The sequence below is a fragment of the Culex quinquefasciatus genome, chromosome 3 (assembly GCF_015732765.1).
Source record: "Culex quinquefasciatus strain JHB chromosome 3, VPISU_Cqui_1.0_pri_paternal, whole genome shotgun sequence".
Lineage (NCBI taxonomy): Eukaryota > Metazoa > Arthropoda > Insecta > Diptera > Culicidae > Culex > Culex quinquefasciatus.
The window spans coordinates 123,029,173-123,268,087 of NC_051863.1; the positions used below are offsets into that span (position 1 = coordinate 123,029,173).

Here is a 238,915-nt window from a genome sequence, read left to right on the forward strand (position 1 = left end):
AATCGGGATTACAGTCTAAATAGGGACAGCAGATTTTAGAGCGCTTAAAAACTTGAAATTTGGAAATCGATGCACCATTTTTTGTTGATCTGTGTCTGTTGTATCCGAAAAGAATAACAAACTTCCAAATATGTGCAGTAACAAGGGTAAAACAGCTGTCCCAATTCGCCCCATGTGTCCCGTTTCACCCCAGATGACGATAGTAAAATTGTTGTTACAGGCAAAAAGAATATAGATTTAAGTTTTTGAAGAAATTCTGATTGAAAAAATGTGATGCTTCCAAATAGCGATCTCTGATTTGTCAATATTTTTGTTTATTCCTTAACAAAATTCTATTTGCGTTTGTGATGACTTGACTTATTCTTATTTATTTCATTTAGGTATAAATGTTATAATAATGTTGTTTCCAAATTGTTGCAAAGTTTGCCGTTCAATGTCCACTTTTCAATTGAGAACTTAAATAATTTATATTATATGGCTTGCATGAAGCCTTTGTTGAAGCATTGATTAAAAAAAAGTTATATTTCGAGGGATTTCACGGAAATTTCCTTATTCACTTTTTTTTAAACGGTCTGCGAAATCGTGAAAATTCACTAACCTAGACATCATTAATTTACCTTTTCAAAAATAAAAAAAAAACCATTGCAGAAGAGGGTTAAGAACTGTGATAATCGAATGCGAACAAAAAAATCGGGTTTTAAATTTATGCATTCGGAACATTTTATTAGCCACCAGAGCGCTGCTGGAGGGTGGATATCACCTTCGTTCGAAAAAAATATAATAAGTCATAAAAACACTCCATGTACACTATTTTAGGTCATTCAATAGGGGAGACTAGCTGCCAATGCAAATGTTAACAACAACAAAGAAGACACATTAAGTATTCTTCAGCATTTTTATGTTTTGTGAATCAAATGGCATTTTAAAGCTTGTTCAACTGGCTCAACAAAAATAAACCATACTGAAAAAAAAACAGATAGGATAGAACCCAGCAACAGTTGATACCCAGCGTCGTCGTCGTTGGTGACAGTGCAAATCAAGGCACAGGAAACTTGGTTTGTGTCGGCAATAAAATTAATAACAAGCCCACTTGCCGATACTGGCAAGTTGTCAAGTTTAACCGGGCGCGTATTGTATGAATGTTGGCTTTCTGCTGCCGTTGGCTGAGTAAAGGTATTAAATAATATCTACTTGTTGTGGCTTTTTGCACGCCACCACCTGTCCACCGCCCTTCTGATGGTAAAGTGCTAACGAGTTCTTGCAATAAAATATCGCTGGCCCAAATGTGTCGCGCGCGGTTGGGCTCAATTGTTGATGGATTGTCTCAAGAACTTGGGGAACAACTTGGGTGTTCTTGATGGAAAAAATGGTTGCAAAATAAAATAAATTTCAAATGCAATGTTTATTTATCAAAAAAAAAAAAACTTCAAGTTGAACGGTCCTCAATAATCTCTTTAAAAAAAGCATTCAACAAGTTGGTCGCGGAAAGTGCATCGCAGATTCCGGTTGCATAATCCAGAAATCCATCGAAGTGCTGCTAGCCATTCGGTGCGTTCCTCGATACATAATGCGCCTGCCAAGACATCTTTAGCATTGATTGGCTGTGGTCGAATCTGAACGCCAGCATCATAAGGAAAACTGTGCACCATGGCCCGTAATAATGCACTTTCAACGGGCAGGTTGCATAACGTTCAAGAGTGCATATTAACCATTCACATTTTCCGTTACGCTGACGTTACCATCTTCTTCTGCCAGCTAGCTTGCTGTTGCTTGAGCTCAGTGTAAGCTTTTTAGGGTAAAACTAGTCCCGGATGAATGGAAATCCTCTCCGGTTGTTGCTGGTGATACAGGCTGAACTGAGAAATATGACGGATTAGTAAGTTAAAAAAACTTGTTTTCGATTATCTTGCAGCATTAGCAGTGTTGTAAAATTGAGGTACTCTTTAGGAATTCATTACAAAATAACTGGTAGTAGGAAAACTACACATAAGATGTAAAAGGCTAACCAAATAATTGTTTATGCAACAAGTTACAGAACGAAGATTTTTTTTAGCACGTGTCGTAAATTAATCCGCCGAGGTTTATCGAGTTGGATATATACGATGAGTGCTAACAAAATCAAGTTTTGCAACGAGTTGCTTACTACATTTTTTGAAATTATGAAAACGCCTTTTTAATCTAATTTTATGTCAAACACCCACGTGTTAAGTAAATTGTCCATTCACAAAAATAATGAAAAATAAAATGCCAACTTTTCAGAAATTTTCAGAATGGGCAAAAAATCTTTGATCTAGTTATGATTTTTTGAATCAATACAGATTTTTTTTCAAAAAATCGAATATTGGTCGCAAAAATTTTTCAACATCATTTTTCGATGAAAAATCAAATTTGCAATCAAAAAGTACTTCAGTGAAATTTTGATAAAGTGCACCGTTTTCAACTTAAGGCCAGTTTTTGGTAGCTTTTTTGGAGATAGTCGCACTTTTTCTTTTTTTAAATTAGTGCACATATTTTTCCACATTTGAAAAAAATAATTTTGAAAAGCTGAGAAAATTCTCTATATTTTGCTTTATTGAACTTTGTTGATACGACCCAAAGTTGCTGAGATATTGCCATGCAAAGGTTAAACAACAGTAAAATTGATGTTTTCTAAGTCTTACCCAAACAACCCACCATTTTCGAATGTCGATATATCAGCAGCTATAAAAAAAATCCAAAAGAGGGCAAAAATGTGCACTAATTAAAAAAAAAGAAAAACTGTGACTATTTTCACAAAAATGACCTAAAAATGGCTTTTACTTGAAACCGGTGCTCTTTATCAAAATTTGACTAGAGTACTTTTTGGTAACAAATTTTATTTTACATCGAAAAATGAAGTTTAAAATTTTTTGGCCACCAATATTTCGATTTAAAAAAAAAAAATCAGTTTTGATTCAATAATTTATAACTTGTTCAAAGATTTTTTGCACAACCTGGAAATTTCTGAAAAGTTGGCATTTTTTGTCCCCTAAAACATATAAAAAAAAATTACTGTTTTTTGCAAATCAATTTTTAGTGACAAAAAGTTAAATAAAAAATCACCAAAAAATTTTTACCTTGTAGCATTTTTTTCCAGTGTAGTCCGTATCCATACCTACTACTTTGCCCAAGACACCAAATCGATTAAAAAATTCCTTCAAAAGATACAGATTTTTGAATTTTCATGTATTATTTTTGTATGGACAGCTGCCAAATTTGTATGGAAAATTATATGGACAAACTAATGATGCAAAATGGCTTCTTTGGGCATACCGAAGGTACCAAAAAAGTTACAGACGGATTAAAAATACAAAAAAGAAAGAAACGAATGACCGAACTCTCAGAGAATTGCTCTCGTAGAATTTTGTAAGGATAATTTGTTTTTTTTATTTATCTTTAAGTGACAAGGTAGACAAGTCATTTTTATATAAATTGTAAACCTTCATGCATGCTTACAGGCTAGCTCTAGTTCATTGATTCAATTATTTGCTGCACTATAAATGGCTTTCAAGACCGAATGTCAACACATGTTAATCAGTGCAAATCAAACCAAATGCAATCCATCCTCCAGATTCTCTACAAGCTCTCGGCATCTCGGCCCGCGCCAAACTGGCCGCCGTAAATTAAGTCATTAAAAGATTTTAAAAATTTAATTGAATGACCGCAGCTTCACCGGAATTGGGCTGGCCCGTGTTTCTTCACCAACATTTGCAGCCATTCTTGGCGGATGCTGGCCTCAGGCGTTCTTAATTTATGCATGATTACTGTCAGGTTAGGCACTTTTGGATTCGATGTCAGCACCCCGTCAGTCATGTTGCTGCCATAGTTGCGACGATATGGGCAGCTAAGAAGAAAAAAATGGCCACCGACCACGTGCCACCAGCATCAGGCATGAAGCCGAGGCCTTCTATCTCTCGGGGGGACAGGTCCGCAAATCTAATCAATGTACTAACTAGCATAAGGCACGCCGTTTGAGTCAATCTGGCCAAATTTGCAAATTTTGCAATTTGGCTGCAAAAAAGGCCGATCATTACCGACAAAATCGCATTCAATTTTTCATGCACACAAACATACAAACCCTCAAAAAAAGCAACCTTCGTCGAAGAGCTCAATGAAAAATAGTCAAAATTTCTTTGATTCATTGCTGCTTGGTAGTCACCAAAAAAAATCGACAGGTCGATTAGCATTGCTAATTTCGCTGCAGGCAAGCCGGGGCCATCAACGAACCCCCCGGCTGGGGTGCATATTTTCGTGGTGGTCATCTTAAACTTCTTTTTTTTTTGTTTGTTGTCTTGGTTTGCGCAGGGGCCAATATTTGCACGCATCCAAACGGACTGTGATGGCCATTTCTGATCCGTTTTTGGCAAACCTTGCGTGTCGTTTTGTTTACACTAAATGCTCACTGAAGAAAAGCTTTAAATAACAAAATAAAAAAAACTTCAGCAATGGCCTCAGGAAACATACTGACTACGAAATAATTTTCAGCTAAATCTCGGAAGATCTTTTTATTTTGGACTGTTTAGCAATACAAAATTTTATAGATCCTTTCAAATGAAGCAAAGTAGTAGCAGTTATCTGGAATTGCACTTAAAATCCAGACGACTTGATTTTTTTTAGTGATTTCCAAAGTTAAGGAGTTAGATATCAAAATATAAACAGATGGTAGCAATTTTTAGCAACTTTGAAAAAAGTTCAGTACAAATAAGATTGGAAAATTCTAATTGACTGCTTTTCAACACATAGTTATGGACTCAACGTAGTAGCACGTGCATATTGCGACTGCAGTAATTAGTGCACTGCACACATGACCGTAACCTTGGTCAGGCAGGGCATGTTTTATGTGCCATTTGCGTGGGCGAGCTTTGTCGTATGACGTCAGAGAGTGTACTATAATGCTATCTGACTGATGACATGTGCCCACTGCTTAGTCACGAGAATGCCAGGTGACACCGGCTGAATTGATCTACCCCTTGCAGCAAATGAAGCGTTAACAGAAATATCCTTAATCAATTTTTTGAAATTGAATCAACCATTCAGCCAAACCGTTTTCCTCGAAATTGATGACACTTTTATCTGCTGCTGGCAGAACACCAATCCGAAGCTTTCTTTCTTTCAAAAGCCATCCTCCTACGCAAGTTCATGACGTCATCCGCGGGAAGCTGCAACCAGCAGCAGTTGGATGTTCCGGACCAAAATTACTGTTTCTGTCGTGATTACAGTTTTGTGTGGGTACTCTCGATACTCCGTGTACCAAGGATTGGAAGCCGGCCCGGGATGTGGCATCCATTGCGCAGTTTCCTTTTCTTTTGGCGGTGTGGCGGAAACCAGAAACCATGAATGAATGGAAAATTGTGTGCGATCACAACTGTTGCCCCGTTCGGCTTCAGCTGCCTTGTTGTTGCGGTCTATTTTTAGCCCACGTCACAACGTGAGGATTTTGCGTGGGAGAGGATGGCACCCCTTTAGGGGAGCTTTGGTTGGTTGTGGCTGGGGGACAGCTTTCATCTTAAGATGCCGAAATGTGAAAAGCCTTAATTTAATTAAATTTAATGTACTTTTCGAATCTACATTGACCCAGAAGGGTCATTTTTTCATTTAGAGAGCAGTTCTCTAGGATTTCGGTCATTCGATTTTTTTTTATATTTTTTAATCCGGCTGAAACTTTTTTGGTGCCTTCGGTATGCCCAAAGAAGCCATTTTGCATCATTAGTTTGTCCATATAATTTTCCATACAAATTTGGCAGCTATCCATACAAAAATGATGTATGAAAATTCAAAAATCTGTATCTTTTGAAGGAATTTTTTGATCGATTTGGTGGCTTCGGCAAAGTTGTAGGTATGGATACGGACTACACTGGAAAAAAATAATACACGGGTAATTCTCCGCCAACTCACACAGCAGTTGCCCCGACCCCTCTTCGATTTGCGTGAAACTTTGTCCTAATGGGTAACTTTTGTCCCTGATAACGAATCCGAGGTCCGTTTTTTGATATCTCGTGACGGAGGGGCGGTACGACCTTCCATTTTTGAACATGCGAAAAAGAGGTGTTTTTCAATAATTTGCAGCCTGAAACGGTGATGAGATAGAAATTTGGTGTCAAAGGACTTTTATGTAAAATTAGACGCCCGATTTGATGGCGTACTCAAATTCGAAAAAACGTATTTTTCATCGGAAAAAACACATTCTCCCATTTTTCGTTACTCGACTGTAAAATTTTTGGAACATGTCATTTTATAGGAAATTTAATGTACTTTTCGAATCTACATTGTCCCAGAAGGGTCATTTTTTCATTTAGAACAAAAATTTTCATTTTAAAATTCGTGTTTTTTCTAACTTTGCAGGGTTATTTTTTAGAATGTAACAATGTTCTACAAAGTTGTAGAGCAGACAATTACAAAAATTTTGATATATAGACATAAGGGGTTTGCTTATAAACATCACGAGTTATCGCGATTTTACGAAAAAAAGTTTTGAAAAAGTTGGTCGTCATCGATCATGGCCATTCATGGTCACCCGCGACAGACACGGACGACGAAACAAAGAGAAACGCAAAAAGTAACTTTTTCAAAACTTTTTTTCGTAAAATCGCGATAACTCGTGATGTTTATAAGCAAACCCCTTATGTCTATATATCAAAATTTTTGTAATTGTCTGCTCTACAACTTTATAGAACATTGTTACACTCTAAAAAATAACCCTGCAAAGTTAGAAAACACGAAATTTTAAAATGAAAAATTTTTGTTCTAAATGAAAAAATGACCCTTCTGGGACAATATAGATTCGAAAAGTACATTAAATTTCCCATAAAATGACATGTTCCAAAATTTTAACAGTCGAGTAACGAAAAATGAGAATTTTAAAACTTTTAGTGTTTTTCGATGAAAAATACGTTTATTCGAATTCTGAGTACGCCATCAAATCGGGCGTCTAATTTTACATAAAAGTCCCTTTGACACCAAATTTCTATCATCACCGTTTCAGGCTGCAAATTATTGAAAAACACCTCTTTTTTCGCATGTTCAAAAATGGAAGGGGTCGTACCGCCCCTCCGTCACGAGATATCAAAAAACGGACCTCGGATTCGTGATCAGGGACAAAAGTTACCCCTTAGGACAAAGTTTCACGCAAATCGAAGAGGGGTCGGGGCAACTTTTCCCGATTTCGTGTGAGTTGGTAGAGAATTACCCACACGGTAAAAAAAATTTGGTGATTTTTTTATTTAACTTTTTATCACTAAAACTTGATTTGCAAAAAACACTGTTTTTGATTTTTTTTAATTTTTTGATATGTTTTAGAGGACATAAAAAGCCAACTTTTCAGAAATTTCCAGGTAGTGCAAAAAATCATTGACCGAGTTATGAATTTTTTAATCAATACTAATTTTTTCAAAAAATCGAAATTTTGGTCGCAAAATTTTTTTAACTTCATTTTTCGAAATCAAATTTGCAATCAAAAAGTACTTCAGTGAAATTTTGATAAAGTGCACCGTTTTCAAGTTATATCCATTTTTATGTAACTTTTTTCAAAATAGTTGCAGTTTTTCATTTTTTTTAAATTAGTATACCTGTTTGCCCACTTTTGAAAAAAAAATTTGAAAAGCTGAGAAAATTCTCTATATTTTGCTTCTTCGGACTTTGTTGATACGACCTTTAGTTGCTGAGATATTGCAATGCAAAGGTTTAAAAACTGGAAAATTCATGTTTTCTAAGTCTCACACAAACAGCCCACCATTTTTTCAATGTCGATATCGCAGCAACTAATGGTCCGATTTTCAAAGTTAAAATAGGAAACATTTGTGAAATTTTCCGATCTTTTCGAAAACAATATTTTCAAAATTTTCAAATCAAGACTTACACTTCAAAAAGGCCAAACATTCAATATTTCGCCCTTTTAAAATGTTAGTCTTGGTTTAAAATTTTTGAAAATATTGTTTTCGAAAAGATCGAAAAATTTCACAAATGTTTCATATTTTAACTTTGAAAATCAGACTATTAGTTTCTGAGATATCGACATTGAAAAATGGTGGGGAGTTTGTGTGAGACTTAGAAAACATAAATTTTCCTGTTTTTAAACCTTTGCATTGCAATATCTTAGCAACTAAAGGTCGTATCAACAAAGTCCCGAGAAGCAAAATATAGAGAATTTGCTCAGCTTTTCAAAAATATTTTTTTTAAAAAGTGGGCAAACATGTGCACTAATTTAAAAAAAATGAAAAACTGCGACTTTTTTTAAAAAAGTAACCTAAATATGGATTTAACTTGAAAACGGTGTTTTTTATCAAAATTTCACTAAAGTACTTTTTGATTGCAAATTCAATTTTACTTCGAAAAATGAAGTTGAAAAATTTTTGCGACCAGAATTTCGATTTTTTGAAAAAATCAGTATTAATTAAAAAAATCATAACTCGGTCAATGATTTTTTGCACAACCTGGAAATTTCTGAAAAGTTGGCATTTTATGTCCTCTAAAACATATCAAAAAATAAAAAAAATTAAAAATAGTGTTTTTTTGCAAATCAAGTTTTAGTGAAAAAGTTAAATAAAATCACCAATTTTTTTACCGTGTATTTTTTCCTAGTGTAGTCCGTATCCATACCTACAACTTTGCCGAAGACACAAATCGATCAAAAAATTCCTTCAAAAGATACAGATTTTGAATTTTCATACATCATTTTTGTATGGACAGCTGCCAAATTTGCATGGAAAATATATGGACAAACTAATGATGCAAAATGGCTTCTTTGGGCATACCGAAGGCACCAAAAAAGTTTCAGCCGGATTAAAAAATACAAAAATTAAAATTGAAGAAAAAAGACCGATTTCGTAGAGAATTGCTCTAGAACAAAATTTTTCATTTTAAAATTTCGTCGAGCATGGCCGTTCATCGTCATCCGCGACAGTCGCGGACGACGAAACAAAGGTAAACGCATAACGTAACTTTTTCAAAACTTTTTTTTTCGTAAAATCGCGATAAATCGGGATGTTTATAAGCAAACCTCTAATGTTTATATATCAAAATTTTTGTAATTGTCTGCTCTACAACATTTGTAGAACATTATTACACTCTAAAACGTAACCATTTAAAATTAGAAAATAACACGAAATTTGAAAATGAAAACAAATGTTTTAAATGAAACAATGACCCTTCTGGGTTAATGTAGATTCGGGAAGTTCATTAAATATCCCTTAAAATGACATGTTCCAAAAAAAAATTACAGTCGAGTAACGGAAAATGGTAGAGTTTTTAAAACTTTTTAGTGTTTTTTTTCGATGAAAAATACGTTTTTTCGGAATTCAGAGTAGGCCATTAAATCGGGCGTCTAATTTTACATAAAAGTCCCTTTGACACCAAATTTCTATCTCATCACCGTTTCAGGCTGCAAGTTATTGAAAAACACCTCTTTTTTCGCATGTTCAAAAATGAAAGGGGTCGTACCACCCCCAGGGCGGCTAAACATTTCGGCAGCTTGAACTATGTTGCTAATTCTCAATCTTCGGCAAACTTTTTCACGAAACTCGATGATTTACTGAAATTTAAGTAATATGATTGTCATAAGAACAGGAGTTTCAACAAAAGGAATGTCAATTTATTTTGCTGAAAATTTCCGTAAAAGGGGTGAATTTCTTAAAATGTTCTCAACCATAAGAAAAAAAATATTCAAAGTTATCAGAACTCATTTTTATTTTGATGATGAAGACAATTTGGAACACAGGAATGATTTAAATTTGGCGAACTGTAACCTATTTACGTAAACAAAATTTCAAAATTTCTTGCCTGTTTTTTTTTAGATTTTTTAATGACACTTTGCCTATTTTTTTTTAAATTTTGGCCTGGCAACCCTGTGTGAAAAGGAAAAAAAATAAAGTCGTTGTTCTAAATATTAGCCAGTTGGTAGGATAAATAAAAGGGCTCGTAAACGTACTTTTTACTTTCTTCCGTAAAATGCCTTAGGGACCATCCATAAACCACGTGAACACTTAGGGGGGAGAGGGGGGGGTGTACGGCGATTGTCCACGTTCCACGATTTTATTATATGGTCATGGTCAATTGTCCACGAGGGGGAAATGGGGGGGGGGGGGTGTGGTTTGAGATTTCCAAAAAAGTGTCCACGTGGTTTATGGATGGTCCCTTATTATCGTTTATAATTGATTTATAGGGGAAGGTTGGGCATGACGGCCATATGGGGCAAGTTATTTTTTTATTTTTACAATTTTGATCAAGCTTCCCTGCACCGTGCGGTACATGCGGTTCGCTTGCACCTCGGGTTTGCTTTGCGCCTGCTTTGTTCGGTTTACACCCGTACCCGACTCACACGAACCGAGGGTATTTTGGTTCATCGTACCAGCGCACCACGACACTCTCGGTTCGCCGCGTCGGTTTTGTGTCTGGCACTCACCCATGGCATGAACCCGGTATATGAGCCAAGGTGCTTCACTCGTTGCGAGCCGAGGTACGTGTCGTGGTACGCGCTGGCGGTACAAAACTGGTTCAATACCACGACACGTACCACGGCACGCTGGGTTCATGCCATGGGTGAGTGCCAGATACAAAACCGATGGGGCGAGCCGAGAGTGTCGTGGTGCGCTGGTACGATGTACCAAGATACCAATACACAAATGGGTTCAGGCACGTGCCGAAGCTAGAAAACCAAACCCGCGGTGTGCGTTGGCACTGGCGCATGGGAAGCTTGATTTTGATTATTTCCAGTATGAGGAATTGTTGCTAGCATTGCAATTAGCTGATTCTACTAACACATAACTGCCAAAACGACGTAAACGCCACGGGGCGTTTATAAGGCTTAGGGTTCGTTTTAAGGTTCATTTTATCAAACTGCTATTTTTCCTTGATCAGTAGTGTCGCTACTAATGACTTGCACCTATTATAAAGTATGATTTAACTTTTGGTTATTTTTGTTGAGAGCTTTTAAAAAAAATTGTTTGGGTGGGGCAAGTGTACCATATGGATTTTTAGTATGGAATAAAATACGAATTGCTGCAACAATATATTTTATTGAGAAATAAATACATAAAAGCACTTAAAAACTGATAAACAATTGTTAAAATAATTGTCCATGCAAAATACAGTGATAATATAAAAATTTCCTTTTTTTCATCAAAGCAATATTTTTTTCGTAAAAACGATCTAATTTTTAGCAAAATATTATTGTTATTAACATGTTGTTTCATGCATTGTTCTTCATGCCCCAACGGGTTGTTCGTCTTGCCCCACTAGTTGAATAGAACGAACGGAAAATCAAAATTTTTAAAATCAATTTTTACATTAAAAAACAGGATTTTTTAAAAACTCGTTCTATCAATGTCTTCCTTGAAGACCTTGAATAAGATGATTATAAAAAAAATCCGACAGATTTTTAACGTTTTTGATGGGTTATAACGAGCATTTCCTTAGCTTGTTAAACTTGCCCCACTTTCCCCTACAAATGTCAAATCAATCATATTTTTTTAATTTTCTCATGAGTAGTCGCTTTTCATAATGCTTCATTGTATTGTTGATGCATATTTTAAAAGCAAAATGATTTTTTATTTTATTCGATATTATATAGTACAATTCATGAAAAAAAATGCTAGTTGATATTTTGGTTTTATGTGAAGAAAAAAAAAAACAATTTTAAATTCCTATTTCAAATCATGAACCCTAATATGCTTTATTTTCTTTGAGATTTACAAACAACCGGGATGCAGCGATTTTCTCCTTCAGAATGTGTGTGTTAGCCTGGGAAAGGGAAAAGGCACGAATCGATTTTCACTTTTAATCCTCAAACGAAACAGAAAACACACTAGGAGAGCATTCTTGAATCAACATGCATTGGTTTAGTTCCATTTCCACAACAATTGTATTGAATAGATTCATTGAGGAAATTTTGAACAAACCTTACTATTTTTTGAAACACAATATAAGTTTGAGCGCTTATAAATGTGAAGGCTGTTCCAAATATAAAACCGGCATTTTCCGTCTGATTGAATAATTTTCCAGCATTTCCATCAATACTGTCTCCTACACGCACCAAGCACTAAAAGTAAGGGGTTTGGGGGATGAAAGCTGCGTAAACTCATAGACAAGCAGACGTTAATTTCTTCCAAAACTCATTACTCTACATTTTCTATGATGGTGGTGAGCGTGTATCCAGTGCTGCTGTCAAAGGTGTGTACACCAACTGTGGTGAATTTGAAAATGCCGTGGTGAGTTTCCAATTAACTGTTAAATTTTGTATTTATGATTTTATTGGAGGTGCAGGATCTGTTTATCTTTGCTAAATTGTTCGATCCTCATCTATTTCTGGCGCTGTTGCCATCTGCCGGCGTCTTGTAGGGTAGAGAAGTCATCAATGAGACACGGGGAACAATGATAAAATGGCTCTCACAAGTCGTAGTTTTAACCAATCAGGCTCATATTTGGGGGAAAGGTGTGTCTACTGGATACACGTCTGCCATATAAGTGGCTTTGGTTATGGACGCTCCCTTGAAAAGTAATTCATAAATGTTTGATTATGGGGTGTAAAAGTAAATTATGGACAAAAAATACTTTTTCGCTCGTAGGCTGCCATTTACACCAAAACTAATATTTATTCAAATTTCTTTCGACGTTCCATAGGGATTAAGTTGGGCTACAATGTCCTTTCATTAGATTTGGCCAAAATTTAGAATATACCCAGAATCCAGGGCTGTCTCATTGTTCCCCACTCATTTCAGCCCATGGGGAACAATGAGACACTTTGATTTTTCTTCAATAAACTTTTCAAAATCGATGGAAATCTTTCAAAACATGAATTAAAAGTGATTTTTGGCATATTTATAGAGTTTAAACTTCATTTATCCAAAAATACTAAGTTATTTGGTATTAATATATGGATTATACAAAATTTCAATACTTATTAGTGTAACTTTTGTTATTAAAAGTTTCATGTTGGCAAAATTGCTCTAAAATGTTCAAGGCAAGTCACCTGCAATGGAACAATACAAAAACATGATGTTTTGCTAGAAAAATGTTGATTTTCGTAAAGTGTCTCATTGTTCCCCAGCTGTCTCATTGTTCCTGCCAAGTGCGTCTACAATGAGACAGTTGAATAACTCTGACTGTAGATGTCGGATCGATCTCATATTTTGGTCAATATTAGAACACATTAAAAGAAAGATAATGCAACTAAAAGCTCATTAAAACATGCTAATGACAAAATTAGAAAAATCGTTGAAAGTTGAAAACCAAAAGTGTCTCATTGATGACTACCCTACCCTACGCGTCGTGTCTGAAAAGCTTCCCGTGTTGTAAGCGTTGTTGTCGTCGTCGTCGTCGTCGATGCTCTCACCATGATGTATTTATATGTGGTCCCTTATCGACATGTCGCCAGTCGGCCTCGTCAATTTGATATATCGATCCAGGGGCGTCGAGGTTGTTGTTGTGTTTTGTTTTTGTAATGAAGTAAGGACAACGCGAGATAATTCAAAAGATTTTGTAAAAAATTCTTCTAAAGATATGTTAAAAATTCTACAGTTGAATGATTCGTTTTTAAATGTTAAAGGTTATATTATTGATATATTGTTATTTAATAACCTTTTGGTCAATAAATAATCAATCAAATAAGAACAAACAGTAAATACAATTACCTACACCCCTAACTCCATTACACACATCATTGAGCAGACACTTCCAATCGAAATAGTTACACAGCCGAGCCAGATTATGCATGAAACCATTTTCCGGAGCCACGCGCCCATCGTAGGCGTAATTTGATCAAAATATATTGACAATTACTTCAGCCAGACGACGCCGGTTTACTGATACCCCATTCAGAGCGCAATCATTACTGGGGTCAGAGGGAGGAGTGTCGAGTAAAGTTAAGGGCGAAAGTAAGTGAAAGCTTGGGAAATGAGTGGAGTTCGTTTTCTTGGTCTAGTGAAAATGTTCTATCACTTAAGGACTTGAATTTGTTTTTCTTCGCAATAAGGTTTTTAAATTCATCAAATGGAATAAAATCATTATTTTCAAAAGAAAGTTCAAATGTGATTTTCTCTTTTTTTTTTTTGCAATCACTTAAATGAGTTTTCTTTTTTGTTCGAGTCAATCATGACAAGCTTTTGCAAATAGTGAACAAATTCTACCAATAATTTCCCCATCCTCACTTCAGTCCCCTCCAGTCGGGGTAGTTCAAACGAAGGTCCAAATAAAGCTGTTGCCGTTTGCCGGTGTCAGTGAATCGAAAAAAGAATGTTGATTCGATTGCAAGCAGTACACAGCAAGCAGCGGCGGCTACAATGTTGCACTGCTTGGCAACATTTTCTGCCCGGCAGCGGTTCTCTCAAACATTTTATGAAATATCTCACTCTCTTATACTTCAATGATTGTGGGGCACCCGCAGCGTTAGGGTGACCGAAACCCGAGCATGGGTAAAAAACAAGGGAAATGCGTAATAATACCTTTCTCTGGTACCAATACCAAATTTTGGTATTCCTGGACCCTTTAAAATTTATCTTAAGGATTATGCAAGAGCAAAATGTGCTATCATACCAATTAAAGGTATTGTTTTGATATTGCAAAATTGCAGAATTTGTCAATGGTCGAACACCACATATTGGTATTCTTTTGGTATTACAGTGTTTTATCAAATTCCTCTGAAACTATGGGAAAATTTTGACCAATTTTGACAAAATAATTAATTTTGCGCTAAAATGATGTCTCAAAGCGAATGCTTTCATTGAAAACCGGAAATTTCAAACTTGATTTTGAACATTTTTGATATACCCCCTAAAGAAATTACTTGAAACGGTGGAAAATTTTCTAAGTCAGGATGGTACATTTTGGTATTATTTTGGTATTGAAAGGTTTCATCAAATTCCTCTGAAACTATTAAATTTTTGACGAGATAATTAATTTTGCGCTAAAAGGACTTGAAACCCAAAAATGTTAAAGCTGATTTAATTTTTTTTTATATACCCGGTAATATTTTTTTTCTAAACACGTTGAAAAATCTCTAAGTCGGGATAACCAAATACTTTGAAAAACGGGTCAATCAACAGATTAATGAATTTTGGTGAATTTCAATCCAGTTTCATTTTAATAATACTTATTTTTCAATCTTGTTATTTTTCAGAAGCTTCAAGAACTTCAAGTACAGCCGTTCATCAATAACAAATGCATTCGGTGTGGTGAAGAATATCACTAATAACAACATGGAATTATCAGGTGAGTAGATTTGGCTGTTGCATATGGATCATTTCCTTTTTTTCACTAACTGCAACTGCTGCACTAAAAATGGTATACAATACCAAATTTTGGTATTACTTGTGCAAATACCAGCGACCAAAATGTGCTCTTGGTTGCCCAGTAATAGATGGTAAAATACCATGAAATCATACCAAAATCATGTTTGTGGAAAACCACAGGAATACCAAAATATGACTTTCCAAGGGCTCGAGAATACCTAAAATTAAAATTATGGCAATACCAAGTTTTGGCATTCAAGCAATGTTAAAAAATCCAGAAGACCTCAAGTTGGTATTGAAATGATTTTATTTTGTGATATTATTTTACCTTTGGAATATCATGGTTTGGTATTTCTGTGCCCTCCATACAAGACTTTGGTATGGTTTCATCTATCTACCATCTAACTTTAAACAAAATGTGCAAAATGCAATATTCCGTGTTATTTACCCCTGCTCGGGAAGTGATGTTGTTTCAAACACAAAAATAATGTGTAACATAAACAGAAGTAAAGTTTTATGTTATCAGGATTATAGTTCTAAATAAGTGTAGGTCCCTGATGTTATTAAACACATCGAATATAATCCACCTGGACACTTTTTTGGGAATCTGGTACCCGCCCCCCCCCTCTCGGGCAATTACCAATACAAAAAAAACTATTTGTATGGATCGTGGACAATAGCCTAGAAAAACCTTCTTATCACCTCTCATTTGCGTCTAAGATAACTTAAATCAGTTGAAATGGCGTGGAGTTATGATTTTTTTTTGAAAAAATGTGGTTTTTGCTAAAAATGAAGAAAATTGCCATTTTTCACTATTAAAAAAAAAAAAACGAAAAACTGCAAATATTTCGCTTAAATCAAACTTTCGGTGGCTATATCTTGAAAACAGAGCCTTTATCAAAAAATCTGTGATGTACTTTTCGATTGGAAATTCAATTTTCATAAAGCATTACGTCAAATTTGTTTTTTGCATGAAATTTCGATCTTTTCGAAAAATCACTTTTTTCAAAAATTCATAACTCAGCAGAATTTTTGACCATGTTTCTCTATGGCTCAAAAGTTGCGGGTTTTTGTCTTCTAAAACATATCAAAAAATCTCGAAAATAAAAAAAAACGTATTTTTGGAAATTGAGTTTTTGTGAAAAAAAGTTGATTAAAATCTGCATTTTTTTTCCATGTACCTATTTTTTTCTCAGTAGTCCTTGACAATACCAGTCAAAAACATAAACAATGACTTTTATATCCCGCCGTTTGACATGGAGGATTTTTAAAACCCGCCAAACAAATCGCAGCAAACTGTGTGGCCAGAAAAACTGATTGTCAGCTCACTCAAAGTTTTTGATTCGATTGTTGTGTTTTCGATTTGGTGAAATCTGTGTGTGTGTGTGTGTGTGCAACCAACCAAACGGGACCACGCGGTCGCTTCTTACAAATTGAGTTGTTTCCATGTATTTTTAGCTCTCATTCTATACATGCAAATAACTCGCATAGGCATTTGGAAGGTGTTAGCTCTGCCGAGCTTCGGTGACCCATTTCTACGCTGGCTAGCCAGCGCGAGGTACTTCAGCTTTGTCGACAAGCCCGCCCTGAAGAACGTTTGGACCAATCGGATTCAAACGTTATTTAGAACTTCCGAACCCTTGTCAAATGGACAAGGACCCAGCGCGTATATAGTTGATGGTGGTAACAGTATTCCTAATTCCAGTCATAGCTCACCAAGTCGCGATGGCCTAGTGGTTACATTTTGCTTACCAATCCAAAGGACGGGGGATCGAACCCCGACTCGAGCGACTTTGATTTTTCGTACATGTTCAGAGTTTCAAGATTTATTTTTCCTATACTTTCTCGTTGGGAGCAGATGGGAATCGAACCCAGGACCATTCGCTTATAAAGCGAACACCGTAACCAGTCAGCCACGGCCGCTCCTTGTTTTCGATTTGGTGAAATCTCCGGTGAAATTATCTATATTCTTGCAGCATGGAAAAAACATCTACCGATAGGTTAGTGCATCATATTCCTTTCAAAACATGTTTGATTTATTTTACACTTCCATGTTTTAGGAGCCAAGCATCTAAACGACGTTGTTGCATCTTTAGCTGCAGAAAAACAACAGAAAATGGTGTCAGTCTACATTGCGTTCCCTTCCCGAAATTGAAAATGCCGGACCAGGTTGTCGTTCATAGAATTAGGTGGATAAATTCTCTTCAACCTTTTTCTTACGCTGATTTTACATCCGAATTTGTTTTTGACTGTGGCGATCATTTCATTAGGGGTAATTTTTTAATTTTCAAAAATGTCTAAAATATTAACGTTTGAATTTAAAAGGAAAACCAGCTTCAATAAAAGACGAGACGAACCCTGACTGGGTTCCCCATTTGAATTTGGTCAATACCAGTGGTAAGAAACATAATTTATTTTTTCATAATTATTTTTGGGGAATTACACTTATATGCGAGACGAATAAGTTTATTTTAAAAACTTTTTCGCTTATGATTTCAATTATTATTTGCTATTTTTTTTTTTAGATTAATGATAAGCAAGCTTATAATAGGGGAAATCTACCCTTACCAATCAAACACCTATCTTCGTCATATGGAGAGTTTGATGCTCGATTAAAGCTCCAAAAATACTATTTGGGCTATAAACTTACCAGCAACAGCACCGCCTCGAGTAAGCACTCAAATGTATGCCACTTACTGGCCAAAAGATCACATTTAATGCACTTTTGATCATAATTTGTATTTTGCGAGACCACTTCTCATCATTTTGTTGGCACACACAGTGACACACACGAGAATCCCTCAAACGCTTAATGAATATCGCCAAAATTAACTTTTCACTTTCGCTTACTTTTTCACGGCGCTTAAGATATGAAATTGCTTCCAACTACCGGCAACATGTTCTTTTGATCATTAGTAAGGCACTCACTTGAAGAATAATCCCGAAAAATGTAATAAATTATCAAGCGCCATCAAAAAAACAAACGCGCCAAGTCGTTTGACGTTTCAATTTTCATTTTGCATTCCAATCGAAGGCTGAAGAAAACCGAGCGAGAGACGAAGGCAAAAAAGAACCAAGGCTGGCCGTCAACACCACCAGCAGCACAGCCAGCGATGCCAGGAAACTTTCCCTATAAATGCCACTTTTCATTTACACACAAGATCCTCTGTAATTATTAAGTCAAATGTAATTACAAAAGCCGACTCGGTCCTAACCAGGTCCAAGTACCGAAAAGGACCTAATAAAAATAATTTTATGAAAAAAAATGCCACTTTTCGTGAGTGTTCGTTTGAACTGTCAGCGCAAATGGCAACACTCGACAGAGTGTTGGAAGAAAAAAGGACTAAGCCGATATTAGAAAAATGGGCGTGGCCCAATGCATTCGCCTCGATTAGAATACCCTTGGGATTTTTTTTTGTTAAATGCTTGGTAAAGAAATAGAATAACTTTTAGTGAAAGTGAAAATAAACAGAAATGTTCACAAAAACTTGCTCTACTCGTTGGTGTACTTGGTTTTAGTAAAATTCAAGGGAGACTCTAGATTATCCAGCATCATTCAAACACGACCGCTTATTAGGATTAAAATGGGTAGATTTCCCCTAGTTTTTTTTTAAATTTTAATAGGGGCAAGTAAGAAGATGAAACTTTTATCAAAAGAACAAGAAAGTTATGATATCAATCATCCTGATTTTACTTTGGAACGACAAGTTAAAGATCAAAATTATGAATCGTATAATGCTACAGGTAACATTTTTTTCAACTGTTATAACCTCCTTCAAATTGAGTATAACTGTGATATTTTATTTTAAACATAGAATCAAGTCTGTGGCAAGAAGACTATATCAACCAAGATGAAAATCTTGTTAGTTTGGATCTTGATCTTACGGGTATACATTATTCTAGAGATTGTACCATAATTTTAAAATTACGTTTTTTTAGAATCAAAAGCTTCTGTGCCCGTTAAGAGAGCAAAAATAAAAGCAGAAGTTAATCAGTTCGGACGTGGTCTAGACGATGTCACTGAAAATGATGTGAAGTGTAATTTCTACACGGGCATTAGTCTTTGACAATACCTACAACTTTGCCGAAGACACCAAATTGATCAGAAAATTCACTCAATAGTTACAGCTGTTTGAATATTTACGTACCATTTTTGTAAGGACAGCAGCCAAAATTGTATGGAGACTTGTATGGGTGAACCAATGACACAAAATAGCTTATTTGGTCACAGGGTGGGCCCCCGCAAAGTTTGAGTCAAATAAAAAAATACAAAAAATAAAAATGGTCGAAATCGGCCGATTTCGTAGAGAGTTGCTCTACTAGATTGTGTGTAAAAATGCGTTGAAAAACTAATTCATATCAAAATCAAAAGTAGTCCAAATTCAAGTCACCCTTTCCAGCGCACCACCTTGTGTAGATCATTCTGAAAGGTAAGCACCATCGTGTGTCGAAGTGTTATTTATGTTAAAAATGTGGACCACCGTAGAGGTTGAGCGGGAGGAAGGGTCGCGGTGATGGATCCTGAGGGTGGCCTATCCCCGTTTCGGCACACTAATAACACCCTGCGCTATAAGGTGCAGCAACTAAACCACCCTACGAGAGCAACTTTTGCTGGCTGCACTCTAAGGTTTTTAGCCTAACGACGGACGGATACAATCTAATTGGGATCTGGTTCGGCTAATAAATCAAACCGCGTGCAGCGTAGGTCAACCACTAGCAACTTTTTTCTTTAGTGCAAACCGGAGACTTTGAGTTTGATTCTTTTTTGAAAAGTTGTTGGAGAGCCGAGGGAAAAACCTGAATAAATTGTTGCAATAATTCAAAAGGGCATGAAATGATTTGGATTAGAAGTTGATAGTTTTAATAAAACCTTTTTAAAAATCAATTCAAGAATCTCTTCTATTTTATGTCTCGCAAGTACCAGATATCATTAGTCTGCCCGTTGAAGTTCTAGGTGAATGATGAAATCTATAATTAATAAGAATCTTAAGCGCGCGTTCTGGATTACCTTTTACGGGAAACCCGTTCGATGGTTGGGTGTCGGTATAACCATTTTAGACCGGAGGTGCGTTAATTACTGTAACGTTTTGCACGCTTTTGCCTGCCATGAACAAAATTATAAAAGATGGCTAATTATGTTTGAACTAGCTGTGAAGGTGATGATAGAAGCGTTTAGAGATTATTAAAAAAATGTAGAAAATTAGCACTCTTGATCAGTATTTCAGAAAGCTGATTGCGGAACCTTTGACCGTGCTTGTGCAGTTTTGGCCATCAGGATTCGATGAGTTAAAAGTGCTTCAACGCTAATTGATGCTCCTCGGTGGTATGCATAGATCCGCGTAGATTATCTCAACTCAAATCGAGATCATATAACTCTCGACTTTCTGTGGGTGCAGCTCCAATATCAATATTCAATGTCAAATCTCCGATCCGGTCAATCAACGATCTATGATCACTAAAATCCAACAAAAAAAAAAACCATATTGCATCGCAAAAGCGTCACACCGGGTAAGTTCCGACCTTCACCAAAAAGGGTCACCGCGGTCAGTTGCATCGGTGGGTGCCCACCAGGTATGCCAGTCTTCTTGATGGTTTCACCATCGACCGTGTTGGGTCACTTTGGCCGCACACACAGGATGTGATTTGTTCGCACGATCGCGCCCTCCCGGCCACGGGTTTCACACGTTTATTGACGTACAGCAGTAGATCGCAGGCATTATGGACATTCATTGGGTTTGATTTAATTAATGGTTGTGGCAAAAAAAAAATCAAAGAGAGAACAAGCAGCTCGATGAACGGTTTTATTGGGGCTGGTGTTCATCGAACCGAAGAGCATAACTTTGGATTTAATTTTAAAAGTAGCAAATATGTTTTAACATGTGTTAATATTGCGTGCCATTTGAGTTCCTTTTGATATTGTAGGTAACATACACTTGACGACGTGTTTGATTTAATTATAGACGTCAGCTTTAGACATCAGCATGTATCCCAAATAGCAAATTCGATTAATGAATAACAAAAATGATTGGAAACCTTGGCCGTGTTTGTATTTGAAAATCATATTTTCAGTGTTGTTTTATAAACTGGAGATTGTTTAGTCTAATATTTTTGAGGTAAAAAACGCTATAACTAGGAAAAAATAAAGCTAAAACCACTGCATTCACATTCATCGCATATTATTCAGCCCTACATATGTTACAGACAAAGTTCCAGTTTTTGTAGTAACTAAAAACTAAAAACTAAAAACTAAAAACTAAAAACTAAAAACTAAAAACTAAAAACTAAAAACTAAAAACTAAAAACTAAAAACTAAAAACTAAAAACTAAAAACTAAAAACTAAAAACTAAAAACTAAAAACTAAAAACTAAAAACTAAAAACTAAAAACTAAAAACTAAAAACTAAAAACTAAAAACTAAAAACTAAAAACTAAAACTAAAAACTAAAACTAAAAACTAAAACTAAAAACTAAAAACTAAAAACTAAAACTAAAAAACTAAAAACTAAAAACTAAAAACTAAAACTAAAACTAAAAACTAAAAACTAAAACTAAAACTAAAAACTAAAAACTAAAAACTAAAAACTAAAAACTAAAAACTAAAAACTAAAAACTAAAACTAAAAACTAAAAACTAAAAACTAAAAACTAAAAACTAAAAACTAAAAACTAAAAACTAAAAACTAAAAACTAAAACTAAAACTAAAAACTAAAAACTAAAAACTAAAAACTAAAAACTAAAACTAAAAACTAAAAACTAAAAACTAAAAACTAAAACTAAAAACTAAAAACTAAAAACTAAAAACTAAAACTAAAAACTAAAAACTAAAAACTAAAAAACTAAAAACTAAAAACTAAAACTAAAAACTAAAACTAAAAACTAAAAACTAAAACTAAAAACTAAAAACTAAAACTAAAACTAAAAACTAAAAACTAAAAACTAAAAACTAAAAACTAAAAACTAAAAACTAAAAACTAAAACTAAAAACTAAAAACTAAAACTAAAAACTAAAAACTAAAAACTAAAAACTAAAAACTAAAAACTAAAAACTAAAAACTAAAAACTAAAAACTAAAAACTAAAAACTAAAAACTAAAAACTAAAAACTAAAAACTAAAAACTAAAAACTAAAAACTAAAACTAAAAACTAAAAACTAAAACTAAAACTAAAAACTAAAAACTAAAAACTAAAAACTAAAAACTAAAAACTAAAAACTAAAAACTAAAAACTAAAAACTAAAAACTAAAACTAAAAACTAAAAACTAAAACTAAAAACTAAAAACTAAAAACTAAAAACTAAAAACTAAAAACTAAAAACTAAAAACTAAAAACTAAAACTAAAAACTAAAAACTAAAAACTAAAAACTAACTCATTATTGGTTCATAAAAGTCTTCAAACACACTTGGGGGCTGTACATAAAAAAGTACTTTGCAAACATTGCAAACCATTACCTTGAGAAGGGATGTTCTGGTCAATTTGTTTGTAGCTTATGACTAGGATTGATCAAAAAAATGGTACATGGAAATAAATGTATTCATTTTTAAAATTTGATCATTAAAAATTCTTGTTTACAAACATGACATACTTTATTTTTTGCTGTATATAAAATTTTTAAGAGAAAGTTTTTGAAAAAGTTATGATTTTTGAGAAAAAATGGATTTTTGGAAAATATTGAAAACGTTCAAGAAAAAAATAATCTAAAAATCAATTTAAGTTGTTGAATTGATTGTTTATGAACTTTTCTGAATTAGGTTAAAATTCACCGTTTTCGAGTCAAAGCCATTTTTAGGCTGAAATTTTCAGAAAAAAAAGATTCTGGTGTTTAAAAAATAGTCATCCATGTTTCATAAAGATATTTCATGATACAAGTGAGTAACATACGATTGAGGTTAAATAGGCTGAACATGAGGTGAAGAATTTTAAGACATATCCTGTGTGAATCTTTTAAAGCTGATTTTGAAATTTTGCATTAAAAAAATGATAACTGATATATGAGAAATATAAAAATATTTGTATAGTACATTTATAATTTATTTGGCATTCATCATGCACATGACATGATCTAATGTGTTTTCACCAACCGCAATGATGAGATATCGTGGCATGATCAAAAGTCTTAATTTTTTTTGGTATTTTAATTTTATGAAAACATATTTAAAAAAAAGTTTGTATCCCTTGACATTTTTGTTGATATACATGTTTGTACACAGAAAAAAAGTTGAATTTTGGAATGTTGAAAAATTGGTAGTTTGAATATTACCGTTTTATTTGTGTAATATTACGTAAAAAATGTGTAAAAATGTGAACCTAATGAATATTCATCAAAAACTGATGAAAATTCATCATTTTCTGGGGTAAAATTTATCATTTATTTTGCCACAAAATCTGTCACCATTTCCTGATGAATATTACCATCATTTTTTTTCTGTGTAGATAATAGTCAAATATTTTACTAAAGCAATTTGACTGTGACTTTTATGACATCATATGGGTAATTCTTCGCCAACTCACATAGCAGTTGCCTCGACCCCTCTTCGATTTACAAGAAACTTTGTTACCCCTTAAAACTGTTGTCCCTGATCACGAATCTGAGGTTCGGTTTTTGATACCTCGTGACGGAGGGGCGGTACGACCCCTTTCATTTTTGAACATGCGAAAAAAGAGGTGTTTTTCAATAATGTACAGCCTGAAACGGTGATGAGATAGAAATTTGGTGTCAATGGGATTTCATTGTAAAATTAACGCCCGATTTGATGGCATACTCAGAATTCTGCCATTTTCCGTTATTCGACTGTAATTTTTTTGGAACATGCCATTTTAAGGGAAATTTAATGTACTTTTCGAATCTACATTGACCCAGAAGGGTCATTTTTCCATTTAAAACAAAATAATTTTTAAATTTTGTGTTTTTTTTCGAAATTTGCAGGGTGCTTTTTTAGAGTGTAACAATGTTCTATAAAGTTGTAGATCAGACAGTTACAAAAATTTTGATTTATATTTACAAAAATTTTGATTTATATTTATATACATAAGGAGTTTATAAACATCACGAGTTATCGCGATTTTACGAATAAAAGTTTTAAAAAAGCTGGTCATCGTCGATCATGGCCGTTCATCGTCACCCGCGTCAGACAAATTTTTGTAATTTTCTGCTCTACAGTTTTGTAGAACATTGTAACACCCTAAAAAAACCTTCAAAGTTAGAAAACACGACATTTAAAAATTATTTTGTTTTAAATGGAAAAATGACCCAATAATGCCCAAATGCAATAATGTTCTAAATGAAAAAATGACCCTTCTGGGTCAATGTAGATTCCAAAAGTACATTAAAATTTACATAAAATGACATGTTCCAAAATTTTAGCAGTTGAGTAACGGAGTAACGATTTCAGGTTGCAAATTATTAAAAACACCTCTTTTTTGGCATGTTCAAAAATGAAAGGGGTCGTACCACCCCTCCGTCACGAGATATCGAAAAACGAACTTCGGATTCATGATCAGGGACAAAAGTTACCCGCTTAGGGCAAAGTTTAACGCAAATCGAAGAGGGGTCGGGGCAACTTTTCCCGATTTTGTGTGAGTTGGTAGAGAATTACCCTTTTATTTAAGCAATTTGACTGTGACTTTTATGACATCATTGTGAAAATCTCAGTCCCCAAACCTTCCACAACAAATCACTAATATCTCAAATTTGTTCGACAAGTCATTTCACTTTTCATTGAATGTATCGTTGCCGCAGCAATCAGATAGCAGCAGAAGCTTTCTGATCGATATCGCCCCTTCCAGCCATCGGTCAATATTGCCATATACGAAGGAGAAGGGGGGGAGTGTCAACCGGTGTCACGATGACATGACCGCGAGTCGATATCAATACGATGTACTGTACACACACGTGCAGTAATCTAACGTTAAATTGTCCACTTCCTCTTCGGACAAGATGACAATTATTGAAGTAAATACTGTCTTGCAAAAGCAGATACTTGAAGTCTTGCGTAATTGTTCTGTAGTGGTTTCTTCCTATTAATTTTATTTTGTTTGCATAAATCTTAATTTTTGTGCTAAAGTCTGTAATTTTTTCAATTATTCATATTTTAAATATATTTTTAAAGCGTTTTCCCCCGAAAATCTCTTCAATTTGGACAACAATATGTTACACAGATGATGCAAAAATCTGCTGTTTTTGCACACGTAAACCATTAATCACAACCACATGATAAGGGCGCCGTGACGTCATCACCTGTTTGCGTGGGATGTCGCGCTTTTGTTCCTGGCAGCGGCTGATGCCCGGTTTATTTGATAGCTTTTGCGCAATAACCAGCAGCATCGGCACCCGTTTCCGGTAGGTGAGTTCCCCTCGGGAGACGGGAGAGAGAGCAGTGAGTTCTTTTCTCGTGGAAAATCTCACTCATTTTCCTGCGGAGATGAATGGCCGCACAGCATCCTTGGCTGTGAGAGCTTGTGGAAAAGCTCAAGTTTGTGTGTGTGTGTGTGTGTGTGTGTGTGTCGAGAACATTCTTCACCCATACAAGTTTGGAATCAAAGCCGAGAAGGAAATTTCATTCATAAATGTTGTGGAAATGCGAACGAGCGCGAGTTTTGTGCTGTGATTGTGCTTGCACACAAATGGGCTCACAAGTTTATCGATTTCTGTTCGGGGAAAATGAACTCGACCGTTCCGTGTGCTGCCGGAAATCGATATGCGAGAACATTGAAACCGGAACATGATTTATGTATGGAATCTTGAGCAACTGTGAAATTGAGGGGGTAATTGGTGCAATTGGAGCGGACCAATCGCAATTTGAAAACATAGTTTTGTTCAGTATGCAAAACAATGACATTCTTATTAGTTTTATTCAAATTTCATATTTCTTGTTTTTATATTTAGAACCATTGGTTTGGTCTTTAACTAAATTGGTCTCAATATATGAATACGACAACACAGCACAGCCACAACAAAGTGTCAAACACATTTGTATATTTTCGTCAAATTGAATTCAACCCACGGATTGCCTAAAACTTTTCGTAGACCGCACGGAAAAGCTTTCAAAAATATCAACAAGTTTAGTGATAAAAAGGTCAACTGATTTATGCCTGACTGCTCGGGTACCGGAGAGAGAACGCTTCCCTCGATGAAAGGATTCCAGTACGCCTACGCAGCAACGCTTTTCAATCAAAAATCAAATCACTGTCGTTACCACCTCCAACAAGCCCCCCACTCTGCCCAGAATTTTCCGGTCTGGGATAAATCTGTTTGAACGTGACAGATTTCTGATATGCCTCTGGAACGCCTCTATCTATTTTCGTCCAATCTCTTGGAACGGTATTTCAATAATGCCCAGAAACTGCCAGTAGAATTTGATAAAAAATCAAAAGCTGTTGAATTTATTTAGCATAAATCACATACAGTTCTATGGTTTGAAAATAATTGTCAGTAGAGCAGTTCTCTATGAAATCGGTCCTTTTTTAATTTTATTTATTTTTTATTTTTTAATCTGTCTGAAACATTTTTGGTCATACCGAAGGCATGATTTTTTACGGTAAATTTTTTTTTATGATGATATTTGATTTCCCTTTTGTCACTTAAACATGATTTGCAATCTTTTAGGGGACATCAATCAAAAAGTACTTACGTGAAATTTTGATAAAGTGCACCGTTTTCAAACAATAGCTATTTTAAGGTAACTTTTTTGAAAATAGTCGTAGTTATTCATATGTTTATACAGCAATTCCCCACGAAAACAGCATGAAAAAAAAAAAAAACAAAAGTGCTCGGATCGGGCTCTCATTTTTTCTGGGGGTTCCCTGGCCGAAATAATTAGACCCGTATTTTTTTGTTTGGCTATTAGGGTGACCTACGTCGTGTTAGAGTGGTCTAAAAAATGGCCATTTTTGTCGATTTTCGCAAAAACCACTTTTTTCAAAAAATCATATCTCCGCGTCATTTCATCCGATTTTAGCTGTCTTAGACGCAAAAGAAAGGTGATAAGTTGGTCTTTCAAAGAAAAATAATAAAAAGTTTCAAAAATCTAGCCTAACATATGAAAAGGGCGTATGAAACATTAAAATGCCGTTTTGACGGTGTCTGGACCAAAGAGCCTATGTCTGGAAATATTTTTATCAGATTCCCCGGACATTTTTACATAACTTACTAAAAAATGGGAGAAGTTCATTAACAGAATTCAAAGATATGATTTTCTGAAAAAAAATCCGTGTTTTTCGACGCGCCGCGCGCAAGAACCGGAAAATGACGAAATTGGCAAAAAATCAACTTTTTTCACTAAAACTGCGATAACTTTAAAATTTTAGCGATGACCTATACATGTTTGGGTACCAAAAGTTGCGTCTTTTAATTACAAAAATGTTGGTACCCAAACATCTATAGGTCATCGCTGAAATTTTAAAGTTATCGCAGTTTTAGTGAAAAAAAAAATGATTTTTTGCCGATTTTATTTTCAGAAAATCATATCTTCGAATTCTGTTAATGAACTCCTCCCATTTTTAGTATGTTATGTAAAAATGTCCGGGGAATCCGATAAAAATATTTCCAGACATAGGCTCTTTGGTCCAGACACCGTCAAAACGGCATTTTAAAGTTTCATACGCCCTTTTTATATGTTAGGCTAGATTTTTGAAACATCTTATTATTTTTCTTTGAAAGGCCAACTCATCACCTTTCATTTGCGTATAAGACAACTGAAATCGGTTGAAATGGCGAGGAGTTATGATTTTTCAAAAAAAGTGTTTTTTGCGAAAATCGACGAAAATGGCCATTTTTTAGACCACCCTAACACGGCGTAGGTCACCCTAATGGCCAAACAAAAAAATACGGGTCTAATTATTTCGGCCAGGGAACCTTAAGAAAAATTTTGAGCTCGACCCGAGCACTTTTGTTTTTTTCCATGCTGTTTTCGTGGGGAATTGCTGTATATTAGTTCCCATGTTTGCCCATTTTTGCAAAAAAAATATTTGTGAAGTGCTGAGAAAATTCTCCATTTGTCGCTTTTGTGAACTTTTTTGAAACGACCCTTAGTTGCTGAGATATTGACATGCAAAGGTTTCAAAACAGGAAAATTGATGTTTTCTAAGCCTCACCCAAACAACCAACCATTTTCTAACGAGCAATTCCATGTCAAATAGGGAATCGGTTGTCCCGACCCTCTCCGATTTGAATGAAACTTTGTAGAAATGTTACCGTAGGAATATATAAGCCATTTTTGTGTATACACTCGATAATGACATTTGAGAAGGGCGTAAGTGTTTTAAATATTTTTGTATTTCGTAATTTAAGAGCGAGTTTTTCACCGATGTGAAACAGGTCGTATCGAGGTGCTCCGATTTGGATGAAACTTTCAGGGTTTGTTTATCTATACATGAGATGAACTCATGCCAAATATGAGCCCTTTACGACAAAGGGAAGTGGGGTAAAACGGGCATTGAAGTTTGAGGTCCAAAACACATGAAAAATCTTAAAATTGCTCGCATTTACGTAAAACTTCATCAATTCCAACTCTCTTAGATGCATTCGAAAGGTCTTTGAAGCCCTTCAAAATGTGCATAGACATCCAGGATTGGTTTGACTTTTCTCATAGCTTTTGCAAATTACTGTTAAAAATGGATTTTTAAACCCTTAATAACTTTTGGCAACAGCTTCCAACACCCATACTCCATAGGTCAAAAGTTAGAATTTCATGGACTATAAGCCAACGGTATTAACTTTTGGCCAATCACAGTTTTTCTCATAGTTTTACGATTTTACTAGAACAAACATTTTACAACGTTAGTTTTTGCCCTGTAGGCCAAGAAGACGGCACTTGTTGGTCTCAATTTTGTCATATTTGGAATCCTCAGAAAATTTTACATTAGATTGAGGTTTTGGAATTTTGAATTTGATTGGAAAAAATGCCATTTAGAATTAATTAAAATATTATTTAGAATTTTGTCGGATTAGGGGTAAAACAAGTTTTCGCCTACTTGAACAGCATTTGACGTATTGATCATAGGGTAAATAAGATCTATTTCTTTTTTCAAAAGTGTTTTATTTAATTATTTTTTAAATCAAAATTACAACTCCAATACTTCTAACTTACGTGAAATTGACCGAGGATTCCGAATATGATAAAATTGAGACCGAAATGTGCCGTCTTCTTGGCCTACAGGGCAACAACTAACGTTGTAAAATGTTTGTTCTAGAAAAATCGTAAAACTCTGAGAAAAACTGCGATTGGCCAAAAAGTTAATACCGTAAGCTTATAGTCCATGAAATTACCTATCTTTTGACCTATGGGAGTATGGATGTTGGAGGCTGTTGCAAAAGATATTAAGGTTTAAAAATCCATTTTAACAGTAATTTGCAAAAGCTATGAGAACAAGTTAAACCAATCCTGGATGTCTATAGCACAATTTGAAGGGCTTCGAAAGACCTTTCGAATGCATCTAAGAGAGTTGATGAGTTGGAAATGCGAGCAATTTTAAGATTTTTCACCTCAAACTTTGCCCGTTTTACCCCACTTCCCTGTGTCGTAGAGGGCTCATATTTGACATGAGTTCATCTCATGCATAGACAAACAAACGCTGAAAGTTTCATCCAAATCGGAGCACCTCGATACCACCTCTAGAACAAACCGAGCAGAATCTACAAATACTGCCTCTTAAATATTGCTGTATCTCGAAGCTGTTGCATCGTATCAAAAATTGGTCAAAGAAAAAAACACTCCACTTTTATGATTTTTTTTTATTTTTAAGTTGAAAAGTCAAATTTGAAGGTGAGCCCATGATTTTTTTTTCGTTAAGTTTTTTTTGTGAAAATAGCCTTAGATGTTACAAAAAGACTCACGAAAAATGCAGGATGGAGCAACTCACCTAAAAAAATACAAAAATCATTTACTGATACTGTTTTTTTGAAAAGTGCTCTAAACGTCAAAATTTTCAAAAACCGAATACGGGAATCGATTCTCCAGACCATTATACATAAAAGTCTCAATATTGACCATTGTCCTAAGTCCAATCCTTGTGAAGTTACAGCGGTTTTAAAAATAAAAATGTTGAAAAAATTGGGTTTTTGATGGTTTTTGGCAATTTTTATATGACAGACTTGATTTTTCGGTCTCGAAAATATTTTTACCGGAAAGCTTGTCCAATTTCCCATCAGTTTGTCTTTGACCACATTTCAATTAAATATATGGGCTTATAGGATTTTTGTAGTAAAATTAGGTAATTTTCAAAAATATTATTACAAACTAACCGCTAAATCTGAGCACTAATTTAATCAATGAAATCATGGTAAAATTGACAAATGTCATTTTAAAGGCATAACATGTGAAAATTGCAGTGCAGGCCCTCATAAGCCATTATAATCAACGTTGTACAGTCGAAAAGAATGACAGATAAGACTCCAGAAGGCATACCAACAAGCTCAAAACATATTCCGTTTTTTGGTTCACACCCCCGCTTACGTCAGCGGTCCCACTCCATCTGCACGCTCTAATCCATCCCGAAGCTTCCGTGAAACTTCTCGAACGTGCGCGCTTTTCATTGACGATTACGTTGCCGGGGTTCCATGGTCCTCCAGGAAAAGCTCACACCCTCCCACGCAAACTATGACGTCAGAGCAGCCACCGTGAGCAAGGGTCAAGCTGCTGGTTCGCGGATGCTGCGCAGTGCCGACCAGGGAAATCTCTGAATGAGACTCAAACCAAAACCCGACGCGAGCGAGTGATTGAGTGAAAAGCTCTCACCGGTTTTTGCGCTGTGAAAAGCGTCGGAAAAGCGATTCTCGCGTGCTCACGCGATGGGTTCTTCATTATTTTTGTGTTCCTTCCAAGAAGAGTGGATGAAAGTTTTCCATGATGCCTTGTATCCGGGGAACAAAATAAATGATACGCGAAGGTCGTTTGCGATGAGGTTACTTATTGCGTTGTACGCGACCGACGGGTTGTGAATGTTGGCGCGAAACAAAAAAACAACGTAAATACCCAGAACGGTGTAGCAAATCTGTGTTCGGAAAAAGGGACGGTAAGATCTGCTCAGGATTCACTATTTCGTCATGAAGTCACCCACCTAATCTGAGTTAATTTTCTTTTGTGCCGTAACCTTTGGGGCGATATGAAATACTTTAAATTATTTCAAATTGTTACACCCAGAACTGGGCATCGGCATACGAGAGGATAAAGAGCACGATTCGGTAGTAAAATGGTACTGTGTGCGGACGGAGAGGATAAATCCCGAAATTACCGAGAATACTTTACTCATGGTTCATTTCCAAAAAAGTTCATCTATCAAAAAAAAAGTACCGGTACCGAGACTCGAACCTAAGACCTACGTCATATTGAACCGTGCCTTTGCCGTATTGATCACCATGGTTCGGTGACTAAGTGGCGGTTGTTTGTTCATATAAGCCACTCATAGGATGAACTGTTCCAATGAACGAATGAACACGCGAGAGGACTATACTCTCGCAATATAGCACTTTCCTCGCGTTTCTTTTCGTGAGGACTATCCCCTCGTTCTTTAACTTTGGGTGTAGGTATGATAAATCAATGCTTTTTGCCTTCATCACTGAGGTAAGGCTATAATCCTGCTCTAAAAATGTACTTTGTATAAAAACGTCGTAGACCCACCTTCATGTATACATATCGACTCAGAATCGAAAACTGAACAAATGTCTATGTCCGGGTGCATCATCCGACCCATCGTTGGTTAGATTATCAAAAGATCTTTCCAACGAGTTCAAAACATTGAAGATCTGGCAACCCTGTCTCGAGATATGGCCCCTTAAGTGATATTGGTGTACTTTTTGAAAGCCGGATCACACTTAAATGTATATAAACTAAGTCCGGGTCTATCATCCGACCCATCTTTGGTTAGGTTATCAAAAGACCTTTCCAACGAGCCTAAAACATTGAAGGTCTGGCAACCCTGTCTCGTGATATGGCCACTTAAGTGATAATTATGTACTTTTTGGATGCCGGATCTCACCTAAATGTATGTAAACTATGTCCGGATCCACCATTAGAGCGTCCAAAATCTCGGGAATTCCCGGAAAAAAATATTTCCCGTTTCCCGGGAAATTTGTAAATTTCCCGGGAATTCCCGAAATGCAAGCGGAGGTATACATTTTCCTACCTTTCTGCACCAATGTATTGAAATTATACAAAAAATAATAATTATTAAACTTGATTTATTTTATTCATTGCAATCTACTGTTCATATTAAACTGATTAGTTTGTCTGTAAATTTCATGTCAAGGTTTACTTCAGATAATATTTATTTTTGAATTGAATTTGAATTGACATAATTAAATTTTTCAAAAAGGGTTCTGCGAGACGAATTTGTTTAAAAGTATTCGAGAAATTACAGCTTGAAGTTATAAATTTATGAAGCACGTGAGCTACCAAGGGCGTAACAGGGTTAAATATAAAAATATCGATTAATTTCAACCACTTCTACACTTAACTTAACTTAACTTAACAAAAATCATACCATAAATGAAACCATGAAAAATAGTTAAAAAACAAATTCGTATAATATGGAATCAACCCAAAAAATGCAACCATATTTTCAAAACTCGCTTCATATATTTGAAAACTTTGAGTTGTGGTTTCATGAAATAGTGTTTCAAGTTAAAAAGCGCCAGAAAAATGATTTTTAAGGCAAATTCAATGATTATCTATTTATTCACATGTAGAAAATACTTATTCTGTTAGAAGTTATTTGCTATGATAAACAATATTTCTGCATGATTTTTTTTTTTTTCATTTCAATTTATGGCCACTGAGAAAATTTAAAAGCAATTGTATGTTGCCATAGATTTTTACTGTTCAAACAATTTGATTAAAAAAATACTACTTCTCAACAAAAAGTTCTTAATTTTTTCGATTTGGTGCGATTTAAAGACAGCCTAAAAAATTATAAAATTTATATATTTTCTCAAAGCTGGATGATTTTTTTAACAAGCAGTCAAGCAATTAATTGATCCTAACATTTATTTTGATCATTAAAGTTGCTGTTCTATACAAATGTGTTGCAAAATATTGATTAGAAACAGGATCAGAATGCTTTTCGTTGAATTTCAAATTTCCCGGGAATTCCCGGGATTTCCCGGGAAATTTGTTGAAAATTTCCCGTTTCCCGGGAATTTTGTAACCCCGGGAAATTGGACGCTCTATCCACCATCCAACCAATCGTTGGTCAGGTAATCAAAAGACCTTTCCAACGAGTCCAAAACATTGATGATCTGGCAACCCTGTCTCGAGGTATGGCCAGTGGCCACTTAAGTGATATTTATATACTTTTTTATTCCGGATCAAAAAAATAGATGAAATTTTTGTACAATTCCATCACATCAGCCATTGTTGGTAAAAGTGAGGAAGGCTCCAACCACATAGGTGGATTAAGTTAGTTTTTTGTTATAAATGAGCAAGCAAACAATAATGTATTTTTTTCAGAACAACTTTACAGTGATAAAGTTTTGTTCAAAAAACCAAATGATTTAAACTGAAAATTAAGATCACTGCAAATATTTTTGGAATAATAAAAATGTCTCAAAGAGTTAAGAAATCAGGGATCAAAAAACTTATTTTTTTATAAACTTCAAGATATTTTGTAAAATATTTGAACGAAGGTGCACAACAACGCAAAAAGGTTTTTTTAGTAAAGAGAATTTGGATCCAAATTTTGTTTTTTATAAATTTTGCCTCAATGGTTTTTTTTTTTATTTATAGGTGTGTTGAGGAAATTAAACTTAAAAAACCTGCAACGACCAATGAAATTTGAATGTTTTTTTTTAAGTTCATGTTATCAGGGTGTGAAGTGTGAAGCGACAGAAGCAATTACAATACAATTTTGAACAAAAGAAAATATTAAAAAATCTGATGAAAATTATTTTTAATGTTTTCTTTTTTTTCTCATAATGAGGATAGATTAACCCTAGAAACATTTTTAAACTTACAGGTTTTATCATGGTTCTGGAAACCCTCATACGGCCTAAATAGGCTTTTATGGCCTACTTAAAACCTAAAATGTTACTTGGGTAATCTTATTTGCAATTATAGTTTATATATTTGTTTACTTTAAAAGAATGTGATAAAAACAATTCAATGTTTAAAAATTGTAGATTTTTTCAATTTTTATTAAACTCTTTAGTTCCAGCCCGTCACTGTTTCAGAAAAATCAGATCAGGGGTTGGGCACCCCTGCATTAAACCCTTTAAAAATTAAAGTTAAACAAAAATCTTCGAATCACATTTATTTAATTCAAGTTCGTTTCCAAGGATACTAGATGTCACCAGATAAAGGCAGCTTGTTAAACTATACCAGAAGCCAAAGTATGGTTCATTCAACGTAAACAAAATTGCGTAGATAACATCAGATTTTAACAACAAGAGTTACGACTATCAATGTCACACAAGATTTCCAAATAAGAATTTCTAACGCAATTATTTTTCAAACACTATTGAAAAACCTTTTCCTAAAATTGTTCACGGACCTTTTGTTGCCTACTCCAGTACATATTAAAAAAAAATATAATCTTGAAACAAACCTTTCCAGTTGAAAAATAATTGAAGTATGAAATTAGATTGAAATCCTATCAATGTCACCCCGATTTGATTCCCAAAATCCCATATCAATTTCGAGAATTTTTGGAATCATATTGTCAACGATTTACTCAAAATTTGATTATCTGAAGTGTAATTTTCGAGACTTTGGATTATCACGTCGTGCATGATAAAAACAAATCTCAAGAAATCGTTTTATTTAGTTTACTTTGGAAGAAATTTCTTATTTTTTAAATCTTTTATTTTTGTTTTAATGATTTGGTAGTGAAGCCTTGTTGATAATGTAATCCTTGAGTATTAAAATGTATTGTACGATAACTGGTTTAACATTACATTGTTGTTTCTTTAAGCTTATTTGTGTTACTAAATTCATTCAAAACGCCCCCCTACTTAATCACTGCCAGTGTCACTCCACCCTCCTACACACAAAAGTTCAGAGGTGAACCATCCCCATTCATAACAATTTTCGCTCTTATCGTCAATCAACATCCTGCAGTCGAGCTGCCAGCAGCAAATAATTATAGACATTGTACACTCATTGCTTCCGAAGTGAGTGCAATAGCAAAAAATAAACGCAGAATCGATCAGGTCGAACTTCGCCTTTTGTCGCAATTTGTCAGCAAAAATAGAGGCGGCTCGAACCGTTGGCAATACGGTCATCTACCTGGCCCACCCGGGGGTGACTTCCGGTGTGAAGTTCGCGTTCGGTCGACTCTATTGTTTGTTTGTCGATCGATCGTACAAAATGACGCGCGCGCGCGTGTGTGTGTGCGTTAACCCCCAGCTGCGATTGTGTGATTGATGTGTTTGTGTGTTTGTGTGGTGTGGAGGTAATAATAAGTGTGGATGACATTTTGCTTACGACGACAACTGCAATCGTTCGCTATGTTTGCCATTACAATTTATTCAGGTTCTATTTGCGCCTGGAATCCGTTTCGTTTACTTATTGAAAGTAATCGATTTTTTACTAATACTGTTTCAACAATGATGGGGTGGTGTACTTTGAATTCAGATTTTGTTTTTTTTTTGGGTTGGATGGGGAGGTGCCACCCTAATGGCAGGAATATGGAAATGTGAATGGGGTGGCGTTAGGCTGTGGACAAACTATCCTTTATTATTGTTTGTTCAGGTGATTCCTAGAGTGCGTACGTGGCAGTTCATGTATTTTAGGGATCATCGATTATGAGATTTCAGGGATTTGATTGATTAAATGATTAATTCATTGTTAAGAGCGAGTCCACGACCAAAGCATACCCATATCGCATCGACCTCACCAATCTGTCTGAAATATTCAGGGGTTGTTTGTACATATAAAACAAGTATCTGGTCAAAACATGAGCATTTTAGGTCAACGGGAAGTGGGGCAAATCGGGACACAAAGTTTGAAGGTTCAAAAACGTCAAAAATATTTTAAAGTCTATAAATTAGGCAACATTTAATTTAATTTCATAATTCAAATTGCATCTGAAAGGGCTTAAAAATTGCAACGAAATGCAGGGAGATGCATCGCAATTGGTAACATCTAAAGGAAGTTATTGGCTTTTTAGTGAAAAAATAGCATAATTTTAAAACTCAGCATAATTTCAAACTAAATAAATGTGAATCGAAGTTTTTTTTTATTTTTTTAAAGGGTTTAAATGGATAAAAATAAATATTTTCTTTCATTTATTTTATTTATTTTGATTTACTATAATTTTCAATTCTGTGATACAGAGTTGCAATGTGTTTAAGATCTTATTTTTGAATAACGAAAAAAATATGTCTCTTATGTTTCCAGATGTATAGTCATGCCCCGGTTTTGCACGCCTCGGTTTTGCCCTGCCTCGGTTATGATTCGTGCAGCTGCCTCGGTTGAGTACGGTGGAGCACAGAGCTTATGGGATTTTGGCTTTATGGGAGACATTGGCTTAAATCGTATGAAAAATCATGCAAACATTAAAAAAATGTAGGGTTTTGGAATCTTGATGATGTCAGCTATCTATTAAAATAATTATTTTATGAAAATTTTCACAAACATACGTATTTTTTCTGTATTTTGAAAATGCAATGTTTTTCGAAAAAAAAAATTATTGTTATTGCAATATAGGTATCAAATGATTGTAATTTTTTCATACATTTCGAATGTAAAATCATTTTTTTGAAAACACTCAAAATTTTTACAAAACTATGCATTTTCGGAAAAAATACTCATCATTATTTTTTTACAATATGGGTATCAAATGAACGGGATTTTTCATACATTTCGAATGCAATAACAATTTTTTTTGAAAATACTCAAAATTTTCACAAAACTACGTATTTTCGAAAAAATACTCAAAATTTCAGTTTTTTCAATATGGATACCAAACGAACGGTATTTTTTCACACATTTAGAATGTTTTAACAACATTCTTCGGAAATACTCAAAATTTTCACAAAACTACGTATTTTCGAAAAATACTCCAAATATCAGTTTTTACAATATGGGATTTTTAATACATTTCGAATGTAATAATAACATTTATTGTAAATACTCAAAATTTTCAAAATTTTGGAAGAAATACTCAAATTTTCAATTTTTCAATATGAGATTTTTTCATACGTTTCGAAAGTTATTAAACAAATTAAAAACTCCTAATTTTCACACAACTACGTATTTTCGAAAAACTTATCCAAATTTCAGTTTCAAATTATCGGGATTTTCTCATACATTTTAAATGTAATATTTTTTTTGAAAATGCTTCAAATTTTCTCAAAACTTGTATTCGAAAATACGTATTTTTTGAAAATTTTGAGTATTTAAAAAAATGTCGTTTTTACATTCGAAATGTATGAAAAAATCCCGATCATTTGATACCCATATTGTAAAAACTTAAATTTTTAGTTTTTTTGTTTGAAGATACGTTGTTTTATGAAAATTTTGAGTATTTTTAAAAAAAATGTTGATGATACCTTCAGGAGCGTTTGGTACGATATGTCCACGCATCCTTCCTCCCCTGTAGATTCTGTGAAATGTGATCCGTTCACAGAATCCTCTCTGCGGTTTATGCAACGTAGTAGGCCTGGCCGCTTTTATGAGTGTAATACGTTTTGGGGATGCTCGAATGTACTACAATCATTAATATTGACAAGAAATTATAAGTTTAATGGATAGCTGACATCATCCCGATTCCAAAACACTATAATTTTTCGATGTTTGCATGATTTTTCATACGATTTTACCCAATGTCTCCCATATAGCCAAAATCCCATAAGCCTCGGTTAAGCACGCCTCAGTTTTGCATCCACTATACGCGGTGCTAAACCTAGTCATGTCTGTATTTTATTTCCTAGAATTTTCGAACTTTTAATTTGTGTATGCAAAAGGTTCAAAAAGAGTGACATTGTTCGCTAACTTGACCAAATAATTTGTTTTCCGTTTAGGCCGATGTAAATGTTTGTTAATTTCCTTTCCTCACAAAATTCGATGCAAAAAGTGCAACATCAGTTTAGTTGTTTTGCAATCTTTCTAAACTAAACTAAATTCAAACGATTTTTTTTGTCAAACAGCTTAAAAGTTTTAAAATTAGTTCAAATCAGAAAAAAATATCAAATCGATTGAGAAATCCATTTTGAGAAAAATCAAGAAATGGTCCTATAAACATAGGAAAAATCATAGTAAAAGGAACCCTTCGACGTCATTCGATGGGCTTGTATCTTGTGAAGAAATTAAAAGCTGACGATTGGGACACCATCTGGTTGTGTATTTAAAGATTTGCTGTTTCTTGGTGAGAGCTTTCCATCATTATTTGCTAGATGATTATATTCTCCAATATTATTCTACTATAAATTAAATAACCATCCTACCCCTTCCCTACTTTCCCATTCCCCAATTCCACTTTCCCCTCCCCCTCCCCTTTAAAAATATAATTCTCTGTCAATTGTACACTAACACACCCAACCTAACTGATTCGGAGCGTTTGGTACGGTATGGCCACGCATCCTTCCTCCCCTGTAGATTCTGTGAAATGTGATCCGTTCACGGAATCCTCTTTGCGGTAAACAAAACGCAGTAGGGCTGGCCGCTTTAATTTTTATTTTAAATTTTCGGGTGTTCTCGGCAGTACTGCAATTGTTAATATTGCCAAGAAAAGTGGACAACTTGTTGCATAATAGTAGTTTATGCAACAAGTTGCAAAAAGAGGATTTTTCAGCACGAGTCGTACATTTATCCAACGAGGTTCACCGAGTTGGATAAATACGACGAGTGCTGAAAAAATCAAGTTTTGCAACGAGTTCCATACAACATTTTTTGCAATTCCGAAAAACACCCATTGAGTGAAATTTTAAGTCAAATTTTCATGTATTTGTCAATAAATCGTTTAAATCAAAACAATGTTGAAAAGTGTTACTTTTCGAAACAAGTGCTGAAAAGTTCAACTTTTCAGCACCCATTTCAGTGCTGAAAAGTATAACTTTTCAGCATTTATTTTGAAAAGTGTTGCTATTCGATTCTGTTATTTTTGGTACAGAAAAGTAGGCTATTTCGTCGTTCAAGAATGACAGGAAAAGTGAGTAGTTTCACGACGGAATTGCAAAAACTACTATTTCATGTTCTATCAGTCCAGCTGACATTTCACGCTTCAGTCTAATCAAACTTTTTGCAACGAGTTCTTCGATCTCATTAATCCATCACTCGTATTCCAGGCCATTCTGATGTTATGGAAATGATGATGAAAAACGAAAAAAAAAAACTCTTTCGCTCAATCACAATTTCAGTCCATCGTCCTTGACACGTAGTCGGTACGTTTTCGAGACACACTTTTTTCACCTCGTCCTGACCCTTCGGAAGGTAGAGGAAGCTCGCCGAGTCAGCATTTCTAGCGAGAATTTTGCCAGGGATAGACCGCAAGGGTAGTGAATTCTGGAAATTGGTCATCTTTTTTTCTCGAGACTTGAGGTACGAGGGATTTTTCTTCCTTCTGGCAGAGCTTATCAAACAGATGAAAAACCACACACATGGGAAATGGCCAATTTAATATTTCACTCCAGATCTAGTTCCTGACATTCGTATTTGATTATGCGTAATAGGGTAGATGAAGTTGGAGATTTTCTTCCTGAACAACCAAATGACTGAAGAGTTTTTTTTCGTGGGGTTATTCTTTTAAGAGAGGCTTATGTCTGTAGAAGGAAAATACCCCTTTTTCTGTTATACAAGCAGATACAAGAGAGAAACCAAGTTGAACAAAATACAGTTTATTAATATTGTTTGTTGAGCAACAAGCTTGTCAAGTTCAGTAAGTTAAACATTGCTAATGTAAACACACTAAAAAGGGAGCAAGTGACCCCTATCAATAGCTGCCCATTAGGGTGACAAGAAAAAAGGAAAATTTTGGAAAATCTCAAGAGATATTCCCTGGCTTTATTCTTTAGGCAATAATAAGTAACTGTGTCAATTTTGAGCCAAATCGGTTAAGGCTTAAGGGTCGCTTTTTATCGCTGAAGTTTATATGGGGAAAATCGCGAAAATGTATGGGGAAAAACATCGCTTCAGAAATTTGGCAGGTCTTGCCCAAAATTGCCCAGGTGTGAGATTCTTCTAGGAAATCCAAGGGTACAACAAGATCCGAGTTGATCTTGATGAGTTATGAGCAATGCGATGAAAAGAATTCGGCTTATTTACTACACAGAAAAAAATCAATTCTCGTAATCGTGAATTAAGTTCACGAATGTGAGAACCACGAAGGAAATGAGTTTGGTTCATTTGCACCATAAACGTGAATATATTCTTTCGTGAATTTAATTCACGATTTCGAGAATTGGTTTTTTTCAGTGAAGAACGTATATAGCAGGGCTGTGGAGTCGGAGTCGGAGCCGGAGCCGGAGTCGGTGGAGTCGGGTTTTTTTGGGGACCTGGAGTCGGAGTCGGAGTTGTCAAAACTCGAATAGCTGGAGTCGGAGCCGGAGCCGGAGTCGGCTAAATTTTATGAGCTGGAGTCGGAGTCGGAGCCGGAGTCGAAAACTTCTGATTAACCCGGAGTCGGAGCTGGAGCCGGAGTTATCTTAAATTCAATATAATTTATAAAGTTTTTTATTGTTCAGTTTTTGTTATGATGCAAATTTTTTTACAAAACTTTTATGTACCTAATTTGATTAAACCGCGTAATGATTTTTTTTCAGTAAATTTATGAGTTGGTTCAAGAGATTAATCAGATGCCATTATGTTTTTGAAGCATTTTCTATTTGATTGGAAAGCTCTGACTGTGTTATTTCAATATGATCAGTAAATGATAAATTTCCACTCTTTCACCCATGTTTGTAGTTTCATAACTCATAAAATTATAAACAATTTTGGTTTTGCACATTTTTTTTGAATATTCAGTTGATGCTTGACTCCCTCCTCTTGTTTGTAATTATGTATTCTTTCAATTCAAATTTCACCGATTTCACAAAAACAAAGGATCACTATCAGTACTTAACTAAAATGATAAAGTTTTTAAAACATTGTTAAAACTGATCATCAAATTATCAACTATTAGTGGAACAGCATCTAATTCCTCTAATTTTGAAAATCCGTTTTCAACTGAAATCGAGTGATAGATAGCTCAATAGGATGTGAGCAAACAAGTTTCTATCAACAGTTTTGCAAAATTAGTTGTTTAAATAGTGAAAATCAGCAAATTGGATGGAATTAGGAGCGAATGCTTACCCTGCCAAACATACGAGAATTTCCCCTATATCAATCTATTACTTGGAACTCAACATGCTCATTTTGTAAATAAATAAAAAAACAAACTGAAACTGACAAAAAAAATTAAAAATAATTTGCAACTAATTTTGAAATCATCATTGAATATGTTAAATTTATCGATTTCCTTAATGTTAACTATTTCTCTACAAAAATCTAAAAGTGTGGATCCTTACAAATATCGTTGAACAAATCTAAAAATATGGCTGTTTTCGGCCATAAAATATGTCTTTTTAAATACCATAAGCCGGGGTAACAATGATAGAACTTGATTTTTTCAAATATTATTCAACCGGTAAGAATTTTACCATGACTTACATGTTTAAAATATGTACCGGGCTGAGTCACAAAATGTCCATATATGTTTTTTTTTTCAAATAAATTCAGTAGAGCTTTGCAATAAAGTTACGTAAACTGTTTATTTTGATAGCAGTGTGAATATTACGATTATTTTTAAAACCACAATCCAATTTTAATTCTTGAAATACTCTGATTTTGCAATTTGAACTATCTTTTAGCAAAAAAAAACACAACTTATCAATGTAACACCAAACATCAATGTCACCCCGGTTTACAGGCATACGAGCATGTGTGAGCTGAACATGTGAGTGATGTGATTAATACTTTTCATTTATTTCGTTGTTAAAGCATTACTTGTGTGAAGTAATTTTAAGCTGACTGTGGACTACACGGAACAAAATCCGGTTTGCGGAATCGCAAACTTTGCTTCCGATTTGCTCTACCAATCGCAAACCTCCGTTTACACCCGTCAGCAGGAAGCATTGCTTCCAATATCGCAAACGGTGATTTTCGATATCGCAAACGTAACGCCGTAACGCATGCCTGCCAAAAGTACGCAGCACGCAGCCACTACAATATTTTCTGTTTTGAATTGACCGTTGCTTTTCAAATTTTGGATGGAAATAAGAAGAAGAAGAAAAGGTTTCAATGTTTTTATTTATTTATTCATAATTCAAAACAAAATCAAAGCAATTGTTTGAGTGGTTTACTACGGAATTTCGGTTATTCTGATCTAGTCGTCCTGGATGTCCGCGGGGCAGCAGGTTACTGCTGGGCGTCGGTGCCACCGTTAGCATGTTACTCGGCGTCGGGGCCACCCGGATAGAGGTGCTGAGACCGGTGCAGCATGCTCGGGTCGTCAATCTGGCTGATTTCCAGCGTCGCGCAACGAGCTGGCACGTCCCTTGAGCGGATTCGCGTACCGCCAGAAGCCCTGGAGGTTGACCGCCGACCTTCACCTCGAGAATCGACTTGAGCGGAGTGGCCTCCACTAGAAGACCGTCCGCCTGGAACAAGTTCCCAGAATCTCCGCCAGCAGTTGGATCTGTGAAGGTGTTTGCTGAACTCACGGTGCAACTGCGAGCCGTAGGCTGCGAAAGAGAACACCAAATTAAATTTCAATATTATCGTTCTTCGACTTTTTTAGAATAAAAAAAAAACTCTGAAATTCTAAAAAATTATTGTAAAAACGGAATCGGGCCCTTTTTAACCTTACAGTTTCAATTCTCAAAAATTCTCCAAAACTATCTAAAAGTCTCAAAAAACTTCAAAAATTCTCAAAAATTCTTAAAAATTCACTAAAATTCTCTAAAATCCTCTAAATTTTTCTCAAATTCTCTCAAATTATCTAAAATTTTCTAAAATTCTCTTAAAATTCTCTAAAATTCTCTAAAATTCTCTAAAATTTTCCGAAATTCTCTAAAATATTCAAAAATTGTCTAAAATTCTCAAAAAACTTCAAAATTTTTAAAAAATTCTCAAAAATTCTTAAAAATTCTATAAAATTCTCCTAAATTCTCTTAAAATTCTCTAAAATTCTCTTAAAATTCTCTAAATTTCTCTAGAATTCTCTAAATTTCTTTAAAATTTTCTAAAATTTTCTAAAATTCTCTAAAATTCACTAAAATTCTCTAAAACTTTCTGAAATTCTCAAAAATTCTCAAAAATTATTAAAAATCTTGAAAATTCTCAAGAATTCTCTACAATTCTCTAAAATTCTCTAAAATTCTCCAAAATTCTCTAAAATTCTCTAAAATTCTCTAAAATTCTCTAAAATTCTCTAAAATTCTCTAAAATTCTCTTAAACTCTCTAAAACTTTCTAAAATTATCAAAAATTCTCTAAAATTCTGTAAAATTCTCTAAAAATCTCTTGAATTCTCCAAAATTCAATAAAGTTATCTAAAATTATCAAAATTTCTCTAAAATTCACTAAAATTATCTAAAATTCTCTGAAATTCTCTAAAACTCTCTAAAATTCTCTAAAATTTTCAAAAAATCTCAAAAAATCTCAAAAATCTACAAAAATTGTTAAAAATTAAAAATTCTGTTAAAATTCTCTTAAATTCTCTAAAATTTCTCTAAACTCCTCTAGAATTCTCTAAATTTCTTTAAAATTTTCTAAAATCCTCTAAAATTCTCTTAAATTCTAAAAAAAAAAACTTCAAAAAATATCAAAAATTATCAAAAATTATCAAAAATAATCAAAAATTATGAAAAATTATCAAAAATTATCAAAAATTATCAAAAATTATCAAAAATTATCAACAATTATCAAAAATAATCAAAAAATATCAAAAAATATCAAAAATTATCAAAACTTACCAAAAATTATCAAAAATTACCAAAAATTACCAAAAATTATCAAAAATTACCAAAAATTACCAAAAATTATCAAAAATTATCAAAAATCATCAAAAATCATCAAAAGATATTAAAAATTATCAAAAATTATCAAAAATCATCAAAAAGTATCAAAAATTTTCAAAAATTCTCCGAAATTCTCTAAAATATTTAAAAATTCTCTAAAATTCTCTAAAATTTTCTAAAATTCTCATAAAACTTCAAAAATTCTCAAAAAATTTCAAAAATTATTAAAAATTATTAAAAAATTTAAAAAATTCTGAAAAATTCTCTTAATTTCTCTAAAATTCTCTAAAATTTTAAACGAGCTTCCGTTGCCGTGAGGTTTCGGCGGGTTTTGCCTTGTAAGCGGAAGGTGATGGGTTCGATTCCTGTCTGGCTCGGCAAAGTCAGATCCCTTCAAAGAGTAAATCTACTCAATGGGAATACTGACCGGTAGGGGATAGGTTTCGACTAACGGCGTGCTGGATTTCCATTCCAAAGGTCGTGAGTTCGATTCTCGTACCGGGATGATGAAGATTTAAAAAAAATTCTTTAAAATCCTCTAATATTTTCTTAAACTCTCAAAAAACTTCAAAAATTCTCTAAAATTATCAAAAATTCTAAAAACTTCTCTAAAATTCTCTTAAATTCTCTAAAAATCTCTAAAATTCTCAACAATTATCAAAAATTCTTTAAAAAAATCAAAAATACTCTAAAATTCTCAAAATTTTCTAAAATTCTCTAAAATTCTATAAAATACTCTTAAAATCTCTAATATTCTCTAAAATTGTCTAAAATTCTCTAAAATTGTCTAAAATTCTCTAAAATTGTCTAAAATTCTCTAAAATTCTCTAAAATTCTCTAAAATTCTCTAAAATTCTCTAAAATTCTCTACCATTCTCTAAAACTCTCTGAAATTCTCTGAATTTCTCTAAAATTCTCTTAAATTCTCAAAAATTCTCTAAAATTCTCTAAAGTTTTCTAAAATTCTAAAATTTTAAAACTCTTATATTTTAAAATTCTGATATTTTAAAATTCTAAATTTTTAAAATTCTAAAATTCTAAAATTCTAAAATTCTAAAATTCTAAAATTCTAAAATTCTAAAATTCTAAAATTCTAAAATTCTAAAATTCTAAAATTCTAAAATTTAAAATTCTAAAATTCTAAAATTCTAAAATTCTAAAATTCTAAAATTCTAAAATTCTAAAATTCTAAAATTCTAAAATTCTAAAATTCTAAAATTCTAAAATTCTAAAATTCTAAAATTCTAAAATTCTAAAATTCTAAAATTCTAAAATTCTAAAATTCTAAAATTCTAAAATTCTAAAATTTTAAAATTTTAAAATTCTAAAATTCTAAAATTCTAAAATTATAAAATTCTAAAATTCTAAAATTCTAAAATTCTAAAATTCTAAAATTCTAAAATTCTAAAATTCTAAAATTCTAAAATTCTAAAATTCTAAAATTCTAAAATTCTAAAATTCTAAAATTCTAAAATTCTAAATTCTAAAATTCTAAAATTCTAAAATTCTAAAATTCTAAAATTCTAAAATTCTAAAATTCTAAAATTCTAAAATTCTAAAATTCTAAAATTCTAAAATTCTAAAATTCTAAAATTCTAAAATTCTAAAATTCTAAAATTCTAAAATTCTTTAAAATTCTAAAATTCTAAAATCTAAAATTCTAAAATTCTAAAATTCTAAAATTTAAAATTCTTAAATTCTAAAATTCTTTCAAATTCAAAATTCAAAATTCAAAATTCAAAATTCAAATTCAAATTCAAAAATTCAAAATTCAAAATTCAAAATTCAAAATTCAAAATTCAAAATTCTAAAATTCTAAAATTCTAAAATTCTAAAATTCTAAAATTCTAAAATTCTAAAATTCTAAATTCTAAAATTCTAAAATTCTAAAATTTAAAATTCTAAAATTCTAAAATTCTAAAATTCTAAAATTCTAAAATTCTAAAATTTAAAATTCTAAAATTCTAAAATTCTAAAATTCTAAAATTCTAAAATTCTAAAATTCTAAAATTCTAAAATTCTAAAATTCTAAAATTCTAAAATTCTAAAATTCTAAAATTCTAAAATTCTAAAATTCTAAAATTCTAAAATTCTAAAATTCTAAAATTCTAAAATTCTAAAATTCTAAAATTCTAAAATTCTAAAATTCTAAAATTCTAAAATTCTAAAATTCTAAAATTCTAAAATTCTAAAATTCTAAAATTCTAAAATTCTAAAATTCTAAAATTCTAAAATTCTAAAATTCTAAAATTCTAAAATTCTAAAATTTGTATTTTTGTATTGTTGTATTTTTGTATTTTTGTATTTTTGTATTTTTGTATTTTTGTATTTTTGTATTTTTGTATTTTTGTATTTTTGTATTTTTGTATTTTTGTATTTTTATTTTTGTATTTTGTATTTTGTATTTTTGTATTTTTGTATTTTGTATTTTTGTATTTTTGTATTTTTGTATTTTTGTATTTTTGTATTTTTGTATTTTTGTATTTTTGTATTTTTGTATTTTTGTATTTTTGTATTTTTGTATTTTTGTATTTTTGTATTTTTGTATTTTTGTATTTTTGTATTTTTGTATTTTTGTATTTTTGTATTTTTTGTATTTTTGTATTTTTTATTTTTGTATTTTTGTATTTTTGTATTTTTGTATTTTTTATTTTTGTATTTTTGTATTTATTTTGTATTTGTATTTTTGTATTTTTTATTTTTTATTTTTGTATTTTTGTATTTTTGTATTTTTGTATTTTTGTATTTTTGTATTTTTGTATTTTTGTATTTTTGTATTTTTGTATTTTTGTATTTTTGTATTTTTGTATTTTTGTATTTTTGTATTTTTGTATTTTTTATATTTTTGTATTTTTGTATTTTTGTATTTTTGTATTTTTGTATTTTTGTATTTTTGTATTTTTGTATTTTTGTATTTTGTATTTTTGTATTTTTGTATTTTTGTATTTTTGTATTTTTTGTATTTTTGTATTTTTGTATTTTTGTATTTTTGTATTTTTGTATTTTTGTATTTTTGTATTTTTGTATTTTTGTATTTTTGTATTTTTGTATTTTTGTATTTTTGTATTTTTGTATTTTGTATTTTTGTATTTTGTATTTTGTATTTTTGTATTTTTGTATTTTTGTATTTTGTATTTTTGTATTTTTGTATTTTTGTATTTTTGTATTTTTGTATTTTTGTATTTTTGTATTTTTGTATTTTTGTATTTTTGTATTTTTTTGTATTTTTGTATTTTTGTATTTTTGGATTTTGGAGGTTTGGAGGAGGAGGAGGAGGAGGAGGAGGAGGAGGAGGAGGAGGAGGAGGAGGAGGAGGAGGAGGAGGAGGAGGAGGAGGAGGAGGAGGTGGAGGAGGAGGAGGAGGAGGAGGAGGAGGATGCTTGGTCCTGCCGAGGGATGTTACTCCAGGTGCTCGTTCTTGGTGTCCGGGAGAAGGAAGCTGAAACCGAAACATTTTTACCCAATGTTTACAAATTTTCACGATTGATACTAACCTTGCAATCACGAAATCTGAACAAAACTTTGAACCAGCTTTTCGAAAACAACGGCAGCTGCCAGAGATTTTTCTTAGAGTGGCCAGGAAGCACATCTGCCGCGGCTGTTACCACCGGCGTAATCCGTGGCCGTTGTGTTTCCCTTGAAGGAACGACTTTCTAAGGGATGCGCAGTATCACGCGGAACTCTTCGCGGATGGGGACTCTACAGATAACCGGGTACTGACCAGATTCCAGTTATAGAGTAGAAAAAGGTCAGTGGAGTCCGGTGTATCCAACGGCGGCGGACTGGGTTGGACAGCAAAGCGGATTAAATGCACCGAAATCGCGGCGAAAAACCAACGAAATGCACGAGTCGAAAAAAAAACAAACAAGCGTGCAAGAGATTGTTGTTTTGCTTTTCTCTCTTGCGCAGCTGATTCTGACATTTCGTAACGCATTGGCTGCGGCATGGTACACGCTCAAATTAACCGGCAACAAGATGTTTTCGATTTTGAAAGCATTTTGTTTCGATATCGGAAGCAATTTTTCCAAATCTGCAAACATCGCTGATGAATACGCAAACTTTCCATGTTTCCGAATTCGTCGCAAATATTTTTCGGATTCGCTGACCAGATTTTGTTCCGTGTACCTTTAAACAGCTGATTAATTCTAAGTTGTGAACAGAGTTTGCATGTGCTTAAAGAATTGACTATGTCTATCGAAGAAAAGTTGCAAAATAACCTTCAAAATATCTAATCGGTGAAGAATAGTTAGAGAAATGGAGATTTTATTTAAACATTTTTTTAGATGTTCTTAATATTGAGTTTGTGTTGGAGTCGGAGTCGGAGTCAACCATTTTTTACAAGCTGGAGTCGGAGTCGGAGTCGGCTAGATTTGGTAGGCCGGAGTTGGAGTCGGAGTCGGAGTCGTATGAAGCTGAAAGCCGGAGCCGGAGTCGGAGTCGAAGTCCGCTTAACTCAGAAAGCCGGAGTCGGAGTCGGAGTCGTATAAAACATGACCCGACTGCGCAGCCCTGGTATATAGAAAGTGTATAAGACCATATTTTTTTTTTTAAAAATCACCAAAAATCAGGATATACTCGGATCGTTTTGCACCCTTGGGCAAAGTTGTATGGAATTGAATTTCCCAAAATAATGTCAAAGCCGCGCCATCTGGCAGAAGAATATTGAAACGATGTTCCCATATAAACTTCAATGATAAAACGTTACTTAATCCACCTTTAGGTGGTTGGTGCCTTCCTTGCATTCATAAAAGTTAATACACTAAACAACTTCATAAAAGTGAATAAATAACACTTTGTTTTATCAAAATATCTGAGATCCGGCCTCAAAAAAGTGTAATGAAAACACTAAAGTACTTATAACTTTTGATATGGTTGTCAGATCTTCAATCTTTTGGGCTCGTTGGAAAAGTCTTTTGATTACCTATCCAACGATAGATCCATGATAGATCCGGACAACGTTTTCATCAAAATATTTGAGATCCGGCCTCAAAAAAGTGTAAAAATATCACATAAGTGCTCATAACTTTTGATAGGGTTGTCAGATCATCAACATTTTGGATGCGTTGGAAAGGTCTTATACCTTTCTAACAATATATAGCATGACGGGGTTTCTTACAAAAAAAAAACACCATTTTTACAATCTTCAGAAGTTTAGCTAAAATCATTTTTTTAAGCATAACTTTTGAAGTACTTTTTTAAACTTCATAATATTAACTAGGGTCTTGTGGGACCCCAAGACGGATCGAATGAGACCAACACGGTCCAAATCGGTTCAGCCTGTCCGGAGATAATCGTGTGCATATTTTTCGGTGCACGGACTTACAGACATACACACGCACAGACATATGTTCAGAATTTGATTCTGAGTCGATAGGTATACGTGAAGGTGGGTCTACGAGGTCAAATAAAGAAGTTCATTTTTCGAGTGATTTTATAGCCTTTCCTCATTGAGGCGAAGAAGGCAAAAAGCGACTCTTAAACTTTGTCTGATTTGGCTCAAAATTGGTACAGATGCAAATTTTGGCTGAGAAATCGAGTTAGAGGGTGTCCCTGATGTAAATCTTTTTGTTGTCACCCTACTGCCCATCCAATGTCGAAAAATGACGAAAGTTCAATATCGAGTTGAGAAAGTAAATACTTCGTTGAACGTTGAACAGACTTTATCACTTTCAAGGGTAGCTAAAAAGATATAAGAGGAGTGTATCATTAATTAGTTTATTCTACTTTAAGTTATCAGAAGCAATGCCAAGTAAAATGATTTTCGGAATTTGTCTTAATTCAGATGAAGTTTATGATAAATCTGCACATTACGACAAAGAAATCGTTACACGTTACACGTTACAAATCTATTAATTGCTCCAGCTGAGTTCTCCAATAACCATCAACGAAACCCCAGCTGGGCTTAGAACCAGCCAATCTCCTGTTGGTCAACCCAAGCCTTCGGATAGCATCTCCCCTCAGAGTTGCTCTGTGTTCTTCCCGTGCCGTCGGTCGTCGTCGGCGACGGCAGCGTTGTTTTGGACCGGTTTTCCGTGCACTCCGTGCCTGCGAGTGTTGTGATCATAGACACTCTTGTTTCTACTCGCTGCTTCAGAACTCTTGCGCGTTCTTTGAGGGTTGATTGCGGCGGACCCTCGAACAACTCGTGGACCTCTAGCAGCAACTCGCTCGTGAGTTCGTTCGGGTGGCTGTGGTGTGAACTCCTTAGGTGGGGTAGAGAACTGTTCTCTGCGAAATTGTACATACCCTCCATTTCGCGAAGAAAAATGTCCATGAGAAAGAGAATATATTGACAACGGGAGAGTCTTTTTGGAGCTAATGAAATCCAAGAGACCACCGAGGAAGGGATTCATCGAGCTAGGAAGAATATCGAGGCAACAAGAACGACGAAAGTTAGAGTTAGAAAGTGAGAAACCAATGCCAATTTCCCGAAGAACTGCCCTGGTGGCTTCTGTTGTTCTGCCACGGGAACTCACCCGAGGAGAGCTGCGAGCGTTTGCAACTTTTTGACCACCACCATTGAACCACCGACTGCGGGAGAATCCCCAAGAAGTTGACCGCGGGGTTCGCGAGAGGCAGGTAGGCCGGTGTTGGTGGACCTGCCACCCCGCGACGGAGAACCTGAAACGTGTGCGAGTGAATGGCAAACCGTGTCGCATTGGAGCAAAACTTTGAAGGGTAGAGGAGGAACCTGCTGGGGCTGTTTGGGGGCTTCGCGTATGGCAACAGCGCGACGCGTGACTTCATACGTGCAAAGGATTTGAAAGTGAAAAATTTTAAAATTATATCAAGAACGTTTGCGCACGTCGCTGCCGGCCCCTCTCACGACCTACGTCCACTACCTGGGCACTGGAGTTGGTGGTCAGTTGGTCCCCCCCCTGAATGCCGACGCCGCGGTCGTACTCGTGCCCTACACTGTCGGTTGTTTATTCGTTTTAGTTTTGCCTGACTTCGATCGATTTGTTGGTTTTTAGGACAGTGAGTGGATGCAGTTTTAATGCTTAAACTTGAGAACTAAACTTTGTCATTGCAGGTAGCATGGCTAATATCATTTGATGTCCTCATTCTGATAGGAAAGTTAGCTTCTGGCTATCGATTTTTTTTCTTCTAAATGTCTAAACTAGACCATCGAAAAAAACGAACTTCGTATGATTGCAACAATTTGCTTTCAAACAACTTAAATCCCAATTTTGGCTGGCTCACTTCTGCAGGGATCAAAACGCCTAGTTCAAAGTCACCTATCGCTGCTGCTACAACTTTACTATCAATCACTTTGTTCAGTTGACACCCCAACGAACTAAGGCTGCTACTAACCATGCAAAAGAAGTGGCCGCCACCGCCTTTCAGAATGACCTAAAAAGGGACCGAAAGACAATAAATTAGCATCGGCCTCTCTACCGATTATTGGCACAATCATCAGCCATCAATCTAAATCGATTATCGAAAGTCCTAGTCAGCGTGTAGTGGTGGTGGTATTTGTGCATTTGTGTGGAGTTTCATAAATATAAATAAATATAAAATTTATTTAAAACAAATTTAGCTACTCTGGAAACATTCTCAAAATCTGCTTTCGTTCAACCTTATAAACTCTAGCGTTTTGAAGTCATGCGACTAGACTACCCATTCACTTGGCCACATTACCCCGGTTGACGACAACGACTTGGCAAAAAGGCGAGATTGCCCAAGAAGTCCTCGGTCTCGGCTGGTTGGTTGTGCACCAAATCTGTAGAGATCAAACAAATGCATTTCCCGGGCGCGTGAGACTAAATCAAGCAAAACAATGTAAATGGGCCAAAGCCGAAGTGTAAACAAACAAATATACAGTCCAGTCTTGATTATCCGAAGGCCTCGAAAATTCACTTCGGGTAATCGAATCACGAAAAAAAAAAACTTTTTGTCTAATTTTTACTTCTCGAGCCATAAACTACGCTAGAATGATTAAGAATTTTAAAATCCATGATGGTGGCCAAAATGACGGTGATGAAATATTTAAAAAATGCATTTTATTTTTTAATATGTAATCAACAACTTTGACTAAAATGGGGTCGAAGAACTCGAATTTTATGTTAAAAACAAGAAAATGAAAAAAAAAATACGAAATTTTTTTTTTGTTCGTGGTTCGATTATCTGAAGGCCCAAACAAACCTTCGGAAAATCGAACTTCGGATAATCGAAACTTCGGATAATAATCGTAAAATTTACTGGGGAATCTGATAAACATATTTTCAGACGTAAGTTTTCTGGTCTTTTTATGTTTTCATACAACTTTTTCGAATACTCGGCTGGTTTTTTTGGTCCTCAAATTCCAACTATAAGCCAACTATTCACCTTTCATTTGCATCAGTTGCAGATCAGATGAAATGGTACGGAGTTATGATTTTTTTAAATGTGGTTTTTGCGAAAATTGATAAAAACTGCATTTTTGGAACCACCCTAGAACGGGTCTAATTATGAAAAATATTGAGCCCGATCGGAGAACTTTTTTTCGGTTTATGCTCTTTTCGAATGTAATTGCTCATAGAAAAGTGCTGAATTGAATACATTCTGAGCTCTTACTTTCTTTGGACTTAAGTTACAGCCATTTTATGGTTAAAATGTTGCAAATTTTGAACATAAATGTTTCTTAAAAGGGCAAACTGCATTGATTGCTAAATTGTAAAATTGTCATATAAACCCAAAACATGACCAAAAATTAATAATTGAACACTTTAACTTAATTCTGGGCAGATTCTGATTCTGCAAGCAAAATTACATAGAAGAACGGTAAAAAACACGATTAAAAACCATTTCTGATCACTGCCGAGCAATTCTCTACGAAATCGATCGATTTCGACCATTTTTATTTATTTTTAATTTTTTATTTGGCTCAAACTTTTTGGGGGCCTTCCCTATGACCAAAGAAGCCATTTTGTGTCAATGGTTCACCCATACAAGTCTCCATACAATTTTGACAGCTGTCCACACAAAAATGGCACGTAAATGTTCGAAAATCTGTAAGGTTTCAAGGAATTTTCTGATCAACTTAGTGTCTTTGGCAAAGTTGTAGATATTGATGAAAACTGTTCAGAAAAAAGAAAAACGAAAAAAAATCGTGCCGATTTTAATTAATTTGTTTCATTGAAACTTAATTTCTCAAAATTGGTGTTTTTTGATTTTCGAGAGTTTTTGATATGTTTTAGGTGACCAAAACCCGCAACTATTGAGCCATAGAGAAGAATGGTCAAACATATTGCCGCCTATTTATTATTGTTTTTTTTTTTTGAAAAAAATAATGAATTCTGGAAATCAATCAAAATTTTTAACATACATCTTGCCTTCCTCACTGAGGTAAGGCTATCCTGCTCTAAAAATGAACTTCGTATAAAAACATCGTATACCCACCTTCATGTATACATATCGACTCAGAATCGAAAACTGAACAAATGTCTGTGTGTATGTGTGTGTGTATGTATGTATGTGACCAACAAACTAGCTCATGTTTCTCGGCACTGGCTGAACCGATTTGACCCGAACTTGTTGCATTCGACTTGGTTTAGGGTCCCATAGATTGAGTTTTATACAGATTGAAGTTTCGATAAGTAGTTCAAAAGTAATGTATAAAAATGTGTTTTCTCATATATTTGGATCTCACTTAACTGTATGTAAACAATGTCCGGGTCCATCATCCGACCCATCGTTAGTTAGGTTATCGAAAGACCTTTCCAACGAGTCTAAAACATTGAAGATCTGGCAACCCTGTCTCGAGATATGGCCCCTTAAGTGATATTGATGTACTTTTTTGAAGCCGAATCTCACTTAAATGTATGTTAACTATGTCCGGATCCACCATCCGACCTATTGTTGGTTAACTTATCAAAAGACCTTTCCAATGAGTCTAAAACATTGAAGATCTGGCAACCCTGTCTCGAGATATGGCCACTTAAGTGATATTGATGTACTTTTTTAAAGCCGGATCTCACTTAAATGTAGGTAAACTATGTCCGGATCCACCATCCGACCCATTGTTAGTTAGGTTATCAAAATATCTTTTTAACGAGTCTAAAACATTGAACATCTGGCAACCCTGTCTCGAGATATGGCCACTTAAGTGATATTGATGTACTTTTTTGAAGCCGGATCTCACTTAAATGTATGTAAACTATGTCCGGCTCCACTATCCGACCCGACGTTGGTTAGGTTATCAAAATACCTTTCCAACGGGTTTAAAACATTGAAGATCTGGCAACCCTGTGTCGAGATATGGCCTCTTAAGTGATATTGATGTACTTTTTGAAGCCGGATCTCACTTAAATGTATGTAAACTATATCCGGATCCACCATCCGACCTATTGTTGGTTAGGTCATCAAAAGACCTTTCGAACGAGTCCAAAACATTGAAGATCTGGCAACCCTGTCTCGAGATATTGCCCCTTAAGTGATATTGATGTACTTTTTTGAAGCCGGATCTCACTTAAATGTAGGTAAACTATGTCCGGATCCACTATCCGACCTATTGTTGGTTAGGTTATTGAAAGTCCTTTCCAATGAGTGCAAAACATTGAAGAACTGGCAACCCTGTCTCGAGATATGGCCACTTTAGTGATATTTATATACTTTTTTGAAGCCGGGTCTCACTTAAATGTATGTGAACTATGTCCAGGTCCATCATCCGACCCAACGTTGGTTAGGTTATCAAAAGACCTTTCCAACGAGTGCAAAACATTGAAGATCTGGCAACCCTGTCTCGAGATATGGGCACTTATATGACATTTATGGGTTTTTCTGAAGCCGGATCTCATTTAAATGTATGTAAACTATGTCCAGGTCCATCATCCGACCCATCGTTGGTTAGGTTACCAAAAAACCTTTCCAACGAGCTCAAAACATTGAAGATCTGGCAACCCTGTCTTGAAATATGGCCACTTAAGTGATATCGATGTACTTTTTGGAAGCCGGATCTAATATGAAACTTGTGTACAGCCATTGTTGTGAGGAAGGCTTCAACCACATAGGTGGATTTAGTTAGTTTTTTACCTCATTTTTTATGAAAATTTGAATTTGCAATCGAAAATACTTTACAGATTTTTCGATAAAGTGCCTCGTTTATAATAAATATTTGCGTGAAATATTTGCAGTTTTTCGATTTTGAAAATATTAACCATGAGTGACCATTTCTGATTATATTTATATATTATGAATGGGTTTAAAAAATTGCTATAAAATTGTCTTCGAGACATTGAAGATTGGACCTCTGGTAACCTCTGGTTGGATACAGAGGCTTAATGAAAAAAAAAAGAAAATTTATGTTTTAAGTCTAACCCAAATCTTTTTTTTAACCTTTTCGATTTTTTTTATCGAGACTTTCTTTTCAAAAGAGCGTCATATTGGATGTTTGGCTTTTTTGAAATGTTAGTCTTGATAAAAAAAGTTTGTTTATACTTTGGGAAATAGTTTCGATGAATCCTGTGTACCAATCGAAATGTATCTTAGGACCTTATCTTGATTTGAGAAAGTTTCATGATGAAATTTTGGAGGTTCAATTCAAAGGAGCATCCTTACTTATGATTACAATATCATTGATCATGGCAATGTTTATGGATTTTTGTTAGTTGACAGAGAGTCAGAGTTATCAGAATATATTTCTTTAAATTAGTGCTTCTATAAAACAAGTACCTTAATCAATTTATATTTGCCAATCAAACGAAAACATGCATTTCCAGTTTCAAAAATGAACTACAAATTTAAACAGAATCCAACAAAATATTCAAAAGATTTGAAAAATAATAATAAAATGGAATAAATGCATCATTCTCCAGAATATTCTGGATGTCGCTGGAACCATCGCGACCGTACGCCACTGGTGCGCCACTGAGCAACCGTAGAGAACCACAAACTCTGACAAACTCCTTCGTTTTCTGGCACTCACTGAAAACTCTCAACGAGAACTTCCAGCCAGTGAGCTCCGGAGAATGGTGCGGCACTCAGTTTGTCACCACGCGGCGTTGGTTGACCTTCCTCTGTCCCTCATCAGCCTTACCCGAGCAGTCAGATGTTCCATAGAACCCCCAACCCCAAACGGCGCTCAACCAATGGAGAGGGGGAAGCTGTCTGCAGAAAAAATGCTACGAGCTTTCCCCCTTCCTTTTTCCTCTTTGACCGCACGTGGTCCAAATCCGAGCCATCCGGTGACCTCGAGAATGGCCCAGACGAGGCCTACCGGACCTGCCGCAGGGGACGGACAGGTGACCGCGGGTCGGTTCCGGTCGCAAGACGGCCAAAAATCGTCACATATGGACGGAAAATCATGGCAGGGAGGGAGAACCTGTTTTTCCTTTGCCGGTAGATGGCACTCTCCGCGCGACATGTGGTATACTTTTAGGGGGTGGAGTTCGTATGGGTAGATGAAAGTGGTGGGTCTCACAACCAAGCAAAAGTTGTGCTGAGTTGAAAAGATATGATGGTAATGATGATGCTTGCCAAAGTTTAGTATCGAAACAAGGTTATGCACTGCGGAGTGGTGAGTGGCTTCGCAAAATCTGTTTGCAGAAGCTTAGCGTTTTCGGAAAACCTCCAACAAGGCAAGAGATTGATTGCTGGCTTTTCTGAGAACCAGTGACATGGTAGATGAATCGATGATTTGCCTGAAATCGGGGTAATGAAATTGGTTCACGATGGGACTCCAGAAATGAAATAGCAACTTTTTTTCTCTCTCGAAACCATGGTGGAGAAGCCCGTAATAAACCAAGATTTCCCAGAAGAGCATCTAATTACGCATGGAAATTTGATCACGACATGACTACGAGCAAGAATGGATTCCACCAAACCCAGTAATTCGGGGAAACTCTGATTAGGCGAGATTTTGTGGGACACGTACGGCTACGACTCACGCTACTCGGGTGATCATCTTTCGGGCAAATTAGCACGTGCCCAGCTGCTTTTTTTGCTCTTTCTATAAGAAATCTTAGGTATACTTGACGACCTTCAATTGAAGCAGCGAGCGGAAAGAGATTTGTGTAGGTTTACTGTCGTTGTTTTTGATATAATTAGAGTTTTGAAAGGTCTGAAAACGCCAGAAACACTAAACTTCTGAAATTAAGTAAAACATTAAAACATAAAAGCACATAGAAGAGCTAAAATGATTGAAAAAATTGGGTTTCTTTGTATTTTTGTACATTTGTACTGCAACTCTAATCGCGTTTCACCTTTTCAACTGTACTTTACTGCAGAATCCAGCTGTTCATTAATGACGGAGAGTACAACGACCGGTCAGTTGCTTCCCTAGCCCTCAGGTTATCTATCCCGAGCAGCTCGTTTCGATGTTATGGCATAAAAATAGCAAAAATTACACAAACAAAACATCCGCTACTCCCGTTGAAAGATGTGCAAAAATCGTCCCGGATCAAACAAAGAAAGCTCACGCCCTCTGTAATCGCGAACTGCAAAATGTGTAAAATGTAAACAAACCGGTCGTCACGAGCACTCTCTCTATCAATGGGTCGTACCTTTATGAGAGGTGCATTTTGTGTGTGTGTTCAATTCATGACAACAACGGTTCCGAAATACAACCTGAACGTGCCGAATCGGACAACGAGTGCGTTCTAGTTCCGCGTACCCAAATGCGTGTCTATCGTTTAGTTGCAACGGGTATCCTAATTGCACCTCTTCACCGGAATGCACATTTTAGACACGTTATTGCGATGCCAGTGCGGAAAATTGAAGAAACATACCAAGGTTGATTAAGATACTGGTGCTCGGTTTATTAGGTTCCTGGCAAGCTCGATTCCGAATGCATATTGGATTTCAGAAGACCATTTTAGCACAGAGTAACATACATGAAACTTGAATGTTGGAATGCTATTACCAACTCACACGAAATCGGAAAAGTTTCTCAAACCCTTCTTTGATATGCGTGAACTTTGTCCTAAGAGGTAATTTTGGTCCCTGATCACGAACCCGGGTCCATTTTTCGATATCTTGGGAAGGCGGCCGGTTTGATAGCCTACCAAAAATTCCAAAAGTACGTATTTTCAAAAAAAAATATTGTTTTAAACTCTCTGTAATTTTTTTAGCCTTCACAGATATTTTTTTAAAGTGTATGAATGGTGTTCATAATTGTAGAGTAGACAAGGTTCAATTTTGCATAAAATTCCCCTTGACACCAAATTTTCGAATCATCACTATTTCAGGCTCCAACAGATCGAAAGCGAAAGGAGTTGTACCGTCTCTTCGTCACAAGATATCGAAAAGCTGAACTCGGATTCGTGATCCAGGGGCCAAAATTACACCTTAAGAAAAAGTTTTATACAAATCGATGAGAGGGCTGGGCAACTTCTGTGTGAGTAGGCGGATTGTGAGTAGGAAAGTTATTTTTCATGTTCGCTGAACATATATTTAATATTTCAAATTTATGACTAGCTTATGTTATGCCCCTTTTTTAATTCTCTAAGTTTTCGTAAATCAACTTTTCCATGCATTGTTTTTATTTGGCTTAAAGTTTGTCCATGTACTCTCCTTACCACAAAATGTGCATGGATATGTTTGAAAAGCTGTAATTTGAGATTGAATTTTGTGGTCAGTCATAATTTAAAAAAAAAACGGATTTTTTATTTTAGTTTTTATTAAATTAATACATTTATAACTTCCCAAAATACGTTTTTTTAATTATTTTTTTTTATATGTTTTAGAAGACTAACAAAGATATCTTTTGAGCCAGAGTTTAGGCTATTGCAAAAATTATTTCACGTCCCCCCGCCCAAAATTTCTTTTTAAAATTGAGGGGAACTATAATCATTGATTTAAACTGAAATTTGGATTGCAAAAAAGTTTTAAAATCGATTGATCGATCGGGAAACTTTTTTAAAAGATTATGCTTTTAAAGGTAGATGAAATGCAAAACATTTTAAAATACGAAGTATAACAAGGCATATTTACAATTTTTTAAAATTTTGTTGACCTACCATGTGCCTCCTCCCATGGTACCTTATATGGGAAGACACTTTTTTCAGGAAAACGCAATTTTCACCGTTTGAATCGAACAAATTATTAATCAGGAAGGCGAAACACAAGTTTCTACATGCAAATCTTCCATGGGTTATCTAGATTTTAAAATTATTTTGCTTCCGCCTTACCGTCAGATATAAAGCATTTTTGAAATGCCATTTTGTGATATTTCTCGCCAGAAACATTTTAAAATCATGTTGACGAACATAATTCAAAAATCATTTTTTGACGCAACATCAAATTTGTTTTCAATCAACTCTGGAGTAACAATTGAAAAAGGGCGCATAAGCATTTATACACCCAAAGTTAAAGAACGAGGGTATAATCCTCACGAAAAGAAACGTGAGAAAAGTGCTATTTTGCGAGAGTATAGTCCTCTCGCGTGTTCATTCGTTCATTGGAACAATTCATCCTATTGAGTGGCTTATATGGACAAATGATCGCCACTTATGGCAAAGGCACGGTTCAATATGCCGAAGGTCTTGGGTTCGAGTCTCGGTACCGGTACTTTTTTTTTGATAGATGAACTTTTTTTGAAGATGAACCCACGAGTAAAGTACTTTCGGTAATTTCGGGATTTATCCTCTCCGTCCGCACATAGTACCATTTTACTACCGAATCGTGCTCTTTATCTTCTCGTATGCCGATGCCTAGTTCTAGGTGTACATCTTCAACAATTTTGCAATTTCTCAGGCAATAGACAACTATTTTACAAAACCAAATATGTTAAACGGTTGCTTGGGGGCTAGCTATTGATTCCCACTTCGACTTTTGAGAAAAAGTTACTTGAAGCTTGAAAATAGCAAAATAATTCAAACTGTCAAAATGCTTATTCGCCAATTTCTCGTGTTGCTTCAGAACTCCAGAACTGATTTTAAACGTAACGCACTTTTAATTTGTTTTCAGCTAATTACACTTAAAATTACATTAAGATTTTTAAGTTTTCGAAAAAATATTTTTGACGTTGGAAAATATTTGCAACGGCCTTATCCGAAGTTTGTATGCGACTTTGGATAGTTATATTATAATATGATCAAGAAAATAGAAATAGTTTTATTTCACTTTCTTGAATTAAAAATAAGATTCGAGTTCTGTGACCACATTTCAGTCAAATTTGAATAGTTGGTAACCTTTTAAATTACTAAATGCATTTTCTATATATTTCATCACTACACACAACAAATATTTCCGAATGTTACATCATTTATAATGTAATAATTTTGCACGTAATTAAACATTTAAATTTAAATGCAATTTCATGTAAATTTGCAACAAATTTACGTTTACGATAAATCTCAAGTTTACATCAACTGAGCTTACATGTGATAAATGTTTTCCGTGTCGAGTAAATTCACTTTTTTTCTGTATACGATTCTGGCCAACATCTTCAAATTCGCTGATTGGAAAGACTGACAGCTGTCAAAAGCTTGAAACCACGTGTTCGGATATCGTCGAACTACGGGATTGAAATGACAACTGATTTTGACATTTAAGTGCGTTTAAGTACGATCAATTTAGCGACCATTCGAATTAATTCACGATTCAACTCTGTATTCTAAATCACTGATACGTACACACAAAAAGTATTTCCGAATGTTACACCATTTATGATGTAACACTTTTGCACGTCATTAAACATTTAGATTCAAAATCAATTTGATGTAAATTTGCATTAAATTATAGGTAAAAACATGATTTTACGTGTGATTCAATCGTTTGCTTCGAATATCACGTTTACATCAACTGAGTTTACATGTGATTCATTTTTTCTGAGTGAATTTACTCACATATTTTTTTCTGTGTAGTTTAGGGGTCATACAATCAAAAGTAAGACATCGTTTTTTTTGGTGATTTGATGATCCGATGTGAATTTTTTCCAAGCCCTTTTATTAATCGAGTCGGTACCGTATTAGCTATGATATTTTTTATGCTTTTTGAACCAAATAATAGCGTAATTTTACATCATCCCAAGTGCATGTTGTGAATTATTTAGTGCAATCCCTTTAGAGGGCGACAGAGTGCATCCTTTGCGCCGTTTGCAATGTTTACGACTTCAACACCCGCGAGTTCGATGCGACACGCTTTTACGTCAGTCACATTTTATTACTATTTCGTAGCTTCTAATGCGATTTTTTTTTGTGTGTTGTTTCGCGTTTACTTCTTTTCCCTTCCGCTCCCCGCAGAGTTGGCACTTTGTAGAGCTTCGCAGTAGCAGCGCAACCCTTTGCAGCGTGACTTGCTTCACACACGTCGCGAATAAAAAACAACTTTCGCTCATCGCCTACTTGCTGCGGTTGTGTTGGTGAGTGACCCCGTCGGTGAGAGCAAGGTTGTTCGCCGCAAAACGGCGGCGAGAGCGGAGAGAAGGGCTTTCGGCAGCAGAGAGTGAGTGAAGGCGCCCGCGCGCGCCCAACACGAGAGAGTATCAGCGAGCTGCGGAACCGTTGAAGCGCGTAGTCGTTGGTTCGTAGTCGCGGAGTCGAGTTCAGGCGTCCAGTGCAGTCAGTCAGTCAGTATTGTCGAGCGTAATTGGTTGAGCGATTTTTGCTTGCTTTCCGGTGTGTTTCCTAACCCCCTCGTTTGTACGAAAAGTCTTGCCCCGTGTTAGCCCGATATCGAGCGGTGAAACAGGAGCGCGCACTTGTGTAGATAGATAGATAGAAGTGGCGACAGAGCTTGCGGTGCCAAGTCGTGCTACAATCTGTCCAAAGAGACCCCAAGGGAATCGAAATCCTAGCCTGGCTAGCCGTTTCGTGACACGCAACTTCGTTTTCGTGCAACACAGTGTGTAGTTCCGATTGGTGTAATCACTTACGGTTGTTCTACGGAAGCTACAGAAGCGGACGACGTAATCGGATCAGCTCGTCACAGCAGTGGGATAGTACACAGTACACAGAGCATTTTGGGATTAAATTTGGAACGTGAGAGAGCCCACATAGTGTGATCTGTTGTGCGGTGTCTTGAAGCGCCAGTGTGTCGTAGACGTCGAGATCTCGAGAAATCGATCATCTCGCTTTGGAAACTTACCGAGTCGGAACGAAACCTCCACGAGCGGATCAACCAGCTGTGTCTGCTGCTACCGCTCACACACATCGAAAATCATAACCCAAAAGGCGTTAATCTGTACCGTTTATCTCCAGTGACTAAGTCGCGATCGTGATCGAGATATCTGCTAACACCCCAAAAAAAGACACTCAAATTCGATATTTCGCGATCAGCTGCAGCTGCGACCTTCGTGTGAGTACCGTGATCGTGTTGCGCGACAATTCCCGATCGTGCGTCCGTATTCGGGTGCGTATTTGGGCCAATCGCGATCGTGTGTGATAACAATAGATTGCGCCGTTTCGCGGGCAGAGTTTCGCACGGAATTTAGTTCAGCCGGAAGAAGAAGCCGCGAAAAAGGAGTTTTTCTGCACATTACCACAAATAAAGTTGTGTGTGTGTGTGTTTGCTAGAGGAAAAATAAATTTGCAATTAGTAACCGACCGACCGCCGCTAGCACACACGTACGCGTGTGGTTTCTCGATCGCCGTCGTCGTCGTCGCCGAGTGTGAGTTAGGGAAAGAGAGGTGAAGAAGAAGATCGAAGAAGAAAGCAGCGGAAAGATAAATCGGGCACACACGGTGAGAGAAGGAGAAAAGTGAAGAAGGGTTTCGAGGTGGAGGAGTGAGAGCGTAGTCTTCGAAAGGCGAAAAGTGGAAGATACAAGTAATCACCACTACAGCAAACAAGCAACAACTACGACAACCGAAGAAGTTGAAAAAAATAACGTCAACGACGACGCAGCCGATCGTCGTTTTTGTTTTCTTTTTCCTGTGGACCGCTTCGACGGAAATTTGTTTTCATGATATCTGCTTGGATAAATCCCTATAATGAGAAGGTAGGGGAATTATGCCTATTTTAATCAATGACCTATCTTCAGCCTATCGCATTTTCTAACCTAAATAATTAACAAATAAACTCATTTTAAAGAGCCACAAACCAGCCAAACTATGAGCAAGAAGTGAGCATGCATCCTAGTGAAAGATTTAATCCGAAAAACACTATATTTTTACAAAAAACAGGAAAAATGTATTTGGCTCGTGTTTTTTTCCTTACCTGACACCGTCATTTAAGCCGGCCTGATAAATCTTCTGACCGCTTAAGCATAGTCCTTTGAATCAGACCACTTTTGTTTTACTTTTTACCTCACTATTTTACACTTTTTAATTATGTTAATTGCTGCAATTTAAACATACGTTTATTTCACATCGAGCTTCTCAATTTTTTTTACGCGAAATGTTGTTTTAATTGAAGAAATACACTTTTAAAAAAATGCCGAAGCACTAGCTCCCAACATATTTTCAACACTTTTGAGCAATCTTCTTAATTGACACCAATACAAGCGCAACTACAGTGTTGCCAAACTGAAACATATTATTTCTCATCTTGGTCCATGCTTGCATAATCTTTTCGTCCATTTTATTAACATTTGCCTCAAAACTGGCAACCGATGTTAAGAAATGCTTTGAAAAAATATTTAGGCCCTTTGCATTATTGATTGACAGTTGTGATGTGTCAAAATCAAAATTTTCTTCAAGTGTAAACAGCAAAATGATTTCGGGTAAGCTAAAAAAGGGATTTTTTGATGCAGACTGAATTGAACAAATGTATTTATTTCAGAAACAGACGAAGAACCGATGGATTTGTCGATTCCTGGCCGACCCAGCCAGAACCTGGACATTCCAGCTCGCCGGCGATGTTTATTTGTGTCAGCGTCACACCCAGTTGACCTCAGCTATCGCGAAACTATCGGCACTACAAGCTTCGATCGGAACAGCAGCTTCGGCGTTCCTCTCCCGGGCGTAAACGCTTTGGCAGCCTCGGTTCGTCCCTGGCGGCCAACCAGCAGCGTGCGGTCAGTCCCGGAACGTTCGGCAGCAACAGCTGCTTTGGTGCTCCTCCCCAGGGCGTCAGCGCGTTGATGGCCTCGTTTCGTCCCCTGGCGGCCAACCAGCAGCGTGCGGTCAGTCCCGGAACGTTCGGCAGCAACAGCTGCTTTGGTGCTCCTCCCCAGGGCGTCAGCGCGTTGATGGCCTCGTTTCGTCCCCTGGCGGCCAGTCCCGGATCGTACAGCAGCTTCGGTGCTCCCCCCCAAAGCGTCAGCGCTTTGACAGCATCGGTTCGTCCCTGGCGGCCAACCAGCGGCGTGCAGTCAGTCCCGGAACGGAAAGTGATCTATTTGAGAAAGATCCGAACGCCGGCAACGTGACCGGTCCCGGAGGGCTCACCAGCAGAAGCAGCTTCGATGCTCCTCTCCAGAACGATGAGACTGGGTCGGCGTCTCAAACCACGGAAAAAGGTAGGGTATTATTTTGGGATGTTCTATAGGAAAATTGCGAGTGGTGAGAGCTTACTATTGGTTTGGTAATTGCGTTCTAAAATTAATTGTCTGTCCTTGATGTAGGTAATTTTGCTTTTAAAACAGTTTTTCACTTTTTTAACATTACATGTAACATAACATAAGCAAATATTACACCAATAAGTATTGAGTGGCTCTGTACGATTTCGCAAATCGTCTTATCTTAGTATTTTTCAATTTGGATGAAACTTTGTCCATGCATTCCCTATGTCAAAAGACAATTTTAGGGCTGCTCATACAAAATGGGTATGTAAATGTATACAATTCTGTATCTTGAGAAGAAATGTTCTGACCGATTTGGTGTCTTCGGCAAAGTTGTAGGTTCTGATTAGAACTTTTCGGGTAATAGTAGGTACACGGAAAGAAAATCGTCTTTTATTTAACATTTTAACCATTCAATTAGTTTCTTAGATACAGCCTCACAAAGAATTCAAAAACAGTTAGTTAAATTTACAGGCTTATTAGGTGACAGACACTTAAAAGAATTTACTTCATTGATTCGAATTCATTCTGAGGCTAATCTAACTGTCCAATTTTCAAAGTTCCTTAGATAAATTGTTAAAAATCTTCTCAGATTTTCAAAAATATTTTTTTGAGTTCTTTTCTTTGAAGAAATATTTTTAAATGCAATTAAAAAACTAAATTTGACTTTGATATTTAAAGCATAACTTTTTGTCAAAATTTGAATATCTTTAAAAAAATCAAAAATCATATCTATTATAGACACATTCTCCAGCGACAAAAAGCGACACGTTTTGGCTGATAGGTCAAACTACTTTTTGAAACATATAAAAAAATCGAAATTATTAACTTACAATTTTGCCGAAGACACCAAATCGGTCAGAGAATCCCTTCTCAATATACAGAATTGCATTCATTTACTTACCCGTTTTGTATAAGCAAGTGTTATTTTATTACGTAACGCAAAAACGGATTTTTAGACATCCTCCCGCCCCCTCGTAACAAAATTTCCATACAAATTTAAAAATGGATGGGCGTAACACGGCCTCCGACACCCCTCCCAACTGCGTTACGTAATAAAAGAACGCTCCCTAAGCAGCCCCAAAATTGATTGGAAAGACTAATGCTGCAAAATTGCTTCATAGACAAAATTTTCAGATCTAAAAATTTAAATTAAATTTTTATTTACAGTAAAACTCGAAAGTTTGATTTATTTATCCATCAGTCGTTATACTGACACGAACATTCAATAATTTTTTTCAGTCGAGTATTGTTATTCCGAGGAAGATGTGCAGGCGGCCCTCGAGCATATTCGTACCGGAGTAATGTCGCTTTATAGGGCGAGTATCAGCTTCAATATTCCGCGTGGTACATTACAGTACCGCATGAGTGACAGGTTTCAAAATAAACTTACCACCGGCCCTCCAACTGTGCTCACAACCGCTGAGGAGGAAAAACTTGTACAATGGTTGTTTGACATGCAACGCAAGGGTTTCCCGTTACATCAACTGGCCTGCAAGCCAAAGTGGCGGACTTTATCAAAATCTCGCCACGGCCAAACACGTTCAAAAATGGAACCCCAGGTATTTTTTATTTACGTTAGTTTGCAATAGATTTTTAGAGCCAAAATTCAAAATTCAAATATTCAAAATTCAAAAATTCAAAAATTCAAAAATTCTAAAATTCTAAAATTCTAAAATTCTAAAATTCTAAAATTCTAAAATTCTAAAATTCTAAAATTCTAAAATTCTAAAATTCTAAAATTCTAAAATTCTAAAATTCTAAAATTCTAATTCTAAAATTCAAAATTAAAATTTAAATTCTAAAATTCAAAGGTTCAAAAATTCAAGGTTCAAAATTCAAAAATTCAAAATTCAAAAATTCAGTTCAAAATTCAAAATTCAAAATTCAAAATCAAAATTCAAAATTCAAATTCAAAATTCAAAATTCAAAATTCAAAATTCTATAATTCTAAATTCAAAATTCTAAATTCTAAATTCTTAAAATTCTAAAATTCTAAAATTCTAAAATTCTAAAATTCTAAAATTCTAAAATTCTAAAATTTAAAATTCTATTTAAAATTCTAAAATTCTGAATTCTAAGTTCTAGAATTCTAAAATTCAAAATTTAAAGATTTAAAATTCTAAAATTCTAAAATTTAAAATTTAAAATTTAAAATTCTAAATTTAAATTCTAAAATTCTAAAATTCTAAAATTCTAAAATTCAAAAATTCTAAAATTCTAAAATTCTAAAATTCTAAAATTCTAAAATTCTAAAATTCTAAAATTCTAAAATTCTAAAATTATAAAATTATAAAATTCTTAAATTCTAAAATTCAAAAAACAAAAAAAAAACTAAATTTCTTTCTAACTTTAGAATTTTAGAATTAAAGACTTTAAGGCTTTTAGAATTTTAGAATTTTAGAATATTTCTAGAATTTTAGAATTTAGAAGCACAGAATTTTAGAATTTTAGAATTTTAGAATTTTAGAATTTTAGAATTTTAGAACAGAGACACAGAATTTTAGAATTTTAGAGAATACAAATTTAGAATTTTAGAATTGACACAATTTTAGAATTTAGAATAGAATTTTAGAACCAAACACAGAAGAATTTTAGAATTTTAATACAGAATTTTAGAATTACAGAACCCAGAATTCAGAATTTAGACACTTACAGAACCTTGAATTTTAATTTACCCAGAATTTTAACTTAAAATTTTGGATTTTTGAATTACAATTTTTAATTTTAATTTTTGAATTTTAATTTTGAATTTTGAACCTTGAACCCTTTAACACAATTTTTACAATTTTGAATTTTGAACCTTAATTTTGAATTTTGAACCCTTTGAATTTTGAACCTTTTGAATTTTGAATTTTGAATTTGAATTTTGAATTTTAAATTTTAGAATTTTAGAACTTAGAATTTAGAATTTTAGAACCTTAGAATTTTAGAATTTTAAATTTTAGAATTTTAAATTTTAAATTTTAGAATTTTAAATTTTAGAATTTTAGAATTTTAGAATTTTAGAATTTTAGAATTTTAGAATTTTAGAATTTTAGAATTTTAGAATTTTAGAATTTTAGAATTTTAGAATTTTAGAATTTTAGAATTTTAGAATTTTAGAATTTTAGAATTTTAGAATTTTTGAATTTTAGAATTTTTGAATTTTTGAATTTTTGAATTTTTGAATTTTTGAATTTTTGAATTTTTGAATTTTAGAATTTTAGAATTTTAGAATTTTAGAATTTTAGAATTTTAGAATTTTAGAATTTTAGAATTTTAGAATTTTAGAATTTTAGAATTTTAGAATTTTTGAATTTTTGAATTTTTGAATTTTTGAATTTTTGAATTTTTGAATTTTTGAATTTTTGAATTTTAGAATTTTAGAATTTTAGAATTTTAGAATTTTAAAATTTTAGAATTTTTGGATTTTTAATTTTTGAATTTTAGAATTTTAGAATTTTAGAATTTTAGAATTTTAGAATTTTAGAATTTTAGAATTTTAGAATTTTTGAATTTTTGAATTTTAGAATTTTAGAATTTTAGAATTTTAGAATTTTAGAATTTTAAAATTTTAGAATTTTTGGATTTTAATTTTTGAATTTTGAATTTTTGAATTTTGAATTTTGAATTTTGAATTTTTGAATTTTGAATTTTTGAATTTTGAATTTTTGAATTTTGAATTTTTGAATTTTTGAATTTTGAATTTTAGAATTTTAGAATTTTAGAATTTTAGAATTTTAGAATTTTAGAATTTTAGAATTTTAAATTTTAGAATTTTAGAATTTTAGAATTTTAAATTTAGAATTTTAGAATTTTAGAATTTTAGAATTTTAGAATTTTAGAATTTTAGAATTTTAGAATTTTAGAATTTTAGAATTTTAGAATTTTTGAATTTTTGAATTTTTGAATTTTAGAATTTTTTAATTTTTGAATTTTAGAATTTTTTAATTTTAGAATTTTAGAATTTTAGAATTTTAGAATTTTAGAATTTTATAATTTTATAATTTTATAATTTTAGAATTTTAGAATTTTAGAATTTTAGAATTTTAGAATCTTAGAATTTTAGAATTTTAGAATTTTAGAATTTTAGAATTTTAGAATTTTAGAATTTTAGAATTTCAGAATTTTAGAATTTTAAATTTTAAATTTTAGAATTTTAGAATTTTAGAATTTTAGAATTTTAGAATTTTAGAATTTTAGAATTTTAGAATTTTAAATTTTAAATTTTAAATTTTAGAATTTTGGATTTTTAAATTTTGAATTTTTGAATTTTGAATTTTGAATTTTGAATTTTTGAATTTTTTGAATTTTGAATTTTGAATTTTTGAATTTTGAATTTTGAATTTTGAATTTTGAATTTTGAATTTTGAATTTTGAATTTTGAATTTTGAATTTTTGAATTTTTGAATTTTTGAATTTTAGAATTTTAGAATTTTAGAATTTTAGAATTTTAGAATTTTAGAATTTTAGAATTTTAGAATTTTAGAATTTTAGAATTTTAGAATTTTAGAATTTTAGAATTTTAGAATTTTAGAATTTTAGAATTTTAATTCTATAATTCAAAAAACAAAAAAATCTAAATTTCTTATATTTAACAGGTCAAAGCTGGTTGACAGGCTTTATGAGACGCCATCCGGACATTGCAGTCCGTAAACCAGAGGGCGTCACAGCGGCAAGTGCACGTGTGTCGGAAGACGATCTACGAGGATGGTATCGAACGATCTGGGACTATGCTGAATTGCATCCGGAAATCCTAGAGGCCTTGATGGATCCTAAGCGCAACGTTAACGGGGATGAGATAGGATTCTATTTGTTTAAAATGGCCAGGAAGGTTCTGGCAAAAAAAGGCGATCGGGATGTGGTCATGGTCGAATCTGGAGATCCAAAAGAACGTGACGGTGCTGTTCTGCTTCAGCGCTGATGGGTATTGCTTTCCTCCGGATATAGTGCTTCCGTATAAACGCCTTCCGAAAGAGATTATCCAAAGCGTGCCGGGAACGTGGGGGATCGGAAAATCCGAGAACGGTTGGATGGATACAGACAACTTCGTCCTCTACATCAAACAAATTCTGTACCCGTCTCTGGTTAAGCGTGGTGTCAAATTCCCAGTTCTGTTTTTTGTTGATGGCCACAAGTCGCACACAGCGTTTGCTGCTGCAGAGGCGTGCCAAGAGCTGGGGATTGTGCTCATTGCATTGTATCCGAACTCAACCCGAATTATTCAACCTGCGGACGTGGCGATTTTTGGCCCTCTAAAGCAGTCCTGGCGCAAAATTGTCGAACAACGGCCACCCAATGATCCACTGACCACCCGCAATTTCGCAGCAAACCTCGAAGCAGCCATGAACGAATCAATCAAAGAGCAAACCATCAAAAAGTCATTTGTCGTCACTGGAATCCATCCGTTTAATGAGAACGCCCCAAACTACACGAAGTGTTTGGCAAAATCTGCTAGCGCTGGTAAAAGATGATTTCAGTGTTATTACAACATGTATGTGATTATATTATGTATTATTTTGCAGCAAATAACCAGCGAATCTCCACATCCGATCGTGCGCTTGGTGCAACATCGTCGTATCGCTCGGAGGCTGGAGCAGGATCTGCTACGTTCTCGGGTGGCGTCGACTTGTCCGACACGATCTTCACCTCAACCACTCCGGGCATCGCCACACCAGCACCAGCGTATCGCTCGACGGCTGGAGCAGGATCTGCTACGTTCTCGGGTGGCGTCGACTTGTCCGACACGATCTTCACCTCAACCACTCCGGGCATCGCCACACCAGCACCAGCGTATCGCTCGACGGCTGGAGCAGGATCTGCTACGTTCTCGGGTGGCGTCGACTTGTCCGACACGATCTTCACCTCGACCACTCCGGGCATCGCCACACCAGCACCAGCGTATCGCTCGACGGCTGGAGCAGGATCTGCTACGTTCTCGGGTGGCGTCGACTTGTCCGACACGATCTTCACCTCAACCACTCCGGGCATCGCCACACCAGCACCAGCGTATCGCTCGACGGCTGGAGCAGGATCTGCCACGTTCTCGGGTGGCGTCGGCTATTCCGACACGATCTTCACCTCAACCACTCCGGGCATCGCCACAACAGCACCAGCGTATCGCTCGACGGCTGGAGCAAGATCTGCCACGTTCTCGGGTGGCGTCGACTTGTCCGACACGATCTTCACCTCGACCACTCCGGGCATCGCCACACCAGCTCGCCCTCTTGGCACAACGTGGTCGTATCACGCGGCGGACGGAGTAGAATCTCCCACGTTCTCGGGTGGCGTCGACTTGTCCGACACGATCTTCACCTCAACCACTCCGGGCATCGCCACAACAGCACCAGCGTATCGCTCGACGGCTGGAGCAGGATCTGCCACGTTCTCGGGTGGCGTCGGCTATTCCGACACGATCTTCACCACGCCCACTCCGGGCATCGCCACACCAGCTCGCCCTCTTGGCACAGCGTCGAATCGCTCGAAGGGTGGAGTAGGAGGATCGTTCTCGGATAACACCAACGCGGCCGCTACAAGTTTCGAGCAATCGACTAATCAACGTTGGGAGGAGGAAGAGATCAGAATGGACGATTTTTGTTTTGAGTCAATGCCCCTCTTCAGGACATCACTAACAAACGCCGTATGAGTATTAGTCACTTTTACACACTCCGCCAACTCCTAAACGAAAATCAAACCACATTAATTACAAGATAAAAACGCAACCGATCCTTACAGCCGATGAAAGGCTGGCCGAACTACGCCAGGCTGATGAACTGAAGGTGCAGAAGAAGCAAGAACAACAAGAAAAAGCCAAAAAAAGGGAGGAGGCAAGATTAGCAAAGCAGGCTGAGAAGGAAGCACGTGAAGCGGAGAGGAAAAGGAAACGTGAAGAGAATGCGAGCAAGAAGCAACTTCAGGAAGGTATGAAACAACGTAAAGCTGACGAAAAACGAGCAAAGGAAGCGGCTAAGAGGAAGGCCAGAGAAGTGCCAGCCGAGCTGTCTTATCGCTCGACGGCTGGAGCAGGATCTGCCACGTTCTCGGGTGGCGTCGACTTGTCCGACACCTTGATCACTCCGGGCATCGCCACACCAGCTCGCCCGCTTGGCACAACGTGGTCGTATCACGCGGCGGACGGAATAGAATCTCCCACGTTCTCGGGTGGTGTCAACTTGCCCGACACAAGCGTCAACAGTACTCACGTCGACAACTCCGGGCTTCGCCACACCAGCTCACCCGCTTGGTGCAACATCGTCGTATCGCTCGACGGCAGGAGCAGGATCTGCCACGTTCTCCGTTGGCGTCGGCTTGTCCGACACGATCTTCACCTCGATCACTCCGGGCATCGCCACACCAGCTCGCCCTCTTGACACATCGTCGTCTTATCACGTTGCGGGCGGAGTAGAATCTCCACGTTCTTGGAGGGCGTCAACATGGCCGACATCAGCGTCAACAGTACTCGCAACTCGGTCACTCCGGGCATCGCCAAACCAGCTTACCCGCTTGATACAACATCGTCGTATCGTTCGACGCTCATGATCGGTATGGATGACGCAACATTGGCCAAACAAGCAGAGAAGGAAGCGGGGAGAAAAGGAAACGCGATGAAAAAGCGAGTTGGGGAGAACTTCAGCAAAGGTTGAAGGAACGGAAAATAGAAGAGAAACGAGAAAAGGAAACGGCTAAGAGAAAGGCCGCAGAAGCTCCAACGGAAATATATGTTAAACTGAGATAACAACTGACATCATAATTCATACTCCATGATTTGGATAACAAACATCGAATTTGCAGCTATAATAAATCATAAATTTGTAATTTAATAACCCTCAATGGTATGTCTAATCAATATAAAAATAAACAATTTAAATGACTGTTTTGTTTTCTCCTTTATTACAATAGAAAAGTATAAGATTTGATTTTGAAAAACAGCATTTTTTTAAAGGCTCCGTTTATTCCTTCATGCTCTTTTTTTAATATGTATTTAATCGCAATAAATTGTTCAAAACTAGTGATTTCTGTCCCTATTTACCCCAGATTGCAATCCTGTTACAATTACGTTGCCTGATAAAAAAAATGCGTTTATTATTTCGAAGATAACGGTCATTTTGAAAGAAAATTTTAAAACTGTCTCAGCCTTCATAGGCCCTTTGCAAATTGAAATTATGGTTTTGATGCTGATTTTGTTTGTAGTGGTGCTTTCAAGGCGTTGATTAGAATAGGTATCTGGGAGTGATTATAATAGGTAATTTAGGCTGAATATACAAATTTGATGGAGTGATTTAAAAATGATTTAAAAAATAGAATAAATAACTGAACTTCATATTATTTTATATTAACATGTTCAGGAAGAGTTGCCCTTCCAAATGAACATAGAATTTTCATGATTTAATTGAAAACTGCAGAGTAATTCTAAAAGGAATCAAGAGTCATCGCTAAATAGGCTTAAAATAGGTATATTTCCCCTAGGTGAATTATCTCTCTGTATTAATCCCCCTAGTGAACTAGATATGCAAATCAGGCATGCCCCATTGAGCGTTATTTTTTTGTGGGTCGGTTTTCAACGGTGAAGATCACTCGGCTTATAAGCCAGTTATGCAACACTCACACTTTAAATAACCGTGATTAACTCTTGTAATGTGAATTCGCAGGTGATTTGAAGAAACACGCGTAGTTTTTTACGCGCCTCACAATTATGCAAATGAACGTATGGTTCGTACGGGCGATTAGTGTGAAAATGATTGTTTGATAGTAATACAAATTATACGAATTGTAATGATGCAAATTACTTACCCGCGTAGGGTTTTGTTTGATTCCACGATATCGCTGCGGGAAGTGCGGTCAATTTCCCATAATTTCATCGATGATTTCGAGCTTGATGATAAGTTTTTATTTGTGAATCAAGCTGGAATTGGTTAGAGTTTAATATGCCATATTTAATTTCCAGAAATCTAACTTAATCTTGCATTTGATTGTAAATTTTAAAAAGTAAGAGATGTGAAATTAATACAGAAAATCAAAACAAACTGAGATTTTTTAAATAATCGTGCAAGTTTTAAAATCAACTCAACTTTCTAGATGTTACCAGAAGGCCAAGTACTCGATGTCTTGATAAGTTGTAAATTTTAACGCACCAGCAAATCTATAAGTTTATTGCTCAATCAGCAAGGGATCACAATCGGTTGGGATTCTTGGAAAAAGTTATTTCTCTTATCGGTAGTATTCACGTAGGCTTGTGACATTGTATCGCGATAAGCTGTTTAGTGTTACTTTGTTGCTTTCATGGTGGATTGTTTGGAATCGAAAAAAAAAATTCCAGTTTAAAATGAGACTTTCGGTTGTTGACTTTTTTCAGTTCTATTGACTAAAGAAATTTGAAAAGTCGAGTTCGCTTTTTTTTTGGAAAAAAGTAGTCTCTCAATTAATTTCGTCAAAACTGCATATTTTTGGAAAATATAATTATTTTCTTAAAAGAATATAAAGTTCACAAAAAATGCAGTGTATAGTTTAAAAGTAAAAGTGTAAAATGACTGAATATGTATGTTTTTAATTTTCCAGTTCGTTTTGGCTTTAAATATGTTGATTTTTAAAAACTACAATATCAATTTTTTGTCTTTTTCAGAACAAATGTTTTTAGAAAAGTCTTTTGAATAAAAAATATGTAAGTTTGGTGTTATCTTGATTGATAGATCTTTTTAGCAGCGAGACAACAATTTCATTTTTGTGACATTATTTTACTGCAATGGATTGTAAACTTATCATAAAATAATTCAAAAGATGCAGCCCAAGAAAACCAAGAAAAATATGGCAAATCGATTCTGTGCTATTGAGACAAAGATGGTACAACATTTAAGGCTTTTTACAGGTGTTGATTTTGGAAATCACAGAACATAAATGTTCTTGAAATATAAGTTTAAAACAATTATACATTTATTTGAAGAATTTTAACCCTCTACCACCTAACCTCGCTTTTAGACGGGCTTCGATCTAAAAAATCGCAAAAAAAAAAGAAAAAAAAAGCATTGGAAAAAAGAATTCTTAAAATTGTAGAAAATTTTAGGGTTGAAAGTTCAACTTGTTTTATTTTTTAAAAATGTATTTTTTTCAGAGGTTTTCCTATATTTCCTATATTTTCAGTAAAAAGAAGCATGCAGTAATTTTTGTGATGACTCTACGCATATTTTTGCAAGTTAAATGATGATGGTGCCATTCTAGTGCAGAAAATGTGAAAAACATGCAAAAAATTGAAAAAGATACTGTAAAAACGTGAAAAAATTAGATAGGCAAATTGTAATTATATTGGGTGGTAGAAAAGGCCAAATCCTGGACACAGGAAAAATAAATATATTCGAAAAAAAAAATTGGGCAGTAGAAGGTTAACAGCAGCAAACCTCTTATTCTGTGTAAAGAATTTTGTCATTTCTCTGCTTAAAATTTTGATTTTTTTAGAATTAGAATAAAGTGTTTTTTTTTTCTTTCCCAGTTTCGACCTTGACCAGAGCCGAGGAAAAAAATCTTAAAAATTGTTCAGGGAGTCACAAAAAATGATTGCTGATTTTTTAAATTCATTTTTAAAAAAATGGGACAATCCATTGGAAAAATGCAGAAAGAGGATTTTATGAAACAGAACAAATTTGATTTTCTTTTAACAGCAGCATATTTTTAATTGTATTAAAAGTAATTTTATATTCTTTGTTTTCAAAAATTGGAAAAATTTACCAAGAGAAAATCACTTGCAATAAAATTTGCACAATCCTTATTAAATTTATTCAAAATGTTGAGCATTACTGCTTTTCCAAATATATTTTTATCGTTTTCATGTTTCATGTTTTTTTTTAATTTTCACTGTAGGCAATTTTGAACACTTTTTGTTATTGATTTGTTTGTAAAACAAAACATATATTTTTTCATTATTTTAAAACTCAGCGAGAATGATACTGTGTACATTTTTTAAAATAATTTTTGGTTTGATACAAAATTTAAGAAAACATCAGTCATTTTATTGATGGATTTGAGTTTCATCCTGGTGGAAAAATTCACACAACTTTGGAAATTCATTTGCTTAGCTTTAAATAGTGAATTCTCGCAACTTTCTCAAGGTGCATTTCTATTTCTGTTCCATCATATGACATTTGCCAGCTTAAAAAAAATCATGTTTACAAATATCCAATAAAGCAGTTTTATTCAAACAAATCGAAAAAAAAATCGGTTAAGACATAATGTTTGAAAAATATTTGCAACAACCTTAGAGACGAAAGTGAAAAAAAAAATTAAAAAATGTCAAATGATTTTAACGTGATTGTACTTAAATAAAAAAATTTAAGCAAATGAGCTACATTTATAGTTCATTTATATTAGGTGTAATTTTGATTTTTTTATGGGGCGACAAACATCTGAAAAAAAAACATTTTTTTTGGAACAGTATCATTATAATTTTTATATTTTTTGCTTTTTGAACCCGTTATCAGCTTCAAAACTAGGTGTAGAACGTGTGATTGTGTTCTAAGCGTAAATAAAATCAGTTTGCTCCGGGGTCAGAACTCGAACCAAATTACGATAAGAAAATTGTACCTATTAAGGCCGATGCAAATATTTAAAAAAGTTTTTGTCCCTCGGCCCTGGTCGAGGTCAAGGGGGGGGGGGGCAAAAATATAAAAAAATATAAAAATTTAAATAACAAGCCATAATCTTCACATTTAAATGAAAAAAGTGTTTTAAAGTGCATTTTACACTAGTTCAGTTGTTTTGCAATCATTAGTTTTCAAAAAATCTAAGATCTGACAAAACAAAAATTGTATCAAAAAAAGATTTTGCATCGAAAATTTTCAAAATCTTAAGATTTTTTAATAAACCCAAACATGCTAAAATGATTTTAAACGCAGGAGAATGTATTTTAATTTGATTTCAGCTGGTTGCCCTTGAATTTTCATTGAAATTTTGAAGTTTATTGCAAAATATTTTTTTGCCTGATTTTTCGGGCCAATTTTGAATTGTGACAAAAACTTTAAAATATTTGTACCAGCCTAAATTTGCGATTTAAATTTCTCAGAATTTCGTTACTTGCTTATCGTAATGATTGGAGTACCAGGTTTACAACGAGTTATTTATTCTATAGAACCAAATGGACTTAATCAGAATTTTTTTTTTATTTTATTTTTTTTTAAGGACTTGATGTAACTTAAGTGTTACCAGAATTTTCTGAGCTGTTTAAGGAATTCTTTACCCAACATTCAGTCCTGAATGAACAAACAAATTTAACAGAAATATAACTTTAACTTTTAATAATGATTTGAACAATTTATTTTTGACAAACGGCAACAGTCAATTCCCATTTGCCACAAACCAGTTGCCTAAAACAACACCGGGTGGCTTCAAAAGACGTTCGTATTACATGGCACCCATTTACCGGGGAGGGAGAGTTGCACAGCAAACGTCTGCCGGGCTTAGGCAAATTACCTTCGTTCATCGTTTATTCTTTTTTTTCCCACACCTGCACTTGACAGAGCGATTACCTTTTCGCAAAACTTCGTCGGGGTGATGATGGTAATGACAAGTCGATTTGTGTTTGTGTGCTGTGTGTAATGTGACTTTACAACATGCAGTTAAACGAAGTATGAATGAGCTTCTGGGTACATCTACTACACGGAGAGAAAATTCGGTTGAGTTTCAGAATATTAATTTTCGATATGAATTTTATCATAAATTAGTTTTTGAAACGTTTATTTGCGAAACTCATCTTATCAGACAAATCAGACACTAGCTAAAATAAATCGTATAAATCTTCAAAACAGAATCACCCTTTAAGAAACCGGATCCCCCCCAAACGAACAGTCGACCGTGAAAAGTGGAACCTCTTCATCATCAGATATCAAACGCGTGAACAAGGGAAGAGAAGAAGGAAAAAAAGTTTATTCCCAAGTTTGAAATCATATAACCTTTACCTTTTAGAGCTGTTGGCTGGAACCAGCTGAAATTGGAGAGGATAATCATTTTATTTTTTTTTTCGTGGGCACACTTTATTGGCGCAGAATTAAGGTGGAAACCTGTTCCCGGGAGAACCTGTTTATTGGGATAGGGGGAGAACAGTGATTCCTTTTTCTCGATCAATTCAAACGAAATCGAATTGCGGAAGAGTGGGGTAAACTGGGACTTGATGTGAGTTAAGTTTGGATTGATATTTTCTAGAATTATGCTTTTTTTAGTAAACATCAACAACTTATTTTTTTACCACATTTTTTTTAATTCAGTCTCTCAAACTAAAAAAAACACATAAATATTTCAGTTTTGTTTTTTTTTTTGAGAAATCAACCCCAGACCTTGTTTTACTCTCGGCCGACTCCCGAATCCAAGTTGGATTCACTCTCGTTAGGGTGCAGCAGCAGCGCAGTGATCTCGGATCGATATAAAATGTTAAATAAACCTGTTTTGCCAGCATCCAACCAAGCCAGTCTTTGCTGAGGTGTTCTGATCTCCCCTCCCCTTCACTCCTCAGTTCATGCCGGAGTCATCAAGTGTGGGATTATTACGTATTTATGCTAATTTGGCATTTACAGAATCGGGTCCGACTCCGGAGACTCTGGTTCTGGTCCCGAGGGGTACTTTATTAGAACTTTACGCCCCGCAGAACTTGGTCTGAGCGGGGAGGGAGTCAAACTTATCGCCCGGCCAGGAGGAACGATAAATTTAGACCTTGACCAAACACCTGGGCTTTGCCTTGAGACAAACCTGGAAAGATTAATGAAAGTTGCAGAGATTTCAGCGTATTCATCATGTAGATTCAAATTCTGTTAAATTTACATGTAGAGGGGAGGGACATATGACTTGGTTTGAATGTGACTTTGTTTCACAAAGTCATAATTTATCATGAAAAGTACAGGCAAGTAACTTTTGAAAAGGTCATCTAATCGTTGGTAGAGCCTTAATCATGAGGTGAATCGGTTAAGAATTGAAAGTTGCCTAAATTATGACTCCAAAATGCGCCAAGGTGATCTGATTGCGCGTTTTACACCCACATTAAAAAAAAAACTATGAGAAAAACTTACTTACGATAAGAAAACACAATCACGACAAAGCGTCATCCATCGAACGTCACATCTACGTCAAACCACACTGTTCACGATTACAATCAAATTCTTGTATAAACACATTACGCGTATCATCCATTTCAGAGTGCAACATCATCGCACAAGAACAAATTGTTCTCCATTTTCGATCGCACAATTTCAGTTGCTTGAAATTTGCGCATTCGTGCAGTTTTGACAGTTTGGTTTCAAGCAGTTGATGTGATATTGTGCTGCTCTTTCTTGTTGACCAATACGTTTTAAGAAATTTTTTTCAATAAAAATAATAATAATAAAAACGTTTCCAAACAAACATCCAACTCCAAGCGTAACATTTTTGTCAATACCGTGGAGAATTTCCCTTGTCCTCTTAAAAAAAGTGGAGCAATAACACACCCGTTTTCTAAATACATTACTTTTGTTGGCCCTTTGTTGTTATCTATACAGAAAAAAAATCATGGTAATATTGCATCTGGGAAGGGGTACATCTTTTATGTCAGAAAAAAGATGTAATTTTACCTCTGGAAATGTGTAATTTTACCACTTTTCTGGTGTAATGTCACTTTTTCAGTCTAAATTGATGTAAAATTACATTATAAAAGAGGTAATATTCAACCTTCCAAAATTACAGCTTCCATATTCACATTATTTTTTTCTGTGTATGAAATAAGAATATTTTATCAGTTTTGCGTGTAAACCGAAACATTTCAGCATTGTACCCCAATGAGATCTACCACTTCTGTTTAATTTCCACGGAAACTCTGTTTTTCTTTAAATTTTGCCAAGTATCTCAGAACTGTGTTTTCTTAGTCAGATTTTGATTTTTTAGAGTTTGTTCACTCACAAAACCATTGGATGCATTTTAGGCCCAACAGTTAGCAAGCGTGGATGTGTGCGTGAGTTCCATTAAATCGCATGGATTTTGTTGGCCGCATCTGTATTGGTAAAAGGAGACATTTATTTAGGAAAAACAAGTGAGGGAAAAAGCAAAGTCCAAATAAAAAAAACAAAACCTGTTTCACTTCGATAGCCTGCACGCACATTCCAAACAACTCAGTTTACGTCAGAACCGAACCTACACAGAAATGAGTAAATCGGCTAACTGTCACTTTGAGTGAATTTCACTCAGAACTCGAAAACTAAGTGAGTAAATTTACCTTAATTTGAGAGGTGCTCACTTCTTAGCAGGGTTCCCTTTTCTCGTGTAACAACTCTCTTTTTCTCACTCATTCCCGCATTCTCAATCATCCCTCCTCAACAGAGCGAAACCACAAAAGCCGCCACATAACCAAAATTGCCACCTTAGTTTAACGGGACGTAATTCGTGATCGGTTTCCAATATCTCTCGCGCGTTCTTTCATTGCCATTTTCTAAGAAAACAAAAGAATCTTCGGCGAGTGTGCGTGAGCGAGGAAAAGAGAAGGAGTGATAGAAAGAGAATACTCTTGCTAACAACCACGAGTCAAAAGAAGAGAACTCACCAGCTATAGTGACGGTCGCTATACTCTCTGATATGTTGGTGCAGGAATCATGAAATGATAGTTTTTTTTCTATCACTCATTTACAACACTGCTTCTGAGTAAGTAAAACTAAGTGAGTAAATTCTGCTTAATTTGAGAGGTGCTCACTTCCGAGATAGTAAAATTTTGACGATAACTAAGTGATTTGTAGTGAGAGTGTGCGATTACAAAGCAATAATTTTGCGGATTGTCAACAGTGACAGTCGCTTCAAGAATAGTCAAAACTGACAAGTTTTGGTCAAACAAGAAAAGGTCAAACTCGGTGGGAGTTTAGCATAGCAGGACCAAAATAGGAACATCTAAATCCACTTGCATCGACCTCAAAATAGCACAAGTCTGGCAATAGCCAATCTCTCATGACAAACAACAAAACCAACCAAGGTGTCGAAAATGTTACCGGCTCACGATGATGCGATGGTGGAGGATGCAGTGGTACTTATAATAGAGTGTAGTTGTGTGTAGTGTAGAGCGAATCACACGACTTGTTGTATTAGTCGTGCAGACGGCGGCATCAATGACAGCGATTTGCTATTTTAGAACCTGCACGAATTCGGTTCGGTTGGCAACAGCGCGTCACGATATTGAGTATTTTGCAAAATTGCGATCGTTTGAGGTGAGATTTTCGATGTTTAACTATTTTATGGATTGAGTGATCCTATTTTGGGTCTAAAACAACACCTTCCCACCACAAAAAAGAAAAAAGTGTCAACCGTGAATCAGTTCCCACAGTCCAGTGCTGCCAGCCCCGCGAGACACGTAAAAGCTTTTTGCGTCCAATTTTGCGAATCTCACTCACGTGCGCGTACTCTTCATGCAAATTGCGACGACTGCGCCGCCATATTTGGCCAACCGGATTATGTCAGCACCAAGGCAGGCAAAAGTCATGATCATCTTCATGGAGCGCAGAGAAACGCGCGCGACGCGTTGCTTCATCGCGGCGTCGCCGCGTTCACTTTCGATTTCCGCTGTAATTGAACCATTTCAGCGAAGAAGAAGGCGAAGAAGCAATAACGAATTCGTGAAGCACGCGCGGGCACCCCCATCAAAGTTGGCGAGTCCAGTGCTGTCAGTTTTCACTTTCATTCCACCACCGCACACACATTTTTGACATATGAAATGAAGAGAGGAGTACACGCGGTGGCGTTGCCAGCTGATCGAAAGAAAACGCAATTTTCTAATTTTTCGAGTGAAATTATCGTCCCCCGCCGCTTCACACGCACACGTGCACAAAAGCCGCTCAAAAACAACTACAGAAAAGGTCTACAACTAGCGTTACGCCAAGAAAATAATGTTCCGCCCGCGCCGCCAGTGCTCTGCCCGTGGACACACTCCAAACTCTTGAACGGCTGAATGGGCACACAAATTTCAGCAATGTGCCTACTGTGTGTGTGTGTTCGTTAGGCCCCCAAACTCCACTTGCGGACGCCATTTTTCTTCGCCTACTTGGCAACAACAAATGCGATTGCGAAAGTTCTCCTCGTGCCGCTGTGTGTATTGTGTGTCACACAGTTTTAGTAAGCACCAGATGGAGCCACCATTATTGTCGCGCCAACATATGTTTTGCTAATCAACGCGAGCTGTCAGTGGCAGGCCGGGCCTGCTGGCAACACGGCGCGCGAAAATTAGAAGAACCGTGACACAGCACGACACAATGTTTTTGCACGACATTAACGAACAGGGAACACACACACACACGCACACGCTGATACGGTGCAAATCGATTGGATTGCTGCAGTGACGTAGCGAAAAATTGCATGGAACTTTGAGCTGGCAGCACTGGAGATAGGGTTGATTTTGATTGTTGTTGTAAACCCAAAAAACAACTCTGAGAGCAAATCAAGCTAACTTGTTATAACTTTCTTTTTGACGTTTCGAGAAGTAACAACACAGGTTTGTTTTGGATGACATTTTTGTCCAATTTATAAACATGGTTGGATTTGCAATCCTTAGTCTCAAATGTCAACAAACAACAAAGCAAATGTCGCACATTGCATTTTGACGTTCCGAGAAAAAAACGCATTTTAATGTGCTGCTGCACAAAATGCGTTCTTAACTCAATTTGGCTCAAAATCGATGTACGAAAAAGGAGCACGATCACGTGCTATAAGGCAACTTTCTTGACAAAATTGTGTATGACGTGTGGCAACAATGCACGGAATGCAACGGTCAGGAATGTTGCACCTCTCTCTCAAAGCTTCACCAAATGACCATGTGCGTTGCATTCTTAATTCACACTTGACGTCCTTCCCCACAAAAAAAAAAAAAAAAAACGCTGCAGTAACCGAACAAATCCTTGACAGCGCCGATTGGTGGTGGTTTGCAAGTTGCAACCTGCTGCTGCTGAAAAAAATCCATCAAAACTAGAAAACTGAGTGAAACTGAAGCAAGCAACAAAAAAGCGCATACTGTGTAAGGTTGCAAGCCGATCAAGACCGGCCGCACCCTTCAGCGACAGCGCGACGGTGGCGGCCAGTTTCGGAATTCGCGCGCGTGAACCCTGAAATTAATTGGTTCGATTGAGGAATGGAGCGGCGACGCACGGTGCGGAGCTGGTGGTTAAAGGTGTCCAATTTGCAGTTGAGGGATCGCCCGACCGACCGACGATCGGACCGGACCTGAGAAACGTGTGACCTATATTTCGTCGACACCTTGGAGTATGGACTTGGACAGCGATTTTGAGCAGCTGGAGGGGGAAAAGGGTGTGTTGCGTCATGTTGAGAGAATTTAAAGCTAGGAAGGTGAGGCGAATTGTTAAATAACCCGGATCTAGCGATGAATAATAGCTTTACACTTACGCTTAAAACTGAAAATAGCTAAAATTGTGTTAAATATTGTAGCAATGTAATTTTCAACGTTTTACTTACTAGCCTGAACTTACAAGTTTTCGTAAATAATCACTATTGTATTGAAATAGTTTTACCAATTTTGTAAAAAAAAATCTTTTATTTTTTGATTTGTTTAAACTTGAAATTGACCTAAGAAGCCTTGATTTCTGATCGATTTAGTGTCTTGAACACAGTTGTAGGTATTGATGAGAAGAAAATATGACGGAAAAAGCCACACTTAAAAAAAGAGAGCAATTAAAATTTGTTTTTATTTGTTTGCACGTTTTTCCATAGAAATTAGCAAGCTTAAAAAAATATTGGTCTCCTGATTTTTCGAGACAATTTTCAAGAGATAGGGGATATAATAACTAGTTTTAAATCTAAAGTGTCTTTGCGTGGAAGTTCACTGATTTCAAGTTATATCAACCTAAAAGTGAGTTTTTGTATAAGAAAGCTTTTTGCCTTCCTCACCTTACTGAGGAAAGGCTATAAAATCACTCAAAAAATAAACTTATTAATTTGACCTCGTAGACCCACCTTTACGTATACATATCGACTCAGAATCATGATCCGAGCAAATGTCTATGTGGATGTGTGTAGGTGGGTGGACAAAAAAATTGGTTCTCGATTATCGGACTAGATGAACCGATTTTTACCGTATTAGTCTCTTTCGATCCTTCTTGGGGTCTCATAGGTCTCTATTTAAAATTAGCAAGTTAAGTACTTCAGAAGTTATGCTAAAAAAAACGATTTTAGTGTATGTCTGGAAGATTGTTAAAAGGGTGGCCCAAAACATTGAAGATCTGACAATCCAATCAAAAGCTATTAGCACTTATTTGTACACTTTTTGGAGGCCGGATATCAGATATTTCAATAAAAATGATGTCCGGGTTCATCATGTGACCTGTCGTTAGTAAGATAATCGAAAGACCTTTCAAATGATTCTAAAACATCGAGGATCTGACAGCCCTATCAAAAGTTATTAGCACTTAAGTGTTATTTATAGACTTTTTGGAGGCTGGATCTCAGATATCTCAATGAAAATGATGTCCGGGTCCCTTATGCAACCCGTCGTTAGTTAGATAGTTGAAATACCTTTCATATGAGTTTAAAACATCGAAGATCTGACAACCCTATCAAAAGTTATCAGCACTTAAGTGTTATTTATAAACTTTCTGGAGGCCGGATTTCAGATATTGTGATAGAAATATTGTCTGAATCTTCCATGCAAACTATCGTTGAATAAGTTTTTTATCAGAACTTGCCGATGAGCCAGAAATATTGAAGGTCTGCGAACCCTATCAAAAGAAATGAGTAATAAAGATGATTTGTTAAACATGTTAAGGGGGAAAGTTGTTAAAGGTGGATTAAGTAAAGTTTTTATCTTAAGAAGTCATTATCAAGCTTTACCAACATTTAGGAACATATACAGTATGTAAAAAAAGTATTTACACCCCTTGGGCACTATGCACATTTTGTGATAAAACATGTAACAATTTAAAGTTTGACAGGAACCTAGTACTACGTTTTTTTTAGAAACTCATGCCAAACATTTTGCTACAAAAAGCTCATGAAAAGATGATTTCTATAAAAAGTTATATAACAAATACTATTACGAAAATAAAAAGGTGCAAAAAAAGTTTGTACACCTTTCGAAAAATTAACATAAATAATGTTATTTGTTGACAAATCACCATAAATCCAGTCTCCCAACTCCAAATAGGCATCCTTGACTGATTAAAAAAATAATTTGGATTGAATATAAAGTTTACTAACTAGTTAGTATAAAAGTTTATATAACTCTGGAAATTCTATATAAAACTTATCTAAACTTAATTTTTCAAACTTTTAATTCAACTAAATGTCAATATATTACCATAGAATTGCTAAATAAACATTTTGGAGTGGGTATAACACCGTTTTGGGGGTATTTGTATCGATAGAATTGATTTTTCGTCGGAATTTCGTACCAACCCGGAATTACGTCGTAGGAAAATCCGCCGGCATCCGAACCGGTCCACGATTCACAAGTCAACCTATGTGTTTTTAGAAACATACTAAGTTTATTAATATTTTCATTCTTTGAATAACTATGTTACTGCTATTTTTTATAAAATAAATTAAAAGAATCGGCATTTGTTTTATTAATAATAAAATGAAAGCTTTGAAATCAACTTTTAAAAGCCTAACAGATTTTTTCTGAGTCCTGTTGAATTTTAGCGATATTTGATTATTTGGGTGGATAATTCCCATGAAAGTTTAAAGAAAATACTACTTTTTTTGTTTTCATTTTTGTATAAAAGTTTTGATTTCGTTAAAAATTATGTTATTTTTACTTTTGATTTAAAATTTAAATTCTGAAAAGGAGATAATGAAAATGTTAATTTGCTAAATGTCGCAAAAAAATTCAAATTGTTTCACTCATTTTTGTTGGACAAGATTGTTAAATCTTGCTTTGATATTCAATAAAATGAAGTAAATCAGTGAAAAATTTTTAACATGCCCTACATTTTATTTCAAAATATGTTTAGAGCCCACCCATAAACTAAGTGGAATTTTTTTTGAAAATTAGGAGATTTTTTTTTGTGTCACGTTCAAATTTATGAAAGATTTTTTTTGTTTATTGAAGAATAATATATAATGAAGCATGAAAAGTAGTTTCTGTGATTCAAACATAAGATTTTCAGAGTTATTTAAACATTTTTCATGATCCGCGAAATCTGCGTGAAATTTGAAGTCAAGTATATTTCAAGTTCAAGTTATTCCAATTTGAGTGGTTGAGTGCCTATTTTATTCCAAAATCACCGAATCACCGCCATATCAACTTCTATTTTGGATTACATATGCCCAGAACACTACGCAGCATTTTCTGAGTAATATCTTAGTTCAATGACCTCTTTCAGATAGTAAAAAACAATTTCTTCGTGAATCCGAAGTGAAACTTGTGCAAATACTTCAGATAATCGAATATGTTTTGATATTTTGTTCTATTTTTCTTTTATGATGACCAGATAACAATTCAACAAATTTACCGAGTGTGTTATGAAACAATCTTTTTAAGAACCGGTCAATTTTCTTGAGTTATTTTTTTATTCAGTCAAAATCAGTTTTCAAATTGTCGCTTTACCCTTAAGTGCACTTTAACTTTAACTATCGCAAAAATAGTCCACCGCAACCCGTTTCGTCGGCAAAGTTTGATAAATTCGTTACATGGCACAAATGTAAATTAGTTCGCTTACCTGCGCCATCAGGCACGGCAAGGTAAGCAGGTTCACGTCGTCGGAGAATTGAATTAAAATAAAAAAAAACGTCGTGGCCACAGACATGTGCACGACGATCGAGCGATATACCGAGAAAATAATGAGCCACAATTAACCTACTATAGAGTGTGTGTGTGTCTGTGTGTGTGCGAATGCCCCTGGGCTGCATTTGGTGGGTGGTGGGCGCTCGCAACCAAGCTGGTTTTGGATGGGCGGTTTCCTGTGAAAGGAAATGTTCTGAATTTGGTGCGCAAAACTTGGCTTGCAACCACCCTTAACCTGAATGGCATTGTTCAAATGTAATTTTTTAATTGAGGTTTCTGAGCTAGGAGGTGGGTGGAGTTGGTGGAGGGTGGGAAGGGAGCACAATTAGATTCGAGATTGCGCGTACGAAATAACTTTTCTTTAATTGAGGGGCACGTTACTAATCGATGCATTTTTTCCTTTGATTTCAGGTAAGCGCCATGTTGCGAACGATGAACTACTGGATTGGAAATGATTGTGTCAGCCAATTGGAGGCATGTGAGTGATGGATTGAAGCTGCTTTGATCATTTTCCCAAAAAAAGTGCTCGTTAAAGTAATATTTGTTATAACTTCATAAAAAATATTCCAAAATAGCTGTGACTTACTCGTTATCTAATACCGAGCAAAAGTGATTGACCTTTTCTACGTCCCACCGGATGGTTTTTGCGGCAAATTTGTCGGTCGTCGGTGCTTGAACTTTCCTCCTCAACACCACTTACGACTCACACTCACAGTCTGCTTTCAAGATTCCTCCATGTGAGCGCACTTAACCTCTATGGGAGGAGACACAACTCGGGGCTGACCAAGAAATTATCAGCATTCGGTTTGGGCGATAAGACATCGCTCAATCGCTAAGCCTAGGTTCAGTTCCATTTGAACTCGGTTTGTGGGTTTCTTTTTTTTTCTTTCTTATTCTAATCAACATTTGATGACTAAATGACATCGCTTGTTTTATGCAATCGTTAAGCATTTCTTTTGTGTGCATTTGCAAACTAATCATCAGCGGGTTGATAAGGATTACCGCAAGTTTTCCACTTGGCCATGAATGAATAAATGCATGAATGGACGACGAACGGGTGCGGACAATTGCTTGGACAAGTGTTGAGTAGATGAACCTGTAAGCTGCCGGTGCTTCACCTTTCTTGTTGTTTTAGGCCATCCAGATTTAGGCGGATGGCAGGGGTTTTAAAAATTCATTTTTTCACATTTTCATGAGAAGAAAGGGTATTTGATATGATCTCGAAGAAAATAAATTTTGGTATAATATTTCATCTTGGATTGATGCCATATTTTGTGCAAAAAGTGTAATTTCACATTCGAAACTAGTAAATTTTCAGCAGTTTCTGTTGATTTTTACATCTTTTTTTCAACCTTCGTAAATTCAACTTTTTGCGCAAATCGGTCAATTTTTTTTACCATATTTTAAAGCAGTGTGCACTGACACGTTTGTATAATTTTTTTTTCATGTATTCTCCATTTAGCATGACAAACCTTTGTAAACATCAATCGAATTTCATCATTTCAATTGTTTCTACAAAAAACAACTGCAAAAAATTACCTAATTTTGCAAACCTATTATTTGAACAGTTTTTTCCTAATTTTACATTTCAATCCATTTATGAATATTTTTCATACAACTAGATTCATTTCCTGTCGTTTATCGTTGGCATATAAAAGCAACAGAGTCAAAATTATTACATTATAAACTATGTTCATCGAATGTAATAATCGAAGTACAATAAATGATTATTTAAATGTTAAAAATGGGTTTTCCCATGTAATTATTATAACAAAATGAAGATTCCAATCCGTTTATCGATTTGGAATATCGTAATTTATTTTTGAATTTTTGAAATACTTTTAATTTTGGGTCTCATTATCGAAGTGTTGATGCAAAATACATCACAAAATTCTTAAGGCATGACAGCAGTTAAGCATCTTTCAAAAAATGGCTGAGTATATGGTATTTTACGTCTTTTGTTTGAACATTTACGTTTCTAGCGATATGAGGGCACCATTTTGACACATTTTTTTTTAAATGGCATTTTCAAAACAGTTGAAAATGTCATGAAATTTTACATTTGATACCCAAAAAATACAAAAATGTGTTTTTTCAGTTTATATCATAAAAAAATACGTACAAAAATTGAAAAAGATGTTACAAATAAATCCTCTATAAGTTTTACCCTTCAAATCCGATTGGTTTGCATGGTTTAGAGAAATGTTTCTTGCGTCATTTCCCATTACAATCGATATGATTTGGGCCTTAAATCCTTTTTCAACAGAAACACAAAATTTGAAAAAATCAAACAGTCGCCGCATAGGAAATATGTTGAAAAAACCCAAACAATGTTATTTTTAGGGTTTTCCCGATGGAGATTTTTGTACACAATTGCCTTGTTTTGCTCTTTGAAACTTCTCTGTAAAAAGCGTATAAAATTCTTTTATTTTGTGTAATTTTACCTAAAATAATGCGTGAAAAGTTCAACTTAACAGAAACTGATGCAAATATCACCAGTGTTTGATGTAAATTTACACATATTTTTTGACACAAAATCTTTCATGAATGGTTTGTGGTAAGAAAGGTGTAATTTTACATCAAGAACTGGTGAAAAACAAAAGAAAGTATATTCAACTATCAAATTTTCAACCTTCCAAAATTAAACACTTTCTTTTACTGAGTAATTTGTAATCGATTGTATAATTAATTTTCTCGATAAAACAACAGCTTTTTAATTGTTTTTGTGTCCTTAAAAGTTCCAAAAGATATCTCTGTTGTAAGATTTTCATCAACATAATGAAAATTTTCTATGAATTGAATTCCCATTTTTTAAACCTTTTTGTGTTCTACCCTTAAAAAAAGTTCGAAATTTAAATCAATAGCTTCCGCAAATTTCAATTGTCATCAGAAATTTGGTTATTTGGTTATGGCCGTAAGTTTTCAATTAATGTAAACCAAATGAATTAACATTCAAAAGGATTCAAATGCATGATAAAGGATTACTCTAATTGTTGATTTAAAAATTTTGGTAGGTCTTTTTGATTGTTTATTTGTCTTCGATCATTCATTTGTTTCAAAAGTTTAGCTGGATTTTTTTGAAATATTTTAAAAATCACTTGAATTTTAGAAAACAAAAGACAGCAAAGCACGTTCGCTATAAACTTAAGCTTAAATGTTTTCAAAAACGGAAAGAATTTCAAAAAATTTAATGACTTGAACAGAAACTTAATTTGCCATTTTTTTTCTAAATAATAATAATCAATCCCTACATTTTGCTAAAGAAATAAAGTCGATTGGAAATCTCTTCCCAAGTTACAGAGAAACCTTTTTTTACGCTGTGGCGTTACGCATTTTATTTTGTCGATTTCTCTTAAACCATACAATATTTTTGCAAGCTTCAAAAAGCGTTTTTTAGATCTTTACAAAACCCACAAATTGCTTTTAAAAGATTGCAAAAAATAAAGCGTCGATAAAAAGAATTCAACAAATTAGAAAAAATGTAACGCATCGCATAAAAAGAGGTTTTTTTTCTATACAGAGAAACGCTTTTCTAATTTGTCGATTTCTCTGGAACGACGCAACATTTTTGCAATCTTTTAAATGCAAATTATAGGTTTGGTTCAGATCTACAAAACGCTTGTTGAACCTTGCGAAAATATTGTATGGTTCAAAAAGAAATCTACGAAACAAAAAGCGTAACGCCACCGCGAAAAAAGAGGTTTCTCTGTGAATATTTTCAAGAATCCTTTAATGTATTGCTGCATGTATGGACACACTTATGCAATATTTTGTATTTTTGCCTTCCTCACATTACTGAGGAAAGGCTATAAAATCACTCGAAAAATGAACTTCTCAATTAGACCTCCTAGTCCCACCTTCTTGTATACCTATCGACTCAGAATCAAATTCTGAGCAAATGTCTGTGTGTGTGGTGGGATGTTGATCAAAAAAATTGTCACTCGATTATCTCGACATTGGCTGAACCGATTTCGTCCGTTTTGGCGTCATTCGATCCGTCTTGGGGTCCCATAAGTCGCTATTAAAAATTATGCAGTTTAGTTAAGTACTTCAAAAGTTATGCTAATAAAACGAATTTAACAAAAGTCCGGAAGATTGTAAAAAGGGTGGTTTTTGTAAGAAAACCCGTCATGCTATACATTTCAAGAAAGGTATTCAAAAGACCTTTCCAACGCGTTCAAGTCTATCAAAAGTTATAAGCACTTAAGTGTTATTTATACGCTTTTTGGAGGCCGGATTTCAGATATGTTGATGAAAACGTTGTCCGGATCTCTCGTGCAACCTATCGTTGGATAGGTGTTCAAAAGAGCTTTCCAATGCGTCAAAAACATTGAAGGCGAGTTTATATTTGGACATCGTCTGAGTCGGTCGTGTATCAAGACCGAGTGTTAAGTTACAACGATAGATTACAGCGTTCGCGCTGCTTGTTGTTCTGAGAACAATAGCTCGGTAGTGGAGTGACAATGGCCGAAAGTAGCTTGAAGGTCAACTCGCTCAGGCTTTGCTTTCCAAGCAATAGCCAGGAACCAATGGAGTCAGAAATCTTTGATTTCATGCGTGGAAAGATGAGATTGAAGGCGGATAACCTTTTGTCTATGTACAAGGACCGGATGGATGCCTCGGTCGTTATTAAGTTTAAAACGGAAGAGGAGTTCCAGGCCACTTTGAGCCGGTTGCCCACAACAATGGAATTCACGTACAATAAGTACCAATCAGCGCAGGTTCGTCTGTCCCCAGCAAGTGCAATCGTGATGTACGTGCGTCTCTTCAATTTGCCTCCGGAAGTGGACGACCGTGAAATAGGAGCAGTGCTGGCCAAATATGGTAGAGTGCAGAGGCTCGTTCGAGAAAAATACGGAGAGGAAACCGGATTTCCCATCTGGACATCCGTCAGAGGAGCTTACGTGGAATTGAAAGAAGGTACAGAGATTCCAGCAACGCTGTATGTTCGGAACCTCCGTACAAGGATTTATTACGAAGGTCTGGCCAAAAAGTGCTTTCTGTGTGGTGAAACGAATCACATTAAAGTGAACTGTCCCAAGCGGAAGTCGGATTCTACTCAAGGTACGTCGTACAGTAACGTGGTTGCAGGAGGTTCTTCAAAATGGACGTCGCAAGCCACCGTCATTACACCCGAGGAGTCACAGCTAAGTGCAATTGAGGCGGAGAAGAGACCGTCGTCTCCTTCCATTCCACAGAACGAAAAGGATGCAAAAAAAGCTAAACTGAAGGAAACGCAAGATACTTCGTCTGGAAGATAACGATGCCGTAGATTTGATTTGTGAACTGTATAATTGTTAATAAAAAACGTTACTTAAAAAAAAAAAAAAAAAAAAAGATCTGACAACCGTATCAAAATTTATTTACGCACTTTTTCGAGGCCGGATCTCAGATATTTAGATGAAAATGCTGTCTGGACATCTCATACGACCTATCGTTGGATAGGTATTCAAAAGACCTTTCTAACGCGTCCAAAATTTTGAAGATCTTAGTTAAGACTTATTAGTTATCACGATCACTTTCGTTTATTTTTAATTTCCTCTAAAATTAGCGTTTTTTTGTTTGAATCAATTTCAAAATTAAATAAATTTAGTAGCCTCTGGCGTCACCAAGTCTCGCATCTCTTATCTCGCCCTATCAGCCCTATCAGGTAACCACCGACCGGATCGTCCATTTCAACCACCCAAAAAGCGGTGGTTCCTTATCAGCTTTTTTTTTTGAGGGGGTGGTTCGCGGTGTGGTACCAGCCGAAAAAAAAACAACAACGCTGAAAGAAAAAAAAACCTACGTTGTACCACTATATTGCATTCGTGTTCCACAGCCAGCGGCCACAGCTGATAACAGGCCCGAACCCATCCTCTTGAACCATCCGACCGTGGTCAGCTCGAATAGCTGTAAGTGCAATTTACAATCGATTTCATCGGGCAGCGCGCAGCTATTTCTGTTGTTGGCTTTGTTTGTTTCATTTTTCGCACAAAATGTGCTTGCTATCTTCAGGCTCTCTTGTTAATTAAGGAAAGAAAGAAAAAAAAAACACACAAAATCACTCCGGCCACAAAAATATTGACAAGGAAAGTAGACGGAGCCTTTGAGTTATTGCACGATTCACTCTCGTTATGATTGTTGAAGACTGCCTGCGTTTTTTTTCTGTTGCAGTTGTTGCAATTGTTGAGCACGAAACAGCGCCGAAGAGCTTTTCTTGTAAAATGGTTGATGCACTTTTGCGAAGACCAATCGGCATTCGATAAACAAACCTGCTGGAAGAGTTCAAAGACACAGAGCTTGGAAATGTTTGGAATTGAAAGGTACACCCAAACGGGTGATCAGTGACGAGCAATGGCATGTACTTTTCACTGCATGCCACTGCGATGCAAACGTCACTCAAGTGTGAGCACTCGCTACTCTCCCCATCTCTTCAATCTCGCGGTGAGTGGTGAGGATCAATCGCTCACGATTCGATAGAGTAGAGGTTTCAGATGATTCAATCAGCAATGAGTGAGTGATGAGTACTCTTTGAACTTAGAATGAGAAGAGTTGAGTTGATGAGTGAAGAATCAAATTTACCAACAAATCTGTACAAGTTTCTTGTATTTTAAGAATTTTTTAACCTTCAAAAACAATTCTTCACAATTCAACGCAATTCCACGCCAAATGTTCACCATAAACCTCCTCCAGCATAGCTAAACCGTGCTGTGTGCCACCCACTCACCAAGTGCTACTTGACATTTTATGTTGCTCAAATGTCCACCAGAAACCGTCGATGGCGTCGCGTCAACTCGGCTCAGGCTATGGTGTGACAAAAACAAGAACTACCAGCCAGGCAGTTTCCAGCAGCAGCATTGCAAAAAACATTAGCCCCTAATAGCTCAAGTCTGGTCTGACCTGAAGTGCCGCAGTGTGATGCTTGTGAACCCTTCCGCAGCAGCGTTACACGGAAAAAGTTCGCTTGGAAATTTTTAAACCAGAATTTTTAAATTAGGCGTTACGCTTTGTATTCCGTCGTTTTCTCAAAAACAACAAAATATTTTTGCATTTTTTCTAAATAATTCATAGCCGTATTAGACAGCGTAACGCCTTTAATTATTCACGCTGCCATGAACATAAACATTCACGACAGTCAAACTTTCCGTGCCTTCCGACCCGGTTCAAGCTGAGACACGGCTCAAAAACGTGAGTGATGATGGTTGACCCACATGGTTGGGGTGGGCCTTCCACGGGGTGCCGACGATGTCTTTGGCCGGGGGCAGGTTTGCCGGTCACACTAGTGTGGCGCCAGCCAGCGAGGGTTCACGTCCCGGTAACACACACACACACACACCGTGACGTGTCGATGGTGGAGTTCATTCGGGTCAGCGAAAATTGAAATGTGGAATGTTTCGAGAAAGGGTGAAAAAGTTTGTGAATTATTATCACATGAATACTGGAAATTCCTTTTTAAACGGAGGCATTACGCTGTAGTTCTTCGTCGATTTCTCAATATTGACGCAATATTTTTGTAATATTTTTCAAGAAATTTGTAGATTAATACACGAAGAAAATACATACCATACCAATCAGCACACGAAAAAAATTAGTCTTAAACGATTGCAAGAATTTTGTACTGATTCAGAGTATTTGACACTACAGAAAGCGTAACACTTGCGTGAGCACTATACAGGTTATAATTATGTGACATTTCTGTTACAAACCAAAACGCCTCAAAAGGCGCTTTGTAGATCTGTACAGGACGTACAAATTGCTACAAATGGATTGCAAAAAGGTAGCTTTGTTCCAGAGACATCAACAAATTACAAAACGTAACGCCTCCGCGTTAAAGGAGTTCATTTATATTTTTAAAACAGTGTTTTGTTTTTGTAACCTCGCTAGAGATATTTGCTTAACGTATATTTATGTACAATTTGCTTTATTTCAAAAAATAATGCGGTTTTTTGAAAAATAGACGAAAAATAAAACGCAAAGCCTGCGTATACAGAGAAATCTCTTTTTACACAATGCGTTACGTTTTTTTAATTTTTCGATTTCCCTGAAACGACGCTACATTTTTGCAACCTTTAAAAAGCAATTTGTAGGTTTTGTTCAGATCTACAAAACGCTTTTTGAAGCTTGCAAAAATATTGTATGGTTTTAGAGAAATCGACGAAATAAAAAGCGTAACGCCACCGCGTAAAAAGAGGTTTCTTTGTATAATCAGATTTAAAAGATTTTCTGCATTTTTTAAGAAACTTTGGAATCACAGTGAACAATTTGCTTTAAAATGATTTGCAATCCTTTTACTGTTATTTTGTTAAAGAGAAAATAACGAGAAACAAAGCATAACGCCTGCACATAAAAACAGATTCAGTCGAAGCTTTGTTTAGCAGAATTCGATCGATTTCAAATGACAGCGGAGCCACGCTGGGTTGCGTATCCAAACGATGCGACACAGATACTGTGCTAGATGTTGGGTTGGTAATTAAATTGGCGCCCCTTTTGGAATTGGGACTAACTAAATTGGCTGCGACACAGAAAACCAATAATGCTTTCGCACACATACACTCAGTTATTGGCCTCATGTGTGGAAATCCAGTGCAAACTGGAAAACTGAACGAAAATTCAATCAATTGAGATGGATGGTGGCTGATTGAAAAGCACTGCTGGTAATGGAATGGCAATCTGCTGGGAATTTTATCTATCACCGTAACTCTTTTTTTATTCGCAGGCGTTACGTGTTATTTATTGCCAATTGTTCTTAAACTTTAATCTCAAATACTACTAAACATTATTTTTGTTGTAATTATGTTACTTTTAAAACAGAAATCAACAAATCCCAAAGCTTTACAGAGACGCCCAATTTTCACGTGGAGGCGTTACGTTTTGAAATTTATGTGTTTCTCTGGAACGAAGTAACATTATTTCAACCTTTTTGAAGCAATTTGCCTGCAAAAATGTTTTTTGGTTTCTTTTTAGTTTTTTTTGGTTCGCGAAGCGTTACGTTTTTCTAATTTGTCGGTTTTTCTGGAACTACGCAACATTTCAGCAATCTTTTTAAAGCATTTTGTAGGTTTTGTACAGAACTACAAAACTTTTTTTGAAGCTTGTAAAAATATTGTGTGGTTTAGGAGAAATCAACGAAACAAAAAGCGTAACGCCACCGCGTAAAAAGAGGTATCTCTGTACTTAAATTTTAATTAAAGTGTTTTCCAAGTCTTTTCCAGGTCTAACCTGTACATTAAACATTCACATCGATGACGGCTCCTCATCAATTATGAATGTCTGGAATCTTCATCGTAGTCATTGTAATCCACCAAATTCACATCAATTAGAAACAAACGGAAGCCATTCCCACCAGCAAGCATTCTTGGGACCACGTGGCCACCATGTTTATGCGATAAGCAGACACCCGGCTAATGACTAATTCAAAATTTAATTTGCATCCACCCCCGCACACTGAGAAGCGTTCTCCGGCAGCCCGAAATTCTAAGCTGCCGCGTCAAGTTTGAAATTTGCCACGCTCGACACGAGTCGTTTGTGCGCCGTGGCTACAAACTGTCCATCGGGTAAAATAATTATCACGGTCTCTAATCCCACATTGACTGGGCAGCTCGCCGGCGGTTCGCTGGCGGACCGCCAAACCGCTCTGGCGATCCGCCAGCGATTGATTTGGCGGACCACGGGCGACCCGCTGGCGGATAAAATTTGCAACAATTTGGCGCACGATCAGTTTTTTTTATCGTGACGTTGGTCCGCCAGCGACTCGCCCCGGGGTCGCCCAGGTTTGCCTTGAAATGTTTCACCCGCCGTTCATCCGCCCCACATACGCCGTTTTGTATGGTTCAACCGCCCCTATAGGATGGTCCGCCAGCGGGTCGCCCTCGATACGCCTCCCATAGAAAGTTCATCCGCCTAAAAAGCCCCAACCGCCGTGGCTCGCCCTCGACCCGCCTTTCATATACGGTTCGTCCGCCCCTGTAAGATGATCCGCCAGCGGGTCGCCCCGATCCGCCCCTATATAAAGTTCATCCGCCCAAAAGCCCCAACCGCCTTGGCTCGCCCTTGATGCGCCTTTCATATACGGTACAGCCGCCCCTGTAGGTTGGTTCGCCAGCGGGTCGCCCTTGATACGCCCCCATATAAAATTCATCCGCCCAAAAGCCCCAACCGCCTTGGCTCGCCCTTGATACGCCTCTCATATACGGTTCAGCCGCCCCTGTAGGTTGGTCCGCCAGCGGGTCGCCCTTGATACGCCCCCCATATAAAATTCATCCGCCCAAAAAGCCCCATCCGCCTTGGCTCGCCCTTGATGCGCCTCTCATATACGGTTCGGCCGCCCCTATAGGTTGGTTCGCCAGCGGGTCGCTCCCGATCCGCCCCTATATAAAGTTCATCCGCCCAAAATGCCCCAACCGCCTTGGCCCGCCCTCGATTCGCCATTCATACATGGGTAATTCTCTACCAACTCACACGAAATCGGGAAAAGTTGCCCCGACCCCTCTTCGAATTGCGTGAAACTTTGTCCTAAGGGGTAACTTTTGTCCCTGATCACGAATCCGAGGTCCGTTTTTTGATATCTCGTGACGGAGGGGCGGTACGACCCCTTCCATTTTTGAACATGCGAAAAAAGAGGTATTTTTCAATAATTTGCAGCCTGAAACGGTGATGAGATAGAAATTTGGTGTCAAAGGGACTTTTATGTAAAATTAGACGCCCGATTTGATGGCGTACTCAGAATTCCATAAAAACGTATTTTTCATCGAAAAAAACAGCAAAAAAGTTATAAAAATTCTCCCATTTTTCGTTACTCGACTGTAAAAAATTTTGGAACATGTCATTTTTTGGGAAATTTAATGTACTTTTCGAATCTACATTGACCCAGAAGGGTAATTTTTCCATTTAGAACAAAATTTTTCATTTTAAAATTTCGTGTTTTTTCTAACTTTGCAGGGTTATTTTTTAGAGTGTAACAATGTTCTACAAAGTTGTAGAGCAGACAATTACAAAAATGTTAATATATAGACATAAGGGGTTTCCTTATAAACATCACGAGTTATCGTGATTTTACGAAAAAAAGTTTTGAAAAAGTTACTTTTTGCGTTTCTCTTTGTTTCGTCGTCCGTGTCTGTCGCGGGTGACCATGAACGGCCATGATCGATGACGACCAACTTTTTCAAAACTTTTTTCGTAAAATCGCAATAACTCGTGATGTTTATAAGGAAACCCTTATGTCTATATATCAAAATTTTTGTAATTGTCTGCTCTACAACTTTGTAGAACATTGTTACACTCTAAAAAATAACCCTGCAAAGTTAGAAAAAACACGAAATTTTAAAATGAAAAATTTTGTTCTAAAAAAAATGACCCTTCTGGGTCAATGTAGATTCGAAAAGTACATTAAATTTCCCATAAAATGACATGTTCCAAAATTTTTACAGTCGAGTAACGGAAAATGGGAGAATTTTTAAAACTTTTTAGTGTTTTTTCGATGAAAATACGTTTTCGAATTCTGAGTACGCCATCAAATCGGGCGTCTAATTTTAATTTCCCTTTGACACCAAATTTCTATCTCATCACCGTTTCAGGCTGCAAATTATTGAAAAACACCTCTTTTTCGCATGTTCAAAATGGAAAGGTCGTACCGCGTCACGAGATATCAAAAACGGACCTCGGATTCGTGATCAGGGACAAAAGTTACCCCTTAGGACAAAGTTTCACGCAAATCGAAGAGGGTCGGGGTAACTGCTGTGTGAATTGGCGGAGAATTACCCACATATTTCATCCGCCCAAGCAGAATACCCGTTCAGGTTCCTTCAGGATTCTGATAGTGTTTTTCAAGTTCATCTAAAACTGAAAAAACACAAAGTGCCTTATATACAAGAAATGCAGATCTTTGTAGATTCTTGTGTGCTGAAATATAGAAATAAAACAAAAATATGAAAAAAACATAATTTTCAAAATAATTTTGTTCTCAATACATCTTACGTGCGTTGTTAGTTCACTGAGGTGAAATGATGAAAAAAAAAAATAAAGAAACAAAATAATATATTGATAAGCAAACTTGTTGCGAAGATTTTCCATTTCCTGCAAATAAAAATAATTCTTTAAATAATTCTTAAAAACTTAATTATTTAAAATGTTCATGTATTATTGGTATCCAAGTAACCATCCAGCACTAAATATAGTCACTGTACAGCACTAACAGCACATTTCCAGCTGCGGGTAAAAGCTAAAGTGTTTTCACATCTGCATCAAAAGCGCTTTTACAGCGGATTTGCAGCTGGATTTGGACTTTATATTTCTGTTTTAGTGCAGGGCCCCTACTGTTAGTGTCCCACCCCTACAAAATGTCAAAAAAGAGAAAGGCAAAAAAAGTTGCTCCCTCTCTCTCTCTTCCTTCCTTTCTCCTTCGTGTCATTCTATTTTCGGATTGTTTTCATTCTACGTTGCCGACACAGCTGATGGACCGTGATTTTTTTGTTCTGAGGAACATTGTTTGGGATATTGATCATGCAGTTTTCAGTAGATTTCGCTGGTTCCTGAGCCCGTGCCGTCTCGCCTGTTTGGGAAGTGCTTTACGTACGTGATTGCACAACAAGAGGTGATGTTTCACCCGATCACGAACACGCTCTAAATCCATGTTTCTTACATGTTGCTGAATATTGTTATGAAATTTTCCACCGTCAAAGAAAATACACTTTGTACAACTGGAAACAATTTATTATTTGATAATTAATGCACTTTATACATAACCTATTACGCCCAATACTTTTCCTGGACCTGCAACCTAGCGAACACTCCATTACTGCTGGTCTTGATGCCCAAAACTTTAAATCCTTCCATCCGTACACCGTCATTTTCGCCGCCAAAACATCGCCACTTCCCGTCAGCACATCCTCTGGGGGGCAGGAACACCAAGCCGGATGTTCCAGGATGATCAAGGAAAACTTCATTACACAAATTTTTGCCTCGGATTTGTCCCTTTCCGCTCGCCTCCGGAACGGTCTAGATAGGAGGAAATATGCCTTTTTTGTAATCCTATAAATATAAACCATTAAGTTTCTTTTAATATTTATTTTATTATTTCTTTTAATTAAACTTACCTATTTGGTAAAATAACAGTTGAAAAAATCCAAAAATGATTGTTTGTCAAGCACAACATAAATCCTCAAATTTTTGCCATTTTTCTCCGCTGGTTTGTTTATGTTGAATAGATGAGAGAGCAAGAATTATTTTTGGTTTTGTTTTATAGTGCTCTCTCTTTCGCTCTTACGCAACTCAATCTCGTGTTGCCAGTTTGTAGAAATAAAAATTTTAGCAGTGTTGCTAGTAGCAGCAATTAATCAGCACTATTTCAGCTACTTCCAGAGCACTTCTTTTAGAGCTGATTTGCTCTGAGTACAGCTATTTTATGACTGATGTGCTGTTGAATGCTGGTTACCAGCCAATTTATGATTTATTTTAATGCTGGACAGTTACTTGGGTACTTACATATAAACATGCAACGTATTGAATGTTAACAATTCATACTCTAATATAATCAAACACAAGCGCAGCTAATCCGAAGAAAGTATCCTAGTAGATTACACCCCATGTTCTTTCTTGTCATTCAATTTGATCATATATTGTATGGGGGAATGGTAGATATGAATATAAAAATAAATCTTACAGTGAAAAGATAAATACAAATAAGCAGTAATTTTAAAGATGATTCCGGGAAGCTGCAAACAAACAACTATAATTAAAAAGTCAAATGCTCCAGATGGTTCCATTGCTGAAAGAAAAGGAATAGGATAAGGAAGGATATAAACATTTAAATAAATCATCTAGTGAATAGATAAATGTAGGCATTAAAATTGAAGAAGATTCCCGGAAGCTGGAAGAAAGATAAATATATTTTAAAGAAAAATTCTTCAGACGGTTCCATTGCTATTTCAGTAACTGTCGTTAGTTCATGAAATTTAATCATATATGGCATGGAGGAATGGTAGAAAAAAGGACAAGGAATAGGAATGATATAAACATTAAAATAAATCAAATGAAGAATAGATAAATACATATAAGCAGTTCATTTATAAATGATCCAGGAAGCTGAAAAAAAATTAAACACAATTTTAAATGATATTGTTGCCGCTGAACTGATAATTGAAAATAATTGAAATTACTTCCTACCCACGTCCTGCATCATGCACACATAAAAAACGTCAAACAAAAGAAAGACAAAAATCGCTTCTGCACCACTAATTGCCTCCACTGCTGGCACTGAACCCGCAACCTTTGGAGTGTTAACATTCACACAAAAAAACATTAACATTAATTGAGTAAACATTGGCACAAAATCCGCTTTGTAAATGCCACCTCGATACTCTTCAAGAGGTTTCCTTGGGAAAGAAATACTTTTTACCAAAATGTACACCAAATTTCCATACAAACATACAAAAAAGAATAAATCAAATCATAACAACAATGAAACATATCAAATTCTAAGTATTCCAAATGATTGCACATCTGCCAACAATATTTATAAGGGGTGTCACATAAATTACACCAACAATAACGATTATTCTTGCAAAACAACCTTCAATCACTATTTCAAACGCACTTTCAACTGTTTGTTTACATAAGTTAACAATCTAAACAACACAACACTTCTCCCAACACAAACTTAACAACGAAAATCAGCAGCCGCCGATTAAATAACAACACCCACCGAAGCTCGTTGAAAACTGACTGAAATGTCAAATTCGAAATAAATTCCTTCAGATGCAAACCGCCACGGCAATCAGCCTTTGCTCGCCGCGGCGATTGAGGGGCGAACGATATTGAAACATTTCAGCGATAAGTTTGAACCGCCCAGGCGATGCGCCCATGGCACGCCAAGGCGGATGGAGGGCGGACGAAATTGAAAAATTTCAAATGTCAAATTTCAACCGCCCAGGCGGCCCGCTCTAGGTCCGCCAGGGCGGTTCTAGGGCGGACCACACGATCAGTAACGGCCGCCGATGCGTAACGTCCGCACTGAGTTAATGTGGGATCTAGCTACTAAATGAGCAGAAAGAGGCGATCGCAAGAACGGCTTATCCAATTTGGTAGGGTTTTTGGAGATACTTTGAAGTTAAAAATATTAATTTGAACAGTCAAATTTCGAATAGAATGCAGGCGTTACGCTTCTTCAAAATAACACACTTTTTTTTGCAAACTCTATAACGTAGTTTAAAAATTGACTAAAGACAAACAAATTGCTTTAAAAAGATTGCAAAAGTATTGTTTTTATTATGAGAAATCGATAAAATACAAAGCGTAACGCCTGTGGCTTAGTGGTGAGGAGACGGAATACGAACTGAAAGAGCTTGGTGTAGATTCTTCACAAACGAATCTTTTCATGCTTTTTGTCATTCATTTAGAGTTGCTCAAATGAACTGCTCGAGAACATCAGCCAAACTCGCATCACATTTGACTAGTTCGAAGTAAAATCGTGTCAAATTCAACCCAATTTTAATGTCTCCCCAGAGCAATTAAAATGATTCAAATGAGACCTTTCTGCCAGCAGCACCACCGACCGTGGAGTTCAATGCCGAGGATGACCCCTCGGTCCAACCCGGCGAGGCGAGGGTGCTGCTAATCCGACGGAATGCAGCGCAAATTGACGTGGTTCTCGTGTCGTGGTCGCACGTTAAGCGGAAGCATCGCTCGAACTAGATCATCGTGATCATGACCGTCGCCGAGAGTAGCACTACACGTACATTGGAACATCATCACTTTTTTGCCCACACTGACACACCCATGCGAGAGGCTCGACGTGGCTCAGTGCGCGCGCACACACACACACACTGTCGTGTGAGTGGGAAGAGATAAATTGAAAATTGCTGGCTAAATTTAAACAACTTAATAGCGAATAAACAAATTTATTACGGCATCTTTGACGGTATGGGATGCCGAGTGTGTGTTCGAACCACCGTGTTTAGCAAATAGAGCGAGGTTTTGCTTGAGTTTGATGTTTTTTTTCTATGAGACGGAATCAGAGTTGACAAATTGGAACGATGCAAAGTAATTGAATAGTCAATAATGTGTCTTTGGAAATTTGATTGAAAATTAACAAAAAAGTTCAAGAAACTTAGCAATAACATGAAAAAATCACGAGCGCTTGTACTCATCGTTTGCATTCTCTCAAATTTGAAGCTCAATGTGAAAAAATAGTGAGAGATGCTTGCTTTAAACACTCTCTCACGACTACTACCACGAAACAGGTCGTGAGCAGTCCGAGTCATGAGTATTTTCTTGGTCTTTGGCAAAGTTTAAATGTGTTCACCGGTTGAAATATAGTCAGTTATGCAAAACAATCATTTTTACACTCAAATTCGACTTAAAAATCAAGCTTGGAGAGTGATCCAAATTCTTCTCATCATTTTTTCTTACCAGCAATTTTCATCAAAAGAAAATCTGTTGACGCTCATCAATACAAAACATCGGTAGTGAACTTGACTTTCCTCTCTCGCGCACAAAAGATCGGTAAAAGGAAACTCAAAAAATCATCATCTGGTTTATTCGGTGAAACACCGATTTCATTACTGAACTTATAGGCACAGAGAACAGATGTATATCATTGAACAAACAGCATTGAAAAACGTGTGTAAAAATTCAAACCAAAATACGTTGAAAAGAGCTAGGGTGTGCACCATCCGCCTAGATAGCGCCACTTCCAAAATCATGATGGCCTACAGTAGCAGAACGTTGGACCATCTAATCACTGCATAAAACATCCGTACGAACGACATCAGACCAATGTCTGACTGCCTTTTATCAGAGGGTTGCAATTTTACGCGCCAAAGAAGGTAAACAAAACGAAATCAAACATAACATGTGTAAAGGGACTATTTTAAGTTGTCGCTTGAAAAATCATTTTTGAATGAATTTTCTGTTATGTTTTCGTTAATGTAAATGCATTTTTGCATTATTTTTAGTCAACTGGAATTATACAGAAGTGAATTTTATATTTAAACGAGGTTAACATTTATTTTCTTTCGAAATTATTGAGCCTTTTTCATTGTTAAGTCAAGTATTCTCAGCCGCGACGGTGGCGCCGCCAAGCGTATCCTGCACACTCTAATTTCTTTGATGCAAGATTGTATGCAACGCATTTTTTTAGTTTGCACGGTTTACACACAAGTTAGAGCCAAGATGTACATCTGTTCTCTGTGTTATAGGTATAAAGTCACACGTTGAAAAAAGTCCTGTCACTTTTCGTAGATGAACAATGTTTGTAAAAAAAAACGAAATAATTTGAGTGGTGCTAACATTGAGATTCATAGAAATCTTTTAGCAATAGATTTTCTTCGAGAAGTTCGGAAGCGATTTTCTTTTGCATGTTTCCTTTTCTCTCTTTCGCGGGTGAAGTAAGTTTGCCGGCGAAAAAGATTTTTTTGCAATTCCGTCGTGAAACTACTTACTTTTCCTGTCATTCTTGAACGACGAAATAGCCTACTTTTCTGTACCAAAAATAATAGAATCGAATAGCAACACTTTTCAAAATAAATGCTGAAAAGTTCTACTTTTCAGCACTCAAATGGGTGTTGAAAAGTTGAACTTTTCAGCACTTGTTTCGAAAAGTAACACTTCTCAACATTTTTTTGATTTAAACGATTTATTGACAAAATTCATGAAAATTTGACATAAAATTTCACTCAGTGTGTGTTTTTAGGAATTGCAAAAAATGTTGTATGGAACTCGTTGCAAAACTTGATTTTTTCAGCATTCTTCGTATTTATCCAACTCGGTGAACCTCGTTGGATAAATGTACGACTCGTGCTGAAAAAATCCTCTTTTTGCAACTTGTTGCATAAACTACTATTTTGCGATTATTTTATCCCTGCTCACTACAAGCAGGTTATATCAAAATCTAACTGGCTTTGGAATGAGTGTGTGTAAGTGAAAATTTCGGATTCGGTCAAACCTTACTCTTAAATAAGAAAGTTTATTTTGGTGAGTAACTCACTAATGAGTTCCACAATCAAACGAAGTGAGCCGCGGTCGAAACAAGTCGTTTGTGAGCAACGGGCATTGACTTGCTGGCTTTTGGTGAGTTCGTTTGGGCACACTGAGTGACCCTATCGTAACAAATCGTAACAAATGAGCGATCCCCCATACCCCCCTGTAAAAAAAACAAAATGTATGCAGGCTGACGTTTCTACAAATACAAGGCGGCAAACAAATTCGCACTTTTTGACAGTTTGCGTGCTGTGCTTGTTTGCCTGTATTTGTTTGCAGAAACGTCAGCCTGCATACATTTTTTTTTGTTTGCAAGTTTGCCGCAAACAAGTTTGGCAAACTGTCAAACACGGAAAAGTGCGAGTTTCTTTGTTTATCATAGTCTATGTTAGAACCCTAACGACCCTAACATCTTTAGTGTTCCATGGTGTAAATTAGCGTAAACAAAAGCCCCCCGACAGCGGTGTGGTGAATACAGGAAAACGTCACCTGACGTCAATTTAGAGCACAACGTCGGAATCTTTGTTATTGTTTACCTTTGATCTGTGATAATTTGAGTCTTGTTTGAATATTGTGAAATGTATTTAAGTTAAGTTTCGTGCAATAAATGACCTCTTTTACATCCAGTCTCCAACCAGACAAGTCGTCTGGCGGGGCCAACACAACCAGTTGTTTTACTTCCCCCGAACTCTGATCCGTTCGTCCGCATCGTTGCTGCTTGGAAGGTTGGTCGCCGGTTGATCCGGTCCTCTCGGAGTCGGCCCCTGGCCGAACAGTCTAATACCTCCTTAACGTCGCAACTGGGTGTTCGTTTGGTAACAAGTCGGCTCACTCAGTGAGCCGAAAGGAACGTACCAATTGATGAGACCGTTTATCGTTTTCGACTATTTGGTAGATTCGAATCACAATTGAGACGATGGTTGAGTGAGTTGTGAGCAGCGATTGAAAAAATCTTCATCGAATGAGTTCCACCGGGCACTCACCGAGAGAGAACTTCGGTAGATAAAGATTTTCTCTTCTTCTACTTCATCCAAATTTGACCTATAGATTTATACAAATTACCCACCATGAGCAAACCCTCTCAAAATGCACAACAAAAACCGAACAATTTGCACGTTTGAACCAGCACAACCCGACGGCGGTGACAGTACCATCACGATCCATTTCGGTCGTGCTTTCTTCGTGACACGTTCTCAAAAGTTGAGCGTTTTATAAATAGTCTTTTAAGGTGATCGCGCGCAGCGTTGAATCGAGGTGAAACCGGCCGGTTGAATTGCAGTTTTGAGGTTATGCATTTTGCGAAGGTTTTTTTGCTCATCGGGGCTAGGTTTCGTTTCACCAAGTCATCGTTGTGCTGGACGCGGACGGCGTCGTACATCCGATGAATGGGCAGAAAATTTTGCTCGATTCATACTAATTAACGCAGTTTTTCCTCGTTTGCGAGCGCGGGAGGAAAAATCGTAACAACAACGTTTTGTTTGCGAGTTGAAAATGTCGGATCTTGAATTGCACAGCTGTGTGTTTTTTTGTGGGTTGAAAATTCGGAGACAAATTGCTCGAAATAACGTAAACAAGTCGGATTAATCTGTCTTTCAGGGGAGGCAACAAACAGACAAAATAGTGATGTCTTTGAGAGTGAAAAAAAATGCATTGTCGTCAATATTTTGTCCAACAGAGAAAAGCATTTCTTTGTGAAAAAAATTGTATAATTTTAAACAGGTGTTAAATTGGACGCAACCACAAAAAGTTATCAATAATGAACTGGCAAACATCGTTAATGATTTCAAGCATAATCACCGCAGCTTTGAAAAGATCGTTTGATGACTAAATGAATACTTTTCGATTGTTTCAGTAGTTCTAAGTTCAATACTATGGCGTGACATTGGGCCTGGAGGTTGACTTTGGGTCAAAAGAGCGTATTTCGGTGATATTTTTTCTCTTAACAAAAGCTCGTAAGGATTTTGAAAATTTCAAAAATCGTAAGGCAACTCAAAAATGGTAAAACCAAAAAGCAACGATTTGCGGATATTTCTAGATATTGTATTTCTAATAAATGCACGGACTGAAATATTTTACATTTGACCGAGCAACAAGAGATACAAAAGAGTTCATACTATTTGCGGAAAGGCAACCAAATTTATTTTACCAGGTAAACGAGATTTCCAGATCCGACAATAACCTTCACCGGTTATTTTACCGTGAAACGACGTTACAAAATATTTCATTTTCCAAGTAAAAGTGAAGTGAGACCAACCCAGCGCGGCTCTTCGCAAAAGTACTCGATAACAAGCTAAATGTTACCTGGAAAAAGTGGGGATACTTCGTTTGCGACTTTGCGTTTCAACGCGTTCGCTCGAGGGTGAAACTCGAAACGTCTTCAAAAAGTTCAAAAGGTTACGCATAAATTGTCCCCAGGGCAAAGCAGAAGGTTTTTTTTGGAGGGGATTTTCCCTCCTTATTTGTCTGCCAAGTTGACAAATGGCTCACCGATCTGTTTCGAGGACACTCTCACACACAAAAACACGCCGAAAAACAGGTGTAAATAAATAGAAATAAAAAACATAACCTCACCTTGGATTGAACCCCCCCCTTAAATCTACCTTCGGTGACATAATTCGTCGTGTCGGTTTTTTTCCTACTATTTATTTGCGCCTCATTCGACTCATCAATCTTCGTCAATGTTTTGGATGAGTACACCACGAGATGGCCTGGAGAGTGATTAACAAGAGAAGAGAAGAAACAAAACTGGTGGCTTTGGGGGAAAACCAGTCTCTTGAAATCCGCGGTTTTTTCTACGCGCTTTTAACTCGGGTTTATTATTTTTGCGCAATCTAATCACCCGTGAGGTCAAGTTTGACGTTTGACACACTTGCAGTTTACATTTTTCTATGGGAAAAACAAAAAGAATTAACTTTACATGCAATTCCATGTAAATTTACGTTTTGTTTCGAAAAGCCCATAAAAGGACATTTTACCCTAACCATTGCTGACACCAGGTTGAGTCGAAATCCTATCAACGCACCCCATCTGCATCACGTTTGCTACCCCCCCCCCCCCCCTTTCCCCATGTGGACCCATGTATCCCAATACCCCCTTGTGTTTGCTTTGTTGCGTGCATTAATTGGTTGTAAATGGACGTTAATTCAATTATCGCGGCTCTCGTTCAATGGCTGGCGGCGGCGGCAAGTTGCCATCATTGAAATGAAGGGGGGAAGCTTGGATAGCTTGGAGGGAAAGGAGATGAAAAGCTCTTTTTTTCTGCGATTGAAAAGTTGTTTCGAAGAAATGATTTCATCGCGCGGAGTTGACCTTGATTCGGGAAGGTAATCTGCGTGAAATGTTTTTTGGGTAATTAACGCAAGCGACATTTCCATTGATTCTTTATTTTTAATTTGTCAGAAGTAAGTTAACTCATAAAACCCAATATTAACCTCGCCTCTAGACGGGCTTCGATCTGAAAAATCGTCAAAATCCGTTTACTCGTCATGTACCGTAAACTGGGGTGACTTTGATAGCCCGGGGTGACTGAGATAGGTTTTTCAAATGCTTGTCAAATTAATATCTAATAGTAGTTTATGCAACAAGTTGCAAAAAGAGGATTTTTTTCAGCACGAGTCGTACATTTATCCAACGAGGTTAACCGAGTTGGATAATTACGAAGAGTGCTGAAAAAATCAAAAAGCACACACTGAGTGAAATTTTATGTCAAATTTTCATGTATTTTGTCAATAAATCATTTAAATCACAAAAAAAAAATGAAAAGTGTTGCTATTCGATTCTGTTATTTTTGGTACAGAAAAGTAGGCTATTTCGTCGTTCAAGAATGACAGGAAAAGTAAGTAGTCTCACGACGGAATTGCAAAAACATTTTTTTATTAATTTTGAGTATGTAGGCATTAAGGGATAGCTTATTATCGAACATATATATGCAAAAATCTGACTTAGTGGCCAAATCAAATTTCTATCAATGTCACCCCGGGCTATCAAAGTTACCCCAGTTACGGTATTCCGATAATAACACTTACCTTTTACGCTTTTTACGCAAATTTGAATGGTTGATTGCCTAACAAATTATGATTAATATGATTATTTTGCTAGTTTTTTTTATTAAACAATAAAAAAAACTACACAAAAAGTACACCGACATAACATAACTGACATAAAAACCACATAAAAATATTTGTTTGTCAAAAAAGTCCTCTTTCTTTGACCATGCTTGATCAGCATTTATTTGTTATTCTAAGTTGTTTTCTCTTTTTATAGTTTTTTTTTTCAATAATAATAATAATAATAATATTGATTGTATGACCCTTTTGAAATGTTACAAAAAAAAAAAAAAAAAACAAAATATTGTTTTCGAAAAGATCGAAAAAAATTACGAATATTTTATATTTTAACATTAAAATCGGACCATTTTCTGCTGAGATGCCAATTTTTGTGTCTTATTTTCCTGGATAGTCCTCATTAATACCTAATGTTTCGCCCGAAGACACCTAATCAATTTTTTCCGTGTGTCTAATTTTTCTGGATAGTCCTCATTAATACCTAATACCGAAGACACCTAATCAATAAAAAAAAAAACTTTGAAATGTTACAGATTTTTGAATATTTACGCATCATTTTTTGTGTGAACGACTGTCAAAATTATATGAAAATTTGGATGGGTGAACCAATGACACAAAATGGATTTTTTGGTGATTTGAAAGGCCCCCACAAAGTTTGAGCCAAATAAAAAAATATAAAATATAAACTTGGTCGAAATCGGCCGATTTCGTAGACAAAATCTCGAATCAACGCAAAAAAAACTCAAGCCAAGTTGACCTGAAATTAAATACAATTCATTTTTGAAAACTTTAGCAAAACATTTTTACGTTTTAAATAATGTGAATATTCACAGAAATTGATTTAAGAAAACCAATTTTTCAAAAATTGCTCATGTTTGAGAGAATGCATAAAAGACTGAAAAAAAATTGAAAAGTAGTGGTTTATGTAATAGGTTGCAAAAAGAAGATTTTTTTAGCATGAGTCGTACATTCATTAAACGAGTTTCACCGAGTTATATTTTTTTTGTGCTTTTGAATACACCCTTTGAATGAAATTAAACGTAAAATGTTCCTTCTTCTTATTTTTGTAATTTTTTTTCTTATTTTTTGTAAATTAACCGTTTGATAACTTTTTTTCAAAGGTATTACAAAAGTGATGAAAAGTTCAACTTTTCAACATTCATTCCAGAGGTGAAAAGTAGAACATTTCAGCATTTATTTTGAAAAGTGTGAAAAAAAGGGGGGGGGGGGTGGGGCAAAACAATAAAAAGTTAAAAAATTGAAATTACAGGCCATGATATCAACATATGAATGAAAAAAGTGTTTGAATTGTAGTTGTTTCTTTTCGATAAAAGTTTTGAAGAGTTCAACTTTTCAGCACGCATTGAATTTCAGGTTGAGACACACTACTTTAGGTATTACCAATTGGGATGCTTCTTGTCTAGTTTTATTGAATTTTTAAGCCCTTTCAGATGCATGTTGAATTTCGAAATTGAATTGAATTTTGCCTAAGTTACAGCCTTTTTAATTTTTTTGCCGTGCTTAATCCCTCAAATGGTGTGCCCCGATTTGCCACCACTTCTCGTTGAACTAGATGGCTCGTATTTGGTCTAGATGTTAGTTTTATACGTACAAATAACATTGTTATCCGAGCATTCGTTGGTGAAGGTTGTCTGAATCAACATGACTCGTCGCGTCCCGGCGCAAAACGCCGGCAATATTGCCCTACCTGCGGCTCAAGCAGGCAAAAAAGTGGGAATTTCCAAAAGGAAGGTTGAGGCCTCAACTGATGGCCAAAAACTGGGGATTTCCAAAAGGAAGGTGCTTTTGGAAGTGACATCGAACAGCAAAAGACGAAAAAGAGCGACGGTACTGTACCGATGGATGAGGAGGAGGAGAACTCTTCGTCGCACGAGGAGCAGCTATTGAAGAACAACAAGTTTGCTGGACTGCCTGACGAGGACCAGGTAGCGGAAGCAAAGGAGAATGAAGTGAAACAGCGAAAGGAGAAACTGCCTCCTTTTTATGTGCGGCAATCAGCAGCAACGATCGACTTTCGAGCGGGGCTGGTTGAACTCATCAAGTCTGGGAAAGTCCAAGGCAACATTCGTCTGTGTCAGGACGGATTTAAGGTGCTGGTGCAATCCAGGCAGCACTATCAACTGGTCAAGGATTACTTGACCGAAAACGAGGCGGAGTACTTTACCCATGATGTCGTCATGGATAAGCCGTACAAAATCGTCGTCAGAGGTCTGTACGACATGCCAGTGGAGGAATTAGCTGCCGAGCTAAAAGTTTTGAAACTGGATGTGTTGGCCGTGCACAAAATGAGCCGACGCAACAAAGACATCAAGTACCGTGACCAGCTCTACCTGCTGCATTTGGCTAAGGGATCGACGACGCTTCCTGAGCTGAAGGCAATTCGAGCGGTTTTCAACATTATCGTGTCGTGGGAGCGATACCGACCAGTGCATCGTGACGTCACACAATGCTTCAACTGCCTGGGCTTCGGGCACGGAGGTAAGAACTGCCACCTGAAGCGTCGTTGCGCCAAATGTGGTACCGATGCGCACATCACATCCCAGTGCATCCAAGATTCGCTGGTGAAGTGCCTCAACTGCAACGGTGAGCACTCGTCAACCGACCGAAAGTGCCCCAAGAGAGCTGAGTTCGTGAAAATTCGGCAGCAAGCATCGACGAAGAATCAGCCTCAGCGTCGTAGAACTCCTCCAGCCCTGGTGGAGCAAAATTTTCCACCTCTTCAACCGCGACGCCAGGTCCCGAACTTGGCACCGTTGCCGTTGGATCCCAGGAAGAGAGCTGAGATGAATCATCCACGGCCGGGTTCCAGCCAGGAGCCGAGACCGCCACCACCGGGCTTCAGCCAGGAGCCAAGACCAACCCAAGAACCAGCAGTTGAGGAAAATGGTAATGATCTTTACACCTCAACCGAACTCCTCAATATTTTCAAACAGATGTCCGCTGCACTGCGTGGATGCAAAACCAAGACCCAGCAGATTGAAGTGCTGACCTCGTTCGTCATCCAGTATGGATCGTAGGTCCCTCAAGCTGCTGAATTGGAACGCTTGCTCCATTAGGAGGAAGAACTTAGAGCTGGTGGATTTTCTTCGCGAGAAGGAGATCGACGTAGCTGCCATCACGGAAACTCATCTGAAGCCCGGTGAAAAAGTTTATCTGCAAAACTACAAGATCGCGACGCAGCTCGATAGGACCACCTCTGGAGGAGGAGGTGTGCTTGTCGCTGTTCATCGTGATCTCAAGCCACGCCGGCTGCCACACTTCAAGCTGGACATCATCGAGGCCGTTGGGTGGAAATTCCCACTTCGGTTGGCCCAGTACTCTTCATTGCTGCATACTGCCCACGTCAGGTGAATTCCAGAGATGGTTCAGCAGCAAAACTGAAGAGCGATATCCAGAAGCTGACACGGCGGAGCGCAAAGTACATCATCGCTGGTGACCTCAACGCGAAGCATGAAGTTTGGGGCAACAGCAGGAGGAATCGGAACGGAGTGATTCTGCACAACGATCTGCAAAACGGATACTACAACGTTGTGAGTCCGGATCGTCCAACGAGGGTGGCTCGGTCTGGGAATCACTCAATCATCGACTTCTTCATTACCAATATGGCTGAGAACGTGGCTCATCCTGAGGTGTTTGAAGAGTTGAGTTCTGATCACTATCCGGTGGTTGTGGAGGTTGGAGCTTCCGTTACTCCGCAGCGGCAACCAACCCGGAAAGATTACCACAACGTTGACTGGCAGCAGTTTCAGCAAGTGGTCGACAGCAACATCGACTATGATCAACACCCGGAAACTTCTGCCGATATTGATCGTTCGCTGGAGGTGATCCAGCAGGCTATCAACCAAGCAGAGGCTGCCAACGTTCGGGAGGTTCCTGTTAATTTTAAGGTAACTGATATTGACGTAGATACTAAACACTTGATTAGACTTAGGAATGTTTATAGGAGACAATATCAACGGACTGGGGACTATGACAAAAGATTTCAGTGAACAATTTGAACAAAATCATACAAGACCGACTTGACAATATCAGAAATCAAGAATTTTCAAAACATGTAAGCCAGCTTGGGAATTATTCAAAACCATTTTGGAAACTTTCAAAAGTTCTTAAAAACAAACCAAAGCCTATTCCTCCTCTTATTGTTGAGGATTCTCCTTTGATTACATCCGAGGAAAAGGCAAATGCACTTGGGCTTCATTTTGTTAGTTCACATAATCTTGGCGCTTCCATGACCAGCCGTAAAGAAACATCAGTTGCCAATAGTATTTCAACAATCAATGACTCTACCTTTGAATTTCCTGCAGATTCCCATGTTTCTGGTGAGGAAGTCAAAGTTGCAGTTAAACAAATGAAAAATATGAAAGCTCCAGGCTTTGATAACATTTTAATCTAGTGTTGAAAAAACAGAGTGATCAGTTCTTTCAACATCTAGCCAATATTTTCAATAAATGTTTGCAACTTGGTTACTTCCCCACCAATTGGAAACTGGGCAAAGTCATACCAATTTTGAAGCCTCAAAAGATCCAACATCGCCAACAAGTTATCGTCCCATTAGTCTTTTGAGTAGTCTGTCCAAACTCTTTGAGAAGGTCATCTATTCAAGGCTTTTGGATTTTACCAACGATAATAATATAATTTTGAATGAGCAGTTTGGCTTCCGAAAGGGACATAATACTGCTCATCAGCTTACGAGAGTAACTAAAATCATCAAGCAGAACAAGCTTGAGTCTAAATCAACTGCTATGGCTTTGTTGGATGTTGAGAAGGCTTTTGACAATGTTTGGCATGATGGTTTGATACATAAACTGTATTTATACGGTTTTCCAATGTATCTTATCAAAATTATCCAGCACTATCTTTCGGAGAGATCGTTCAGGGTTTTTCTGAATGGGATTGCTTCTGGATTATTCAACATTGATGCTGGGGTTCCCAAGGAAGTATTCTTGGCCCACTTCTGTACAATATTTTTACATCTGATTTGCCTACTCTTCCTGGTAATGGTGTGTTGTCACTTTTTGCTGATGACACTGCCGTTATTTATAAGGGTAAAATAACCAGATATTTAGTTGGCCGTCTTCAGAAGGGTCTTGACGTTCTTTCCGAATACTTTGGCGACTGGAAAATTCGCATAAATGCAGCCAAAACTCAAACCATCATTTTTCCACTTTCCAAATCGGCCAGATTTGTCCCAAAGGATGATGTTTTGATTAAAATGAATGATGTTTCAATACCCTGGTCAAAGGAAGTTGTCTATTTAGGTCTCATACTTGACTCGAAACTATTGTTTCGGCAGCATGTAGATAAAATATTGAACAAGTGCAGCATTCTCATCAGGTGTTTGTATCCTTTAATTAACAGAAAATCAAAGCTATCTTTGAAAAATAAGTTAGCAGTTTACAAACAAATAATTTACCCCGTTATTGAGTATGCAGTACCTGTTTGGGAGTGTTGCGCTAGAACTCATAAATTGAAGCTCCAGCGTGTCCAAAACAAGGTACTCAAAATGGTTTTGAATGTTCCTGGCTGGACAAGATCAAGTGAGGTTCATGAATTAGCAGAAGTAAAAATGTTGGATCAGAAGATTCAAGAAAAATGTTTGAAATTCAGGGAAAAATGTGCTATATCTGAATACCCCTTGATTCAAGGATTGGTTTAGTTTATGGTAAGATTAAGTTAGTTTTAGGTTAGGTTATGTTTTCTTAACATTTTTTTCCTCATTGTACCTAGTGTTACAAAAATGATAAATCATATACTTTTAAAGTTATAAAAATGAACAGTGTTTAAATCACGAAAAGCAAACTAAAGCTGAAGAGCCACAGCTGACCACTTATTATGTAAACCAAATGTAATTATTATAAGAAAGATTCAATAAAGTATATTTAATTCAAAAAAATACGTACAAATAACTACTGAAAGTTTCTGGCAGATTGGTGAGGTCGATGTGAGACGGGTATGCTCTGGTGAGAGGGAATGCGTAACGTGATTTTCGAATGATCCCACTTTGTTTACATCTACAAAGTAGGAGGCTGTTCAAGCATAAGTGTTTTATTTTGTCTAGTTTTTGACATTTTTTTTGCTGGAAAATTGTGTGTGTTTTCAAGTTTCGATCGGTTTGAAGGGCATTTTCTTTTTTACGGGTGACCGTAAAAACTGCGGCAAGTGTGTCATTCTGAGATGTTGCAGATAAATTCCCTGGCTGATTTTGAAATCCTGCAGCTCTTCTAGCGCTTATCTAGCGAAACTGATCCAGGAAACAGAGAAGATTTTCACTAAACCATTAGGGTTTCAAACGGAATCGAACAATAAAGATAGCTTCTGGATGGATACAACCGCTTCGACTTCATAAACAACATCCATTCATAATTATAAAAAAATGACGATCTAGCTTTCAACTTTCTTAAGGTTTCTTGACTTAAACTCCAGTTTCCAAAAGCCACACATTTTCATTTTTTAATGATCGACAACAATACTTTCTACTTTTGGCGAACAATAAATTGGTTCCACTTTGACAGTTCAAAATTGAGGCCGTTTTGCGAACCACTATTCAGCACCCAGGGTAAATTGTGAAGATTTTGATTTTTTTTAGAAAAAAAGGCAATTGAAAAATTGGTAATTATTTCTCCGTGTACCATTTTTTTTTGAACAGTTATCGCTTACAACCGAAGGTAAAAATCGATGCACGTAACATTTTTGTATGGACAACAGCCTAACTTGTATGGGTGAGCTAATGGCAAAAATGGCTCCTTTAGTCATAGGGAAGGCCCACAAAAAGTTTGACCAAATTCTAAAATATGGATAAAATCCATTTCCGGTTTTGGTGGAGAATTGTTCATATGCTGAAAATATTGATGAAAATTACTAACACAACATTCTGTGAACCGAAAAACAGTTTGAGGATAAAATTGTCCGATAAGTTTAAAAAAATTATCAATTTAACGGTGCACATCAATCAGAGCTTTTGCACCAGGATTTGTGTTACAGACATTTTAGTATCTTCAAATCTATGGATACTATCGATATACTTGTTTATTCACCTGATTTTTGCAGAATTGGGTTCGTAAGTTTGACAATATCGGAATAAGAAAACAACAACTTGTTTGGTTGCTAGGCACCCTTAATTATCTTTGTATAAGAATTTTTAATATTATTTTTGCAATTCCACTGTGAAACTGTCAACTTTTCCTGCCCTTCTGGAAAAACGAAACGGCCTACTTTTCTCTACCAAAAATAATAGAATGGAAAATTAATACCTTTCAATAACAGTGCTGAAAAGTTCTTCTTTTCAGCACTGAAATGGGTGCTGAAAAGTTAAACTTTTCAGCACTAGTATCGAAAAGTAACAATGTTCAATATTTACTAAACACATGAATGTTTGACATAAAATTCCATTAAATAAGCGTTTTTCGGAATTGCAAAAAATGTTGTAAGCAATTCGTTGCAAAACTTGATTTTTTCAGCACTCGTCGTATTTATCCAACTCGGTAAACCTCGTTGGATAAATGTACAACTCGTGCTGAAATTTTTTTTTTGCAACTTGTTGCATAAACTACTACTTAAACAAATTGATTGATCTGGTCGCACTTTGCTGTGATTTTGTGATCCTGTGATCAAGCAACCGGAATATGCGGTAATTTTTGGATAAAAATAAATAAAAGGTGTGAGGAAGGCCTAAACCATTTAAATTTAGCTGAGTTTGCTACACCCTTACCAAAAATCATGATTTTTTGAGTTCCAAATCCCACTTTTCAAACGATTTTTTGAGTTCAGGTAATACAACCATAAAAATGGTTATATGGGTTGAACTGAAAAATTCGTATGAAAAGTGGGATTTGGAACTCAAAAAGCCATGATTTTGGGTAAGGGTGTACACACTTTTTGGAGCGATCTTTTTTCCAAATTGAATCTCTCACTGCAAACTACTCAAGTCGGAACACAATCAAAACAACAAAATCTGCCAAAAGCAGGGAGAGAGAGAGATAAACCCCCTCAGAAGCTGAAAAAAATATCATTCCACACTGACAAACAACACCAGTGCAAGCGATTTTGAGTGACATTCACAGGCTAATTGTTTTGCTTTTTTCTGCTGCTCTTATTTCAACATTGTTTCGCGAAAATTTACGAGCGCGCTTCCCAAGTGTGGTGACCATATTCTGTGTGACACGGACAAAGTTGGTCGGTGAGAATTGCACTGCTTTTGTCTCGAAAGTCGTTTTGATTTTGAGATGTTTTGTTTGTTGAAAATTTTAGTTGGCAACACTGCATCACACATGCCCAAATTTAGAACAAATTTTCGTGTTGTTTTGCTCCAAATCCTTTCTAAAAAGCCTTTTCCGACAACCGGGCAAAATTACGTCGTCATTTTTCCGGCCCCCCAAGTGGCCTCTAGGGGGAGGTTGGAAGTGGCCACCGAGGAACCGTGTTTGATGACGACAATCCTGTGTGTTGATGTGTGTGTGTGCCTACTTTGATGACTCAATACACCAACACTCGCGCAGAAGGCGCAACAATTTTCCCATTTTCCGTTTCGTTTGTTTTCGTGTGCGGAGCTCTCTCAAACTCTCTCTCTTTTACTCTCTTTCACGGTGGAACTCATTTTCCCGATGCAGTCTCGCGTTTCGGGGAGAAAATGAGTGACTTTCACCACGCGGTGAGAGAGAAAGCGCTCGTGAGATTTTCATTCGTCTTTTTTTGCGAGAGAGAGATTTCGTTTTCGATGCGGAAAAACGTGCACACCAGAACAGACGGCCTTAATGTACCATATGGTAGGCTTGGAAATAGTGTTTGTTTTCTAGAAAGTACCATTCTGACAATTGTTCTACCAGATTTCTGTGGGAACTTTTCTTGCAGTGTGGTTTAGTTGATAAAATCCAGCTTGAAGTGATTTCGGGTAATTTCGCAATGAGACTCAATGGCATTTAAATTGGAAAAAATGGAAAATTTGTCACATCGAAAAATCAATATTCATGATACTTTTCCAAAACCAAAATTTACCCAGAACTAATTTCAATCAGAGCCTACTAAATCTAAGAATCAGGCACGATTTTTCCTGGAATAACCAAGTCAAACCTGTGCGAATGACCGGAACTCAGCGGGAGGGCGCCGCCCCCGCACGAACGCTGCGACGCCGTGCCGTGAGTGGAAAACTACCGCCCACGCGTCAACTTTCGCAAATGGGCAGGAAAACGAATGATAACGTGGCGAGCGGCGCGCACACGTGTGTGGGTGTGCTGATAAAGCACTGCGAAGTTTGGCGAGCTTTGTCGGGGAGCAACCTGTTACGGGAGCAAAATTTGATTTTTCGGAAGCTTGATGAATGGGAAAGTTTTGCAGGAATTTGAATTTGGTTGCTTAATTTGGGGGATAAACTTTCTGATTGAATTTTTTTGTAGTTTTGTTTATTATGTTTTGTATCAGGTAACTTGTTTTGCAGAGCAAAAAGAATTGATGAATTTCAAATACTACAAATTCATACTGCAATGTGTTTCAATTCAATTAGATTTAGATAAGATAAGTTGTGCATATTTCGATGTTAATAATTCCAAAAACGTTAATAAAGGGGCATTGCATGTAACTTAATATCATTGGAAATATCGGATCAATTTGAGCACATTTGTTCGGGAAAAGAAATTCGGTTGCTTTCATTTTTAATTTTTAACAAAATTTTATGCTTTTATCTTGCAAATGTTTTTATAACAAAAATTAGGCTGATTCTGCTAGTTACAGTCGCTATATTCACTAAAAAGGCAAACTATAAATTCTTGTAAGAAAATTCAAATAAATTTACTTCTCGATAAAAATTGCTTTGATAGCGACAAATTCTATAAATATTTTAATCGAATGTATTAAGTTATATTTGAAAAATTCTTTTCGTTTGCAACGTGAACATGATTTTTGATAATCAGGGATAATTATTTTAGCAATGGGCTGTCAGACCAAATTCGAGCCAGATCGGAGCACTTTGATTAGAATCCTGATGATTTGCCGTAGAATCACTGCATTCAGTTTGCGATGAAATTTTAAAATATAACAAAGTGCATTGTTGGAGACAAATCATAAAAAATATAGATAATTTGTTTATGTAATATTTATTTTTAAATCGATTGCATACGAATTAATCAACTTTTTAAAACATTTTAATTTCTTTATTTTCAAGATTTTGTTCGTAACAGATATTGAACTTAACCAAAAATAATATCAATTTATAAAATGTCTTCTTAGATCAATTTTTTTAAAGCCGTTTTTGTTATGTTTTTTGCTACAAAACTCAGAAAAATTGCTCGAATTGTTGTATTTTTTTTAATTTATTGAAACATTTTTCATGAATTCCCGTGTCAAACAATCCATTTTGCATTATTAGTTTTTCCATGCAAAACTCGAAACAGTTTTGCGGGATGGTCGTAGAAAATGGGCAGGTGCATGTTCGAAAATCTTTATATTGGGAAGTGATTTTCTGATCGATTTGGCGACTTCGACAAAGTTGTAGGTTATGATTAGGACTTTTCATAAAAAGTGCACCTTTTGCGCAATCTGTTGCGCTAGAGTTAAGGATGGTTTAACGTCGGGTACCGTTGGTATTATTCTTTGAAAAACTGAGTTTTTTTGAAAAAAAATTGTCTGTCTGAAAAAAAAAAATAGCAATGGAAAAGCATTTTTTGTTCAACTTATAGGCATTCTTAAAAGTTTTTTTTTCGATTTTTTTTAAGCTTTTGCAATTAAAAATCAAGTAAAATTACCCTGCTAAAAATATTTTCGGAAATTTTTTCTCTTATGACATTGCAACCACCAGTCGTTGTTGAGGTACAATCTCTAAAAGTTTAAATTTTGTGTAAAGTAACTTTTTCTCAGTGTCATCTAGTTAATCTTCATTTTGATCTCGCGATATTTCGAAAACTATTGGTTCAATTTTCATTGTTAAAATTTAAACAGCAATTCCATTTGAAAAGAGCCTAAACCGAAAAAAAAGTTCTCCGATCGGGCTCAAAATTTTTCTGGGGTTTCCTTGGCCAAAATAATTAGACCCGTATTTTTTTGTTTGGCCCTTAGGGTGATAAAAATATTTTCAGACATAGGCTCTTTGGTCCAGACAAGGTCAAAACGCAATTTTAAGTTTTCATACGACTCAAATGTTAAGCCAGATTTTTGAAACTTTTGCCTTTTTGCTCAATTAGCCAAACTAACCACCTTTCTTTTGCGTCTAAGACAGCTCAAATCGGATGAAATGAGGCGGAGATATGATTTTTTAAAAGTTGGTTTTGTGTCATGTCCGTTCATCCATGGAAATTCTTCAGAACTACACTGTTATCAATTATTTTTTTTTTGGGGGGCTAGAAAGCGTTCTTTTAATAATAGAGCTATACAATATTTGTACAGTGAAACCTCTTTTTACGAGGTGGCGTTACGTTTTTTGTTTCGTCGATTCCTCTTAAACCACACAATATTTTCCCAAGCTTTTAAAAGCGTTTTGTAGATCTGAATATAACCTACAACTTGCTTTTAATGGATTGCAAAAATGTTACGTCGTTCCAGAGAAATCGTCAAATTAGAAAAACGTAACGCATCGCATAAAAAGAGGTTTCTCTGTATTGAAATATGCTTTTTGCAATTTCGTCGTGAAACTACTTACTTTTCCTGTCATTCTTGAACGACGAAATAGCCTACTTTTCTGTACCAAAAATAACAGAATCGAATAGCAACACTTTTCAAAATAAATGCTGAAAAGTTCTACTTTTCAGCACTCAAATGGGTGCTGAAAAGTTGAACTTTTCAGCACTTGTTTCGAAAAGTAACACTTTTCAACATTTTTTTGATTTAAACGATTTATTGACAAAATACATGAAAATTTGACATAAAATTTCACTCAGTGTGTGTTTTTTGGAATTGCAAAAAATGTTGTATGGAACTCGTTGCAAAACTTGATTTTTTCAGCACTCTTCGTATTTATCCAACTCGGTGAACCTCGTTGGATAAATGTACGACTCGTGCTGAAAAAATCCTCTTTTTGCAACTTGTTGCATAAACTACTATTATAATAAATGTTACGATTTTTCAAACAAAATACAAACAAATTTGAATCAGTTGCACCCAAATTTTGCAGGGTTGTTCTGGCCTACAAGATAATCAACGTAAAATTGTCACTGATTTGAACATACATATTATATTTGTTTCAATCCACAATATTTCACTCGCATATAATAACCTTAACTTTGAATTGCGTTGAATTGCAACCCTGTTGATAACATTTGAACTCCCAAAGAAGCGAAGGTCAATAATAAAAATCACACTTTTGTTCTTTTTATCCCAATCTAATAGAAGCATTTTTTTCTCTTTTCAGGTATGTACATCAGCTCCAAAAAAGGTTTGATATCTTGTAAAATGAGGAAATTCACGTTTATTCGTCCCAGCAGTGTTCATATTTCGTCATAATTGAAATTAGTGTTGTGAAAGTGCAGGTGGAAATTTCGAAAAGTAGATGAATGGTTTTTTTTTAAATTATTATTCACAATATTAGATATGGTTTAAGAGAATGATTAAAAAAATCAAATTGTCATCCAATTTTTTTTTATGTACTTGGAACAATGTTCATTAATTTTTTTTAACAATAATACTGGATGTTTAATTAAAATAAAAATGCCATCAAATCACACTTGTCCACCCAACAAAACCCAATCAAAAGCACCGTACGTGACCTCCAACACTCTGCAGCAAGGTCTTCTCCGCGAGTGTGTGTTCAGTTGGTTTGCCATTTCTCTGCTTTTATTGTTTTTTTTTAACCCGGTGAAAAATGTTGCTTAATTACATCATTGCAGTGTGTGTGTGTTTTTTTTTGCACCAGCACTGAAATCGCACGCCCCTGGCCCACACGTAACAGATGTGCCCAGAATCAAAACATTGCCAATTTTTTGCTCCAAGTGGCACGTGCGTTCAAGGGATATACAGAAATAAAAGCACTCCGAAATGAAGAAGGCCCCCGCTTGAACGTGGGTCAATGTTTGGTCACCGCTCCGGGTGAAATGTAAATTTGATGGATGTAAGTGCTTGGTAGCATTTAAAATTTAATTGATATTTCAACCTGGGATTAAATTGGGCGATTTTAATCGGATCCCAATAACAGACAAATTAAGTTCATAATTTAACAAACTTGAATCTAAAAATATCAACCCCGGTTAACAGTGGAGACACAATCCCCGCCGCACAATATACCCTTTATCTGATTCCAAATCGAGGAAAACATCGTGTTACAGCATACCATAACTGCTATATCAGTTTTTTTTTAGCTTCGTTTCGTTTCGTTTAGTTCAGTTCGTCTGCATTTTATCTGTACTGTTATGCAGCCGAGTTGGGGCTGCAGCCGGTGATGATAGTGATCATTGAGCTTGCACTTTTCCGTCTGAGCATTTGAGCTGCTGCTGCTTTCATAGACGAGGAGGCATTTGCTTCTACTCGTTTGGTTTGGTTGAAAAATAGAAAGAAAAAAAAATGCTACATAATAAAGCACGAAGAACATCACTCGCAAACGCCACCGTGCAAATGCCTGGCATTGCTCGGAGGAAAGCTGGAAAAATGTTTGTGTGGAGTTGAGCTACGGTGCTGTTGGGGGATTTAAATTTATATATTTTTTTTCGAAAAGGTATCTAAGAAAAGAGGTTGTAAATGTATTGAAAAGTATCCTTCTCCCTTTTTCCAAAACAAATAAAGGTTCTTTAATTGTAATGTATTAACATTAAGCCTGTCAAAAATACGACTCTAGCTGTTTGGTATTTCTTGCCATTTGTATTAGAAAATAAAAAAAAGTTTTGGGCTAAGTAATAAAAGGCAAGGTGTTTCTGTGTTGCCTTTTTTAAAAGAGTATGATTTTTGATTTCTCATAAAATGTTAAATTTTTTGCACTCAATCTTATTTGCACTCAAAAGGTTAGACATTTTGGAGTGAATAAATGTAAAGTTAAAAAAATAGGTTATTAGCAAAGAAAATACATTGTGCATTTAACAATTCAAAATTTATGTTCAAGCGTGCCACATACATACTGGCAGCTTTTATCAGATATTTGAAAATTTTCTATATTTTGCTTTTTTGAAATTTGTTGATACGACCCTTAGTTGCTGAGATATTGCCCTTCAAAGGTTTAAAAACAGGAAAATTTATGTTTTCTAAGTCTCACCCAAAAAAAAACAAACATTTTCTAACGTCGGTATCTCAGCAACTAATAATCCGATTTAAAATGTTATAATATGAAACATTTGTGAAATTTTCTGATCTTTTCGAAAGCAATATTTTCAAAAAACTTAAATCAAGACTAACTTTTCAAAAAGATTAAACATTCAATATTACGCCCTTTTGAAATGTAAGTATTGAATTTATTTTTTTCATTTTTCAACTAATGATGCCAACTGGCTTCTTTGGGCATATCAAAGGCACCAAAAAAGTTTCAGCCGGATTAAAAAATCCAAAAATAAAATTAAAGAAAATAGACCGATTCCGTAGAGATCTGCTCATTTTTTAAAAATGGCGAAGCTAAAACAACAAATTTTTAAGTTTTATTTTGAAATCTCTTGAAAGTTTGTCAACTGTGAAAAGTTAAAAAAAGCGTCAGGAAAATATAGAATACAGTCATGCCTCGGTTTTGCACACCTCGGATTTGCACTGCCCCGGTTTTGCACGGTTCAGCTGCCTCGGTTAAGCACGGCCCAGTGCTTAACTGAAGCACAGAGCTTATGGGATTTTGGCTATATGGGAGACATTGGCTTTAATCGTATGAAAAAATCATGCAAACATCAAAAAATTATAGTGTTTTGGAATCGGGATGATGTCAGTTATCCATTAACCTTCCAGAATACCACCTTCCAAATTAACACTTTTTTTAACTGTGTAGATTTGATTTACAATAAGACTGTAGATCTTCTAAATTCATGTGTATTTATTATTATTTTTAATAATAATTGCTAAACTCATTCACAATTTGAAAATGGTAAATTTTTTTTTCATCCATGGCTACACAGAAAAAAATATGGTAAAATTCAGATTTCAGGTGACAGATTTTGTGCAAAAAAAAATGATTAATTTTACCCCAGAAAATGATGAATTTTCATTTGTTTTTGATAAATATTCACCAGGTTTACATTTTTACACATTTTTTATGTAATATTACTAAAAAAAGAGGTAATATTCAACCTACCAAATTTTCAACATTCCAAAATTAATCTTTTTTTCTGTGTATTTCAAAATTTCACCGAAAAATTTTACAAACAAGGAATTTAGCTGAACTTAAAATTTGCCTATTGCTGATTTTAGCAAACATAAACTTTGTATTTTACTGATATTCTTGTAAATGTGTCTTGAAGGGGCATAACCGTTTGTGAAAATTCAGCCGATGAAATTTCGGTGAAATAAAAAAAAATATTATGATTAATTTTTTGAGGCTGTAGTTCTTCCGAAGCAAAAAATTATGAAAAAAAAACAACAAAAATGTGGTTTGTTTCTAAACGTTTTCAGAGTGAAATATCTGTATATTTTAAATTTTTTGTGCTTGGCATATCTCTAAATGTGAATGTTTTTTTCGTGAAAAGTCATAGATATACGTATTATCAAATAGTTTTCTGTTATTTTTGGACAAAAACATGCAAAATGGATGATGTTAGTTAGAAGAATAAAATAATCATATCCGAAGCTACTCGATTTTGGGAGGAATTACCTTTAATATTTATAAGAATTCATTTAGCAAAATATATAATTTCAATGTGGTAAAAATCTTAAAAAAAATATCATTTTTTTTTTAACAATAAGTTTTGCTAGCAGCCATGTATTTGACAATTTAGTTCTAGTGCATCCATCCCGGGATATCCCAGGATTTTTCCAAAACCATGAATTTTCGAATCCCGAGATTTTTTAATTTTTTGCTGGTTTTCCTGGAATTGAAAAAATACATATTTTGTACTGGAAATTCAGATTTGGTTGCGAAAATTATGAAATAGTTAAATACTTAGCAATCGATGAAATTTAAAAGCACATTTTTCAGCATAAATTTGACTGTTGTTAAGTCGCCATCCTTTAAAAACAGCCCAATAAATCAGGGGGGAAGCATATTTTTTGGCAATTTATGATTGCAAAACAACTGGACTGGTGTTGAATGCATTTTAGAACACTGTTTCCATTCATATGTTGAAAGTGTGGCTTGTAATTTCAAAATTTATATTTTTTTGTCATTTCAATGTTTTCCGTTACTTGAATTTCTTGTTTTTTTAGACCATTTCCGAAGACTTGATATTTGCATAGTATTTTTAATTTATTTGTAAGAAATTTATTTTTTCTGGATCACATAGTATAAAAAAATGCGATTGATTTGAAATTCAAAACACAACGAAGTAGAGAAAAATCAAATTCCTAAAATCAAAATCAAAATGCCTTTAAGCTATCTTAAAACTACTGTTCCTGTTCACATTTTAGTCTAGAGTATGACCAGTTAATGGAAATCAACCAATTCTATGATTTCAAGCTTAAAAATCTAAAAATATGTATTGAAAAATGGTGTTTATGTTTTTTTAAAACCCGGGATCCCAGGAATTTTGACAAAACTTTTCCTTTTTAAAATTAAGACTATCAAGAAACATCATATTTAATATTTTCATTGGGTATTTAAAAATAATCAGGCAGATCCACAGTTTCCCCACTGCATTCCATTTTGACAGATTAGGCCATCCTCACCGCCTATTTCACAACATCGCCTTAGCGCACCTCCACCGGGCGGGTGTCATTCGCTCATTGACATTGTGCCGCGACGTGACTGTCGAAAGTGGTGGCGGTTCACACACATTTCCAAATTAGCCCAAAAAAACCACACCGCGCCTCTACCGTACACCCAAAACCGTTGATCCGTTAAATTCCCGACACCGGTCGTGGCAAAATCTAATCAACAATTCCATTCACGACGAATGACAGCTCGCTGATCCGGCGCGAGGAGCTCGCTCGCCATAGAATCGTGCATTCTTTCACAACCACACACACACACACACACTCGGGTCGGACTCAGAGTCTGCCGCCCAAAGTGCACTTAAACAATTACACAATGTTTGCGTTTGGGTGTGTGTGCGAGAGTCGATACGTGACAAATTGCAACTTTTGCCCGGCGTGCGAGCGTTTGGTCAAATTTGAAGTTCGATCGGGTGCGCGGTGCAAATTAATTGTTTTATTCACGGCGAAAGGGGTAACGCCACCAATTGTTGAGCAACTGCAAAGTGTCATTTTTGGCTGACAGTGCGCCCAGTTGGCACTTTTTTTTCAAAGCCGGTCGTGTGCCGTGAAATTTAAGCCCCATTTGGGTTGGTGAGGTTTGCACATTTATTTAAAGCGCCCGGCTCAGCGCGAATTTAGCAACTCTGTGACTACCGCATTTTTTGTTGCTATCACCGTGGCCAAAGTTCAATGCTCGACTCTGAGTGGCCAAATTGCAACGGCACGGGTTTTGTTGGTTTCAGAGCTTGTCGGTGACCGTCAACGCAGCAACACGGTTGAAAAATCAATTTTCCGCTACTTTGACGTGCAGCAATCAACACAAACAGAGATGGCGTCGTGCTTTCCTGGCGTATATGTCACAATTTGACGGTTAAGCATTTTATGAAATAGTTTTACTCATTTCAGAAAAACGTCTCAGAGTTGAAACGGAGAAACTCAGCGTGTTTAAAAATCAATTACGTTTAAAAAAAATGCGACAAGGTAGCATGACTGCGACGACATGCAGAACATTTTTGACGGCTGTTTGTTGTTATTTTTGGAGGAAATTGCTCTCACTCAAAATTGGTTCTATTTTGTTCAAAATTGGTTAAATTATCCCGAACAGAAAAACAATTAAAATTGACGTTCCTTCACAAACATAACCTAAAACGTCCAAAATAGAGTCGCAACCCCGAGTTTAAAAAGAGCGTTTATCAATATGCATCACTCGTGGAGAGCAGACGTTGATGGCCCAGTTTTGATAGGTCTCCGGCCGCCCGGTAATGGCAATAATCGGAGTTGTGTCGTGCCAGCGACAAGTCACTGAGCGGCGCATCCACACAATTAATATGATTGCATCCAATTTGATATTCAAACGTTGGCCCGAGGAAGGGGTTGCGTGCGGGATTGTTTGAGGGGACACACGCATCGGGTTTGCTGGTGTGTGTGTCTACTTGGTAGTAGTGATTCACGTTCATAATGCAGTAATTTATCTAGGGATTTAAAAAAATGTGATTTTGAAACCAAAGCAATTTTTGTATTTAAAGACATATTGAGATTCTACTGATTGCAGGGCGAATCAACTTAATTTTATTGTCCATCCAAAACAAGAGCGCTGAAAAGTTTTCTAAACAATTCTGTAGTGGAACTAGTTACTTTTCCTCGCCAGCAATAAAAAAATAAGTACTGAGGGATACTTTATGCAATTCCATCATAAAACAATCAGATAATATAAATTAACTATTATTCTACGTCATCTATATGAATATATGTGAAAAAAGTCTTGATAACTTCGAAATTGTTCAAAAATAACAAACTTCTAAAAATATGTCAAATTTGATTAAAGCAACCATGCGGGATAATGCGCACTATCCCGAGCAGACGGAAATAACTTGGGAAAGGACAGTTTTTGATATTGTGAGAAGATCGGATTATGTTATTAGGATGATCGGATAAGTTGTTAAAATAACAAAAATCAATTCCGTGCAGACGGTAATAAAAAAATTCATGCCATTTAAATAACAAATACTGTTGAAATAACAGAAAATGTTATGTCTTGAAAAATCAATCTTTGCTTAAGAGTTTAATAACAGTTTATGTTATCATAACAAAATTTGTTATTGGTCTGATATTTGTTAAAAGACAAAACAACTTGGGAATAACATTTTTTGTTATGAAAGAATACCTCCAACTGTTATTAGAATGATCGGATTAGTTGTTAAAATAACAAAAAAGAATAACAAAGATTTGTTTGAAAAATAACGGAAAATGTTATTAGTCTGTTATTACAATAACAATCCAATAACAAAAAAATCATAACGACGAATAACAAATCATGTTATAAATAACGTAAAATGTTATTGGCCTAGTATTTTCAAATATCAAAAAATGTTATTTCCAAGTTATTCCCGTCTGCTCGGGATTGTAAATATTTGGCTCTGTGAAAATAATAACAGTGTTTGTTATTCACATTTCAGAAATTATCAATTAATAAATCAATTCCCTTAGGGAATATAACAAAATAAAAAAAAATACAGCTTTTGAAAGTTAATTTTATCGGATTAATTTTAGCTTGAGGACCCCATATCATGGACAAATAAATGACCTCGATGAAATTGGTCTAAATTATTCCATAGTTCTAGCCAATTTTAGCAAAGTCCCTAAGGGGGTATATCAAATAATTAAAAAAATCAGCTTTCAAAATATCAACTTTTTAGAACAATTTTAGCTTAATTGGAACAAAATTACCCCATAGATCTAAACATATTTAACAAAAAAAAATGCAGATTGTGTTTTGGACACTTAAATACTTTTCCATTGGGGCGATTTATGGTTATTTTATTTCTAAGTCAGAATACCTGCAAATCTTGTTTTTAGGAGAATTTTTGAAATGAATAATATTTCATTTTATTAGCGTGTTATTGAACATTTTCAATATAATATTACTTCAATACCGAATCTTGTTATTTTATCAGAAACTGTTATTATTTTTTCTTCTTGAAGTTGAAGTTCAGGATAAAATAATAACACTTTTTGTTATTTTAGAAGGATTTGTTATTGAAATATTATTTATTTTGCTATTACCGTCTACCGGGATAACAACGGGGCAAAATGCGCCAATTTAAAGCACTTTTCACTAATCACCCCTAAATTTATAATAATTTAAACTGAAAAATTTTTTTCGATTTTTTAAATGGTGTCCATGATAGTCAATTCCCGAAAAAAATTCCAAGAATTTAATACTAACATTTTAAATAAGCGTAATATCAAATATTTAACCCTTATGAAATGTTAGTCCACCATCTCAGCAACTAAAAGTCTAATTTTAAGTGTTGAAAAATGAAACATTTGTGAAATTAGATGATTTTTCAAAATAATATTTAAGAAATTTTAGAATCAAGACTAACATTTTATCAACTAATTTCACAAATTTTTCATTTTTTAACATTTAAAATTGGGCCAATAGTTTTTGAGATATTGGCATTGGAAAATGTGGGAATGTTTGGATGAGACTTTAAAAACTTTAATTTTATTGTGTATTTTTCTTTTATATGCTATGTATCAGCAACCAGAGGTCCAATTTTCAATGTCTTTTTGGCAATTTTATTTGAATGTTTTTGAACTTTTCGAAAAAAAAATAATATTTTCATGGATTGGATCTCATCAGTTAATATTAAATTTTAATTGGCTATATCTTGAAAACGGTTATTTTATGTTATTTATAACAGGATTTGTTGTCAATATGATTTTTTTTTGTTATTGGATTGTTATTGCAATAACAGACGAATAATTTTTAGTTATTTTTCCGGGGGGATGGCAACCCTATTCCGACCAAAGCAAACTGACAACAGTCGACATTGACACGGTTGTCAAATGAGAGCCCACAACAAAAGCACTAGCTGTCAAATGGTAGCCCATAACAAATCATTGTTTGGGTTTTTGATTTTCAAATTTTCCGCAATTTAAACGATAAATTCCTGAAAAAACACGTGAATTGTGTTGCTGATGGCAAATTCTATCATATTCTTGTAGATTCCATCCCAATTTTGGCTGAAAATTCATATCGAAAAAAGTGATTTTTCTGTATACCTTTTTTTGCTTTTTTTCTTTTGGTCGACAAAACAGTGCGCCCGTACACTCAGAATCGGCATTACACATATTCCAGTTTGCTTTTACACATTTGCATGGGACTTTTGAGTTCAACCAGGATAACACACTTCGTGTAACCATAGTAATATGTATAATACTGATTGTCAGTGTTTGTTTTCTGAACTTCCAAGATGGCGTCTTCTTCGCTACCCCCTGTATTTTTCAAACACATCTTTGTTATTATGTTTTGTTATTTTAACAACTAACCCTATCATAACGTCATGATTCGAAATCCGGACACTTAGTACCATGTTATTTTTGTTATAGCTGGCAAAAAAATCATGTAATAAGTTGGAAATGAAGAAATTTCATCAGGATTTAGTATAAACAGTCAGTTTTAAGAGAATGCATGCAAAATATGTCTTTTCTAACAATTTTTCATCAGAATTTGAAAATTAAAATGAATTATTGTGATTCGAATCCCGGACACTGTTAAAACTGATTCGAAATCCGGACACTTTTGCTTCGAATTCCGGACACTCGATTTTGCTTATGAATCGCACAAATTTGGACTTAAATGTTAGTGAATGGCATTCTTTAGGTCTCAAATAAGCTGTTAACATCAAAACAATCGATAGTTTATATAAAAAATGACTGGAATTTAAGAAAATCAAAAACATAAATTTCTGCTTTGCCTTCCCGGTGCTTCGGACGCCTATGAAATATTTCCGTTGAAATGTTTCGCATTTTTGGTAAACTTATACTTTTATTTTATTTTATTGTTTCGGCATTATTTACAGCGTTCAAACAAACTTTAAATGAAAGTTGATGTTAGAATTCATCAAATAACACAGTTTTGACATTCATAATGCGAACTTGTATCCAAATAATTGATAAAACAAGTTGAAGTGTCCGGGTTTCGAAGCGTCCGGGAATTCGAATCATGACGTTACTAATAACAGTTGGAGTTATTCTTCCATAACCAAAAATGTTGTTCACAAGTTGTTTTGGCTTTCAACCAATATCAGATCAATAACAAATTGGAATTTTTCAAGAAGATTCCACAAAATTTTCTGTTATTTTAACAGTATTTGTTATTTAAATGGCATGAATTTTGTTATTTTGTCTGCACGGGAAGGAGAATATTTCTGGTGCAACATTTGAAAAGGGCGCATTAGCCCTTTTCTCGTGTTGCTCCAGATTTCAACTACCAAAAATAGATACAACGAACTTTTGAAATTTATCTGTAAAATAAAAATAAAATTCCACGCATTCCATTTATATAAATTTCACAACTTTACTTCATAAACGCCATTTAATACTGTCTGCGTTCAAAGGAATCAATCAATGTAACGATGTGTTCGGGGAAAGGTCTACTGTTGGATCAAATGATAAAGTTTCCCGCGTTGGCGAGGCAGCGTGTATATTTGAATTTTGATTGATAGAGTAAACGACCTTGCGGAGGTCGAATCGGGGTTCACATTTCTCGGAACCTGGCGGGAAACGCCGTGTTTAATTCATTTGGAACTAATTAAATATTTTCAATCGGGTTGACGTTTACATCGAGGTTTTGCTGGAAATGTCGATTATTTGAAGTGAATCGATGAATATTGAATTCTGAAGTGCGGTATTTAACGCAGAGTTCGTAGAAGATTTGCTGTAGAGTTCATCGAATATAATTGAATAATTTGCATTCTGATGAGGCCTGGTTAACAGAGTTGTTCGAAGAAATTCGTAAATAATTATTAAGTGTTATCGAGATTAAAAGAGACATCAATGTACCAAAAGTGTCATGCCATGTAGTACAGAAAAAAACGGTTGATGATAGACGAACAGACGAATTCAAGACAACAACCGAAACTTGTCGATTGATAAACAACACGCATTCCTTTTGGCAAACATCACTTCTAGAGTAAGTTTTCAAAATGTCGCATAATTTTATCATTGAAAAATCTCAATAATATTAAATATTTGTTTATGAATTAGGCAAATTTCTTCATCATTGGCAATTAACCCATTTATCGATGTCGATTCCGCAGTCGATTGATGAAATTTTGCCGAAATCACTACCGACCATCAATTAGTTGCACATTTTGTGCGATGGCGGAATTGCGAGTGAGATATCGGTTAGAGGCATTTCGGTGTGTAGGACACTTAACTCTGTGATGGTCAAAAACAAGCACGCGATGCCTTTACATCATTGCGCGGGGTTCAGGGTGAGTCAAAATTTTGGGCTATTTTTGATGGTGGGGTGGTTGACATGTTTCAAAATCGATCGATTTGGTGGCGTGGATTGACAAAAGGTGTGCTGGAAATGGTGTTAAATGTTTGCACAATTAATGGTTCTGCATTGGTTCACGAAAAAAGTATGAAATCACTGTTATACGTTTTTTCGTATCACTCCTCCGCAAATTGTCGTGCAAGTTTTACGGTACAGAAACGTTTTACAAGAAGGCCACCGTGCTAACAATCACGAAGCACTCCCGGAAAATCCGAGCACGACCACTTTTGTCAAAATATTTCCATGAACCATGATGACTTTTCGATTCTCGGTTTCGCGTTGGTCGCTGCTGGCTCGCACACACTCCCAAGGTTGGCCTTCCCCGGCTTTCCGATGGTTAATGTACGCACGAAGGTCACTTTGGAACCGCTTGGCTTTTGCAAGATCTTGAAAGTTTCGTGGTCGTTGCAGTTTGCTCACTTGCTGGTGGCCTCTAGGCCTTTGATGCACTTTGCAGCCACTTGCCAGCAACTGCACCACCACGGTTGCTTTGCGTGATCGTGCTGCAGAACTCGCAACTCTCGATCACGATCACTCTGGGAGCTGTGCGCTTCGGCAGAACCTTCGACACTCACCGTCACGTACCAGAACGTCGTCGTCGCCGTCGGAAGGCTCCAAGGTTAACCGCTATTAATGCGCCTCTTTGAGCTCGGTAATGGGTTCTTAACTACCCTGCACAGCCGTTCACCAGCTGGAAAAGCCTGCACCACAGCCACCCCCAACCTCCTGCTTCTTAAGCCACCCGAGCAGCGGAAAGGAATTTTTGCGATCACTTTTTTTTGCCTGCTTGCCAGCTTGAAGTTCGCACATTAATTTGTCGAGAATCGTGTCCCAACGTGTTTCTTAAGGCAGCACATAAATGTATGCACATGTCAATTAGGACGGCCTCCAACCACGACAAAGAACAATGGAATTCTTGACAAGCGGGCGCGCGCGGAGCCCAAGAAGCCCATCGTCAGTCAACCGCCAAGTTGCGGCCTCGTCGTACTCTGTGCGTTAGAATTCTACGGCAGTCAATGTCGCGCGGCACGTGGGAGGCATGGCTGGCGCCGCCACGTGCCTCGCGGCGGAATTATCGCCATTCTGGCCCGAACGGACGCTGGTTGGCCAATCCCTTTAGGGGGGGTGGGTGCCATGTGTGTGAGTGTCTGTGTGTGTTTGGTGACATTCCAGAATTTTTGCGGTGCTGTTTTCCGCATTTCACTTTTTGTTGTTTGGATTTATTCTATTTATAACAGCATAGATTTTACCACCAATCTTCCACTGATTTTTTTTACTATGAACTTATGCAGATTTTTTTCTATGACATATGAAAAAAAAACAAGCATAATTAGCAGCCTACCAGTACCTACAATTAGACGTTACCGTCAGACTATGGGTCAAAATACGATACACCTCTCGTAATTTCTTAATAGCAAAAACAATTTAAATAACATCGAAAATCTTACAACGTAGATTTGTTCTTAGATAGTTTACTAACATTTTTCCAAAATATGGTGGATTTTGATTAACACTACCTTAAATGCCAATATTTTGACAATTGACCCAATGTCACCCCCTCTAAATGAAACTAAAATGATGCTCAACTACAATGATATGGTAAAAACAACTCATCTAACAGTTGATGCTCAACTACAATGATATGGTAAAAACAACTCATCCAACAGTTTTTCTTGTTCGGGGGAATCGTATTGAGATGCTACAATATTTAAGAAGAAATTTTCAAACATTTGAGTAGTTTTCGAGCAAATCCAACAAAGATATTAGAAAAATGATTTTTCGAGAGGTCATTTTTGGCCAAAAACGTACCTCAACTTTAGCCAGCTGCCAAAATAACAGGATTTGTTCTAGGAACGAGATTTTTTCCAGCGAAGTCATCTCAAGGTGTCCCCTACACAACTCTTTTAACAGAATTTAGTTTCATTGAGAAGAACCTAAGAAATGGTAAAATCCGTAGAACATCACTTTGAACCAAGTTCACCCCCCCAGACCCAATGTCACCTCCACTGACGGTATTTAAACATTTAAAAAAATTTAAGATGTATCAAAATACGTGCTTAGTAAACTGTCAAACCTGCAACGATTTTTTCATGAAAACAGTCTGTTCATTCGTTATGTTTCATCTAATTTTTCATAAAGAGATGGACCAAATTGTTTTTGCACATTTAAAAATAATTCTTGGTTTTGGGCATTGCAATTCGATATCGTAAGACTTTATTTAATTTATGTTTATTTTTAATTTGAGAGCAATTCCAGCCCAAAACAGAAATTTTTTAGGTACTTTTTTCTTGACCCTCTCCGATTTCAATGAAACTTTGTAGACATGTTATCCTAAGCATATATAAGTCATTTTTGTGTATATGGAGCCAGTTACACTCGATAATGATATTTGAGAAGGGCATAAGTGTTTTAAATATTTTTGTATTTCGTAATTTAAATATTGCTGTGTCTCGAAGCCGTTGCATCGTATCAAAAAGTGGTCAAAGACAAACTTGTAGGAAATTTGACGGGCTTTCCGAAAAAAATACACTGAAAGAAAAAAACACTCCACTTTTATGAGATTTTTTGATTTTTAAGTTTAAAAGTCAAATTTGAAGGTGAGCCCACGATTTTTTTTCGTTCAAAATTTTTGTGAAAATAGCCTAAGATGTTACAAAAAGACTCACGAAAAATGCAGGATGGAGCAACTCACCTAAAAAAATACAAAAATCATTTACTGAAACTGTTTTTTTGAAAAGTGCTCTAAACGTCAACATTTTCAAAAACCGAATACGGGAATCGATTCTCCAGACAATTTTACATAAAAGTCTCCATATTGACCATTGTCCTAAGTCCAATCCTTGTGAAGTTACAGCGGTTTTAAAAATAAAAATGTTGAAAAAAGAGGTTTTTTGATGGTTTTTGGCAACTTACAGATATAAGCTAATTTACTATCCAGGTTACTATACTACACTGAAAAAATATTATGTTTTCAGTTATGAGCAATGTAATTAGCTTATATCTGTAAGCCCATACATCTAATTGAAATATGGTCAAAGACAAACTTATGGGAAATTGGACGAGCTCTCCGGTAAAAATATTTTCGAGACTGAAAAATCAAGTCTGTCATATAGAAATTGCCAAAAACCATCAAAAAACCTCTTTTTTCAACATTTTTATTTTTAAAACCGCTGTAACTTCACAAGGATTGGACTTAGGACAATGGTCAATATGGAGACTTTTATGTAAAATTGTCTGTAGAATCGATTCCCGTTCGGATTTTAAAAATGTTGACGTTTAGAGCACTTTTCAAAAAAACAGTTTCAGTAAATGATTTTTGTATTTTTTTAGGTGAGTTGCTCCATCCTGCATTTTTCGTGAGTCTTTTTGTAACATCTTAGGCTATTTTCACAAAAATTTTGAACAAAAAAAATCGTGGGCTCACCTTCACATTTGACTTTCAAACTTAAAAATCAAAAAATCTCATAAAAGTGGAGTGTTTTTTTCTTTCAATGTATTTTTTTCGGAAAGCCCGTCAAATTTTCTACAAGTTTGTCTTTGACCACTTTTTGATACGATGCAACGGCTTCGAGACACAGCAATATTTAAATTACGAAATACAAAAATATTTAAAACACTTACGCCCTTCTCAAATATCATTATCGAGTGTAACTGGCTCCATATACACAAAAATGACTTATATATGCTTAGGATAACATGTCTACAAAGTTTCATTGAAATCGGAGAGGGTCGGGTACAACCGATTCCCTATTTGACATGGAATTGCTCAAGAGCGTTTTTTCTATCGATGACTTGTTAGTTAACAACCTTCTATCAGACCAAATGAAACATTTGTAAAATTTTCTGATCTTTTCGAAAAAAAATATTTTGAAAAAAATGAAATAAAGACTAACATTTTAAAAGGGGGTAATACTGAGTATTTAAGCTTTTTGAATCGTGAGCCATTTTTCCCATATTTTGAGTTTGGTAAATTTCGCCGAAAGGCGTTTCGCAGAAGGTATTTTTTCCTTCTGGGACGATTTGTCGAATAGAGTTATTTACATGCGTATGTATTGCGTGTACGTACACGAAAAAAGTGAGGTTAAATTTTGTCCGGCCAGCAAAATCAAATGGTGCGCTATTGTGTGTACGCGAAACGTCATAAAGCTCTATTGATTGATTGATTAAATTAATTTCATGCTGAATTTAACATCAAAATCTTTTTTTTGCAAAATATTTGAACCAGACCTATCCTTTTTGTATTCAAAACAAAACCTTTCAGAAATAAATGATTTTTATTACTAAATTTATGAACGATATAGATGTAGAAAGATAATAATCTTTCTAAATGTTTTATTTCCAAAACTAAGCTCATGTTTTATAGAACCGTCATCAGGGTCATATAAAATGCCGAAATTTGTAAATCCCAGAAAAATGTTTCGAACATTTTTTTAAGCTTCTGTTTTTCAAGGAACTGCTCGAGCCAAAAAGCAAAAATATTAACACTTGTAGCACCAACGGGGTCAAAACTTACGCGAAGCACCAAGGGGGTCAAGAAAGTTGGAAATGCAACTTCAACCGCCTGTATCTCGGCGAAAACTCAACCAATTTGGTTGATTCTTGTTGCATTCGATCCGGAAGAAGATGCGTCTACCTTAAGTTACAATAAAAAAGGCATTTCCAACTTTTTTTTTCCAAGGGTTAAATTAGCCGGTGAAAATGCATTTCCAACTTTTTTGACCCTCTTGGGGCTACAAGAGTTAATAAATAATTCAAAAACCCCCTTTCTGAATAATAAACAGAACTTTTAATGTTTTAAAGAATGCAAAAAATCATAGAAATTATTCTTTTATAAACCTATTTGATTCGAAGAACTGCTTTTGTTCGAAAAAAAAAAAATGCAGAAATCAGTTTTGAAAATGTTATAATTTTTTGTTAAACCAGGTTATTCAAAAAAAAGTTTTTCTTTTTATTTAAGAATTCTTAAACCATTTGTAAAGCGAATTATTTTCAAAAAACAAATGGTTATTTTGAAAAAAAAAAATGCAAAAACTCCCAGAAAATTTGAGAGTCATCCTTTTTTTCGCAAAGTAAGTGATCTTTTTAATTCTTCAAAGAACTGGGCACGTTTGGAACAATGCAAAAATCTCAGAAATTATCGTTTTGTTCACAAACCAATTCATTTTCATAGAATTGGTCATGTTGAAAAGAATGCAAAAGCTCCCAGAAATTTAATAAAATGATCTAGTTAAAAAAACTGGTCATGTTTGACTCACCTATTTTTTCTTCAAAATTTGATTTATCTCGGAATCGGTGCACTTTTTAATATTTTCTGAAGTGAAATTTTCGATTGCAAATTTTATTTTACATTAAAAACATTTATCTACGATATTTTGTAGGCAGATTTCTATTTTCCAAAACACTATTTTTGTCACTTTAAACATGGAGTTTTAGCGAGTTTTCTCAGTACCAAAAAAGCACAATAGTATATTTTTTGAAAAAAGGTTAAGTCAATAAAAAAAAAAAACAATAAAGATTGGTCTTCCATTCCTGAGAAAAAGAGAACATAAACAAACAAATTATAATTTCTATTAAAGCCATAATAACTATTGCAAAAAAATACATAATTTCTCAATACTGATGATCTGAGTTTTAATATAATAAAATAAATCATTGGTGAAATCAAAGAGCAGACAATTTCACCTATGATTTATTTATTATATTAAAAATCAGATCATCAGTAATGAGAAATTGAGTATTTTTTTATGCTATTAGTTATTATGGCTTTAATAGAAATTAAATGGGTCTCGTGGCGCAGGGGTAGCGGCTTCGGCTGCCGATCCCAATGATGCTATGAGACGCGGGTTCGATTCCCGCCTTATCCACTGAGCTTCTATCGGATGGTGAAGTAAAACGTCGGTCCCGGTTTCTCCTGTCTCGTCAGAGGCGCTGGAGCAGAAACCCACGTTAGAGGAAGGCCATGCCCCGAGGGGCGTAGTGCCAATAGTTATATATTTTTGCCCAGACTTTTCCATGGCTCAAAAGATGTCTTTTTTTCTTTTCCCTTCCGTTCCTTAAATATTTTAAAAATTTGTTAAATAGATAAATACCAAATTTAGGAACTTAACTTCTCGTTATAAATACATAATTTAAAAGTTGTTTTTTTTAGAGCTTGACTATTTTTTCTGTATAGTCCTAACCTATACCTACAACGCAGACAACAAATAAATCCGAAAACTTTACCCGTAAAAAACAGATTTTCTAATATTTAAAAATTGGCTACAAATGGCTCATTTGGTCATAGCGCAGCTCTCCTCACGCTTTTGCCAATTCAAAAACACTCACAAAAATCTCGTGAGATCGGCCGATTTCATGGGGAATCGTTCGGTAGCAAATTAGAAAAATCGCTTTTATCTATATTACCCATTGTAATCAAAAACAAGACTTATTCATCACAAAACCCCAATTCTTCGTGAAACCCCCAAAAACACAGCTTGTATCCCCTCAAAAGAAAACATTGATTGATTAACCGAAACGCCTAGAAGCGATTGCGCGGTGCCATAAAAGCTCACTGTTTCAGAGCGTCAAAAACAAAAATCAGCGCGCGCCTTCAAACTCGATAAGCTTTATTTACAACGCTCTCACTTCCCTAATCAATTCGCGTCGAGCGATAAACCCGCGCCAAGCGTTGTTTCTGGCGCCTCAAATTTAAAATTTCCCTGCTCGGAAAAGTCCCAAGAACTGCGCGGACAAACAATGCTCGCGGACTTTCCCATAAAAGGCGCGCAACCCCGAAAATCAATGATATTTTTCACTTCTGGGCAGTGCCCACCTGGCGTTGTTGTGACTTGTTGTCTCATCTGTTTTCAAATGTCATTTTGATGATAGTTTTGGTTAAGTTTTGTCTAAAAATCCTACTTTTCCAGAGGCTGTTATGAAAATTTAATTGGCATAACCAAATGTTAAAGGCTTAGGGCAGATTTATGAGATTTCAATGAAAAGTAGATTTTTTTCTAGAGCGATTCATTTTTCCATAAAATCAACCTGACAATCTGTAGCCAACATGCTTACGGATCTCTTGCCAAAATTTGAGCATGATTGGTTTGGTCTAGCTTTAGTTATTGTCTTTTTTATGAGAAGTTGTAGTACCCCTTGGTCATTTCTTTGTCATTGTTTGCAAAGTTAATCTGTCAAGATAGCACAACCACTACGCACTAACGACGCGCCTTAGTGACGCTCTTCTGCGCGAAGAAAAGCCCCCTGAAAAACTAGGTCAAACCCAGCCGGACATGTGTTGTACCACCGACCACCGACGACCAACTTCCCAACGCAACGTCTCCAAGGAGAAGCTATCGGTCAAAAGAGAAGAGTCACTCCGGTAGGTCATCAGCCCATGGCAACAACGAGTGCGCCTAGAGGCGCCATGCCGAACAAGACGACGACGAAGACGGTGAGAAACAATCGATACAACTTCCTCAGCAGCAGCTGTTGAGAAGGAGATTGCTGGAAATCAACTCCAACGAGATGAGAGGTTATCTCAATTTCACTTTCGTTAACAGCAGCAGCCTCAAGCACTCAAACCGGCTATCAAATCGTGTCGCGAGAGAGAGAGACGCACAAAAAAGACTCTCACGCGAACGCAACTGGTGTGTGACGCAGCTGTCAAAGTATTTTTTTATGGCAGCCGCCATTATGGCGAGCGCGCATAAGAAAAAAACCCCAGCCTAACCTTGACATTTGGGCTCCGCGAAATCCCGTCCAGTTCCGAGTTCAAATCAAAACAAACCGTAACTCTTGCTTTCCTGTTTCGCAACTCTGACAGTCTTGGGGGAAAAAACGCGACTGCATTAAATAATCGCAACCAAATTGGCATAAATTTGAATGACAACAGAAAAAGCGATGGCGACGACGAGTTTTTAATAGCGGCAATTCCGCGAATTGCGTGACATTTGGGTGTGACCCTGGGCGCCACCACTACCGGGTGTGTCACGAGCAAACTTTATGGCTGCAACACCTGAGAGTTTGTTGTGGCGAGAAGCGCAGCACGCTGACAGTTCACGCTAGCCATAATGGCGCTTGCTATAAAAAAAGTGCTGAATCTGACAGTGCGCGCACGTAAGAGTGACAGTCGTTGCATTTGCGGTAGCGTGCTAGTTGGTGATTATCAGCAAAAAACGATGCGAGGACGCGGGCCAAGAGTTGCCAGACTGTCTATTTTTAAAATGTTATCTGTTTTTGCTCTGTGCATTTTTTCGTGGTTACGTTTGCGGGCGATTGTTGTCGTGAAAGAAAGTAGCGACTCGACAATATTTAAGTGGGGAGGATATTTTTGGCTTTCGCTAGGTGCCATTTCGCTCTACTTGATGCGTTTGAGTTGGCAGTGCATTTAAAATTGTCTCTATATGTTTATCTGGCAGTTCATTGCTTGTTTTTGTTTACTCGGCAAACACTCAAGTTTGAGAATGTGTTTCGAGAATATTTAATTGGATTCGAAAACAACTGTCAAATACACACATTTGTTCAGTGCTGGCAAGTTGTTCAAATGTTTGCACGTTTGGATCAATTTCGAAACAACAAATGTTTTGCTCGTTTAGCAGCAAAAATACACATGTTTTCAGTTGAACATTTAAAACATTTAGAAAAAGATTCAATTTGGCAGTTCCTCTAACACTCCAGGGGCCGTCCATAAACCACGTGGCCACTTTTGTGGAAATAGAACTTTATGACGTTTCGCGTACGCACACTAGCGCACCATTTGATTTTGCTGGCCAGACAAAATTTAACCTCACTTTTTTTCGTGTACGTAAACGCAATACATGCGCACGTAAATAACTCTATTGTAGAACCCTATCCCTAAATACTACTACCACCAAACACTACCGAAAGTTTGTTTTGGTTTTGTTTAATAGTGTGCGTGATAACGAGCAAAATGTGACAGCTTGTCGCTGTTAATTAAAAATTGTCAAAAACTTAATTTGATCGTGTGTACAAAAATCTGTAAGAATGTGATTGTACTAGCACGATTTGTTCTGCGTTTACATGGAACTAATTCAGAGTAATGTAACGAGTCCGTGACAAAGCACAAAAGAGGGGAAATTTGTGATGAGCACTGTTATTGTTGTTGTTGCAAGACCTTGAAATGATTACTCTCGCGAGTCATAACAACAGGTGACAGTCACAATTGCGTACAACTTTTGTAACCTTTACTGCATCGCACATTACATTATATTGACATTGACACTTGTTTTGCTGTTCAAATGTGTGCGTTTATTCGAGTTTGATTATGTGATAAGCGTCTTCGAAGCATAGAAACTTTGAATCTTCGTATCTTCGAATTTTCGGATCTTTGAATCTCCGAATTTTCAAAGTTTCGTTTCTTCAAATTATCGAATCTTTGAATCTGCGAATCTTCAGAGCTTCAAACCATTGAATCTTCGATTTTTTTGGATTTCCAGATCTTCGTATCATCGAATCTTCGAATCTTCGAAATTTTGAAATTTGTTCTTTGAATTTTTGAACTTTCACATTATCAAAACTTTGAAACTCCAAAACTTTGATTCGGGACCATCCATAAATCACGTGAGCAATTCTCTATATACAAAACCTGGAAATGGATTTCACTTATATTTTTGATTTGGCTCAAACTTTGTGGGGGCCTTCCCTATCACCAAAGAAGCCATTTTGTGTCATTGGTTCACACATACAAATCTCCATACAATTTTGGCAGCTGTTCATTCAACAATGGTACGTAAATATTCGAAAATCTATAACTTTTCAAAGAATTTTTGGATTCCTTTGTTGTCTTCGGCAAAGTTGTAGGTATTAATGAGGATTATTCAGAAAAAAGGTAAACAGGAAAAAATTGCTAATGTTTTAATTCACCATTTTTCCACAAAAATTTTTTTTTTCGAAAATCCATATTTTTTAATTCCTGGGTTTTTTATATGTTTTTTTTCGGACAAAACCCAGCATCTTTTAAGCCATTCAAAGTAAAAACAAAAAAATTGCCGTCGTGAGATTTTTTCTAAATTGTGATTTTTGTAAAAAATGAAATCTTGTACTTAAAATTGTTTGACCTCATTTTTGGGTAAAATTGAATTTACAATCGAAAAGTACTTTACATTCTTTTGATTAAGTGCACCGTTTTTAAAATACAGCCAAAGTTAAATTTTGTCCGAAAAATTCCGGTTTTTTTTAACTTTTTTTTTAAATAGTATCCATGTTCATTCCTTAAAAATATATTATCGAACTGTTCAAATGCTCTTGCACCTGTTTCTTTTTCTTTTATCCGCTGTGTCTTAGCAACCAATCGTCGAATCTTTAATGTTTCTTAAACGAAATTGTAGAAAATTTTCTGATTTTTTTGAAAAAAATATGTTTAAAAATGGACAATTATGGGCACTATTTAAAAATGAAAAAAAAAAAAAACGGATTTTTTTGGACACAATTTAACTTTGAATGGTTTTATTTTGAAAACGGTGCACTTAATCAAAAAAAATGTATTATAAAAAAGTTGGGTCAAATATTTTTACACTTACACCAAACTTACACCACCAAGTTATTATTAAAACTGATATAATCATCATGGTAAAACCTTACATTTTCTAATAACTTTTTCTCTCTTTTTCTTACAGGTAAATACTCAACACTGACTCAAAGTTCCCAACTTTTCAATACAATTATCGTGAGTAAGAGACAGTTAAACAATACTTTTTTTGTCGTTATAAATTGATTCTCCAAAATAATTTTTAGCAGAACTTTCTAAAGATCTTTCCAAACTCCAAACCGGATTAAATGGAACAAATACGGTCAAATTTCGCCCTGTCAATTCCGGGATAATTGAGTGACCAAAAATTAATTTGTCCATCCACACACACATACATGAAGTCAGAGGCTTTATTCTAGAAGTTCATACTTCGAGATATTTTCTAGCTTTTTCTCAGTGAGGCCTCAGTGCCTGATTTTTCAGCCAAATTTAAAGGTAGTGAAAAAGATCCCTTTTCCACAGTTTAAGCACTGATGTCAACAAACTTATATAATTTCGACTGTAAATGTCCACGATAACCGTCACAGCACTTATTTTGATTGCAATTTTGTTACGCTCGCCAAACCTTTCGGGGTTTCCCTAACTATCTGTGCCAACCACAATTGCGGTCAAGTGCTGCTGCGTTTTTTCCCAGATCGTTCAAAAACATGCATAACGATCCATTACGGTACCACCAGCCTCAGTAGTGCCCACTTAACATTTAGCCATTCCGTCCGCTCCCGACCAACAACAATGTGTCCATCGTGTTCCTCGATCTGTCACATTGCTCGGTGACCTACCTCTTCTTCTTCCTCCTCTTTTAAACAGACAGCGGTGCATTAATTGTGATAATCAGCCTTAATTAGTGTGGTAATTTTGTGCCGTTCAACCTTTTTGCTCTGTTTTTTTTTTGCGCCATTTGGTTGGCATCACTGCCGCCACACTCTTTGACAGCTGGAGGTTATCGTGCGCGACTTGTAACGCTCCAGCAACGGAAGAATTAGACTAATCTTCCGTACCGCGGGTGGTAATGGCGTCGGCTTGCGATAAATGTAATTGATTATTCAAATACCCTTGTGACTAAACATTAATCACTAATTGGACAAGCCGCAATTCGCGCAAATTCGGTCATAATCGGCAGATTGGAAATTCGATTGATTCAACGCAAAAGTCTGATGAAAGAGCCCCCCTTCATCACAAGTTGGTCAATTCGTCAATTGCGCTAAAACACAAAGCGATTATCGCCGTTTGGCAACACTTGAGAGCCACGAATTAACAGGTGCAGTCATTCATTAAATGAGCCATATCGCGCAGCGATTCAAAAATTATCCGCATCAAAAGCGGCGGCGCAAAACAACAACACAAGCGCTCAACTCAAGTTTGCGCTAAAACATCGCCAATGAACAGCGAAAAATTTCGCCACCCACTGCACCATTACCGATCTGGATCTGGCAACACTGCACCGCTCCGGCTAGTTGCTGCGTTGCCTTAGTGCGTTGATTTTGTTTTGAGGAGGAAAATGAAAAGTGAGGTTATGTTGACTTATTGGTGGAACGGCGGAACGGAATGAGCATCTTAAAAAAATGAAAAGAAAAAAAAAGTGTGGTAATGCGGTATTGAAGAAATTAAGGGTACCCACGGTGAGGCGCTTTTAAAGTCGAATCGGTTGGAGTCTGTACTACCGAAAGTGTGTCAAAAGTGCGAGTTTCTCTTTCACACTGTGCGGGCGTGTGAATCGTTTTGGGTGAGCTTTTGACGTTTTTTGGCTTTGTGGGACTGATGGATATTAGATGCAATTCAGATGAGCTTCAAATCAACTAAGTTATAAGAGTTTTAAAAAATCTCCAATGTTTTGATACAAGTTTTGAAAGAACAAATAAAAATTTGAGGATCACAATTACCTTTATCGATTTTTTTATTTATCTAGAAAAACATAAAAATAATCATCAATGTGAAGAATTACTTTTGAATTTAAAAATATTGACAATGGAAATTCCAAATAAAAAAATAACTACAAATGCCAAAAAAGAGAAAAATACACAAAAAAGTGTATCAAGCTTAGCCACATTTTCCATTTTTAAGCAATTTGAAATGTGCAATTAAGAGTTATCGTTAATTATGCTTATAATAAATATCCAAGTTCTGTTTAGATAAATAATTTTATATGAAGGAAATGGCCTACTAAGCTATTCTTGAATCCATTTATGCATTTAATATTTAGTGAGAAGAAAAATTTAGCCATCTAAGAAAAGTCGGTTTTTGGCCTGTAGGTTGTTGATTTTGAGTCTACTAAAAATTGTAATGCAGCTTTGCATATTTGGTGCAATTTAAAATAAAATCCATGGGCTAAATTGCTTAAAAAATAAACTGATATTTCAGATTTGTTTAACAAGAATGTCCCAAAATTCAAATTTTCCGTATTCATATTTGCCATGGCTGGATTTCACCCCGAAGTGACTGTATCAGTTGTTCACATTTTAGCAGTGTTGGAATTCGAGCGAGAAGAAACTCGCGCTCGTGCTCGCATTTGCGTTCGTGTCCTCGTTCAAGCCGCGAGCGTTCGCGAGCGCCTCGTGCTAGCCGTTCGTCCCAAGCTAGCAATATGTCAATCAGGCTTATGAATGCGAACCAGCCGATGGTATAGAGTAGAGGTAGGCAAAACCGCTCTTTTTTAGGCGCTCATTTTCGTTCGCTCATTAAAAAGAGCCGCTCTTTTGAACGGCTCTTTCGCTCTTTTTCAAAATTTTGATGAAAAGGTTTTTTTTAAGAATCATGTTATTTTATAAGTTATTTCACATTGGACTTTTACAAATTATTCTATAAAAAAAAATTAAAACTGAAAACTGGAAGATACCCTTGAAAACCGGTGCGGTGTTTATGTCAAGATTTCTACTCGAACCTAAAAATTCGAGTAATTAAAGTAATTGAATGGCATTCAAACTCAAATCTTGGATGTTGGAAAAAATGCTATTAATTTTTAAATTGCGTTTATGTCTGTAAGAATTGAACTAATGCTGATATTCTATTTTGAGAAAACATTCTGTGAACTCTTTTCTTCATTCTGATTTAATCGATAAAGTATCTAAACGCTTAATCGGACAATATAATTTTTTTTCCAAAATCTCTAAATCATTCAGTAGATTTTTGATAATATTTTACAAATTATGCAATTTTAAATGCTCAAAGTCTCAAATATTGCGGTAATACAATCAGTTGTAAAGTGAAAAATCATTTACTTTTGGGATAAATTTTTAGAAGCATTGAAATATTTGAAATTGCAGTTTCAATTCTCAAAAACAAACTTAATAGGGGAACAGCATCTAATTCCAGCGTGCCTCTAATGTTGGCAGGTCAGAACTTTGAAATTTAATTAAAGCTAATTTAAAGCGTTTTCAACTGAAAGCGAGTGATAAATAGCTCAATGAGAAGTGAGCAAGCAAGTTTCTATCAAAAGTTTTGCAAAATTAGTTGTTTAAATAGTGAAAATCAGCAAATTGGATGGAGTTAGGAGCGAGTGCTTAACCTGCCAAACATACGAGAATTTCCCCTACTACATTTTTTTCGAAATTCCATAAATTATATTTATAACAAAAATCATGCCATCTTAAGCCGGTTCTTTCAAAGACCGAAGTTCAAAAAAAGATCCGCGGTTCGTTTTTTGTGAACCACGGTTCTTTCGCTCTTTTCAGTGAACCGGCTCTTTGAGCGGCTCGCTCTTTTTTTGCCCACCTCTAGTATAGAGGTATAACTTGTTGTTTTTTGTTTCGTTTCTAACACGTTCAACTTCTAGCGTACGGGCAATTCTGGCTCGCAATTCGCTAACGGAGGAGAGCACAGGTAATCGGTGAGTTTCTCTCGGCAGTTCGAGACTCGCAGCGAGAACTCGAGAGAGAGCATTTTTTCTCGCGAAAGCGCGAGAACACCAACACTGCATTTTAGAGTTTTTTTTTTGTAAAAAATGAGCTTTTGTGGTTCCCAGAAAAAAACGCACTATCCAGAAAAATCAACTTTTTTGAATACGGGTAATTCTCTACCAACTCACACAAAATCGGGAAAAGTTGCCCCAACCCCTCTTCGATTTGCGTAAAACTATGTCCCAAGGGGTAACTTTTGTCTCTGATCACGAATCCGAGGTCCGTTTTTTGATATCTCGTGACGGAGGTGCGGTACGACCCCTTCCATTTTTAAACATGCGAAAAAAAAGGTGTTTTTCAATCAATGAGATAGAAATTTGGTGTCAAAGGGACTTTTATGTAAAATTAGACGCCCGATTTGATGGCGTAATCAGAATGCCGAAAAACGTATTTTTTATCGAAAAAAACACCTAAAGAGTTTTAAAAACTCTCCCATTTTTCGTAACACGACTTTAAAAGTTTTTGGAACATGTCATTTTAAAGGAAATTTAATGTACTTTTCGAATCTACATTGGGCCATTCTTCATTTAGAACAAAATTTTTCATTTTAAAATTTCGTTTTTTTTTTCTAACTTTGCAGGGTAATTTTTTAGGGTCGCGATTTTACGAAAAAAAGTTCGCGCGTTTAATTTTACATAAAAGTCCCTTTGACGCCAAATTTCTTTCTCATCACCGTTTCAGGCTGCAAATTATTGAAAACACCTCTTTTTTCGCATGTTCAAAAATGAAAGGGGTCGTACCGCTCCTCCGTCACGAGATATCAAAAAACGGACCTTGGATTCGCGTTCAGGGACAAAAGTTACCCCTTAGGGCAAAGTTTTACGCAAATCGAAAAGTGGTCGGGGCAACTGCTGTGTGAGTTGGCGGGGAATGACCCATACCTGATTTTTAATTACAGTTAGTTAATTTTAAAAAAAATACTGAAATAAATACTTTTGGACATAAAGTAACAAATCTAGATTTAAAAAAAAAACACAAAGAAAAATTTCGAAAATTCGACAAAAGATTTTTCAAAATACTTGATATTTTTGGTTGAAAAACACTTGTTCTTTCAATTGATTTCAAATTTCTTTAAAAAATGAATATTTTTTGTTCATTATAAAAACTGTTGAAGGGAAATTTTGATCTCCTTGTTTATTTTTTTTGTATTCTCAGAATTTATCCTGATGAAAACAATATTGTAAAATTGTCTTTTTTCTTGTAAATCTTCTTGTAGACAATACTTTGAGGGCATAAAAATAATGATATCGATATATTTATTTCAACAGTTTCGACAACTCTGAAAAAAATCTTTATCTCAATTAAGAAATTTTGAAGTTAGGTATTTGTTTATAAAACTGGATGATTAAGGTCAAAATAATACTTTAAACTTAAAAATTTTAAACTTTTGTTTTCCCTTTTTAAAAATTCCCCTAAAATCAAGGTGCAAATTTTTTTGCTTTGCTAAAAATTTAACTGCTTATTGCTTTTGCAACCGATTGTTTACTGTTGAGAATACTAGAAACGAATATTACTTTTATTTCAGACTTTCAAATCGAATAAGGGCAATTTTAGGCTTTTTTTTAAACATTTTTAGAATTTTGGAATCGCTGATCGGAAAAAAGTCTGAAACCTAAGAAAATAATTATTTTGTTTTTTTTCAACTCTTCTTTATTGATATCTCTAAAATAGTGTTTTTATAGCGGAACCTGTCAAAGTGATGAGAACTGGTTGGAAAGCTTAGTTGATCAAAAAAAGTTTATTTCCCCTTATTGGAATATTGTTTACATTCCATTTAAAAAATTTGAAAAGTCTGCCTAGATTTTTTTTGCTATTAATGTATTTGGTACTAAGCCCCATAACAAATCTCATTTTCTTAGAAATGCCATCTTTTGAAAGAACTGTGTTTCTGCTAAGGTTTTTTATAAAGCTCTTTATTTACAAATTTATTGCAATAACCTTTTCAATTTGTTATTTCTTTGATCAAAATGAAACATGATTTTTTAAACAAGGACATACTTAATTAAAATTTTATTTAAAAAATATCAAGGAATTTTTTAATTTGTTTTGTTTGAAGATTGTTGACCATTTTTTTGCAATCACTCTGCAGGATAAAAAAAAAACATTTCATAATTAAGTGTTACCAAAACTTTTCATCGCAGCCGATGATCACGGCCAGTTAACACTAGCTACTAAATCCCAACACCCACCGAGGGGTGATTTCCATTAAGATTCCATTAGAGTTAGTGTGGTCACACCAACATCCTGCGAATCAAACCTCAAATTTAAGGCAAATTTCTTGAGGTCAAGCTCACGTTTTCGCCGGTGTGTGTGTGTGTGTGTTGTGTTTTGATCCGACCGATCGTTTCTCCATTCTTTTGCGCGGTCGTTGCCTCGTCGTTGCGTGATGGTCGTCGACTTCAAGTCGAATCAATTAAGTTTGGCCCCGCAAAGAATGCAGCCAACAAGGTGGCGTTGCACAAGAGGGTGCAACAGGTTTCATTAGCAGCTGATCGCCGGTTCTGACTCATTCTTCGTGTGGTTGATAGCGGGGTCTTATCTTTTGAACACCCGACAGGCCAGCGAGCTTACCTCTAAACCTCTAGACAGGAATACTTTTTTTTGGTGACGGTAACAACTCAATGCTGTTCAAAACAACTTTGCCAGCAAAAGGTAAACATTGAACAGCTGATCTCGAAGCTCTGCAAAGCAGGGCTTACGTAAGCCGTTGTTGACTAAGAGAAAGGAGCCGGTTTTCATTCAGTAGACGCTCTTGAGGGACGTGACCATACCGCAGTAAGTGTCATAGATGAGCTTTTGAGACGGAACTCTCGTTCAAGAAAAAGGGCTAAGAAATCTCTTTGACAATGATGTATTCAAATTACCTCAATCCAGCAATCTGGCTCAAGATAGTGACAACCGTCAAAATTATTAAGTCACAAGTCTTAAAAGGTAATTCTGCATGGCGTGGGTTCGAATCCCGGTCATGGCACTTTTGATTTGTTTTATTTTTTGCTAGTTGAAATGTTTCGGTAACGGTGACTCGTCTTCCATAGCTCAAATCCATCATCTCTAACAAAATCCAATAAAGGTGTCACACAACCGTTTTGCAGTCTTTGACCATAGTTTCGCCAAGACTTTGAACAAGAAGAAGAGGGTCACCGTTTAGTTAATAAAACCTGCCCCCCCGGTCTGAGGCACAAGCCAGCAGCCGCGTTCCACCCTTTTTCGGAATTAATGAAGCAAATGATGGAAAGATTTAATGGGTTTTCCAGCCAAGTCTCGGCAGCGAGGATGTACTCTGCGCAACAGTCTAGCAGACGGAATTTTGCGGCGGCGAGCGTGAGTCACGCAGACCCGAACGAACGAAGAAACGGGCTCGGTGGGGTACAGTTATGAGCGGATATTGCAGTTCTTGGTTGCAATTTAAAAGACTGAAAAAAATACTTTGAACAAACTTAAAAACAATTCAAAAGACAGAGTTTTTGAAAGATTGGATTTTCTTTTTCAAAAGTTTTTAGAATTTCTCAAGTAAATTTACAGAAATTGTAATGCATCAAATCTTCCCGACCAAAACATATTTAGAATTATTTGAAAACGTGAATTTGACTTCTTTGTTGAGTTTCCAAGATCTGCTTTGAAGTATTAATATTATCATCGAACAAAAACTTAAGTTTGAATACTCATAAGTCTCAATTCGAAAATGCTTGAGTTTTACAAGTTAGTACTGAATGGTTTATTGAAAAATCATTCCAAGTTATTTTTGTGTAACAGTTTTGGGTAATTCTCTACCAACTCACACGAAATCGGGAAAAGCCCCGACCTCTTCGATTTGCGTGAAACTTTGTCCTAAGGGGTAACTTTTGTCCCTAATCACGAATCCGAGGTCCTTTTTGATATCTCGTGACGGAGGGCGGTACGACCCTTCCATTTTGAACATGCGAAAGAGGTGTTTTTCAATAATTTGCAGCCTGAAACGGTGATGAGATAGAAATTTAGCATCAAAGGGACTTTTATGTAAAATTAGACGCCCGATTTGATGACGTACTCATTCCGAAAAACGTATTTTCATCGAAAAACAAAAAGTTTTAAAATTCTCCCATTTTCCGTTACTCGACTGTAAAAATTTTGGAACATGTCATTTTATGGGAAATTTAATGTACTTTTCGAATCTACATTGTCCCAGAAGGGTCATTTTTCATTTAGAACAAAATTTTTCATTTTAAAATTTCGTGTTTTTCTAACTTTGCAGGGTTATTTTTTAGAGTGTAACAATGTTCTACAAAGTTGTAGAGCAGACAATTACAAAATTTTGATATATAGACATTAGGGTTTGCTTATAAACATCACAAGTTATCGCGATTTTACGAAAAAAGTTTTGAAAAAGTTACTTTTGCGTTTCTCTTTGTTTCGTCGTCCGTGTCTGTCGCGGGTGACCATGAACGGCCATGATCGATGACGACCAACTTTTTAAAACTTTTTCGTAAAATCGTGATAACTTGTGATGTTTATAAGCAAAACCCTTATGTATATATATAAAATTTTTGTAATTGTCTGCTCTACAACTTTGTAGAACATTGTTACACTCTAAAAAATAACCCTGCAAAGTTAGAAAAACACGAAATTTTAAAATGAAAAATTTTGTTCTAAATGAAAAAATGACCCTTCTGGGACAATGTAGATTCGAAAAGTACATTAAATTTCCCATAATATGACATGTTCCAAAATTTTTTACAGTCGAGTAACGGAAAATGGGAGAATTTTTAAAACTTTTTTAGTGTTTTTTTCGATGAAAAATACGTTTTTTCGGAATTCTGATTACGCCATCAAATCGGGCGTCTAATTTTACATAAAAGTCCCTTTGACACCAAATTTCTATCTCATCACCGTTTCAGGCTGCAAATTATTGAAAAACACCTCTTTTTTCGCATGTGCAAAAATGGAAGGGGTCGTACCGCCCCTCCGTCACGAGATATCAAAAAACGGACCTCGGATTCGTGATCACGGACAAAAGTTACCCCTTAGGACAAAGTTTCACGCAAATCGAAGAGGGGTCGGGGCAACTGCTGTGTGAGTTGGCGGAGAATTACCCTTTTGCAAATGAAAGATAAACGTTACAAATCTGGCAACATAGTTGAAAATTATAAGCACCTAAATGAAAACTGAGGAAAAAGTATTTTAAATCCGAAACGTAAATCTAGTTTTATGAAAATGAGTTCCAAAACCATATCTCTGTCGATATTTGTAAAATCTTTGCGATAAATCATAGAGTTTGAAATCTGGCAACACTGCATAGTGGTCCAGATCGCCAAATTAAGTGAAAATGGATTTTAAGAAAAATGGTGAAGTTTTGGAGCTTTGGTGTCTTCCGAACAGTTGTTGCAAATGGAAAAGGGCAACTCTTGGTTTGGTTCAAAATTAGGGTGGTTCACGATTAGGGTGACTTTTGAAACTCTAGAAAATTAACTTGTCAGAAAATAAAAATGTTTGTTTTGCTGAGCTCTAAAAATACCTCGAACATTACTTTTCTCTAAAACTTAACACTGAATTGGTACGTTCAAAAACTGTTTTTTGAAGGTTTGCTCAGATGCTTTTTCTGAATTTGGTCGTAGAAGGCGTAGATTACGAGATAAAATTTTAAAGTCTTCAACAAAGTTGCTTGGATTGGCGAGCCCAATAACTTTTTAGAAGACGGAAAAAATCCCAAAAATATTCCTGAAAAGTTAGATTTTCAAAATCACCCTAATCGTAAACCACTCTAAAAAGTTGCCTTCTTTCATTTGCAACAACTCTTCTGAAGACACCAAAGCTCCAAACCTTCACCATTTTTTAATAAATCTCAAACGAAAATTTTAAAACAATTCTAAGCCGGATTTGGGGGACCCTTTAAGCACCATTGGAAAGGTTTCGAAAATCAATTTCTGTAAATCATGTTTTGATGATCTAGAAATACTGTCAGAACATATCGAGACTTCAGTGAAATTTTCATGAATAAAATTAATGCCGAAAATGTGTCTGATTTGTATTCATTTATGATATTTTTCACATCGTTCGATTCTGGTTTGAATAATCTTTCCGATAATTGACACAATTTGATGATCTGGCAACACTGGAAAATAACTGGGAACTCTTAAACCCAATCTGAATTCCAGAGGGTTGAATTTAGTAAATATTATTTAAATGACGTTCGGACTTGTTCAAATCATCAAATAGGGTTTTAAATATAATTTTCTTAAAATCGTTTTCATAAGATTCTGACAACACTGTCTGGAAAATTCAAAATTTTAGTAAAATTTTCATTTTATACTCCGCTTGATTTGGATTTAAATAATAATTTCGATTAGTCACTAAATTTGATGATATAGCAACACTGCAAGTTTCGAATTAGAAAAAAATTGTGAAATTGAATTATTTAAAATCTTATAATAAATCATAATTTCATATTTTTTTTGTTCTGGCAACACTGTCAGAATCTAACAAATAAAAGTTAAACCATGTAAACCACTTGCAAATATTGGTTGACAAAATCGAACCTTTCTTGTTAGCTGTGCATGGAACGCGGCTGTCAGCTGGTGTCAGTGACAAATATTCTGCAAGAGACTGCGTGGCGTCGTTGTCGCAGCCGTTGGCCGGCATGGCGCAAGAAATAGTTTTTTGTTGAATAGTTGATTAAGCTCCTGACATTTTTTTATGTGGTTTTCAACATGAATGTGATTTCATAGTCTGTTTTTTTTGTTATCGGAAAATTTAAAAATTAAATTCAGTTATTGAAATATTAATAAAATTCCGCAATCTTAATCATAAACTTATCTTTGGATTTGACATTGAAACAGCAAACAGGTGTTACTTTAATTCACTTGAGACAGGTGTTGTCTATACCTGGGACAAACCACAAGTGGAAAAGAGTTGGGGTTTTTGCGTGGGCGGCTGACGTAAATGACTTATCGCAGTGAAATCTGATCTGACGGTTTTTTTTATTATAGGAAATTTGGCTTGTTAGCCATTGTAGTACAAAGTGAAAGGTGGGTGTGTCGAAAGGGGGTTAAACCTGCTGGGGTTAACCTAACTTGAGACAATGTTATCTTTTAGGGAATCACGTGCTGTAATACTTTGGGATTTACCTTTGATTTGTTTCAGATTTATTAGACTGTTATTGAAACTGTTATTGATAATTTATAACCAATTTTAACAGTTTGTACCTATTTTCGCCCTATTTGCTTTCTTTGAAAGTTCGAGAAAATGAAATGGAAACCCCTCTAGAGAAGAAAAATCGTTAACCTACTCATTAGAGTCGTTTTTCAAAGTAAGCTTAATTTCAGGACGGCTCCCGATCAAAGAAGGGTGAAATTGAAACCATCTCACTCGAGTGAGGGTTTCCACCATCCATGTGCGCGAAAGGTTAAAACCACTACCCACTCCGCTTGAAGTGGAGGGTAATGACAGAGACCACTTGACCGGTGCAACGGTCAATATCAAGGTTAGCGCGCGACCATCGAAAAAAAAGCAATCCCGCAAAGTGCCCAAAATTGATGCACTTTTAATTCTATTTCATCAAATTCTCGATCGCCACCCGGCTGCACACTAATGGAACGAGGTGTTGTGTCAGCTCAGGGTGTACTGTGTGAAGGGGGTGATGTGCCTATTTTCGACCTAGCGTACGTATTTTCGCCCTATTCCGTTTTTGACGTTTGTCCTCGATTGCGATAATGGTGACTAGGTCCAAAATAGGTACTGCTGCGTTTGATTTCGTTTCCATTCGTTTGACGGCACCAAGCTATTATTTTCCGTAGGAAAAGTGACCTCCACCGGCCGCCACACAATGGATGGTCATACAAGAAGTGAAACCTGTGAGTGAAGGGAGGGGTTCAACGGTTTTCGTAGACGGATGGTGTGTACTTTTTTTGCGCACTGACTTCCCTTGGAAAAGAAAAAAAAACGGTACGGCCCCGCTGAACACGCGTACCAGGTATTCATTCATCGATTTTTTTTCCGCCTGCATTACTCCGACGGCCAGTTTGGCGCCCTCGCCGGGGTTGGGAGCGTGGAATTTGAGCAGCGTGTTTTCGCACCTGGAAGCGCGTTTTGAAACTGCGGAGACTAGCTCTTGCCTTCATTTTAATCAGTCGAAGGGAGTCATAGCAGGTTTAACAGATTGCCATATTTAACCTTACCGTTTCATCGTCTCACAATCTCTAAATCTTACCGTTTCATCGATTTACAGTTTCATTGTCTTACAATTGAACAGTTTGGAGCCTGGTTACTTTAAAATCGTAAAATCTAACCGTCTCACCGTCGTAGAGTATACCAATCTTACCGTCTCACTGTCTTTGAATCTAACCGTCTCTCAATTTCACCGGCACTCAACCTTACCTTCTCACCGTCCTACAATCTGACCGTCTCACAATCTTAAAACCTTACCGTCTTACAATCTTATCTTCTTTTGGCGTATAAATTAATCGTCTTTCTGTCTTTTAATTTTACCGTCTCACCGTCGTACAATCTTACCGTCTCGCTAAACTTTGAATCGATTTTACCGACATTTACCCTTAATTTCTCACCGTCTTACAATCTGATTGTTTCACAGTCTAAAAAACTTACTGTTTTACAATATTACCTTCTCACCATTTTAAAATCTGAGCGTCTCTCTGTCTTAAAATCTTACCTTCTCACCGTCGTACTATCTTACCATCTTACCGTCTCACCATAGTATTATCTTACCGTCTTACCGTCTCACCATAATAAAACTCAACTTTTACCTTCTCACTGTATTACAATCTCACCGTCTCACAATCTACCCTTCTCACCGTCTTACAATCTCACCGTCTCACAATCTTACCGTCTAACTGTCTTAAAACCTTACCGTCTTACAATATTTCCTTCTCACCGTCTTAAGTTCTGACCGTCACATTGCCTTGCAATATTACCGTCTCAACATCGATCAATTGTAAAATCTTACCATCTCACTGTCATTTGATCTAACTCATAAGCTCAATATCTTTGCTTTTTTACTGTGTATTGTAATATAATCTCACCTTCTTACTGTCGTATGGTTTTACAATATTACCGTCTCACTATCTTACTGTCTTTCAATCTTACTGTTTTACTCTCTCACTGTCTTAAATCTTTACCGTCTCATACCGTCGAGAAGGTCCTTCTCGCCGTCTTACCGTCTCACACTCTGACGGTCTCACAGGCTTGCAATCTTACCGTCTAAGCGTCGTACGTTGTTTTAGTCTTCCCATCTCACTGCAATCTCATCGTCTTACATCTTACAATCCGATTTACAATATAACCGTCTCTTAACCTTACCTTGACACCTTCAAACAATCTGACCGTCCCACTGTCTTACTGTATCACCGTTGTACAGTCTTACAGTCTTAGCGTCTCACTGTGCTATTCTTTTGCTGCCTTACAATCATACCATCTCACCGTCTTAGTCTTATAATATTTATTTCCAATCATTTACAATTTAACTGTCTCACCATCTTACCCTCATAATATCGGTTCGCAAAAACGTGAACAATTGTTCCAGAAATTAGGAATTGCATAGAAATAAGGCCGATGCAAATATTAAAAAAAGTTTTTGTCCCTCGGCCCTGGCCGAGGTCAAGGGGGCAAAAAAATAAAAAAATATAAAAATTTAAATAACAAGCCATAGTCTTCACATTTAAATGAAAAAAGTGTTTTAAAATGCATTTTACACTAGTTCAGTTGTTTTGCAATCATTAGTTTTCAAAAAATCTAAGATCTGACAAAAACAAAAATTGTATCGAAAAAAGGTTTTGCATCGAAAATTTTCAAAAATCTTAAGATTTTTAATAAACCCAAACATGCTAAAAATGATTTCAAACGCAGAAGAATGTATTTTAATTTGATTTCAGCTGGTTGCACTTGAATTTTCATTGAAATTTTGAAGTTTATTGTAAAAATATTTTTTTTGCCCCCTGATTTTTCGGGCCAATTTTGAAGGGGGGGGTGACAAAAACTTTTAAAAATATTTGTACCAGCCTAAGTTAAATTCCATACGTTTTTATGAAAATTTACCATGTCTCAGAGTCTTACAGTGTTGTAATCTTACTGTCTCAATGTCTTACAATCTTACCGTCTCACCGTATTTTACAATCTCACCGTCACACTAGTGTAATTCAATTTTACCGTCTTCAAATCATTCAATCGTACCAACCTACAGTCTTGAAAACTTTGATTTAACCGTTTTCCTGGTCATGTTCTCCCATTTTGCGATATTAAAAACTTGACAACCCAGAACGTTGTTCACAGCTTCATTGCACAACGTTACACCGCGCTTCAGAACACATTGCGCAACCCATCCATAACGCCGCACACAATCACGCCAAACCCACCCGGCGAAGGGCGTGTGTGTGCCGGCAAGTTCGCACAATTTCAAGTTCAATCAGCTGTTACCAAGCAGACCGACCGACGACGCGGCAAAACCAGCCCAGCGCGATAGCTCATTTTATCAGCTGTTCAGTACCGTATCACGACCCAGCTCCGGTTCTCTCGTTGTTTCCTTCTGCGATTCGATGTGTTTATTAGCTTTGCTCCCTGCTGGGCGGGTGCTGGGGTAGGATGGAGTTTGCGGCTAAAACATTGGAGGAATCATCAAAGCAGCCACGACAGTTCGCGTTGTGTTTGCCATTGCAGTTTGCGCACTTGAGTCACGACTTGGCTGGACGTACACTGTAAGGTTTCAACTGACTGTTTGACAGAAGGCTATGATAACACTTGCAGCTACAATTATTTGCAGGGTGGTTGCCATCGCATTTGGCGCATTCTGCACGCGATTGGTGCTGTTGAGTATCATTAGTATTAATTCTCTTTGCCCAACTGTTAAATTTGAAGACTGTACGGTAGACTGTAGTAATACGTTACAGCCGCGATAGTTTGCTGTGGGGTTGCCATCGCAGTTTGCGCACTTTACGCGCTAATGGTGATGCTAAACATTTTGACATCCACCCTACCACCACAACTAATCTGCCCGTTTTCATGCTTATCAGTTGGCTGCTTCCTCACTTGTGGCGGCTCACGTGCCTCCAAAGTGCTTGTTTGTCTGGAAGAACCGGCGAAAGATTTATGTGTTTGTTGATCTGAATTTCGTGTGTACACAGTGCGAGCTGCGCTCGCTCGCTTCCAAGAATGAGTTTCCTCAATTGGCCTGTGCAAACTCGGTTTGTTTTTATGGGTCGGTGTAATTACTTAACAGGGAGACTTGATATCTACAGCCCCTCCCTTCGGGCACTCACTGTGCCAGATGGTCACTTTCACTGCAGGGGAAAAATGAAATAATTGCTCCAACTGAATTACACCTCCAGCTCGACTAATTCGCACTTAATTGTGGCCTGAAAGTGACCCCCCCCCCCCTCAATCATTACTCTCCAATTATCGATGGCGGAGCACTTGCTCGGATCGCCACCGCAAATCACTCCTTTAATTGCGAGCTAATCTGCAACTCTTCGGGCGCCACTCAAGTTGATACCGACGAACTCTCTGTCGAGGCGTAATTCGACAATTAGTTCGTTGCAATTATCACGCTGCTGCGAATTTGGAGACTCCAACGGGGGGTGCCCGAAATTGAAGCTTCTCCCCCGCTGATTTGGGCACCCCAACCGGTCACTTTCACCCCCCAAAAGTTCCAATTTGCTTAGAAAACAAAAAATCCAACCTTTCCTTTCTTCGACAAATTCTTTATGGAAATATCAAGCAGCGAGCGCACTCTCTGACCAACAAGAAACGTAAAATTACGCCAATTTGAGAGGAGGAAGAAAATAAAAACGCTCCACGACTGCGACTGCTGGCAACGAAACAATCAACTCGATATGTAACAACAGAGAAAGAGGAGAGACTTGAGAGGAAATTTTTAGCTTGCATAATCGGGGTAATATCGAGTTGAGTGATGGAACGAGGCGGTTATGAGTTATGGATGAAGATGTTCCTGCTGTGGTTGGTCGAATGAGTTGAGGGTAATCGATCAGATCTCAAAACGTTCAGAAACAACATAATTTGACTCGCAATAATTTAGATAACTTGGAAAATAACTTACATAATCTTTAAAAAGAAAAAGTTAGTTAATTTAAATATCAGTGTCTATATTTGTTATTGTTGTTAGCAATATCAGAAACAAATTTTAAATTAAAACAAAGTTTAAAACAAGTCTTTAAAAAAAAATAATTTTTGGCTCTTAATGAGGTTGCCCAAAAACTTTTTCACCAGTCAGCCCATTGTTTTGTTGCTTCCAGAGATTTATTGCATATTAATTAAGTGTCAAAAAGAGCATGAAAGCTTTACGATTAAAAAAAATCTTTAATCATTTCTTGATTTTTAAAGAAGTTGTTCTTATAAATCTCATCTCTGGAATTACAATAGATTTTTTTGATTTTTTTTTTGGTGTTCAATCAAATTATTTCAGGCCTTTTCAAACAGTTACTCTTGATTTGAAAATTTTAAAATTTATATTTATTGAAAAAGGGCCGACAATTGTTTGACAAATGATTTATTTTTCAACAATAAAATGGCACGATTATTTCCGAGATATTACTAGTTGAAAACTTCAAGAGGCTGTATTTCAGCAACCACTCCGATCTGATCCGTAGTTCGATCAATAAAGCCATAAAAAGTTTTTTTTTAAATTGCACTGCTTGGCTTTATTTTTTTATTTTTTCCAAAACCTAATTTTTCATCATTTTGCGTCAAAGATGCTTTTTAAAGACCTTAAAACAAGTTATAAAATCGAAAATAAAATACACTTTTTCGGAATTTAACTTATAGTGTGAAAAAGTCATATTCAAAATAAGATTTTTTTTTCATGTACCTATTTTCTCTGAAGAGTCCTAATCATCTAACTTTGCCAAAGGCACCAACTCAAATCGAAATAAACTTTTACAATTGAATTATAACTTTTATTTAAGTCAAACAAGGTACTTTGAAATTTTGAATTTTGGGACCACAATTCAGAAATTATGTATGCAAACAGATATTATGTAAGAAAAGTACAAAACTTTAAATAAAATTTGTACCAGCCTTATCGGAATTTTTATTTTTCGGCAAATAAGTCAATGCAAATTTTATTTCATGTTTCGGAGACAGAAAAAATGCTACAAATTTAAATAAAAAAACGTTACTTAATCCACCTTAAGGTGCTTGGTGCCTTCCTCACATTCATGTTGTATTTTAGGTTGTATTTTCAAATTAATTTAGGAGTTTATTATTATTATTATTATTTTTTCATTTAATTTTTTTAAATTATTGTTTTTACCAGAACAGCAATTTTCAATTCTTTTCTAACCAAATCTCTAAAATAAAGGAGAAGGGGGGGGGGGGCTGTTATTGAATTTTAAAGTGCTGATATGCCAACATTAGGTGCACGATGGAATTGCATGCTGTCCCCCTAGTTTTAGTAAACAATGTCTTATGAGTTGTATGTTTCAGTAAAAAATTCGTGTAAATCTTTGTCGAGACAAAATGATGTATTCAGCAGCATAATTAATACAGACTTTTTCCAGAAGAGACGCAGACCCTGCTTAAACAATGTGGCAACCGGCCGATATGCATGCTGCGCGACTCTCGCGCGTAAGAAAAAAGACCCGGCCTTTGAGGTTAGGCAAAACTCACCCTTTTTAGTAGCTACAAAAAAACTTTTTCATGGCATAACTTTAGAAGTACTCCACTAAACAGAATAAAATTTAACAGGGCCTCTCGATTTTTTTTTGTAAACTACATTTTATGCTTAGTCATAGCTGTTACAAACGCTATAAAATCTCTCAGCTAAAACCAACATTAAAATCACTTAGTCGTAACAGCCTCCCCAGAACCTCGATAACCCCTCTTAAAACTCAAAGGACCTACGCAAAAGTTTGTTACGGCCTATTTACAAATCCTAGATAGAGGTTCAAGGCTTTATAACTGAATCCCATCAACCTCCTCAATGTCTTGATAAAACCTTTGTTAAAACCTAGTTAGGAGTTATGGAAAAAGGTTTGAATTGAAATAATGGTGATGATGAAATGATAGATATTAGCGCTAATCAAAACTATTTCAAAGCTTTTTCCTAGCAATGCATGGCTCAAATTCAGCTGCAGTTGAAATTTTATCGATCAATGTGGGGAAGAACTCGTTCATCTAAATATCCTTTTGCAATCACAGTTCTTAATGAAATTTTAATGCATGCATTTTTGCAAAAATGTTCAAATTATTATTTTAATTTTTACCTACGATGTCAGAATTTCATCATAATATAGTTTTAAGTGAGCTTTTTGCATGCCTAATGAGTAGTAATGGCACTTGACAGCAACAACACTTAAGGTTTTAAAGAGGCATGCGATAAAACCGTTTGGCATGGCATTGCCATCTGGCGTTCAAGATTCTCTTAAAACTTTAATAAAACCATCAAGTCCACTTGGAATTTATTTTCACCAGGTTTTATGTCCAAGTCATAAAATCTTGCTAGAACCTACAAATTGGCTCTTGTTAATTGTAAACCTTAACAAAACTAGGTTATGGCAGGCTGGTATAAAAATGATCCCTGGGTAATTTTCGTTACAAGTTTTGAATTTCGGTTCCGCAGATCAGAAAAGACGGAATAAAAATATTTTCATTTCATTAAAAGTTGGCACATTTCTGATAGCCGCATAACTGTATGAATTTAAGAAGTAATTTGTTTTTTTTTAATTTCGCATGAAATTTTTATTTTCTGTTTAAAAAAATGTCAATCATAATTTATTATTTGTAAGGTTATCGAACTACGGGGAATTTTAAATAAATTTTCATTAAAGTAAAGTTTTGAATGTCAAATACTCAAATTTAAAAAAAAAACGCTTGTTTCTAAAAAATAATTTGTTAGTATGGAAAAACACATTTTTTTCTGAAACAACTCTATTTTTACTTTCACTTAATATTCATATTTACCTTCTACCATCCGTGGGTGAAAATAAACTCCAAATTTCGCATTCGTGGCATTTGATACCCTTATTGCATTTATTAAGATGAGTATTTTACGAAAAAAAAAATTAGATTAGAATTTGTAAATTATAAACTAAAAACTTTAATTCTGTAAAAATCGTTACAAGTAGTCATTCACATCATTTGATAAGTATAAAATAATAATGTTTAATTTAATTTAATTTTATAATTTGTATTTTTGAAAAATCTTGATTACAACCATGCTCATGCTCATGCTCATGCTCATGCTCATGTTCATGTATTTTTGAAAATCTTGATTATTTTTAAAAATATGATATTTGCGTAAATTTGAATAAAGACATAAACTTTGAAAATTATTTACAACATTCTTATGAAAAAAAGTTTCCCAAACATATTCAAATAGGAATTTTGAATGATGCCATTTTTGTATTTCTTTGCGGCAGGCACACACCAGCTAATTTCAGTGCAAATATAAAGATTAAAAATTTCTCGAGTTAGCTTGCAATTAGTTACAAATGCCATCCGTAAACAAAGCCATTTTTCGATTGTTTTTCGATCAATTTACGAATTATTCACTTCATAATTTCTTTAGACATTGGGGTGACAGTAAAAATACGTTTTTTTTTGAAAATCCTAAAAGATATCCCCTGATTCTGTTCTTTTTGAAGTTTTCAAGAAAAAAAAAACCACAAAAATGTATGGGGGTAAGCAAATAATTCAAAATTACACCAAAAGCTGGCGTTAAATATGTCGGTTCAGTGCCCAGTGTGCGGTTCTTGAGTAAAATTTTATGACAAACAACTTTGTTGAAGACGGCAAAACGATCCGAGTTAACCCTGACGAGTGAATAGCGATCCAAAGAAGACGTTTTTGTATGAAAAGATTTTTTACGATAAAAAGTGATTTCGCTCGAAATTTTCACAGTTACTTTCTTTTGCCTAAGGAATCAAATCAGGGGTATCCCTGAGGTCGATTTTTTATTGTCACCCTAATGAACATTGGGGCTCTTGAAAATTCGTGCATTTTGATTTTTTTTTAATATTTAGGGGGGACCGAATTGTTTTTCTCCAAAGTTTGTATGGAGAATTAGTGTGGTTTGTAGACCTCCTGCAGTTTCAGCACCAAGGTCATCATCAGAATCAACGGTTACGGTACCGCGACGCAATAGCCACAACTTTCGTCAAACTTACCCAAGAACTAAACCAACCAACCATATCGCGCACAGTGCTTGATTTTGAACAATTGTGACACCAACCTGCAACGAAAAACGAAGAGACGAAAAGACATTTTGAACGACAAAAAAATGAGGTCAGTAGCCTTCAACGGCCGTAAATAGTTTTATTGTTCGCAATAGTAGGTTTTTGGTCGCAATTACGCTCCGCCATAGGGGGGACTTGATTGAATCATCATCTTCTAGTTTGTTCAGGGAAACGCGCACCTTCTGGCGAAGACAACCGATTAACCTGCTGTAGACTCCTCAGGTTTATCTGCATTACACGACGGCACGACGAAAAAGTGAGGTTAGGATTTTGCCAGGAGCTCGCAATTCGCCAGCGGCACGACCATTCAGTTGGCAACAATGTTGCCGCGGACTCCACACCACCAGGTTAGGTTAGGTAACTTGCCGTTGTGCCGCGTGCACCTTCTGCAACGACAACAGTAGGTCTAGTCCGGGGTATCTCCGGAGCCAAAACGTGGATGTTACCGCGAAGCTGTGTGTATCATGTAATATACGGAGCAGCAGCAGTAGCGGCTGTGGTGGCCCTGTTTTGCATGCAACGCGATTCGCCAATCGCGCGAAACATTGTCGTCGTTCCCAAAATTGTCTTCACGACGACTCTTTTCCCAAGTCACGTTCGGTCAGACCGTCCGCAAAAGTACCAATAAATCACGGCTAGATAAATGGACCACGGCGAATCACACCTCGTGCAGCTGCCGACTGGTCAGCTGCCGGGCAGGTGTGGGGACACAAACTGTATTTTTAATATGAGAGTTACAACTGCGTGCATTATTGCCACACGTCATACAAAGTTCAGATTTCAATCCTCTTAAGAAAGGGAATCATTCGAGCAAAGATCCGCAAGACGGTCAAAGTAGGCGCAGCGTGGAAGGTTAGCAGATAGGAACGATGGTCACGTTTTGGACCCTTACCGTGAGTGAACCCAACCGATGGAGCATTATGTCACGTGAACCGATGAGGAATGTTCTTTATTGTTCTGTGGAGTTACGGTGGCCCATTCTTGCCACGCGAGTTCCAGCGGGAAACCCTACAGAAGCCGTTGACGTAGATTTGTTGGATTCAGGGAATGTGACCGGTGTTGAGGGTAGAAGGGACACAAATTAAAATTCCTTTCTGGATCGTTGGTACGAAGGATTGTGACGTCACGTAGTGTTTACCTTTGTGTTGAAAGGAAAATCGATGGAAAATTCTCTAGTAGAATGGGATTGTCTTGTTTGAAGGATCGGATCAGTGTCTATATCATTGACTTCAAAGCAAATTACCATAATTTTGCATGACAACCGAATTCAAAATCTAATTTTAGCTCTTGAAGTTAATCACATGTATCTTTTATAGCATCGCACCCTTAACTCAACACTTAACGCCAAATCAGCTAGCAATCTCATAATAGGATATTAATCAAACCGTAGCTTGGCTCAGCTCGCAGACTGACTTTTATTACCCCCCCACCCATAGCATACCAAGAGCTCTTTGACAACCTTTACAGCCCGTCATAATAATCCACCCCCCCTTAATGAACGCCGGTGTGACCGAACCCGTCCCGATCAATCTGCGGTGCTAATCAGAACCGGAGTTGTTCAGAACTGTCGGACGCGGTTGTAAATTTTCCGACTTTAAACGCACCTGTGGAGCCACCACGCGATATTCCACGCACTTGGACCATAAAGAACCCACCAAGCGATCGTGATCGCGAACTTGGAAACTTCTTTTGTATTAAGAGATCGTATCGTTGACACAGTAGAAAAAAATGAAATTGGGATACGCCAAACTTTCAATTTAAATTCTACCTTCGTTTTTATGTAATTTTACATAAAGTTAGTTGAAAATTTACATTTCTTTATTTTCTCTGTAATTGTAATCATGTAGAATACACAAATTTTAAAGTTTCTCCAACATTTTTTGCTGTGCAATAAACCAGCGGGTGGGAGTTGGCAACACTTCTCGCAGTCATTGCGCGTCGTAAGTTGTCGTGGTCTTTTTTAGCGTGGCAAACTTTGCAATAAGAACTGTGGCTTATTAATTAAGTCTAAATGTCAGGCGATTCAAACCGGACGCTGAAGTTGAGAATAATACGACACACCCGGAACGCGCAACGAACAAAGTTTTAATTGCTTCTGCGAGCCAGGACAGGATTACATGGCATTTCATGTAAAATCGTTGCTGGAATAAACAGGCGACTAACAGGGTTCAAGGTTACGGCTGACAATCTTGATGTTGCACGCGGATCAAGTTGAGCAAAAATGTCTTGTGGGGTTCCCACCAAACAGTGGGACCACTTCATGTAATCAGCTAAAAGGCGCATTGATTTGTCACATTTGCAATTGTGTGACAATTTCATTATCAGCAAAAGTGATAATTGCACAAAATGTAAATATAACTTGGTAGACTTGTGTTTGTTTCCAGTCTGCAAAATGAGTCACACCAAAACTGGATCCAACCGGCAAGCTTGATGAGAAAGGGGGACTTTTCTCTTTATCGTTTATTGTTGATATATTTAAACAAATATTAAACCTGGTATCTGTTGAATTATGTAATGAGCTGAGACGCAAGGATGCGTGAAGGTGTGAAAATGTACAAGAGAAATTGCTACTTAATGGACAGTTGATTGGTAGCTTTCATGTTGATATCACCAAAAGTGCTTGCACGGAAATTTGCAGGATGTTTACTGTAATTATCATGTAATTAAACAAGCAAGCAAAAGCCCTTTAAAAATCTGGCTGAATAAATGTAGTTGAACTTATTGAAGAAAATAATTCGAATAAACCCAGAATTTTCAAAAAAAAATATTCGAAGAATTCCCAAATCTTAGAAACAAGATTTTTTACATTTTAAAATATAAAGAGATTTTAAAATTTCGAAATCCTTTTTAAATGGAAAAGAGAATGGAGAATAGAACGGTTTATCCTACTAAAGTTTTGCCTTCCTCACCTTACTGAGGAAAGGCTATAAAATCACTCGAAAAATGAACTTCTTAATTTGACCTCGTAGACCCACCTTCACGTATACCTATCGACTCAGAATCAAATTCTGAGCAAATGTCTGTGTGTGTGTGTGTGTGTGTGTAGGGATGTGGGTCTGTGCACCAAAAAATATGCACTCGATTATCTCAGCACTGGCTTAACCGATTTGGACCGTTTTGGTCTCATTCGATTCGTCTTGGGGTCCCATAAGTCCCTATTGAAAATTATGAAGTTTAGTAAAGTACTTCAAAAGTTATGCTAAAAACGATTTTGGCGTATGTCCGGAAGATTGTAAAAGGGTGGTTTTTGTAAGAAACCCTGTCATGTTATACATTTTCAGAAAGGTATTAAAAAGACCTTTCCAATGAGCTTAAAACATCAAGGATCTGACAATCCTATCAAAAGTTATTAGCACTTAAGTGTTATTTATACACTTTTGGAAGCTGGATCTCAGATATTTCAATGACAATGATGTCCGGGTCCATCATGCGACCCATCGTTAGTTAGATAATCGAAAGACCTTTCAAATGAGCCTAAAACATCAAGGATCTGACAACCCTATTAAAAGTTATTGGCACTTAAGTGTTATTTATACACTTTTTGGAGGCCGGATCTCAGATATTTCAGTAAAAATGATGTCCGGGTCCATCATGCGACCCATCGTTAGTTAGATAATCAAAAGACCTTTCAAATGAGCCTAAAACATCAAGGATCTGACAATCCTATCAAAAGTTATTGGCACTTAAGTGTTATTTATACACTTTTTAGAGGTTTGATTTCAGATATTGTGATAAAAATATTGTCTGAATCTTCCATGCGAACTATCGTTGGATAGGTTTTTTTATCAGACCTTGCCGATGAGCCAGAAATATTGATGGTCTGCGAACCATATCAAAAGAAATGAGTAATAAAGTTGATTTGTTAAACATGTTAAGGGGAATGTTGCTATTTTTACTGAATGTATTGACTTTATGAATATGAGGAAGGCACCAACCACCTAAAGGTGGATTAAGTAACGTTTTTTTTTCTAAGTTTCCACTAAAACTTAATAATAATTATGGTCAGAGCGTATTTTTGTAAGAAGTAAGAACACTGAAAAAAGTTGCTACAACAAAATTTTAAAGCAAGCTTGAATCGCCTTGAACTATAGTAATTCGCAACATAACACTTCAACGAAACTACTCCTCACACAATAAAATAATTAGCAATTTTCTAGTCTACTATGGTTTTAAAAACCACATCTACGCTAAACAACAAAAACAACCCCCAGAAAACAGCCAAAGTGGTGCAAACCCTAGCCAATAAACTAAGCGTCAAAATGGTCTAACCGCATAGACAAACAAACAAAAACATCCGGTATTGAGTGTTTATGGTAAACGTATAAAATGTGTTAAAAAACAACGTTCACTTACTTTTGCGCGCGCTGATTGGCGTTTCTTGTGGCGTTTTTCTACCGCTCTGACGTTGTTGTCTCTTGACAGATTTGACTTTTTTAAAAGCTTTTTTAACATAAAGAAAATTTTCGAAAAAATGTTGGTGATTGTTGACTTTTAACAGAAATAGAAAATGAAAAAAATATGTTTTAAATTTTATTATCTGAAATGGTATTTGCACCAAGAGAGAAAAACACTTTTGCGTCCAATTTTCAACTATTTTTCGCAATTTTTCCCCAAACCAACTATCCGTTTGTTGTTGCCACTCAAGCAAAATAACCACAAAACCACGAGCTGTGCGGCCGCAAATGAGTTTCGCTTTGTCTCTCAACTGGTGGCGGTTGAGAATTGGCTTGGAAAACGGAAAGAGAGAGAGAAAAAAAAGCAAAACAGAAAACAGTGAGACGCAACTTTGATTGTGCGGGGTTTTCCAAACTCACATACACACACAATCTCTTGAAAGATTCCAATGTCCGGCGGTGGCGAGAACAAAGCGTGTTCTCAAAAAAACAATACAAGTGAATACACGCGTGAAACCGACTGCGGTTCTTTGTCGGACATCAAACGGGGGTTTGAGTAGGGTTTTGTTTTTTGCTTGCAGACAAAACGAGTAAAATTGAATTGAAATTTAAGACTGAAACCGGTTCTTAATTACAATTCAATTTTGCTTGTTTATAAAAATATAAATCAATTATTTCAATATAAACAAATAATTGCAATTTTTTTGCCATTTTTTGAGGAAAGGCTTTAATTGTCTCGAAAATGAACTTTTTAATTTGACTCAACCTCAACGTATACATATCGACCACAGAATCCAAAGCACTCGATTATCTCAGCACTGGCTGAACCGATTTTTTATTATTTTGGTATCATTCGATCCGTCTTGGGGTCCCATTAATCCCTATTGAATATTATAAAGTTTAGCAAAGTTCTTCAAAAGTTATGCTAGAAAAATGATTTTGATTAAAGTCCGGAAGATTGTAAAAAGGGTGATTTTTGTAATAATGTCATGTTTCACATCTTCAGAAAGGTGTTTAAAAAACCTTTCTAGCGAGCAAAAAACATTAAAGTTCTGACATCCCTATTAAAAGTTATAAGCACTTAAGTGTTATTTAAACATTTTTTAGCGGCCGAATCTCAGATAGTTTAGTTAAAATGTTGTCCGGATCTGTGGATCTGAATCGTCAAAAGACTTTTCCAACGGGTACAAAATATAGAAGATCTGGCAACTTTATCAAAAGTTATATGGACCTAAGTGTTATTGTTTTAGGGGGAATGGTGAGAATGTGAGGAAGGCATTAAACACCTAAAGGTGGATTAAGTAACGTTTTTGATTGAATATGTTCTTTAAAAAGGGTTGTAAATAGAAGTTTATGTAACTTGTTAGCAAAACAAAATCAGGACGACACAATTTCGTTTTTTAAAAAAAAAGTGTTTTTTCAACGTAAAGGCAACTATTTTTTTTAATGGCAATAATTCTGTTTTCAGACTGAAAAAAAGTCTAACAAAGTAGGTTATATTTAATGATAGTAGAATATATAGTTTTTTAGAAAAAAAAAATGGCTACACATTTGAAATTTTTCCTATATCTAAAAATAATGTATTGAAATATTATGAATCATGCACAAATCTGATACTTTATAAACTGTTTTATGTACACAGTTAATAATGTAATAATCCAGCTGCGTGTAAAAGGCCTAGGTGTAAAATAAATTTTGCATTATTTAATGAAATTCTGTGTAATATTACACCCTGGAATATGTAGCCCATCAGTATGGGGAACCTACTTGACAGAAATGTCAAGCTCATATAAACGTTTATCCATTCCATATTTCATCGGTCTCATGGCCGAGCGGGCTAAGGCGCCAGTCCTTACTGTAGGTACTGGGTTAGAGTCCCGGCAGTTGCGACTTTTTATTGTTTTTACAAAAAATGTACATGCAGCCTGTAATATGAAGTATCTTTTTTGACGAAGGTGATGTGCATGCTTTTGCATACTATTTTACCATCGGATTTTTTGCTGTGTATACATAAAACTTTTTCACTATGCATTTCTTATGACTGAGCTGATTTTTCAGAAGAAACTGGAAGCTTACCGTTTTTATTTAAAAAAAAACATTGATAGCGCATTATGTAAAACATAGTTTTCACTATCACTGGTTTGGACACTGAAACTTGGAAAGTTTTCGCACTTCTGACAATTTGATTTTGATATCTTCAGTTGAATATTTTGAGATGTTTAATTGACATTTAAAACAAAAAACGTTTGTAATCTTGTTTTTGAAAATAACACTCTCTGAATCAGATCCAGACAAATTAACTGAAAAAAAGATCAAGTAGATTTTTATCAGATTCAGAACATTGCAAAAAAGTAAAAAGCAGTTAAATGAATTAAATGAAGAGTATATATTCAAATCTTATTGTAAAATCTTTTTTCCATTTAGTTTGTTCATCTGTTATAATTTTTATAGGTATAAGGTGTGTTTCCTAGAACAAACCTTAGGTAAAAAATTCGGCAAGTCTGATATTTGGCACCATGAAAGAAGGGCTCTTTCCCGACATTTTGCGGGGTCCGGCGAAATATTTCGTCGGGGGGTCTAGAGCAACTTTTTTTTGAAGATTTTTTTTTCCATTTAATAGGATTTTTCTTCAGAAAAATCGATGGAAATCGATGGGTTCTGACATTCCTGAGAATTTTCAAAAATGATATTTCGCACAATTATTTTTTTTGCTTGAAACGTCCAATTAAAATAAATGGTTAGTTATTTAAAGATTCAAGCAATTTTTTGCTGAAAAGTTCTAAGCAATACTTACAACTTTGTCGAAGACACCAAATCGATCGTTAAATGTCATAAATGAAATTTATTTCTGCTTCAAAATGAATTGAACCGAAATACCTGCTGCAATTCTCCGATTCATGAACAGCAAATAATAAAAAAAAAAATCCTGATATTTGGTGGGTTGGTCCAGTACTGAAAATTTTATAAAGCTGTTTGAATGTATTTAGTTAGTTAGTTTTTTTTTAAAGTTAATTAATTTTAGAAGGAATGGTAGAACTCGATTTCAATATTACAGACTGACTTGACTTTTCCTCCAACAGCTTTAAAAAAATCTTCTCATATTTTGTCCTTGATTCTCCTTTGTCTTGTAGTTAATGTGGTCCATATTCCAATTATACAAAGGAATTAAAATCAAACCTTGCCCCAAGCTCGGCTTGACCTTTACACGAAATGCTGAATAAGTGGTCCCATAACAGAAATACTCCTGCTCTGAACTGCTCGACCAAAACCAATTATCCACATTCCATCCCTGATGTGTCCACCCCTTCTGAATACCTGCCTTCCGTTCCGAAGATCCAATGATCCAGTTTTACCCACTTTGCTCCGCACCATTATAAAATACTTTTGCAAGTGTGTGTCGCGCGCGCTTAAAGCCAACTTGTTTTCATGGGCAAATCGAGAGCAGTTTTCTGCCTTTTTTTTGCTCTGAAAAAAAAGTGAATGTGCTTGTGAGCACTCTAGTAAACAACAACCAGTTTTCGATTTCAGTGACCTTGACAGTCGTCGTCGTCGTTGGTTTTCTGCTGGATGCTGTCATGCGAGCGCGGTCGTGAAATCCGAAACTCTTTGGATGTCGCCTCAAGCTTTAAGAGCGATTTTTTTTGTATCAAATTTCAGCTTCTTTTTTTCAAACGCGTTCCATTCGATTTGTGGTTTTAACGCCTAAAAATAGAAGTTGAACACAGGCAAACATATTAAAATACTTTTTCGCACACACATGAGCAGCCTTGACCCTAACCTCAACGCGTGCCCCATGATCTTGGCGTGCGGCGAACCATTGTTTTGTTCACATTTTTCTCGTTTTGTTCGAACCGTTAGCGTGGCACAGTTTTATGCAAATGGCACACACACTCACATGGCACATGGCGGCTTTTTTTTTGTTTACTTACAGATGCACTTGTCGGTGATCGTTTGGTGAAAAAAAGCTCATTTGCGTACAAATTTGCCTTCTGAATGGAAATTGGGTAACGCATTATAACTGTTGTGTGTGGTGTGTTAATTCTTATGAACGATGCTATAACGATGATGAAGATGTAAAAGCGGCATGTATCAGTTCGTCGCCTTAGTGCTAACTTGTCGTACGTGCATTTTGGGACAAATTTAATGAAGAACGTCATTTTGTACAGCTCACAATGCCTCACCTTTTGACCTTCACAGATCCCGTAAATTCGATTTCAATCGTGTGATATTCAATAAAAACCGAAAAAACTCCGTGCATTGTTGTCACTCTACATATGAAAGTAGTTTCAATCTTGACGTGCTAATGCAAGTGTGGCAACTGGCCAAAGGGATTTCAGGTCAGAACGCGTTTGACGCACGTACAAGTTAGACTACCGTAAACATTTGTAATTATAACTCGGGACACCAGCAACCAACTTCAACCAAACATTGGAACAATGCACAGAATGGTCAACCAAAAAAAAAACGTGTTTGTTATTGTTTACATCGCGTGCTTTTGTTTTTGTTTATTCAAGGTCAAACATTAAAACGCGTTTTTCTCGAAACGTCGAAATGGCGGGTGCGACAAGATAGCACGACGACGTCGAGTTGAAGCAATTGAAATAGTTGATTTTTGTTCTTGTTCTCGAACAATATGTTGAATCCTCTATTCTCATCGACGAGAAATACCCTATCGCTGGCTCCGATGGAACTATCGTTCCAACCGAAGAGACACGCACACGAAATTGCTGTATACATACACTGGAGCTCACGCACACAAATGAACTCATTTCTACAGGGCTTACGGGCGAGAGAATTTCACGATTGCTCTTTCTCTTGCTTTTTGAGCGAGGGAACTGGCTGTGTGAGAGATTTTTCGCTTCGCTCTCTTGATGCAGTATAGGGAGAACCAAATAATTGATGATTTGAGCGAGGGACGATACCCAGAGGCCCTCGCCATCGTCGAGGAAACGAAAAAATACCATGTCTGCAAAGTACTGGATGTTGTAGGCACTTCTGAAAGAGCACACGATTTTGAGCCAAACTGCATCAATAACTAAAAAGTGTTGAAAATGCATATGGGACATTTTTGCGATCAGGGGCAGTATCGCACGATTGAGTTTTACAGGTTTAAACATTGAGAATTTGGTCAAAAACAACCTTTTAAGGAAAAAAACATCGTAAAATGCAGATTAAACGTACACCCAAAATTCCGAGTCGAGAGAATCGTTCCCTCAAAATTTATTGAGGGCTCAGAGCCAAAATCGAGAGAATAATTGTATCAACTCACACCACCATAACAAATGAGTTCATTGGTTTATTGATACAATAAATCTCCAACAAGTGTCATACATCGACATCTGACCACTCCTTAGCCACCAAGCTGTGGTGTCCGAGGCAGTAAAGTCCTTGGGTTAGTATGTCAAAGGTCTATGGTTCGGTTCCCGTAGTCGGCACTTTTGGTTTTTTGTTTTGACGGATGAACTTTTTTTGCAAATGAACCTCGAGAGGATAATTCTTTCGCCCATCTCGAGTTGTGTTCTCTGTGTCCGTAAATGGCACCACTATTCTTTCGTCTCGAGGCCATTATTCTCTCGGACAATGGCTGCCCAGTTTTGGGTGTAAAGAATACATTTGAACTTTTAATGTTTACATTTTTTTTTTTGTTTTTTTCTGAATGTTGATATATTATTGCAGATTCGAAAAGAAGGAAACTTTTCCGTAAAACGACGTATCTCTTGATTTTTGACAGCTTAGTTACGGGAAATGGAAGCAATTTTAAACTTTTTTTTTTGTAACGATAGCTAAACGTGAAATTTCGGGTACAGCATTAAGCTACAAATCACTGAAAACGTGTTTTATTTTAAATCCAGACAAATTAAAGGGGTCGTACCGCCTCACCGTCACGAGATATCTAAAATGGACCTTGGATTCGTGATCAGGGACCAACATTACCTATTAGCGCAAAGTTTCACAGAAATAGAAGATTCAATTCTTAGCAGGGCTAGAAACATATGGTACCGTCATTCAGAGTGACATTGGGTCTGAAGCAGGGTTGCCAGGTTGCCAGATAAATCAGAGAATGCCAGATATTGCAAGTATCAGCCAGAATAAAGATTTACCCTCCTCTGTGCCAGATATTGACAGATTTTGCCATAGTTTTCACTTTATGCCCATTTTAAAAAGTTTTTTGATAAAAACGAACGTATTTAATTGAAAATCAATTAAAAATAGAATGTGTTTTTCAAAAAAAAAAGTTGTAATTTCAACATTTTTGAGGTTATAAAATCAGTTAATACTTCTGTATTCTACAAACTATTGAATCAATTCATATCCCTCCCTCTCCTTCGCCATTCGGAATTGTTAAATTTTCGTCTGCCAGATTTTTAATCGATACTTTGCATGATTTTTAAAAAAATGAATTTTGAGGGGTTAGACTCAATATCACCCGTCTTGAAATGCTCAGCAAAAATAATTGTTAGTCTCTATCTCGTGTTAACTCGTGTTAAGTCCAGTTGGGCATTCTCTTTTTCTCCACAATAGCCGCCACAAAGCACAATTTCCTAACGCAGTTTAACGTGACGTAATCCGTGGTCAGTTCTCGATCCCCCTCTCGCGAAAGAATTTGAAAGAAAATTTTGAAGTGGGAGGGGAAAAGAGGATCAAAAGTCTTTAAATAAAATTTTCTTTTCGCTTATCTGAATGTAAAAAACGACAAACAATTGATATTCCCAGCAAACAAACAGTTTAATAAAATATTTTTTAAATTGTTATTTTATGAAATCAAACTCTACTTGAAACTAGATTACAATACTTTATGACAAATAAAAAATCGTCTCGCAACGTTCTCCGTTTGTTGACATAACATTGGTTTTGCAACAATTTCATTTCAAACCCAGGTATTCCGTTACTCGTAAAAACTTTAATCCAATTTACTGTAGCAACAACAGAGACAGGGACGAGCTGTCAATCCCAATTGTTGGAGGGCTATTTGTTGTTTCCGTTTCTCATTGCGCTCATTTAGAGCGTTCAATTTCCCGTCCCGGGAAAAAATTTCCCGGGAATTCCCGGGATTTCCCGAAAAAAAAATATTTCTCGTTTCCCGGGAAATTTGTAAATTTCCCGGGAATTCCCGAAATTCAAGCGGAAATATACATTTTCTTAAATTTGTGAAACTGTTTTTTTGAAAATGCTCTGAAAAAAAAATGAACAAACTCAACATGATTTTGTTCAATTTAATGTATTGTTTGGTTTATATATTATTAATCAGATTACCAGAAATTATGTTATCAGAATAATTTCTGATAATATTTATTTTTGAAGCAAAAGGGAATAGATCATGCTTTGTAAGTAATAAATTATTACAATTAGGTAAGCTTAACAGATTGATGTTATTTTATCAAAACAAATTAAAATTGAGATATTTTACGTTTGTGTTTACCATGATCAAATGAGATGAAAATCGAATTTGTGCAAAAAGAATTAATTCATTTGGTTGAATACCTAGTACTGAAGAAATTACAATTTGAAGTAAAAGAATTATGGAGCACTGGTGCAACTACAGGTCGTCGCCATCGTGCTAACTTGTCGTACGTGCATTTTGGGCCAAATTGAGTTAAGAACGCCATTTTGTGCAGCTCACAATGCCTCACCTTTTGACCTTCACAGATCCCCAAAATTCGATTTCAATCCTGAGATATTCAACAAAAACCGAAAAAACTCCGTGCATTTTTGTCACTTTACATATGAAAGTAGTTTCAATCCTGTCGTGCTATCTTGTCACTCCATGGAAATTGATGTAAGTGCGACAAAAGGCCAAAGGGATTTCGGACCAGGAAAGTCAGGATGCGTTTGTCGCACGTACAAGCTAGACTACCGTAAACATTTGTAATTAAAACTCGGGACTCCAGCAACCAACTTCAACCAAACTTTGGGACAATGCACAGAATGGTGAGCCAAACAAAACGTGATTGTTATTGTTTACATTGCGCGCTCTCGTTTTTGAATATTCAAGGTCAAACATTAAAACGCGTTTTTCTCGGAACGTCAAAATGGCGATTGCGACAAGATAGCACGACGACGTCGAGGTGTTAGAGGGTTAAATGTGAAAAAATTGAAGACTTTTTGTGGAATGATGTTAATTCATCGTATAATTTAAATCATATTGCATATTAATACAAAAAAAATCATTGAAAAATTACTTTCTATTGTTTGTTCTCCAGAATTGCAAAAATATCTTCAAAGCTTGCTTCAAATATTTGAAAATTGGGTTGTTTGGAGTAAAACCAACACTAAAAAGCTTTACCATTTGTTCAAGAGCTGAAACCAGTATTTTTCATGAAAAAGATAATTTCTGCATGTTTTTTTTTTTCTCAATTCAATAAACTGATCACAGTGGCAAATTTAAAATTTCTCACCAAAAAATACCAAAATACATTTTCTTGTAGTTGAATGATTTTTTACATGCAGTCAAGCTGTTAATTGATCTTCACACTTTTTTAAACCATTACAATTCTGTTGCATAATATTAATCAAAACCAAGATCATAACAATTTTTACTAAATTTAAAATTTCCCGGGAATTCCCGGGATTTCCCGGGAAATTGACTGAAAATTTCCCGTTTCCCGGGAAATTTGTAACTCCGGGAAATTGGACGCTCTACGCTCATTGCACTGCTGAAAAACAGCAAAAGGATTAAACCCGGAACAAACGACCGCGGTCTTCAACAACTATTTTTGCCCTCTTATCGGACCACTCGGGCTTGGATTTCCCCGTCTCGCGCGCGCGCTCACATTCTCAGACAGTGATGAGCTGATGACGACATCGATTACAGCACATCTTAAGGGGGGGTTAACCCTTGGCTTGAGTAGGTGGTCTGTTTTTAGTTTTGAGTAAAGTTTTTTATACTTCGACATTTTGTTTTTTTTTTTGTTTTCAACTTATGTCAATATATTTTTAATTTATCTTATTTTGTCTTTTATTAAACATTTTGAAGTTGAAGTTTTCTAAACTTTATGTTCCATTTTTATGTTGAAAATTCGTGATACTCAAGGTTCCCCCTTGTTTATTCATGTATCGTCACGACAGCCCTCCCAGACACCCGTTTTCTCCAGGTGGGGTAAGATTAGCTCTACCGTTTCCTCGTGCGGAAGCCCTCCCCCCTTCACACCTGAGAGTGTTTATTGTTTTGACGGATGGTGTTTTTTTTTACTGTTGGGGATTTAAGACAAGCTTAAACCGTTTTCTGATAAGTCACCTGAACACGGCGAGACACGCCGAAGTATTTGCGTAGTTAATTGCCTTTTGATGTTTTTTTTTGTGTGTGAGGGTGTTTGCTGGAACCGATTCTTGGAAAGTGCGATATTTGCCGGTCATCGAATCTCAAGTGTGGGATTTTACGGTGCTCTGTTTGTTGACCGGTAACCGAAAAAGCGAAGAAACGGTTGGGAATGCCAGAACTTGATTCTTGGAACTGATAGTTTTTGGCACTCTTGTTGGGTTTGAAAACATTAAAGAAGTTATTTTTTTTCAAGATTAATTGAGATTTTTCAAGATTTGTTATATTTTTAATAGATTTATTTTCTGTAAATAAATTATTGTTGAACCATGCTTGTGAATGCAGCGCAAAGTGCTTCATAAACTGCACTGCACATAGCCGGACAGAGCCCATTCACGGTTATAATGGGAAATAATCGTTGCTGTAATTAGCCTCACGTTTTTATTCACTTCTATGACTGGGCTTGCTCAATGTTTGCACATGTTTAGACGGTTATAACGTTTGCTGTCGGTAAGGTACACAAACACAACGTCATTTGTATTGGTTGATTAGTCCAATTTCTTTAAATATAAAATTGATGAATCTTTTGTGATTTATCATCATTATACCTTCAAAAATAAAGTTAAAATCAAACAACGCAACTCAAACAACCTACAATTTCTCACTCCTGATGGATACAAAGTGTTGCACTCTGGACGCAGCAGTGTTTGCATTGTGTTTGCACACCTGTTTGAATTGACACAAACCTCAACACATCACACAACAGAGGTGGAGGTGGCGCACACGTGTTTCTGGTGAGAATGTTTGCGTTTGCTGTCGTTGAGCAAAATCAGTGGGTTTGTGTAGCCCCCCCTCGCTGTGATGAACGTCAACAAACAGTGCAGTGGGATAAGTGCAGCAAGTCGGAGTGCGCCACGTCAAGAATTGTTTTTGAGCAAAATTATAGAAAAAATATTTAAATTTTTTAAACTCAATTGGATTTATTGAACATAAAAATTATAGAAAATAATAAAAAAATGTTTATGGAAAAACTTTTTGGTTATGGTTAAAATTGATGTTAATATTTTAAAAACATTTTATATTCTGGTGTTGAGGCTAACCAGTGAAAATTTCGGGAACCTTTTGCTATTTTTCCGGCTTTAATTCAAGGTTATTTTGTTACTTTGTGGTTTGGTTGAGCGTTTGTTACTTCAAGATGGCGGACAAAATGACGGTGCTGAAATATTGAAAAACTGCATTTTTTTTATTTAAAAGGCAATAAAATATTCAAATTTGACTAAAATGGGGTCGCACAACTCAAACTTGGTGTTAAAACAAGAAAAAAAAAAATGAAAATCAAATTTTTTGATCATCATTCGATTATCCGAAGTCCCATAAAAACCTTCGGATAATCGAATCTTCAGATAATCGAGGCTTCAGGTAATCGAGTCTAGACAGTAATGGAAAAGGATGCAAAAATAAATTTTTTACTGCATTTGAAATTGTTTTTTTATCACTTTAAAAATTCAGAATTCATTGTTTTACGCTTTTGTTTGAACTTTTTAATTTTTCTTACAAATTTGAAATTTAGGGATCCCAGAATATTAAAAAGGGAAAAAGTTTATGTAAATCCATATTTCACATTTTTATGGCAGCATAACTGCATATCAACATCAAGCAAGTATAATGCATTTTGGATAATTATTTGTTGAGACATTTCGAAAATCGGGTTTGAAATTTTAAATGAAGTTTTTAACACTCTCACCCCTTGATTTTAATCAGAGCCGAGTGACGAAAACGAAAAAAGAAATGATACTAGTTTAGTTACCAAAAATCACACACAGTTTTGTTATTTATTTAGTCTTGACATTCTACAAAAATTGTTAGTTAATAGTTAATTACCCTCATTTTTTACATATTTGGTTGATTTTACAAATTTGTAGATTGAAAAAAGCAACTTTTAAAATGTTATAGAAGTTATTTTACCAAACAGATTTTTTTTCTTTTTTTTTGTGGAAATTTCAATAATTGTTTTGTTACTATAGAGCAAAGTTTTGTTTGATTTTCACAATGTACAGGTAATAAGTTAAATAATAGCATTTATTACTTTTATTCATCGAATCGTGCCAATCAATAAATGCTACTCGCTGTGGCATATTGTTGAAAATTCTACATAAATATTTGTTTTAGTGAAGTATTGTTGTATTTTTGAATCAGTTTTAAATTTGTGAAATATTAATTTAGTGTTGAAGTGTTTTAACATTTCTTGTTTGTTAAAAAACATTTTTTTAAATGTATAACTTCGATTTTTAAAACTGTCATTAAAGATTTGTAACGGCCTCATTTCCATTTTTTTCGAGAATTGTTGAAATCTTTAATATGACGATTGAATTCGTAATAATTTAATGCTTATTTTTTTTCAACTATAAATCAGAAATCAATTATCTCTGCACTCATTGGCAATAAATAAGCATAATTAAACATTTAAAAAATGTGTCGTTTACATATTTGATGCTGGATAATTATTTTTAAACTCTTTCTTTTTTCTATAAGTTTATAAATTATTTTACTGTAAAAAATGTATTTAACATTAACTTTAAATATTTAAAAATTTAATGTTCAGCTTGAGCATTTTTTTTATATCTAACTTTGTAAATTGCATGATTTTTACCTTTAAATAACTGTTATTTTTGACCCAAAAATCAAAACTATTTTTTACGAAAATATTTGTTTTAAGTGCTTTAAATAGTTCTCAGGACATCACCTTTCTCTTAAAGGTTACCATGAATTGCTAATTCAGGGGAAATTATCGCATGTTTGGCAAGTTAAGCACTCGCTCCTAACTCCATCAAATTTGCTGATTTTCACTTTTTAATCAACTAATTTCGCAAAACTTTTGATAGAAACTTGCTTGCACACTTCTTTTTGAGCTATTTATCACTCGCTTTAAATTAGCTTTAATTGAATGTCAAACTTCTGACCTGCCAACATTAGAGGCACGCTGGAATTTGTTGCTGTTCCCTTAAATAAGAGTTTGCACTGATGCTATTGTTAAAATCAGTCGTATTAGTCTTCTACAAACTTGCTTGAACTCGCATTTCTAGCAATTTGCTGGCGGAGCAAAAAACCCCAAAAATATTGCAAGAAACATCCTTATCGTGAACCACCCTAATTTCAACCCAACCAAAGTTCCAAATCTTTTTTTTGTGTTTTTTTTTCAAAACAATGTTTGGAAAAATCCGTATTATGTAACACACAGCTGAAAGGAACTCCAAAACTCTGTAATTCACTTCTATAGAATTTGTTGTAGGGGAGGAGGGGGTAATATCCCAAGTAACATTTTTTTCCAGGAGTTCTACAAAAGCTCTTCAAGATAGCTACAGCATAGCAGTTTGGACCGCGGTAGGATAAAATTCTCTTCAAAACTTCTTGAGGAGTTTGGAAGAGTACTTGAAGAGAGTTTTATCCTACCGCGGTCCAAACTGCTATGCTGTAGCTATCTTGAAGAGCTCTTGTAGAACTCCTGGAAAAAATGTTACTTGGGATGCACTATCTAAGGGAAAACTGTGATTTCTCAACCATAACAGCATTTCTGTGGAAGCAGCTATTATTCTTCGTTATCCATGAGTAAAAAAAATGTTGAAAACCCTCAAAAATGTTTAAAAATAGCAAATTTCAAAATCTTATTTGATTTATTTCAAACAATTATGCGGTGCAATATGCATCACAACAATGGGGCAAAATGCACCGGATTAAAGCAGTTTTCACTAGTCACCACTAGATGACACCGTTGTTTTTACAAAGGAGCATGACCGCGGGGCATTTTGCCCCAACCACGCTTTTTGCATAAAATTCAATTTAAAAATACATTTTTTTATGTTGTTGGGCTCATCTATCTATAGAATAATGAAGATTATGGCAAAAACTATATAAATCATCACTTGCAATATCAATAAATGCTTTTTTTATTGTCCAAAAATCATATTGAATGTTCAATGAAAATTAGATCAAAACACAACTTTTTAAAGTTTTGCAAATAATTTTAGCTGTGTTTATCCTACGATGCTCAACTATTTCCAGCATGGTTTCACAATGTTAAGCTTCCAATTTCTATGATTTTTTCCCCGGAAAATTCTTCCCAATACCGAGAAAAACAGGGGGTGCATATTACTCGCTTTCCCTCTAACTTGTTTATTGACCAATGAAACCGAATGGAATTGAGAAATATCAAATTATAGTATTTTTATAGTAATTGTTGACAAAATGGTATTTGTTAACCATTTTTGAAAAACAACAACCCGGTGATGACTCAGTTTAGAATATCCACAACAAAACCAAGCTGTCTTCTATAAATCCACAAATATGCCCCCGGCAAGGTGACTCAAATATAGTTTCGCTACGAAACGATACGTTCATGAGTTTCATAAAATCTAAATTTATTACCACGTGAAACTAACATCATTTTTTTCTCTCTATCTTTCCAGGTAACTTAACCCATGTCCGATCTCCGCCAACGAGGGCCAATCAATCAAATTACGTGAATCTTCGATTTCGCACGTCAAACGCTACTTTTTCTAACCTCCTCCAGACCAGGTATGATTCACCTTGACCACGGGATGCAATCTCGATGGGTTTGACGTCAAAACACATCTTCACGACGCGCACTTTCAGGGTTAATGAAGGGAGGAGGTCAAAGAAATTAGCAGTCTGTTTTTTTTTGTGCGCGCAAATTTTACGATCTTTTACTCGAAATAACTTTTATTCTTGAAATTTAACCTGACTCCACGATTGAGCCACCCCGATCGTCATTCCGACTCCCAAGAAGAGGGAAAAAACGGGGCCAGTAGGGTCTCGTGGGGGTCCAATCGGAAAGCATGCATCAACTGCACGCGAATCGCTCTCCGAGCTTCTGGTGTTGCAATTATGCACCAGAAAAGCGGGTAATGAAATAATGGGAACATTATTATTTTTTTTCTCTGTTTTTTTTTACTGTTTTGGCTCGGGGTTTCATGAGACGACTCCAATGACCATCATTAAACGGAGGGGTTGGTTGCTTCGCCCTCTGCTGGGAATGGGTACAGTTTTTTTGCGGGGCATTTTTGTGCTTTTTTGCTGCCACTGATTGAAGGTCGGCGAAAACGTAGAATTGAGAGTTGTACAAATTTTTGGAGCATGAAAAAAAGGCAGCGGGTTCTTAGGCCTGGAATTAGAACTGAGAATTCACTTCTAGTGTTAGTTCATAGCTTGCGAAACAGAAGGCAACGTGCTGATTAGAGATTACCAGTTGCTGCTGTTAAGTGTCACGTTCGGAGACGTTGCATAACTGATTTAAAGTGTGGTGCTCGAATAAGAATTAGAAATAAAACCCTTCATAAACTACTATAAAAGCTGAAAATAAATAACTATTCCGAGCATTTGACTTTAAAGTCATAATTTGCTGGATTATTCCCGTTCTGAGCTATATTTTGTAAACTTTAGTCAGTTAGAAACTTTCCAGTTTATCAGCTGAAAATGGAAATCATCAGCAAGGTTCTATCTTATCAACTTCACTGCCGGAAAACGTAAACCCCGTGCTTCAAACGAGTGAACAGAGGCGTGACTACTTCGTGAATTAAAAGCTTTCTTTTTTTGTTCACTCTGAAATCTCTAGAAACTGACAGATTTGGCAGTAATGGGTTTCACCATGACGTGAATTTTTAATAAGGTCATTAACTTGAATGCTTTCCCCAGTCAGGCGAAACACCTTCCAAATTCTTGAATACTTCTCATATCCGGTGACGTTCTTCCAACATGGACTGTTTAATTATAAATTCTGGCAAAACAAATCTGGGCTAAGGTTTGCTACCAAATTAATGCTAATATTTTCGCCCAATTCTTGAACCCCCTTATATCAGACATTGTAAACTTGACCTTCAAAGCGGATTCGTTACATAATAAATATGCTTTTAATTACGCTAGGCTAAACCCCGTTCCATCAAGTTCTCGCTCCCAGTTCCAAGAAGCAACTTGTTTACTACGGCCACAACGTGAAACGTTGCCACCTTTGGCTCCCTTACTTTGCCCTCACGTGACCGTTTGAGCCACAATTACTACTTCTACCGTGGAGCGAGACCTCCTGAACCGGATACCTAAGTCCTTGAACATCTCGGCGCTAATAACCACCGTGGCCAGATCTTTCCCAGCACAAGTTCGGGGGCTCTCGTGTAAACTTGCCACATCAATCTGTCGTTAGATGTTGTGAGACGCGTGAAATTGTTGCTATTAATGGCGCACAAACACACAAATAAACTTCTACGTCCTATAGTCCTTCTTCTTCTGAGCAAACCGAGTCGAGTGATGAATGAGCTTGAATCACTCACTGGGCCGGATTTGCTGACTTCCACCACCACATCATGGAAGCGTGTGTGTGTGTTTGTGCAACAAAACTGCCTTTTGATTAGCTGCGTTGTTTGAGTTCATATTATCCGCGTGACCACGGTTAGCGTCAACAGATGGTTGGAGTTCTGGGAAACCGGGTGCTTACAGCTGAGCGGTTGTGATCAGTTGTCACATGTGTCTTTTTATTTATGTAACATCAATTTATAGTTCTAGCTTTCAACTACACCCACACCATACTCCACTGGCATTCAGTGATAAACATTCTGTTGACATCCGTTGCCAGTTTTTTTGCAAACCATTGATGAACGCATCTCGTCATCCATAATACGCGTGCACGATCCACCGCTCCCAAAAATACTGCTTTACCAGATAAATATAGAAAGAGAATGAAGCCATCAAGAGAACGATAACGTTCTGCCTCTCAAGCAATGTTTCTGATTGCTCGAAATCCTCCAATTCACTCGTGATCACAAATCATACGCGACGCAAATCTACTTTGATGAATTCCAAACAATTGTCGCTAACACACCAATCACTGCTGAATCCATTCGTTCTTCTTTACACTCTGATTCTCACCTTGTGCTCTTCCTCACACCACGGGTATGAATCTTCAAGCCATTTCAATATGGCGACTTGTATCAGAAGAAAGTGAGGCATTTTCGCTAGTTCTCACTGTTCTGTGTTCTGCGTGCACGTCCGCAAATATAGACCACACACATACTAACACAAAGCGCCACCAAGAGGCAAAAGGTAGTTATGAATATTTTTGGCACTTTTGTTAAAAAAAATGCGGTTTTGCAAAAACAAATAACAAAACCAACTTTTAAGTGTAGTTCGACTATCAAACTTGTAATTCGTTGCTGATTTGTTGGGAATTTTTTAAAAATAAATAGTTTTTTTGCAGCACCCCTTTTGGGCGGACATTTCTGTTGTCACCTTTTGATTCCTTGGATTTGTCATGGATAATTTCACAGTGTAATAAACAGGACAGCTACCACCACGCGGCGCCACCGTTTTGATTGGGAAAATGATACAGGTTTTTCAGACGAGTTTCAATCCCGTGCTCACACCCTGATCGGTGATTGGCTACACAACAAAAAAATTCTGTGTAAAATCGCATGGAAAAGCATGCACATTACCATTGTGAGAAAAAGCGAAAAAAATCAGGTCTGCTCTCACCAAAAATAGCATCAATCCGGCAAGAGTCATATTCAGATTACCAAGTCCGCGCCCCAACCCACTCGGCTATCTCGTCGCTATGACAATAATTGGATCAATGCCAATATAACAGTAGGTTTTCCGTACGTCGAATACTGTGTTAACTGCATACGATGTATGGGGAACCTACAGCTACATCGGTGAAGATTCAACTATTTCCATTGCAGCGAAATAGCCGAGTGGGTTGGGGCGTGTAAGACAAGGGGATGATGTAAGAAGAAGATTCACAATTCCGCATACTTTATTGCAAGATAATTTAGGTAAACACCGAAAATTTTGTTGAAAGTTTAAACAAACAAAAAAAGCTATACATATTTTTATTTAATCTGTTTTCGATATGAAGCCGACTATTTTTCTAAACTCCAACACTTATTTTTTGTTGAAAAAATATTTGTGTAGCAAAATTATCTTGCCTAATTTGTGTTCACCAATATCAGTGTCTTTAGTTTGTTTATCTTTTGCTTTTTGGTCTGACAGGGGGATTGGCAGCCAAACCCACTTTGGTCTGAAAGTTTTGGTCTGACAGCTTTATGCGGGATTTTGGTCTGACCACGCAGGGGATTGGCAGCCACACCCCCTTGGTGTAAGACGGACTGTCTTTGCGCCTTGTCGCTGATTCATAATCGTCTGCGATCGGCTTTGTTTCAATCAAGGGTCCTGACTTTCGGTTCAAAGATCAGAAATCACTCACTCATCGCCGAGCGTCCGTCGACCCGAGTCACACACGAATACGTTCAGAGAAGAGAGAATCTAACATAACACTAGTTCGGCGCTCTTTTGGCCTGCACTACCACAGTTTGTCGTAAATTTGTATTTGGCATGATGGAAATTACTTGTGAATGTGTCTTTGATGTCGTGTTAACAACAAAATTACAAAACATTTTTGATAACATAGATTTTAAGCAGTTTCGACTATTTCGACTCAGCAACAATCAGCAACGCAATCGGTCTATCTGAACCATTCGCTGTACTACCCGATTAAATTGAGAGGGAGAGCAAAGACAGAGTATTCTGTAACGATTGGTGTGGAAGTGACAAACGGTAGGAAACGGTCAGAACAGTTTTTTTTTGTTTTGGAGCAATCAGGAACCTTGGTTTCAATAATTGATTCGATTGTTAGAATTAGCGTTTTCAAAAACAAAAATAAATAAATATACGGCTAACTGTGTGAGTGCAGGCTAAACGAGTGCCGCGCTCGTATTTAGATTGCTTCGCTCCTCTCTGAGCATGCAATTGTGTTGGTGTTGCGGGCGAACGGAGTTGAGGTCTGAATCGCTGTGCGAAGCGATCGGCCAAAAAAACTGGTTGCTTACGAATCGTGGTAGCTCACGATCGATTCTAGCCCATCCATTCAAGCAGTTTGATATGACAATTAAAAAAGTTGATTGCAAACAATTCAGAATACTTTGTTCCATAACATTAGCTTTCCTTCTTGAAAATTATGGGCCCAGCATTTTGAGCGGACACTTGCCATAATTTTAATTTTCAATCAAATCAAATTGCCAAGTAATCTGATTCTAGTTGAAAATAATATTTTTTTGCAGCAGAAGGTTGAAACTGTAAACACATGCGGGCATGGGCACGAGAGCACATTGACGACAATATGCAAGTTCTGAGTATGACGTTCATAAAGAATAATTATTCATTGAGAGCTGGATGATCCACTCTTATCCTTTCGAGTTGAAATATTAGTATGGGAATTTTCCGCAAGCCTAATTGAGTTTTTTTTTTCATTGGAACTAAAAAGCAGTGCAGTACATTTTTTTTTTCAAAACCAAGTTTTTTTTCGCACGAGACTTCTATGCTTCATACCCAAGCTGATGATAGGGTACGTTATCCAATAGTGGACCTTTTTCCTATTGTGGACCCTCTAAAGGGTTTTTGATGAAGAATTCAATAAAATCACCATTTCAAGTGTGTTGTTGTCTACATATCTTTTATTCGGCATGTTCAGCATAATTTAAAACAATGTTGACTGGCATTGAATTGTCCTTTTCACCAAAATAAGTGTTTTGAGTTCGACATCTGAAATCAGCCAGCATTTTCATAACAAAACTGCATTTATATTTTATGATTGAATTAACTATCTAATCATATTTTAACTGCTTATTTAACTTCAGCAAGTCGAAATAATATATGTTTAAGGAACTTTACTAAAATATAGCAGAGAACTGCTCATTTTCGAGCAAAAATTAGGTGGGTCCAATATAGGACAACGAAAAAACAAACTGTGGACCCCTGTTAATTTAACCTTCAAAAATGTAGAAAAATGTGTATTTAAGCAAAGTTTCTCTTAAACATACAACAAATGCTTGTTGTAATCAACCTAAACGCATTTTTTTTTTCAATTATGAGTATAAATATAGCTGTTTTCATGTTAAAAGTACCAAAAATGCTGAAGCCGTAAGAATTGATAATTAATCAAAACTATAGTTACCGTAATCTGGGGTGAATCGGGACTACAGTCTGAATAGGGACAGCAGTTTTTAGAGCACTTAAAGCTTTTAAATTTGGAAATGGATGTACACTAGGGTGCCCAGAATATGGGACTTTTTTTCAAAACCTCGCTCCACAAGCTGAATATTGTTCCTTGACCTATTTTAGGACTCTGGGCCAAATATGAGCAAAATAGGTCTTTATTTACCCATTGATACTCGTAGGCGAAGTTTCGAATCGAAAAAATGTATGGAAAGCCCAAGTTTCTTACGGTTTGGTCTGCACGGTGCGCTACTTCCATCCAAATATTCTCAAAAGTGAGATTCTTATTGGAAATTTAATGCTCTACAACTTTGCTGTAAAACTTGATCCTGAAAAGTTATTAGCGATTTAAAAAAGTCACTTTTGTCTGAAAAACATATTTTTCACCAACTTTAGGCTCGGGTATCAATGGGTTAATCTCAACCTATTTCGCTCAAAATTTACACAGATGCTTAAAATAACCCAAAAAACCGTTTTCCGCTTGTGGAGCAGGTGGTCATTTTTTCTGGGCACCCTAATGTACACATTTTGTTGGCCTAAGTCTGTTCTAACCGAAACGGACCAGAAAAATCAAAATATTGTGCTCCAACATGGTTAAAACTGCTGTCCCAATTCGCCCCATGTGTCCCGATTGACCCCAGTTTACGGTAATTGTACTTAACTGAAGCATCATAATTGCAGTGTGAAGTGATATTTTATAATAATAAATCAATAAAAACTGCGTTTTTTTAAATAAACATGCGTGGTTTTATCAGCAACTGTAAACAATCTTTTGTTTAGTTTCGATCAAAAAAATATTATGCTTATAGTGGTTTTTGAAACGTTTTCTCTGATCTTTTTCGGAAATAAATGTGTTTAAATGTCTGTTAGGTTTTTTGTTGTTTATAGCCAAATTTGTAAACAAAACATATTTGTTTATGATGAAAAGTGAGCAAAATCCATCTTTTATTCATTATATATATCATTAGATCTACACCATGCATCAAAACATCAAATATTGGTAAAATTTGGTATAAAAATAACAGTTTGCCTATAGTGGTCCCGGGTCCACAATGGGATTATGGATTATCGGATTATGGGGTCCATAACAGGCAAAAAAAACTTTTTTTCAAATGGCTATTTTTCTGCTCAAAAACAAATAACTGATGAAGCAAATAGTCAAAACTGTTCAAAAGACTTCAGATTTCATTATTTTGTACAAAGGGTTATGAAAAAGTGCTTAAAATATTGAAAATTTGTAAAAAATGTATTTTGGCTCTACTAGGGAGTTCACTAACGGTTAAAATACCCTATACCCTATAAATAAAACCTATTTTACCTATTTTTATTTCACATTTCATCAATAATGCAATATTTAAAAATATTTTGAAATGTTTTGATTGATCAAAAAGGACAACGAGGCAACTAATGTTTAGCAAAAAAAAAATCATTGTCTTGCAAAACTTTGAAAAAACCAGTGGAATAAAATCACTTTAATTTTAGTTGCAAAATTGTTTCCTCACTGAGAAGAGGCTATAAAATCACTCGAAAAATGAACATTTATATCTATCGACTCAGAATCAAATTCTGAGTCATTTTTCCTGTCTCATTTTTGCAATTTTCTTCAAAGGCAAAGGCTGTATTTCCTTCATTTTTTTTGCATTTTTTTTAAATTGGACGAAAACACTAGAGAAACACTAAACGCCTAAAGATAGATTGAGTAACGTTTTTAAAAAGTGCCATTAATCATACAAAACATGTTTTTTTTTATACAAAAACATAAGTTGTTTACAATGAAAATAAAAAAATATATAAATTACGAGTCTGCACCAACACCAATCTTTGTAGGTAAAGAGAAAAATAAATTATATTGGATTTTTTTAAACTTTGGTAAGGAATAAGATTATTTAAAATTGATTCCAATTTTGTTTTGGGTATAGTGCTTATTTGGAGGTTTTGATAGGTCAGACATATACATAATTTATTTTTTTTCTTTTTGTTTTTTTAATACCCTTTCTAAAGTTGGACACAAATTTGTTTGTGGAAAAAAACATTTTTTTTGTGTTTTGATTTTTGTTATTTTTATTTGGAACTGAATTTTCAAACCAACAAATTTGTTAGGTGGTTTGGAGCCTAATTGCAACTTAAAACCTTGTTCTGGAAAATTAACCGTTTCGAAGCACCGTAATGTATATTTTTACAACGATTTTTTATGATATTCATGAAGAGATATGCTATAAAATCGAGTAAAAAATGGTGGCACCAGACCCCTAGACAAATTTTTTAGATTCATCCGGAAAAATGTACGGAAAATATAGCCATTTATTTCCAAATATCTCAGGGTTGTTCATGTTTTTTTTTCACAATCATCAATTCCTAGGCAACTTGGACTTAGACGATCATCACTTAACATATCGAAATCCAGTCTGCAATCCGCTAAAATCACCGCCTCCTAGCGAAGCGAAGCGAAATATCTCAAGTTTGTGCATGGTTCATGGGAAATTTGTGCTGCTCCTTTTTTGTATTCTAAGAACATTGCTGGAGTTATACATTTTTTTTTTGCTTTTTGAGTGTTTTTGGATACCCCAAACTCAAGCAAAAAACACCCAAAAAGCTAAAAAATCAAAACTCCACATTTAAAGAATTTTTGGCGTTCAAAAAACTAACGCATTGTTGTACGTAACATTTTCTTTAAAAGTTTATCAGTTTAATTAACATTATCCGGTTCGGCTACCACCCAGGAGCTGCACCAACTTTCCTTGTTTTATATCGATTTATTTTCTCCGTCAAAGCCCACCGCCGGTGGCGCCAACGAATTTATGCACGTGGCATCCACCCGACAAAGAACTGTTGTTGGTTCAAGTGGGCTGGGCTTGGTGGTGGAAAAGTATGTTTCGTGTTTTTAGTGGAGTTTTCCTCCACCAACAGTGGGCCGGGTGTTGCTGTCGGTGTGCACGATAAAAGAAAAGTTTGAGCACCTTCCTGAAAAAGTGTTTGCCCCTTCGGGCGGGATGTGGATTTATGAGGAATATTTGTGCACCATGAGCAAACTAGTTTTTTTTGTGTTTGCTGGGTGGGAAATTCGGTACAAAGTTTTTGTAGTTTGTAGAATCTGCTTCGAATTTATGAATTTTCAAGTTTGATCTACCGTAAATTTTGATTATTAAATTTCTCAGGTTGACAAACTTCACGCCCGACCAACTCTAAGTTTCTCCAAACGGGGAAGCCCCCAAACATGGCCAATCGCCGTCAACAATCTCGTTGATTCCGCGACTTTGCGCAAACTGAGTAGTCATCTTCAAACAGGCAGCGATGCATCAGAGTTAATCAACAAGTTGGCAACTCACCGCATCGCAACAATTGCTCAACCACCACCATCGCGAGTCTTGTTTGCTCAAAGGACTTAGGAACCGGCCGGGCACGATATGATGCACATTAGGCTTGAAAATTGATTAGATCCATCATCCCGTGTCTGGCGAGTCTTCACCTCCCCCCTCCCCCCTTCTTTGAGCAGATATTGATTGATCGATTGGTTGTGAAGGCGGTTCGGTTGAAATTGATGCATCGGCGGCGTAGAAGCCTATCGATTTTATGCGAGATAAGTATCTACCGCGCCGTTTCAGGAAGAGATGCATCGTTGAGTCCTATCAGCTTTCTGCATCGGGGTAGGCTTGTGGCTTTGGCGATCAACTCTTGGCAATCACGTGCAGCCGTAGCTTGCTGTTCGCTAGGAAATTGCAAAACAAAAATAAACTTATTTTTAGTATTATTTTTTGGGGGATTATTGTAATTGTAGATCTCAAAGACAATAACTATTGTTTTTGTCAAATCTACTCTAATCAGATCAACTCTAATCGCAAACACGCGCGGTCTGCAGGAAGCATGCTAAGCATGGAGACTCACCATGTGAACTGACCCACATATCAGAGAATCAACAGGGAGAGGGAGGATGCGTGGACATACGGAGGGAGCGAGTTTGAATCCCACTTGATTCTATGAATTTATTATTCATCCAAAATGCAATATTTGCCTTATGGAAAAAGTTTAACCTAATTGTAAAAATACAAAAATCAAACAAAATCTTGAGAATTATCATTGTGCACGTTACTGTTTGCTGCAGAAGTCATCGAAGCCGGGTGGAACAACCCAGCGACCGCCTCGACTTCGAGCAGAATCGGTTCCGTGTGGTTGTGTGCATTCTTGCCGCCAACAACATCACCACAGCTCCCCTATTATTCGCTGGAGAAGTGGATCGATCCACTTCCACGAAACCACAAACACACACCGAACTACCGTCGGCGGCAACTTGCGGGAACTAGACCCAGAACACGCTGCACAGAAGAGCCACTAGAGCAAAATGTGGAGTACAACCCCGAGTCGGTTCCAAAGAAATTGAGCCAGTAAGCAACAACTCGGTAATTGATATAATTAGGCTGCTTCCTGTATTGACGAGGCAGGCCGTGCTATTTACATTTGCCCCAAGCTGGTGCGAAAAAAAAACGTAGCAACCCCGTCGTCGTCCGCCACAGTTCCTAGGTTTATTTTTAGCCCAAATACGACGCAGTTGGTAACACTTCTTCGTCGCCGTTCTCGTGTGAGCAGCCTACTGCGTTGAGTTTCCGCTGAAGGTGAAACGTGCGGAACTTGCTCTGTGGCGATGCGTTCGAACTGACTTCGGCTGCTAACCGTACAATGAATCAAACTTGCCAAACCATCAGAGGTCACACCGTAGTGAAAGGGGGCTTCTAATCTGCAAGAACATCGGCGGTGGCGGTTAAATGTCAAATCCAAAGTGGTCATCTGACGACCTTGCGTCCCCAGCACGGTGAATGTTGTTCTACGGGGTAATATCGACTTCCATAGGGGAGATTAATGATGCATGGCCAACTGCGATGACGACGACTAATGTCAGGCAGTCAGCCAGCATGTGATTATAAATATTTGGTGCCGAAACAAAGTGATCTGCGAAGAGGTGTTTTTTTTTTTTTTGAATTAAATATACTTTATTGAATCTTTCTTATAATAATTACATTTGGTTTACATAATAAGTGGTCAGCTGTGGCTCTTCAGCTTTAGTTTGCTTTTCGTGATTTAAACACTGTTCATATTCATAACTTTAAAAGTATATGATTTATCATTTTTGTAACACTAGGTACAATGAAGAAAAAAATTAAGAAAACATAACCTAACCTAAAACTAACTTAATCTTACCATAAACTAAACCAATCCTTGAATCAAGGGGTATTCAGATATAGCACATTTTTCCCTGAATTTCAAACATTTTTCTTGAATCTTCTGATCCAACATTTTTACTTCTGCTAATTCATGAACCTCACTTGATCTTGTCCAGCCAGGAACATTCAAAACCATTTTGAGTACCTTGTTTTGGACACGCTGGAGCTTCAATTTATGAGTTCTAGCGCAACACTCCCAAACAGGTACTGCATACTCAATAACGGGGTAAATTATTTGTTTGTAAACTGCTAGCTTATTTTTCAAAGATAACTTTGATTTTCTGTTAATTAAAGGATACAAACACCTGATGAGAATGCTGCACTTGTTCAATATTTTATCTACATGCTGTCGAAACAATAGTTTCGAGTCAAGTATGAGACCTAAATATACAACTTCCTTTGACCAGGGTATTGAAACATCATTCATTTTAATCAAAACATCATCCTTTGGGACAAATCGGGCCGATTTGGAAAGTGGAAAAATGATGGTTTGAGTTTTGGCTGCATTTATGCGAATTTTCCAGTCGCCAAAGTATTCGGAAAGAACGTCAAGACCCTTCTGAAGACGGCCAACTAAATATCTGGTTATTTTACCCTTATAAATAACGGCAGTGTCATCAGCAAAAAGTGACAACACACCATTACCAGGAAGAGTAGGCAAATCAGATGTAAAAATATTGTACAGAAGTGGGCCAAGAATACTTCCTTGGGGAACCCCAGCATCAATGTTGAATAATCCAGAAGCAATCCCATTCAGAAAAACCCTGAACGATCTCTCCGAAAGATAGTGCTGGATAATTTTGATAAGATACATTGGAAAACCGTATAAATACAGTTTATGTATCAAACCATCATGCCAAACATTGTCAAAAGCCTTCTCAACATCCAACAAAGCCATAGCAGTTGATTTAGACTCAAGCTTGTTCTGCTTGATGATTTTAGTTACTCTCGTAAGCTGATGAGCAGTATTATGCCCTTTCGGAAGCCAAACTGCTCATTCAAAATTATATTATTATCGTTGGTAAAATCCAAAAGCCTTGAATAGATGACCTTCTCAAAGAGTTTGGACAGACTACTCAAAAGACTAATGGGACGATAACTTGTTGGCGATGTTGGATCTTTTGAGGCTTCAAAATTGGTATGACTTTGCCCAGCTTCCAATTGGTGGGGAAGTAACCAAGTTGCAAACATTTATTGAAAATATTGGCTAGATGTTGAAAGAACTGATCACTCTGTTTTTTCAACACTAGATTAAAATGTTATCAAAGCCAGGAGCTTTCATATTTTTCATTTGTTTAACTGCAACTTTGACTTCCTCACCAGAAACATGGGAATCTGCAGGAAATTCAAAGGTAGAGTCATTGATTGTTGAAATACTATTGGCAACTGATGTTTCTTTACGGCTGGTCATGGAAGCGCCAAGATTATGTGAACTAACAAAATGAAGCCCAAGTGCATTTGCCTTTTCCTCGGATGTAATCAAAGGAGAATCCTCAACAATAAGAGGAGGAATAGGCTTTGGTTTGTTTTTAAGAACTTTTGAAAGTTTCCAAAATGGTTTTGAATAATTCCCAAGCTGGCTTACATGTTTTGAAAATTCTTGATTTCTGATATTGTCAAGTCGGTCTTGTATGATTTTGTTCAAATTGTTAACTGAAATCTTTTGTCATAGTCCCCAGTCCGTTGATATTGTCTCCTATAAACATTCCTAAGTCTAATCAAGTGTTTAGTATCTACGTCAATATCAGTTACCTTAAAATTAACAGGAACCTCCCGAACGTTGGCAGCCTCTGCTTGGTTGATAGCCTGCTGGATCACCTCCAGCGAACGATCAATATCAGCAGAAGTTTCCGGGTGTTGATCATAGTCGATGTTGCTGTCTACCACTTGCTGAAACTGCTGCCAGTCAACGTTGTGGTAATCTTTCCGGGTTGGTTGCCGCTGCGGAGTAACGGAAGCTCCAACCTCCACAACCACCGGATAGTGATCAGAACTCAACTCTTCAAACACCTCAGGATGAGCCACGTTCTCAGCCATATTGGTAATGAAGAAATCGATGATTGAGTGATTCCCAGACCGAGCCACCCTCGTTGGACGATCCGGACTCACAACGTTGTAGTATCCGTTTTGCAGATCGTTGTGCAGAATCACTCCGTTCCGATTCCTCCTGCTGTTGCCCCAAACTTCATGCTTCGCGTTGAGGTCACCAGCGATGATGTACTTTGCGCTCCGCCGTGTCAGCTTCTGGATATCGCTCTTCAGTTTTGCTGCTGAACCATCTCTGGAATTCACCTGACGTGGGCAGTATGCAGCAATGAAGAGTACTGGGCCAACCGAAGTGGGAATTTCCACCCCAACGGCCTCGATGATGTCCAGCTTGAAGTGTGGCAGCCGGCGTGGCTTGAGATCACGATGAACAGCGACAAGCACACCTCCTCCTCCAGAGGTGGTCCTATCGAGCTGCGTCGCGATCTTGTAGTTTTGCAGATAAACTTTTTCACCGGGCTTCAGATGAGTTTCCGTGATGGCAGCTACGTCGATCTCCTTCTCGCGAAGAAAATCCACCAGCTCTAAGTTCTTCCTCCTAATGGAGCAAGCGTTCCAATTCAGCAGCTTGAGGGACCTACGATCCATACTGGATGACGAACGAGGTCAGCACTTCAATCTGCTGGGTCTTGGTTTTGCATCCACGCAGTGCAGCGGACATCTGTTTGAAAATATTGAGGAGTTCGGTTGAGGTGTAAAGATCATTACCATTTTCCTCAACTGCTGGTTCTTGGGTTGGTCTTGGCTCCTGGCTGAAGCCCGGTGGTGGCGGTCTCGGCTCCTGGCTGGAACCCGGCCGTGGATGATTCATCTCAGCTCTCTTCCTGGGATCCAACGGCAACGGTGCCAAGTTCGGGACCTGGCGTCGCGGTTGAAGAGGTGGAAAATTTTGCTCCACCAGGGCTGGAGGAGTTCTACGACGCTGAGGCTGATTCTTCGTCGATGCTTGCTGCCGAATTTTCACGAACTCAGCTCTCTTGGGGCACTTTCGGTCGGTTGACGAATGCTCACCGTTGCAGTTGAGGCACTTCACCAGCGAATCTTGGATGCACTGGGATGTGATGTGCGCATCGGTACCACATTTGGCGCAACGACGCTTCAGGTGGCAGTTCTTACCTCCGTGCCCGAAGCCCAGGCAGTTGAAGCATTGTGTGACGTCACGATGCACTGGTCGGTATCGCTCCCACGACACGATAATGTTGAAAACCGCTCGGATTGCCTTCAGCTCAGGAAGCGTCGTCGATCCCTTAGCCAAATGCAGCAGGTAGAGCTGGTCACGGTACTTGATGTCTTTGTTGCGTCGGCTCATTTTGTGCACGGCCAACACATCCAGTTTCAAAACTTTTAGCTCGGCAGCTAATTCCTCCACTGGCATGTCGTACAGACCTCTGACGACGATTTTGTACGGCTTATCCATGACGACATCATGGGTAAAGTACTCCGCCTCGTTTTCGGTCAAGTAATCCTTGACCAGTTGATAGTGCTGCCTGGATTGCACCAGCACCTTAAATCCGTCCTGACACAGACGAATGTTGCCTTGGACTTTCCCAGACTTGATGAGTTCAACCAGCCCCGCACGAAAGTCGATCGTTGCTGCTGATTGCCTCACATAAAAAGGAGGCAGTTTCTCCTTTCGCTGTTTCACTTCATTCTCCTTTGCTTCCGCTACCTGGTCCTCGTCAGGCAGTCCAGCGAACTTGTTGTTCTTCAAAAGCTGCTCCTCGTGCGATGAAGAGTTCTCCTCCTCCTCATCCATCGGTACAGTACCGTCGCTCTTTTTCGTCTTTTTGCTGTTCGATGTCACTTCCAAAAGCACCTTCCTTTTGGAAATTCCCGGTTTTTGGCCATCAGTTGAGGCCTCAACCTTCCTTTTGGAAATTCCCACTTTTTTGCCTGCTTGAGCCGCAGGTAGGGCAATATTGCCGGCGTTTTGCGCCGGGACGCGACGAGTCATGTTGATTCAGACAACCTTCACCAACGAATGCTCGGATAACAATGACGAAGAGGTGTTACCTTCTTCGAGTTTGGACAAATGTCAAAAATAACCACCTTGGCGGTGATGTCATTTGGTCATGATTGAGACATTACAGCGAGGTGGTGCATGTGCAGATTGCAAATTCGTGTTGTTTGATTGTTGCGCGAGAAGGTTATCGAGAAAATGATAGCTTGTTAGCGATGATTGACAGGGCGCTGATCAAAATATGATGCATTATTGCTGGTTTATGTGAAATGAAATGTAATTCTCTTGTAACATGTTTCTTCAAGTGCAAATTTAAAATTTCAAAAAAACTATTCTCCATTCATGAGGAGGTTTGTGAGGCCTTTCTCCCACTTTTTTTCTCAGTTTAATCCTCATACTAATTTAGTATTTTTGTTCCAACGTACTACAAAGTTGACAGATCATCAACCGTATGGCTTCAAAGATTCCGTCGGTGGGACTACGGCTAAAAAATTATACACTTTTTTTATTTCTAAATAACAAAAACAATTCAAATCAAACCGAAGATTTTATTAAGTTGATATCTAGAGTTTTATTCATAAGGTCGAATAAACAAAATATTATTCATGCTTTTCGGGTATTTAAAAAAAAATCGTGAATTAGGGCGATTTCTGAAACCCCGAAATGCAAAATATAAAAATCATGCTTATCGCACCTTAAAAAAAACTCCAGAAATGTTTCCAAATTGTTTACCAACATTTCCCCAAAATTTGGCGAAGTTAGGCTTTAGATGCCAATAGTTTAAAAAATGACAAATTCTCACTCTTTAAAAGGATAACTTATGGTCAAATGAAACTGGAAGATGCAAAATAGATGCATCTATCCTATTTTTTTAGCCTTGATACCACTGCGACCAATAAGAGGAATATTGTGGTGTGACCTTTTTTTATAGCAAATCAGGTTAACCCAACATCATGGAACGATGAGAGGCAGCTCCTGTTTACTGCGTGTTGTCCCAGTTAGGTACGACTTGTTTTATAAAGTCTATCACCCTACTAAGACAGAATATATTGATATTGGAGGGCTGTAAGACCCCTTTTCCGAAAAATGAAATTCTACTTTGGGTCAGGGCACCGCAATTGCAAAGCAGGTGCTCTGATGTTTCATTTTCAATATTACAAAATCTACAAATTGCGTTTTGGATTTTCCTCATATTGAATAAGTGATATTTACATGGACAGTGACCAGTTAATAAACCAGCGATCACCCTTAAATTCTTTTTGTCTAGTTTTAGTAATTCTCGAGAAAGTTTCTCTTTTGGAAAGATAAATCTTTTTGCCTAGAAGAATCGGTAGAATTCCAAATAGATTGTATTGTTGATATTTCCCACCGTTTGAGCTCCATTTTTAGAGAACAGTCTGGAACACCAAAGAAAGGTTCTGGGCCAATGAAGTCGGCATCAGATCCTTTCCTTGCCAGGCTGTCCGCTATTTCGTTACCTAGAATTCCACAATGCCCAGGAACCCAGTAAAGATTAACCGCGTTATTTTGAGATAATTGCCTTAGTAAATAGATTCCTTCCCATACTAGTCTTGACTGGCAGGTATACCCTTTCAGAGCATTCAGTGCTGCCAAGCTGTCAGAAAAGATACAAATATTAGCAAATCTATAATTCCTTTTAAAGCAAATGTGCAAACATTCAATTATTGCATAAACTTCGGCTTGGAAAACTGTTGGATATTGTCCCATTGAAACAAATGTTTCAATTCCTGGGCCAAAACTCCTGCTCCCGTCTTGTTGTTCATTTTGGAACCGTCCGTGTAGAACACAACAGAGCCTGGACGAAGATTAGGCCCACCATTATCCCACTCGTAGCGACTTTTAGCGTCCACTGTGAATGGAATGTCATAGTTTGCCTTGGTCGGCATCCAGTCTACTATTGAGTTTAACGCCGGATTCAGAGTAAAGTTTTTAAGGACCTCTAAGTGCCCAGTCAATTCTTTATCCTGAATTCTTGTGGATCGATTCATTAATAAAGCACTTTTAAATGCTTCTAATTCTACAAATTTGTGAAGAGGAAGTAAATTTAACAAGGAATTTAATGCGGCAGATGAAGTGCTTTGCATAGCTCCTGTTATTGAAATGGTGGCTAATCTTTGCAGTTTAGCTAGTTTATCTTGTGATTTTTTTTCCTTAACTTTTGGCCACGAGACAAGTGAGGCGTACGTAATTCTTGGTCTTACTATACATGTATATATCCAATATATCATTTTAGGGCGAAGGCCCCATTTTTTCCCAAAAGTTTTTTTTACACACCCATAGAGCATTAATTCCTTTGTTTAATACATTATTCAAATGAGTATTCCAGTTAAGTTTCCTATCCAAAGTAATACCAAGATATTTCACTTCAGTAGAAAACTCAATGGTTACTCCACGAATAAAAAGATCCTAAGTAATAGTGAAAAAGGCGTATCCATTTTTTCCAATTGGTCAAAAAGTTTGAAATCCAAATTAACGGTATACATCAACCAGAGCTTTTGCACCAAGATTTTTGTTACAGATATTTTAGTATTTTCGAAACTACGGGCAATATAGTTATATTTTTTATTCATCTACTAAATCTACTAAGAAATTCACAAAAAGCCCATTTTTATAATCAGATTGATGCAGGATTGGGTCCGGAAGTTTGTCAATTTAGAAATAAGAAGACAATAACTTCCTTGGTTGTTGTGCACCCTTAAACTTTTTAGAATATTTGTATTTTAAGCCTAAGTATTGGTGATTTTTATTTTTAAATCGTTTTTAAATCAAAATTTTGATTTTTTTAATTTTCCTTTTTTTAATCTTACATTTTTTAAATCTTGAATTTTTAATATTTTGGATTTTTTAAGTTTTGAATTCATAATTTTTTGAATTCATAATTTTTTTTACTTGATTTTTTTTATTAGATTAGATTAGATTAGAATAGATTTAAAACATTAAATTTTTAAAATTTAAAAATCTCTGGATTTTTTTTTGAATTTCAAAATTTTAAAAAATTGAGTAATTCTTTAGTTTTGAATTTTGCAAATCTCGAATTTATTTTGAGTTTTAGATTTTTTGTTTGTTTTTATTTTATCTAAATTTATGATTTCTAATTTTTTTAAAGTTATTATTCCTAAATTAAAGTAAAAATGGCATTTCACTCCTTTCAAATTCGTTAAAACGTTGGAAATCCAAATTCAACTGTTTAGAATTTTTGTTTTTAGCCTAAGAATGTTTGAATTCAGATCTACTGAATTTTTAATTTTTTTTTAAATTTTAATGTTCAAGTTTATTTTATTCAAAATTTGAATTTTAGAATTTTTTTTAAATTTTTGTCATCTTTAATTTTTTTTAATTTAATTTTTTTTAAGGCTGAATGTATAGTTTTTAGAATTTATGTTTATATTTTATATTTTTAAAATTACGAAATATTTGTTTCTTTTTTTTAAATTTTAAACAGAATTTCTAATAATAAGAAATTGTAAAGTTTTGAATTTTGGAATCTAGAATTTTTTAATCTTCAATTTTTATTGAATATTGAGGTTTCAGCGCGACTGTGTTTCAAATGTAGGTGGCGCTAAAATGAGGTTGCTTGCCAAAAATCGTATTCCTTTCTGCTGGGTTGAAGAACAAAATCGCTTATTTCTCATGATTGCTGGCATCAATCTTAATGAAACTGGTTGCAAAAGACGAGATTTTTTTCGCTTTAACATAATGAACATCAAATTTTGGGCGCGCAAAAAAAAGTGAACTTTTTCTTTAAAAAACATGTTTCGGAACACGAAAAAATGGCTTTCTCCGTATATATCAATGAAATAAACAGTTATATAGTTGAAAATAGATATGTTAACGTATATTCAACAATTTTTATTGATTATTGACAGACTTTGTTGCCAAATAGTTCAAATTACTATCTTTTACTAAATTTACAATTTTCTCATCGAAAAATCAAACAAATATTGGAAAGTTGTACACCAAATTGTTGGAAATATTGTTTTTCATTTGATTCCGGCATAAGTTTAATAAAAATGTTGATTTTGAAGGTAAAACACATTTTTTTCGAAAAATCATAGGTTTACGCTATTTTTTCATAGGTGGCGACATGTGTCTTTTAGCTTTGCTGCAAATCCTCTATTTCCTCTTCTATTTTTTTAATATTTTTTAAAAATATTTTTTTGTTTTATTTTTGAATTTGAAATATTGTAATTTATGTATTTTTAATATTTGAACCTTTTTTTAAATTTTATATAAAAAATGCTTTAAAGGTGTTTTTGATGACCGCTAGACGGTTTCCAAAACACAAAAAATACTTTTAGACCTTTTGAAAAATCCTTTGATTTCAGCAAAATTTTGCAATCTAGGTTTTTTTTTTTATTTTTGATGTTATGAGCTCAGAATTTAGATATCTTATTATTTTTTCAAATAAGAGTTTTTGAATTTTCAGTGTTTTGCATTTGTTTTTCTTTAAATATAGAGCAACATTTGAGAAGGGCCCAAAAATAGATATATTTGTGAATTTCCGAATTTTTTATGTTTTGAACTTTGATTTTTTTCCAATTTGTTTTTATTTGTGTCTGATTTTTTGAAAAAAAAAATAATGATTTTAAATAAAATTTGCAATGGCTTTATTAAATCTGAAATTTCTTGGTAAATCCACAGTTATTCGTGTAATTCTAGAATTACTTGTTAATTCCGCAGTTTTGCACATAATGAAAAAAATCCCGTAAAACAAACTTATTTCACACTGGAAACTCACAAATATTCCAAATATTTTTTAACGAACCCAAACATGCAAAATACGGTTATACATGCAGAAAAATATATTTCAAATTGTTTTCTGTAGATCAGACTTCCATTTTTATGAAAATTTTGAAGGTTTACGAATTACAAAATCCCTTGATTTTTCGATTTTGAAGGAAAGGTGGAGGGTTTATATTAGTTGTTCCAAAAAATTTCTGATAGTTTCAAATAATACTAGGTAAATTGAATGTAATTTGTGACACACTTACGATAATCCTTGCTATTAATCCCATTATGATTGGTCAGTTATTTTTGATGTTGGAATCTCTTTGACTTAGTAAATAAGACTTACAGAATCTGGACTAGAAAAGTTTTAAAAATTCCAAATAAATCACGATTTTTTCTAAACAGTGCATGCAAAGTGTTGCTAATTAGTTTTAGTATGTGACTTGATGTAAAATGTTTCCGGTATTCAATTTATAGCCTAAAGTTATTATAAGAGTAGAAAATGTGAAAAGTTGGTCAACCTTCATTCAAGGACTTTGTACCAATCCAAGTATAAAACTTATCTTATCCCCGTCACAATTTAATTAAAAAATTAATAAAAGGCACCTTTCGCAGTCCCCTGCTGCGCCTCGGTCAACCAACAATATCGGGGACAATGTCAATGTCTTGGCGTGAGCTGTGCACCTCCAACCCAACCTGCTTAACGTAGGTGGACTACCTTCACGTGTGCAGCTCCCTCCAAGCTCTCTGATTAATGTATTCATATTCGCGTGAGTATAAATCAGTTTTATAGAGCACCAACGGTGGCAACACCGAAGTAGCCCATAAATTGCCTACGGTTAATCCAATCCACCTAGAACTAGAGTCGGATTGGTCCTGCTGGGTTAATTCTGGGTTGAGATTTATGCGGTCGAGACATCGTCTAACGAAAAAAAAAGAGCAGAAGTAATTATTTAGCCTGCCTTGGGCAATTCCGTCTGCCGGAATCGATTGGAAGACCTCCAGCCGACCATGTGACCATAGCACGCAACAACGAAAGAATTCCTTTTGACTCTGACTACCGTGCATTGAGGGATGCCCTTCAAGCGCAGATTCGGAAATGGAAGCCCCTTCAAATTGGTTCACGCACGCAGTACGGACAACCGGAACGGCCTTTGCCGATCTTTTGGGCCGAATCGAAAGCCGTCCGAAGCAGAAGCACGCGTAATCGTTGATTTGAAACGCTTTTTGTCGGAAGTTCCCAAAAGGACGTTTATGTTTCATCATGATTCAGCGTGAAAAAGTAATGTTGGCAGCGGAACAAAATTTGCTGACTTTTTTTGTTCGCCAACTAGGTCAATTGGTATGCGGGCAAAAGGTTGATTTAATTACTTTCCGTTTTGGCGACGAAGTTCCTCTTTCCCGTTCCCAACTAATCGAGTTACTAGTCCGGGATAAAAAAGATCGAAAGAAAATGTGCCACTTTGCTTCTGCTGGTCATTACGGAAATTGAACGTTGGAGGGTTTAATTGAGACCTTTTCTAGATAAACGTTAATGAAAGGGTGACAGAATTTGACAGCTGAATTATGTGTGTATAAAAACAATGGTCGTAACGCTTTCTTAGATTGTATTCTAGGACTACCTTCGCAAAAAAAACGTCAAACTCCAAGCGAAACTTATTTGGAGATACTGTGGAGATTTTCCCTTATCCTTTTTAAAAAAGTGGAACATCAACCCTCACTTGCCTTGTCCACGCAGAAAAATGTTTTGTAGAATCAGCCTGTATGTTTTGTTGAATATAATCAACAAAATTTTCCACAAAAGTATTTTGTTGTTTTGAAAAAGCTGCTTTGACGTTTAATGTTGATTCAACAAAAATCTTGATTTTCAAATCAACAAAACGTTTTGCTGATTTAAATATGCTTTATTTTTCTACATGGATAAAAATCCTGTAAGCTAATCCGGTAACTCTAGGTTGATGAATTTGTCAACATAGAAATGTTTTTAAAATCGTCAACGTTTTTTTCCGATTTCGCTGTAAATGTTTTCGAATTTCCGCAAAAAATCAACGTCTCCAAGGGAAGCAAAGTAGGGGAAATATGCCCATTTTAAGCCTAATAAGCGGTCGTGTTTGAATGATGCTAGATAACCTGGATTGTTCCGTGAAATTCATTAAAACCAAGTACACCAACGAGTAGAGCAACTTTTTGTGAACATTTCTGTTTATTTTCACTTTTAATAAAAGTTATGCTATTCCTTTTACAAGCATTTACAAAAAATATTTCAAAAATGCATTCTAATCAGTCGAGTGCATTGGGCCACACTTATTTTTCTATTTTCAGCTTAGTTCTTTTTTTTTCTTCCAGCGCTCTTTTGCGTCTGCTTAGTGCTGCCAAAATTGATGAAATTTTAAGCGAACACTCACGAAAAGTAGCATTTATAGCGAAAGTTTCCTGGCAGCACTTGCTCACTCCAACAGGCACTGCACCAGCATGTTGGTGGTGTTGGTGGCCACCTTTTGTTCTTTATTTGCCTTCGCTCCTCGCTTGGTTTTCTTCAGCCTTCGATTAGAATCGGTATTCAAAATTGAAACGTCAAAAGACTTAGCGCGTTTGTTTTTTTGTTGGTGCTTGCTTATTATTTACATTTTTTGGGATTATTTTTCAAGTGAGTGACTAAGTAACGGTCAAAAGAACATGTTGCCGGTAATTGGAAGCAATTGTATATCTTAAGCGCTTTGAATTCGACTTTCGTTCCCGAGCAGGGGTAAATAACACGGGAATACCAAATTTTGGTATTACTTGGACAAATAACAGGGACCATAATGTGCCCTTGGTTGCCCAGTAATAGATGGTAAAATACCATGAAATCATACCAAAGTCTAGTATGTGGAAGGGCACAACAATACCAAACCATGTTATTCCAAGGGTAAAATAATACCTCAAAATAAAACCATTTTAATACCAAGTTGAGGTATTCTGGATTTTTGAACATTGCTTGAATACCAAAACTTGGTATTGACATGGTTTTGTTTTTAAGGTATTCCCGCGCCCTTGGAAAATCAGATTTTGGTATTCCTGTGGTCTTCCACATACATGATTTTGGTATGATTTCATGGTATTTTACCATCTTTTACTGGGCAACCAAGAGCACATTTTGATCGCTTGTATTTGCACAAGAAATAACGTCATGATTCGAATTCCCGGACGCTTCGAAACCCGGACACTTCAACTTGTTTTATCAATTATTTGGATATAAGTTCGCAGTATGAATGTAAAAACTATGTTATTTGATGTATTCTAACATCAACTTTCAATTAAAGTTTGTTTGAACGCTATAGTTAATGCCAAAACAATTAAATAAAATAAAATTATAAGTTTACCAAAAATGCGAAACATTTCAACGGAAATATTTCATAGCCGTCCGAAGCACCGGGAAGACAAAGCAGAAATTTATGTTTTTGATTTTCTTGAATTCTAGCCATTTTTATTAAACCTATCGATTGTTTTGATGTTAACAGCTTATTTGAGACCTAAAGAATGCCATTCACTAACAATTCAGTCCAAATTTGTGCGATTCATTAGCAAAAACGAGTGTACGGAATTCGAAGCAAAAGTGTCCGGATTTCGAATCAGCTTTTAACAGTGTCCGGGATTCGAAGCACAACAAGTCATTTTAATTTTCAAATTCTGATGAAAAATTGTTAGAAAATACATATTTTGCATGCATTCTCTTAAAACTGACTGTTTATACTAAATCCTGATAATATTTCTACATTTCCAACTTATTACATGTTTTTTTGCCAGCTATAACAAAAATAATATGGTACTAAGTGTCCGGATTTCGAATCATGACGTTACCAAAATTTGGTATTTTCATACCATTTTTAGTGCAACAGTTGCAGTTAGTGAAAAAACGGAAATGATCCATATGCAACAGCCAAATCTACTCACCTGATGATTCCATGTTGTTCTTAGTGATATTCTTCACCACACCGAATGCATTTGTCATTGATGAACGGCCCATGCTTGAAGTTCTTGAAGATTCTAAAAAATAACAAGATTGAAAAATAAGTGTTATTTAAATGAAACTGGATTGAAATTCACCAAAATTCAATAATCTGTCGATTAACTCGTTGGGTTTATAAAAAAAATTGAAAATCAGCTTTAACATTTTTGGATTTCAAGTCATTTTAACGCAAAATTAATTAACTCATGAAAATTTATAAAAAAAAATCCCATAGTTTCAGAGGAATTTGATAAAACACTTTAATACCAAAATAATACTTAAATGTGCCATCCTGACTTATAAAATTTTCCACAATTTCAAGTCATTTCTTTAGGGGGTATATCAAAAATGTTTAAAATCAAGTTTGAAATTTCCGATTTTCAATGAAAGCATTCGCTTTGAGACATCATTTTAGTGCAAAATTAATTATTTTGTCAAAATTGGTCAAAATTTTCCCATAGTTTCAGAGGAATTTGATAAAACACTTTAATACCAAAAGAATACCAAAATGTGGTGTTTGACAATTGACAAATTCTGCAATTTTGCAATATCAAAACAATACCTTAAATTGGTATGATACCACATTTTGCTCTTGCATAATCCTTAAGACAAATTTTAAAGGGTCCAGGAATACCAAAATTTGGTATTGATACCAGAGAAAGGTATTATTACGCATTTCCCTTGTTATTTACCCATGCTCGGGTTATGCAGTTAACCTCTGATCTTGCGTATGTATGTGTGTGCCACCAAAATGATGAGAAATGGTCTAGCAAAATACAAATTATGATCAAAAGTGCATTAAATTTGATCTTTTTGGCCAGTAAGTGGCATAAATTTGCGTGCTTACTCGAGGCGGTGCTGTTGCTGGTAAGTTTATAGCCTGAAAAGTATTTTTGGAGCTTTAATCGAGCATCAAACTCTCCATATGACGAAGATAGGTGTTTGATTAGAAAGGGTATATTTCCCCTATGAAGAGAGTAAAGAGCAGCGATGGAATAATCATCATCAATAGAAAATCTTTGGACGTTCATCAGGAGAGAAAATCCCAAGGGAGCATGGCTCTCCTCTCTCGCGCACGAAAGATCGGTAAAAGGAATCTAAAAAAATCATCATCACTACAACACTTCCAAGTGTAACACACGTCGAAAAATTACCTGTCACATTTTGTAGATGGGCAACGAGTGTAAACAAAGTGAAATGATTTGAAATGGTTCTGACCAGGATATTCACAAAAAATCATCACAGATTGATTTTCTTGACGAATTTCGAGAGCGATTTATTTTACGTGATTTGCCTCCTCTCTCTTTCGCGAGTGAAGAAAGTTCGCAAGCGAAAATGATTTGTTTGCGATTATTTCATCCCTACAGAGTAAAGAGTAAAGAATAAAGAGTAAAGAGTAAAGAGTAAAGAGTAAAGAGTAAAGAGTAAAGAGTAAAGAGTAAAGAGTAAAGAGTAAAGAGTAAAGAGTAAAGAGTAAAGAGTAAAGAGTAAAGAGTAAAGAGTAAAGAGTAAAGAGTAAAGAGTAAAGAGTAAAGAGTAAAGAGTAAAGAGTAAAGAGTAAAGAGTAAAGAGTAAAGAGTAAAGAGTAAAGAGTAAAGAGTAAAGAGTAAAGAGTAAAGAGTAAAGAGTAAAGAGTAAAGAGTAAAGAGTAAAGAGTAAAGAGTAAAGAGTAAAGAGTAAAGAGTAAAGAGTAAAGAGTAAAGAGTAAAGAGTAAAGAGTAAAGAGTAAAGAGTAAAGAGTAAAGAGTAAAGAGTAAAGAGTAAAGAGTAAAGAGTAAAGAGTAAAGAGTAAAGAGTAAAGAGTAAAGAGTAAAGAGTAAAGAGTAAAGAGTAAAGAGTAAAGAGTAAAGAGTAAAGAGTAAAGAGTAAAGAGTAAAGAGTAAAGAGTAAAGAGTAAAGAGTAAAGAGTAAAGAGTAAAGAGTAAAGAGTAAAGAGTAAAGAGTAAAGAGTAAAGAGTAAAGAGTAAAGAGTCAAGAGTCAAGAGTAAAGAGTAAAGAGTAAAGAGAGTACTTTGATCTTCACAGAAACTCCTCAATTCCGATCAATTATTTTTAACTACACCAATTACACCGTGAGAAAAAATCCACCCCCTTCTCCTTATCCAATACCTAAAACAAGAGCACGGGTTGGAAGTTGACAATCAAGGCCGTCGGGTTTCCTTAGACCGGGGACACTCCCTCGCCACCATCGTGTGCTCACGCTACCCAGCAAGCAGTGCTGGAAGGTAATTTGAGACCCAGTTTTATTTACGTAACAACAACAACAAGTGGTCCGGGCGTGACATTGGCCGTCATCGATTGTGCAACCTCTCAGGAGCATGACATGACTCGCCACGGGAGGGCGTGGAACCACCGTGGTCAGGTATTTCAAGTTCAACGATTTGCACCAGGACCTGTCACTCGGTGGACACTGGACACGGTAAAAAAAAATCGGATGATGGCGCGACAAAATTTACAATTTGAAATAAATTTTTCTCACCGTGCCTCACTCAATCGTGATTGATAGCAGGTAAATTGATTGGAATTCACTTTTTGCTGCGTGCAACCTTTATTCAAATTTCTTGTTAACTAGCAGCTGAAGGGGTTCGCTTTAATTTGGTGAGCCTTAATCGATCAACAGAAAAAAAACTGGTTCTGGTCGAACTTGAACTCGAACTTGGCGATCACGTGAGGTTTATCTATGGAACGCCGGACTACACACGTGTGTCCTTTGGTTATGGATTAGTTGCGTTAGAAATAAAGCTGGCGATAAAAATTATCGAGCAGAGGATATGACGTTCGTTTCGTTTTATGGTCACACCTGGTTAAGCGATAAGGAGGGTGGAAAAAGTGGGTCGATGTGACGGCGTGCTATCGTTGTGGGTGTTTAGTAGTTGTTTGTGACAAAAGGATTTTTTCTATTATCTTAGAACACTCGTTCAAGCTAGTAATATCATTTCAAAAATGATACAATTTATTTCATGCTTTCAACGTCCTATCTCCATTGCGTCATGGCAACAGGGAGCGCGCAAAAAAGAAGATAAAACGTCCATTTCCGCAAATCTAAATAACTTCGCGACGCGAACCGCGACCGACCTTGGCGGGTATTAATAACACACAACAAGAGCGTACAAAATAACCGCATCCGCCCGAGCAAGGTGGGCGTGTTTCATCTTCTATTTTTTTTTCTAGCGTGTTGGTTAAACAACTTTGCTAACGTTTTTTTTCTCCTTCTCTTTTTTCCAGTGCGGAACTTTGAAAGTTCCTGACTCGTACAACACGAGGATCATGGACGGCTATCATGTGCAAAGTCAGCAGCAGCAGCAGCAGCAGCAGGACTCCAGCTACCAGCATCAACACAACGGCTCCTACCAGCAGCAGCAACAACCGCCGCAGCAGCATCACTTGCAGCCACATCAACAATACCACAGCAACAAGCAGCAGTTTCATCACCAACACAAGCAGCAGCACCACCACAACAGCAAAGTGACGTACACGACGCATAGCTACGCTCAATCGGATGCCGGGTTTGTGTCGCCGCCGCCGTCGCCACGCTCCAACAGCTCACTAGCGAGTTGCTCATCGTCGTCGTACTCTTCCGGCTCTTCGTCGTCTTCGTCGGCCGTTTCGTCGGCGGCTTCGACCTCTTCGGGGCTTTCGTCGGCCGGGTCGGAGAATGGATCGTCGTACGAGAATTTGGACAATTCGGCGCAGCGGTTGGCGGTGCTGTCGTTCGAGCAGGTCCGCAAGCTGGACGAGGTGATGAACGAGCCGGTGGCGATCCACGGGAGGGGAAACTTTCCGACGCTGGAGGTTCGGTTGAGGGATTTGGTTAACATTGTGCGGGAGAAGCTGGAGGCGGACATTGGGTCGGGTGGGGCCGGGATGATCGTGAAGGACATCCGGTTGAACGGTGGGGCTGCTAGTCACGTGCTGGCGTTGGAGGCGCAGCCGTACAACGATTTGGATTTGATTTTTGCGGTGGAGTTTAGCTCGAACCGTCACTTTGACCGGGTCAAGTCGGCGGTGTTGTCGTCGCTGTTGGATCTGCTGCCGGAGGGTGTGGTGAGGCGGCGGATAACGCAGTGCTCGCTGAAGGAGGCGTACGTTGGCAAGATGGTCAAGGTGAACAATAATAATGATGGCGATCGTTGGAGTCTGATCTCGCTGGGTAATTCACCAGGGCACAAGAACGTCGAGCTGAAGTTTGTCGACACGATGCGTCGGCAGTTTGAGTTCAGCGTGGATTCGTTCCAGATTATGCTCGACTCGCTACTGCTGTTCTGGGACTGCACCGAAAAGCCGATGATAACGGAGAACTTTTACCCGACCGTGGTGGGTGAGTCGGTTTACGGGGATTTCCAGGAAGCGCTGTACCATCTGCAGAAGAAACTGATCTCGACGCGGCAACCGGAGGAGATCCGTGGCGGTGGACTGCTCAAGTATTGCAACTTGATGGTGAGGAACTACGCTCCCGTTGACCAGCAGCGGATAAAAACCCTGGAGCGTTACATGTGCTCGCGGTTCTTCATCGACTTCCCGGACATTGAGCAGCAGCGGATCAAGCTCGAGAGCTACCTGAGGAACCACTTCTGGGGCGAGGTCGAGGAACATCTGCAGTACCAGTACCTGATGCATTTATACGATGTCGTCGAGCAGAGTACGGTCTGTCTGATGGGCCACGAGCGCCGCCAGACGCTGATGCTGATCGAAACGCTCGCCATGCAGGTCCTGTACCGTGAACAGCAACAGAACGGTGCCGCCACGATCATCACGACCACGAGCGCGATGCCCCACCACCACCAGCAGCACCAGCATCATCAGCAGCAGCAGCACACCACCACCACTCTGCACCAACTCCAGCCGCTCCAAACTCAGCTCTCCCAGCTCAGCTTACAACCTCAGCCACACTCACCAGTGCAGCAAACCGTAATCCACCACCACCACCACGCTCAGCAAGCCTCCCCCCCAGACGCAAACCCTCCAGCTGCAACACCCCCACCCACACCCTCACCCCCAGCAACACCCCCCAGCAGCATCCCCAACAACCCCAGCAAACCCACATCTCCCTGGCACCGCAACCGGCCGGCCTGCTGTACGCGAACGGAATCTACTACGCGCCGATCGTCCCAACCACGCTCTGCACCTGCAACACGACGTGGCTCACGACGTGATCAGCTGACGGCATCAACACCAACGCCGTCACCACCACCCTGCTAGTTGGATCGATCGACGACCAAGCTGCCGCCGCGGAAGAAGCAAACAGTCGTTTTACAAACATTTTAGTGTCGAATAGATGAGATCGCTAGGACAAGTCTCCTTCCTTCTGCCTTCCCCTCTGCCACCACCCTCGGTACCTGTTGTGAGATGTGTGTCGCCCGGAAGGTAACCCCCCCACTCAAAAAGTACAATCTGCACAGCGAAATTTAGGACCCCGCCCTCTCACTCTTGCCAAAGAATCTTTATGAGTTGGATAAATATGACCAAATTTCAACCCAGCAACAGCGAGGTGGCGTTTACGTTTGATTTAATTCCCAGTGTGACCCCCCCACCCTTCTCTTTGATCCGCAGTCACTTAAGGAGGTATTACACTATGACAAACAAACTCGCACTTTTCACCAGTTTGACAGCTCGCCTGCATGCATTTTGCTATGTTTGCGAAGTTGCTAGTTTGGCAAATTGCCAAACACGAAAAAAAAGTGCAAGTTTGTTTGTCATAGTCTAAAACCTCCTTAAGTAGAGACAGCAACCACACGTGTAAATAGTGTACAAACAACCAAAGCAACACACTTAAATCTGTTGTAGATAGAACATTCACGCGCACTAGCCGACGTGTTTTTATCAGTGTCTGTGTGTCTGTGAATAAAAAAAATCAAGCGCGATATTTTGTGATAACACGCACGAAGTTACTGCTGCGTGTGCGTGAGAGAGTGAGGAAGAAAACGGGGCATCAAAGCAATTTTTAACTAGGTGTTCAAACAAAAAAACGAGCAAAGTTTTAGACGAATAACAAAGCAAGACTTGACATTTTCTGCCCCTCTCTCCCTACTTCCCTGTGGACGCCATTGTTGCTGGGTTTTTCTTACAGGAAAGAAAACATTTTTTTTAAATCGTAGCAGGCCGTAGTGTGATGAGATTTGAAATTTTGAGATTGGAGCAAGACTTGTGAGCTTCATGGATGTTTTTTTAAACTGATAATTCTGTGTTTGAAACCGAAGACAACTTGGGCTGTCGAAACTTCTAATATTCTTAAACATTTTTGATCTTTGCTTAAAAATTATAAGATTTTTTAAATTAGTGATTTTTTTTTTTGCTCCAAATTTAACACCCAAATAATAAAAAAAATATTGTTATGTTTTTAAATTAAAAGTTTGGCAGAAAATAAATATGTTGAAAAATAATTTCTTTGTAAAAAAACAATTTGAATATTTCAGTTTTTTATTGTATCTTTTTTGTTTTGTAAATTTATGTTCTTTTACAAAAAGAATATTTTAGAATTAAAAGCTAAATTTTACACTCTCTGGCAAATGTGAAAAATAAATCATTTTCAACAAAAAACTTTATTTTGTGAAAATTTATATGATTTGTGCATAAATCTGAGCGATTTTTTGTCAATAGGAATATAACTCGTTTTGACAGACAGGAATTGGACTGCATATTTTGAATATTATCTTTCAACAATTAATGAAACAAATCAAACCTTTAGTTTTTTTTAACAAAATAAAAAAATATCGTTTATGGAAAATTAATTATTTGGCTTTGTGAACTTACTCTACATTTTTTTAAATAATATTTTCAATCAAATTATGTGCCTAGTGCATGAAAAAAAGTCACTATTAAAAATAAAATGTATTTTAGAATTTTTGCAGTATTTTGCTCAAATCTGATCAATTTTTATGAAAAAATAATATTTCAAGGGTGGGTGAGTGTCAACCCTGCCAACTGTCAAAATCTTGTCGAATTACAACCTTTTTTCTTCCCAATCCTGCCTTGACCTCATAATTGCTTGTTTTTTCATGCGCAAAGTCAGAAGGAAATGGTTTGAAATGTATTTATTTTTCATGATAATAGTTTAAAAAGAAACTAATTTTGATCCTAGCACCATTTAATTCGAATTAAAAACAAGCAAAGACACTGAAAATCAGTATAACTGGCAGCACGGTTGTCGTTTGGTCGTTTAAATGCCTCATCGACAAATCAAGCAAAAAGTTTTAACGGTGGCGCAAACTGAGAAAAAAACAATTAAACAAGTTTCCTTCTTCCTCTGCAGAGTATTTAGCGGTTCTGAACAGATAATTGCCCACGTTTTAACGAATTCCCCTGGGCAAAGCATGAGAATTATTAGAAAAAGAGTGTGAAAATGTTTAATTAAAATGGCTGTGTTAGTCCCCCTCCACCCTTTCTCTCACCGTTTCTCCCCTACCCTTGAGTTGTTTATGAGAACACGAAAAGTTGTCTAAATTTTAACTTTAGTCACGTAGAAGATTTCCCCTTTCCTGGTTTCACACCTTTGTTTTGTAAATGAAAAAGAAAAACAAAAAGTCTAAAGCATGTTTGAGCAGACGAAAAAACGTGTAAACTATTTTTAAAAATAAAAGAAAAAGAGTTCAAGAAGACTGTCCAATCTGTTCGGAAACTGAATGCCGTCTCGTTTAGGAAGAAATACAAACAAATAAAGAAATGATTTGAAGAAAAAAAAACTGAGGTGATGAGTTAAACTGTAAAAAATGTATCCGGCAGCACTGCTGCTGCCGTCTGGCAACGCTGGTGTGCCGCGCTTGCCAGAACAGTGACCAGTTACTGAGAAAGAGACACACACCCACACACACACATACACTTAAGCTGTTGTTGGCACAGAAAGTAAACAAACAAAAAAACAAGTTAAAACTATTCACTGATAGCTGGTAAGGGCCGAAGGATCGAACTTACACTCAAAATAATCCACACGTTGATGCTACCTGAAAAATCACGTAACCACGATTTTCCCCTCGCTAGGCCTGTTTTACGTGACACACGTAAAAATAATGTGAAAGTGTACTGGCAAAAAAAAATGTTTTCACGTTGAAGTTACGTGAAAAACCATATAGTATTTTTCCACTAGGTTTTTTCATGTAGCTTTTATGTGTTTTGAAACGTAACTTCAACGAGACTCGAGTGCGCAATTCGGCCAAATATCTACGTGATTATTTTAGTGTGAAAATTGAGTGCGTCCAGTTAAGACGTGCTGTCGGATATGTGTCCGTAATATTTGATTGCAATTGAACGGTAAGTTGAAATAAGCTAGAATTATTTTATTAATAATTTATAATATTTTTCTTGCAGAATCCGATCCTTGTGAGCAGCATCATTTTCCGGTAGCCAGTGAAATGTTAGCCCCGTTTTTACATTAGTGGCCGGAGCTACCGTGGTGTTTGACGCCACCGAAAATATCACGGACATGGCCAGTTCATGTACGCGGTTGTGTTCGGGTTGGACCTTTTCGTAGCGTATCGCAAGCTGGGCATCAACTCGAGTTCGACGACGTAAGCCCAAACAACACGACCATCTACGACAACGATTTCGAAACGGGTTCCCGTGCGACCATGGTGGCCGGTGGAATCAGCTAGCGTCGATTGAACATCCTCCTGCTCGGCCACATTAGCGATGTGGCCAAACGCAACGCAGCCGAACTGGAGCAGCACTCAAACGTGGTTCCCTGGACATCAGTCTGCTGCGATCGATCGATGATCGCTGGTGCACAAAGATAGGAGCATCGACATGGCAGAAGGCTAGGCAGAAGGTCACCCGCGATCTTTTTGAATAAGTGGCAAAAAGTGAAATCACCCCGAAGAAATTTATAGTTAATAAAGGAAATGAGCTTTAACAATTACTCCTTATTTCTTCTTATTTCCATTCGAAAAAAAATAAATACTACAACCATAAAAATCAAATAATGTTTACTACAGAGCACGTAGAATTCATCAATCGATGCATATAGCTTCTACGTGTGAAACACGTAGAAACAATGTGAAATGATCTGGCCAAGCATATTCCGTTTCTACTAGAGCCACCTCGTAGAAGTTACGTGAAAAGTTTAGTGGAAAAATACCACATAGCTTTTCACGTAACTTCAACGTGAATATTTTTTTGAGTGTAAGCTAATCTAAAGTTGAGATATGGAGACGAGTGGAGAGAAAGTGAGTGTGATTGCGCGGGGAGAATCCTTCGAAAGGGAAAGGAAGAGCATCGACGGAAACTGAACTCAAGAAGCGAAAGCAAACAATATGCAAAAGAAGAAGAGAGTTTTAAATTATGTCTAGTAAAGTGAGAAGAGGAAGAAGCTGATGAAAACAAGAGGAGAAAAACTAAGAAATAGATGCATATTAGCATGTAGATGATTACATTCTCTGTGATTAGAAAATACGAAAACGAAATAAAAACCGAAAAATGTGAAAATCCTACTATAAAAATCATTTTTTTGATTTATTGTAACTATAATTTAATAAAGTTCAATTCATTCTAGTTGTGGAAGAAGTGAAAAGCGTTGGTTTAATAAAATAAATGAAAATATATGAACGACATGATTATGCAACATAAAAAACACACACACACACATGATTTACTATAGTTTTAAAATGAACATTTAAATAAGTTATGATCCACATGCTGATTAATAGATTTTAATCATTTAAACTTACAAGCTTCTTACCGATATGAAACTGTTGAAAACTAAACCTGTAGAGGAGGAAAACACTCAAAAAAAGTTTTAAATGCTAGTTGGTTTGTGTCTAGAATAAAGAAAAACCAAGAAAAAAATAGCAGTTTTGTTTTTTACTTTTATAATTCGAACGCTCTCTGACTTTTCAAAACTCCCCTTCTCGAACCTTCGACAAGCAAAATTCCAAATTAAAAATTAAAAAAAAACTCTTCGAAACGTCCCCCAAAACCGACCCCGAACCGAAGCCAATCCTCGAACCCTTGTTTTAAACTTGGTCGATAAGATTTGACAGCCAGACGTCACACACCGTCGGTCGCAGCCTCTCTCTCTGCCTTCTTTTAGATCGAATTCACAAGAACTCCAAGAGACGAGAGGATTCTCCCCAACCTCCCATTTTGTTTTGTTCAAGCTCAACCCAATACTGACTCACTGGCCCCTTAATTCGACCCCATGGTTGGGCACGACTGCGACGCCACCGCCATCTTGTGTGACTGTCAATGGCCAGCCGCCATCTTGTTTTTTTGTTAAATTCGATCCGTTCCCCAAAAGACAGCGTTCTCGGAAGATTTCAACGATCATTGCACACACAAACCAACCAAACAGTTTTGCATTCCTAATGACTTAAGATTTTGTACGAAAGAGAGAGAGAGAGAGAAAACCATCAAAAAAACAAAACGAAACCAATCAATTTGTCGTTCAAAGCTATTCTATTTAATTGCAATGAAAGGAAAAAAAATCACAAAACAAACATAACCTGTAATCGATAAACAAAACATACGAAAAAAGAAAGAATAACAAACGAAACTTTTACTACATTCAACCCTATGACTGTCAAATATAAATAATAATGGAAACACACAAAAACAAAAACCAACAAAATCTATCAAATGCTACAAGCAACTTAATGAAATGAATGTCGATAAAGCAAATTTCTGTGTTATACAAACAAACAAAAAAAAAAACAAGAATTATATTACCGGAAGCGTCCTCAATCAGCAGATACATTATCTATTACACACACACACTTACAAACAGATAACGTGACAAAAGAAGCAACAGGTTTTATCGGTACCATTAAAAGATAATCCATAGCTTGAAGTGAGCAACATTACCGAGAAAAAATATGAACATAAGTAAATAAACAAAACATACACCGTGTATTACTCTCTAAACTACCGTGTATATCAGTGAGTTGGATCAAAAAAACGCAAGAAAGGAAAAAAGAGAAATCAAACAAAAAATAAATAAATCTTATACACAATTAAAACAGAAAAACAAAAACAAAACAAAAAAATATATCGAGGGACACATCTTTTGACAGATCTGTCGGGCGACAGTTGTTGGCTGTTGTGTTGTAGCGTTGCAGCGCGCGAGAACGGAATTTTGTTTGTTGAGTTTGTGAAAGTTTTGCGAAGATTGTTAACAGAAGAAGAAGAAGGATAAGGCAACACAGCACACACACAATACGAGAGAAAGAGAGATGGAGAGAATCACCTAAAATTACCACTGAAATATGATGGGAATCAAAAGATGTGTTCGTATGCAAAAAAAAATGTAAGTTTATGAAAAAAATATGAATGAAAGAATGTGTCATGTAATGAGTAACTTAATTTACGATATGTGAAATAAAGTGAATAATAAAGATTTTTTGCTGAATGATTACAAATAAAAATCATAAAATCAAACGCTGGTGGTTTTGTCGCAAGTTTGTTTGTTCCGAAAGTCCCTGCTTAGTAACCGTTTCGCTCTATGGTATTTAATGATTTCAAAGAAAAGTCTTTTAGGTAGTTGTGCAGTAGTTCTTTGCAATATCGAAAATATTTATCTAAAAATATGAATTTCTGATCGATTTTGTGATTTTGTTGTTTGTACCGTCAGCTCTAAAGCGTGATTGGACTAATTACACAATGTTTATTTTAAGTATTGGATTAATTTCAATGTACAACACAGTTTTTTGGCAAATCAGGGTATTTGTCCCTATTTTGGGCCTAGTACCTGTATTGAGCCTACCAAACTTAATTTGAAGAAATTGTGCATTCCACCGTCAATTTGCAGGAAACTGACACTTGGGAATGATACTTTCTGTCGTTAGCTTCAGTTTGGTGGGTAAAAATAACTCACTATTTTTTCTTTTAAATAGGAAAAAAGGAATAAACATATCACTCGTCAAAATTATCGTGGAAAACTACTAGTTGCCCATTTTCTACTTCATTTTTCGATGTTAAATCGAATTTGCAATCAAAAAATACTTAATATTTCAACGCCCAAAGCTCCCAAAAATTTGGAACAGTAACTTCAACTCGCTGGTTCTCGGGCATAATTCACTCAATCAAGATGATTCTTTTGATCTTAGAACTTTTTGGAGCTCAATTTGATCAAATCTTTAATTTTTGCAATAAAAACATCGTTCAGTTTTTTTAGAGTAAAAATGGATCGCCGAAAATTCCACGAAGGCAGTCTTTTTAAAAGAGTTGGAACGACGTTGTCGGTCGCAGAAATTAAAGATTTGATCAAACCAAGTTCAGCAAAATGTTAGAATCATCTAGACATTCTTGCAAATCTCTGGAAACAAGAATCGTCCCGGGGCGTTCCAGTTTCAAATCAAACTTCAGTTATAAACGTTAAAAATATTAAGTTAATCACAAATAAAGTCTTCATTTTATAAACACTGAATCTTTTATCATGGCACCTTTTGACAGTTTGCCAGTATGCCTGCTTTGTTTGTTTGCCTGGATTTGTTTGTACAAATGTCAGCCTGCATACATTTTGCCTTGTTTGCGAGTTTGCCGCAAACGAGTTTGCGAGTTTGGCAAACTGTCAAATACGAAAAAAATGCGAGTTTGTTTGCGGTAGTGTAATGGCTCCTTAAGTTGGACATGCGTTGAGCGCTCCAGTGTTAAGTGAAATTTTGAGAAAGTGCACCGTTTTCAAATTATAGCCATTTTAACATTCCAACGCCCAAGGCTTCAAAAAAGTTGGAACGGTAACTTCAACTTGTTGGTTCTCGGGCATAACTCAACCAATCAAGATGATTCTTCTTTCCAGTGATTTGTTAGGATGTCTAGATGATTCTAGAACTTTGCAGAACTAAATTTGATCAAATCTATAATTTTTGCGATCAAAAACATCGTTCCAATTTTTTTTCGCGTGTAAAAAAAAATTCGCCGAAAATTCCGCGGAGGCAGTCTTTTTGAAAAAGGTGGAACGATGTTTTCGGTCGCAGAAATTACAGATTTGTTCAAATCAAGTTCTGCAAAATTTAAGAATCATCTAGACATTTTTACAAATCACTGGAAACAAGAATCGTCCCGATTGGTTGAGTAATGCCCGAGAACCAGCGAGTTGAAGTTACCGTTCCACCTTTTTTGGGAGGCTTGGGCGTCCGTTTAAGTTGGACATGCGTTGGGCGTTCCAGTGTTAAGGTAACTTTTTTGAAAAAAGTCGCAGTTATTCATTTTTATCAGGGCTGCGGAGTCGGGTCATATTTTAAGCGACTCCGACTCCGGCTTTCTGGGATTAGCCGACTCTGACTACGACTCCAGATTTCAAAAAGTGGTTAATTCCGACTTCGATTCCGACTCTACATATTTTTAAATATTTCAAAAGTTAGTTTACTATTATTTCGAAAACATCGATAAATAGGATTATTTAAAAACTCTTTAAGTGGAAAAAACCGGATTTTTTTTCTAGTTTTAGACGTTATTGAAACAGAAATTAAAAAAACGCCAGTTTTGAAGGCATTTTCAGAAGAACAGTTTGGTAAGTTAATTGGATTTATTTACTTAACCTCAAATTTTCATTAAATTGATTAAAAGCTTAAATATTAAATTTGGTATTTTTTTTTAATGATCATTAAAAGAAAGCTGGCCTTAATGATTGATTTAACATATAAATTAAATTTGCTCACTTTTAAGTTGTCATTTATAAGGAGCACAGTGACTTTCATAGTCACCTTGTATTTTTAAATAACAATTTTAAACGAAACTATTTTTTAATGCTCCATTGAATTTTTTAAGACGTACATAGACATCAGGCCAAGGCTGAAGAAGTTTATTATTAAAAATAAATGTATCTAAAAAAATCTTCGTGGTAAGAACGCTTAAGGGGTCCTTTTCAAATATCCGTGACCTAGAAATTATGTTACCTTGGAATCTTGGATTTTTTTGAATTTTTATTTTTTTTATATATTTAAAAGGAGGTGCGCGATACTTCTTGCATCTTCACCTAAAACGAAGCTTTATGAATGGTCGGGCGCCTCCATGAAAATATATGAAAAAACTTAGAATTGGATGAGACTTAAAAAACTTCAATTTTCGTGTTTCTTTTTCTTTAAGCCGCTGTATCTCAGCAACCAAAGGTCCAATCTTCAATGTCTCTTGGACAATTTTATAGCAAATTTTCTGAACTTTTCAAAAAATATATTTTTAGAAATGGTCACTCATGGTCACTATTTTTAAAAATTGAAAAACTGCAAATATTTCGCTAAAATCAAACTTTCGGTGGCTATATCTAGAAAACGGAGCCCTTTATCAAAAAATATGTAAAGTACTTTTCGATTGTAAATTCAATTTTGCATTAAAAAATAATGTCAAACTTGTTTTTGCATGAAACTTCGATTTTTTCCAAAAATCACTATTTTTTCAAAAATTCATAACTCGGCGGCAGATTTTTCGACCATGTTTTTCTATGGCTCAAAAGTTGCGGATTTTTGTCCCCTAAAACATATAAAAAAATCTCGAAAATCAAAAAATATGTATTTTGGGAAATTGAGTTTTAGTGAAAAAAAAAAGGTGATAAAAAATCCTCAATTATTTTTTCCGTGTACCTATTTTTTTCTCAATAGTCCTCAACAATACCTACAACTTTGCCGAAGACACCAAATTGATCAGAAAATTCACTCAAAAGTTACAGCTGTTTGAATATTTACATACCATTTTTGTATGGACAGCTGCCAAAATTGTATGGAGACTTGTATGGGTGAACCAATGACACAAAATAGCATATTTGGTCATAGGGAAGGCCCCCACAAAGTTTGAGTCAAATCAAAAAATACAAAAAATAAAAATGGTCGAAATCGGCCGATTTCGTAGAGAGTTGCTCTTATGATACTTAAAAAAATCTTTGATGGATAGGTGGAATAAGTTAGTTTTTTGAAAATCGCATTTGTTAATTTTAAACCGAGATAAAAATAATGATATGATTTAAGGTTGTTCATTTTCGAAGAAAATTGTTCATCACTATAAAATATTCTGTATAAAATTCAATTAAACGAATTTCAGCACCAAAAGGAATCAGCGTGTGCCGGTTGTTGCCTTATTGAAGTCACTGAATAAATTTTTGATCGAAATCAATTGTGCTTCAAAATTTATATAATTTTGTGGCACAGTCAGTTGGCAATCATTGATTAATGACGATTTCCATAACTTCACAAGGAATGGGATAATCGTTTCCAAAAAGTATCAACACTAGGGTAGGGTACTATTCTGAACAATTTGTTGAAGGAATTCCGTCAAAATATTGATTGCGACGCAAAATTTATCTCTTTGAACCAAAAATCATGGCAATGATGGAAGTCGTCACGTTAACATGAGTCCCTAGTAAGCAAGCTCCTATCATGCAAAAAGTTAACTGCCCCGAGTGAGGATCGAACTCACGACCTTAAGATTATGAGACTTACGCGCTACCGACTGCGCTATCGAGGCTCTTGTTATTCTGCTGAACTCCGTCTTTGGAAATCACCAGAAAACGGAGCGTAAACAAAATATGTATATATAATTCAACCAGGGAACGGCTGAACCAAGGCTTCAGGAACCGAGGAAAGAAAACCTGATAAATTCATAGAACACGTTTGAGGTGCTTCGGAAACAAACAACAAAATGCGCATCGCGCACTATAGGCAAAACACAAAACGCAACGAAAATATAACATTGACTTGACTTGCTCTCTTTAGAATCATGCTTCGAACTGTTTGTATGTCTCGTTTGCTGCTCTTTTAGCTCTTTTTGTATATATTTAGATTTTTTTTTTTTAAGAAAAGAATGTGATTAACAATTTTCTTAAAAACTATTTAGGTAAAAATTGACGTCAAACAAACCAGTCTAAGTCAAGTCACGTGCTTGACTTGGGTCACACTTTTCATCGATTTTCCAGGGACACGTGTGTTGTTCCTTCAATGTTTTTATTTGCAGTGTCAGTACTGGATATCGACCAGTGCAGGCGATGGAGGACAATCAAGTTCACATAATTGAATTAAAAGCAAATCGATAATAGTGCGATCGGATCCGTGCTTTAAATTGTGTCATAAAAGAAAAAAACCTTCAACCTTTCAAAAATGTAATCTTCAAAACAATCAACCAAGTGAACAATTTCCAGCAGGGCAATTTTCCAAATGGATGTGTCGGTGACCTCTGCACAAAAGCACCAGAATTAAGCTTGACGGCAGCGCGGAGGGATGACACAATACAGAGGCGGCGCTGCTGGTTTACCTTCTGTGAATTTGCAAATAAAACAGTGAACTTGAACTTTGGGGGCGACCCCCGCCGTAAAACATTTTACCGGCGAGAATTTCCTCGTTTGAGAGCACAAGAACAAAAAATCATTACCGTGGCAGTGCTTTGCAGAGAGCTTGTGGACTTACCGAAAATAATGGGTGGGTGTGAAAAGTAGATGAAAATACAGTGAGCTCGAGACTTTGGGATGTATAAAATATCAGAAAAAACTTTTATAGATAATTCAAAAGCCAAATTTTATAACTGATTTTTGATTTTTAATTGCAATCAAAAATATTGCTTTGGTATGCTTATAAAAAATGCTAAGCCTGATGGGATCATAATTGTCCAATAAAATATATATCTCCATTTGATTAGAACATGCATTTGGGCCAAATTGAGTAAAGAACGCCATTTCGTGCAGCTAACAATGCATCACCATTTGACCTTTACAGATCCCCAAAATTCGATTTCAATCCTGCGATGTTCAATAAAAACCAAAAAAAAACTCCATGCATTGTTGTCGCTCTTCATATGAAAGAAGATTCAATCTTGCCGTGCTATCTTGTCACACCCTGAAAATTGATGTAAGTGCGACAACTGACCAAAGGGATTTCAGGTCAGGTCGCGTTTGACGCACGTACAAGTTAGACTACCGTAAAAATTTGTAACCATAACTCGGGACTCCAGCAACCAACTTCAACCAGACAATGCACAGAATGGTTAGCCAAACGAAACGTGTTTGTTATTGTTTACATTGTGTGCTCTAGTTTTTGCTTATTCAAGGTCAAACCCTAATACGCGTTTTCTCGGAACTTCGAAATGGCGGGTGCGAAAAGATAGCACGACAGCGTCGATTTAAAATCGATTTGAAACTCATCAGAATATGTTTTCAATCTAAAATTTTAATTTTCAAGCAAATTGTACTAATTTTGCCTTTCTCATTGAGGAAAGATTATACAATCTTTCGAAAGATGAACTTCTTAATTCAACCTCCTACACAGCAAAAAGAGTTAATTTTTGAATGTTGAAAATTTGATAGGATTAATATTACCTCATGTTTGAGTAATATTTATTTAAAAAATGTGTAAAAATGTGAACCTAATGAATATTCATCAGAAACTAATAAAAATTCCTAATTCTCTGTTGTTATTACACATTTTTTAGACACAAAATCTGTCTGCATTTTCTGATGAATATTACTATCATTTTTTTCTGTGTAGACCGATCTTCACGTATACATAACAGCTCCTAATCAAATTCTTTGCCAATGTCTGTGTGTGTGGAGATGTTGAACAATAATATTGCAATCACTGCACAGTGGTCCAGATCGCAAAATTAAGTGGAAATGGATACTCCGAAAACTGGTTAAGTTCTGGAGCTTTAGTGTCTTCAGAAGAGTTGTTGCAAATAGAAAGAAGCAACTTTTGGTTTGGTTTAATATTAGGGTGGTTCACGATTAAGGTGGTTTTGAAAATCTAACTTTACAGGAATATTTTTGGGATTTGTTTGGTCTTGGCTGGCTAATTTAAGCAACTTTGTCCAAGACACCAAAATTTTATCTCTTAATCTACGCCTTCTACAACCAAATTTATAGAAAGCATCTGAGCAAACCTTCAAAAATCAGTTTTTGTAACGTGGCAATTAAGGGTTAAGTTTAAGAGAAAAGTGATATTTGGAGCACTTTTAGAACTCTAAAAAAACGAACGTTTTTATTTGTTGACATGTCAATTTGGACTTAAGGGTTAAATGTTACAGCCGTTTTAAGGTAAAAAAGATGTAAATTTAAAACATAAATATCTTGAAAAGGCGCAAGCCAAATTTTAAGCATCAGGTTGCATTAGAAATAGATCTAGCACTACAAACGCTGAAAAAATCTCAGATGCGTTTTTTTTTAACTCGAGATATCTTCATTTGAAAAAGTCTAATTTTCTAGTGAAAATCATATGGGACCACCCTAATGAAAATCGAAAATTGTCCAAATATATGTTGCCCGCTGAATCTGGATCTGCCCTCAGAATTGAGCCAAAGTATCGAAAAATCGATTTTTGGTCATAATTTGGTCATAAATGATTGAATGATAAATGATTGAAAATCGTTTTTTTATTTAACGGTGCACATCAACCAGAGCAATCTATATGAACTACTATTGATCCTTGCACTGTAACTTGGATTTGGCCCGCACTTTTCTCTCGCACTTTTGACAACAAAATTTCCAAAAACTAGGCAACCATCAGTTATTTATTTACATTTCCAGTCGCAGTTTCCACCAAACTGGATATTCGCACTCTAGAATTGCGATTGACAGGTGAGCAACATTGGCTCGCTTTGATCATTTTTTGAGAAAATTAAAATTTCCCAAGCCAGTTTGACAAGTCGCATTAGTGCGATTGATAGCAATAATTTAGTGCGAAGTCCAAGTTAGTGAGAATTGCGCAATATTTCCATAATGATTTATAACAAAATTTGTTAATTTTTATAATCAATTTTTGGTAGGATTGGGTTCGTAAGTTCAACATTTTTTTAATAAGACAAATACTAAAATAAAATAAAAACAGTTTATTTGAATTACTAAGTTTTCTGAATAACTTTGACGTTCTCACAATTGCAAAAAATTCGCAGCGGTGGGACAAAAATCGCCAATAACATTTACTTAGGGTGGTACAAATTTTATTTAAAGTTTTTGTCCCCCCCCTTCAATGTTGGCCCGAAAAATCAGGGGGCGAAAAAAATATTTTTTAAAAAAAACTTCAATATTTTTATGAAAATTTAAGTGCAATTAGTTAAAATCAATTCAAAATGAATTCCCCTGCGTTTAGAATCATTTTAAGCATGTTTGGGTTGATTTAAAAATCTTTTGAATTTTTGATGTCTACTATCGTTAAAGTTTTTTTTTCGCTAAAATTTTTGTTTTCGTCAAATCTTACATTTTTTGAAAACTTTTATTGCAAAACAATTGAACTAGTGTAAAATACATTTTAAAACACTTTCTCCATGCAAATGTTGAAACTATGGCATGTTATTTTAATATTTATATTTTTTTATTCCCCCCCCAGCTCGACTCCGGCCAGAGCCAAGGGACAAAAACTTTTAAAAATATTTGCATCGGCCTTATTAAACTATGAAAACTAACAGTTTTCAAATAACAAATAACCTCTTAAAGTTAAATTCAGGGTAAAATAAATTGAATTATTCATATCAGTGGTTCTCAACCTTTTACGGTCCAAAAACTGCTCAAACGTTAACACTTTTGAAAATTTTGAAATTTTATGTCATATTCAACCGAAATTTAGAGGGTTTAATAATCTCAATTTATTATCCGTCAAAGGCACAAATTTTGGCTGATTTTTTTTTTTGAAAAAAAAACAAACAGTAAAAAATATTGAAAAGTTAAAACATATATTTACAAATGTACATTTTTCTAGATTTCAAAAGTTATTTTACTGCCAAAGTATTAACAGGGTTCTTTTTTTCTGACAAAAAAAATAAGAACTGCTCATGATCGAAACAATTCCAAAATCTCAAGAAATTTTCATTTTTTTTAATAATTTCTAAAACTGTATATTTTGAATTGAAAGAATGTTAACACTCACAAAAATTGTCATTTAAAAAGGACCTATAACTTATTTTTGAACTCTAGAACAAAAATATTAAAATACATGAGGAAACAATAACTCAGAAATCGACTTCAGAATACGCCTTTTTAACTAACTGCTCATGGTTTTATTATAATACTTTATTTTAAGAAATTATTTATGCTTGAAATAATGTAAAAACTTGTAGCCTTCCCAGCTCGTTTCTTCAAAATTCAACGGAACTTCCCGATAATTTTCTGATTTTTCTAGTTTCTGACAGTTTCATAATTAGATACCTTCAAAGATGAAAGCTAAGGAAATAAAAAATGCTTCTTATAGAAGAAATACAAATTTGTTCATAAAATATTGTGAACAAGGAATCACAAGATAAAGATTTTGTTTTGCAAACATATTCATAAACTCTGAATTTTCTCACAGATTGAGAATGATTGATTTATATAGTGGACAACTTTTGAAGGTATTTTTTGTCGAAGAGATCAGAGAATTCGCATGTTACGAATTATGTTTCAAAAGCTTCGAAAATTTTATATTGGTTTGATTTAAATGTTAGCCTTGCATTAAAAATTTCAACAGCTTTTTGTCTCAATTTATTCTTCGGAATTTCAATCCTTCTTGCTCGTTTGAAATGTATACATAAACTAACCTAAATAGGATAGACTGCTTATTTACTCTTCGTCTTTGGCCGATTGACATTGTTTTGTTTGAATTTTCATCTGTACCTTATTTTCAAAAAATAATGTTGAAATATGTTTAAAACGGGCGAATTTTACTTAAGATTGAAAATATACCAAATCATATTACGACAAAAAGTAAGAACTAAACAATATTTCTAAATTCGACACCAAACCTCTACAGAATGGCAGGTCCTACTAATCATCACACCACTGTGGAGAGAAAAATTCTCGGTCCATTATAAACAAATTGAATTCGCGCACACGACCACGACGGTGCGCTGGCGGCGAATTGGTGAATGAATTTGCCTGGATGGTTGTTGTCAGTTGTCACAGTCATTGTTGTGTCGCCTGCGAAAAGCAACCTAAAAGCCTTTAAACTTTTAAAATATTCAACTTCCCCTCTGCCAACCCACGCCACGCGCATAATCATTCTAAACAAAAGCGTCTGTTTAGAGCAGAGACAGAGGCACTTTTGGTGCTAATCCAACCATTTTGTGAATTTTCTCAGAAAAAAAATATGAAAATAATCTATTGTTTTTTCAAGCAGAACTTTTTAAAACTATTTAAAATATAGACATTTTCCTAAAATGTTAACAATCACATAAAACTGCATTTTTTTCTGTGCAATGTGTAGGAGGACCACGAAAGAGGTAAAAGCTTAAATTAAATATGCAAAATTCTAGAGTGATATTAACAAAACGAACACCATCAGAGATTAGACGTCAATGACGAATGCTGCCGGTTGTCAAAAGTGTTTGCGTGAGAGGACTTATTGATTCTCGCTACATTGTTTCGGGAAAATTAAACGCGCCGTCATCCGTGCTCCCACGTGGAAAGGTGAAAAGCCTCTTATTTAAATCGTAATAAAAGAAGCACCAGCCGGCACGGTTTGTTCGCCAATTTGTATAATGACATAACAAAGGGAGGTCTCATAGATTATGTTTTGTGGTGAAATGTTGTGTATAGAATTCATGCGAATGATACATTTTTCAATCTATGATTGGATTTTGAAATGATTTTATATTCTTTATGCAAAATAATGTCAAATGAATTTTAAATCCCGCTGTTTGACATGCATGATTTTTAAAACCCGCCAAACAAATCGCAGCCAACTGGGGTTGCTGGGGAAAAATCGGAAAAGTACTTGTCAAAAGTTTTCTGTTTTCTTTTGAAACGGTGGTGTTTTTCGAGGTCCGGAGAAAAGTGGCCAAATTATTTTAGAAATACAAATCCCTAGTTCCAAAAATTCGGATAAGAGTGCTGAAATGATCTTTAGTAGTTCGGGACACGTGATTTTTGTTGCTGAAATTCTCAGTAATTATGTTGCACCCTGTTTCATAAGAAAACATGACGGCAATTCTGGTTGGTGGTTTCCCGGGCAGACGGTAATAACAAAATTAATAATAGTTCAATAACAAATCCTGTTAAAATAACAAAAAGTGTTATTATTTTATCCTAAACTTCAACTTCACTAAGAAAAAATAACAACAGTTTCTGATAAAATAACAAGATTTGGTATTGAAAAGATATTATTCCGAACATGTTTGATAACACGCTAATAAGAGGAAATGTTATGCATTTCAAAAACCCTTCTAAAAACTAGATTTGTTATTCGTTTGGTATTCTGACTTAGAAATAAAATTACATAAATAATCGCACAAATGGAAAAGTTTTTAAGTGTCCATAACACAATCTGTTAATATTTTTTTCTTTTGTTAAATATGTTTAGATCTTTGGTATAGTTTTGACCATTTTCGTCGGGGTCATTATTTTGGCCATGAAATGGGGTCCTTAAGCTAAAATTATTTTAAAAAAATGAAATTTTGAAAGCTGATTTTTTTAATTATTTGATATACCCCCTAAGGGACTTTGCTAAAATTGGCTAGAACTATGGGATAATTATGACCATTTTCGTCGGGGTCATTATTTTGGCCATAAAATGGGGTCCTTAAGCTAAAATTATTCTAAAAAATTGAAATTTTGAAAGCTGATTTTTTCTAATTATTTGATATACCCCCTAATTAGGGGACCTTAAGGGACTATGGTAATATTGGCTAGAACTATGGGATAATTTTGACCAATTTCGTCAGGGTCATTATTGTGGCCATGAGATTAGGTCCTTAAGCTAAAATTATTCTAAAAAACTGAAATTTTGAAAGCTGATTTTCTTTAATTATTTGATATACCCCCTAAGGGACTTTACTAAAATTGGCTAGAACTATGGAATAATTATGACCAATTTAATTGTGGTCATTTATTTGACCGTGAAATGGGGTCCTTAAGCTTAAATTAATCTGATAAAATTAACTTTTGAAAGTTGTTTGTTTTTAAGTTTCTTATATTATCTAAGGGAATTGATTTATTTATTGAGAAGCTTTGAAATGTGAATAACAAAAACTGTTATTATTTTCACAGAGCGAGAAAATCGGAGCTGACGTTGAAGTTCGAGCTGGATTGAGACCTCGGAGACGGCATCGGATTCAGCTAATTTTCAACAACTTTCACTTGGAGTCGGAATCTGTGGAATCGGGTGTTTTTGGAGAGCTGAAGTCGGCGTTAACGTCATATCCTGCATCCAGAGTTGGAGTTGTCTTCAATGTATGGATTCAAAGTCGCATGAAGAAACCCGACTCTGCAGCACTGACTAGTATAGAAGAGTGATGCCAACTGCAGTTTTATTTGAAAATGGAAAATAAACCAAAGCAACCATGCAAGAACAAGGTCAGAATCAATTTAAAATAATTTTGGGCAGAAAAATGAGGTTAATAACATTTACAAACATTGTAAAACTGTTGTTTTTATTAAAATGATAGTATTTGTTAAGTTTGTGCTAGTAAGGTACAAGAAACATGCCAGCACCAAAAAAATACTACAAGTTTTTCAATCTTAAATTTAAATTACTTTGGGTGTTTAGAATTTCTACCAGAACATTTCATTTCCCTATGTAGGTCTCTAAAAAAAAGTCTTCTGCTGCAGCTTCACTACAAACATTTTGACGAAAATTTGTTAAGTTTCCACTCCACGGTCCTCCAAAAGCGGTTAGCGGGATCACGGCTTGTCTAAAGGTTATTTTTATAAAACTTGTATGAACCTCGGTAATTCTTTCTGGAGCTTGTTGGGGGGACTGTCCCGAGTCAGGGAAACTGTTTTTCAAAAAAATCTATCGGTAAAAATTGATTTTATCTCATTTTGAAGTTTTTATACTATTTATTTGAGCTAAAATCATGAAAAAGTATTAAATAAATTGATGAAAATATGATGTTTTTTCATTTCCTTTCTTCAAAACTTCGGTTTTGAGTACCCTAAACATGTCTTCAATATCCTACATCATGGAAAAATGTTAATCTTGGTCGTGTGGTTCAATAATAGCTGCAAAATATGTTTTTTCCTATTTTTTAATAATTCTTCTTGAAACATCAACTTTATTCGTGTTTATCAAAACTGTTTACCTGTATTTTTTTAGCAAATAACATCCAGAATAAATTTGCACAATAAACATGTTATTACATCAAATCTCTGAAAAGTTACAACCTGTTACAACAATTTTAGTGTAGAGAAATTGAAAATTTTAAAATTCTGTGATATTTATTCCATTTTCTTCCTACTACTACTTAAAGTAATTACAGGATGACAAATCAAAAGTCCTGAGTTGGATTTAAATCTTATTTTATTTGTAGAAAAAAAAATACGTTAAAAAATTATTGAACATCTTAAAAATTCTGCTAAGCGACTTAAGTGTATTGTCGAATAAAATGTTGTATTTACGGTGTTCCAATAAAACAATTTCCTGCGCAAACGGCATGGCCAAACTCTTAAGTGCTCTGATTGACTTTAAATTTTCGGGATTCTCTACCCAAAATAGTTTTATTTTATACATAATTTTTGTTCGGTTATTAGGGTGGTTCCTGCCGCGTCAAGGCGGTTCAAAGATGACAATTTTGAGTATTTTTTTTAAATCATTGTCAAATGCCATTTCGACATAACTCATGCGTATTTTTCCTTGAATGCCTAATTAGTCGCTTTTATTTTACAAACCGGATGACTTTAATTGGTTGAAACAATGTCAAGTTATGGTTTTGGAAATATGTTTTTATTGCAAAATCGTTTAAATTGCCATTTTATGGCCCACCCTAACGTGGCAGGAACCACCCTAATAACCTAACAAAAATTATTTATAAAATAAAACTATATTGGGTAGAGAATCCCGAAAATTTTAAGCCGATCCAAGCACTTAAGAGTTTGGCCATGCCGTTTACGTAGGAAATTGTTGTATTGGAACACCGTAAATACAAAATTTTTATTCGACAATACACTTGAGTCGCTTAGCAGAATTTTGTGAGATGTTCAATAATTTTTCAACGTATTTTTTCAACATATAAACTAAGATTTAAATCCAACTCAAGGCTTTTGATTTGTCATCCTGAAATTACTTTAAGTAGTAGTAGGAAGAAAATGGAATAAATATCACAGAATTTTAAAATTTGCAATTTCTTTACACTAAAATTGTCGAAACTTTTCAGAGATTTGATGTAATAACATGTTTATAGTGCAAATTTATTCTGGATGTTATTTGCCAAAAAACAGGTATACAGTTTTGATAAACACGAATAAAGTTGATGTTTCAAGAAGAATTTAAAAAAAAATAGGAAAAAACATATTTTGCAGCTATTATTGAACCTGATGACCAAGATTAACATTTTTCCATGATGTAGGATATTGAAGACATGTTTAGGGAACTCGAAACCGGAGTTTTGATGAAACGAAATGAAAAAACATCATATTTTCATCAATTTATTTAATACTTTTTTATGATTTTAGCTCAAATATATAGTATAAAAACTTCAAAATGAGATAATACCAATTTTTACCGATAGATTTTTTTGAAAAACAGTTTCCCTGACTCGGGACAGTCCCCCCAACAAGCTCCAGAAAGAATTACCGAGGTTCATACAAGTTTTATAAAAATAACCTTTAGACAAGCCGTGCGGGAGCTTGATGAAATATCGGAGATCGGGATTCACAAAATAACATGGCTAGTTTGCTCTGGCTTGATCCGGTCCTGTTAAAAAAACGGTCCGATAAAAAGCACCACCGTTTCAAAAGAAAACAAAACTTTTGACTAGTTTTGTTTGGCGGGTTCTAAAAATCATGCATGTCAAACGGCGGGATTTAAAAGTCATTGTTTAAGTATTTGACATTAGTGACCACGAAGAATAGAGCAAAAAAATCGAAAATAGCTACATCCCATATTGTCTAGTGGTTAGGATATCCGGCTCTCACCCGGAAGGCCCGGGTTCGATTCCCGGTATGGGAAACCTTTTGCTTGATAGATAATGTCACACTTCGTTGAAAAATATACTTCAATTCTTAGATGTCTTAGTAATAGTCAAGTTTTACTAGTCAGCTACATTATCGTTAAAAAAATTCCCATACCGGGAATCGAACCCGGGCCTTCCGGGTGAGAGCCGGATATCCTAACCACTAGACAATATGGGATGTTGAAAATTTTCGTCTTTCCGGTGGTCCCAAAACTGCATCGCATTTATTTTTATAAATTAATAAATAAATATTGAAATGCTGGTTTGAAAAATAAACTATTTTACAGTTTCTAACTGTTTGTCTTTATTTTAAATTTGGCTGATATGCTTTAAATTTTATTTTTTAGCTGTAAGTGTTAAAAAATATCAAAAAATTTAGATCAAATAACACATTATTTCCCAGAAAAGTTTCTAACATTCCCTTACCAACGTAAGTCCCATATTGTCTAGTGGTTAGGATATCCGGCTCTCACCCGGAAGGCCCGGGTTCGATTCCCGGTATGGGAAAACTTTTTATAGATCTTAGTAATTCTGTTATAGTGAGTCGGCTGATCTTGTTTAATTTGCGTAGGTAGGGGAAATATACCCATTTTGATCACTCTAAGCCGTTCGACCAATTCACATCACTTTTGTCGTTTTCCGCTATTAAATTAACATTTTCAGATGTGTCAACAATGGAGAATTGCTTGTTCACTTTTGTTTGAGCTATTTATTACTTTAGAACAGTCAAAAACACTTTATGAAAGCTGTAACTCAAGTTCAAAGTGCTGATAGGCCGATAATAGAAATAAGCTGAAAAATTGTAAAATACATAAAAAATATTGACAAAAAGGATTCCCATACCGGGAATCGAACCCGGGCCTTCCGGGTGAGAGCCGGATATCCTAACCACTAGACAATATGGGACTTTGACAACTAAATAAAAAATGTCTAAATAAATTGAGGGAGATAAAAAAGTTTACTCAAGCAAAATCGAGCACACACTGGTGAGACATTAAACATCCCACCTACACGTCTCTATGCTACACCCAGCGTTCAGCCCTAGGAAAACTCTCATGAAAATTTAAGAAGCAAGAAAATCCATTCTAGTGAACGTTCACCCCTTTTCTAGTGATACTCGTCGTTTTTCTCAAGCCAGCACTAGTGTGATGTCGTGTCACCATTGGCTTGATGTTTTATTTTCTCAACATGTTCATGTTTAGCAGTTCAGAATTTGATGCATTTTTATTTAAACTTCAACCGTTTGAGCTGCTTGTTATTACGAATAATTTTCCAGTTAAGATGTAGATTTTTTGAAATGTTCAAGAGTATTATGCAAAAGATTCTACAAAGCGAAAGAATGCTTAACATGAAACATACACCCAAAATTCAGAATCGAGATAATCGTTCTCTCAAAATTTATTGAGGGCTCAGTGCCAAAATCGATAGAATAATGGTACCAACTCACACCATCATAACAAATGAGTTCATTCGTTAGTTGAATCAAAAAATCTCCAACAAGTGTCATACATCGACTTCTGACTTCTCCATGGTCACCAAGCTGTGGTGGCCGAGGCAGCTAAGTCATTGGTTTGGTTTGTCAAAGGTCTCTGGTTCGATTCCCGTTGTCGACACTTTTGGTTTTTTGTTTGACGGATGAACTTTTTTTGCAAATGAACCTCGAGAGAATAGTTCTATCGCCCATCTCGAGCTGTGTTCTCTGCGTCCGTGGATGGTACCACTATTCTCTCGACTCGAGACCATCATTCTCTCGTACTAGCGCTGCCAGTTTTGGGTGTACTTAAAAACTATGGAAAAAGTGCAGGTGCAAAAAAATAGAATTATATTTTGATATTGATTTTGCAAGCCAATGTTTTAACATTTCGATAAAAAAAAGTGTTTTAAAATGCATTTTACACGCGTCCAGTTGTTTTCCAATCCATTGTTTTTTTTGGGCACTGTACATTGCTATTTCATAAAAATTCAAAATATGTTTACAAAATTTAAACATCCTAAATCAGATTATAATCGCAGAAAAATGTATTTTAACTGGTTTTGAGCTGATTAAACTTGTATTTTAATTGAAATTTTGAAGTTTTTCGGAGATAAATTTTGGTCCCCTGATTTTTCGAGCCCACTTTGAAGGGGGCATTTTTTCATTCATCATTATTTGCAGTAGTGTTGCAATTCAATGTCATCTCCTTGAGATTACATCGCTTTGCAGCAATCATCAGGTTGGGTGTACCAAATGAATTATTTTAAGATTCTTTAACCACTATACTAGCCACTTTTTTATATTTTAAGTGCACTTTGCCTTCACCAAGCTTTTAACTTTGAAAACTGGTAGTTGAATTTCATAATGATGATTTTAATTGTCCAAAATTAAAAGAAAACCTTTAAAATGTAATAAGATATGCAGCGGTTAAAGTAACGGTAAACTTAAGTGGAGCAATCAGCTGTGTTCATTATCATCTGTTCAAACCAGAACAAAAACCTTCTTTTCTCCAAAACTTGTCAAACCGATCAGCGTAGGGCTTCAGAGTCGATCAGAAAACCTTTCACTTCTGATTATTTATTTTTTCTTGCTGCTGCACCAAAGCGAAGCCAGTTCACAGCTCTTCGTCTCACTTCCTTATTGCATATCTGGGAAAATCAGCTTGCAGGCTCCAATCGTATCGAGGCTGGCAATCATGCTAAATTCAAACAAAAGAACCTGTATTGTAAAACGGGGCCAACGCGTTCGAATACCCACAGAACTTTCAAAAAAGGGCAAGTTCTGCAACCTTTCACGTAGTCTTAACCTTCCCTTGGTATTAAAAAAAAATCACACATAAGGTATTGGGGTCCTTTTCGACCCCAAACTTTAAAAAATCGCCAAAAATCCAGTTTTTGACCGATTCCGGTTCTTTTGGTCACAAATGAAAGCTTAGAACATCCCCTTTCCGAAACCGACCTGGAAAACCGGATTTGGCACTGTGGCCACCGGGAATCGACTACAACCGAAAAAGGCCTTTTGAGACCCCAACTTTGACGACCTGTATCTCCGGCAAATTTTAACCAATCAGGATGCTCCAGGTTGCATTTGACAGATATTTACCTGTACTTTGACCACAAATATTAATATCAGAGCCAGGTGACCTACCGGTTCCGGAAATCCGGAATATCCGAAAAGTTCATATTTTCCTGTTTTTCACGAGTCATCCTGACCAATCTGATACCAATACTGTCATGATAGTTGAAATTGATCCATAAAACTTACTAAAAACACAATACACGATTGCCAGAACCACTCTGGAGTGTTAGTGGCCACTTCCGGGTAACCTGGAACCGGTTCCCGGGTACCCGATGAACGGCCAATTTGATTTTTTTGTTGAAAACCCATCATGTTGCATATCAAACTTCATGAAATTGAAAGATATGTCCATCTTTGATAATGCCGTTAATCTCTGAGTCATCCTGGCCAATCTGGAACCGTTTACCGGTGGAGCCTTGGGGACACTTCCGGAATATGAGATAAACCCTATCATCCGACATATCAAACTTCATGAAATTGAAAGATATGTCAATCTACGGTCATGCCGTTGTTCGTTGACCCATCCTGGCCAATTTGGAACCGGTTACCGGTGGCCCCTTGGGGACACTTCCGGAATATGAGATAAACCCTATCATCCGACGTATCAAACTTCATGAAATTGAAAGATATGTCTATTTACGGTCATGTCGTTGTTCGCTGACCCATTGTGGCCAATCTGGAACCGGTTACCGGTGGCCCTTTGGGGACACTCCCGGAATACGAGAGAAACCCTATCATCCGACATATCAAACTTCATGAAATTGAAAGATATGTCCATCTTTGATAATGCCGTTAATCTCTGAGTCATCCTGGCCAATCTGGAACCGGTTACCGGTGGAGCCTTGGGGACACTTCCGGAATATGAGATAAACCCTATCATCCGACATATCAAACTTCATGAAATTGAAAGATATGTCAATCTACGGTCATGCCGTTGTTCGTTGACCCATCCTAGTCAATCTGGAACCAGTTACCGATGGCCCCTTGGGGACACTTCCGGAATATGAGAGAAACCCTATCATCCGACGTATCAAACTTCATGAAATTGAAAGATACGTCTATTTACGGTCATGCCGTTTTTCGCTGATCCATTGTGGCCAATCTGAAACAGGTTACCGGTGGCCCTTTGGGGACACTCCTGGAATATGATAGAAACCCTATCATCTTACATATCAAACTTCATGAAATTGAAAGATATGCCAATCTACGGTCATGCCATTGTTCGTTGACCCATCTTGGCCAATCTGGAACCGGTTACCGGTGGCGCCTTGAGGACACTTCCGGAATATGAGAGAAACCCTATCACCCGACATATCAAACTTCATGAAATTGAAAGATATGTCAATTTACGGTCATGCCAATGTTCGCTGACCCTTTCTGGCCTATCTGGAACCGGTTACCGGTGGCGCCTTGAGGACACTTCCGAAATATGAGAGAACCCCTATCATCCGCCATATCAAACTTCATGAAATTGAAAGACATGTTTATTTACGGTCATGCCGTTGTTCGCTGAAACATTGTGGCCAATCTGAAACAGGTTACCGGTGGCCCCTTGGGGACATTCCAGGAATATGAGAGAAACTTTATCATCCGACGCATCAAACTTCATAAAATTGATAGATATGTCAACCAACGGTCAGCGAACAACGGCATGACCGTAGATTGAAATATATTTCAATTTCATGAAGTTTGATATGTCGGATAATAGGGTTTCTCTCATAGGAGTGCCCAAAGGGCCACAGGGAACCAGTTCCAGAATGGATCAGCGAACAACGGCATGACCGTAGATTGACATATCTTTCAATTTCATGAAGTTTGATATGTAAGATGATAGGGTTTCTATCATATTCCAGGAGTGTCCCCAAAGGGCCACCGGTAACCTGTTTCAGATTGGCCACAATGTTTCAGCGAACAACGGCATGACCGTAAATAAACATATCTTTCAATTTCATGAAGTTTGATATGGCGGATGATAGGGTTTCTCTCATATTCCGGAAGTGTCCCCAAGGCCATCGGTAACTGGTTCCAGATTGACCAGGATGGGTCAACGAACAACGGCATGACCGTAGATTGACATATCTTTCAATTTCATGAAGTTTGATATGTCGGATGATAGGGTTTATCTCATATTCCGGAAGTGTCCCCAAGGCTCCACCGGTAACCGGTTCCAGATTGGCCAGGATGACTCAGAGATTAACGGCATTATCAAAGATGGACATATCTTTCAATTTCATGAAGTTTGATAAGTCGGATGATAGGGTTTCTCTCATATTCCGGGAGTGTCCCCAAAGGGCCACCGGTAACCGGTTCCAGATTGGCCACAATGGGTCAGCGAACAACGACATGACCGTAAATAGACATATCTTTCAATTTCATGAAGTTTGATACGTCGGATGATAGGGTTTATCCCATATTCCGGAAGTGTCCCCAAGGGGCCACCGGTAACCGGTTCCAAATTGGCCAGGATGGGTCAACGAACAACGGCATGACCGTAGATTGACATATCTTTCAATTTCATGAAGTTTGATATGTCGGATGATAGGGTTTATCTCATATTCCGGAAGTGTCCCCAAGGCTCCACCGGTAACCGGTTCCAGATTGGCCAGGATGACTCAGAGATTAACGGCATTATCAAAGATGGACATATCTTTCAATTTCATGAAGTTTGATATGCAACATGATGGGTTTTCAACAAAAAAATCAAATTGGCCGTTCATCGGGTACCCGGGAACCGGTTCCAGGTTACCGGAAGTGGCCACTAACACTCCAGAGTGGTTCTGGCAATCGTGTATTGTGTTTTTAGTAAGTTTTATGGATCAATTTCAACTATCATGACAGTATTGGTATCAGATTGGTCAGGATGACTCGTGAAAAACAGGAAAATATGAACTTTTCGGATATTCCGGATTTCCGGAACCGGTAGGTCACCTGGCTCTGATATTAATATTTGTGGTCAAAGTACAGGTAAATACCTGTCGAATGTAACCTGGAGCATCCTGATTGGTTAAAATTTGCCGGAGATACAGGTCGTCAAAGTTGGGGTCTCAAAAAGGCCTTTTTTCGGTTGTTGTCGATTCCCGGTGGCCACAGTGACCAAATCCGGTTTTCCAGGTCGGTTTCGGAAAGGGGACGTTCTAAGCTTTCATTTGTGACCAAAAGAACCGGAAACGGTCAAAAACTGGATTTTGGCGATTTTTTAAAGTTTGGGGTCGAAAAGGACCCCAATACCTTTAAAGTAACTTTTGTTATGGACGCTCCCCTAGGGGTCGTCCAAGATTTATTTGTTTTGTGAAATGTGTATTTATACTATAAATTTAATGTCAGAAAATTTCAAGGCTCTAGCATGTATATAGCAAAAGTTATGGCAAATTTAATTTTCAAAAAGGCCGAAAAGGATCCCAATACCGTAGGAAGGTTAACCACACCGCACTTGTTAAGATGTTGAGAGTTGAATCGAAAGATAACGGTGCAAAAGTTAAGGTAAAATAAAAGCAGAATAAACTCCTGACCGAAATGATTCGATTAAAGGTACTGGCAAAGAGTATTGAACAGCAAAAAAAAAAAAAAACGCCAAGAAGGTATAGCGTACTCCCTTCGGCAAAAGAGAAAGGTAACCTGCCGGACAACAGAAGCCAAAGTGAAGGCCGTTTTGTGGAGACACACCCCGAAAAGGTCACGGAGGATCAGGGTGCCGTCCCGGGTTTGGAGCTGAAAAGTGCCGTTCGTCCCAGCCGGGAACCGTAATAAATAATCATAATTGCCGGGGCCCGAAATTTACACGTCACTTGAAATTAGCGAAGATTCGGGGAGGATTTTTAACTTTCTGGGTCAGCTGTTCTAAACGGAGAGTTTTCCAAGAAAAGGTGCGCTCGTGGATGACTTGAAGAGTGGTGTGAGTGTTTGTGTATTTCAAACAGGGTTTTTAGTCTCTTTTGTCTTTTTGTCTTTTTGTCTTTTTGTCTTTTTGTCTTTTTGTCTTTTTGTCTTTTTGTCTTTTTGTCTTTTTGTCTTTTTGTCTTTTTGTCTTTTTGTCTTTTTGTCTTTTTGTCTTTTTGTCTTTTTGTCTTTTTGTCTTTTTGTCTTTTTGTCTTTTTGTCTTTTTGTCTTTTTGTCTTTTTGTCTTTTGTCTTTTTGTCTTTTTGTCTTTTTGTCTTTTTGTCTTTTTGTCTTTTTGTCTTTTTGTCTTTTTGTCTTTTTGTCTTTTGTCTTTTGTCTTTTTGTCTTTTTGTCTTTTTGTCTTTTTGTCTTTTTGTCTTTTTGTCTTTTTGTCTTTTTGTCTTTTTGTCTTTTTGTCTTTTTGTCTTTTTGTCTTTTTGTCTTTTTGTCTTTTTGTCTTTTTGTCTTTTTGTCTTTTTGTCTTTTTGTCTTTTTGTCTTTTTGTCTTTTTGTCTTTTTGTCTTTTTGTCTTTTTGTCTTTTTGTCTTTTTGTCTTTTTGTCTTTTTGTCTTTTTGTCTTTTTGTCTTTTTGTCTTTTTGTCTTTTTGTCTTTTTGTCTTTTTGTCTTTTTGTCTTTTTGTCTTTTTGTCTTTTTGTCTTTTTGTCTTTTTGTCTTTTTGTCTTTTTGTCTTTTTGTCTTTTTGTCTTTTTGTCTTTTTGTCTTTTTGTCTTTTGTCTTTTTGTCTTTTTGTCTTTTTGTCTTTTTGTCTTTTTGTCTTTTTGTCTTTTGTCTTTTTGTCTTTTTTTCTTTTTGTCTTTTTGTCTTTTTGTCTTTTTGTCTTTTTGTCTTTTTGTCTTTTTGTCTTTTGTCTTTTTGTCTTTTTGTCTTTTTGTCTTTTTGTCTTTTTGTCTTTTTGTCTTTTTGTCTTTTTGTCTTTTTGTCTTTTTGTCTTTTTGTCTTTTTGTCTTTTTGTCTTTTTGTCTTTTTGTCTTTTTGTCTTTTTGTCTTTTTGTCTTTTTGTCTTTTTGTCTTTTTGTCTTTTTGTCTTTTTGTCTTTTTGTCTTTTTGTCTTTTTGTCTTTTTGTCTTTTTGTCTTTTTGTCTTTTTGTCTTTTTGTCTTTTTGTCTTTTTGTCTTTTTGTCTTTTTGTCTTTTTGTCTTTTTGTCTTTTTGTCTTTTTGTCTTTTTGTCTTTTTGTCTTTTTGTCTTTTTGTCTTTTTGTCTTTTTGTCTTTTTGTCTTTTTGTCTTTTTGTCTTTTTGTCTTTTTGTCTTTTTGTCTTTTTGTCTTTTTGTCTTTTTGTCTTTTTGTCTTTTTGTCTTTTTGTCTTTTTGTCTTTTTGTCTTTTTGTCTTTTTGTCTTTTTGTCTTTTTGTCTTTTTGTCTTTTTGTCTTTTTGTCTTTTTGTCTTTTTGTCTTTTTGTCTTTTTGTCTTTTTGTCTTTTTGTCTTTTTGTCTTTTTGTCTTTTTGTCTTTTTGTCTTTTTGTCTTTTTGTCTTTTTGTCTTTTTGTCTTTTTGTCTTTTTGTCTTTTTGTCTTTTTGTCTTTTTGTCTTTTTGTCTTTTTGTCTTTTTGTCTTTTTGTCTTTTTGTCTTTTTGTCTTTTTGTCTTTTTGTCTTTTTGTCTTTTGTCTTTTTGTCTTTTTGTCTTTTTGTCTTTTTGTCTTTTTGTCTTTTTGTCTTTTTGTCTTTTTGTCTTTTTGTCTTTTTGTCTTTTTGTCTTTTTGTCTTTTTGTCTTTTTGTCTTTTTGTCTTTTTGTCTTTTTGTCTTTTTGTCTTTTTGTCTTTTTGTCTTTTTGTCTTTTTGTCTTTTTGTCTTTTTGTCTTTTTGTCTTTTTGTCTTTTTGTCTTTTTGTCTTTTTGTCTTTTTGTCTTTTTGTCTTTTTGTCTTTTTGTCTTTTTGTCTTTTTGTCTTTTTGTCTTTTTGTCTTTTTGTCTTTTTGTCTTTTTGTCTTTTTGTCTTTTTGTCTTTTTGTCTTTTTGTCTTTTTGTCTTTTTGTCTTTTTGTCTTTGTGTCTTTTTGTCTTTTTGTCTTTTTGCCTTCCTTACCTTACTGAGGAAAGGCTATAAAATCACTCGAAAAATGAACTTCTTTATTTGACCACCTAGACCAGGGGTGCTCAAAGTTTTTGGATGCCGGGCCAAATTTGAAACTCAAATTAGCTTGTGGGCCAAATGTATAATATAATTTATTAAAAAATAAATAAATTTCGTTTTTTTTAATTTAAATGACTAAAAATTACATCAATAAGTTGAAGATTATTAAAATCTCTGTTATATTTTGAAAATTTTTGCTTTTTGAAAATAATACAAAACCAAAAATTACAGTTTTTAACAGTTTTATTGTTTTAATAGTTCTGTTAAAAATGGGAAAAAGTTGAATGTGCTTGTGTATTTATGGAAATTGCATGTATTCTATTGAAAATAGTGACATAAAATCTGTTAAAAATGTGTTTATCATTGAATTAAGTGTAAAAAATGAAAAATCGTTGCAAAATTATTGTCCAACTATTAGTCCTCTGCAAATATTTATAAAAGTTTTTGTAAGCGCAACATAAAAGCAAAAAAATATGTAAAAATTGAAATTATATAACAGAATTTCAACAATTCACATTCAATATTAACGAAAAAAAATGTGTGGTGCATTGCCGAACATTTTGAAAGA

General features: G+C 36.1%; 1 protein-coding gene, 3 long non-coding RNA genes and 5 other non-coding genes across 9 annotated transcripts; 4 read left to right on the forward strand and 5 right to left on the reverse strand.

The window, feature by feature from the left end:
• Positions 1-42,485: 42,485 nt before the first annotated feature.
• LOC119769874 lies at positions 42,486-48,276 on the reverse strand. The gene is made up of 3 exons (XR_005278551.1): positions 47,655-48,276; positions 47,564-47,599; positions 42,486-42,883 (listed from the first exon to the last, which is right to left on the reverse strand). It is a non-coding gene; the product is annotated as an uncharacterized LOC119769874 (long non-coding RNA).
• A 13,302-nt stretch (positions 48,277-61,578) lies between these two features.
• Positions 61,579-209,054, forward strand: LOC6048947 (terminal nucleotidyltransferase 5C). Its single transcript, XM_001865747.2, is given in 4 exon segments — positions 61,579-63,019; positions 206,799-208,499; positions 208,501-208,551; positions 208,553-209,054. Coding segments are annotated over 4 exon segments (1,962 nt in total). The 5' UTR covers positions 61,579-62,983; the 3' UTR covers positions 208,727-209,054.
• Positions 98,883-99,497, reverse strand: LOC119768697. The gene is made up of 2 exons (XR_005278156.1): positions 99,284-99,497; positions 98,883-99,218 (listed from the first exon to the last, which is right to left on the reverse strand). It is a non-coding gene; the product is annotated as an uncharacterized LOC119768697 (long non-coding RNA).
• Positions 209,055-211,610: 2,556 nt separating the features above from the next.
• LOC119769597 lies at positions 211,611-214,931 on the forward strand. The gene is made up of 2 exons (XR_005278441.1): positions 211,611-211,817; positions 211,875-214,931. It is a non-coding gene; the product is annotated as an uncharacterized LOC119769597 (long non-coding RNA).
• A 3,947-nt stretch (positions 214,932-218,878) lies between these two features.
• On the reverse strand, positions 218,879-218,951 carry Trnam-cau. Its single transcript has one exon. It is a non-coding gene; the product is annotated as a tRNA-Met (tRNA).
• A 10,298-nt stretch (positions 218,952-229,249) lies between these two features.
• Trnae-cuc lies at positions 229,250-229,321 on the forward strand. Its single transcript has one exon. It is a non-coding gene; the product is annotated as a tRNA-Glu (tRNA).
• Positions 229,322-229,431: 110 nt separating this feature from the next.
• Positions 229,432-229,503, reverse strand: Trnae-cuc. The gene has a single exon. It is a non-coding gene; the product is annotated as a tRNA-Glu (tRNA).
• A 257-nt stretch (positions 229,504-229,760) lies between these two features.
• Positions 229,761-229,832, forward strand: Trnae-cuc. Its single transcript has one exon. It is a non-coding gene; the product is annotated as a tRNA-Glu (tRNA).
• Positions 229,833-230,159: 327 nt separating this feature from the next.
• Positions 230,160-230,231, reverse strand: Trnae-cuc. The gene has a single exon. It is a non-coding gene; the product is annotated as a tRNA-Glu (tRNA).
• Positions 230,232-238,915: the final 8,684 nt, after the last annotated feature.